This window comes from Vulpes vulpes, chromosome 12, assembly GCF_048418805.1.
Source record: "Vulpes vulpes isolate BD-2025 chromosome 12, VulVul3, whole genome shotgun sequence".
NCBI lineage: Eukaryota > Metazoa > Chordata > Mammalia > Carnivora > Canidae > Vulpes > Vulpes vulpes.
Window position 1 is genome coordinate 6,783,063 of NC_132791.1, and position 243,961 is coordinate 7,027,023.

The 243,961-nt window shown below is 43.8% G+C and overlaps 7 protein-coding genes and 1 long non-coding RNA gene across 36 annotated transcripts; 4 read left to right on the top strand and 4 right to left on the bottom strand.

Moving 5' to 3' along the window:
* The first annotated feature begins 9,085 nt into the window (after window positions 1-9,085).
* On the top strand, window positions 9,086-28,629 carry WDR31 (WD repeat domain 31). Of its 10 annotated transcripts, none has more exons than XM_072727634.1 (12): window positions 9,114-9,208; window positions 12,633-12,741; window positions 15,330-15,406; window positions 16,572-16,715; window positions 17,165-17,297; window positions 19,240-19,314; window positions 20,089-20,233; window positions 20,550-20,650; window positions 22,044-22,111; window positions 23,091-23,232; window positions 25,630-25,792; window positions 27,300-28,629. In XM_072727634.1, exons 4-12 carry the CDS (start codon window positions 16,603-16,605, stop codon window positions 27,458-27,460), a joined length of 1,101 nt encoding a protein of 366 aa, XP_072583735.1. In that variant the 5' UTR covers window positions 9,114-9,208; window positions 12,633-12,741; window positions 15,330-15,406; window positions 16,572-16,602; the 3' UTR covers window positions 27,461-28,629. The 10 variants fall into 10 exon arrangements, with proteins under 10 accessions (XP_072583734.1, XP_072583736.1, XP_072583735.1 ...); XM_072727637.1 differs by having other exon boundaries at window positions 16,575-16,715; window positions 17,168-17,297; XM_072727633.1 differs by lacking the exon at window positions 15,330-15,406 and having other exon boundaries at window positions 9,086-9,208; window positions 12,633-12,737.
* Window positions 28,630-32,003: 3,374 nt separating this feature from the next.
* LOC112923077 (uncharacterized) lies at window positions 32,004-44,305 on the bottom strand. Its single transcript, XR_011995415.1, has 5 exons — window positions 43,478-44,305; window positions 42,614-43,372; window positions 42,383-42,531; window positions 33,826-33,938; window positions 32,004-32,917 (listed from the first exon to the last, which is right to left on the bottom strand). It is a non-coding gene; the product is annotated as an uncharacterized lncRNA (long non-coding RNA).
* On the top strand, window positions 37,736-46,251 carry RNF183 (ring finger protein 183). Of its 4 annotated transcripts, XM_072727643.1 has the most exons (4): window positions 39,503-39,533; window positions 43,071-43,148; window positions 44,286-44,484; window positions 45,138-46,251. In XM_072727643.1, exons 2-4 carry the CDS (start codon window positions 43,118-43,120, stop codon window positions 45,730-45,732), a joined length of 825 nt encoding a protein of 274 aa, XP_072583744.1. In that variant the 5' UTR covers window positions 39,503-39,533; window positions 43,071-43,117; the 3' UTR covers window positions 45,733-46,251. The 4 variants fall into 4 exon arrangements, with proteins under 4 accessions (XP_025858581.1, XP_072583744.1, XP_072583743.1 ...); XM_072727642.1 differs by lacking the exon at window positions 39,503-39,533 and having other exon boundaries at window positions 43,028-43,148; XM_026002796.2 differs by lacking the exons at window positions 43,071-43,148; window positions 44,286-44,484 and having other exon boundaries at window positions 37,736-39,533.
* Window positions 46,252-47,216: 965 nt separating this feature from the next.
* On the bottom strand, window positions 47,217-68,153 carry PRPF4 (pre-mRNA splicing tri-snRNP complex factor PRPF4). Of its 2 annotated transcripts, XM_072727640.1 has the most exons (15): window positions 67,843-68,153; window positions 66,872-67,084; window positions 65,750-65,927; window positions 64,156-64,342; window positions 60,678-60,765; window positions 59,444-59,523; window positions 59,182-59,275; window positions 58,402-58,496; window positions 57,199-57,257; window positions 56,643-56,766; window positions 54,961-55,050; window positions 51,454-51,576; window positions 51,236-51,343; window positions 51,027-51,145; window positions 47,217-50,511 (listed from the first exon to the last, which is right to left on the bottom strand). In XM_072727640.1, exons 1-15 carry the CDS (start codon window positions 67,864-67,866, stop codon window positions 50,318-50,320), a joined length of 1,776 nt encoding a protein of 591 aa, XP_072583741.1. In that variant the 5' UTR covers window positions 67,867-68,153; the 3' UTR covers window positions 47,217-50,317. The 2 variants fall into 2 exon arrangements, with proteins under 2 accessions (XP_072583741.1, XP_072583742.1); XM_072727641.1 differs by lacking the exons at window positions 59,182-59,275; window positions 59,444-59,523; window positions 60,678-60,765; ... (2 more) ...; window positions 66,872-67,084; window positions 67,843-68,153 and having other exon boundaries at window positions 57,199-57,296; window positions 58,402-58,485.
* CDC26 (cell division cycle 26) lies at window positions 67,079-75,828 on the top strand. 2 transcript variants are annotated; one of them, XM_026002792.2, is made up of 4 exons: window positions 67,079-67,216; window positions 69,996-70,103; window positions 70,561-70,708; window positions 75,403-75,828. In XM_026002792.2, exons 2-4 carry the CDS (start codon window positions 70,051-70,053, stop codon window positions 75,577-75,579), a joined length of 378 nt encoding a protein of 125 aa, XP_025858577.1. In that variant the 5' UTR covers window positions 67,079-67,216; window positions 69,996-70,050; the 3' UTR covers window positions 75,580-75,828. The 2 variants fall into 2 exon arrangements, with proteins under 2 accessions (XP_025858577.1, XP_025858578.1); XM_026002793.2 differs by having other exon boundaries at window positions 70,587-70,708.
* Window positions 75,829-79,620: 3,792 nt separating this feature from the next.
* On the bottom strand, window positions 79,621-118,774 carry SLC31A1 (solute carrier family 31 member 1). Its single transcript, XM_026002690.2, has 5 exons — window positions 118,619-118,774; window positions 87,427-87,584; window positions 86,794-86,866; window positions 84,499-84,667; window positions 79,621-82,960 (listed from the first exon to the last, which is right to left on the bottom strand). The coding sequence occupies exons 2-5, from the start codon at window positions 87,517-87,519 to the stop codon at window positions 82,759-82,761; spliced, it is 537 nt and encodes a 178-aa protein (XP_025858475.2). The 5' UTR covers window positions 87,520-87,584; window positions 118,619-118,774; the 3' UTR covers window positions 79,621-82,758.
* Window positions 118,775-118,858: 84 nt separating this feature from the next.
* On the top strand, window positions 118,859-176,920 carry FKBP15 (FKBP prolyl isomerase family member 15). 12 transcript variants are annotated; one of them, XM_072727649.1, is made up of 29 exons: window positions 118,999-119,160; window positions 129,115-129,230; window positions 132,740-132,900; window positions 135,414-135,498; window positions 135,960-136,029; window positions 138,243-138,317; window positions 138,646-138,744; window positions 140,783-140,932; window positions 141,753-141,821; window positions 143,170-143,316; window positions 146,650-146,792; window positions 147,284-147,341; window positions 150,475-150,582; window positions 152,779-152,881; window positions 153,348-153,454; window positions 155,250-155,361; window positions 156,740-156,849; window positions 157,148-157,255; window positions 157,883-157,977; window positions 158,815-158,917; window positions 164,925-165,096; window positions 166,826-166,962; window positions 169,083-169,238; window positions 169,898-170,035; window positions 171,007-171,129; window positions 171,945-172,052; window positions 172,327-173,006; window positions 174,020-174,116; window positions 176,323-176,920. In XM_072727649.1, the coding sequence occupies exons 5-29, from the start codon at window positions 135,961-135,963 to the stop codon at window positions 176,398-176,400; spliced, it is 3,345 nt and encodes a 1,114-aa protein (XP_072583750.1). In that variant the 5' UTR covers window positions 118,999-119,160; window positions 129,115-129,230; window positions 132,740-132,900; window positions 135,414-135,498; window position 135,960; the 3' UTR covers window positions 176,401-176,920. The 12 variants fall into 12 exon arrangements, with proteins under 12 accessions (XP_072583746.1, XP_025858571.1, XP_025858575.1 ...); XM_072727647.1 differs by having other exon boundaries at window positions 119,001-119,160; window positions 169,883-170,035; XM_072727653.1 differs by having other exon boundaries at window positions 119,004-119,160; window positions 138,248-138,317; window positions 169,883-170,035.
* A 2,384-nt stretch (window positions 176,921-179,304) lies between these two features.
* On the bottom strand, window positions 179,305-188,891 carry SLC31A2 (solute carrier family 31 member 2). Of its 4 annotated transcripts, none has more exons than XM_072727656.1 (5): window positions 188,761-188,891; window positions 187,034-187,584; window positions 184,430-184,496; window positions 181,936-182,122; window positions 179,305-180,716 (listed from the first exon to the last, which is right to left on the bottom strand). In XM_072727656.1, exons 3-5 carry the CDS (start codon window positions 184,494-184,496, stop codon window positions 180,548-180,550), a joined length of 423 nt encoding a protein of 140 aa, XP_072583757.1. In that variant the 5' UTR covers window positions 187,034-187,584; window positions 188,761-188,891; the 3' UTR covers window positions 179,305-180,547. The 4 variants fall into 4 exon arrangements, with proteins under 4 accessions (XP_072583757.1, XP_072583759.1, XP_025858569.1 ...); XM_072727658.1 differs by having other exon boundaries at window positions 187,303-187,584; window positions 188,761-188,836; XM_026002784.2 differs by lacking the exon at window positions 187,034-187,584.
* Between the last annotated feature and the right edge of the window lie 55,070 nt (window positions 188,892-243,961).

The window sequence follows — 243,961 nt, forward strand, 5'->3', positions numbered from 1 at the left end:
GGGCGCCTGGGTGGCTCAGGGGTTGAGGGTGCCTTTGGCTCCCGTCCTGTTCCCTGGGCCCTAGAACCTAGTTTCTCCCTCTCCCTCTGCCTATGTCTCTGCCTCTCTCTGTGTCCCTCATGAAAAAGTAAAACCTTTCAAAAAAATAAATAAAGCGATTTATCGTGTACCACAGCCCTCTTTGAGAGGCAGCTTTAGACAAGTAGCTTGAGGCCAGGTTCTGGTGTCAGGCTGCCTGGGCTCAAATCCCATTTATCTGTTCAGGGGCAGAGCATCCTCAATGGCCTCAGCTGTAAAGAGGGGATAAGGGGTACCTGCCCCCACACCTTGTGCTGAGGATTAAATGATTAAACAGGATCCTGGGCACACACAGGGGCTGGGATTGCTAAGTGTCTGTTACTAACATAAGGAAAGGACTCCTATGATCCCCATTTTTATGGAGGTTAAGTAACTTGCGAGGAGCCACAGTTACTAATCCGTAGCAATGAGGTTGGAGTTCAGGCGCTTTGATTTGTGGCTAACGTGATTACCCTTTTTATTTTATTTTAAAGATTTATTTATTCATGAAAGACACACAGAGAGAGAGAGAGAGAGGCAGAGACACAGGCAGAGGGAGAAGCAGGCTCCATGCAGGAAGCCGGATGCAGGACTCGATCCCGGGACCCCAGGATCACGCCCTGGACGAAGGCAGGCGCTCAACCACTGAGCCACCCAGGGATCCCCCATGATTATTAACCTTTTAAAACTGCATATTAAGGTCCAGTGGGGAACATCTGTATTACACTGACTTCCCCAAAGTATTTACAACCAAATTTTTCCTCATTTGAAGCTCTTTTTATAACTAGTGTTGAAAAAATGAATGCATGTTTATTGAAGAAAAGAGAATATGCAAAAAAACGTGGATGAAAAACCCACCCCCAGGGGATACCTGGGTGGGTCAGCGGTTTAGCACCTGCCTTGGTCGGCCTAGGGTGTGATCCTGGGGTCCCGGGATCGAGTCCCATGTCAGGCTCCCTGCATGGGGCCTGCTTCTCCCTCTGCCTGTGTCTCTGCCTCTCTCTCTGTGTCTCTCATGAATAAATAAATAAAATCTTAAAAAAAAAAAAAAAAAACCCACCCCAGAATAAGCCCCTGCTGGCATGTGCTGGAGCTGCCTCAGAGCTTTATTTCCTTAGGACCTCATCAGTCAGTCTAAGGCCAGATTAAGTCTCCTGCTGGGGCTCCAGTCCAGCCAGCCTGGGCATACAAGGAGCGTGCTGTTCCCCAGCGCCCAAACTCCCTTTTAGGAGGTCACAGCAGAGGCCTGAGGAGAAAATTCAGCCAAAGGAAGGCGAGGCCAGGCCTTGGGTGTCAGAGGTTATTCTAAATTCATCGGGCCTCGACACTTGTGAAACCTAAACCCTGAAGAGAAGCATCACTACGTCCTGCAGCACTTAGGGGCTGAGGCACCTCTATCCTGAGGTCCCTCTAAGTGACAACTGTGCAAAGGGAAAGATAGACTCCTTTCTGTTAGCCCCTTCAGCTTCAGCCCCTGAGGGCGAGGGCAGCTGACAGCCCCAGAGCTCCACCACCTAAAACTTTGGGACCTGGGTCACATCATTTAGTCCCTCAGTTTCCTCATCTCTAAAATGGGGGTGAGAATTGTTTCCTACCTCAGGGCTGCTTCAAGACTTAAGTGAGAGCTTGTCTGCAACGTGCTGAGCTTGGGTGTATGGTATACACTAGGGGCTTCAAAATCTTTTATTGCATATGTGAGGATGTGTAAATACGCCTGTAGCCGGGGTTCAGGATGTAAACTGTGTGAGGTTCTTTGGCGAGGAAAGCGCAGTGTTCCTGGCGTCAAAAGTCGTTTCTAGTGGAAAGGTGAAGGCTTCATAATGGCAGTTGACCCTGTTCCGGGAGGTGGGGCTGGAAATGGCCCACCATAACTGGAGATTGTGGTTAGAATTTTTTTGTTCTAAGGGCTTGGGGCGGGGAGGGTAATTAAACCTTATGGTAAGAACAAAGAAAACAGAAGCAATTTTATGGGAAGGAAGAGAGACCGTGGAGGGCAGAAGGGGGAAGTAGGGGTTAAGGTCCTTGGGGAAAGTGGGGCCCCTTCACCGGGTGTGGCCTGGGAGCAGTCAGTGGGCCCAGGAGGGCTGGAGTCAGTAGCAAAATCACCAGAAGTACTTCCGGGCATGTACCTAGGAATTGCAAGGGGCTTAGGTGGAAATGGATTTACTCTTATAAAGTGGGGATCATCTGTTCCACCCATTTAGGGGCTGGGCTGGCCTGGAGGGGAAGCTGGGCTGGAAGACTCAGCCCCTTCCCTTAAATGTACGGGTGCCTGACCCAAGTCTCCACCAGAGGCCTCGGGACACTCAGAACCCCAAGTGATGGCTTCTCAGGCTTTATCAGCTTCAGAATCACCCGGGTCAGGACCTCTGGGGGAGAGGGGTTGTTAAGCATTCACACTCTCCGGTGAGATAAGATTCTCCACCACTAAATCTGAGGTGGAGCCGGGAATCTGCCTCTATAGCAGCTGCCCCAAGGCTAGAGTACAAATGCGCTCCCTGACCGCCCCTGGAAACACCGGTCTAAGGCAATGGTGACCGTTGAGCAGGTGATGAAATCTATTCAAGGAGTGGAGACCAGCATTTAAAAAAAAAAAAGAAAAGAAAACCTTGCTCCCAGTACAGGTTTTTTTGTGCTTGTTTCAGTTACATAAACATGTACATGTGTGAGCACTGGGGATTGTGTTTCTTATTGAGAGTCAGGGTAGGGGGATCCCTGGGTGGCTCAGTGGTTGAGCCTTTGGCTCAGGTCATAATCCCAGGGTCCTGAGATCTAGTCCTGCATCGGGCTCCCTGCGTGCGTGGAGCCTGCTTCTCCCTCTGCCTATGTCTCTGCCTCTCTCATGAATAAATAAATAAAATCTTTAAAAAAAAAAAATAGAGAGGGTCAAAAAGTTTGAAAGCTACTGCTCTAAAGTGACCCCTGGAGCCTTGGTGGGAGTGGGGAGGGCTCTACTTGAACTTTAGGCCTTGTCTAGGCAGGACACCCCGAGCTGGGGGCAGAGCAGAATGGACACTTTTGTCACTTTGAGTCATTCAACAGATTTATGGGGCACCTACCTATGTGCTGGGGTATATTTTAGACGCTGAGAATACAGCCATGAAGAAGAAAATCTAGGGGAGCCAGGGTGGCTCAGTCAGTTAGGCATCTGCTTTTGGCTCAGGTCATGATCTTGGGGTCCTGGGATGGAGCCCCATGTTGTCATTGGGCTCCCTGCTCAGCAGGAAGTCTCCTTCTCCCTCGCCCTCTGCCCTTCCCCCCCTGATCATGCTCCATCTCTCCCTCTCCCCCTCTCTCCAATAAATAAAATCTTAAAAAAAAAAAAGAAAAAGAAAGAACAAAGTCTACTGTCTCGAGGGAACACAATAAACAGACATGCGATATAATGTCGGTAAATGAGAAGAGCTGTATGAAACATACTCAAGCGTACAGGTAGAGGACTTGAGAGAGGTGCTGATCTAGAAAGGGGGATGGAGGAGGTCTCTGGGAGGGGGAGCACTCCAACCAGATAGCCAGCCAGCGGACCCTGAGAAGGTCGGGGGAAGGAGCTTTCCTTTTTTTTAATTTTAAGATTTTTATCTATTTATTCATGAGAGACATAGAGAGAGAGAGAGAGGCAGAGACACAGGCAGAGGGAGAAGCAGGCTCCACGCAGGGAGCCCGATGTGGGACTCGATCCTGGGACTCCAGGATCACACCCTGAGCCGAAGGCAGGTGCTCTACTGCTGAGCTATCCAGGGATCCCCAATGGGAAGGAGTTTTCCAAACAGAGGGACTAGCAAGGGCAAAATTTCTTTTTCTGCCGTGAACTCTGCTCCCTGCCTCACCAAAGAACCAAGCACAATTCACATTCTGAAAAGGTGCTACAAATATATCTCCAGATCCGCACACGTGATAGAAGATCCGTTAACCCCAGCGGTACGACATGGTGGGAACGTGCAGAGGTGGCTTTTAGGCCTGAGCAGTGTAAACCTGAGTAAGACAGGAGGGTCCCACAGTGGCCACCGGCCGACGGCAGACAGGCTCACTAAGCGACCGCCTCCGAAGGCCCACAGGCCCTCACTGACCAATGGGCCACTTACAACAGGGCGCAGGTACCAAAGAATGAAAATTTCATACATTCCCCAAACCTCCTCACTCCCCCGTAAGGAAGGCCCCCCACTGCCTCCTGGCACACAGTCTCTCCTCTGCTGTCCTGCCTGCTGCTCCTTTGCAGTGTATTCAAAAAACTTCCATCTCCTTTGCTTTCCCTTGAGTGAATTCCTTCACCACCCAGCCTCCACCCATCAGTCAGTTGCCCCATAGAACAGTTATTTTTTTTTTTTAAAGATTTTATTATTTATTCATGAGAGACGCACAGAGAGAGGCAGAGACACAGGCAGAGGGAGAAGCACCTGCAGGGAGCCCGATGCCAGGACCCTGGGATCATGACCTGAGCCAAAGGCAGACACTCAACCACTGAGCCATCCAGGTGCAACCCCCCCCCCCCCAACTTTTTAACCTTTTTTTGTAGTGAATGTTTGGGAAAGTCTGTTGGAAAGGACTGTACTCCCCATCAGGCCTGCTCTTCAACCGCAGACCCAGCCCAGTCTGGCAGGAGGCCCTGACCTATCCCTGATCCCACCTCACCCTGTCCCCGTGCTTCCTTCCTCTTCAGACCCTGCTATGGTGTCAGGCCTGGAAGTCATCTGACCAGGGCTTGCACGGTTTCTTATAAGGAGTAGCAAGAAGATTATCAACCCTGTGGCTTCTTTTCTGTGTGACATTTTTTGTTTTTTTTTAATCTTTATTTTATTTATTCCAGAGAAAGAGAAAGCGAGCAGAAAGAAGAGGCCGAGGGAGAAGCAGGCTCCCTGCTGGGCAGAGAGCCCTACAATGCGGCACCCTTTTGTGTGACTTTTTATAGCAGAAACAGCTTCAACTGTCACCTTTAGGAGGCGCTTGGCAACCGTCCAGTGCAGACAAACTTAGATCACAGGGTTCCCATGTGATGAAGTCCAGGCCCCCAAGGAGAGAGTCCTCTCTGCTTGGGCCTGACCAGTCTGGACCGCATGAGATTAGTCTCCAGGGGGCTTTTAGGACCAGCCCTTCTCACAAGAGGGACAATATCAAATTGGGCAGGTCCAGGAGAGAATAACCAGCAACCACCTCAGGCAGTAAAGAGCCAAGGATTAAGATTATACAAGGCAGGGTGGGAAGTATTGGTAATGTTAGGCTGCGGGAATGAAAAGTGAGGCGGTCGGAGGGGTACGTGAAGTTATGCTGATTACATCCGTAGAATTCTACTTGTGTCTTGGTTGACTGTCCATGACTACCATCCTCTTTTGGTCTTTATTCAAAAATACTCCATGTGGGGTACCTGGCTGCCTTAGTTGGTAGAGCATGCAACCCTTGATCTTGGGGTTGAGTTGGAGCTTCATACTGGGTGTAGAGATTACTTTAAAAAAAATATCTTGAGAAGATATATTCAATGAGCACCTACCATGTGCTAGGCCTGTGCTGTCCAATACCATGGTCACTAGCCACAGGTGGTTACTTAAGTTGCCTTAAAATTAAATACAATTTAGGGGTGCCTGAGTGGCTCAGTCAGTTAAGTGTCTGACTTTGGCTCAGGTCATGATCTCAGGGTCCTGGGATCTAGCCCTTCATGGGGTTCCCTGCTCAGTAAGGAGTCTGCTTCTCCCTCTTCCTCTGCCCTTCCCCTTGCTTGTGCTGTCTCTCTCTCTCAAATGCATAGATAAAATCTTTTTTAAAAACTCAATACAATTTAAAATTCAGTTCTTCGGGCAGCCCCAGTGGCGCAGCGGTTTAGCGCCGCCTGCAGCCCAGGGCATGATCCTGGAGACCCTGGATCGAGTCCCACATCGGGCTTCCTGCATGGAGCCTGCTTCTCCCTCTGCCTGTGTCTCTGCCTCTCTCTGTCTCTCTCTGATTGAATAAATAAATAAAAATTAAAAAAATAAAATAAAATTCAGTTCTTCAACTGCACTAGCCACCCTTCATGTGCTCAATAGTCACGTGTGACTTGGGCCCAGCATATCAGACAGTGCAGGCAGCGGAAAGTTCTATGCAGTACTGTGCTAGACCTTGTATTAGCAGCAATAATACAGGTGTAAATAAAACTCTGTCACTGCCCTTACGGAGCTCAGAATTAAGTGAGAGAAACTAGTAAATGGACAATCACACTGTGTTAGGGAAAGTGTGGGGGCCTTGGAAGCCCAAAGGAAGGGTAGCTAACTCGATCTGGAGAAAGAGAGGAGTGGTTAGGGAAGACCTGAGGGTAGAGACGGAGATGGTCTCTAAGCTGAGGATAAATAGCCAGCCAGACAGGTGAGGGGATGTAGGGGAGACACCCTGGGCAGAGGGAACACCGTGTATGAGGTTTCAAAGGCAACAGCAGGGTGAGCCAAGAAGCTGCAAGTAGTTTAGACCATTGAAACCCACAGTGTGGGTGCCAGAGGTGGAAGACGAGGCTAAAGAGATACAGACCAAGCCTTACTGACCTAGGGAAGGAATTTGAACTTCACCCTGAATATCGATTATCTGTTGTCTATCACAAACCACCCCCAAATTTAGTGGCTTAAAATGACAACTTTATTTGCTCACAATTCTGTGGGTTGGCAAATTGGGCTGGGTTCATGTGAGCTATTCTTTGGAGTATTACTCGTGTGTTTGCAGTCATCTGATGGCTCATTTAGGACTGGATGGTCTAAGACATTCTCACCAGTGTGGCTGCCATGCAGTGCTAGCTAATGGATGGGCCATGTGTCTTAGACTAGACTGGGCTTCTTCCCATGGTGGCAGTGTTCCAAGAAGATGAAAGCAGAGACTACAAACTCGTTGAGGCTTTAACTCAGAAGTAGCACAATGTCTCTTCCACCACTTTCTCTGGGTCAAAATAAGTTTTAGACCAGCCCTGATGAGAGAAGCTACAGAGAATTTGTGGCCATTTGTAATTTCTCACACTCTGGCATGATGTTGGCCTGAACCAAGGTGGTGGGTTGAGAGAAGTGGACAGATTTTTTTTTTTTAAAGGATATGTCAGGGGCAGAAATAAGAAGTCTTGGGGTTTGTTCTGGAACTAGGAAGAAAGAGTGAAGTTACAAATGACTCCAAGATCCTTGACATAGGTGATTCGTGAATGGTAGTGCCCAGCATTCAGAGGGAAAAGAGGAAGAACAGGTTTGGCAGTTGTGGGGGGAGGGGCGGAGATGATGTTTTCAATATGAGTCACAGCCAGGTGGAGATGGATAGAAAGCAGGTAGATATGCAGGTGTAGGGAAACATCTGGCTAGAGATACCAGTTTGGGAGTCTCAGGTGCCTTAAACCTAAAGTATCTTCCAGAAGACCTGCATCCTCGGATCTGGGAAATCTTGAGGGCAGGGATTAGGTAAATCAATTCCGTAGCTGCATTCAGCCTAACCCAGTGTCTCAGGGCAAAACTGTCAGTCTTTGCCGGTTGAAGGTTCCCAGGTTCTTGTGGACAAAAGAGATTAAGGTTATAGGGAGAGCCCTCAGCTCTGGACTAAGATCAGTGTTGGCATGGGGGTAGATCCCAGCTCCTGTCGGGAACAACAGGACACTGACTCATAGAGTCATGAATGAGTGCATCATCACGGAGGGAGGTCTACAGGGGCTAGAGGAACCCTCATCAAGAATGCTGTGGAGGTGGGGTGCCTGGGTGGTTCAGTGGCTGAGCATCTGCCTTTGGCTCAGGTTGTCATCCTGAGGTCCTGGGATTGAGTCCCACATCAGGCTCCCCACAGGGAGTCTGCTTCTCCTTCTGCCTATGTCTCTGCCTCTCTGTCTCTCATGAATAGGTAAGTAAAACCTTAAAAAAAAAAAAAAAAAGGAATGCTGTGGAGGGTATTGCCTCTTCCAGTTGGAAGACAGACACATAAATAAAATCTTTAAAAAAAAAAAAAAGTGGCTCAGTGGTTGAGCATCTGCCTTTAGCTCAGGGCGTGATCCCGGAGTCCCCGGATCGGGTCCCATGTTGGGCTCCCTGCATGGAGCCTACTTCTCTGTCTGCCTGTGTCTCTGCCTCTCTCTCTCAATGTCTATGATAAATAAATAAATCTTTAAAAAAAAAAAAAAGAAGAAGAAGACAGACCCAATGGCCAGTCCTAACATTCTGCGAATTTCCTCTTACCACCCCTACGCCTGTTCCCACAGGCACCCAACTTTGGGAAACTCCCCAAGTCTTCACTGAAGGCAGTTCTGCTGGAAGATCAGCACCACAGCAGGGCCCTAGGAGGTGCAAGACAAATGTTGGCTAGCATCCCATTCATTCATGCATTCATTCACTCATGCATTCATTCATTCATTCATTCGACATTCCACAAGCCCTTACTCTACACCAAACCCTGTGCCCTAGGAATACAGAAATGGGTCGACTCGAGTCTGGAAGCATTGCACCTGCCGCTGCTGTTAGTTCCTGCAACTGTCTTCCCTCTGCACCTCACGAAGGATACTGAGGGGTCTTTGCTGCGGTGCTGGGCTGTGAGGTCTCGGTGCAAGAGAGAATGAAAGGCAGAGGATGGGGGGGACCTGCAGAAGGGCCCACGGGAGGCACCGCGGGCGGAACCACAGGAGGCTCTGCAGAAATACACCCCCACCCCCTGCGCCAATCTTATTTATTTATTTATTTATTTATTATTTATTTATTTATTTATTTTCAATCCTTATTTAAAAGATGACGATTCAGGGACGCCCGGGTGACCCAGCGGTTAAGCGCCCGCCTTCAGCCCAGGGCGTGACCCTGGGGACCCGGGATCGAGTCCCACGTCGGGCTCCCTGCATGGAGCCTGCTTCTCCCTCTGCTTCTCTCTCTCCCTGTGTCTCTCTTGAATAAATAAATAAAATCTTTAAACAGTAAATAAATGAGGATTCTTCATTCCTCGGCGACGGTTCCGGTGGCGCGCTCCTTGGGCACAGCCGACCCCCGGCCTGGAGCCTCAGCGGCCGGCGAGCGGAACTGCGGTTCCGGGGAGAGCGAGCGCCCGGAGGCGTTTCGCGGGGACCCCCGCCCTAGCGACGCGCGCCGCGTTGCTAGGGGCGGAGACGCGGGAGGCTGTGCCGCGTGGTGGCGGCGGACGCCCCGCACTCCGCGCCCCCCGGGCCTCAGCTCCCGGCCCCGCCAGCCCGCCGGTGGGTATGGAGCGCGAGGAGGGCGGCGGGGAGGGGCGGGGGGAGCCCTCGCGCCCCGCAGGCTGCAGCCGCCCGCCTGCTGAAAGCGGGGAGCTCGAGGGCCGGCCCTGGGCTGGGAGGTGCCGCAGCGCCCCCCGCATCTTGGGGGATGAACCACGCAGCCCACCCTCCCCATAAGCTTTGACAGTCCGCGTGGGTAGACCTGAGAGACTGGAAGGGAACACTGGACACAGGTTGTCCCCTAAACTTGGGGCAACCTTGGTGGAAATTCTGGCCTAATGCTGGCTCCCTGTGAGACTCCGGGCCTCAGTTTCCCCCTCTGTACCACGAGGGTGTCGAATCAGGCCATCTTCCCGAATCAGGCCATCTTCCCGTGGTTCCACGGCGGCGGCTTTGTTTGTATTTGTTTAGGGTTTGATGCCCTGTGCGCGCCCCCCTAAGGAGATCTGGTGAGAGGGAGGGAGATGGGACATCAGCATTTACCTGAGCAGTGGCCCAGGAGTCAGGGAAGTCAGGTCAGGTACCCTGGCTCTGCCTCTGCCTCGTGTGCCTCTTGCCTCGTGTGCCTCGTGTGCCTCTGCCTGTGCCTCTTGCCTTTAGCAAGTCCCCACCCTCTGCTGAGTCCCACTTTCTCCGTGGAAATGACAATTGGGTATTTGCTGCAGTGTAACGAGGAATACTGCACTGGAGACTTAAAAGAGAATTCTCTGCCTTAGGTTTAGAGTGACCTCTTGGTATCTTAAGGTCCGCAGAAAGCAAATTGAGGCAGAAATGGGTCCTGGGATTCAGATTTAAGCCTGGTTTCATCTGGAACCAACAAGGATGTCCAGAGCCGTAACTGCGTGTATGGCTTTTCCTAGTCCTCTCCAGCCTTTCCTGAACCTGAAATTTGGGACAGAGCCCCGGGAACTGTTCCCTGAATGATTTGTTGTTGGGCAATTTTGAAGGACCCTTATGTGGTTGGATCCTTAAAAAGCTTCTTGCAGGGCGCCTGGCTGGCTCAGTCAGCAGAGCGTGTGACTTCTAAGCTCAGGGTAGCTTGAGTTCAAGCTGGCCGTTGGGCATGCAGCCTACATTATTTTTTTAAATTTTTATTTGTTAAAGATTTATTTATTTGAGAGAAAGAGAGTGTGAGCGAAGAGGGTGGGGAAGCAAAGGAGAGAGACAAGCTGACCCCACGCAGAGCCCTATCACAGGGGCTGGATTTGGGCCTGATCTCAGGACTCTGAGATCATGATCTTAGCCAAAACCAGAAGTCAGACACTGAACTGACTAAGCCACCCAGGCGCCCTGGAGCCGACTTTAAAAAAAAAAAAAAAGGCTGCTTGCCAAACGACTCTTCACCTTAGTATGCCATTCATTCATTCATTCATTCATTCATTCATTCCACAGATATTTGCCTTGCATCCATTCTCCCAGGCCGTGCTTGAAGCTCAGATACAAAAATGAGCACGATGCTTTCCCTCTTCTCAAATGTATTGGATGTTCACAGTATAAACAGTGGAAGATAACTGAATAGTGTTTTTGCTTCTTTGATTAGTCTACTCATAATAAATCACAACTACAGGGACATTATTGAAGTATGTTCAATAATGAGCAGAGTATACTCTGCTGTTGAGATTTTAAATTGCCTTGGTATATAATACAAAACTTAAAGAATTCTTAGCCTTAGTGTGATCAATGGCCAAGAGACATAACTGGCTTAGGTTTAATATCCTTCAGACTCATATACCCATTTATATATATTCTCTGTGTATATTTGTTACATATGTTTAATATGTGTGTATTAACAGTAGCGTTAATGGTGTCAGTTGGCAGAAATTGCTCCTTCCAGTTGCTGTTCTTGTTAATCTAGCCATCATGCCAGTAGCCAGGTTCAAGGGGGGGCTTTCTATGCACTAGCTTTTATAGAGATGCAGTGTAATGTGCTGACCCAGCACAAGAGCTCTGGAGTCAGACTGCCTGCATTCAGGTTTCAGCTCTGCCACTTATTTGCAACTTGTCTGTAAAGTTGGGCAGGTTGTCTAACATCTCTGCACCTCACTTTTCTCATCTTCAAAATGAAGATAGTAACAGCATCTAGCTCAGAGGCTTGTGGAATACATCAGAAGAGTTAAAGAATATAAAGCATTTAAAATAGTCCTTGGCACATCATAGTGCTGTCTTTAATCTTTTTGTTTGTTTTACAATTTAATTAATTAATTAATTTGAGAGAGAGATCATGGGGTGGGGGGGAAGGGTAGCAGGAACAGCAGACTCCCTTTTTAGCAGAGAGCCAGACGTGGGGTTCAATCCCAGGACCCCAGGATCATGACCGGAGCTGAAGGCAGACGCTTAACTGACTGAACCACCCAGGCGCCTACCATCTTTGATCTTTACAGAAACCCAGTGAAGATATTCCATCTTACATATAGGAAACAGATTCCAAGAGGCTCAGCAGTTTGCCCAAGACCGCAGGGAACTGTAAATCAGATCTGAGTCTGTCCAATTCCCGTGCTGATGCCCTGAATCAAATGTTATCTCGGACTCTTCTGTGTTGCTCTGCATTTTTAGAATAAGCTACACTGTTAATTGGTAGGGCTTCTTTATTCGAGTTCTTAAAATAGAGCTGTTCAAATGCAATAAAACCCCACGTCAAGAGAGCTATCTAGTTAGAGTTTTGAGCAGATAGTGTTCCTGCCCTGATTCTTTAGATCTTTAGATAAAGGGTTTATATTGTGATGATTTTGAAAAGCTCTTCCATCTCAAATTCTATGATTCATGCTTACTAAAGTGTTATTTTAAACAGGAGAAACTGCCTTTCTCACGGCGACAGTGGCAGTCAGCTCTGGAAATTTTTGAACAGAAGTACTATAAGAAAAATAAGTGTTTAATGATGTACTTAAATATTTAAATATCTCCTTCTTTGGGGGTGCCTGGCTGGCTCAGTCAGTAGAGCATAAGACTCTTGACCTCAGGGTTGTAAATTCAAGCCCCACGTTGGGTGTAGAGTTTACTTAAATAAATGCAAATTAAAAATAGTTGTATAGGGATGCCTGAGTGGCTCAGAGGTTGAGCGTCTGCCTTTTGCTCAGGGCATGATCCTGGGATCCAGGATCGAATCTCACATCGGGCTCCCTGCATGGAGCCTGCTTCTCCCTCTGCCTATGTCTCTTCCTCTCTCTCTGTGTCTCTTGCGAATAAATAAATAAAATCTTAAAAAAAATTATAAAAAAAATAGTTGTATAATTAACATTATGGTACACTTCCCTAATTGTTGGAAATGTGCCAGTTATAAGATATTGGAATTTTGGAACGTATCTCTTTGTGAGGCAAAGCTATACTCAACAATCTCTTTAATTAAACAAAGTCTTCATTTACCTTGTGAATCTCCTTTCAGTGCAAACATATGCTTAGAGAGAGATTAATTTAAGCATCTTTTCAGTAATTACAGAGATTAGGAAGTGGCTGCCTGAACTGTTTTCCAAAGGATAAACATTACAAAGCACTGAACACGGCAGCTCACCAAGAAAATCTTATTGGTTTGGGGGTAAGTAATTCTAAAAGTTATCTTTTGCTTAGAATGTCCTGTGAGTGCTCTTCAGATGGGAAATACGCCTCCCTGCAGTAGCAGCTAAGAGTCCCATCAGTTTGAAGCAAAGCCAATCCGTTTATAGCACCTGCTCTGTTTGGTGACCTAGATCTGTGGACAGCCTCTGTCCTTAAATTGATGATAATGTTGAAATGGGCTATGCTGGCAGATGGGAAGCCCCGCACCCTCTCCCTGTCTACAAGCGATACCATCGCAAGATTTTTAAAAATTATCCTGGCGTATTTTCTGTCAGCATAGTGTGTGCTTAGTATAGAGAATCCTAGACTGTCTGAACAGGAAGGGACCTTCGGTTCCCACTTCTTAGCAAGAAATGATGTTGCCAGAGTGTGTGAGCCACTTGAGGAACAGCGATGAACATGACCAGGTCCTTCCTCTCGTGGAGCACAGTCTACTAAAAATGATCTAATGTGCTGTCCTCGTTTACAGATGGGGCAGCTGAGGTGCAGAGCAGGGGATGGAGGAGCCCAAGGACACACAGTGGGATGAGGCAGCCTTGGGCTGGTGCCCAGGGCTCCTGGTGCCACACACGGTGTTCTTGCCACCGCACTGTGCTTCCTTGCAGTCACCTATCTTGTCCGGAGGTCAACTCTGGCAGCTTCTCAAAGTGTAGGCTGCAGTTCTGGAACACGGTTTTTTAATGGTTACGATTGAGATACTTGGTGAATTTTAGCTTGCTGTTCTTCCTGTAGACCATTCTTCCGAGAGCTGGGCTGGTCATGCCTGTAAGAAACTCTCATCTCTTAAAAAACAAACAAACAAACAAACAAACAAAAACTCATCTCTTAGGGGCACCTGGGTGGCTCAGTCGGTTGAGCATCAGACTCTTGATTTGGGCTCAGGTCACAATGGCAGCATCTGGCCCCATGCTGGGTGTGGAGCCTACTTAAGGGTCTCTCTCTCCTCTCCCTCTGCATGTCCCCCCACCCACATAATAATTTAGAAACTCATCTCCTAGACTTTAAGCAGAGTCTCCAAAAGATGGGAACTCGGTACTCCCACCCTCCCTTTACTTTTCTCTACTCTCTGGCCTCTTAGAATAGCTAGTTGCAGAGGACATGCATGACCCAGAGTAGCTGAGATTAGCCCCTACCTTGTCAGGTACGTTCAGTCCCAGCAGATATCCTCCTGGCCATGTCTTCCTGTCACTTTCTTCGTATTTCACCAGCCACCAGAATAGGAGCTGCACAAATCAGGTGCTTAGGAGGCGTTTTCTGAATGAACATATGGATTAGCATCTTTGAATGTCTAATTCATTCTCTCTTAGTTCTTGCTTTGCCAGTTGTTGAGGACAATGCAAGTACATCTAAAAAACACTTAGTAATTCTGTTTATTGTAATATGTCATCCATTGTTGGCATTATTTAAGTTCTAGGCCAGTGGTTCATAAACTTTTTGGCCTCAAGACTTCCTTTTACTGGGGAAGGGGTGCCTGGGTGGCTCAGTGAGTCAAGCCTCTGACTCTTGGTTTCAGCTCAGGTCATGATCTCATGAGCTATGGGATCCAGCACCACTGTGTCAGGCTCCATGCTCAGTGGGGAGTTTGCTTGAAAGATCTTCTCCCTCTGCCCCTCCCCTGCTCATTCTCTCTCTCTCTGTTTCTCTCTAAAAATAAATAAATCTTTTGAGAAAAATTATTGGGGATCTTAAAGAGCTTTTGTTTATGTAAGTCATAGATTGGGTTCTACTCTGCCACCTATTGACATTAACACAGATTTTTATGGGAGCAGCCTGGGTGGCTCAGCAGTTTGGCGCCGCCTTGGCCTGGGGCCTGATCCTGGAGAGCCAGGATCTAGTCCCACGAGTCCCACGTCTGGCTCCCTGCATGGAGCCTGCTTCTCACTCTGCCTGTGTCTCTGCCTCTCTCTCTCTGTCTCTCGTGAATAAATAAATAAAATCTTAAAAAAAAACCCACAGATATTTAAAAAATATTTACTTATTCATGTTAATAATAATAGACTTATTATATAGGTTAGCACAAAATAATGTTATGAAAAATGTGTTTTCCAAAATGCACAAAAAATTTGGTTGGAAAGACTGGTATTGTTTTACATTTTTGCAGTTCTTGTCCATATTTGGTTTCAACATAAGGCAGTTGGATTCTCTCTTTTTAAAGATTTTATTTATTTATTCATGAAAGACAGAGAGAGAAAGGCAGAGACACAGGCAGAGGGAGAAGCAGGCTCCACGCAGGGAGCCTGATGTGGGACTCGATCCTGGGACTCCAGGATCACGCCCTGGGCCTAAGGCAGGTGCTAAACCACTGAGCCACCCAGGGATTCCAGGCAGTTGGATTCTCATGTCAGCTTCTGCATTCAGCCTATTGGCAATATGTGGTTGGGGTTGTAGTATAAGAAGAAAATCAGACCTCACACAGAGATGTAGTTGGAGGAAGGAGGACCATACGCACTCCTTGAAAGGGCCTCAGGAATCCCCACCGGCCCTCAGACCAGTCTAGGTCATTACCTGTGTTGTCTCATGTAGTGTCATCAGCTCTCACATCTCATTCTTTTTTTTTTTTTTTTTTAAGTAGGCTCCATGCCCAACATGGGGCTTGAACTCATGACCCTGAGATCAAGAGTTGCATACTCTCCCGACTGAGCCAGCCAGGTGCTCCTCATATCTCATTCTTACTACAGAATAACCTGGCACACTGGTTTAGAGAAGTGTCACATGAAATCATTTAAAAACAAACCAGCAAGCCTTTTAGACCTTTTAGAATAACTTAGGTTCTTTTCAAGAAGCGTCACTGGTGAAAAATATCTTTTATTTTCAAATACACATTCATAGTATTTATTGTGGCACAATTACGTATAGTATAAAATGTATTCTTATTTAGTACAGGGACAGTGTTACGCAACCATCACCACTGTCTAGTTCCAGAACATTTACATGATCCAGGGGGATCCCTGGGTGTCTCAATGGTTTAGCACCTGCCTTCAGCCTGGGGTGTGATCCCGGGGTCCTGGGATTGAGTCCTGCATCGGGCTCCCCGCAGGAAGCCTGCTTCTCCCTCTGCCTGTGTCTCCGCCTCTCTCTGTGTCTCTCATGAATACATAAATAAAATCTTTAAAAAAAAAAAACCAACAAAACATTTTCATGATCCAAAAAGGAAACTCTGTTCCCTCATCACCCCAGCCCTTGGCAAGCACTAATCTGCTCTCTGTCCATATAGATTCTGACTGGGGGTATTTCATACCAATGGTCTCATAGAATACGTGGCGTTTTGTGTCTAGCTTCTTTTGCTTAGTTTGATGTTTTCGGGGTTCATCCATCTTATAGTATGCTTCATTATGTTATTTATTTTTATGGCTAATATTCATTGTATGGACATACCACATTTTGTTTTTCCACTCATCCACTGATGGCCATTTAGGGTGTTTCCCCTTCTTGGCAATTGTGAACAGTGCAGCCACGAACATTCATGTATAATTTTTTTGTGCAAACACCTGCTTTCAGTTCTTCTGGGTGTCTTCTCAGGAGTGGAATTCTTGAACATATGGTAATTCTACATTTAACTTGTTGAGAAACGTCTTTGTATTTTTAAAATTTGTTTTGTCTTTGTTTTTTCTGATCTGATTATGCTTTATGGGTGGAGGGGGGTTGTGCATTCCCAGGGCATAAGAGGAGGCAGGGGAAAGAGGAAAAGCAAACAAGTACAATAAATTAGTCTTTTAAAAAATAAGGCTTTATTTTACATCACCACACTAACAAAATGAACAGTATGAAAAAAAAATTTAAAAAAAAATGAACAGTATGTATTCTTTTTACTAAGCAGGGAACACAGCTTCCAGTAGCTACAAGGGATGCTGCTGCTCGGGTGCCATCTGAAACGAGCTCCTCACAAGGTTTTGTGTAGCTTCTGTGCAGGGATGGGGAAACTGCAAAGCAAACTCAAACACAGCACTTATAAATACAGGTATGGCAATCCTGCATTGGGATCCCAAATTTTGTCATGTTGCATTAAAATTCTCCACTAAAGAAAGAGAAGGCCCAGAGCGATTATTGATGACCTTCCCCGAACAGGCAGTTTTCTGAAAACAGGTCTGTTTTCTTTTGGATGAGAAACAGCTAATGTCTGCAGCCACACGGAGAGGGGCCCTGCATCTTTGGGAATGAGCTCTAGGGTGAGCAAAGACTCCGGGCCTCTTGGCTTCAAGTTTCCCCTTTATTGGATTCCAATCCTTCAGGCATTCCGAGCAGACTCAGCATTAATAATCCCATTTCTGGCAATGGCCATGGGTCTCCCTTCTGCACTTCTTTTCCAGATTTCTCCTCAGCCTGGCCTCTCCTGTGGGCCATCTCATCTTCCCCTTGCCCCTCCGCACTCTGTACCAGTGGGCCTCTCATTTGCCATCTTCTCTTTAGCAGGCCCGACGAAATTATAGAAGAGAGAACTCAAACTAAAGCTTGTCTGGAGTATAGCCCAGCCCACGTGGATACGGTCTCGGTCGTTGCTGCCCTGAACTCAGACCTGTGTGTCTCTGGAGGAAGAGATAAGGTGGGGTTTGTGGTGCTTCCCAGGGAACCAGCTTACTGTGGCCAAGGGAAGGTATTTGAGAAGGAAGCGTTGATTCTCTGGTTCCAGCAGCAGCATCGAGTAGTGTGAAACCATAGGCTCTGTCGGTTGAGCGTCCGACTCTTGATTTTGGCTCAGGTCGTGAACTCAGGGTGATAAGACCGAGCCCTGCATCAGTGGGGACTTGGAGCCTGCTTGAGATTCTTTCCCCCTCCCCTGCTGCCCTCCCCCCTGCTTGTGTGCTCTCTCTCTCTCTCAAATAAATATTAAATTAAAAAAAAAAAAAAAAGTCCAGTCTATTTTATCCTGCTCTTTTGCCCAAATCTCTAACTGGCATGCATCATAATTCTGTCCTTCTGTGTTCCTGTCTTTCCTCCCACTGACACTGAATCTGATTGCTTCTCCCCGTCACGTTTGCTTCCATCACAGGACTCACAGCTAGGATGGTGATAGCAAAAATGTTGATTCTTTTAATACCTCTCATTTTCATATTTCATGGATTTTTAAAAATTTATACATTTATTTTACTTATTTGAGAGAGAGAGAGAGCGCAGGGGGAGGGGCAGAGGGAGAGAATCTTCAAGCAGACTCCCTGCTAAGCATGGTGCTCAATCCCACAAGCTATGAGATCATGACCTGAGCAGAAACCAAGAGTCAGAAAAGTTCAACCAGCTGAGCCATCCAGACACCCCTGTATTTCCCAGATTCAAAGAGGTTCATGTTTTGATACTTGAGCACCTCCGAAGTCAGTATGCATCTAAAAATTGATGATAGGGGCACCTGGCTGGCTCAGTCAGTAGAATGTATGACTCCATCTCAGGGTTGTGAGTTCAAGCCCCACATTTGGTGTGGAGCCTACTTAAAATAAATTTTAAAATAAATGAAAATAAAAACTGTTGATAAAGCATGGATATAATTTAATTGGCAGCAGTTTGTCTTAAAGTTGATATCATCTTAGATGTATGAATTTTATTTATATGATCTTCACCTGTGAGGGGTAGGTAGGGAAGGATTATCCTCTCTGTTTTACAGATTAAGAAACTGGCATTTAACCAGGTCAAGTGCTAACATGCTCCTTTCTCTCTAGCAACGAATTACAGAGACTGGGCCAGAGGATGCTAAACAGGGAGTCTCCTGTTCAGGAGATTTATGACAAAATGTTAAAGTATAGGGCCACCCAGGTGGCTCAGAGGTTTAGCACCGCCTTCAACCCAGGGTCTGATCCTGGGGACCGGGTTTTGAGTCCCACGTCAGGCTCCTTGCATGGAACCTGCTTCTCCCTCTGCCTGTGTCTCTGCCTCTCTCTGTGTCTCTCATGAATAAATAAATAAAATCTTAAAAAAATATATTAAAGTATATACCTAGAAAAAGGACAGAAAGAAAGTTTTAATGATGATTCTCTCTGGCAGATGGGATTATGGTTTTTGTTTTTTTTTTAATTAGAAAAAAAGTGTGATGTGTTTTACAATCATGTGAGTATACATAACACTACTGAACTGTACACCTTAAAATGATTAAGATGGTAAATTTTCTTTTTAAAGACTCATTTATTTATTAAAGAGAAAGTGCAGGGGGGGAAACTTATCCCACGTAGAATTCTAATTCAGCATTTATGACCAGAATCTCAGGCTGTCAGTTCCCTTTGGGGAGTGTCCTCGCGAACCCATCAGCAAGGCTCAGAGCAGTGGCCCATTGCCTTGCAGAGAGAGCACCAGTCATGAGGAAAGAAAAGAAAGTCCACGTAGGGGGACAAGACTAGTGAATACAACAATAAAGCCTTAACGCTTGACAGAGAGGGAGAAATTAGGTAGAGAATGAAGTAAAGGCTTGTTTCAATTAAATAAAATATTTACTTAAAATATTCAGAGATTCACTTCCCTGAAAATATTACAGAGATGCTAATGACTCTAATGACTCTCCGCAGACAGTTGTGGCCTATAACTGGAAGACTGGAAATGTGGTGAAAAGGTTCAAAGGACATGAGCGAGAAATCACTAAGGTAATTATCAAATGATCATTATCAGGGAGGGAACTTGGAACTGAATAAAGGAGTATTAATGGCTCTAGATGTAGGAGTGATTGGATATTCAGTCTTAAAAATAACGCAAGGGCCTCATTTGATGCCATGAGGCCCTATTCGAGGAAAAGCAGAGCAAACCATTCCCTTAGCTATTGTTACAGGCATATTAGACATGATTTTTATTTGGTCACTAAGCCCTTAATAGTTCAGGTGGTAAATAGAGAACAACTCTCCCTGCTTATCCTAATTCAACAGGGACATGTTTGGAGGCTGCCTGTGTGTTTACTGTAGGTAGAAAAATAATACATGATACAATTTCTTTATATTTTAAATATATTATAAATAAATTATAAGTAAATAAATGATAAAATCTCTATACTCAGGAACCCCTCTTGGGGAAATTTTTAAAAAGCCAACAACAGCTAAATAAAAATTAATTTATTAAAAAAGCATTGCAGGGTAGACTGAGCTCCTAGCAAAAAGGATAGAGAATGCCAGTCTCTACAACTCCCCTCCCTGAAATCACCCTAAATGAACTGAAAAGCAGAATTGAGTTGCAGACTCTGTCATAGTGAAACCAGGCGACAGCCACAACTCATGGTGCAAAGTGTGGTAGCGACACACCAGATGTAGTGCATTCCCACGGCGACGTAGAGAGAGCCTCAGGCTCTGACACCTGCAGCCCCAGGTCTGTTGCCCATTTTAAAGTCCAATCAAACAAGCACACCGGAACTTTTTTTTTCTCTTGAGCAGATAGCCTGTATTCACAAATCCAGCCAGTTCTTCAGCGCCTCTCGTGACAGGATGGTCATGATGTGGGACTTGCATGACCCCTCACAACCAAGGCAGCAGTTCTCTGGCCACGCCATGGTGGTCACTGGATTGGCTGTGAGTCCAGGTAAAGTCAAACAGATCTCTTCCTAATGCTGTCGTACTTTTTTTTTTTTTAAGACCTATTTATTTATTTTGAGAGAGAGAAACTGAGTGGGTGTAAGCAGGGGGAAGAGCAGAGGCAGAGAGAGAAGCAGGCTCCCACTGAGCATGGAGCCTGACATAAGGGCTCAATCTCACGACCCTCAGATCGTGACCTGAGTGGAAACCAAGGGTCGGACACGCAACTAACTGACTGAGCCACCCTGGTGTCCCCTGTTATACTTTCTGAAAAGCTCTGTGCCAGGCCCGTCTCATGGACCATGTTTCCCTTGTTTCCCCAGACTCATCACAGCTGTGCACTGGCTCTCGGGACAATACTCTGCTTCTGTGGGACGTTGGGACCGGACAGTGTGCGGAGAGAGCTTCTGTCTCCAGGAACCTGGTTAGTAACTCACACGCAGTAGAGAGTGGGACAGCAGGAGGGAGCAGGGGGCGAGGCACGCAGCCTGGGGGAGAGATGAGGAGACCTTCTGGGCAGGAGAGGCTGGGGGCCTCGCCACTGCTCACCCTGAGCTCTCTGTCAGACCCTGGCGTTTCAGGGTTTCCACATTGGATGATGTTTTGAGGTCTTCTGCTCCAGAGAACACCTCCACTAGTTCACATTGGAATTTTAAGTGGTGTCCTCATTTGTTCCCTCAAAATGCAGCTATTCTATATCTGCTGTGCCAGGAGCAGGGTTAGTGGCCCAGGACACAGTCCACCAGAGCTCACAGCTTCTGGGCAAAGAAACAAGCATGACCTTTTTGCTCTAAGTATAATTTGCTTTATGAAGACCAGTGTTTTCTGGTAGCAGGCTGGTATATAGCCTCACAGCCTTTGAGGTCAGTCATACCTGGGTTCAAACTATGGATCCATCGCTTTTAAGTAATCTCTACCCTACTGTGGGGCTTGATCTCACAACCCTGAGATCAAGAGTTACATGCTGTACTGACTGAGCCAGCCAGGCACCCCAAGGTCTGTCACTTTTTAGCTGTGTTACTCCAAGAAAGGCACTTAGACTGTCAGTGTCTTCATTTATAAAGTGGGGGAATCCTATGACCTGACATTGGTAGATGTTCCTTTAGTGGTCATTAAATATCACGCATGGTTATCTTCTCCAGTTTTTTTTTTAATTTTTATTTATTTTTTAAAGATTTTATTTATTTATTCATGAGAGACACAGAGAGGCAGAGACACGGGCAGAGGGAGAAGCAGGCTCCATGCAGGGAGCCCGATGTGGGACTCGATCCCGGGTCTCCAGGATCACGCCCTGGGCCAAAGGCAGGTGCTAAACCGCTGAGCCACCCAGGGACCCCTCTTCTCCAGTTTTGAAGACAACCCTCCATGGCAAGGTGCGCTTGCTCTGTGCCCCCCGTATTTGTGGAGGTTGCTGGAAGAAAATCCTGTCATGTCGGGTTGTTTTGAAAACTGTTTCATGCCTGTCCAGCAGGGGGCTACAGGGATGGGGAGAAAGAACACTTCTGAACGCTGTGAGGCCTTAGAGCAGGGTTTCAGTGGTCCCACCACAGAACAGGGGGCTGCTGCCCTTAGCTGCTACTCGCCAGCAGCTCTCCAGCACACGTATGGGCGCCTGCTACCATTGCTGCTGCCGATCCAGAGGATGCCAGTAGAGCACGACTGCTGGGTATCTACAAAACACCGAATCCCTCCAAGTCAAATGTGCTAGTCAGCATCCTTGGGAAGTGGTGGAGAGATGCTATTTAGCACAGTCTACAGGAATTACAGCGGAAGAATGACTTGGTGTGGAGAAGTTTTGAAAATTTTGCTCTTTCCAGGTCACTCACCTGTGCTGGGTCCCTCAAGAACCGTATATACTACAGACTTCTGAAGATAAAACCATCAGGTGGGCTTACTGAGCAGCAGTCAAGGTGTTTCTGGTGAAGGTTTGTGGTTCCCGTGCTTACATGACTCCCTTCCCTCCTCTGCTTCTCCTCCCTGCTGTGCCTTCCCAGGGCCTTTTGCCCCTCACTGAGACTGGGGTCTCTCTGACCTGGCCGGGTAGAAGTCGAATGCCAGGAAAAAGCCCTTGTCCTGAATGGTTTTGAAGCAGCTGATGTCTGACCCCCATACTCACCCCCTGTGTGAATATGTTCAGATTAACCTCAGGACCTGTCACTGGCTTGTCCCACCCTTCGGGCTGCCTGGCTCCACTTACTGCCCCTGCTCAGCTCCAGGTGTTCTCAATGACCCAGCCCTCAGATGAAGCCTTATCTGGGGAAATGGGGTTGGAATCCCCGTTAGGAGAGTCAAATGAAGTAAATCGTTCTCGAGTAGAAAGCACAATGAGAAACTCTGGATCTCAGAAGACATTCATTCTACTTAGGAAATAGTGGGAATGAGGTAAAGAGATGAAAATGAGACAAGAGGCTGAACAGAACATTCCCCCATGGACCCCATGGCCCAGGTAGGCCAAGGCCTGCAAGTCTTTTGTATCTGATTCTGGAATGGTGACTTCTCCTCTGGATCATAATAACTGTCTTTTTTTAAAAAAAAATTTAAGTCACAGGCACAGAAATATCCTCTTGTCCATGGAAAGCAGTATCCCAAAGCGCCAAATTAACAAATTAACTTGTACAGTTAGGATGCTTGGTCTAAATTCTTATTAACTGGATCTCAAAATAGAAGGAACTCAGACGTCATTCGGTTGGGTTATTTCCTGGCAGCTTTTGAGTCTCCAAGGTTGATCTGGTTCATACTCCTGTTTTTAGATAAATCATGACATTCTCTCTGACCAGCCGAAGCGACAAAGAGCTGAGGCTTATGTCAGTGGGTATATCGGACACATTTACCACAGACTCATTTCCTACAGTCATGTCTTGCAGATTATGGGACAGCCGGGGGCTGCAGGTAGCTCATGTATTTCCTGCAAAGCAGCATATTCAGACCTATTGTGAGGTCAGTGAGGATGGACACAAGTGTATCTCCTGCAGCAACGGCTTTGGAGGGGAAGGCTGTGAAGCCACGGTAAGAGATTGTGGGTGTCTGGGGGTCTGATTGCTGATGAGCAAATTATTTACTCTGACCTCACCTCCATACTGGGCTACATAGGCAAGCCCTACTAATGGCTCAGGCCTGTTCCAAGTGCATACTGTACGTGATTCTTTGCATTCCAGATGCATCTCTCAAGAAACTTCTATGAGCCTTGGGCTTTCTGAATTGGTAGTGGAAAAGAGGGATGGGATGAGAGTCAAGATAGGAAGGTCCTAAACACAGAACCAGTTTGCTAACATCCCTACTCCCAGCAGAGCTGAGAAAGGGGAGGGACTATTTGAAAAGCCACATTATTTCTTTCTTTTTTTTTTAATTTTTTCTTTTTTTTTTAAGATTTTATTTATCTATTCATGAGAGACACACACGGGGGGGGTGGGGGCAGAGACAGAGGCAGAGGGAGAAGCAGGCTCCACGCAGGAGCCCAATGTGGGACTCGATCCTAGGTCTCCAGGATCACGCCCTGGGCTGAAGGCAGGGGCTAAACCATGGAGCCACCCAGGGATCCCAGAGCCACATTATTTCCATTGTACATGTGGTCGCAGTAAAGGAGGCTCAAGCTCTTCCGGGAAGTTTGAAGTGCCAGTGTTGGCCGATGGCCCACCCCAACCCTTACCCACATACCTTTCCTCACAGTTAATTTTGGATTAGATTGCATTGGCTCCTTCAAAGTACCTTGGATTCCTCATTGTAGAATATAGGTTAAAAGGGGCATCTAGTCCAAATAGAACAATTACGGCTCCCATTGTATCAAACCTTACACACTAGGTGCTGGCCTGAGCACATGACATGGAGTATCTCATTTAATCCTTACAACAGCCTTGTCCGTTAGGTTCTATTATAATTGCCATTTTACAGCTGAGCAAAGAGAGGCATGGCAAGTGAAATCTCTTGCACAAGACCACACCTCTGATCAGTGGTAGGTTGAGGTGTTGAATCCCAGGCTATTGATGTAGCATCTCTTTACCAAGCTAAGCATTTCTAGCTCCTACAACCGACACAGTGTCCCGTGATTTCCTTATTTTCCGGATCGCTCTCCTCTCTGAACATTGTTCTTTTGAATTACATGGTATCCAGGGACTGCATTATTTTTTGGACACAATTCAGTTTGCTCTCCTCCTGGAACATTATCTAGCGGTGGTCTGATCATATCAACAAGAGTGGGATGGGTAGAACTTTCACCTCCTTTGTTGGAGAGTCTCGTCATCATTTACCAAATTTTAGCATGTAGGTAAGAAATTAGAAAGGCTGTGCCTCTGTGTACTTGTGAGAAGGTGTTCCCAACTGTGGGATCTCCAAGGATCCACAGAGGCCAGGAGGCTGAATGTCAGGCAGCTCTTGAGCTGTTGTAGAAAGGCGACCTCGGGACACCTGGGTGGCTCAGTCGGAGGAACATGTGATTCTTTCTCCTTTTTTTTTTTTTTTTTTTAAAGATTTTATTTATTTACTCATGAGAGACACAGAGAGAACGAGAGGCAGAAACAGTGGCAGAGGGAGAAGCAGGCTCCACGCAGGGAGCCTGACGTGGGACTCGATCCCAGGTCTCCAGGATCACACCCTGGGCTGAAGGCAGGTGTTAAACCGCGGAGCCACTCAGGGATCCCCAAGCATGTGATTCTTGGTCTTGGGGTCATGAGTTTGAGCCCCACCTGGGTGTAAAGATTACTTGAATAAAAAACTTAAAAAAAAAAAAAAAGTAGCCAACTTCATACTGTCCCATCATGCTGTAGGACTTGGAGCTTTCATTTCCCTAATCATGACATTAATGAGGGAGGCAGCGACCCGCCCAGCACATCCTTAACCAGGGTTGTTTAAGATAGTCGATGTTTAAAATAATCATCATGGGGGACGGGGTAGTTTGGTGATGGGCATTGAGAGCACATGATGGGAGGAGCACTGGGTGGTACACACAACTGATAAATCATTGAACACTGCATCTGAAACTAAGTGGGTACTTTATGTTGGCTAATTGAATTTAAATTAGAAAAACAGGGACACCTGGGTGGCTCAGCGGTTGAGTGTCTGCCTTTGGCTCAGGGTGTGATCCTAGGGTCGGAATTGAGTCCCACTTTGGGCTCTTTGCTGGGAGCCTACTTCTCCCTCTGTCTGTGTCTCTGCCTCTTTCTCACTCTCTATCAGGAATAAATAAGTAAAATCTTTAAAAACAAATAAATTTAAAAAACAAAAAATAATCATTGGATGGATGATTCAGTATGTGGGTGGATGGATGAAGATGAGGGGTAGCTACATAAGTGGGTAACTAGAGGGAAGAGGTGGCTCCTGAGAAGGCGGGGAGGTGGAAGTCAGTGAGGGTAGCATGTATAAAGCTAGAGAGTAGGTACGTTTGAGCCAGCCTGTGTCCTTACTCTACAGTTGTGGGACCTACGGCAGACGCGGAACAGAATATGTGAATATAAGGGCCATTTCCAGACTGTCGCATCCTGTGTCTTTCTACCAAGAGCACTGGCCTTGATGCCTGTAATTGCTACCTCGTCACATGACTGCAAAGTGAAGATTTGGAACCAAGATACTGGAGGTAAGCAGCCTGCTGGTGGTGCTTCTCAAAGTTACATGGAGTCCTAAAAGCTTCCTTGAAACTCTTTCTTTCCATTGCTCAGCAAGTACAAAGCCACCCATGTCCTGCCACTCTCCAGGCCCGTAGTGGTTAAAAGATGACACTATGATATCGGGATTCTGCTGACCGTCTGGCTATAAGCCATCACTGCAGGAGCCCTGGTGCCATGTTGTTCAGACTGGTTCTGGAGAGCTCAAATACATTGAGCTCTTGGTAGTCTTTCTATCTGAAGTTCTTCCTCAGGTTTAAATGTGTGATGCTCAAAACGTCTGACAGAGTACAAGGATTGCCATTTTCAAATTCATGTTTTAAGGTCTAAAATGAGAGTCTCAAAAAAATAAAATAAATAAAATGAGAGTCTCAGCTCGTGGCGGGGGTGAGGTAGCATAAGGATGGTCTCCGCAAGACTGCCCAGTTTGACGCTGCAGCTAAGGTTTGAGATCACAGTAAGGTCATGACATGTCAAAGCACCAGAGAAAGATGCCTTGGGGAACACAGCTCCACCGAGCCCTCAGTGAAGTGGAATGCCAGAGCCACTCCTACCGGCTGATAGTGAAATATTCAGGAATTTTTTATAAGGTCATAGTGGGAGTATTTACACCACAAAGGGTGCGAGTGCTATGAGTAAAGGTGGTTGTTTTTTTTCTTCCAGAAAGCTGCCTTACCAGCACTCCACTGGCTCCAAGCTATTTTGTCCTGGACCCTGAGTTCTGACAGACACAGGAATAGTGTGAACTTAGAGAATCGCATGACAAATCCCTCCCATGGTTACTTTCCAGAAACTTAGCTCCCAGCAGGGGAGGATAGGGTAGCCCTATCTTTTCTCAGGGAAGAGACGTGAGATCATGTCCAGGGGCACACAAGCCGAACTTCGGTAGGGAGCACAGCCCTGCTGTATCCCACCTCTCCAGCTGCCCGGCACGAGTGGTGGGAGGTGGAGAGCGCCTGTCCCAAGAGTCCACGCTCCTAAACCTGAGACCAGGGACAGCAAGGTCTGAGAGTGCTGCCCGGCCCACCAGGTGTGCACCTGTAGATCATAGAAGAGCAGCTCCCGAGACGGGGGCAGAGGAGACACTGGGTCAGCCGGAGGCCCCCAGACTGCCCTGCAGGTCCCAGTTTCCTCTGTGTTGAAGGGAGCAAGGCCCCAGCAGCTGAAGAACAGCACCCCTGTCTGTTCCTCCGCCCCAGCCCCTGCTCTGTACTCTGGGCGGGCGGTCAGGGAGGGCGACAGGCCAGGCCCCGACTGGGTGTGCCTCTAAGTGATACACACCTTGTTTGGCCCACGTGCCGTTCTCTGGAGTTGAAGCCTTGTGGCTGGCCCATGTTTGCCTTCCCCGCCGGTGCGCAGCCCTCTGCAGCTCGGGTGCTGCTCCTGCCTGGGTTAGAGGCGGAGGGCACGCTTTATTGACACGGTTCCTCACAGAGACCTCGCGCGCCCTAAGCCGCTGGTTCTCTCTTCCTCCCCCAGCCTGCCTGTTCACCCTGTCCCTGGATGGATCAGGACCTCTGACCTCCCTGGCTGTTGGCGACACCGTCTCCTTGCTGTGTGCAAGTTTCAGCAGAGGAATTCACCTGCTCCGAGTGGAGGGGGACCCCGGGCTGCAACTGCGGGAAGTGGCGGCCTTCTGAGGCCCAGAGACACTGGACAATAGCAAACCGTGGCCCGTCCTTCCTCTGTGTGGCTTCGTTTTTCCCCGTGACCTTGCGGGGAGGGCAATGTGGGCCCTGGATTCTCTGCTTAGGTTCACTTGGGAGGTGCATCAGGGCTTGAAGGCCAGGTGCAGTTGAGAAATGTGGGCCAAGCGTAAGGTTCCCCATCTCGGTGCAAACACAAGCAGTTTGCAGGAACCTTTGGGACCGCTCTTTACAAACAAAGTTCATGGCTCCGAACGATGAGCTGTAGGTGTAAGAGTGATAGCCTCTGTCTGTGAGTCCGAACGCAGGGTTCAGTGTACTGGACTGACCTGTTCCAAGCCTCCCCAGAAGACAAAGCCGCAGGCGGAGCGGCGGTGTTCAGGTGGCCTCCTGGTTACCCAGCGGGAAAGGGTAGCGCAGCCCCACAGGGGACATGGCTTGCAGATGTGGGATTCGGCTCCGGCCACTGCTCCTCAGCGAGGTGAAGAAGTCTTGGCTTCTACTCGGAGGAGCAGCCGAGCGCAGGTGGTGCATCCTACACCAGCGCTGAGGAGGCATGAAAATTAGACCCCAGATGGCTTGAAAAGGCCAACGACTGCAGGGCCTTGCCCCGAATCCTAGTTATCAGACCTGTGCTGTGCATAAGAAAATGGAGAGGTTCTAGAGATTAAGGCTAAAAAAAGTGTCATTTGTACATTTTAATATTTTTCTTTCATTTTATATAAACTCTTTTTGGGGGATGGCCATTGTGAGGCAAAGGGGAGTCCACAGCAGCAGAACATAGACAGCGAGTGCCTAGGTGGCTCAGGCAGTTGAGTGTCCAGTTCTTGATTTCAGCTTGATTCATGATCTCGAGGTTGTGGGATTGAGCCTCGCGTCAGGCTGCACGATTAGTGGGGAGTCTGATGAAGATTCTCTCTAAAATAAATAAGTAGGGCAGCCCCGGTGGCTCAGTGGTTTAGTGCCGCCTTCAGCCCGGGGCGTGATCCTGGAGACCTGGGATCGAGTCCTGTGTTGGGCTCCCTGCATGGAGCCTGCTTCTCCCTCTGCTCCTCTCTTTCTCTCTGTGGCTCTCATGAATAAATAAATAAAATTAAGAAAAATGTGTTTTAAAAAAATAAATAAAAATGAAATAAAAAAGTAAAATCTTAAAATAAAAAAAAGAACATAGAACAGAGGGATGGACTCCACCTTCTGCTGCCAGCCACTGAGTCCTCCTTGGTGAGGAGGGACTGGGTGTTCAGGCCGGCCTGTGTGGCCCCCAGGACATCCGTCCCCAGGATGGTGCTCACAAGCCCATTTCCTTCAGGGGAGGTAGAGTCCCTCCTGCCTTCAGGAGAGCCCAAACATAAGGCAGCTGAGGCCTGGACATTAAATTGTGTGTGTGGCTGAAATTATAAGAGGATCTTTGTTTTTACTGAAAGGTTAAAAATGATCTGGAAAAGATACAATTTGGAGTGCTATTCTCCACATATAATCTAGACTGTCTATAATTTAGGTCCCAATATGTATTTAAAATATTGTTTTCTTGGAAATAGCTACCAGCTGGGGCACCTGGCTGGCTCAGTCAAAAGAGCATGTGACTCAGTCTCAGGGTCATGGGTTGGAGTCCCAAATGGTACGGAGATTACGTAAATAAATAAAACTTTAAAAATAGGGCACTCAGACAAAAAAAAAAAAAAAAAGGGCAGCCCCAGTGGCTCAGCAGTTTAGCACTGCCTTCAGCCCAGGGACTGATCCTAGAGACCCAGGATCAAGTCCCTCGTCAGGCTCCCTGCATGGAGCCTGCTTCTCCCTCTGCCTGTGTCTCTGCCTCTCTCTCTCTGTGTCTCTTGTGAATAAATAAATTAAATCTTTAAAAAATAAATAAATAAAAATAGAGCACTCAGTTAAGCGACTGCCTTCAGCTCAGGTCATGATCCCGGGGTTCTGGGATCCAGTCACCATTGGGCGCCCTGCTCAGTGGGGAGTCTGCTTCCCCCTCTCCCTCTACCCCTCCCCACTCAGGTGTGCTTTCTCTCTGGCTCTCAAATAAATCAATAAAATCTTTTTTAAAAAGTTAAAATAGCTACCAGCGACTAAAGTACCGTGATACAGAGAATATCACTGATATCACAAAAGTATCAGACAAGTTCCCTTTTTTTTTTTAAGATTTTATTTATTTATTCATGAGAGACACAGAGAGAGAGGCAGAGACACAGGCAGAGGGAGAAGCAGGCTCCATGCAGGGAGCCCGATGCGGGACTCAATCCCGGGACTCCACATGCCCTGGGCTGAAGGCAGGTGCTAAACCGCTGAGCCATCCAGGGGTCCCAGACAAGTTCCCATTATCACTATCTTCCTGAACAGATCTAAAAAAAAAAATTTTTTTTTAAATTTAAATTCTAGTTAACATACAATGCAATATTGGTTTCAGGAATAGAATTCAGGGCAACCCTGGGTGGCTCAGCGGTTTAGCGCCGCCTTCAGCCCAGGGTGTGATCCTGGAGACCCGGGATCGAGTCCCACATCGGGCTCCCTGCATGGAGCCTGCTTCTCCCTCTGCCTGTGTCTCTGCCTCTCTTTCTCTCTCTCTCTGTGTCTCTCATTAATAAATAAATAAAAATCTTAAAAAAAAAAAAGGAATAGAATTCAGTGATTCCGGGAGCCTGCTTCTCCCTCTCTGTGTGTGCACACGCACTTGCTCTCTCCCTCTCCATTCTCTCTCAATCATGAATAAGTAAAATCTTAAAAAAAAAATAGCGATTCATCACTTACATCTGAACAATGATTATTAAATCAACTTCCCCAGGAGTTTTGAGTACACAGTCACTGAAAAAATACCCCCTGAACTTTCCGTTGGCAGCAACAGGAACGTAATGTTTTCAACACTGGTATCGAGAGGCACGTTTCCAGTCTATAACAGCCTTGACTTTGACACAGGCATTACAAGTATAGAACTCAGGTCAGTTGGTGTTTTTTTAATCTTTTAACACTGTGAAAAAGGAAGTTAGCTATTTCTGGGTAGCCTTTCGAGCACATAATGAGTGAAGAAAAGCTTCATCGTGAAAGGTGCAGCAGGCTGCTAGCTGTTTCCTGAAGTTGGCACTTCCCGGCACAGGCTGCCCAGCGAAGCCTCCCTTCCCAGCCAGGCAGGGGCGTGAGCATAAATTCTGGCCAGTGGATTGTGAGTGGAAGTGATGTGTGTAACTTCTACTCTATTAGTTCCAAAGGAATGTGTTCATCTGGGATTACCCCTCTGGGTCCTTTGCCAGTAGCTGGAATGAGACCGCCAGGACCAGCTTCAGCTCTTTTTTTTTTTTTTTTTTTTTTAAGATTTTGTTTATTTATTCATGAGACGCAGAGAGAGAGGCAGAGACACAGGCAGAGGGAGAAGCAGGCTCCCTGTGAGGAGCCCGATGTGGGACTCGATCCTGGGACCCTGGGATCATGACCTGAACTGAAGCCAGACACTCAACCACTGAGCCACCCAAGTGTCCCAGCTTCAGTTATTCAGATGAGGACGTGGTGATGGGACAGCAAGAGAAGATGGAACAACCCTGAAATCCCGACCAGCTAGACTGTGACCTGAAAGAGGAATGAACGTCATTCTTCATAAGCCACTGTCTATATTTATACCGTTGAATTCAAGGATAGCAATCGGGAACAATCTCAGATGCCTTAAGTTTAGAGCTTGCTGATTTTCCATAAGCTGAACACACTCTAGTAACCAGAACCGAGATGAAGAAGTGCAGACCTCCTAGAACCCAGATGGTCTCCCCCATCTTCCCCTCCAGGCCTCGCTGCTAAGGAATCTAGAACAGCTTAAGTTGGTTTTGCCTGCTTTTCTGCTTTATATACGTGGACTCCTACTGTATTGTGGCTGATGGGAAACACGGCCCCAAATTCCTCTCCGCCCTATACATGTGGCCCTTCGTGAGGTGGTTTCTCATCATTGGGTCAGGTCGATTTCCCCACCCCTTGCATCTGCACTTTTGACTTAATTTGACCAATATAAATGCGGATGAACAGGAGTATCTGGGCAGCTCAGTTGGTTAAACGTCCAACTCTTGATTTCCACTCAGGTGTTGGTTGATCTCAGGGCCGTGAGATGGAGCCCCATGTCGGGCTCCATGCTCAGCTCGGAGTCTGCTTGAGATTCTTTCTTCCTCCCTCTGCCCTTCCCCTGCTCCCTCTCTCTCTCTCTCAGATAAATAAATAAAATCTTAAATGCAGAGGAACAAATGCTGTGAAATTCTAGGTGGGGCCTCAGAAGGCCCATGGCTTCTCTTTGGCCATCCTGGAGAGCTGCTCCGTGTCAGAGGGGTGACCTGGCCAGGTGGGGAAGAACTGAGAGCCACCAGCTGTGTGAATAAGGTGACCTTGGACCTTCCGAGCCTGCCAAACTGCCGCTGGATGCCATCTCAGACGAAATCAGAAGAGAAACTGCACAGCTGGCCCACACCATCATGAAAAATTGTAAATCCCTGCTTAAAGACACTAATATTTGGGGTAGTCTGCTATGTACCAGTGGATTTAAGTGAAACAAGTCATGGACTCTTTTTTTAAGATTTTATTTATTCATTCATGAGAGACAGAGAGGCAGAGACACAGGCAGAAGGCTCCCTGCGGGGAGCCTGCTGTGGGACTCGATCCCAGGACCCCAGGACCACACCCTGAGCCAAAGGCAGATGCTCAACCACTGAGCCACCCAGGCGTCCCTCTGGGTATTGAGTTTTAAAGATGAATTTATTTCCTACTTTCTATATTTGATTTTTTTTTGCAATGAGGATGAATCAGTTTTATTTTTAAAACTTACTTATTTTTGGAAATAGGCACTGCATTCCCATAGTCTATCAAGAGTGCAGAAGTTTATATGATAAAACGCCTCTCTCTCAACCATATCTGCCTTCCATCTGGCTCCCTCCAGAGGTGACCAGTGTCACCAGCATCTGGTGTAACCCTGAAGAGACACTTTATACATAAATTCATTTCCTTTATCACTTTTACAATCAAAAAGCAAGACTACTTTCATTTTTGAAGGAAAGGTTGTAGAAGACTATTTTATGATGTCGAAGACAAGTAGAAGAAAGGCCACCAAACAGTTCAAGGATCCCATATATTCCTAATAATCAATGAAAAAAAATCTACATTTAAAATACAAAGAAGTGTGGTGGTTAAGGGCATTGACTCCCGACACCATGCTGCCTGGTTCAAATCCCAGGCTGCCACTTCACCCAGCAACTTGGAGCAAGTGACTTAATTTCTCTGTGTCTTGTGCCTTCATCTGTAAAATGGGAGTGATACAGTAACAGCACCGCCCCACAGACTGTCACTGGAACGCTACTCAATTCGGGCAGAGGCCTCAGAAGAGCACTTCGCATTGTTCCCCAGTGTCAGGATGGTTACATGCATCTGAGTTTCCTCGTTTTTCTACGTTGGACACGTATTACAAAAAGAGTTGATAAACTCCTGCAAAAGAAGGGAAACAGCGCAGACAGATTACAGCATGGATGAGGGGGCCATGAGGGGACTGAGAGACGGTGAAGCCCAAGGACGAGCAGAAATGATGCCTGCAGGGGCGCCTGGGTGGCTCAGTCGGTGAAGCATCTACCTTCAGCTCAGGTCATGATCCTGGGGTCCTGGGATCGAGCCCCATGTGGGGCTCCCATCTCAGCAGAGAGTTTGCTTCTCCTTCTCCCTCTGCTGCTCCCCCTGCTTGTGCTCTCTCTCTCTCTCAAATAAATAAATCTTTAAAAAAAAAAAACAAAAAGAAGAGGAAGAAAAACGATTCCTGCAACCCCAGAGAGGAAGGAGGTCTCTGGTTTCCTGATTGTTTTTTTAAGATCTTAATTTTTTTTAATAAATTTCTGTTTTTAATTTTTTTTGAAGAGTTTATTTATTTATTCATGAGAGACACAGAGAGAGGCAGAGACATAGGCAGAGGGAGAAGTAGGCTCCATGGAGGGAGCCCTATGTGGGACTCGATCCTGGGACTCCAGGATCACACGCGGGGCCAAAGGCAGATGCTCAACCACTGAGTCCCCCAGGTGTCCCTTAAGATCTTATTTTTAAGTAATCCCTAGACTTAACACGGGGCTTGAACTTACAACCCCCAGATCAAGAGTCGCAAGCTCCACCAACTGAGCCAGCCAGGCGCCCCTGCTTTCCTGGTCTGGACATGCTCAAGTCCATGACGGCCCCTCTGCCAGTGTTGTCAGCCAAGCACCATCCTAAGAGCAGCGATGGACCTTGGCCCAGGAGCTTTCTCTGCTGGCATTTGGAGAAGGCCTTTGAGACTTTCCTAGAAACTACTTGGACATTCCTTGTACCAAGAGCCCCAGCCAGCCCTTCGCCCCTGTCTTCCTGGCAGGGCTTACCTGGGTAAGGCTTCAGAATAGATGTGAGGACTCAGCTCGCTGTGCTGGAACCGACTCACACCACGGACTTGCTGAGGACCAGTTACCACCACCACCCCGACATGGCTGAGTGTCTGGGGGATGGAAAAGATGAGATGTGTCATTCACAGCCCAGCTGGAGAAGGAACGGTCCAGTCTCAGTTCCGTGTTTGTACACAGACCAGGTGGCAGGTGTGGGAGGGGCGTTATTCCTCATCCTTTCTTTTTTTTAGAGATTTTATTTATTCATGACAGACACACAGAGAGAGAGGGAGAGGCAGGCTCCATGCAGGGAGCCCAACGTAGGACTGGATCCCAGGTCTCCAGGATCACGCCCTGGGCTGAAGGCTGCGCTAAACCGCTGAGCCACCCAGGCTGCCTGGAGCACGTGACTCTTGATCTCAGGGTCATGAGTTTGAGCATGGGGCATGGAGCTTAAAAAATAATAAAAGATTAAAAAGATAAAATCCCTGCACTCTGAAGACAGAAGTTTTTTTCATTAAATTTGCCACTAAAATTGACCTGGTCTTAGCAGGTTTACTCTTTCTGGTATGATAAATTGCAGAATGTTAAAGCATTTGATCCCAGGTTGCTACCTCAGATCCCACTGGGAGAGTCCTTAATGTATTAGTAAATGCATCATATCATGGTCCTAAAATATGAAAAAGTCTGAGTTCTGAAACACATCTGGCCACAGGGGATTTGTATAAGGGATTGTGACCTTGTAAAACTAATACAGACGCTCCCTAAGGCAGGGGTAGGGGAATGCCTGTTCCCCGGGGGGGCAGCTCACCCGGCCCTGGCCAGGACATCTTCCTCCTGGAGGCCTGTCCTTGGGAAGTCTTCGTGAAGTCAAATGTAACGAATCATGAATGTAATCAGGATGAGGCCGAGGAGCATGTGCTGGGGCTATTTCTCCTAGATCCAGACTCTTCATACTTTAACATGTTCTTGAACCTCCTAAGGATCATGTGAAAATGCAAATGATGACATCCTAGGTGTGGAGTCAGCATTCCCGAACAATCTCCAGGTGATGCCTTTGCCTAGGACTGTCCTTAACTCCAGACGGCTCTCAGTAATGACAATGTGGTGCCCCACAGGGAGAGGTGCCCCCTGCCCTTGCTAAACACTGATCATCGCTGGGCTAAAACCTGCCTTTTTATCCATCCTCCACTGCCCCTCGACTGCCTTCTGTTGCCTCTTCCTGCCCAGATGGGTTCATACCACCCTGTGCCTCCACTCCAGACCTTGGCTGGGCTCCACCAAGTCTCATGACTCCTTACTCACCCAGCTCCAAGGTCCTGCTTAGATGAGGTGCTTTTCCGGTTGGCTGACCTCCCCCCCTCGCCCCCTCCCCAAGCAAGAACTAAATTAGTTCAACTCAAATTCCTGAGATGCCTCACTATCTCTCCTGGGTATCTTCCCAAAAAAATTTTCCACTGTTTGCAAAGTACTCCCAAGCCTTGACCACCCAGAGACACTGTGATAATGCATTTGCTCACTAGATAATCAGTGACCCGGAAAAGGGCCGTGGCTTATTTCATTTTTACTTCAATGCTTGCAATACCCTGACTATTCCCTGCTTTCCTTTTTGAGTCCTGGATTTCCTGGCTGCAGAAAACTCCGACTTGACTCTGATTGTGACCCCAACTCCAGCACCTGCTTATCTTTCCCCACCACCGAGCAATTCTCTCCGACACCAGCTGGATGTCCTACAGTTCAACTCAATTCTGACACTACCCAGCTGGAGATGATAGCACCAGATCCCACAGGTTAAGGGCTCAGTCCCATAAGACATCCCCCCACCCACCCACCACACAGACTTGAGCCACCAGTTGCAAGTCCAGGTTGTCACTTGTACCTCTGATCAACTGGCTATAGATGGGAGAGGTTCCCATGCCCCACTCCTTGGGTTTGATTAATTTGCCAACGCAGCTGGGGCACCTGCTCAGTGGGTTAAGCATCTGCCTTAGGCTTAGCTCATGATCCCACAGTCCCAGGATTGAGCCTTCCGTAGAGCCCCCTGCTCAGCAGGGATCCTGTTTCTCCCTCTCCCTCTGCCTGCTGTTTCCCCTGCTCATGCTTTCTCTCTCAAATAAATAAAAACCTTAATTTTTTTTTTTTTTTGCTAATATGGTTCACAGAACTCAGGAACCATTCACTTACTCTTCCCAGCTTATTATAAAGGATATAATGAAGGCTACAGACAAACAGCCGATGGGAGAGATGCGAAGGGCAGGCAGGGCACGTGGGCCGGGGCATGTGGCTTCTAGGCCCTGTCCAAACCTGCCATCCTCCCAGCACTGCCCCGCTTCATCAGTCCAGAAGCTCTCTGAACCCCATCCTTTTCAGTTTTTATGGAGGCCTCACTACAGCACGATTGATTAGATTATGGCCATTGGTGATTGAATTCAACTTCTAGCCCCTCTTTCCTCCGGGGTGGGGGGAGGGGGGGTGGGGACAGGCATTCTTGGGCTGGATTGAAAGCTCCAACCCTGTCATCAAAGGCTGGTTGGCCTGGCAGAGCCCCCATCACTTGGGGGCTTTCCAAAAGTTGCCACATTCACATAACAAAGGACACCTTGGCTGTTCTTCTCCCTTAGGAAACCCCAAAGGTTTTAGGAGCTCGGTGCCTGGAATAGAATGAAGACCAAATAGATATTTCTTGTTATAAATCTCATCATCACATATATCTTTTGGGTCCTTCTGGGGAACTATATCATTAGGTCAAGGTGTATGAACTTCATGGTGTGCATGAGTGCTGCCAAACTAGAAAGCGTAGCTTCCAAACTCTCAAATACAAACCAGATCCTTTGTGCTGAATCACTGTCTTGAAGGTCCACTAACCTTAGTTAACCAGCAGCGACACTGAAAAGCAGAGAATCCCAGAGCTGACGGGGACTCTCCAGCCGGGGACTCTCCAGCCGTCCCTCTGTCTCTAGCTCAGAAAGAGGAGAGTTGCTTCAGGAGATCTCCCTTAGGGACACAAGTCCACAGCATCGTTTTCACACAATTTTAGAATGATCTAAATCCTGCAATCATTTTGACATTTATTCTTCCGACTAATATTTTTTTTTAAGATTTTATGTGTTTATTCATGAGAGACAGAGAGAGAGAGAGAGAGAAGCAGAGGGAGAAGCAGGCTCCATGCAGGGAGCCCAACGTGGGACTCGATCCCGGGTCTCCAGGATCGCACCCTGGACCGAAGGTGGCGCTAAACCGCTGAGCCACCCGGGCTGCCCCCCAACTAATATTTCTATATTGAAAATGAAAGGATAAGATCAATAGGGGAACGGTTAAGTAATATACGGCTCATTCAATGAAATAGGATACAACCATTCCAAAACTGAAAAAACTCTTTGTGTACTAGCACAGAATGGTTTCTCAGGTACCCTGTTCAGTTAAAAAAGCAAGGTGCACAACACTGTATACCACGTGCACATTTGGGTAAAGAGGAGGAAAAAAAAACACACAGACATTTTGCCATAGGAGTTCTGTTCGTGCAGCCGTATAACCTTTTTGAAAAAATACATAAGAAGCTGACGGTACGATACCTTAATTTTCAGGGAAATGAGGTGGCTGGGAGAACATTTTCATTGCAAAATCAAACCATTCACTGAATGTATTACCTATTCTCTTTCTTTCTTTCTTTCTTTCTTTCTTTCTTTCTTTCTTTCTTTCTCTCTCTCTCTCTCTTTCTTTCTTTCTTTCTTTCTTTCTTTCTTTCTTTCTTTCTTTCTTTTTTTAAAAGATTTTATTTACTCATGAGAGACAGACAGAGAGAGGCAGAGACACAGGCAGAGGGAGGAGAAGCAGGCTCCATGCAGGGAGCCTGACGTGGGACTTGATCCCTGGACCCCGGGGTCACACCCTGAGCCCAAGGCAGATGCTCAACCGCTGAGCCACCCAGGTGTCCCAAAAGTAAAATCTTTTAAAAAAATAAAATAATTTTAAAACCAGAAAATGACGGGACTAGGGCAATTGATCATAGCTCCAAATCCATTTATTTAACTTGTTTATTCTCCAAACCCCATTTAAAAGGTCAGTGAAGGAATAAAAGAAGAGGGTCCTGAGTACAGAGAATGTGAGAGGGAACCGGAGATGGGCTGCGTGGACACATTTTGGGGAGAGGGTCCAGGCAGTGGCCCAATTTCAGAGCCAGACTTGCACTCTCAGCTATTAAGTGGTTCACATGAGATCCTGGGCAAATAAATCCCTTACTTGCTTTGAGCTTCGGATTCCTTATCCGCGGGAGAGCAGGGAAAAGACCCTGACTTTCAGGATTTCATATTGTGCTAGGCACGGTGCTTCCTGGGATTGCTGGGAGCACTCACTCTTACAGATCAGAAGCACGCAGAAAACTGCCACCATTACTTTTAAAATAATAGTGCTGAGTCCTCCCCTGCCCCCATCAGACTGACAGATATTAAAATAAGTGTCTTTATTTATTTAGAGAAGACACGTGTGCCAGTGGGAGAGGGGCAGAGGTAGAGAGAATCCTATAAGCAGGCTCCACCCAGCGAGCCCTCCAATGCACTCCTGCTGATGCAGGCTCCATCCCACAACCCTGAGATCACCACCTGAGCCAAAATCAAGAGTTGGAGGGGACTCAGCGGTTGAGGGTCTGCTTTCAGCTCAGGGCATGATCCCGGGGTCCTGGGATCGAGTCCCGCATCGGGCTCCGCAGGGAGCCTGCTTCTCCCTCTGCCTGTGTCTCTGCCTCTCTCTTTCTGTGTCTCTCGTGAATAAATAAATAAAACCTTTAAAAAAAAAAATCAAGAGTTGGATACCCAACTGACTGAGCCACCCAGGTGCCCCTAAAATAAGTGTCTTTAAAAATCAGGGTCTTATTTAAATTCAAGTTTCTCTCATTGTAAACGAGGTTGAGCAATTACGTGAATATTTGGTAACTTGCCTGATCATATGATAACAGTTTTATTAACACTGGCTGCGTGCTACCATGTACCAGCCACTGTGCCGTGATCCCTACAAGTGCTATTTCATTTAATCTGTGGATCAAGATAAAATCATGATGCCAGTTTTCAAGGGAGGGAACCAAAGCTTAGAGAAGTCAATTTGCTCGTCTCCATTACTAGGGAGTAGAGTCTGGATTCTGAGCAAGGACTTGACTCTGACCCCAATGACCCACTTGACTGACCCAGGCTCTTCATGCTTGTGCTTAAAGAACTCTCCCCTGATTGTTTTTCTGTTGGATGATTTGCCTTTTTCGGAATATTTTGCAAGAGCTCTCTATATTTTGGTGGTGGGGGCTCACGGTAGGGAGGGGCTGTCTGGGCTGAGGGCAGGAAGTGGCTTCAGAGATGCCCTGCCTTCCATCAGAGTAAGGCTGGCTGTGAGCCTAGGCGGTGCAGTCAGACATGGCAAGAAACCAACCCAATACAGAACCGAGGTCTGCAAGGATGAGGGACTTTGACCCCCTTAGAGAAAAAGCAAGAGTGACTCACAGGAGGAAGAGAAAACCAAAGTTCCCGGGCTGTCCCCCATGAGCATAGACAGTCCAAAGTCATCAGAAGGAAGAGGGAAACAGAGCTGGCCAGGAGCTGCCACAACACCCATGCAAATGAGACCCGCCTACAGCTGCCTGGAAACCAGGCCCAAAAGAAGTGAGAGCGCAGAGCACATGCTGCAGGGCCACCTTGGGGACTGGACGAGGAGACTCTGAGAAGCAGGTGAGGAGCCACAGGGGTCATGGAGGGACGGGTGGGACTCACCGGAGTCCTGAGAGGCACTGCTGTCGGCCAACATGAACACTGGCCTGGGAGGCAGGGCTCCTGGGAGCAGCTTTCCAGCCCAGTCGTTCTCTAGCTGTGAAGCCCTAAGCAAAGCCACTTCACATTCTGAACCCTGGCGTCCCCATCTATAAAATGGGCGCGCATCTATCATGCTGTGTACCAAGCACCTGCTGTGCTTTGCTGGGCTCCTTACAGATATTAACCCTTCCTCACAGCAAGCCTTTAAGGTGGGATTATTTGCCTATTTTTTTCAAAGAAAAATGAAGCTCAGAGAGCATAAACCATTTCTCTAAGACCACATAGCAGATAAAAGTCTGGTTCCGAAGCCCACTTCCAACTCCCTACCCTGCTTCCTTCACAGGGTGGTTTCAAAGAATCAAATGGCTTTGGGGCACCTGACTGGCTCAGTTGGTAAAGCATGTGACTCTTGATCTCGGGGTTGTGCGTTCAAGCCCCACACTGGGCGTGCAGATTACTTAAAAAATAACAACATGAATACATAAATAATTGGGGAAAAACCCCTTCCAAACCAAATGGCCTTATGCAGATGGAAAAATAATTGTAAAAGGCAATCATAAAATGTAGATGTGAGTTGCCTCACTTAGATCCTACCCAGGAGCAGGGCCCTTTTTTGTAAACTGTGAGGTCCTATAAAAATGCTAGCTCTTGGGGCACCTGGGAGGCTCAGTCAGTTGAGCCACGGACTCGTGGTTTCAGCTCAGGTCACGATCTTAGGGTCATGTGATCGAGCCCTGCGATGGACTCCGTGCTTAGCGGGGAGTCTGCTTGGGACTCTCTCTTCCTCTCCCTCTGCCCCTCCTCCCTGCTCTCTTTCTTTCTATAATAAATAAATCTTAAAAAAAAAAAGCTAGTTCCTCATCTCTCTCCTCTTGAGGGTAAAAACTTTGAGGGGATGCTACAAACAATATTTGGGTGACTTGCTCACAGACCCAGGTGATCCCTTTGGGGTGGTGTCTGGGATGTACTGTTGCTGAGATGGCTTCGGGGGTGAGTGGTGGGAGGGAGGATACATGGCCAGAGTCTCTCCGGCAGACGCTGGACTCTGACTGGCTGCTCCTGAAACAGCAGTGGACGTCCGAGGGGACCCTGGCAGGTAAGGGCCCAGGTGCTGAGGCAAAACAGTGATTATTCCTCCTCTTGAATGGCCTTTTACAGCCTTGGCCATGGAACTTCAGAAAATGTAGGTCTGCTTTTGGGGAAAAGGAGATGTTTAAGGGTAGTAATACAAGTTTACTGTAATATTGTAAAGTTAGAATTTTCGGATAAGAGAATTTAAACCAACCAGCCAAAGCCCACCTATCGTCTATGCCCAGAGATAACCACTGTGGACATTTTGATGTTTGTTTTTCGAGGCATTTTTCCATTGCACACATATACTGGATAATTGAATAATATTATGCTATGCTTTTATTACTGGCTCTTTTTGCTTAATGACATATCACAAACATATTTCCACATTAATAGATATTTTATCACATCATTTATTAAAAAGATTTATTTACTGGAGAGAGAGGGAAAGGGAGGGCCAATGGCAGAGGGAGAGAGAATCTCCAGCAGATTCCACACTGAGCATGGAGCCCTACGTGGGGCTCGATCTTACAACCCTGAGATCATGACCTGAGCCAAAACCAAGAGTCGGGTGCTCAGCTGACCGTGCCACCCGGACACCCCTTATCACATCATTTTAAAGGCTGCAGAATGTCTCTTTATGTATCTGGAGCAGAATATCTTTAGTTCATGTCTCACTCTTGAATGAGTATGTACTTTTCCAGACTTGTCCATTAGAGACGTGCGTCTACGAGCGTCCCTACAATCAAGCCTTTGCACAGGTCCTTGGTTATTACCATGGGACAGATTTCCAGTGGGGAAACTGCTGGATCAAGGCTATTACCTTTCAAGGCTTTTGGTAAAGTGCTAAAAGGTCTGCTTCAGACACACTCTGGAATTCGGAGCTCCTCAGAACTGAACGCAGAAACCTCTTTCATGACTTCAAAGCCAACCTTGATCCTTCCTCTCTCTCAAATCCATTTGCAGGGATACCGGCAACCACTTCATATATGATCTTTGCCGGGTGCCAGGCTCCACGAGCTTTGCCCTCAGACAGACTACTTTTCCTTTTCAGAAGACCCTGAGGCACAGGTTAAGCAACTCAACTGGGATCCTGCCCTAATAGAAGCAGCGCATCTGGGGGCATGAGCCTCAACATGGCTTTTTGGGAAGTGCGTTTGACTTAATCTCCAGAGATGGTTTTTATTCCATCCCTTTGATCTTCTCTGCCATAGCCTGGTCTAAGTCAAGCACCACCAGCCCAGCCTGAATGATCAAGTCCCTAAAGGTCTTTTGTTTCCACTCTGTTCTTTTTAGTCTGTTCTCTGCTCTGAAGCTGGAATGGTGTTTTGATTTTATTATTATTAAATATTTTATTTTTAAGTAATCTCTACACCCAACATGGGGCCCAAACCCACAACCCAGAGATCAAGAGCCATGCACTCTACTGACTGATCCAGCCAGGCACCCCTGGAAAGGTGTTTTTTTGTTTTTAAAGAATTTATTTATTCATTCATGAGAGACACACAGAGAGAGGCAGAGACACAGGTAGAGGGAGAAGCACACTCTCTATGGGGAGCCCGATGTGGGACAAGATCCCAGGACCCCTGGATCATGCCCTGAGCCAAAGGCAGATGCTCAACCGCTGAGCTACCCAGGTACCCCTAGAATGGTGTTTTTAAAATGGAAAGAAAAAAAAAATGGAAAGAAGAGGGCACCTGGGTGGCTCAATCGGTTGAGCATCTGTCTTTGGCTCAGGTCATGATCCCAGGGTCCTGGGACCGAGTCCCACGTTGGGCTCCAGGCTCAGCGTAGACTCTGCTTCTCCCTTTGCCCCTCCCCCTGTGGTGCTTGCACTCTTCTCTCTCTGAAATAAACAAAAAAATTGTTTAAAAAATTAAAAATACAATGGAAAGAGGATGAGGCCCTGTCCCCCACCCCATACTCACCCCTTGAATTAAATCCAGCTGTGATCCCGGCTTCCAGGGCTGGCCTCTCCCAGGCTGGCTCCTCCCTGAGCCACTTTCCTGCTCCTGCACCTCCCACTACACCTCAGGCTTCTTTCACTTCCTGCATCTGGCAGAGCCTTTTTTTCACCTTGGGGCTTTGGTACATGCTGTTCCCTTGGCCCGGAATGTCCTTCCTCCACGCTGCGTGGCTGGTTCCTTGTCATCCTGCAGACTCAGCTTTCAGACCACTTGTCTGTTGCAACCTTGCCTGCTGGTTTCCTATGGAGCCCGTTCCCTGAGTCCATGTCCCTCTCTGCCCTTTAGAGCATATGCATTAGATTATATATTTATCGCCCACTGCTCATTAGAGGTCTTTTCCCCTCATTGCACTCTAAATGTCATGAGGTCAAAGCCATGCCTCTCTGGGTCACCATTATTTACCTGGTGCCTCGCACAGCTCCTGACACGCAGTGGGTACTCGACAACTTACTAATTGTGGGATGGATGCATGGTCCACAGAAGAAGGCCTTCGTAGGTAAGGATCCTCAGCAGACTCCCAGCTCAGGCCAGAGGGGTTCCCTCCTCCTTTTGCGTACCTTCCTTTCCTCTTCCCTACGTGAGCAGTGACAGGAGTCTAGGAGAAACCAGGAAGCTGTGGCCATGAGAGCATAAGCAGGTTTTGCATCTGGTTTCAACTCAGTCAGTTGGTGCCATATGAGGGGCACGAGTGAGCCTTGGTTCCCCCAAGCCCTGGGATTCCTGAGAGAGAGAGAGAGAGAGAGAGAGAGAGAGAGAGAGAGAGAGACTCACGGCGGGGACTCTCCTGAGGGGATGCAGACACTTCCCATGTAGTTCATGACACACCTGAGCAGGCAATACCACTGCCTGGCTGGGGCACCTTGGCTGAGTCACTTCTTGCCTCCCATCTGCAAAATGAGTGGTTAGGATGGAGAAGTGGTTTTTAAACTTTTTTTTTTTCCCCTCAGCAGCTCAACTCTTCAACTTAGGTGATCGATAGGAGAAAAGCTAGATATTTCTGGTTGAAATGGGGAAGTGGGGCTGGAGCTCTCCTCCTGCCTGACTCCCCCTTTTAAGGCCCCAAGGGTGGTGAGATGGCCCCCCCCTTTGGACTCTCAGACCTCGGAGGGTCACTGCTGGCCAGGCCGATTGTGTTCTAAGAACGGAGATGGCAGCAAGACTTGTGTGGTTGCAGCTCCTTGGGCACATTAGATGATCAGGAAAGGGGGAGGTCTGGCTGGCTCAGTTGGAGGACCATACGATTCTCGATCTCGGGGTCGTAAGTTCAAGCCCCACGGTGGGTGTAGATGTTACTTAAAAATAAATTTGCTGAGTCTGGGGTGCAGAGGTTTTAGGCTGTGCGGTGGGTGAAGTGCAGGGTAGGCAGCCTCTTTGTGTGAAGAGGAGGCTTTAGCCATTTTAGAAAAGAAATGAGGGCCCAGGAGAGAAGCCCAGAGGTTCCCTTACCGTCTTCGCCGTCTAGAAGGAACCTGCCGCCCCTACCTTCCCAGGCCATAGATCCCAGGGCTTGAAGAGACCGCCCACAATCTCGCAGATGTTTGGCTTCCAGGGTTGGTTGTTCGCCATGCCCTGGGGGAGCTCTGGTCCCCACTCCCCAGCCCGCCGCCCAGCAGCTCTGTGGCCTTTGCTGCAGGCAGGTGCGCTCAGGAGGCTGCAACCCGGGGCCACCTGGCAGCTGCAGGTGCTGCGTGTGTGCTGCCATGGAGACGGGCCCGGGGTTGGTGGCTGGTGGAGAGGAGGCGGGCTCCCAAAGCTCTGTGGACTCGAGAGGGAGAGACGGGAGCCTCGGGTCTGTCGGGCAGCCTGACCACCCCCGTCCCGAGGAAGCCCAGGTGGGTGCCCTGCGGTTTCCGGGGACCAAAGGAGGGAGGAGCAGCCAGAGGGGAGGCCACGTATTGGGACGGTCCAGAAGGGCTGATCTGGGGCCCCGGGCAAGGGAGCCTCGCCAAGCTCCCAGGTCGAGGGGAAAAGCCTTGCCAGGACCCCGTTGGCAGGCCCGTGCATGCCCCGCACAAAGACCGGGCAAGTGGGCTCTGGACGGTTGGCCCTGGCCTGGCATTTGTCCCCAGACGAGGGACAGACCAGGGAGGTCACAGAGGCCATCTCTGCCCCACAACACAGACCACAGACTGGCTCCCCTCCCTCTCCCGGGAGTCCGAGGAGTCAAGGGCAGTGCCAGGGAGCCTAAGGAACATTGTTTCCACTTCCCAAGCGGGGGGCGCGGCCTCCGTCAGTGGCAGCTCATTAATGGCAGGTGCCTCGGGCCTTTGCCCTGATGGGGGGTCGCTGCAGGAGCACCACTCAACTCTACAGCGTAGGAGCTGGGTGATGGGGACCAGGTTGCTCCGTGTTTCGTAACGAGGTTTTTCATCCGTGAAATGTGGGTGACAGTACCTTTTAACAACGCACAGAACCCGTAGCCTAGGACCAGGCACCGGGATGGAGCTCCACGGGTGTCCCTTTGCTCCTTTTCCCTTTCTGCCAGGCCGCCCGTGTCTGACCTGAGGATGGCGGAGCGGCAGGGCCAGGAGCCCGAGTGCCCTGTCTGCTGGAACCCCTTCAACAACACATTTCACACCCCCAAGGTGCTGGACTGTTGTCACTCCTTCTGCGTGGAATGCCTGGCCCACCTCAGCCTGGTGACTCCAGCCCGGCGCCGGTTGCTGTGCCCACTGTGTCGCCAGCCCACCGTGCTGGCCTCTGGGCAGCCCGTCACGGACTTGCCCACGGACACTGCCGTGCTCACCCTGCTTCGCCTGGAGCCCCACCACGTCATCCTGGAAGGCCACCAGCTCTGTCTCAAGGACCAGCCCAAGAGCCGCTACTTCCTGCGCCAGCCCCGAGTCTATACGCTGGACCTAGGCTCTGAGCCCGGGAGCCAAACTGGGCCCCCCCAGGACATGGGGCCTGCCACCAGGTCTCTGCCCGTTCCCATCCCCAGCCACTACTCTCCAAGGGAGTGTTTCCGCAACCCTCAGTTCCGGATCTTTGCTTACCTGATGGCTGTTATCCTCAGTGTTACTCTGTTGCTCATCTTCTCCATCTTTTGGACCAAGCAATTCCTTTGGGGTGTGGGGTGAGCATTGTTTCTGGACAAAGAACCAAGCTTTTTTTTTTTTTTTTTTTAATATTTTTTAAAATTCTTTTTAAAGAGGCTCCATGCCCAGTGCAGAGCCCAATGCGCGACCTGAACTCATGACCCTGAGATCAAGATCCAAGCTATTGAGTCATACACTTTTAACCCACTGAGCCACCCAGAAGCCCTGGAACCAAGCCTTTCTTGACTGCAGCTGGAGATGGGGACTGCACGGCCTCACTGGGGGTGGTCTTCCTTTGTAGTATTGTTCATTTCTACACTTAGTCCACGTGGTTGCTCTGGGAACAGAGATCCCTACTAGGAGAACCTCTGAAAGTTAAAAGGCTGGGAAAAGACCTGAAGAGAACTTGGTGTGAGCCATGGGGCCAAAGAAGGGCAGAGAAGCAGATCTGTGATCATAGGGCTATGAAGCAATTTGTGCCAAAGGGCTGGACCATGTATCCAGGGGCCTGACTAGCCCAGAGGGAAAGCTGCATTTCTCAATACAGTTGCTTTGAACTCAGTTCACATTTGAGTTGTTTTTGTTACGTGTTGCTAAAATCTTGGAAGGTGAGCCTCAATTCTGTGAGCAAATGTGTATGCCTTGTCTTTCCGTTTTCTCTTTGATAGTCTTGTCACCAGTCCTAGGGAAAAAAAAAATGGGTGTGCACTCACGAATTCGTGCACTTACTCATTTGACTATCACTTATTTGGCTGACGTTGTCAGAACTAGAGGAAGGTAAGGGTGGGATTACCCATGGGTGACAGAGCCTTTACCAGCAAGGACGGCATGTTCACTCAGCTGCTTCTTGTACAAGACAACCTCTTGTCAGTATGTGGTTTGTGGAGTGTCAAGAGGATAAAAGTTTAAAGGTGAAAAGAAACAAGGGTCAGTGGATTGAAAAAAATCTAGGATTTGGAGAAAAGGTGTTTATTCCTCCTGGCAGGTGCAGAGGCCCGGATTAAGACTGGATGTTGGGTAGTTGACTCCCCTCCTCCAGACAATAGAATTTTGACCTCAAGAGGGAAACTAGAAGCCTTAGCTTCCATCCCAGGCCATGCAGACAGGAGACCCTGGTCTTCATTTTCTGTGACAGAACCAAGGCAAACCAGATGCTTCGGCTGAATACAAGTCGCTCTCTGCAGGGTCTAAAACCCTTTCTGCTTCCAGTTTTTTTTTTTTTAATTTATTCATGAGACACACACACACACACACACACACACACACACACAGGCAGAGACACAGGCAGAGGGAGAAGCAGGCTCCACGCAGGGAGCCCGATGTGGGACTCGATCCTGGGTCTCCAGGATCACACCCTGGGCTGAAGGCGGCGCTAAACCGCTGAGCCACCCAGGCTGCTCCCCCACCCCCCCAGCTTCCCGTTTTAATATTGCCCAGTGGCCCAGGGCTCTGGAACAGTCTCAAAGTGGTTAAAACATTATCACCATTATGAGAAGACGTTGATTTGTGGAAGTAACTTTCAGAGATCAGAAACTGAGTCAGTTTTATTTGCTCTAAATAAAATTTTCTGCTTAATGGAACTGGCTTCTATAAATTCTTAAGGGATCTTGATGTACAGGATATTCCAAAATAGCCAAGACCTGTATTTCATAGTAAGACTACGCGGTGTTACGCACCAACATGAAGAAAATTCTCCATTACAAAAGTGGGAAGCCACCTACGTGTCCCACCAGGGGACCAACACCTCTCTCTCCAGTTGTGCCATCAAAGGTAATTACACTAATGCTGGGACTCAACCTCTCCCCGCTGACTTCATTTCTTTACATGTCCTTGGCTCCTTAACATTGTGGCAAGTGAATCAGGCAATGATCTCCCCGTGTGCTCTGAGCCACAGGAAAGGGAGAGGAGCTGGGTGAAGCCCGGGAGGGAACACCTGCCTCTGCGCTAGCGCTTACGGCTCAGAGTAAGGAAGCTTCATCCCTATCCACAGATGAAACTGAGGTTCCACAGGTTTAGCTGTCTTGTTCCAGCTCAGCAGCCAGGAAATGGTGTTTAGTAAAATTCTAATTGGGAGTAGCTCTTTGAGTGGCTAATACACCCACCAAACAAGGAAAATATAGAGGTTTGAGTTTTGGGGGGCAGAGAAGGATATATTCAACAGTCATCTTATAATTTCACACTCAGCTATTCTAACCTTGGGGCATGCAGAAGAGCCTGGAAGCATCTTTGATATTCCAATGAAGGGGGTGGGTTCTGTTTCTGGCTTCCACTACTCCCTACGTTTAGGGATGCTAAGACCCGCTGCAATACTTAAAGACAGTTCCACACAACAGAACATGGATCCAAGGTGCAAATAGTTCCTGCTGAGTAACCCTACAGGTGCCTTCAGGAGACAGAGGCAGTGACATCCTGTGACTCTGTGGCATGAAGTTAACTAAGATTCATCACAAGGAAGGTATCCCAGATAGAGGGCTAAAAATTAGCTCAGGCTTTGTAGGGCAAATAGGCCATGCTGGTACAGACTGCTCCTTTTGCCAGCCAGTGCTGCCAACACACTCAGTAAAGCCCTGTGCAATCTCTTCCTAAGCTAACAGGCAGAAGACAAGGCTCTACCACTGACAGGGTAGCCCTGAGCATGTTACTTCTCTGAGCTTTGATTTTTGTTGGTAAAAAGGGAGTAACACTTAACTCAGAAGATTGGGAGGATTAAGCGAGGTGTCTGAACATACCTGGCAGTTTCTAGGCAGTAAGTGTTCTTTTAAGTGGTGGCTCTGCTATTTATCTCACCAGGAGTACAAAACGCTACATCTAATTTATGCTCCTCAGCTGACTGCCTCCTTACAATGAAGTAATGTATATTCTCCAAGGGAACTGTTTTGCCAAAGGCTTACATGAAACGTGTTCATCTGATTGCTACTTCTAAATCTCTTGGAACAACCCCTCCCCCCCCAAAAAAGTTTAATGGAACTAATAGTAAAACTTAAACTTGAAAAACTAAAAACTTTTGTTAACACACTATAACCAAATTGCACGCTAATACACTAATGTTTGTTGTTAGTTACAAAGGTACCAAAGAAAAATTATTTTTCACAGCCAATGATGGAGGAAATAGAACCCGTTAATACTTAAACAATAGTGAAGTGCCAAATGTCCAACAGAGGGTAGAAACGATAATTGAGAAGCTTAACAGGCACTCAAAATATGCAACTATTTGGTTATAATCAAAATTAAACCAGATTATTTAGCTATATTCTCACATTCATAGTTTGCAGGACAGAGTGAGACAAAGCCACTGTCCATCTCTCCAGAACAGCAAATAGAAACTATTTTGAACATTCAAGGAAAAGTCAACATACAAGCCCTTCTCAAATGCTCCATATGCAATCCTTTCTTCTTCCAAACTCTTATATTTTTGTGAGAATTTACTGTGTCTTTGTGTTCGGCAGTTGTATACTTGGGGTGGAGAGAGGATAAGCTGACTGCTGCATGGCCAATGAGTACGAATTACAGAGTTCAGATCCAGTTTGCTAGGAGTCTGGCCCAGAAGGCAGTAGTCTCTACAAAAACAACTATTAGCAGAGTGCTTACTAAGAGAGAAACTGGAATAAGCTATTATTTGATATCCTTCGTTGTATCTCAAACCAAAAAACAAACCCCCGCCCCCCCAAAAAAACCCATGCACCAATGGGTTGGATTCAGAAAATGTCCAGCTATACAAAATAAGTCTTTAAAGAACAGTTTTTATCATAGGATTTTACTCTGTAGCAAGTGTGTAATAAAGAAAAAAAGAGAAAAAGTCGATGTCAAGGAACACCACCTTTGGGATTTTCCCAGTCACCTCGCCATGAAAGGTACGTCCCCTAAATCACCCACACAAAGGAGGTGACACACAGACTTCCTTTTTGCTTTTTAAAAATTTCATTGCCATCTTGACACAACAGTCCAGCTTCGGGGTAACACAAAGGATGCCAAACCTCAAAGCAAAAAGGAAGACCTTTTCTGACAGGGCAAATGTTCAGTTCTGAGCTTCCGGATGCAGTCAGCATTCCAAGCAAACTCAACTGGAAGAGGTAAAATCTTCTTTACTGCAAACCCTGAGCATAGCTGTGGTCTACTTCTTCATCTCCCGTTCTCAAGGTAGAGGAAAGGTTCTGTCAAGGCATTGGTTAACCAGTGTGTAGGGAGAAATGCCTCTTTCCATGAGGGCTCCCAGACTAGCTCCCAGTTCAGCTGCCTTGCTCTGTGGGTCACATGGAGTCCTGAAGCATGTACCATGTAATGGAAAGCCACGTTTCAAAATTAAAGATGTAGCCAGTCACAATCCTGAGTGCTGTGAAGGAGGCAACAGGGCATTCAAACAAAAGATTAATAAAAAAACAATGTCTACACAGTCCGTGGCAAGGCTTGAAGATGAGAATTAGAATTTCAACTATGAAAGGAGTTCATCAACACCCAGAGATTGGGCTGTCTATCTGGAGTGGAGGCTGACCTGGAAATCCAATTCTTTTGAGGGTCTATACATGGTAATTGGCCAAAAACATGATGAACTAAACAGGTCAATTCCTTTCTTTTAAAAACGGCCCTTAAGAAAGAGCTTGAGCTTAGAGTCCTTCTTCCCTGGTCCTGCCTATTCAGCCATCCAGAGCTTGAAGGTCCTGTCATATGAGCAAGTGGCTATGAGCTGCCCATCAGAAGAGATGTCCAGGCCCATCACTTTGCCTTCATGGCCAGCCAGAGTCTTCAGTGGGGACCAGCCTGGGTGGGTCCAGATCTTGGCTGTGTTATCATAAGCACCAGTGAGCAGAAAATTCCCATGGATAGCTTTAAGAGAAAAGAAGGAGGAACTGCTTAAGGAATTCAAGTATCAAAAGAGCAAAGAAAACAAAAGCACAAAAATCTGCTACAATATATGATTTCAAAAAAGCAGGTATTTCCCCATTTGGAAAAGCCCAATCTTCTCATCTACATTCCCACAAGGCCTCCAGGAGAAAAGGACTATAGGCAGACTTAGGGGAAAAAACAACAATATTAAGGGCTTATGCCTCTTCCCCTGACCATCTGTTTAGAATAAATTAAGGATGCAGTGCTTACAACTTTCAGGGAAAAAAAGGACTCAAAGCATTATAGAAGTCTTCTTTACTTCCTAAAGCAAGCATGCTATGCCATAGCTTTGTCTGAAAATATGGTAGAGGAAAGGAACTTAGAATTTGCTCCTTTTTCAATAAAGGCCAAATTCTCTCCTGTTCCACTTCTAAGTTAAGCTAAAGCTTGGCATGCATTCCGCGGAAGTGCAATCTGTCTGTCCTGTGATTAGGCAAAACAGGAGGAAAGCTTACGCTCAAACTTGACACCAGTCACTAAGTTCTGATGGGCAGGGATGGTATAGACACAACGCCGTTGTCGAAGGTCCCACACTTTGCAGGTGTTGTCACCACTGCCAGTTGCAATGTGGTAGCTATGGATCAGATGTAATATCGAAGTTAGAAACAAAGACACATTCTGACCAATAACCCTTCCCGCTCCTCATGAGATTAGGTGATCTTACCCATTGGGGGAGAAATTTATTCCATAGATTTCTTTCAGGTGACCTTCTAGGAACATGATACACCGTCCTGTGCGCAAGTCCCAAACACGACCAAATGCATCCAGTCCCCTGACAAAATAATTTATAAGCAAACATTTTGAATCCATTTCTCCGTGGAAGCAGGCACACGTAACAGGTGAACTATTGATCTGCCCCTGGGTATGTGGAAGAAGGCTTACCCAGTGCCAGCCAAAGACCCATCTTGATGGAAGGCAATGTCATACACACCCATGCTGTGGCCTTCCTGATGCAGGATCTCCTCTTGAGCCTCCAAATCCCATAAGCGCCACGAGCGGTCATAGCTACAATAAAAATCAAACTAATAATTAGCAGATATTCAGTTCCTACAATGTGTGAAGTACTATAAATGCTTATAGCTTAAATTATGCTTCTGAAACTATTCATATAACCATATTAACAAGAAATCCTTTTCTGGCATAAAAAAATACTTCAACAACTAGGCATTATCTGTCTTGAGTGCTACCTGGGAAACCATGGACTTCCATAAATTTACTTCAGGGGCGATTTTAAGAATACCCAGAATGGCCCAGCAGAGACTGTAGCCTCCCTTCTTTTTCAATTCTACTGTTAACTCTTTTCATTCACTGAGTATTTGTTGGGCTTTAAATTGGATGTTGGGGATACAAAAATCAGTCATAAACAAATACATCTATGCAACAAATGAGAGAGCATAGAAAGAGACCCACACATTTTTGGTCAAATGATTTTGATGAGGCTACTAGAGCAATTTCAATAGGGAAAATAAAATCTCTTCAATAAATGGTGGTAGAGGGGCACTGGCTGGCTAAGTTGGTGAAGCATGCAACTCATCATAGGGCTGTCAGTTCAAGCTTCACGTGGGTGTAGAGATTACTTAAATAAATAAAATTTAGATTTTGGGACACCTAGGTGGCTCAGTGGTTAAGCATCTGCCTTTGGCTCAGGTTGTGATCCCAGGGTCCTGGGATTGAGTCCTACATCAAGCTCCTTGCAGGGCACCTGCTTCTCCCTCTGCCCATGTCTCTTTGCCTCTGTGTTTCTCATGAATAAATAAATAAAATCTTAATAAAACAAGCTTAGGTTTTATTTTTTTTAAGAGTGTGAGTGGTGAGCGAGAGAATTTCTTTAAAGATTTATTTTAGAGAGAGAACACAAGTGGGAGGGGCAGAGGGAAATGAAATGAGAAACTCAAGCAGACTCCACGCTGAGCCTGATGCAGGGCTCGATCCCAAAACCCCGAGATCATGACCTGAGCCAAAACCAATAGTTGGACGCTAAATGACTGTGCTGCCCAGGAACCCTGGGAGAGAATCTTTTTAAAAAAATATTTTATTTATTTATTTATTCATGAAAGAGAGAGAGAGAGAGAGAGAGGCAGAGATACAGGCAGAGGGAGAAGCAAGCTCCATGCAGGGAGCCTGATGTGGGACTCGATCCCAGGACTCCCTGGGCTGAAGGCAGGCACCAGACTGCTGAGCCACCGAGGGATCCCCTGGGGGGAGAGAATCTTAAGCAGACTGTGCTGAGCATGAAGCCCAATAGGGGGCTTGATCTCACAACTCTGAGATCAGGACCTGAGGTGCAATCAAGAGTCAGATGCTCAACTGACTGATCCACCCAGGCGCCCATTAAATAAATAAAACTTAAAACAAAACACCAAAAAAAAAAAAAAAAAAACCCCACCTCAAATAAACGAAAAACTAATAGAATGTTTGTGAAAATAAAAAACTCAATCAAAAAATATAGGTAAAACACCTGGAGACTGCACAAAAGAAATGGTCAATAGCAGATGATAAAATGCTCAATACCAATAGTTGTAAGAGTAATAAAAATTAAAACTGAAATTTCACCACGCAATTGACAGAATATGCAAAATGGTAAAACTGACACCACCGAATGCTGGCAGGGATGTGAAGCAATCAGAATTCTGGGAATGTAAAATCTATAACCAATTGGAAAAGAACAGATGCGAGTTTTAAAATAGTTAAACCTATATCTTCTTCATGACCTAGCAATTGCATTCTTGGGTATTTATTCAAGAGAAAGTAAAGAAAAACATGTCTGCAAAAAGCATTATATAAAAATACTCACAGTAGCTTTATTCTAACTGACCCAAACCTGGAAATGGCCCTAATGTCCATCAAAGGAGAATGGATAATAAACTGTGGCAGAGGCATTCAACTAAATTGTCCTCAGCAATAAGAAGGAACTACTGAGACATGCAAAAACATAAATGTAACTTTTTTTTTTTTTAAGAGAAGGGGAAAGAGAAAGCGAGAGAGAATCTCAGCAGGCTCCATCCATGTCCAGCATAGAGCCCCATGCAGGGTTCAATCTCACAACCCTGAGACCATGACCTGAGCTGAAAGGAGGAGTCAGATGCTCAACTGACTGAGCCACCCAGATGCCCCTAAATGAATCCTTTCCATTTTTTTTTTTTTTTTAAGATTTTATTTATTCACAAGAAACAGAGAGAGACACACAGAGACAGAGCAGACTCCCCACAGGGAGCCCAATGTGGGACTCGATCCCAGGACTCCAGGATCATGCCCTGAGCTGAAGGCAGATGCTCAACTGCTGAGCCACCCAGGCGCCCCCCCCCCCAACCCCCGCCAAATGAATCCTAAAAATATTATGTTGAGAAGAAGTTAGGCACAGACACGTTCAGAGAGTATGAACAATTAATTTACAGTATAGAAATCGTATCAGTGACTGTTTTGGAAGGAGGTGTCCACAGGGAAGGAGCATGAGGGAACTTTAAAGGGTGATGGAAATATTCTATTGATAAGGATGTGGGTTACATGAACGTATGCATTTGAAGTTGTATACTGAAAATAAATCTATTCCACTGCATGTAAATTACATTTTAATTAAAGAGTTCTCAGGGTCCCGATCAAGCCCTGTATCCGGCTCTGCACTCAGCATGAAGTCTGCTTACACCTACTTTCTCTCTCTTGAATAAATAAAATCTTAAAAGGGCACGGGGGGAAGACAGATTTGTTTTTTGATATGTTTTTTAGAGATTTTTATTTTTAAGTAATCTCTACATCCAATGTGGGTTTTGAACTTATAGCCCCAAGATCTAGAGTCGCATGCTCTACTGGCTAAGCCAGCCAGGCACCCCAGAAAGGGAGACCAATTTATTTTTTTTAATTTTTTAAAAAATTTTTTGATAATTTATTTATTTATTCATAGAAACAGAGAGAGAGAGAGAGAGAGAGAGAAAGAGAGAGGCAGAGACACAGGCAGAGGGAGAAGCAGGCTCCATGCAGAGAGCCTGACATGGGACTCGACCCATGGTCTCCAGGATCACGCCCTAGGCTGCAGGCAGCGCTAAACCGCTGTGCCACCGGGGCTGCCCCGGAGACCAATTTATAAGCAGAGAGATTATAATACAATGTGTGAGAGGGGAAAAAACCTACAAAACACCATTAGTACTGGTCAAAAAAGACTAAAAATTCTAGTTTTCTGGCAATTAATAAATGAAATTTCAGATTAACTGCAATTTAAAAGCAAATCCACTTGGTCCTAACTTTACAATATATTCTCTTCTGATTCTGATTTATTGAAGTCCAAGAAAATCTTACTTGAAGATCTCTGTTCTTAAAATTTCCTTGGCAGTTAGTCCTAAGGATTAACAAGATGCCATGGGCCTGTATGGATAGAACAATAAGAGGATGTCTTACCAGGTGGTGCCCAAGAAACGTCCTGATGGATGCCACATTACACGTGCCACACGCACTGTATGGCCTTCAATGTCCGCCACTGGCTCGTCACTGGAAAAGAATCAAATATATGTAAGTAAATTATTTCACAGTCATAAATATTCATTGAATTTATTAACTGTTGTGACAGATGCACCCATTCTGTATGATTTAAGAGGCTGAACTGTAAACTCATTCTTTGTTAAGAATGCAGGGCTTAGGGACACCTGGATGGCTCAGTGGTTGAGCATCTGCCTTTGGCTCAGAGAGTGACCCGAGATTCCAGGATTGAGTCCCTCATCGGGATCTCTGAAGGGAGCCTGCTTCTCCCTCTGCCTATGCCTCTGACTCTCTGTCTCTCTCATGAATAAATTAATCTTAAAAAAAAAAAATGCAGGGCCTGAAAAAAAAAAAAGAAATACAGAGATAACAACATTTTATGTCATTTCCCAAAATCTTGAAAATACTTGGGAGTATTTCATGTGCTCACACGGCAAAACTGCCCATAGCACTTCAAGAAACACTATCTTTCTATATCTCAATTCAATATGTTAATCAACGCTCAACGCTATTATCATTTAGTGTTAGAGAAAGTAAAAGATAAATCAGACAACCAAAAGTCTCTTTATGCCAAAAGAGTGCTGAGATTCCAGGAAAAAAACTTATTTTGATGGATATGTAAAGATACAGAAATCAACTAGTTTTGGTATGAGTGAATTACAGATAAATTTTTCTCAAACTTTAGCTTGTTGTAGAATCCACAGGAAAAAAGGAACTCCTAAATAGAGGCTTAGTTTCCTTTGGTGGCCATTAAATTCTACTCCCCAGTAACCACAGAAAAAAAAAATTGAAACACCAGTGATGAAAGGAAGTAAACACGAACCCTAAAGAGGGCAATTAAAAAGGGAACTTTGTCAATGTGCATACATACAGCTAATCAAAGCCCTAGGGGAACAAATATTGCTAAGTGATACCAAGGCCAATTAAAACTCGCTGTGCTCATGGTAAGACCCTGTCTGGCAAAGAGTAGAGACACTAATTAGCTTTTGTACAAAAACCTGGCAGAAAAGTTGCATGTGCTTTCCCAAAGAAAAACTAAGCAACTGAATTCAGATTTTAGCCAACACAGTGCTTTCACAATTTCTTGGAAGACAATAATCATAAACACATTAAAAACACCCCAGACTATTGTGATGGGAAAATACAGCCTAGGTAAAGGAGAATGTTGGTGGGAGGAGACATCACTTCCTTAGCAATAATGCCTCAGACCTTCACTGTCCTCTCCCCTACGGCCGTTTGCTAGAAGCCAATGTGCTGCCAAGAATATTATCTTTAGTCAATCTACCAAATAATGCATTTCTCCAAGTCAGTGTACTGCAGAGGAGGTGTAAATAGATTTTTCCAGAATAACTGGACTGGGAAAACAATGGCCACTACGTTGGAGGCAAAAATCTAGGTCCAAAGTTAACAAACATGAAAGACCTGACACGAACTCCTCCGCTGAGAAGCGGTCAAGAAAGAAATCCCACATTCTATATTCACACCAAGTTCCCTGGACTCTTAGACCATTGCTGGGGTTAGATGCCAGATTTTCAGGTCCTAAGGACCAATCGAGCAACTATTTACTTTAGTGACTGAAGTATAAGCAGATCAGTAACGTTCACCTGTCAAGGCTCCAAAGCTTCACAGAACCATCAGCAGCACAAGAGGCCAGATTGACATCTTTTTGGTCCAAGGACACGGTGGATTTTGGATGGAATACAATTGCACCTACGTTTGTGTTATGGCCTGAAGGGGTATAAGATATCAATGTTAAAGGGTTCCCACCACTTTATGTGTGAAAACAGACTACGATGCATAATACAATACATATTAGGGAACACGTAGACCAATAAGGTTTGAAGTGACTACTAAATTATTAAAAAAAAAAAAACTATTTTAAATTACATTTGAAAAAAACAAAACACATACAACCTTTATTTTTTTTGGCTCAGAGATTGCACAATGCCACAGTGTGGCTAGACATGAGAGAAAAGTGGTTTGTGGATGAAGTCACCATCTTCCAGCCTTGTGGTCAGAGAGAACCCAACCAAGTTATTTCAAGTCAAGAATGAATCTTGTGTGTACTGGGTCTAAGGGTCAAGTAGGGTATTAAAAGTTTTACAGTTTGACAGGGTTCACATTGGGAAAAAGTGAGATTTAAACAAGATTCTAACTCACCTCGGAGGGTGTGAAGCAGATTGCAATCGGGAACTGACCAGAGCTTGCAAAGCCCACTCCTAACAAATACAAAGGAAAGCATCTCAGCCAGGGTTGGTCTGGGAAGGAAAAGGTACCTTGGTGACATTCCTAAAGGACAATCTTTTCTCGCCCCCAGTAAATTTTACAGTGGCACACAGGAAGAGAAAACTAGTGGGCTTCTCGTTCGATGGTTCATAGAAGAAAGCTAATCCATGTCTCATGCAGCCAAGAGCCTCTATAGGACTACAGTTAATCTAGTACAAGTTGCTATTCTCCTTAATGTTTGGATTGATTGGTAAGGGAAGGTAGGATGCATTACATTATCAACAATATTAATAACGATACTATCTCCTTAAAAAAGGAATAGCATTTTGCTGCTAACAAAATACTTAATATTTTTTTTAAGGACGCTTAATTTCAGAGAATTTCCAACAAATTACTTTCCTAACACCTCAAATGATCCTGATAGCAAACATATGAAGTACAGAATATAGTAGGAATGACTATTTCTATTTTTTTTTTTTTTTTTTTACTATTTCTATTTTTAAGAGAGGAAGAGATGGAGGGATGCGAGGTTGTTGGCTTTCTCCTGAACTGGTGTCAATTTCTACCTAGTCAAGTAGTTCCTCTGCAAACATTAGGAAGCTTCCCTTCTCACTAAATGGGCATGTCCCACCAAAATAACTAAATAGGAACAAAAAACCCCAAAGTTATTACATCCTAAGAGTTTTCTGCATATGTGGCAATAACTAGAAAACAAAGAAAAATAATTCATGTTTACTGAGTCCCTACCACATACCATGCTCTATTAAGGTAAAACGGTCTACAACATCATCTCAGCCTACTTTACAGATAAGGAAACTGAAGCTTCCCGAGTATCCTGCCTGGGTTACCTAACTAAAAAAGAAAAGCTATATTGAAGCATGGAAACTGGTCAATCAATAAACTCCCTATGTATCTGTTCCAAGATGCTAGTGTCAAGAACATGACTGACATGTCATAGGTCTCTGGAGTCCCCTGTGCACAGAAAGGATGGCTAAGCATAGACTATCTTGTATAATATAACAACTGAGCACTGGCATCTCTGGTTTGGTGTGATCATGCATGAGAAGCGAGACAATGACATATAAATGACTGACTTTTTCCCTCCTTGAATCTGCCCTCCACTTAAATGGGACTTACCAACAAGCTGTGGCCAGCATTTTGGAATTAGGACTAAAGTGGCAGTAGGAGATAGGCCGATCATCCCCAATCTGACTGCAGAAATTATTCAAAGACTTAAAAAAAGAAAAAAAAAAAAAAAAAAAGACAAACAGTAATCATTAATAGGCTAATCCCAGAGTTTTTTTTGGCTTTCCCACAACCAAGAAAAAACCAACTTTCTGGTTTTAGCCCACCACCCCCAAGATTCTTTTATACTTCTCTTGTTTTAAGATTTTATTTATTCATGAGAGACACAGACAGCGAGGCAGAAACACAGGCAAAGAGAGAAGCAGGCACCCTGCAAGGAGCCTGATGTGGGGCTCGATCCCAGATCCCAGGATCATGCCCTGAGCTGAAGGCAGATGCTTAACCGCTGACCCACCCAGGCGTCCCTATGCTTCTTTTGTTAAGAGACACTTACTTTCATGGATGGAATTAAGGCTTATTTTGAATTCTAGCATGTGGTCTTACACTCGTAGTATCACTAGCTTCTGTGTCAGCTCAACATACACAAGAAACCCACGGAGAGAGCTGAGTACAGCTCTGAAATATTAAAAGAGAATTAAAAAGCAGAACCAAGGCTTCTGCTGAGTACGCTGAGTACTAAGCATAGTGGGTTCCCACCATACTCACTGATGGCTCCTTGCAAATAGCAAGTGTAAGCAGTTGCCTTTACCTTTCAAGAGGCAGGCCAAAGTAGGAAACCTACTGAATATTTAAGAGCCCTTACTATATTGGAAATCACTGAGGACATCTTACCCGGAGAGATTTGTGGAGCTCTTGCATCTGGGAGGTCCTAGTTGTCTCAGGAATTTCTTTATGGAGACGAGCCTCTTCCAGGCGTTTCATTGCCCTGTAGACACAGACACACTATTACCAGGAGCAAACAGGCTGGAAAAAAAAGGTCCATATGAGTATCCCTACCACTCAATTTCATGTAACTGCAGTCTTGAGAAAACAGATCCTGAGAGAAAACATAAAAAAAATATGCTGCTTTCTCCTTTTGAGAGGCTCTCTTTACCTGGGCAGTGAATAATTAGCAATCCATAGTCTAGCAACCTTCAGGCTGTTTGGTCCTTCATGATACCAGGTTTGCTGATACTGAAAGTGAAATTAAGAGCAGAAATGTTAATGTTAAGTCTGAAGCATTCCTGCCCCTCTCATAGCTGTCAATTCTCTATTGTAACTGCCCAGGAAAAAAAAGGTGAATCGATTCGGTAATAGGATGAAATCAGGCATGTGTATTTTTTTTTTTTTTTTTGGCATGTGTACTTTCTATAGTGTTTTTATGAACTCTTATAGGATGGCTTCTGGAGAAGCGGGGACCGAGGGGGCAAAGATGGTTTACATCTCGAACGGACAAGTGTTGGACAGCCGGAGTCAGTCCCCATGGAGATTATCTTTGATAACAGACTTCTTCTGGGGAACAGCAGAGTTCGTGGTTTTGTTTTTTAAAACTCTGCTTCAGCAAGATGTGAAAAAGAGAAGAGGCTATGGAAACTCCTCTGATTCCAGATATGATGATGGAAGAGGGCCACCAGGAAACCCTGCCAGAAGAATGGGTCGAATTAATCATCTACCTGGCCCTAGTCCTCCTCCAATGGCTGGTGGATGAGGAAGGTAAATGTCTGCTCTAAGAAGCAGACAACTGGACATGCACATTCATAACAAAAGGAAACCATCAAGAAGTAGAGTGCAGATCATACTGGACAAGTAATTGAATGTGTATGCCCAAACAAGGATTGCTCTGTGCCTTCACAGACGGATGAGGTCGTGCTGGGAATTCCCTCCCCAGGGATCTGGCATGACTGACATGCAGTTCTATAAATGCACATGTTTGTCTCATTATCTTTTTTGTATAGTTTATGAAAGTATTAATATAGTTTTAATAAGTAAATATTTTTAGGTTACAAAACTTGACTTCACATCTTTGTATAATTAAACTCCAAATTTGAAGAAAAATAAAAGATTGTGTATTCAGTACAAAACAAACAAACAAACAAAAAAAAGGATGGCTTCTGGTTCCCTGTTAAAAGTTATACCAGAAATGCTATGGTTTTTATGCTGAATAGGAAACTCACTTATATTCACTTATACCTACACAGGAACCACAAACTACTGCCAACAACTATTCCTGAATGGTGGAATCCTCACATTACCTTCCCCTGGCAAAGCAAACCTTGAAAACAGAAAATGAAAGAAGCAACCCTTCATTTCCTTCACTTTCATACTGTGAAGCCGAAGACAATTTTTACCTCTTCTTTGGACTTCTTAGATTTCTCATCATCTTTTTTGGTCTTTTTTAAGGCATCAGTACCAACCACTGATAGGATATTTCTCAGCCTGTAACAGAAAAGATCAGAATTTAAATGAGATTGTGAAAAGTATGTTTTAAGAAGGGAGAAAGCTTCTCCTACTCTCACCATTTAATTGCCAAACAATTTTAAGAGTCAAGTTGTTGTGTCTCAACTCCCAGTGTGATTTCCTTTTTTAAAATATTTAAAAAAATAATCTCTACACTCAGCGTGAGGCTCGAACTCACAATCCTAAAACCAAGAGTCGTATGCTCTTCTGAATGAATCTGCCAGGCCCCCTCCACCCCTCACAGTGTGATTTTAATCACTCGGTCTCTTTATTTGAGGATTCCCTAATTTCAACTATAAGCGATTACCCTCTTCAATTTAGTCAACTAGCCCTAACACTGCGACCACTTGGTCTGTGAAGACAGCCAACCTTACTCAATGCCACAATGTGCTGGCTACTGATTGAGGTGCTAAGTGTACAGAAATGACTAAGAGGCAGTTTTTTATTCCAAGTAACATAATCCTGGTAGGGTGGAGAAGCTGGGTGGACAGGAAGTACCAAGGAACCACAATACATTATATTAAGTATTATGACAGTGGTTAAGTACTAAGTGCTAAGGGAGGACATAAAAGAAATACCCAACATTGGCTTGGAGGGAGAACCAGGGAAGGTTTCACTGAGGAGGTATTTCCTGCACTGAGTACTCAATTAGTAAGGTCGAGAAGTTAAGAATGGAAAAGGACAGCTGAAGCAGAGGGTTCAACAAAGGTAAAGGTCTGGAGGTAAAAAAAAAACATGATCAGCTTGGAATCACAAATATTTCAGAATGGCTAGAGCATGGAGTACCAAAAAAGAGCTGGTGAGAGAGAGAGAGCTGCTAACCTAAGTAGGGGCCAGTCACAAAGAGCTCCTCATGCCATGGTAAGGAGGGTTTATGTTTCAGAAAGATCCCCTAGGGAAGCAGAGAGAATGGACTGAAGAGGAAATGATAAAGGCAGGAAAATCAGTCTGCTATTTCGGAATCCTTGGACTTTCAATGGTGGACTGAATTAACACAGTGGCAGGAGGGACTCAAGATGTTCATCTAAGGGTCACGATAATAAGTTAGACTTTGCTGTGGGTTGGAAGACAAATTATAACAATAATAAATGCCTACCCTTTGAAAATGCTGTTAGGAAAGCAACATACCATGACAGACAATAATGGAGGGGTTTACTTTATAAGGGATCAGGTGATAAAAAAAGTCTTCTTTGACAAGGTGGTATTTATGCTGAAAGCAAAAGAATAAAAAGGCTTTTAGAGGCAAGAGAGGGGAAAAAAAGAAAAAAATTAAGTAGAAAAACAGAAAAAGAGTTTGACTATTCCAGGAAGACCCTTAAGGCTACTAAGTCTACTAAATTGGGAAAGAGTAGCACAAGAAGTTGAAGAGCACGATCAGCAGTTTTTTACTCTATGTTTAATAAGAAGACACTGATGGATTTTAAGCAAGCAATTAACACAACATGTGTGGGGCTACTACAACAATCCAGGTGTGAAAGCAATGAAGGTAGAGAAAAGAGGACACACCAGAGACACATTTCAGTCCATATCTAGAAATAGACTAGATTTTGCTGATGGATTATAAAGGAGGGAAGGCAACTGAAACCTGTGAATGATAGTGTTATTTCCAAGAATAGAAGGGTGGGAAATAGAGGAGTTCAATCTAGACACGTCCAGTTTGAATTACCTACAGAAAACCTAGGCCACAGAGATCTGAAAGTCATCAGAATATACACAATGATGCCACGGGAGTGGATCTGATCACCCAGGTGAGTGTAGAGTAAGGGCAAAGAACTGCAATATATATATATAGCTCAAGCAGGGAAAAAAAAGGCTTAGAAGAATTAGAGAAACAGGAAATTTAGTGAAATTAAGATTTTGTTTTACCAAAGGGAGTGTTTCAAGGAGGGAGTGGCTGACAGGGCTAGTCTTGATAAAGATGAGTTAGTGATCTTAATGAAGAGCAGTTTCGATGTGGCAGTGGTTAGCTAGTTTGCAGTGGGCCAAAGAGCAAATGAGGGGAAGGGCTTAGAGAGAGTCAACACACTGAGTGAGGAGCAGCTGAGCCTCAAGGGGAAGGGGACTGTGGTGGGAGGGACAGGGTATCACCCATGGTTCAGAGGGGTCATGCCCAGGGTGCATGGGTCACTGTTCTCCAAGTGCCAGGGGTAGGCAGGGGGATGGCATGGAGCACCTCTGCCAACACTGTGCTCTGGTAGAGAAAGCACTGACCTGTGCACTCCACAAGTTCCACTCTTCTCAAGTATCTTCTGCACCTCTCCCCCATTAGGACTAGTGCCCTCCCATCTGGGAGCCTGGTTTTCTTTCTGTCCTTTAGTCTTTCCTGGCACCCAACCATCTGCCACCCAGGGGTGCCCCTTCCTCTCCTATCCTCCCACCTTTGTAGCCAGCCAGGCTGGCTTTGTAAGGTACTGGGTTGGTACACAGTGGGTTTTTCTCTTGCAATTTAAATAGGCTCAGTATTACTGGTTCTATTTAATGGACATGAGATATGGTAGAAGTTTTTAAGCGATTGAATCTGCAGACTATGCAAATCAGGAAAAAAATGACGAAAGGGAGAGATGGAAAGAGAGTGGAAAGACAAAGGAGGTCCTCATCACTGCATATGACTGGACGAAGAGACTCCACAAACTTAAAATCACAAGAGGAGTATCATCTCAGCAAAGTGCCCCCTTTCAATAATAAACCTCAAATACTTATCATTCTGTTTTATGACACTAACAGAGATGTATGTGTCTAAATTTTAAGTTTGACAATAGGGATGCCTGGATGGCTCAGCAGTTGAGCGTCTGCCTTCAGCTCAGGTCCTGATCCTGGGATCCAGGGTCGAGTCCCACATCGGGCTCCTTGTGGGGAGTCTGCTTCTCCCTCTGCCTAGGTCTCTGTCTCTCTCATGAATAAATAAATAAAATCTTTAAAAATACATAAATAAATGTTTGCCAATAAATATTTACTCATAATTCCATATTGGAGAGGGCAGGTTTGCACATTGACACCCTATTCACAGTTTATTTTTTTTTAAGAGAAAGAGAGAGAGAGAGAGGCAGGCAGGCAGAGAAGCAGACTTCATGCAGGGAGCCTGATGTGGGACTCGATCCCAGGACTCTGGGATCATGACTTGAGCCAATGGCAGGCGCTAAACTGCTGAGCCACCCAGGGATCCCCCCTATTCAGTTTATAAAGAAAAATTAGTAGAATAAAAAATTAGCCTACTCAGATCACGGGCTATATAAAACAATTATAAAAACAATTTAGTAAGATTTTTCTATTTACATTACCTAAGATGTTCTATTAAAAGTTTTAGGTTTAACTGAAATTTGGAAGTAGAACCTCGTGATTAAAAAGAGAGAAAATATTTAGAAAGGGCACCTTTCTCTTCTTTCAGCAGGACCCTCTCCAAAAAGTGTGATGGGCTCCCCCAAGGCTCTAAGGCAAGCCTTGACCTCTGAGTCATCAGTGGAAACATTGATTTGCCGGGCTCGCTTTCTTCTCTCAAACTCAGCTAACACTTCGGCCTGTCGTTCACTGATGTGCTCTTCGATTTCAAACACCTCTCCTATAAAAAGAACAGGTAATATCAGCATAATCACTAGATCTTCAAACAGAGGGGAAAATAATTTCTTACAATTGCAGTCTGTGTATCCTCTAGGAACTAATTTATTACATACTTTATTGTTTCTCAGTTTATTAAATTTTGCTAAACACAAAAAACTAAATGATAGCTCATTTAAAATGACTTAAGTCATTTTTTTTTTTTTTTTAAGATTTATTTATTTACGAGAGAGAGAGCGCGAGAGAGACAGTGCAGGAGTGCAGGGAGGAACAGAGGGAGAAGGAGAAGCAGACTCCCTGTAGAGCAGGGAGCCCAACACAGGGCTCAGAACCTACCACCCTGAGATCGCGACATGAGCCAAAACCAAGAGTTGGACGCTTAACCAACTGAGCCACGCAGGCTTACCTCACATCATCTTGTTTTGACAACCTTACATCTACATACACACATAACTTAGAGGAGATCAGAAAGTAGAAGTACAAAGCACTTTCAGCAAATGAGTTAACTAGATCTTCTATCCAAAAGATAAAATAGATACAGTACTTTAACACCTGCCAAACCTATTCTCTAAACCAGTCCCAGCTGAGGATATCTATGACTTTAACTAGTAAACTGGAGAAAATTACCATTAAAGGGCTTTCCCTTGACTATAGACTTTTTGGATAACCTAGCAGTTAGTTTTAAAACCAACATTGGGGCATCTGGGTGACTTAGTCGGTTAAGCATCTGCCTTTCGCTCAGGTCATGATCCCACAGTCCTGCGATCGAGTCTCAAGTGAGGCTTCCTGCTCAGTGGGGTATCTGTTTCTCTGCCCCTCCATGGCTCATGCTCTAATAAATAAAATAATAAAATAAATAAAACGCACACTGACTATGAGGTGTTTTTTTTTTTTTTTTAAGTGTGGGTGTGGAGCCCAACTCTGGGCTTGAACTCACAACATTGGGTGGTTCAGCAGTTGAGCATCTGCCTTCGGCTCAGGACATGATCCTGGAGTCCCAGGATCGAGTCCTGCGTCGGGCTCCCTGCATGGAGCCTGCCTCTCTCTCTCTCATAAAAAAATAAATAAAATCTTTAAAAAAATAAAAAAAATAAATAAAATCTTTATGGGATCCCTGGGTGGCTCAGTGGTTTAGAGCCTGCCTTTGGACCAGGGCAGGATCCTGGGGTCGGGTCCCATGTCGGGCTCCCTGCATGGAGCCTGCTTCTGACTCTGCCTATGTTTCTGCCTCCCCCACCCTCTGTCTCTCATGAATAAATAAATAAAATCTTAAAAAAAAAAAAAAGAAAAAGGCTCTCTAGATGATGCTAACCAGGGTAGGCAAAGGATGGCCTTACACAGATCCAAGTTTAACTAACATTTTTGATATTATAATACAAAGATAAAGAGGGACTCACAATTTGCATCTTACCAGAGGTTATGTTAATATTTCCTGCTTCAATTCCAGCTTTAAGTCCTTCTTTTCCCAAAATCCCAGACTCTCCTTTGGCCAGACGCTCCCTCTCCTTCTCTTCCAAACTTCCGTAATAGATGTGTGGTTTCTTCACAACAGGAGCAACTAAGTCATCAGGTGCCTTAGTTTTGGTTGCCTGATAAATCAAAGACACGGATTAACCTAAGGTCTAATACTAGCCACTTATTAGGCTTCCCCAAAGGATGGAGCTCATCCTGAGCTTCAATCCTATTTTCTCCCCAAATGAAAAGGACAAGTCGGACACCAGTTCAGGTTATTTTCACTGATTGGGGGGCGGGGTGTCTCTCCCAGCTACTTAGGTTCTGCAGACGGGAAGAGGCTAATAAAACTAGTCCATCATTATTCTTGGTAACTTTTCTATCAAAGATTTGCTTTGGAACATGTTTGCATCATTCCGTGGCAACCTCTTCTTGGGTTTTACGAAACTTCCAAGGTTACCCCTCATCACAGGGGCAGTATCAAGGAGAACAACCAACGCAGAGTTAAGGGGGAGCAAGTTAGTTACTTGTCGGCACATTTCAAACGTTTTCAGACGTAAGGCAACACATGTGAAGTTAGGAGGCCAAACTGCAATGCAGAAGTCTGACACAGACGTGAATCTGGGCCTTCTAGAGTTCAGGTTTTGGAGCAGTCGGAAGAGGTATTTACCGTTCGGGCCTGTGGTGAGGGGTGCAAATGAATTAAAACACGGGAACGGGGGATCCCTGAGTGGCTCAGCCGTTTAGCGCCTGCCCTTGGCTCAGGGCGTGATCCTGGAGTCCAGGGATCGAGTCCCGCATCAGGCTCCCTGCCTGGACCCTGCTTCTCCTCCCTCTGCCTGTGCCTCTGCCCCTCTCTCTGTGTCTCTCGTGAATGAATGAACAAAATCTTTAAAAAAATAAATAAAACACGGGAACGTACTTCGGGATCTAGAAAACGCTTCTCCTCTAAGGACCGAGTCTCTCAGCCTTTCACCGCCGACCTCCACCGCCTTAGCCCGTTCCCCGAGGGACCCTATTTCGCAGGAACCGCGCCCCCAGCCCCTTCCGCGCTCCCCCCAGAGTGAGTGGAGTTCCGTACCGTGGAGGCGGCTCGTGAGGAAGCCATGCTGAGCCCCGCGGCCGCCAAACCCCGGCGAAAGCCGAGCTCTGCGTTTTCAGACCGTCCACCGCGCGCCCGGCAAAGCGGAACTGCGTCACCGGCCGGAAGTGGGCCGACGCAGCGTCGTGGGTGGCGTGGGGCATGACGGGAGTCGTAGTAAGGAAGCGTCGTGGCGCCAAGAGTAGCGTGAACCTAAGGAGAAAAGCACGCGGCGGACGAGACTCTGCAGAGCAGTCTGGGAAGTGTAGTCCCGCTCGCTTAGCTGAAGATTCGCGGTGGGCGCCGCCGGGGTTCCGGGAGGAGGCCGAGCAGGCTTGGAAGGAGGTAGGTGCGTCGGGCCGCGCGGCCGCGGGCTGAGCTCCGGAGCAAATGGACGGCGTCCGAGGCCTGCCGTGGCCCCCGGCCCCGCGAGGGGCTGCGGTGGGCCCGGAGCGGAGGGTCAGGTTGCCATGGAGACCCTCGCTCTGGGCCCGCGGGTGCCACCCTGCAGCTGCAGAGGGGGTGCTGGTCGCCCTGTCGGGAAGTTGTCCCAGGGCCCTCCTTGGAGCGGGCTGAATGCGCAGTGGATTCGGGCGGCGGCCACCAGCTGCCGAAGTAGAACGAAGGCCCGGAGCGGGAGCCACGGCCTGCTTTTATTGCTGGTCTTCGGCCGAGTGTTTGTACCGGGGTCGGAGTGAGACGATGCCTGTCAAGCGCACACGGGCACCTCTGCACGGCCTGGGTACCGCGGGGTGGGGGCTGCGGCATCCGACAGGAGCGAGGCCAGGGCTTTGCCCCCTGTCGGGGGTGGAGATGCTTGACATTTGGGTGATTCCCGAGCCGGACGGAGCGCCCCCCCCCCCCGGACAATTAGGATAATAATAATAATAATAATAATAATAATAATAGCTGGTGTTTATTGGGCGTTTACTAAATGCCAAGTTATGTTCCAGGCACTTACACTGCCTTACCTCACTCAACAGAGGGCAGAACATGGGAAACCAGCGTCCACTGTGAAGATGAAGCTCGTTGTCCCAGAGGGTTGGCGTGTGGGATTAGAGCCCCTGCCCTCTGCCCTTGGGCCTCCTGAGCGAGCAGCTTTGCCCATCACTCGGTACTGCCTCCTAGTGGCGAGCTTTACAAAGTTTGCAGAAAAGTGAAGAACCTGTACGGCAGGGTTTTGTTTTTTTTTTAAATATTTTTTCCTCCCCTACTCTCCCTTGGAACTCCGGCTTCCTCTACCATTTGCTTACATTGGACTTAAGAGAGTATCTGATTTATTTCTCTGATTTTACCTTTAAAAAAAAAAGGAAAAAAAAAAAAGGAAGATTTTATTTTTAAGTGATTCTGCACCCAATGTGGGGCTCAAACTTATAACCCCCACATCAAGAGCCCCATCCATGCTCCACCAACTGAGCCAGCCAGGCGCCCCAAGATATTACCTGATTCAGTGTGCTAGTATTTTGTGGTGAGAATATCGCCTGTTCTGTTCCAAGCTTCACAAAGGATACATTTTTTTTTCTTTCTATGCTTCCAGTCTGTAGCTACATCCAAGATGTAATAATAATTTATACCTGTACATACTTTTTAAATTAAGATTTTATTTATTTATTCATGAAGGATAAATTGAGAGAGAGGCAGAGACACAGGCAGAGGGAGAAGCAGGGTCCACGCAGGGAGCCCGATGTGGGACTCGATCCTTGGACTCCAGGATCACACCCTGAGCCACGCGGGCGTCCCTAATTTTTTTTTTTCTTTCTTTCTTTTTTTTTTTTTTTTTTTTTAATAAGGAGGCTCCACACCCAATATGGGACTTGACCTCATGACCCTGAGATACTACTGACCAAGCCAGCCTGGCACCCCTATAGCTGCATGTACTTTATTTATTTATTTTTTTTAAAGATTTATTTATTCATGATAAATATTCAAACACAGAGAGAGAGGCAGAGACACAGGCAGAGGGAGAAGCAGGCTCCATGCAGGAAGCCCGACATGGGACTCCACTCCTGGTCTCCAGGCTCACACCCTCGGCTGAAGGCGGCGCTAAACTGCTGAGCCACCAAGGCTGCCCTGCGTATACTTTAAAGGAGCTTTCTTTGACATCATTCTCATCTAATCCTCACCCTGTGACCTATGTATAATTTTTATGGCAGGCTGACATCTATTAACCAAACTAAAAAGCTTCAACTTCATTTATAAAATAGAGGTAATTTTTCCAGCATTCACAGGGTTTCTGTGTTCAAGTAAAAAATGTAAAGAATGGGAATGGAAAAGTGTAGCACAGTGTTCCAAGTGCTCACTTTAAATTGTACATTTTAGGGACACTTGGGTGGCTTAGCAGTTGAGCATCTGCCTTCAGCTCAGGCCATGATCCCAGGGTTTGGGATTGAGTCCCGCATCAGGCTCCTTGTGGGGAGCCTGCTTCTTCCTCTGCCTATGTCTATGTTTCTCTCTCTGTGCCTCTCATGAATAAATAAAATCTAAAAAAAAATATTGTACACTTTATTTTTTAAGATTTTCTTTATTTTTGAGAGAGAGAGCGTGGGCATGAGCAGAGGAGAGGGGCAGAGGGCGAAGCAGCCTCTCCACTGAGCCAGGAGCCAGATGTGGGACTTGATCCCAGGACTCCTGGATCAGGACCTGAGCCAAAGGCAGACCCTTAACCAACTGAGCCAGCCAAGCGCCCCTCAAGTGCTCACTTTATTTGGGTTTCTCAGTTTATTCAACTACATATGTACTGACTGATTATTACAGATACACTCTGTTTGATGCTGTGGAGAATATAAAGATGATGCCTTTAACAGGTTTTAAATTGACTTGGGGAGTTTCATTGTCCTTAAAAATTTTTTTTTTGTTAGCATAAGCATTACCTTGAGCTTTCAGACTCAGGAATGTTCTCTTGAGCCTCTTTGTGTCTTGTTCCTTCTCTCTTACTCCCCTTTCTCTGCCTGCTCTCATAAGTCAGCTAAGAGATTTCCTCCAGGAAGCCTTCCTTGTCCCTGTCTACCCTGCACTCCACCCAGACTGGATTGGGTGCCTGTGTGATGCCATTGCATTATCTTCCATCAGAGTTCTTACTAGAGTATGTTGCAATTTTCTATTTATGTGTTTGTTTTCCCCACAGGCTGACTATGACTTTTAACTCTGGAGCTGAAGCACAAAAAGTGTTTGTTTAATGAATGACCTATCCATTTAGAACCTGTTTAGACCCTGAGGATAACCCTGTGAATTGGTGAGTTATATAGGGAGTTTGCATGAGATTTAATAAGCTGATTTTAGTATTCAGGAGTGATCAAAAACCTCTCACAGTTCTCATGCAGAGCTGATCAAATTTAATGGCTTATATACTGTTCCAGTAATTATACAGACTTAAGATGTGATATTTTAACTTTATTCTCTGAGCCAGAATATTTCATTGAATGTGACTGGAGTATCAGATTAAAGTGATTGTTGCCTAGAATTCTCTTTTGTAGGCAGCTTGCTCTTCTTTTTCTTGAAGACTTTTTTTTTTTTTTTTGGAATTGCAGAGTTATGGATCTCCATAACTCTCCATGATCATGTAATAATCATCCATCTAATGACTTCGAAATCTATGTGTGAACCCAAATGAGTTTTTTCTATGATCATTCATTTAGCATGGATGGTGACAAATTGATCTTGTATTTATAGCTGAGATTTATCCCCTCCAGGTTTTTCTCCTGTGCTTTTCTAACAGCTGATAGTTCACTGGGTCTGGCCTGTAGTGTTGATCACAGTATGCTGCGGCGAAAACCAACCCGCCTAGAACTAAAGCTTGATGACATTGAGGAGTTTGAGAGCATTCGAAAGGATCTAGAGGTAAGAGTAGAACTTTTAAAACCTTAGGGATATTTAAAACAGTAACTTTAACTTTTGAACTCCAGACTCTTAAACCAACAGTTTATTTGAAACCTCTATTTGGATGCTTGACAGGCATCTCAAACTTAATGTGTCAGTTTCCTGTGGCTTGCTGTAATAAATTACCACAAATTTGGTGGTTTAAAATAACAGAAATCTATTCCTTTACCATTCTGTAGGCCAGAAATCTGAAATCAGCATCACTGGTCCCAAATCAAGCCATCTCAACCATATTCCCTCCAGAGGCTCTAGAGGAGAATCCATCCTTGACTCTTTCAGCTTCTGGTGGCCACTGGGATTCCTTAATTTCTGGCCGCATGGCTCCAATCTCTGTATCTGTGATCACATTGCTTTCTCCTGTTGTGCTATGAAATCTCCCTTTGCCTTCTCTTAGGCATATGATGGCGTTTAGGGCCCACCCAGGTATTCCAGGATAATGTCTCCATCTCCGGATCCTTACCACATCTGCAAAAACCCTTTTCCATATAAGGCAACATTTACAGGTTGAGGGATTAAGACCTGGGAGCTTTGGGAGTCACTATTCAGCCTCCTGCACTTATATTGTTAAAACAAACAAAAAAACCCGCTTGATTTCTTCCTCAAGCCGGTTTCAGCTCAGTGTTCCCTATGTCAGTATCTCTGTAGATGCATGAGCCAGAAACCTAGGAGTCACTCTTGATTTCTCCCTTTTCTCATCCTTTGGATTTACCCTGTGCATCTCCACGATTACTACCCTGGTCCATGTAATGGTCACTTCTTTCTCCAATCTCAGTTTTGTCTTTAGTGGTTTCCTACTTTCATTTTTGTCTTGTTAATCCGTTCTCCATCAGGTTTTTAGACTGATCTTTAAAATGTTCAGATCATGTCATTCCCCTGCTTAAAATTCGTTTCCTGTACTTGGAATACAATCTCAATTCCTTATGGCTGACAAAATTTTGTATGTTTTGGCTTCTCAGGTTTCAGTTCCTGCCATTCTTTGCCTTGGCCTCTGTACCCTGGGCACACTGGGTTTTTCATTTTCTTGAACATGGCGAGTTGTTTATCACTCATGGCCTTTGCACATGTTATTTTCCTCTCCTCTTATATTCATGTTTGTTTAAATGTTACTTCTTGGGGATCCCTGGGTGGCTCAGTGGTTTAGTGCCTGCCTTCAGGCTAGGGTGTGATCCTGGAGTCCCAGGATCGAGTCCCATGTTGGGCTCCTTGCATGGAGCTTGCTTCTCCTTCTGCCAGTGTCTCTGCCTCTCTCTCTCTCTGTATGTCTCTCATTGATAAATAAATAAAATCTTAAAAAAAAATTAATGTTACTTTTTCAGTCTAAGAGGCTGCTTCTGACCCTATCCACATTAGGGGTGTCATTCCCATTCATGCTGTCACCATCTCTTTAGGGTCTCTCAAAGCACTTTCTTCTTTTTTTAAAAGTAATGTCTTTGCCCACTCTCTTTGAGTGGGGCTCAAATTCACAACCCCAAGGTCAAGAGTTGTATGCTCTACCGACTGAGCTACCCAGGTACCCCAAAGCACTTATCCTTTGATTTTACAGCATTTATTATAACTTACAATAATTTGTTTAAGAGCACTTACATTAAGATCCTTTTTTTTCAAAAAGATTTATTTTTATTTATTTATGATAGACATAGAGAGAGAGAGAGAGAGAGGCAGAGACACAGGCAGAGGGAGAAGCAGGCTCCATGCCAGGAGCCCTACGCGGGACTCAATCCTGGGACTCCAGGATCCGCCCTGGGCCAAAGGCAGGCGCGAAACCGCTGCGCCACCCAGGGATCCCCTTACATTAAGATCCTTGATTGTAGAAAACATGTCTGTCTGCTTCACCGTTGAGTTCCCAGCATCTGGTATCATGGTACGAGCTCATATGTACTTTTTTTGTTGTTGTTTTTTTTGTCATATGTACTTTTTTAAAAAGACTTTTTATTTATGTATTAGAGAGTGCACTTACGCACAAGTAGGGGGCAGGGCAGAGGGTGAGGGAGAAGCAGACCTCCCAGTGAGTGTGGAGCCCGATGTAGGGCCCAATTCCAGGACCCTGGGATCATGACCTGAGCTGAAGGCAGCAGATGTTTAACTGACTAGCCACCCAGGTGCCCCATCAATATGTATTTTTAAGTGTAGCTTACCACACAGTATTAAATGATGTCCCCTAATAAAACTTAAATTCTTCAGTGGCCCTGAGAATAAAGTCCAGATTCCTTAGGAAGGCATACAAGATCCATTGTGGCTCATTTCTCCACTTTATCTTCCACCGTCAAGTTATCTTTAACTTTAATCTTAGTGCCTCTGCATACTTGGTTCCCTTCTCCTGAAATGTCCTTTCAGTATGGTTTAAACTTCAGCTGTAATGAGTCTCATAAAATGTTGGCATACTGAACTTTGACTCTGCAGAATCAGCTCACTATTGAGTTAGTCCTTCTGCAGTTATCCAGTGGGTTTGACCTGCTGCAGCAACCTAGGGAGGGACAGTTTTGCCCTAAACTAAAATAAAATGAAACCAGTAGAAACTGGTATTTCATTTGTTACTGAAATTAGTTTAATTATATTTTGATGACTCTGGATTCTGAAACAGTCAGCAGTTATTCATGGTGGGAAGCCTTTTAAATTATTTCATTCCATTTGGACATTCTCAGTTTCTCATGGCTTTATAAAGCGATAATATCCTTTGCCTTTTAACCTGTTTTCACTAAGCTGTTGTAATGTTACTTATTGGTAGTGTAGACTAACTAGAGAGTAACTCAGGTCATTTTACATACATAGACACACACATATATATAAAGTAATGCCTTATTTGGTTCAGTATGATACTGTGACATTGGCATTCCAATGCTGAGTTCATTAGTAAGTGGTGAAGAATGGTGGCGTTTCCAGTGGTTAGAGTAGTCGAGCCATCCTTCTAAGGAATGCTAGATAAAACATTTGTTCACTCTCTCAGAGAACATTATTATTTAATAACTTTATAGTCAGATAGTTGTAGTTATGGGATAAGTGTTAATACCTCTTTTTGAAAATGATTAAACTGAGGGGCACCTGGCTGGCTCAGTGGTGAATTGTGTGACTCTTGATCTCGGAGTTGTGAGTTCAAGCCCCACGTTGGATGAGGACATTATTTAAAAATAAAATCTTGAAAAAAAGGAGAGGGCAGCCCCAGTGGCTCAGTGGTTTAGTGCCGCCTTCAGCCCAGGGCCTGATCCTGGAGACCTGGGATCGAGTCCCATGTCGAGCTCCCTGCATGGGGTCTGCTTCTCCCTCTGACTGTGTCTCATTAATATATGAATAAAATCTTTAAAAAAAAAATACTCAAGAAATCTTAAAAAAAAAAAAAGGAGAATGATCAAACCGAGATATTGACTTGGTGAATTCTGCAATCACTTGTAACTTAAGAGCCAAACCTTTTTTTTAAAAGATTTAATTAATTTCTTTATTTGAGAGAATGCGTGAGCAGAGGGAGGAGCAGAGAAAGAATCTCAAGCAGACTGCTGAGCATAGAGCCCCACATAGGGCTGGATCTCACAACCCTGAGATCATGACCTGAGCCAAAACAAAGAGTCAAATGCTTAACGGACCCAGCCACCCAGGTGCCCCAAGAGCCAAACCTTTTTATTTTTATTTTATTTTTTAAAAAGATTTATTTATTTATTTTAGAGAGGATACACGCATGAGTGTGAGAGTGCAGAGAGGAGCAGAGGAAGAGAGAGAGTTCAGACTCCCTGCTGAGCATGGAGCCTGACACAGGACTTGATCCCACGACTCTGAGATCATGACCTGAGCTGAAATCAAGAGGTGGATGTTCAACCAACTGAGCCATCCAGGCACCCCAAGAGCCAAACCTGAAAACAAAACCTCAAAACTCAGGCCTTTTGATAAGATAGTATAAAACCTTGTATTTCTGTTTTTACATTTAATCTCATAGTGTCAATGAGAAACACCCTCCTTCGGGTGCCTGGCTGGTGCAATTGGTAGAGCTTGTAACTTTTGATCTTGAGGTTGTAGGTTTAAGCACCGTGTTAGGTGTAGAGATTACTTAAAAATACATCTTAAAAAAAGAAAAAAAAAAACAAAACGCTTTTCTCTCCCCCTTGTCTTCCAACTTACTTTTTTTTAGTTTTGTTGAGAAATAACTGACATACACTAAGTTAAGGCACGACGCATGATGCCTTAAACTTACATCCCTCTGCATGATGGTGTGATTTACATTTATTGTGAACTGATGGCCGCAGTAGGTTCAGGTAACATCCATCTTCTCATATATTATTTATCTTTCTAATCACAGCTTCCTGCTCTGAAGCTTTGCCACGACATACCCAACTCCTCACGTCTTCTTTCGGTTTCTTTGGCAGTGTGGACTTTCCTGTGTCATAGCTATGATCACTCTGTGTTGCCATTGTCTATTTTCCTATTTCCCTGTTAGGCTGTGACATCTGGAAGGGTAGGGGTTGTCTCTTTTCTCACTGTGTCCTTGTATCCCCCTTGTACTGCTATTATCCATTTCAACCTAGGATTTTATTTCAATTTAGGATTTCAGCTTACTGTTCTGAAGGCCCTAATCCCAGCTTTTACTCTATGCCTAGTGCATGGTAGGTGCCAAATAATTGTCTGCTAATGGAAAGAACATTGCCTTAATCCTAAGACTTTTATACTTTCAGACCCGTAAGAAGCAAAAGGAAGAAGTGGACGTTGTAGGAATCAGTGATGGAGAAGGTGCCATTGGGCTCAGCAGTGACCCCAAGAGCCGGGAACAAATGATTAATGATCGAATTGGTTATAAACCCCAACCCAAGCCCAATAATCGTTCATCTCAATTTGGAAGTTTCGAATTTTAGAGGCAGATTATCTTGCATGCCAGAACCCTGGGATGGAGTAGAATGATGGCAGAAGTACAAACAAGATTTAGAGAATTGAGTGCTTGCAGTGAAGCAGAATGTTTTACCTCCTGCAGAGAAATATTTCTGCATGAGATTACTGATGCTTAACTTTTGCTGAGTGGAAATCCCCTCATTTGTCTCTGAAAAAGTTGACTGTATAAAACTTGTCTGATTTTTGTTTTTAAAAATAAATATATTTTTGGAAAAGTGTGTGACACCCTTAATAAATTATAATAATAGCACTGTTGACCCCCAGATTTTAAAAGGTAATTAATTGCTTTTTTTTTACAATTAATTGTAATTAAGAAGTAACATCATTCTTCTAAACCTTTATTGAGAGACTTGAAGCATAGAACACTTCCAGTTGATCCCTGTCACTGACTTTCATTCAGCTCAACTATTCAGCAAGTATTAGTTGAGTGCCTGTAATGTGGCAGGTACTATTCTAGGTGGTTAGTAACATCAGTGAACAAAATCAAAGATCCCTGCCTTTGTGGAGATTAGATTCTAGTGATTTTGTGTAAATGTGATCAAGCTATGGGTTTCCAGAATCTATTTACAGGATGGCTTTGTAGCTAGTCTGAGTGTAATTTGGTGGGGGGGGGGGGGGGGGGGGGGACAGAGAGTGGAGGGAAAACAATAATTGGAATGCTCTTAACAGAATTACCATCATTCCAATTTTCCTTCCTTTTCCAACTTGCCCTAAGAATTTTTCACATGCAACCAATCTGAGAGGGTAATTTAGAGTCCTGTCCAGGGCACCTCGCTGGCTCAGTCAGAGGAGCATGCGACTCAAGATCTCAGGGTCATGAGTTTAAGCTCCATGTTGGGTGTAGAAATTACTTTAAAAAAAAAGTTGTTGTTTTTTAAAGATTTATTTATTTGAGAGTAGAGTGGGCAAGAACATCCATAGAGGGAGGGAACAGAGGGAGAGGAAGAAGCAGGCTCCCCAATGCGGAGCTCAATCCCAGGACCCCAGTATCATGACCTGAGCTGAAGGCAGATGCTCAACCAACTGAGCCACACGGGCACCCTCAAAAAAAAAAGGAAAAAATTATATCCTGTTGTCTTTAACATTTAATTCAACTACAGGGAACTGCCAACTGTGATAGAAAAAAACCTGCAATCATCAGTTCTAAAGATACCTCTTAGCAAGATTTTATCCAATCTTTCTAGGGGTAGTTTAAGGCTGGGTATTAAGAATGTGGGAGAGGGGCACCTGGGTGGCTTTGTCGGTGAAGTGTGACTTCTGCTCAGGTCATGATCTTGGAGTCCTGGGATCCGGCCCTGTGCCTGGGAAGTCTCCCTTTCCTTCTGCTCCTCACCCCGCTTATGCTCACTCTCTCAAATGGGTAAATAAAATCTTAAAAAAACGAAAAAGTGGGAAAGGCAGGAATAGAAGAGGATACATAGTTTCTCTTTCAACCATTCTTACAAAACCTTTATTCTTTCAGTTTGATCTAGGACCTTCAATTCTGTTCCCTTACAGCCTTTTTTTTTTTTTTTTAATTTTTTTTATTTATTTATGATAGTCACACACACAGAGAGAGAGGCAGGCTCCATGCACCGGGAGCCCGACATGGGATTTGATCCTGGGTCTCCAGGATCGCGCCCTGGGCCAAATGCAGGCGCCAAACCGCTGCGCCACCCAGGGATCCCTGTTCCCTTACAGCCTTAAAGACACAGCAAGAGTCAGGATCCTGATAGGAAATCAGAGTTCCATCACCTTGCAGCCTGCAAAAGCCAATATGGAAAGGCAAAACCCCCCCAGGAAACAAGCCTCTGCCTTAAGTTCTGTCACTGGCTTCTCAGCACGAATAGGTACAGAAGCATGAAAACATTGTGCCTCCTGAATTTTCCTTGCCCCCTGAACAGCCAACACTCAGAGGGCTCCGTATGGGAGGCACTGTACTGAGTGCTCTATGCAGGTCATCTCACTTATTATTTTTTTTTAAAGATCTTATTTGCAGGCTCCAGGCAGGACCCTGACGTGGGACTCGATCCCAGATCCCCGGGATCACAATCTGGGCCAAAGGTGGTGCTAAACCACTGAGCCACCCAGGCTGCCCCTCTCAATCTTTAATTGCTATGAGGAGAATACTAGATCTTAATTTTACGAAAGGTGAAACTAATGCTCAGCTATTAAGGAGCTGAGATTTGAACCCAAACACACTGATTTCTGAACCTTTATTTAAAGATTTTATTTATCTATTTATGAGACACAGAGAGGCAGAGGGAGAAGCAGGCTCCTTGCAGGGAGCTCAACGTGGGACTCGATCCCCAGAACCCGTATCCTGCCCTGAGCCGAAGGCAGATGCTCAACCACTGAGCCACCTGTGTTCCCTGAACCTGTATTTCTAAACTTTATTGCTACACTGCTTTCTTAGTTTCCCTGTGCTGGGTCTGGAGGGTGGGGTTCTTGGGTGGAGTGAGAGGATGATGTTTCAATTCTCAGAATTTTATCTTAAGCTATTTTATTTTATTATAAAGAATGAGACATTTACCAGATTAGACAAGGGCTTACTGCAGCTATAAATCCTATTAGACACAACTGAAATGACATGCATTGGTTCTGTTATTCCTTAGGTCCTAGAGTTCATTTCTAGAAGATGGTAAAGTGCTTGTGAAGAGATAATAAACTCATCCAAAAGAGCTTACCTTTCATTTCCTGAGAGCTGGAGTAAAAAATAATCAAAAAGTTACTATGATTTCATTGCCTATTATATGGTAGGCATATAATGCCTTTTTATTTTTAAATATTTATTTATTTTTCTTTTCTTATTATTGCCTTGTTATAAGTGAGAACACTATGGACAGGGATTATTAAAATCCCTTGGTTAAGGTTACTTACATTTTTAAAAAAATATTTATTTTTAATAATAAATTATTTATTTACTCATGAGACAGGCAGAGACATAGGCAGAGGAAGAACCAAGCTCCCTATGGGGAGCCCAATGGGGGACTCCATCCCAGGACCCCAGGATCATGACCTGAGCCGAAGGCAGATGCTCAACCACTCAAGCCACCCAGGTTCTCCAGGTTACACTTCTATTAAGTGGTGTGGAGCCAGGATTCAAACCCAGACATGCCGTACTCCAGTCTCTGCTCATCATACTACACTATGGAGGAGCCTAGGAATGGTGCTAGATGTTAAGACCAATGCCCATCTCCAGGGCTGGCAGGGAAGATCCCTAGAGGTCTAACTCGCCCTCTTGCCTGATAGCATAAACACAGAAGGGATTATGATATGACGCTTATCAGGAATCTTTGGCATATTGAGATATTTGCAGCTTCATGAAGACCCTGACTCCTGTGTGAAAGGTCATGTAGATCTTGACAGTGCTAACTTGTCATTTTATTTTAATTCATTTTTTGGGGGGGGGGGTGCAAAAAGGTGGTTTTATTAAAGTATAGGCACAGGACCCATGGGCAGAAAGAGCTGCTGCTTGTCATTTTATTTTTATATTTTTAAAAGATTTATTTATTTTACTGAAAGAGAGTGAGCAGAAAGAGAGGGGAAGAGGGAGAGGGAGAATCTTCAAGCAGACTCCCAGCTGAGCACGAAGCCCCACATGGGGCTTGATCCACACCCCTTATCATGACCTGAGCTGAAACTAAAAGTTGGGCGTTTGACAGACTGAGCCACCCAAGGTGCCCCCAAGCTTGTCATTTTAAGTAGAGTGAGATGGAAACATAAAGCGATCTGGTCATAAAAGTCTGACATCTTAAAAACTGATGGTAATGGGATCCCTGGGTGGCACAGCGGTTTGGCGCCTGCCTTTGGCCCAGGGCGCGATCCTGGAGACCCAGGATCGAATCCCACGTCGGGCTCCCGGTGCATGGCACCTGCTTCTCCCTCTGCCTGTGTCTCTGCCTTTCTCACTCTCTCTCTGTGTGACTATCATAAATAAATAAAAATTAAAAAAAAAAAAACTGATGGTAATGCCAATGGAGAGACTACTTATTCTGATATCCCTCTGGATGGTAGAAAGACATGCATAGAATCACAAAATCAAAATATTTATTTTGTTCCTTTACATATGACACTGTTAAAACATTCCTACTACAGCAATACTGCTCTCCAGGAGCTTACAATCTAAAACGGTCAACATTAATTGTAGACTCAGTGATTAAGGCATTATATCAAATGCAGACTTTGTATCTTTAGATTTATCTTCGGAAAGAAGCAGCTGGAGAGAGCAGGATCAAAATTAAATGACATGAACATGTAACCCCTGCCCCCTTCCCTTCCAGCTCCTTAAAAGAAACCCTTTGTGGCTAGAGCCCAAGCCCAGAGCCTCACAGTCTGAAACAGAGTTCCAGACAGCTCTACCATAGAAGTAGTGAAGAAACCTTAATTTCTAATTCCCTGGTAGACACAGAGGGTTCCCTGTTTGTGGGCAACAAGGGGCTGAGTGTTCCTCCAACAGAGACAGCACCTAAGATTCTGTAACTCTGTGGATGGTAATAGTAGGTAGCCCTTTACTCAGCCTTATAATAATTGCAGCAAGACAGTTTCTCCTCAAAGCGTGCATCAGGTCTCTACCAAGTTTTACAACTTCTGGCTGGTATCTATATCCACTGCAATGTCCACTGCATCAGGAGGGTTAGGGGGATTTCATAAAGTACATACATGGGATTAAAGACTGAAAGGGAAAGGAAAGTGGATAAGGGGCCAAAGAAACGAGGATACAGGCTTCTAAGAGGTGTGAACAAGGAAGGAGGACAAGAGAAATTTGGATTCAAAAGAACAAAGAAGTCAGACACTAAATCCCAAATCAGTAGGGATACAGAAATGAAAGTCAATGAAATCATTATATTATCACAATCCAAGAGCTCAAGAAAGATGGAATTTAAGCTTTAAAATTTTTCTCCTTCACTAGCTTCTTCCTTTGGCAACCTAATCTAAGAACTGCTGGAATTCAGGTTTTTCATGACACTCTACCTTGAATACCTGAACACCTATCCCAAACTGATGTTTCTCTGTAGAATTTCAAATTCACAGCACTTTGTCTTAACTGGCCTTGATTATTCTTACCTTACTGATAAGGTCCTATTTCTGAAAGGGTATTTTATAGCAGCTCATGCCAAGATTTCTAGAGAGCACCAGGGTCACTATTAAACATTGAGTCTTATTTTATTTCTCATGGTTTTATTATTCCTTGGCTTCTGAGATAATAATAGGCTATTTACACCTTCATATTGGACTCTGTCACTACCTGTCATTCACTCCGCTCATGATAAGTATCAATACTCCAAGGGGTTGGAATGAGAGAAAAGCACAAAACTCTACACGTCGGTTCTTAGATTTAACCCTCGATCCAGTAAGCTCGTAACCTTCTCTTGGTTTAAAGCCACGGAAGTACACATTCCTTGCTCTCCAATATTTAACTGGCATCCACAGAGAAAGTACAAACTTCAAAACCACAACAGAGGCCAACAGAATAGAACAGTGTTTTGTCTCCTCTGCCCTGAGGCATGATTGGAGTCTAGCACCGAGGAGGGCAGGATTTAACAGACTAGCACAGGAAGAGACACTTCACACAGGTAGTCTGGACTTGGGGCAAGATTGTACTGTAAACTAAGAACCGAACAAGCATTAAAAATTCAATGTGATTCTTCACGGAGAAAAGAGGTTTTGGCCACATGTGATCCCTCGAAACCCCCAAGAATAACAAAGACAGTCATGTTAGAGGATGAGGATCTGCTTGGTGTGGACATGGATGTTGAGGGTGGTGGAAAATCTGGTTATCAGCAGCAAACCATACCCTAAACCTCTCCAAAGAGAGGGTTGGGCTTTTGCCCTTCTGACCCATGACTGGCTGATCTTATACTGCAGATCAAAGGTCCTTCTCAATCTTCAAGGTACTTCCAAGAAACTACAGGTCTTTAAAAATAAAGACTAGTGATTTTATACATACTGATAAAAGTTACTTTGGCTACAGCCCCTGGGCACGCATACACACAGCTAGAGCTGAATACACTGTGGAATGATTAAGTATTGACCAGCAGCATTTAGTACACGAGTTAAGCTTAGACATACCACCTACCAATCGTCAATTCAAATTCCTGTGCCCAATATCAGGTAGCTCACCCCACCAGGTGATACTTCCTTAGTTTAAAGGAGAGATTCTCAAAGTGTGGTCCCCTGACCATCAGCAGGAACATCACCTGGGAACTTGTTAGAAATGTCAATTTGGGGGGTCTGGGTTGAGGCTCAGAAACTAGTGTTCTAACATTAGTTTTAACAAGCCCTCTCCAGGTGATTCTGATGCAGGCTAAAGTTTGAAAACCACTGGTTTAGAGGCCACATGAAAACCACAAAAACGATTCACACTCTTTTGCTTCATTCACCTGTGACAATGCAAGGTACCAAAAGTAAAATATCAATGGTTTCATTTGAAAATATCTATTTCTATTTTCTTAAATTGATTGTCATCTTTTTTTCTTTGATTGACAAGTTCATTCTGATCAGAATGTTAAGTAGGAACACAAGTTGATGAGTCAGCCACCCAAGAATGCACACCTCCGCAAGCTCCAGGCCCATAGTTAGTCTCAAACCACCCTTCTGAAAACCATGAAGATTTCAGTCTCATACATCACACCGAAAGGCACCACGTATTTCACACTCCTTGAATACAAAGACTGGAACTCACTCTTTAATGTCAAGTTTGGGTTCTGGGTTTAGGTGGGCAAGAACTTCCTTCAGCTGCCATTATCCTAGCTAAAGTGACTCTCTTTCCATCACCAACCCAAGAAAAACCCACCAAATTCACATACTGTTAACCAAGTAAAAACAGAAGACTAATAAAGGAAGCAGGTGATCAAGTCATTGAACAAAAAGCTACCTGGCTTGGACAAGAACATAGAACTTGGATCTAGGATGAGCAGGGAGGAGAGGACATCTTCTGAGGGACTCTCATCTCTTTAGAAAAAAAAAGGGAGGTTATCACTTTAGATCACAGACTGTAGGCTAAACCTCTGCTGAGCAGGAGGAGGGGTGTGTGTGTGTGTGTGTGTGTGTGTAGGGAGCTACAGAGCAAGAAGGGAAGATTGGAGTAGGAATCCTGTCTTTCAGTCTTGAACTGCTTCCTGCTTCCCACTGCAATCGACAAGGCCACACCATGGAGTTGAACGTTAATGGCAGTGCTCTGTGATGTCCACCACCACTGCTTTCTTCCAGCTGAACAGGAAGTATCCTGTGCCAGCCCCGGCTGCTACGGCAATGCAGAGGTACCCGTTGTAGGTCATGAAGATGAGCATGAGGAAGTAGCTGATGACCACCTGGATGATATGCAGCACTGTCTGCAGGAGGTGAGGAAAGCTCAGCATCTGTTGCCTGGAGAGCAGACAGGGACACAATAATCAGGGACCCTCGGGGTGTTCGGGCAGCACTGCAGATCAGGAGAAAGGGGGAGCAGTTACAGTCACGAGCCCAGCTGGGACTGGACTCCCCCGCAGCCATCCGAGCAACTCATGGTTACTTGTGCGTACGTACGTTGTTTATGGTCCCTGGAGATGAAACATGGTAGGGCTGCCAGGGTAATCCGCATTGGCGAGATATGGTTACAGGTCAGCAGGAGGAACCCTCTTTGGGAGGAGAGGAGATGGAGGAGGACTAATCCCCTGACTTACCTCGGGCTAGGCTCCTAAGAGGAAAGCCCCAAACCCTCCCATACTTATTTGAACATTTTCAGGCTTCCCAACATCGCAATGTTCACATTCTAAAGAACAGAAACAGATAAAATGGAGAGTTGGGTGGTATGGTACAAAGTGCTTAACTAGGATCAGGAGGCTTGGCTAGCCCCTCTGTCGCTCATGGTCCTGTCACCTTGGGTGAGTCACAACATGTTTGGGCCTCAATAAGCTCAGCAGTTATAATGGGAATAAATAACCTGTGGTTACCTGAAAGCAGCATATTGGTCTACAGAACTCCTTGAACTCCAGTTTAATCTAAGACCTACATTTCTATTAAAACTCAAAACTCTCAAAAAGCATTTGCCAATCTGTAGGAAAACCAGTAGCCATCCAAATACTTTCTCTGACAGAATATAGACCTCTAGGATGCCTAGGTGGCTCAGCGGTCGAGCGTCTGCCTTCGGCTTGGGGTGCAGTCCCAGGGTTGAGGCCCGCATGGGGCTCCCCGCATGGGGTCTGCTTCTCCTGAGGCCTGTGTCTCTGCCTCTCTCTCTCTCTGTGTCTCAGGAATAAATAAATAAAATCTTAAAAAAAAAATACAGACATCTGGACAGTCTTATTATTGTAAACAAAATGAAAATAGAGCTGGGTGGATACAATTTTTTAATAGGAAAAAAAAATCAACTGGGTTCTGCCATTCTTCGATACCTTGACCTGAATTTCTTTTAATTTGCATACTATTATTTTAACAATTTTTTTTCTTTTTCAATCTGGGCAAATATTTTATTTTTAAAATTTTATTTACTTGAGAGAAAGCAAGAGAGAGAGAGAGTGCATGCACAGAGGGAGAGGGAGAGGGAGAAGCAGACTCCCTGCTAAGCAGGGAGCCCAGCGTGGGGCTCCATTTCAGGACCCTGAGATCATGACCTGAACTGCTTACTCTTCTGAGCCACCCAGGTGCCTCTGGGCAAATATTTTAAAATATGGATTCCTCACCTTCTTCCACAGTGACCAAGGCTTATAATTCAGAAAAAATATTCATGCTCAGAAGGGTTCCTATCATTCCTCCTTTGGCCTGCTCATGATCCCCAACCCAAGTGTCCAGAGATAGTTTTCATCAAGGTCATCTAGAATCACTACTAACTCAAAAAAAGGACTGTTGCTTATAAAATAGCTGCTTTGTTGCTTAACTAATCCAGCTTTCCAGAACTTCCGTCTGGATCTATTCAATCTTCTTACCCAACAGTTTTGTGTGTCTCCATAAGGATGGTTCCATTTGGTCCTGGGACGGGCATGGAATTGTAGCGGATGCTGACTTGTGACTTGCGCAGCAGGCTCTCTCGGGCTATCTTGAGTCCTTCATAGAACATTGCTAGTAAAAACACTGCCACGAAAGCTCCAGCCATTTCTAAGTAGGGAAAGAAAAGATGGTATGGTCACATGTGCAAAATCACTAGCTGGTGTGCTGTCCAAGCTAGAGAGATAACATAGACAAAGGGCTCCTCTCAATTTCTAAATACGTTATATTGCTACCTCTCTACTCTCACAGACAGACAGATAGAAGTGTGAAGACAGTGTTAGTTTTTGTTTTTTAATAATTTAATTTTTATTGGTGTTCAATTTACCAATGTACAGAATAACACCCAGTGCTCGTCCCGTCAAGTGTCCCCCTCAGTGCCCGTCACCCATTCACCCCCACCCCCCGCCCTCCTCCCCTTCCACTACCCCTAGTTCATTTCCCAGAGTAGGAGTCTTTATGTTCTGTCTCCCTTCCTGATATTTCCCACACATTTGAAGACAGTGTTAGTGAAAACCATTGTCTCCACTGGAGAACATACTCATTTTCTGATTATGACACAAAAAATCGTCTGAACAATTACCTTCAGGTCTGGCTACTTGGTGTCATAAATTAGCTTGTTATGATACAAAATACAATATGCAAAAGGGGAATAAAACAGCATTTGAAAGTTGTTTGAAAGACTATTTCCTTGAGGAATCCCTGGGTGGCTCAGCAGTTTAGCGCCTGCCTTCAGCCTGGGGTGCGATCCTGGAGTCCTGGGATCAAGTCCCACATCAGGCTTCCTGCAAGGAGCCTGCTTCTCCTCTGCCTATGTCTCTGCCTCTCTCTCTGTGTGTGTCTCTCATGAATATATACATGAAATCTTAAAAAACAACAACAAAAAAAACTATTTCCTTGAGGAAAGGGGTGGGGGAAAAGAGTGATAAATCAAGAAAGACTCTTAATTATAGAGAACTGATGGTTACCAGGGAGGAAGGGGGTGGGAAGGATGCATGAAATAGGTGATGGGATTAAAGAGAGCACTAAAAAATTATTTATTTATTTATTTATTTACTTGGCAGAGAGAGAGAGAGAGAGAGAGCGAGCATGAGCAGGAGGGAGGGGTGAGGCAAAGGGAGGGAGAGGGAGAATCCTCAAGCCAACTCCCTGCTGAGTGGGGAGCCCAAATGCAGTGCTCGATCCTAGGGCCCTGAGATCATGACCTGAGCCGAAATCAAGAGTCGGATGCTTAACTGACTGCGCCACCCAGGTATCCCCAGACTTCAGTTCTAAGTCTTTCACACTGTGAAGTGTTGGTAATGATACGAATGTATTCAAACTGCTGATTTAACATACTACTTGAACTAAATGCTCCCCCTTTTGCCCAAATTGATTTTGTGGTGCAAAAGTATCCAAATGATACTTAAAGCAGTCCAATACTTGAGCTTGTGCACTTTCAATTTAAGGCATGCCCACTCAACATTATAGACACACAGAAATGGGTATTAATTACCCCCAAAGTAGGACTGACACTCAGAGAAGCCATGCCAAGAATCAGGAATGATGTTGACCAGTTTGGTATGCTAGAAAGAACACTGGAGTAGGCACGTCTAGAAAGTCTGGGTCTCTACATACTAATACTATGTGATTTAGGGCTAATCATTTTAGAATTTGAACCTTAAAATTCATCTGTAAAATGGAAGGATTGGACTGGACCAATACTTTTCCACCTAGGGTTATTTTGTGGTCTGTTTATACAAAATGTTTCTTATGTCATTTTAACCTGACTATAGTCTTATGTCCAGGATCAATAACTTACCAAATAAGGAAGCACTCTGGAAAAGGATGAAAGGAAATGGATTGCCAAAGACTCCTATCTGGTATCTAAATTATTTTTCAGAAACTCTAAAACAGATGCATATTGTTATTATTTATTTTTATGCAGGGCTTGAATTCATGACCCTGAGATTAAGACCAGAGCTGAGATCAAGGGTCAGATGCTTAACTGACTGAGCCACCCAGGTGCCCCATAACATACACATGCTATTTAAGGGAGGTTTACTGTAGGACCAAAATAAGGATACACTGTGTATCCTTACCTTCTAGGTTGTTTAATAGGAAGATGATAATGTACCATAACCATAACCATTCAGTACTAATGGCAAAAAGAGTTGGCTTGGTTTCCAGATTCATTGTGACTGTCTCTCATGTGGGTCTCACCTCTGAATACGATCTGATGGGGGTGGCTTACTCACCTCCAGCTGTATTGATGACCAAACCAGAAAACAATAGCTCCACATTCTTGAAGCCGAAGTAGAAGGTCATATGCTGCCAGTAAACCAAAACAAGTCAATGAGGGAACAATTGAGGATTCTAGATGAGAATTTCAGGTAAAGAAGCTTAGAGCATTCAAAAGAGACAGTCACTGAAATGGGAGGCTTTCTCCTTCATTCTAACATTACTACCACAGACACTCTCCACAGGTACTCTCCCTTGCCCCCCCCTTTTAATTTTAATTCCACTATAGTCAACATACAGTGTTATGTAAATTTCAGGTGTATAATATAACAATTCAACAATTCTATCCATTACTCAGTATTCATCATAAGTGTACTGTCTTTTTCTCTTTTCTACACAAAGCAGGAATACCAGAACTTAATTCAGAAAAGGGTCAGTTCTGAAAGGAAGGAATAAAGAAGAGTCCTGGTTCTGATGTGACTCTGAAATTAATCTGCCACATGATCTTGGGCAAATGACTTGCCTGAGTCTGTCTGAGCTTTTCCTCATGGGTAAACTGACCTTTAAAGACAATAACCTGCTAGTCCTAAAACCGATTACTTCTATTACCCAAGTGGGTGTAAAAGGGCAGCTTCTCCTGTGGCACTCACCATCATCATGTTGTGCATTCCCTCGCCATGGGAGTGGGAGGCTGAAGTGGTTGGGTGATGGTGAGAAGGTACTGTTGTACTGTTGTAAGCCATATGGCTTGTCTCTTTATGGTGGGAATGATCCACGTTGGCAGGAAAAGTTGAGTCAGCAGAAGAATCTTTTAAGAAAAAGAATTATACATAATTTCACGATATAGATTTGATTTTTAAAAAATGTTTTTTAATTTAATTTTTTTATTATTATTTTTTAATTTAATTTTTAAAAAGTAAGCTCTACACCCAATGTGGGGCTTGAACCCGTAACCCGGAGATCAAGAGTCACCTGTTCTACCAAATGGGCCAGCAGGTGCTCTTAAAATCTTTTTTTTTTTTTTTTAAAGATTTTATTTATTCACAAGAGACACAAAGAGAGAGAGGCAGAGACAGAGGCAGAGGGAGAAGCAGGCTCCCCGCAAGGAGCCCGATGTAAGACTCAATCCTGGACTCCAGGATCACGTCCTGAGCTGAAGGCAGACGCTCAACTGCTGAGCCACCCAGGCGCCCCAGTGCTCCAAAATCTTAATTCTGTTAACTACTTATTTATGTGGGATTTCATCCAATAGGGATTGCTTTTGGAGATTGTGGCACAAGGGATTAACACCTAGTGTTTCAGAGACTTAATCCCTTTCTGCAAAATCATTCTTGAATTTATATATATTTTTAAAGATTTAATCTATTTATTCATGAGAGACACACAGAGAGAGGCAGAGACATAGGCAGAGGGGAAAGCAGGCTCCCTTGAGTCTGATGCGGGATTTGATCCCAGGACTCCAGGATCATGACCTGAGCCAAAGGCAGACTCAACCACTAAGCTACCCAGGTGCCCCCAAATCATTCTTTTAATAGATATGTTCAATGTATGCTCAATTTCATTTATTTATTTGAGAGAGAGCGAGCACATGCACAAGGTGGGAGGTAGAGGGAGCAGGGAACCCAACATAGGGCTCGATCCCAGAATCCTGGGATCATGACCTGAGCTAACGGCAGACGCTTAATTGACTGAGCCACCCAAATGCCCCTGTATGTTCAAATTTAAATATAAGATAAGGAGAAGAAAAGTAGTTTCTTTGGGATGCAGGAAACAGACAGTTTGTAATAATGGACAAATTGATGCCATTAATGAAATTTGGCTGCTGTAAGGCTTTCTAATCATAAATGTCAGTAGATAAAAAGCCAATGCTTCAAATAATTCACCTAATTGGATGGCCTGTGTTCAATCAAGATATTAAGAATACATTTTCACATACAGGATAACCAGCCTTCGGCTAATTTAAACTTCAAGAAAAGGTCTATTACTGCCCTCGGCAAGCAGTGTGCTCAGAAGATACAATTTCTATCCCAGCTCAGCATTAGAGCTAAGAACACTGAAAACAAGATATAAATTGAATGTTCTATATTAAATTAAGTCCAGACAACTGCATATTCAGCCTTGTGTCTTTACTGCAAAAGTCCATCTGGGACATAAACTAGGAGCAAAAGCTCTTATAGCTGGGCTGGGGCTGGGGTGGGGAGTGGGAAGCTGAGAAGGGTAGAAGTGAAAGTGTTGGTAGATTCTCTTTATGTGTCCCTTGACTCCAGTTTCTTGAGGAAAGAGTGCTTTAGAAATTCAAAGTTGGGGGGTGCCTGGGGGGCTCAGTCAGTTAAGATTCTGACTCTGGATCTCAGCTCAGGTCTTGATCTCAGGGTCATGAGTTCAAGCCCTGAGTTGGGCTCCACGCTGAGTGTAGAGCCTAAAAAAAGAAAGAAAGAAAGAGAAAAGAAAAAAAAAAAAAAAGAAATTCCAAGTAGGTATTCATGTTCATGAGACTGAGCGTGCCTCTCAATCAACAAACACTTACTAAGCTCCCACTGTGTGCCAAACTCTGAGCTAAGTGCTGGTAATTCAGTGGATAAGACAAACAAGGTACCTCATGGAAAGAGAAATAAGAAAGTAAACAGAACAATTTCATGGTGTGATTAGTGCTGTGAAGGAAATACACAGGGTAATATGGCAGCATTATTAAGAGGCAGAGAAGAGGCATACCAACTTAGATAGGAACTCAGGGAGTCATGTCTAACTCAAAAGCACAAACCTTCAGCCATCTATTTCCCCCTCTTCAAACTCCCATCTCATGATTCTATGACAGCAAGCTTAAGAAAGAGGCTCGTATTTCCAGCAAAGGACAAGGTAAAGCATCACTTAGGGATAATCAAAGTTCAACTGTGAATGTAAATAACTTTCATGCCAGACGGTATATTACTTCATAATTACAGAGCTTGACAATCTGGTATTATTAATACCATAGACATAAAGGACATATATAATAGGTTCTTTTGTCCATGAAGTTTTTATAGTACAGAATAAAAAACAACACACAAAAATAATCAACACACAGCACCCATAAAATTTCAATGATGGGAAAATGGTAAGTGGGCAGTAGTTTTCAACTAAAGAATCACAGTGGAATGGAGAGATTCCTGGTATCTGAGTGATGATTATGGTTTTTGAGCTAAGCCAATGCAGTGAAATAAGAATAAAAAGACTTTTGCCAGCCAGGAAGACCGAGAACACATCCTCATAAAGAGACTCAAGTAGAAGTCACAATTTGCTCTCTTCCGATAAGAGTTTAGAAAGTGATTATAGCAAAAGAAAACAAGAAAGGGTAACTTCATTTCACATTATCAACCTGAATCCTGGCCATCGAGTCAGTGATTACTTGTAGTGTCTTCTGGTGTAAAGGACTGAAAGAGATACAGAGATGAACCAGACAGTCTTTCCTCAAGGAGCCTCAAGGCTAAACCCTAAAAGGGGGGACTGAACAGTTGTAATCTTTTATACTGGGCAGAAGAAGACATGTAAAGGGCAGTTTAAAAAGCAAGATCTTAGCACCACAAACTACTTAAGATTTGTACCCTTGAATGTTCTTGATGAATTTTCACCTATTCTTCCCATTGACATTTTTTAAGACCTACAGGTTCCTAATTGTTCAGGTACCTCATTACCAGTTAGAGACACTTGTTCAATGGACCCATGTAAATCAAATCTCTTCAGACATATTGCTGGTCCAATAATTTATTTGTCCAAATCTTAAGAACACCTTAAGAACAAAGTATGCACCTGTTCTGATGTGTCATCTCTGTAGGATAAATTTCATGTTCAAATATACTAGGAAATAGAGCCAGGACAGAATCTACTTCCTTCCATGGTGGATGGACAATGGATTTCTTGTAATGGAATCTATGCAAGGCTTGCCTAATAGTATGTGAATAGGAAGGTACAAATCTGGTGGATTAATGTGCAAACATACACCAGAGGCACACATTCAAACCAATCCTGGCAAGCCCTTAGGCTTACTGAAAGTCTGTTCCAGGAAAAAATGCCATGGGACTATGCCAAATTCAAATTATATATGGATATATATATATATCCATATATATATTAAAAAACTTATTTTTTTAAAGATTTTGTTTATTTATTCATGAGAGACACAGAGAAAGGCAGAGACACAGGCAGAGGGAGAAGCAGGCTCCCTGTGGGGAGCTTGATGTGGGATTGATCCCAGGACCCCGGGATCACAACCTAAGCCAAAGGCAGGGCAGCCTGGGTGGCTCAGCGGTTTAGCACCGCCTTCGGCTCCGGGCCTGATCCTGGGGACCCGGGATCGAGTCCCACGTCGGGCTCCCTGGATGGAGCCTGCTTCTCCCTCTGCCTGTGTCTCTGCGCCCCCCACCCTCATGAATAAATAAATAAAATCTTAAAAAAAAAAAAAAAGCCAAAGGCAGATGCTCAACTGCTGAGCCACCCAGGTGCCCCTATATAACTTATTATTAAAGCATAAGAAATAAAAGCAATTATATTCTTTTCTCTTCCTACTTGACTTTCCAGTGATGTGCCCTATGTATTTGGATAACATGTTCTATAGCAATCAAACACTCCTAACTTATCCTCTCTAGAAGAGAAATTCTACTCATAGGAGGTAACCTGGCGGTTGGTTAAAGCTTCCTTTGATAGCTTCAATCTAAGAAGATCCAAGCTCAGCCTCTTCCAGAATAAAAATGGGAACTGAAATGAGAATAAATCAAAGAACAGCGAAGTGGCAATATCATTCGCTGTTTCAATTTGTAACCTGAAAAAAATGGTTTGGTCACAAGCTGTCCTCTTTGCTTTACTCAAGCTTCTCTAGACTCCACAGCCAACATTAACTACTTACTGCTGTCCAAGAACTATTTTCTCTAATATAGCTCCACGTCATTGTTTCTAAGAACTGGGTTCAAGGTTTACACAGTAGCTGTACTGTACTTTTTATGGAATCAAGTTCCTTGACCTATAAGGCAATTGCAATTAATGGAACTTAATTCCATTAATGGATGGGTTAGTAATGATGAGTGACAGGTGAAACCTCAGCAAAAATTTTTATTTACTGATTCACTGGCTTTCCGGTTTTATTTTTTTTATTTTTTTTTTAATTTTTATTTATTTATGTATGATAGTCACAGAGAGAGAGAGAGGCAGAGACACAGGCAGAGGGAGAAGCTGGCTCCATGCACCGGGAGCCTGATGTGGGATTCGATCCCGAGTCTCCAGGATCGCGCCCTGGGCCAAAGGCAGGCGCTAAACCGCTGCGCCACCCAGGGATCCTGCTTTCCAGTTTTAGTACAAACTACATGCATATGTTAATTCCAGCACACACGTAAAATTCCTGTTCTTGTTTAAAACCTCCACCATTCACTTCACTTCTTATCCTTATCCTTTTACTTCATCAATTACAAACTATTTATAAAGTAGAGTACTAACAGAAAGAAATCTGAATATATCACTCAAGGATAAAACTGTAAAACAACAAACAAATCTTAGGATTCCTAACTTTCAATCTACGGTAAAATCCACCTCCAATATTTATTTACCAAGTTGAGTTTAGAGCTAGGTGGAAAAATTAGTAATACACTACTTTTGTTTAAATTTTTGCCAGTTCAGGCAAACTATTCTCTCTAACAAAATTCAAGAGGAACTCATACTGGAGAATCACCTTTGCATTGGAGAATGAAGTGATGAGCTCAACTACATGGCTGGAAAACATCTGTCAAGGACTTTTAAAGCTGCTCTGGTTGTACAATCTGGAAGAGTCCCTTACCCTCTTTGGAGCTAGTAGATCATGGAAGATGCCGGGTGTGTGAAAGGAGATAAAAGGCTTAAGAAGCATCTAGCGAAGTACCTGACAAATGGTAGTGTTACCATTATGTGGAATATGAGGGGATAGAAGACCTTAGAGAAGTAAACTCCAGTGAATAAATCCTGTGGGAGAAGACACAATCAAAATATTAGCTGTTTGCTTCTCTCCTGCAAAGTCTTCTAGCCAAGACCATTTTTAAGGCCCTTTTTGTTTGTCCTGTCTCCTGAGACCACAAAGTGGCTATGGACAATCACGTGGATAGTTCAGAATAGTTCTAGATCATAACAGCTCCTTCTTCTAGCATAGAAAACTCCCAGGATCTGCCAGGAAATACAAGAGAAATAGTCTAGGAATTGACTACAGAAAAAAAAAATCAAGTATGAATTCCTATGGAACTTAGTTCACATAGAATAGCTAAGAAGTTGATTTCTCAGGAAGGCTTTACACTCTTCGGTTTCTAGGGAATATTTATCTCATCTTCAGTTACGTACTTAAGTCAACTACATGCCAACTTGTTTCTATCGCCCTGAATATTATATGGAAAATGAGATGGCGCATTCCACACTGCACGCCATGTAGCTTCGCATTTCATTCTGTCTTCCCCTTTCCCCCATTACGTACTGTGCAACATTTATACAAATAGGTTCCAAAACTTCCCTGTATTCAAGGATCTAACTCCTTCTCTGTCTACTTCTGAGCATCACCAAAAAAGAAGTTTTCTCTATTCCTGCCTACCTCCTACCTCCCAACACGGGCACACTGGAAAGCTTAACTAGAGGGCCGGATTGTTTGCAAAGTCTAGCAATTTTAGCAAAATAAACACGACTTTACGAACAGAAGTTTGGAAATTGGCAAGAAGGCTGAATTCTGATGTCCATCCTGAGTCTTAGCACCGATCTTACTTTTAATAGATTTAGTCTAAACTTCCAATTCTTTTTTATTTTCTTGGTATTGCAACATGATGGATAAGAAACAGTAATCCATAGGGACTATGGAGATTAGACCCCACAAAGAGCTACACACAAGTGGTCAGACATCTGCCACATGGTCCCTCTTTTCTAGCACAGACAGATATAATCTGGAGCCTTACACAATTCTTTTGGAGACTGCCTACAGTGTTTCCTGATAAGGAAGATAAGGAAGAAAGTTTTTCTTCTTATAACGATTAAGGTCATGTTCCTTTTTAGATCTGGAAAACCATCGAACAAAGATAGATCTGTATGGTTGCTCTTCTGCTTTCTTCAGTCATTATTTTTATTGGTGGCTTATAAGCTTTAGGCAGGTACAGATAGGGAAAATTCACAGACACAGACAGTATACTACCATAAACAGGGATTTATGCTTATGGACTATGTTCTCATGATCAAGCAGCAGGTTAAACTGGACTAATCCTGCCTTTTGATGACCTGTGCAGGGTCAGCAGATATTCTGAGAAATAGCTCTGGCCTTGTTTCAGGTGTCCCTGTAGTGAACTTTAAAATTCCCTTGATGGTTTTATGAATTCCACACTCGTATTGTCCTTTGGGGAGGGAGGTGATAAAGGAGATATAGAAGTAAAAGAGATATAATGCATTGATAAAATAGGGCTTAGGTGTCCCTTCATCACTTGGCCTTTCCAACTCAATATACTGGAGTTGTTTTGAAAAATAGTAGTAGCTCACAGTAAATGGGACAGGGGAAATATAATATGATGAATACATAGGGCGGAAGACCCTTCCCCTTGAAGGCCAGTCAGTATACAACTCTTTGGATATTGTAGCTGCCTTTCTTTGGCCTGTGTCCTTCTTGAGGTTCAGTGATCATAAAGATACTTAATGTTCCAATTGTAATTACAAAAGGAAGTAGGCTTGAATAAATCACAGGCTTACACAGGGTCTCAGCCAGAACTGGCAAAACTTATGAAGTTCTGCCCCACTTATGTACTAAATGCAGTAAATCAAATGATGCAGTAGAGAAAAAATAGGTCAGGTCAATAAGAAAAAGAGTGTAAAAGACCCTAAAACTGTACACACACACATTTCTACCCAGATTAACTTTGGCAGGTAATGGGAGATGACACGGCATTCCTTATGATTGTAGGTTTCTTTATTTAAAGATTTATTTCAGAGAGAGAGAGAGAACAAGTAGGGGGAGCGGCAGGTAAGAGAGAGGGAAAAGCAGACCCCCCACTGAGCAAGGAGCCGGATGGATGCAGGCTCCATCCCAGGACCTTGGGATCATGACCTAAGCCGAAGATGGATGCTTAACCAACTGAGCCACTCAGGCGCCCCCACTTGTAGGTTTATAAAGACAGTGAGAATTTAGGAGTATAATTGCCCAAACTCCACCACCATCACTACCATCACACACACACAAAACACACACACACACACAAAAACAAAAACAAAAAACCCCAACCCCTTAGATTTTTATCCTTTTAAAAATTCTTCAGTAAAACAAAGGCCACTGTTTTCCCTTCTAACTTTTTACCTTTGTTGATAATAGAAGTAACTCCCAGGGATCATCTACAACAAATTCTCACTTGTTTTTCTTCACGACATTGGAGGGGCTGATATGAGAAAATGTTGATAGAACTGGCAAAGACTTAATGTTGTGATTATTTGCTGATTTCAATATTACTTTCTTTTTTCTCCCTACCATCTACCAAAGCGAGCTCTACTACTTCAGATAGTCTAAGCATGATTCCCTGAAAGCATTTTTCATGGAAAGAAACCAAACCATACACGGTTTACATACTCAAATAATAGCAGAGTCTTTGTGACTGAATAACTCATAATATCAGACTGATGGGCTCCACCACAAGTAGCCAACAGCCAGAGTCATAAAGGGGAAAACTACTTCAAACAATTACATTTAAAACTTAAAGAGCCCTCATTTATGAGTGGCCAGGGATCTAGGCAAACAAGAAGTATGGCATGCACTGACAAGTTTTTAGAAAATAAAAGAGCAGTGATGAATTAGTGAGAGTAGCTCTTTCCCTGAGAAGCTCCTGACTAAGAATATCTATGTTAGTAAAAAAAAAAAAAAAAAAAAAAAAAAAAAAAAAAAAAAAAAAAAGATGATAATCCAGAAGCTGCCTTGGGAATCTCATTCTAATTCTCCACAGGAAAGACAGCCAGCCAATTTGTAATTTAATTCTAATCAGAATAAGACAAGCACTTTGCGGACACTGGTTCAAGGTCACCCCTGTCTATCATAAATTTCATCATTCCACGTGTCCAGTCCACCTAATTAAGCTGCTCAGATAGAGCAAGGAAGATTAAGAAACCTGATGGGGTAAGACAGATCCTGGAGATACCCATTACATGAAGAATTACCCAGGCAGGGAAGACTAACATTTTCAAGAGAAAGCATACTAAAGACAAACTTAATTTTTAAAATGCCCATTGTCCAATATCTAGATCATCAATGCCTTTTGGGCAAACATGAATGGACTTTGGTATTACCATGGAAGCAACAAAATATAAAGGAAATAGAGTAAGTTTAAACATGAAAGGGATGCAGGTGGTAAATGCCATACTGGGCAAGTAATTTTATATTTTATAGCTTCATTTTCCTTAACTGTAGAAACGCTGAATTATATAATTAATCAAGTTTCACCCAGAGCTAAAACTTAATTCTATATTTTTTAAAAAAGATTTTATTTATTCATAAGAAACACAGAAAGAGGGGCAGAGACCCAGGCAGAGGGAGAAGGAGGCACCCTGCAAAGAGCCTGATGTGGGACTTGATCCTGGATCCCAGGATCACACCCTGGGCCAAAGGCAGACCGCTGAGCCACCCAGGCGTCCCTAATTCTACATTTTTTAGTTCAGTTTCCAGGAGAATAGAATGCTTTTTTATCCCTATCCTTACTATTGGATTGTAAATTTTAAGAGGACTTTGTCTTAATTATTGATGAATTTCCTGCATTTTCTAATGTCCTGCACAAAATAGTAAATGCTTGCCAAAATGAATTGTTTTTCTCTGCATTTCTTTTCTGGCAACTAGACACAAGAGACAAATCAATTCTTTAATCTGTTAATGAGACAATGAATGGGCAATCTCAATTTTCTCTTTGCTACCTTAGAGAGTCTGAAATGCTGTATAATAATATTTGATGGATATGCTTAGAAATTATCCGATAGCTCTATATTAGAAGTAGCAAAATGTAGTTGATATATAAGTAACATAGATAAGTTGAACTTTTTAAGACTTGGAAGGGAATTACAAATTCATCTAGTTCTAGTTACTCATTTCACGGAAGCCTAGAGTGTAAAACCACAAAGTGCTTGGGAGAAATCTAACATTTACATATTCTGCCCTAATTTGCCTTCATAGGTACTTTTATAAAATATTTGGTGATAAGTGTGAGGAGATTGTGAACAAATCTCACACCTGTTTTAAAATGGAAGAATGAAAGAGAATATGGTGCTGTTGACGTGTAAGCGGCCTGAAATGCCAAATCCCGATCCTTTATATGAATCAAGTCTCCAGGGCATTAAAACCTGGATAAGTGCTACTTTCTAGAAAGGGAGAGTAGAGAAAACCAAACCGTAGGATAAGAGCAATCTGAAAACACTTTCTCTCATCTACCCAACAAATAACCGTGTGGAACTTGAACAACTGATGTGGTATGAAGCAATGGCCCCTTCTTCCTATAAACCCAACTTGTTATCTCATTCTGTCCCCACAATCTCTCTTTTTAGAACCAGGGGCACAGAGAATTTAAGTAATCTGTTCAATGTTATGCTAGAATTTACCTATCCTCACTCCCCGCCCTGGATGTATTCTATACTCGCTTTGTTATGTACCCAATGTTACAATTCCGTGCCCACAATTCGGCCACGGTTGTGATCACTTTTCCTAATTCCAAGTACATGAGAAGATTCACCCCGCCTGCCTCTGGTTTTTACCATCAGCAATTCTATTACAAACATGGGTTCTCCTAACCGTACACTCTACCCCGTTCATCTCATGTGATACACCAATGACAAATTAATCTACCATGGCTCTACTTAATCTGCTCAAAAAATACTGCTGCCTACCAACCTCTTCCTTGTCTATTAACTTCCTTGTTCTGAGATCACAGATCTCTAAGATAAAGGCCTCAACCTACCTATCTATCTGCACATACTTGGAGTTCCAGTCAAACAAGTCCAATAGCCAAGTATTGAACTGGACAAACCCCACACTTTTCTGTTTGGTATCTTTGCTCACATTGCTTCTTCAGTCTGGAATGCCCATCCTTACTATCTCTGATGCAACAAACCCTCTTCATCTTCTGAGGTCTCTTGCTAAACCCTTCGAGCATTAGAGCACATTGTGCCTTTCCTAATAACCCTAGCTTGGATTAAGTCTCACCAAATACCCTGAAATGTTACGATCTTTTCAATTGGGTCCTATTTCGGTCATCACATTGATAGAACAGTACTGAGAAAACGTAAGAGAAACACAATTAGGCCTGGAAAGAGATGTATGAACCATTTCTTCAAATGTATGCAGACCACCTGAAATATGAAACCTGAGTGCACTGTCCCCTAATTGGTGGGTCATAAAAAGCTCACTAAGAATTGGAAGGACCTTGGAAGTCACTGCATGGAGTTCTTCAGTGATATACACATTTTGTAATAACTGAACATGCCTAGGGATTTGTCAGACTAGTGTGCTGCTTCCTTTTAGAAATATAAGAAAGCAAACACTCTCTTTTCAGATAACCCAAGTACAGAAGATGTTCCCCAGGAATCTGAATCTTGCTATTTGATTGTGATAACGTTGATAATAGAACCAGTACTCAAAGCGAAACCAGTATTTGTACTCCAGGTACTATTTACATATATTTCTGAGGCTGTAATTTGCATTTTAGGCTCTACTCCCTGAACTAACAACTGTCTGCAAAGAGAAACCTAAGTATCTTTAAAAAACATTTATTTACCTATTTTAGAGAGAGAGAGAGAGAGAGAGAGCGCGAGCAAGCACAAGCAAAGTGGGGGAAGGGAGAGGGAGAGAATCAAGCAGATTCCCCTGTAGGGCCCAATTGTGGGGTTCGATCCCACAACCCATGAGATTATGATTGGAACTGAAACCAAGAGTTGGACACTCAACAGACTAAGCCACCCAGGTGCCAAGAAACTAAGTGACTTTTGAAAAAAAAGATTTTATTTCTTTATAAGAGAGACAGAGAGTGCATGCACACTCAAGAGAGCACGGGGAGGGCCAGAGGAAAGGGGAGAAGCAGGCTCCCCATAGAGCAGGGACCCTGACTATGGGCTTATCCCAGGACCCTGGGATCATTACCTGAGCCACCCACGTGCCCCATCAAACCTAAGTATCTTTATATCCAACTTTTGGTATCAGGTATGCTTACATTATGTTGACATTTATGTCTGTTACTGACTTACCTTCCAGATTATTTCAAACTAATCCTTTTTGCAAATATTCCACTGAAACTGACCTACTCACTTTTCCTGAGTAAATTGAGCACTTTGACACCTGTATACCCTTTTGGCTTCTGTCATTCCTGTAATGCCTCCCTCTCCCTGCATTTCCTGTATATGTGTAAATCCTCCCATTATTTATTCAACATTTATCATGCAGTTAAAATGTGTCAGAATTAGGGTGAAGCTAAAACATGGCCCTTGTTCTTTTGAGTTTACAATCTAATTCATTCTTTAAGGCTTATTTAATAGGCTTTCTCTTCCATTAGGTTTTCCTTAGATTCTTAACAGAGGACATATCTCTTTTCCGAATTTTCCTGGCAATCTTCTCTTATGGAAAATTTGGCTTACAGTTCTTAAAATACATGATAAAAAATACCATTTTTACACAGCAAGTTCCTTGAGGACAAGGAAGTTTTCTAATTTCTATGTCCTTACTGCATCTGGGAGAACATCCAATAAACATTCACTCATTTGAAAAGTATTTATGTATTTATTTATTTATTTTTAAATATTTTATTTATTTATTTATTTCCTCATGAGAGGCAGAGACACAGGCTCCATGCAGGGAGCCCGACGTGGGACTCGATCCCGAGTCCCCAGGATCAGACCCTGGGCTGAAGCCGGCGCTAAACCGCTGAGCCACCCGGGCTGCCCTGAAAAGTATTTAATTCTTACAAAATCTGTATAGGTTTCAGTATCTACTGCCGAGAAGCCAGGTGCAAAAAGACAAGATTCTTGCCTTTCTGGGGCTTCCTCTTCTTATTTATATGTAAACAAATAAATATGTGTAAGTATATACAATTACAAGTTGAGATAAGTGGTATGAAGTAAACATGGTACTAGAATCCAGAGAATAACAGAGAAAATAACTAATTTAGATGGGGGGGGTGTAGGTGGAGAGAATAGTGAAGCCCTTAAGGAGGTAACTTCCAACAAAATGATGAATTAATCGAGTTGTGTAGAAAGGCATAGCATCCTTAGGCAAGAAAAGAACCTAGGGCATTCAAGGTCAGTATAAATAGAACAATCATTTTAAGGAGACTAAATTTTACTCCAAGGGCAACTGGCAGCTTTTCAGGGTAAGAAGCAGAGAAGTGATATGATCAGATTTATCTTTTAAGAGAGTACTTTTATTGCTATGGGGAGTGGCCTTTATTTGCCCTTTTGCTCAAGTTCTTTCTGCAAGGTATTCACAGAAAAAAAAAAATCCTTACGAAACAATGGGCTATAATCCTTTATTGGCCAGAAACCATAAAGACATCTGTTAAACTTTAGAAGGAAAAAGAAGAAACTTCTAATTTCTAGGTTATCAAATGGTTTGAGGGGCAAAAACTAAAGAATATTCTACAAGGACTATCTTGGACTGGAAGAGCTTTTCAAATCCTGTGCCACCCTTTGTTGGTGAGAGTTAAACTTATAGAATATTGTTAAGAGCATGAGTTTGGAGTCCAGAGATATTCAAATCCTGGCTCTGCTCAGGTGTCCAGGTGACATTTCCTATTCTATCGGCCTTAGGGTTATCAGTAGATACTGTGCATAGAAGCTGTTAAAGGGGCTGTGTCCAGATTTCAATAGTATTTGGACAAATAATTTAAATTTGGTATTTACCCAATAAATAGAAAAATATGAAAAAGGTAGACTAAGCTCCCTGCAGGACTGGACAGTAGACTATGAGACACACAGCAAGTGCTTAGATTTCTATTGGATTATACAATCTGTACTATACATGGAAACCTTCAACAGTGATATAAACAAACCCATTTCCCACTTTTATCTTTTGAAGACAAAACAGTAGCAATAAATCCAGAAATTATGTGACTCCAGTTTTTAATGCTCAGAAGTTTTGAGGACAGTTGGAGAACACATTAGACTGAGTCTAAGATCTAGATTCAGATCCATTGTGCTCCTGTGGATAAAACACCTCAGTTTCTCAGTTTTGGCATTACTGACATTTGAAGCTGAATAATTGTATGAACTGTCCTTCCATTGTAGTATGTTTTACAATACCCGTAGCCTTTCCCTGTAAATGCCAGTAGCACCGTCCCAGTTGTGACAGCTAAAAATGTCTCCATGGGCAGCCCCGGTGGCTCAGCGGTTTAGCGTTGCCTTCAGCCCAGGGCATGATCCTGGGGACCTGGGATTGAGTCCTGCGTCAGGCTCCCCGCATGGAGCCTGCTTCTCCCTCTGCCTGTGTCTCTGCCTCTGTCTCTGTGTCCTTCATGAATAAATAAATAAAATATTTTAAAAAATAATAAAAATAAAAATGACTCCAGACATTGCCAAAGTCCCCTGGGGGGCAACATCCTATCTGAGAACTACTTTTGATCTTTGATTTTCAGTGTCTCATCCAAAACTCAGGGAAACAAAGAGATAACATGGGCCTTGCTCTTCTTCAGGGTCATTATATGATTCAAATGAAATAATGAATGGGAAGAAATACTGAGGAAAAAAAAAAGACCACATAATATATGTAAAAGCATTATTACTCGGTGGATTATTATTTAAAGATTTTATTTATTTATTTGAGAGAAAGCAAGCACAAGCGGGGTGGGGGGAGACAGAGGAAGCCAACTCCCCGCTGAGCAGAGAGCCCCACATGGGGCTTGATCCTAGGACCCAGAGGTCATGACCTGAGCTGACAGCAGCTGCTTAAGTGACTGAGCGACCCAGGCACCCCTCACTATTATTACTATTAATAATAATACCAAGTTATTACTATTTTAAAATTTTAATTTATATTCCACTTGTGTAATAGCAGTTTCAGATGTATAATTCAATGATTCAACACCCAAACACAACACCCAGTGCTCATCACAACAAGGGCCCTTCTTAATCCTCATCACCCATTTAACCCATTCTCCCACCCACCTCCCCTTTGGCATCGGTGAGTTATTATTATGCTCTGCAGGTGCTCAATAAGGAGGCTGAAGAAAATTAATTCACATCTTGTTTATAGAATGCATTATAAGGCTTAGGTTAAGACTATGTGCACTCTAATATACCTTTTAGGTCTTCAATATTTGTTGATTGAGTGATTCTAAGTCTGGGTCCAATAATTATCTCATTTACTTTTGTGGCATGTTCTCAGGCTATTCTGCTGAGCTACAACAATGTAGTGTGTTTCCAACCTTAATGGCACTGGAAAGATGGGCCTGGGTTAAATAGGAATGGCTACTCATTTTACAGATGGGAAACTGAGGTACACAAGGTTAACAGACTAGCTAAGGTCATGTGGCAGCCTAGTGGCAGTATACAATCAGAACCCATATTCTTTTTCTTTTTTTTTGTTTTAAGATTTTATTTATTTACTCATGAGAGACACACAGAGAGAGAGAGGCAGAGACACAGGCAGAGGGAGAAGCAGGCTCCGTGCAGGGAGCCCGATGTGAGACTCGATCTAGGGACTCCAGGATCATGTCCTGAGCCAAAGGCAGACACTCAACCGCTGAGCCACCCAGGGATCCCAGAACCCGTATTCTGACCTCAAGCCCAGTGGTATTCTATTACTTGTATCATGGTACTTTATCCAACTATCTTGTGTCCCTGTCTCTTGGCACAAAGTCAGATATTTTGCTTTCTGGGGGCAATCCAGGAAAATTGAGATAAGGAAACAGAAAGGTGGACCTATTTCTATGGGGAGACACAAGTGGCCATAACCTACCTCTGGGGTAAACTAATGTCCAGTTATCTAAGGGCCCTGTCAAGTCTTGAAGTCCTTGCCCACTAAGTTGTCCAGGAGGAACTAAGTCTAGTTGTTACCTACCTGCAGAGCAACTGTGTCTTGCAATGCTTTTTACTGTGCTATGGCATACAATTTGGGCTAAAATGGTTACCTGCAGTATTCCTGATTGCTTTACCTCTTACACGGCTCTAAGTAAGGTAAGAAAAGACTCACAGGAAGCCCGAGCTCCAGGCCATATTTCAGCAATCTGTTAAAATTCACAAAATCCCAAAAATGCTATTCTATTATATATTTCCATTCTTCTAAAAATGTCATCGTGTACTCTACTCCTTTAAAATACCAAGTCACCTTTGATTATTATGCCTCTATGTAAACTCTCAAATGCTCAATGTTGTCACAGAGAGCCATCAGTCCCAAGCATTGACTCAACAGTCCTTTGAATAATTCTTTGGCAATATATGGATTGCAGCTGCCCTTAGCCCTTACTGTGATTATGATGTGAAAGAATGTTTAAGAGTAAAATGAGGAAATTTTCGTTTCTAGCCCAAGTTTTCCTATTACATCAGTTAATTTAATCTTTATGGTCACAGTTTCCTCAGTAGAGAAAAGAATTCATCTTGGGGCCTATTTCAATTAGAAAAGTTTAAGTGTATATAATATTTTTCAGTGAGAAACAAATGGCATACCTGTCTTTTCTAGATGCATTGTATTAATTGAGATACTTTATACATAATATCTCTCTGGCTTTATCAAACATTTCTGAGTATACTGTTCATATCACTCCGTAATATTTTCCAATTTACCAATTTTTCTTAAAGTTTTATATAAGTAATCTCTACACCCAATATGGGGCTTGAATTCATAACCCTGAGACCAAGCGTCAGGTGCTCTTTTGGCTGAGCCAGCCAGGAGACCCTCCAATTCACCAATCTTAATCATCTCTTCCACGAGATACCTTGGTAATGCAGAAACAGTAAGAGCAAGAGCCCTCCTGGTCTGGGAGTCAGACTGCTGACTGCCGTAAGGCATGTCATGTTTGAAACTCAGAACAAGTTAGTAAAACTTTGTGGGATCATACATCCATATAAAACTAGAAAATAAAATCTCACAATATTCTGAACATCAAAATGTAAAAATACATATGAACGTGACTGATACAGGGACATCTGGTTGGCTCAGTGGTTGAGCATCTTGCCTTCAGCTCAGGGCATGATCCCGGGATCCCAGGGTCATAGGATCGAGTCCTGCATTGGGCTCCCCACAGGAAGCCTGCATCTCCCTCTGCCTGTGTCTCTCCCTCTCTCTGTGTCTCTCATGAATAAATAAATACAATCCTAAAAAAAAGTTTAGAATTTTTGTTATTAATGACGCATTAATAACATATAAACAATAAATGTTAATTACTTTCTTCCTAACTCAGGGATTTCTTAAAAGTGTGATCTCAGGGGACAAGGGAACACCTAGGTGTCTCAGTGGTTGAGTGTCTGCCTTCAGCTCAGGGTGTGATCTTGGTCCGGGGATTGAGTCCCGCATTGGGCTCCCTGTGAGGAGTCTGCTTCTCCCTCTGCCTATGTCTCTGCCTCTCTCTGTGTGTCTCTCATAAATAAATAAAGTCTTTTAAAAAGAAAAATAAAGCATTTATTCATTGTGATATCCAAAAGGGCAGAGCTAGCCTAGCCTCACTTAAAAAAATTTTTAATGACTTTATTTTAAAAAAAATCAAATATGGGGGGGGCACCCCCATGTGGGATTCAACCCCAGGATCACACCCTGAGCCAAAGGCAGACGCTCAACCACTGAGCCACCAAGACATCCCGCCTCACTTAAAATTTACACATATTATCACCTGATAATCAAAGAACCTTCTGGGCTAACACTGAATTTAACACCAAACGGCTCGTCTTTGAGATCTGAGAATTTTTCACCTACTATGTGAATAAAATCTCTTTGTTCCAGATGAAGGAATTCACACATCTTCTGTTGTTTTATTTTTCTAGACTAGTTGTGACATACCATAACTGAACTACCAGAAAGGCAGACCTCAAATAGGAAATGCATGGTTTTGCTGACTAAAAAACAAACAAAACAAACCCCAAACCAACAAACTTCTGTGTGAAGAAACTTGGATATAGTTTCCAACACGATTAAGGAAATTATGATTTGCTCCCATGGTCTATCCCTAACCATTAACTCCTGCATCTCTGAGATTGGCAAGTCTGTCTGAGATCCTGCATAGCCCACCAAAAAAAAAAAAAAAAAAAAGAAAAAGAAAAAACCACAAGTAGGAAGCTGTGGGCAGAAAACATATTTTCCCCTTGCTTTTTTATGGCGGCTCTCCAAGTACGCAAGGGAGTATATTCATTCTCTAACTAGTAAAACTGTACCTACTTGTTGTGGGCCCTTGGGGAAACTACTTAATATGCTCTAAACTCAGTAATAAAAGTAGCTACCTCACAGGACTGTTTTTAGGACTGTTATGACGAGCTCACTAAAATAACAGCAGAGTAGCTGAGAGGGCAAGTTAGTTTCTTCAAAGATAGGGCTGGCAGCAGCACTAATCTCATGACGGTGTGCCCACATACAGTGACCCTGGAATGCTGTATCGCATTGTTACTGCTTCATCTACTCTTCTCTCTAAACTTGGCATCAAGTGCAATTCTCTCTTTGTCTTTCATCCTCTGCTCCATAGCTAACCAACCTTTCTTTCTAACCTTTGCGATTCTCATTTTGGGAGTTTTCAGGGTGAGCTAATAAATCTTAGCCACTTAACTTCATCTGCAGGGACATCGGGACATCCTTCACCTATATTGAATCAGGTGGTCAGTAATTTGCTTTAATTTGATTCCAATTTGCATCCATGTTCTTTGAAATGTCTCAGTTTCAGGCTTCTCTCACCCTGTATAAAAGATGCTTTTTATGGGTGGTTTCCCCACCACCAAGTAATTCTCCAACACCAGCAGGGTGTCATTCAGTTCAACTGAATTCTACTACCTAGAGACAGCATCAAATTCCACAGGTGAAAGGCTTAGTCCTATAAGAATGCCCTCCACTTCAGATGCTAATTACAGACTCAGGTAGTTACCTGCACTTTTGACTAGAGATAAAAAATCAGAAGTCTCCACAACCCTTTCTCTTTGTGTTCAAGTAATTTGTTAGAGCACCCCACACGATGAAGGAAACCCATTTACTCAACAGATTACTGATTTATTACAAAGGATACTAAACACTATGAATTAATAGAGGCAAGGTCCTAAACAAAGGAGCTCTGTCCTGGTGTTTGGGACGTGGCACAGTGGTACATGAAGTGTTCCGGTTCTCCAAGCCAAAAGCTCTTTCTTCTTCTTTTTTTCTTTAAAAAAAATTTTTTTAATTGGAGTTCAATTTGCCAACATACAGCATATCACCCAGGGGTCATCCTGTCAAGTGCCCCCCTCTCTTCTTTTTTTCTAATGGAGGTTCCATTACACAGGCATGATTGATTAGATTATTGGCCACTGGTGACTGAACTCAATCTTCAGTCCCTTCTCCTGCTGGGAGGCTGGGGACTAAAAGTTCCAATTCTCTGATCACTGGTTGGCTTTACTGGCAACCAAACTTAGAAGCCTCAGAGCTTTCTAAAAGTCATCACATTATAGTTGGATAGAGGCCAGGGAGGAAAGGGTAGAACATGAAGGTGGAGAGAATATATATTATGGTGTGTTGTGGATCATTGAGGCTCCAGACATATTTAGTCTTTTGATTTTGCAAAGAAAAGCCAAATAAAATATCATAATTTATCATACAAAATTTTCAAATATATACAAAAGTAGACTGAATGTACTAATTGCCCAACTTGTACAATTATCAACTAAAGGCCAGCTTTGTCTTATCTATACCCCATTCATTCCCATGGCCTGCATAATTTTAATGCAAATTTCAGATATTACAACATTTTATTCATATGCATTTCTGTATCTCTGAAAGAAAGGGACTTTAGAAAAAGCAAAACAAAATGCAATACCATTAACTCACCTGAAAAATTAACAATAATTCCTTAATACCTTCAGGTGTCCAGTTTGTGTCTGCATTTCCCTCAAGTGTCTTATACATTTTTAAGAACATAGACTTTACTTAGAAGGTTAATTGACCAAGTTTGTGTTCTCGATTTCCAACTAAATTACAAAGTGCTAAAAAAAAGAGGTACCTCATTATAACATAACAAAGGACACCATTATAGTTCTCATCACTTAGGAAATCTCATTCTATGCTAGTAATGGGATGCATACTAAATACATATTTCTTATATATAAATCACAATACCACACTTCAAAAAAGTGTTTATATTTCTATAGTCATTTTTTTAAAGATTTTATTTACTTATTCATAGAGACACACAGAGAGAGGCAGAGACATAGGCAGAGGGAGAAGCAGGCTCCACGCAGGGAGCTGGACGTGGGACTCGATCCCAGGTCTCCAGGATCACACCCTGGGCTGCAGGCGGCGCCAAACCGCCTGCGCCACCAGGGCTGCCCTCTATAGTCATTTTAACTAGGATTTTGGGAGGGAAAAGGGATATACTCAAAACGCCATTTTGAGGGGTGCCTGGATGGCTCAGTCAGTTAAATGCCTTCAGTTCAGGTCATGATCCCAGGAGTCTTGGGATAGGGCCCTGTGTCGGGCTCCCTGCTTGGCGGAGAGTCAACTTCTCCCTTCCTGAGTTCACATGCTCTTTATCTCAAATAAATAAATAAAATCTTAAAAAACAAACAAACCAAAAAATGCTATCTTGAAATGAAAACACGATACATTATCCATCCCATTTTTCTACATCATAGTTTATTAAGAGTAGAGAAGGGGTAGTTAATTCTGTCCCTTAATTCTAAGCTATAACATAGCACCACATATCTTGTGGTATTTCTGAAACCAAAATAAAGGAAACGCTCTTCATGGTTAATTTCTAGAAAGCTTATACAGCCCTTTTACAAGTTGTCCAAATAACAGGCAGAAAGAAGCCTACTGAGGCATCCACCTTGAGCTACCCAGAAGTAGCTGGCATTGAAGAAAGTTTATATTTGAAAAGATGGGATCTACCTGGGTAAGCTGCATGTGAGGCCCTGTCATCCTCTCCTCTGTAACTTTAGGAGTCAGAGTGCACAAGGGAGCTAGCTATCTCCTATCCCAGAGTGTCTAAGTGCCTAAATATGGCCCTTAGACAAGTTTCCTTATTCTAAAATTAGAAAAGTCAACACTAATCCAATTGTCTCTTCTAAATGTACAACTTTATTTATAAGTCAGATTTTGTATTCATCTAGTATTCCCTCTTATCTTTTTTATTTCATACACATGAGATTGTAGGAATACAAGGATACATGTTTATTTTGAGTTGAATATTCCTAGGTTATTCCTACTAAGTATGTCTAACTCCATAGCTACCACTTAGCACGTAGCAAGTAAATGAGGTCCAAATTTTTAACCACAGCACAAAAAATGGCAGTGGGAGCCAGAAGGAATGTGTGTGTACATTTACTTAAACACACACACCCCCTACACACAAACATACACACATCCTTCTTCAAGAGTTTACTTGGCCTTTTGTCCCTTCCTGAATAATACTAAATGTGCACAGGGGTGGGTTGGAAGGTGTGTCACACTATGCAGGGAAAGGAAAGATATGGCACCCTGAGAGGGTAGCAAGATAGAGGCTAGATCACTCTGATCTCTTCCCAGACTCAATTCAAGGAGTATTTAAGTACCCTCTGCCCCAGGGGCTATAGGGAATTTAGAGATGAAGAAGACAGTGGCTCTTACTGAAACCTATAATTTACAGAACAAATTTCACAAATGGCTTAAGGCACCTAAAGAGAGAATGATAGAGGTGAGAAATGGAAGGAAGGAAGGTTAATAGGTCGAGTCAAGAGCTATGAGTGGATGACAGAATTCTGATCTGTTTTATGGTCCCTAGCTCTTCAGAAAGACATCTGATTGTTAGGGTACCACCAATTTCACAAAATTATCACATTCCACAATCATCAAAAATGTGGGAAGCCAGTGAAAAATACACTCAAGCAGACATCTCAGTTAGGATCTCTTTCTTGATCTTTCCACTTTCATTCCCTAGATGTACTGTAATAAACAGCTAATTTTCTGAATTCTCTATGTGTAAGTACTGGCAAAAGTAGTTAGGAGACAGTCCCATTTTGTTCTGAGTTGTAACATTCACCTTACAAATTAACTGAAAGAGCACACTGAAAAGCACTAGAAAAATCTATATGATCGTGATATAGTTGGTGACTTTTGTCAGGTTTGCAACTCAACATCATTTTGGTGAGGTTGCTTATACTTGACCCTTACTTAAGATGTAGTCTCTGAATAACGAGATAAAAATTAAGATGTTTCAGGGGTGCCTAGGTGGCTCAGTTGGTTAAGTGTCTGATTCTCGACTTCAGCTCAGGTCACAATCTCAGGGTTGTGTTGGGCTCTGCGCTCAGCCAAGAGTCTGCTTGAGATTGTCTCTCTCCCACTCCCTCTGCCCCCACCAAACACATGCTCTCTAAGATGCTTACCTAAGATAGTTAAGGTACATCTTTAAAAATTAAGATACTTCACAAAAATGATATTTCTCATCTCTTTTGCTGTTTATTCACAATTAAAATCTCATAGAGAGACGCTCAGGTAGCTCAGTGGTTGAGTGTCTGCCTTCAGCTCATGGCATGATCCTGAAGTCCTGGGATCAAGTCCTACATTGGACTCCCCACAGGGACCTTGGTTCTCCCTCTGCCTGTGTCTCTGCCTCGCTTTGTGTCTCTCATGAATCAATAAAATCTTTAAAATCTCATAGAATACCAAAACTAGAAGAGTGATTATTAGGCTGATGTACATATTGTTTTGAGCCAGCAATTCCACCTCTAAATACAGTTGCCCTGTGAACAACACAGGGGCTGAAGCACTGACCTCCAAGCAGTTGAAAATCTATGTATAACTTTTGACTCCCCAATACTTAACTACTAATAGCCTACTGTTGACCAGAAATCTTACTGATAACATAGTCAATTAATATGTTTTTTTTTTTAAAGATTTTATTTATTTATTCGAGAGACACAGACACAGGCAGAGGGAGAAGCAGGCTCCATGCAGGAAGCCTGGCGTGGGACTCAATCCCAGGTCTCCAGGATCAGGCCCTGGGCTGAATGTGGCACTAAACCGCTGAGCCACCTGGGCTGCCCAATCAAAATGTTTTGTGCCTTATATATGTTATATGCTATATTGCTACCATATAGTAAGCTTGCGAAAACGTTATTAAGAAGATCGTAAAGAAAATACATTTCAGTACTGTACTGTAAAAAATCTACCTGTAAGTGGACTCACACAGTTCAGACTCAGGTTGTTCAACAGTCAGCTGTATCTATCCTAAAGATACACTAACACATATGTCAAATGTTATATGAAAAAAGTTACTTGTTATAAGATGTCTGTGGTAGCAAAGCATCGAAAGTACAACATATTCATTGATTGGGCACTGATTAAATAAATTATCCTATTTCCATAAAATGGAATACTTTGCAGCCATAAATAAGAATGAGGAAGCTCTTTATATAGTCATACAGGATGATCTCCAAGCTATAGTATGAGATGAAAAAAGCAGGTGCACTGTATGGTAGCACATGTAAAAAAATTCAATAGGGTATAAAGTATACATAGATTAATTGTAAACACACCTATACTATCTCTAGGGGTCAGGGCACAAGAAAGTGGTAACACTGTGATCCATAGGTAGGGAACTGGTCAGATGTGGGTAGGAGTAGAAGGGTATTTTTCACTAACCATCCTTTTGTACCTTTTGAATTGTGAACCATTAACCATTATATTTCATTAAATAGGGATATATTTCCTATTTAACAAAATTACATCATCAAGTCCAACTCCCCTATTTTACAGGTAGAGAAACTGAGTCCACAGTATTAAACTTAATGATAGTAGTACACCCTTTAGTCACCTGAACCCATAACATCTACTTCTCATATAGGCTTCTCTAACAGTGGTCTAACCACTCACCCCAAACCTCCCACTTCTCTAGATGGTTTGCAGCGAAGCAGGTAAGTAGGGAGAATTTCTGAGCTTTACATATCCTGTTTTAGTGACAAATAACATAGAAATTCCTGTTTTTCTTGCCCACTCTCATCTTTCTGTACAAAGAGGATCAAGTGTACAACTACATTCTTCACAAAGGCCTTTAGCAAAGCTTTTATTTGCCTGATTTGAATAGGACAACTCAAATTTGATATGTCAAGCAAACAAACTGAAAAGGTCTGTTAGTTATGCAATGATAGAAGGGCCTAAGTCCAATGGGGAGTAGATCTCCCAGCTACTATACTTCATTTCTCGGATACCCTTTGTTGTTGGCTAAGCCATATCCTAACATCTAGCAATCACGAGGTACACCCTTTTATACCTCTCTTACTGGATCCTTTTGTAGTCTTGATATATTTCCAATGTGATAATTGTGAGTGCTTTAATATGATTTCTGTAGATTTCAGTGTTTTACAGACACTGTAAGAGTAGAAAAAGTCCTGGACTAGATACAAGAGGCTCTGAGCTATAGACACGAGAGCCATATATTAGCCACATGGCATTAAAGCAAATCACTTAAAGCCAACAAATACTAGTTTCTTTATTGCAAAATGGACATAAAAATACCTACGCTCTGTCAATCTCATAGGGTTGTGAGGATCAAATAAAATATGTCAAAAATATTTTCTAAGATATGGTACGGATGGAATATAATTGGTAATAGTTTACTTACTCGTTAGATGACAAAATTAATCTCTGAAAGGAGATGTCCAAGTCACACATAGGGCTCATTTTCATGTCACTTGAAGTATATAACCCCTCACAGTTTGATTTAAAGAACACATGCCAGTCCGATAAACATACATTGGCGAAGCATTGCTTTAACTGCCTTCCTGTTATAATCAAAGGCAAAGGTCCTCCTTGCTTAAATTTTCTTTCTTTTTTTTTTAAATAGTAGGCTCCACACCAATGTAGGGTTTGAACTCACGACCTTGAGATCAAGAGTCGCATGATCTACTGACTGAGCCAACCAGGCGTCCCTAAATCCTTTATTTATACAGGATTTTAATAATCTAGATCATAATGTTATTGCTTTGCCTATGAATACTGGGAATTAACTTGGTGTGAGGCAAAAACTAGAAAACATTTTAACTTCCCCTATTTTATTCCTCCCTCCCCCTTAAAAAAAGATTTATTTATTTATTCAGGAGAGAAAGAGTGAGGGGCAGAAGATGCAGGGGTAGAGGAAGAGGGAGAGAAAATCTCAAGCAGACCCCTTGCCCCACTTGGGCACTGTGTGGGGCTCTGTCTCACAACCTTGAGATCATAACTTTAGCCGACATCAAGAGTCTGACACTTAAACAACTAAGCCACCCCAGTGCCCCTTCTCCCTCCATTTAATTAATAAGGGATGATTTAATGGAAATGCATTCAAAGAGTGTACACAAAAATGAGAAAAGTTGTTTAATACCTTAGATTGAGGCTGCATGGTGTAGTGGAAAGGTACTAGGCTAGGAATCAGAAGAGCTAGGTTCTAGATCTGGCTCTTGGGACTTATTATCTGTGTAACACTGAGGAACTCACTTTCCTTGTTCATTCACTCAAATGTATTGTGTACCTATGGAGTGACGGAACTATAATGAACCCCTATCCTCAAGAGAAGGAGATAAATATAACTGATGAAACACAGTATAAGATGTACTAAGATACAGATCATGCACAGGGTTGTGTGGAAGCTGATAAGAAGCCATCAAAAAAGGCAGAGGAAAAAAAATTAGGAGAGAGGAATGGGAGCCAGCGGGTCCAAAGTTAGCAGCATGCCTTGGCCTTTTATTTTTAAAACCAAGAGACTAAGTTCTAGGTGCTCTAAACTGCTTCAAAATTGTGTCAACACTCAGCACAGTCTCATTAACACCTCTACGACCTATTTAGAGAAAGACTCAACCTGGTTAAAAAGGTCCTGTAATATTTCACTGGTTGCTAGCACTTTGTTCTCTATAGTGTATAGGTTTCCTCCAAATCATTTCTCCTTTTTACTTTTGCAGGTTTCCATCTCAGTATGCTGTAGTGCATAATGTTCTCAGCCTACAAAAGCAGGTTGTATACAAAAGCCCAGGGCCTTTGTGTAAAGGAAAAGAGGTAGGGTGGACCCTTCTCAACCCTTTCCTTTTCCGCAGGGCTTTGCATTCCTAAGGATGCGCCCCTCCTCTGCATGGGGATGTTACCTAAATCTGAAATTATATCACTCAAAGCAGTGGAACTTCAAAAGCGTTTCCTTCCCAGTCCCTACTGTAAGCTCTCTTTTGACATAAATGGCTTGTTTTAATGTATTAAGTATCAGACTCTTGATGACTTCTCCATAGCAAACTAAAGAAAACTTTTAATTTTCTAAACAGCTTTATTATGCTAAAAGCTGCCTGTGGGAGTGCCAGCATCAGCCACCTGCCCTGTCTTCTCTCCTCCCTTTCCCACAATCTCACCTGGCTTGCCAACTTTTTTTTTTTCTTTTTTAAGTGGGCACGTGAGCCTACTGCAGGGCTTGAACTCATAACCCTGAGATCAAGATCTGCACTGCTTAACCGGTTAAGTCACCCAGGCGCCCCCTGGCTTGCCAACTTTAAATGGCAGAGTTTTCTGGGGGATGCCTGGTCACTGACTTATCTGTAAACACTTGCTGTTCTAGTGATAATTAGGCCATCTTCTCTTTTGTAGAACTTTTGGTGAGGAAGGTACAAAGAAGAATCAACAGTAGAGCCAAACCAGAAGTAGGAGAGGCAAAGACTCAAGGTTCGGAGACCCCTGAGAGTATGGCATAAATTGTTTTAGTCACACTCAGTCTAGAACCTTTATTTTTCTCACTTCAAAATTGAGATTATAATCCAAAGAAAAACTGGATTGAGGTTTTTAAGGGCTAATACCCATTTCCCAAGTACTGTTTACCATGCCTTATCTCATCCAATCCTCACAGCAACTCCACATTCTAAGGACTGTTAGGAAAATGAAGTGGAGGTGTGCCTGGCTGGTTCAGTCAGCGGAGCAGGCGACTCTTGGTCTTGGGGTTGAGTTTGAGCTCCACATTTGGTGTGAAGATTACTTAAAAAAAAAAAGATCTTGAAAAAAAAAAAAAAAAGGAAAAGTAAAGCGGATCCTTACACAGGAAACTTTCACTTTTTATGTCATAAATTCCTAAACCACTTGAATTTTTAAATTTCAGTCATGTCATTTAGGGGTGGTTGGGTGGCTCAGTTGGTTAAGCATCTGCCTTCAGCTCGTCATGATCCCAGAGTCCTGGGATCGAGCCTTGTATCCTGTGTCTGGCACCCTGCTCGGTGAAGAGCCTGCTTCTCTCTCTCCCTCTGCCCTTTCCCCCTGCTTGTGCTCTCTCTCTCTCTTGCTCACTCTCTATCTCAAATCAGTAAACAAAATCTTAAAAAAAAAAAAATGTCATTTAGGATAAATAATCCCATTTCCTACATGGCTAAGTAGAAACTTATCTCCTTGGCCTTCAAAGTATTAGACAAATATGGCCCTAGTCTCCCTTTCAATTTTAATCCACTACTTCCCTATGTGTTCTACTGTCTTATACTCTTAGCAAACAATCCCACAGGATTCTCTTAACTGATTTAAATGATAACACACCACCTAGGCTAGTCTCTAATATCATGGGATCAACACTTTTTTCTTTCCCTCAGTGAAGCTGGGTGCTTATCAAGTATCAGGTAGGTTTGTTCATAAATCAACTTACGCCAGTTGTGTTTATTAATGTAAGAATATAATTTAATAAAGTATTATGTAAAGCAACTAAGGTAAGTGACAAGAGGAAAATAACAGCAGCGCTAATATTGAGTACTTGCTACCTGCCAGACGCTGTTCTAAGTGCTTTACATGAATTGACTCCTATAATCTTCACAAGAACCCTTAGAAGCTAGATACTATCGTTGTCCTTATTTTCCAAAGGAGAAAACTGAGCAACTTGCCCAAGACCTGTATAACTAATAAATGGCAAAACAACTTGGCTCCAGAGCTTAAGAATTTATTGTACTATACTGTGTGGACTCTGGTAGTTGTTTCTATGAAAACCAAGTTGAAAGCTTTAGAAAGACTAGATAAAGATGAATCACACAGATACATACAACTACTTTACTTTGTACGTCAAAGTAGCCATAGATATGTCAACAGATGAGCATGGCTGTGTTCCAATAAAACTACTTACAGAAACAAGCAGAAGGCTAGGACAAGGTCTGGCCCCCTCCCTGGGACCCACACCCCAATAAAAGGCTTGTTTTAAAGAATGGCATAAGGATGTTTATGCTTTAAGTTAAAATCAAATGTTAAAGGTCTATGTGTAACTAATACCTGTGTGATTCCGGTCTTATTTTTTTTAATTAGCCAACTGTTGGCCCTAATTGCATCAAATAAGAGGGCAACTCTGGTCTTGTAAGAAATTTGTGCCTTCTCTCCTGCCTTTGTACTTTTGCCAAAGCCGCTCTCTCAATTTGGAGAACCTTATTTCCTCATTTCCACTTGGAATCCCACTCATCTTCAAAGCCCATTATCTAATCCCACATACTCCTCCAAACTAGATATGATCTCTTCTTCCTTTGAAATCCTACAATAATTAATTTCTACTTATGGGACTTACTTTGCTATGTTCCTCTCTATAATTATTTGTATACTTCAATTATCTCCACTGTTCAACTATAAGCACTTTGAGGACAAGAACAATGACTTATTCATTTTCCTATTCCAGGCAACACCCAGCACAGTGCCTTACACAGAGAAGGTTTTCAGACATTTCTTGAACTGTCTTCTAACATTCTTCTGTTTTCAGTAACTGAACAGAAAGAACACAATACTAACTCCCCCAAACCTATATTCAATTCATATTGCTATCACCACACCTATCATCTAATCTGGCCATAACTTTAAACTTTAATAGTTGTTTTTTTTTAAAGGTATTTATTCATGAGAGACAAAAAGAGAAAGGCAGAGACATAGGCAGAGGGAGAAGCAGGCTCCTTGAACTTTAAACTTTAATAGTTGTTTTTTTTTAAAGGTATTTATTCATGAGAGACAAAAAGAGAAAGGCAGAGACATAGGCAGAGGGAGAAGCAGGCTCCTTGTGGGGAGCCCAATGCGGAACTCGATCCCAGAACCCCAGGATCATGACCTGAGCCGAAGGCCAATGCTCCACGTCTGAGCCACCAAGGTACCCTAATCTTTAATATTTACAATGCATTCACTAGTACAGTTTAGTATGGGTGTACCTGTATATAAAAATTATCATCTCTATAGCAAGTTTGTTGGTAATTTGAAAAGAACTGTTAAAATTGCCACTTCCTGGTTAATCTGAAGAGGGAGTCCATATATTTTATAAATACATCTAAAAACTGTGTATTTAGGCAAAACAAACAAACAAACAAAAATGCTTAATTCCAACCTGAGATCAGGGTTGTGCCTTCCTTACCTCTGTATCCCCAGCAGTACTTAATAGATATGTGGGTCTATTCCACCCCTTTTACACAGTGTTTAGGGAGACTGGTCCAAGCTCAAGGTGAGTTAGAAGGACTGGGATGGGAATTCAGGTTTCCCGATTCCTGGTCCAATATTCTAATTCAGGATGACAGTGGCTTTTTATTTAATTTTCCCCCCAATTTTTTAAAAAGATCTTATTTCTTTACTTATTAGAGAGAAAGCACAGGTGGAGGGAGGGGCAGAGTGAGAGAGGGAATCTCAAGCAGAATCTCCTCCACTGAACATGGAGCCTAACGTGGGGTCGATCTCATGACCTGAGCTGAAATCAAGAGTCAGACATTTAAGCAACTGAGCCAGCAACGGCCCGACAGTGGCTCTTTGATGTACCTAATCCTGCAATTCAAATCCTGAAAGACTGAGGAAGAAGCCTCACCACCATCTTCCCCTTTCTCGGAACTAATGGCTGTGTTCCCACAATGGTGACCTGGGCATGCAGATCTCTGGTATCTCAATTGCCAAAACGCTGATCCAGATTTTACATGCCTACCTATCTAAAAAGGCTGCTTAAATATCCTGAATGAAAATATCCTGAACTCAAGAATTCAAGGTAAGTACTCAAGTGATCTTTTAGCATGTGTTTAAAAAGCACTATTCAGACGTTTCAGTGCTGGAGTAACGAAGACCAGTACTGAGGAAAGGGTTAGAAAGAGTGATGTCACTTAGGCAGTTTATTTTCTTTTCTTGAGAGGTAGCCAAGTTCATATCGTAAACAGAGGTGCTGCAAAGAGTTTCAGTTGTATTGCTTAGCCTCCAGTTGCATCACTGTTTTCACTGCCAGCCTTCATTGCTTTAACCATCGTAATCTGTAAAATGGACACAGGAAGCAGATAACAGCCCTGTCCCTCAGTTTAATGGAGGAATACCCTACCAATAAAAATCGGAGTTACACATTCTGTTTCTAACTATTCTATCCTCCTTTCCCATCCCCTAGAGCTTTAAACGATAGTAAAACAATCTTCAGCTAACAAAAGAGATGAAGCAACCCTGAGAGTTCCCAGCTAGCACAGCATTTTTATCTTTCTGGAAGGCAAGAGCCATTGCTGGGCTCTGTGGATCACACTTGAAAAAATTCCTAAGAGCATGAATTAAGGAATGGGCATAAGGATGAATTCCATTACGCAGTCTAACAAAGGGTAAGAACCCACTATTACCAAGGCACAGCGCTCTGTGACACAGGTGACATCAAGGAATAAAACAGTCTCCGTCCTTGAGGAGCTTACAATTTAGTAGGAGCACACAGAGGTAAACTATACTGGAAAGCAGGACAAGGGAAGTGCCAAGAGGTATGAAGTTCTCTAGGAAGTGAATCACTACCAATCATCTCACTTTAATTTCATGCGAACAGAGTAAAACATCCCGGTAAGGGCCACCTGTTGTACTAATCTGATCTGGAGAAGCCTTGGGTGAAAGAACCCCGTTGAGATCTACGGAAATGGATGCGACAGCGATACAGTATCTGCTCATCCAGATAGAGGGTAAACCTTGGCTAAACCAGGCTTACCCCGAGATTGTTTCCAGAATCCTATCAGCTTACCAAAGAAACACTTTCTGTAGGATACAGAGAGGGTGGAAAGTGGAGACAGAGAAGTCCCCAACAACTGATGTTGACTTAGGTGTGTGGCAAGAAGACAGCAAAATCCAGACCAAGATTGGGACTGGGGATTTCCACTGCTGAAGTCTCGTCCTTTCCATCACTCACTCCCGGAACATCCCAGCTCTTCGGTACCCCACCTGCACAAGGAGGCGAATTCTCTCCAGACCCATGCCACAGTCGGGCGGTAACCACTCTGTAAGGGCGAACTGTGCTTAAGGGTCGATGAGGTTCTCATTCCCCCAATCGGTCCCGATTCAAGAGACCAGGGATCCAGCGCCAGTCTGCCCTTTACTCCGTGCGACCTCGGACTAGTCATCCAAGTGCTTATTACTTCGTGTCCCCTATTGCAAGTTCTGGGGCTACGAGGACGCTGGGATTTCAGTCCGATGACCTCTGAGGTCTACAAGCTTCTTGGCCAGCCGGCACGCAGAAGCCCTGGACAAAGAGCCCGCTGAATAAACAGCGAGGTCGGCCACGGGGGACAAGCGGAAGGGGCGACAGGCCCGTTTTATAGACGGGGAAAGTGAGGCACCGGACACCCAACCCCAAGGTCACCCCTAGCTATGTCACTGCAGGGGGCCAGCCGAAAAGATCAGTTCCCCGGACCGCCGGCCCCAGGCCCTGTCTCCTTTCGCAAAGCACAGCGGAGCCGCATGGAGGGTCCCGGTCCGGCGGGGAGGGAGGACCGTGCCCCAGCCGCCGGCGGGAGCGGGCTGGGGGTGCTTACCTTCCAGATCGGCTCCCGCCACCGGCGCCGCCCTCTTAGAACCCCAACCCGTCACCGCCTCCACGACTCTTCGGAAGCCCCCTCCACCCTGCCGGGCTCTACGTGTCCACGACCGCCACCGAGGCCGCGGATTCCCGCCCCCGCCCCGCCCCTGCCCCGCCCCCTGCCGCGCCGGCCAATCCCTGCGCGGGATTTCGGAGATCCCGCGGGTTTCACCGCCTCCGCAGGCTGCGGGAGCCTGACGTCACGGGCGCGCGTGCTCGCGAGGCCCTCCCATTTGCCTTCCGCCCCCCCCCACTCCCCACCTTCTCCCGCGTCTAGACCCCTCCCCTCGGAGCAACCGTGCGAGAGTTCGTCCTGCCGGAAAGCGGCACGCCGTCGCGGCATTTCACGACAGTACTAGCCCCGAAAACACTCTTACTTCCCCCTCCACCTCCCACCTCTGTCCCCCCGCCCCTCACGCCCTGCGGCTGGGAGAAAGGCGCCGCGATGTTCGGTGGGGGAGACGAGGACGACACCGACTTCCTGTCGCCTAGCGGCGGGTGAGTGACCGGGAAGCTTGGGACAAGGGGCGTAGCTCAAGAGAACTGGGCGGGTGGTTGGAGGGGTCGCTCTGGTGTCAGACTTCTCCCCGACTTCCGGGTCCGGGCCCCCCGCCACGTTCCGGAGCCCCGCAGGTCTCCAAACTGTGCTGTGTCGGTGCCCCTCGGTGCTGGACCTGGCATGTCCCTCGTCCCTCAGGAGGGCCCTGAGGTTCGCCTTTTGCTTTGTGGTTGAGTTTGTCCTGTGAGAGCATCTGGCTCAGGGCTTATAGGAGTCAGCTGGGGGCTCGTAGGAGACTTTCTCTTCCCCGTGGACAAGGCAGTGACACCTGAGAGTTCCCTGGCCCTTGTGGGTCAGCTCCAGCATCCTTTAGGGCCCAGCCCGGATGTCCCCTCTGGGCGCTTTCCCTTCTCCCACAGACCCAGGCACGATGCCTCGCGTCTTTTCCTCCTTATTCCTACAGCCAGGCTAGTGAATAACCCCCCTGTCCTTACTAGGTTATGAACCCTGGCAGAACAGGGACTCCTGCTGCTGCTCATCTCTGCCTGGCGCTCAGCACAGCGCGTCGTGTGTGCTCCGGAAGTGCCTGTTGAGTGAGTGACAGCTGTGAGGTTGCCCTCCAAAGCTTACAAGCCCTGCAAGAGACCGCTGCCCCCCCCCCCCCCCCCCCCCCCGGCCTAACACACACCAGCCTGGGGCACAGCTCTCCAACCCACAGGGGTTTGTCTCTTCCCATAATCAGGTTAGCCTTTTCCCTCGCGTTGCGTTACTAAGGCAGCTTGACCCCTTTGAAAGTGAGCTGCCAATCCTGATAGTTCAGAGCCCTTTCCTTGGACATGTTTTTTAACACATTTAAGAATGTACAGAAGGATGACGGAAACCCCAACATACACTCCTCATCTTACCGCTGAGAGGTCACAAAAATGGTTAAGCTGCTGTGCCTACTCTCCTCTCAGGTTGCTTCTAGTCCTGTTGAAGAGTTCAGTACAAGAGTGGCCGTAATGACACGGCCCTCTTTTGGTCTTGAATACGATCTTTTGACTTAAGCTGTGACTGGCCGTATATTACCCACCCTTACGTCCTTTTTTCACCCTCACCACGTTGTGCCACCCCTGCTTTCACTTTAGGTGGTCCACAACGACTGAGTTCCACTTTGAGTTCTTTCAGTTGCTCAGTTATTTTTAGACTCTGCTTTGGTTCCTTTTTCCCTATTTCCACCCAAAACAGTCACTAAAATTTCCACATAGTCCAGCCTGCTGCTGTTGACTGTGTAGTCACCTTTTTGATTGAGGCTTAACTCACCCATTTAAAAAAAAAAAAAAAATCTGAGGAGCTAGCAAATAGATTCAGGTGAAAAATAAAGAGATGAACCGAATTTAAAATAAGCAAAAGAAGGACACCTGGGTGGCTCAGCGGTTGAGTGCCTGCCTTCTGCCCCGGGCGTGATCCCAGGGTTTTGGGATCAAGTCCCGCATCGGATTCCCCGCAGGGAGCCTGCTTCTCCCTCTGCCTCTGTCTTTGCCTCTGTCTCGGTCTCTCATGAATAAATAAAATCTAAAAAAAGTAAATAAAATAAGTAAAAGAGATATTTCTCCAAAGAAGATGATGTACAAATTGCCAGTAAGTACATAAGAAGATGTTCAACATCATTGGTTATTACAGAAAGGCAAATCAAATCCGCAACAAGATACCACTTACACCCACTAGAATGGCTGTTTATCAGAAAGACAGTGTGGTGGTAAGGATGTAGAGAAATTGGAACCAAATACAAATTTGCTTTGTAAGGTAGTGAGTTACTGAAAATATGGCCATGCAAGCTGAAACTACAAAGTAAGCTTGATAATCAGTGGGAAAGATTACAGTTGTTTCATGGTCTTTAAAAATTTTGGTTGAGACAAACTGTTGATTCCTTAAGATTTAGTGTTTTCTGTTTTCAAAAACTTATAAAGAGGGGCGCCTGGGTGGCTCAGTCAGTTAAGTACCTGCCTTCCACTCAGGTCGTTTTTTCTTGGTCCTGGGATTGAGTCCTGCATCAGGCTTACTGCTTCTCTGGGGAGTAGTGGGGAGTCTGCTTCTCTGTCTACCTCTGCCGTCCCCCACCCACTGTTCATGTGCGAACAGTCTCTCTCTCGAATAAAAATAAAATCTTTAAAAAAATAACTTATCAAGGAAAAAATCAAGAGTGCTTACCTTCTGTGTGTACAACTTATTTTTTTTTGTGTGTGTGTGTGTGTGTGTGTGTGTGTGTACAACTTATGATAAGGAGTGGGGATTTCTTCTATGCCTTGGGAAATTGTCATATTTCTAAGTTTGGGTCAGCTTCTGACATTTTATCCTTTGTGTTTTCAATGTTGTAAAATACTTCCAAGAGTTCCTTTAATGTGAAGTTTTTTGGTATGTCATTTCTTCTGGGACATTCATCATAACCACTTATATATATATTGATGTTTTCCCTCATTAGGTTCTTCTAACTGCACATTTAGTCTCTCAAACAGCAGTGACGTTAACAGTTCCACAGTTTACCATTTCTTCTATAACTTCATTTATACTATGACCTAAATTTCACTTCCAGCATTATCACATTAGTTTCTATGCTGTACTTTTATCTTTGTTGGCCAATTCTGTCTTTTGAATATCTGTTTTTGTAAAATGTCATATGGGTTTATCATTGGGAGACAAGACAGCACCAAGTGCACCCTTTGCTCTCTGTCTCTGAATTGAAAAATAGGTGTGCAGTGTCCAGTCACCAACAGACTGAAAGAAGTGATGAAATTGCTCACTGTTCATGAGGGGTATCTGTTATGTAGTGATTTGTGGACTGAAGAACTAGCTGCAGAGTTTGCACTTTATGTACTAACAGTTAATATACCATTATAAGTGAAATTTGAACTGTGTTGTTGAGGGACTAGTGTTAGTTTAATTAAAACATGTTTTTTTTTTTTTTTTTTAAAGACTTATTTATTCATGAGAGACACACAGAGAGGCAGAGACATAGGCAGAAGCAGAAGCAGGCTCCCTGGGCAGCCCCGGTGGTGCGCGGTTTAGCGCCGCCTGTAGCCCAGAGTGTGATCCTGGGGACCTGGGGATTGAGTCCCACATCATGCTTCTTCTTGCATGGAGCCTGCTTCTCCCTCTGCCTGTGTCTCTGCCTCTCTCTCTGTGTCTCTCATGAATAAATAAATAAATAAAATAAATTAAAAAAAAAAAGCAGGCTCCCTCTCGGGAACCTGATGCAGGACTCTATCTCAGGACCCCAGGATCATGACCTGAGCCAAAGGCAGATGCTCAACCACTGAGCCACCCAGGTGCCCCTAATTAAAGCATGTTAACTGAAGATGTTACGTGTAGGAACTGTGCAAGTTGAGGGCTTCTCATAGTAAGGCATTAATTTTCATAAAGTGAAACTACAGGATATAAAAGGATAAATAGGCACATTAATAAAGAAGACTTTAACAAACATCTCCCAAACCAAGGATAAAGTGGATAAAAAATTACTAAGAATATATCTTTTAAAGGGGGGAAAAAGGGATCCCAGGGTGGCGCAGCAGTTTGGTGCCTGTCTTTGGCCCAGGGCGCGATCCTGAAGACCCGGGATCGAATCCCACATTGGGCTCCCGGTGCATGAACTGCTTCTCCCTCTGCCTGTGTCTCTGCCTCTCTCTCTCTCTCTCTCTGTGTGTGTGTGACTATCATAAATAAATAAAGATAAAAAAAAAATAAAGGGGGGAAAAAGCCTTTTGAATTAATATTTTTTCATATCAATTTGTTTTGTATACGGCTGTGCCTTTTGGAACTTTATAAGAGATACTTTAACAATCTTTTTTTTTTTTTTAAAGATTTTATATATTTATTTGAGAGAGAGAGAGAGACACAGAGCATGAGTGAGGGGAGAGGGAGAAAGAGAAGCAGGCTCCCTACTGACCACAGGTGGGGCTTGATCCCAGGACCCTGAGATCGTGACCTGACCTGAAGGCAGCTGCTTAGCCAACTGAGCCACCCAGGCATCCTGTAAGAGATTCTTTAAGTTGTTCACTTTGTTCACTAGGTAAAAATATTTCGGAGAAGCCTATAAATGAATGTTAAAGCTCCCAACTTTTATGCAACAAGCAGTCTGCTACTGATTGAAAATGACAGGGTCAATAACGCCAGTCATGTGTTTTCCAGATTCCTGGCCTGAGATAGTTCTTGGTGGCTCAGTTAATGTGGCTTTTCTGAGCAGGCCCATCAAGGACATGAAATCTTTTAGTTCTAGGCATTAAACTGTGCCCCTAAACATACACAGCAGCTAATTGAATGATAAAAGGCTTAGTAAACAAAGTGGTACTGATCACTTATTTTTGTTCCCATAATAACCAGAGAAACCAAATCAAATTTTAAGATTGAGGGGACGCCTGGGTAGTGCAGGTTGAACATCTGCCTTCGGCTCAGGTCATGATCCTGGGATCTGGGATCGAGTCCCACTTGGGGATCCCTGCAAGGAGCCTGCTTCTCCCTCTGCCTATGTCTCTGCCTCTCTGTGTGTCTCATGAATAAATAAATAAAATCTTAAAAAAAAAATAAGATCGAGAATACTGAAAGATTCATCAACGGTCTCTGATTCAGCTATTCCTTCTTTGTTTTTTCCTGAGGAAGTAGAACATATGACAGTAGGTATTGCAGCTGCTTTCCACTTCCTCTTATAACTGTAACTTGCTGTAAATATACTTATTAATTTTCAAGTATTTTGACTTGATTCCATTTAGGATAGTCAAGCCTAGGAGAAGTGAGAGTATTAGTGCCTGAGATAGCTGTTGAGATAATTGATAATCTGTGTTCCAAGTTTCTAAGCCTCTTCAAATCCATGTTTAATCTAAAAGTGGTAATCAGAAGGCTTGCTTGTTTTTTGATTTTGCTTTTTCTTCTTAACTCTTTTCCTACCATCGTGACTTTGAGGTGAAGAAATATGTGAATGTCTGCTAAGTGTATGGTACTTTATTTCAGCTAATAGCATTTCATAGTTGTGGTCAATTTGTGCATTGATTGATAATGCTTTCTCCCTTACAGGGGTATGAGTTCAAGCAACATTGGATATGTGCACATATGTATACAACACATACTGTGTACTTTGTGTCAGGTACCATACTAATAAATATGCATTATCATATTTACTTTTCCTCACTAGTGTATTAGGTAGTTTTTACTATTATATCCATATTGCACATGGGAAATTAAGAGTCAGAGACGTAAGTCGCTTAGGGTCATACAGCTAAAAAGTAAAAGAGAGGTAAGCAGGGATGCCTGGGTGGCTCAGCGGTTGAGCATCTGCCTTTGGCTCAAGGCATCAACCCAGGATCTGGGATTGAGTCCCACATCAGGCTCCTTGCAAGAGGCCTGCTTCTCCCTCTGCCTGTGTCTCTGCCTCTCTCTCTGTGTCTCTTATGAATAAATAAATAAAATTAAAAAAAAAATCCAGCAAGCAGATTTCTACTAGACTGTCATGTGCCCATTATTATTATTGTAGAAGTAGATATTTGATGCCATAGTTTATAAAATAAATACTTTAGCAACAAAAAGAACCTGTTTTAAAAAATAGAATTAATACACTATAACTGCTATGTGTTACTGTTTTTTTTTGTCTTTTTTTAAAAAGATTATTTATTTATTTATTTGACAGAGAGAGAGAGAACGCACAAGTGGGGGGAGAGGGAGAAGCGGGACTCTTTCCAAGCAGAGACCCTGGGATCAAGACCTGAGCTTAACCAACTGAGCCACTCAGATGTCCTGTGTTACTGTTTTTGATGAGAAAAGAAAAGGAGTATAAAGCTAAGGTTATGTAATGACTTTGGCAACTAAATGCATTGGCTAATGTTTATTTTAAAAATGTAATTAGTGGTGTAATGACTTTTACTGTGAATTATACACATAGAGACTCAAGTCCAGAGTTAGCAAGCCCATTCTTGCTATCATAGAGAACTATGTACATTTGAGAATACTTTAGAAGTGGAAAAAATAGTTTATGAGAAACTTATGCCCCTAAATCTATATAGAGTTCATTTTAGAAAATTAATAGAAAATAGAATGGATCTGAAAAATCATTGGGTGGATCTGGCTTTTGGATTGATTTTGCAGTCATCAATTGGTTGGCCTTTAGAGCATCTATGGAAACATAGTTTACATATGACCCTTTTGTCTTTCCCTTGAAAAGAATATAGCAACAAAATGAAAACAGCAAATCCAATATCCGTATCCATACTGAAGCTAACAAGGATATTTATTTCTTATCATTTATCTGTGCATAAGCTATTATATCTTAACCTAGTTAAGATCTTAGTTTGATCTAGTTTTGATCTTAAGTTTTGTACATTTTTCACTGTGTTAAAGGCATTATTCTTTTAGGGAATCTTACCAGATTGCCTCTGTTAAAGGAGAAATCATGGTCTCCACTTAATTTTATTAGAATTTGTTGATGACTTATTTAGGCCAGCACTGCTCTCTGCTCTTGCAGTCTCACTTAACCACTTAGTCCTTTAAAGGAGGCATTATTGGGATGTCTGGTGGCTCAGTAGTTGAGGGTCTGCCTTTGGCACAGAGCATGATCCCTGGGTCCTGGGATGGAGTCCCCCACCAGGCTTCCCTGCAGGGAGCCTGCTTCTCCCTCTGCCTGTGTCTCTGCCTCCCTGCTTCTCTGTGTCTCTCACGAATAAATAAATAAAAACTTAAAAAAAAAATAAAGGAGGCATTGTTGACCCCATTTACAGGAAACTGAAAGGAAACTCATAATACACTACCTTGAGAAAATAGGATGATAGTTTCAAATTATATTAAATTTATTTTGCAAAATGTTAGTATGCTACATTAAAATTATTGGGGGAAAGGCCTCCAAAAGTTGTGAGGGTTTTTTTTAAGGTGTTGTTTTGTTTTTTAAAGTAATTCCTATGTCCATCGTGGGGCTCGAACTCATACCCCTGAGATCAAGAGTCGCCATGCTTTACTGACTGAGACAGACAGGCTCCCTTTAATATTTATATTACCTAAACCAAAGATGCCTTTGGAGAAGAGGAGCTCAGAGCCAGACTAGACTTTGAGTTCATTTACTGAGCCTGTACCAGACCCTCGGCAAAATATAGTCAAATAGTAATTATAATAGTCAATTATCATGTTATATAATAACTGATTGAATAACTTTTATTAATCTATATGGAATATAATTCCATACAACAGCTACCTGTTATATATATCTTATATTACAGTTTGCAATGATTTATTATGTAATGCTTAATTTCTGTGTTAGAGTATATAAGCTCCCTGAATATAGAACCCAGCTTTGCTCACTAATGTATACTCAGCGTTTAGCACGGCATTGGATACATACTTCTTGAATGAATGAAGTAGACTCCTGTGGGAGCCCCTAAGAAGATCATTTATCTAGACTTTGAGATTAGGGGGATCTTCCAGGGGAGAAAAGAAACAGGAAGAATGTTTCAGGCAGAGGAAACAGCATATCCAGAGGCAGAAGATTAGAAAGATCTTGCTTTATTTGAGAAACTATAAGTTCTGTGTAGCACACAGTTGAAGATGAGAAATGGTCAGTTAGGAAGCTTGGGAAGTATGGAGAGGTAAGGTCTTGAAGGGCTTTGTATAGCTGTCTCGTGGAGTTCGGATTTTTATCTTGGTAGTATTGAGGTGTTATTGAGGGTTTTAAGGAGCAAAGAGACTTGCTCAAATTTGGTTTTTAGAAAGATTACTGTTGATGCAGTGGGGGAAAAGGGTAAGTAAGCAGGCAAGACCAGGACAGGGAGATGTCAGGAGTTTGTCAGAATAATTCAAGTTAGACAAATAGATGGTGACCTGAGCTACAGAAGTGCCAGTGAGGATGGGGAGAAATGGATGGGTTCAAGAAGGTATTAAGTAAAATCAAATGGACTCAGGGATTAGTTAGGAGTACCCGGGGTGGGGGGGAGCCAAGGATGTTCCCCAGATTTCAGTTTTGGTTGTGGATATTTGCAGAAAAGAGTTAACACAGGAGACATGACAACATCAATTTTTAGAAAGTTCTGTTTACAGGGTTGGCACTTGGCTGGCACATGGGAACTTGATTGGTAAACAGTTCCCCACACTGATACCAAGCTTTCCATAAATGACGAGTGGCTCTCTCTGCCTAAACTGTGTGTACAAGGACGCCTGGGTGCTCAGCAGTTGAGCCCAGGGTGTGATCCTGGAGTCCTGGGGTCAAGTCCCACATTGGGCTCCCTGCATGGAGCCTGCTTCTTTCTCTGCCTATGTCTCTGCCTCTCTCCCTGTCTCTCATGAATAAATAAATAAAATCTTAAAAAAAAAAAAACCTGTGTGTACAAACAATATGGTTTATATTGAACCTTACCTTCTTTCTGGGAGTATAAAGTTTTGGTTCATGCTAGAGGGTTTCTGTGTGACTAACCTCCAATAAAAAAAACCTGGGGTACTGAGTCTCTAATGAGCTTCCTTGGTAGACCATACTTTATATATGTGTTGTTACAACTCTTTGGTGGAGGAAGTAAATGTCAGTTTCACTCCACTGGAAAAGGACTTTTGGAAACTTGCTCCTCATTTCATCTAGACTTTGCCTCCATGTGCCTTTTCTTTTCCTTTGCTGATTTTGCTGTGTTATTCTTTTGTTGTACTACTTCTTAGCCATGAGTACAACAATATGCTGAGTCCAGTGAGCCCTGGCAGATCACTGGTGGTCTTGGAGATCCTGATACAAAAAGTATTTTCACTGGGAGAAGAGAACATAAGAATAAGAGCAGGTTTTGCTGGGGCAGTGGAGGTTGAAAGATAGGAGTTCTAGTTTGGGCATGTTGCATTTGTGTAGCTGGTGGGATATATGTGTTTTCTGACACTCAGGAGCAAATTCTGGGTTGGGGATACAGATTTGAACATTATCAGCATTTGGATAGCACTTGATAACAATGTAAATGAATTAGATTGCCAAGGGTGGGGGAGTGTCACTCTTGAGGGCATGGGCCTTTGAAAGGTTGGGGAGGGGTGCCTGGGTAGCTCATTTGGTTGAGCATCTGACTCTTGATTTCGGCTTTAGGTTCATGATCCCAGTGATCTCATGGGTCATGAGAGGAAGCTCAGCAGGTAGTCTGCTTAAAGATACTCACCCCCTCTGTCTGTCCCTCCCTCTTTCTCCCCCACCCCCATCAATTAGTCTTTTTTTTTTTTTTTTTTTTTTAAATAAAAGGTTGCACAAAGAAAGAAGAGGCCCAGGAATTATATAAGGATCCAGAGACATGAGATGACAACAAGAGAGGGATCCCATTAGCATTTATTGATGTCTTACTTGGGCCAGTCCCTCCTCCCACTCCTATAAATATCCCCACAGAAGTTAAGGGAGGAGTTTGTTTGAAGAAGAACAAATTAGTTGACGGTGTAAAAAGACGGCATGAAGGCCAAATAAGATAAGGACTGATAAACTGTGTTTAGTAACAAAAAGTTTGCTGGGACCTTAAAAGCAGTTTCATTGGAATGATTAGGGCATAAGATTGATTGCAAAGGATGGTAAAGAATCATTCTGCCTGTTAGGTGAAATGATAGGACCATGTTTGATGGAGTAAGTTTGGAGTACAGTTCTATTCCAGTGTAACAAAACTAAAAGGTAAGAAACTATGACTTGCCAAAAGCAAGAATTTATACTTTGAAGAGACCACAGAGAGCATCTGCTCAATTTACCAATCACTCAATTTACATACACAAAAACTGAGGTCCAAAATAAATGCCTTGACCAAAGTCCTGTGGACAGGCAAAGTCAGCTGATGTTCAGATCACAAATACAATCTTGATTTCAAAGACACTTAGCTGTCACTTCCAGTATTGAATGGTGGGATATGTAATCAAGGAGGTATTTGTTCAAGATTGGAGGTAAGCAGGTTTTATAATGATTCCAAGTTTGAGATATGTCATATGATGTAATTTTCATTTTCTACTAACAGTGCCAGATTGGCCTCTCTATTTGGACCGGATCAGGCATCTGCTGGCTATGGAAATGAATTCTTCCAGTACACAGCCCCCAAGCAGCCTAAAAAAGGCCCAGGAACAGCAGCAACAGGTAAGTGAAGAGGTTAGGATTGGCCCTTAACAGGTTAGTTAGAAGGATAAGCAGTCTTCAAAAAGTGACATGCCAGGTTGTCCATCTTCAGTCAGTCTGGCCAAGTTCACTGCCAGTGGTACATTTGTCTCTAAGCTCTGAGATCCTAATTCCAGCACCTAGGTAGTGTGCCCTTTGTTGGAAGCTGGTGGAGGAAGGTCTCAGGCAAACTCTTGCCTCATGTTTATAGCCCGAGGCACTCCACAAGTAGGTACTGCCTAATGTTTTGGCAAGAAGGAAGAGCTGCCTTTTACTTCTTCTACCTGGATAGGTTAGATGTAGGCTGACAGTGACTTTTTGCCAACTGGACAGTGATGCTTAGTGCTGTATCCCCTGTACCTGTCATCATGTTGGAGACATGTTGAATAAAAGGACAGAAAGGGGCAACTAATATTTCTAAAATGCCTGCTTTGTGTCTAGTCTTAGGTGCTTTACATAGATTGCCTTATTTAGCTGTCTCAGCAGTGCTGTGAAATATGGCAAGTGTACCACCAGTTTAGAGGCTTGGAGAGGTTTAGGGACATGATCAAGGTCATATAGTGGTAAGTGACATGGTTGAAATTTGAATCCTGACCTGACTCACTCCAAAGCTCTTTCCTCTACATTTTGCTGTCTTTGTATAAGAACCTAAAGATGAGGGACACCTGGGTGGCTCAGTGGTTGAGCATCTGCCTTTAGATCAGGGTGTGATCCCAGAGTCCAGCATCGGGCTCCCTGCATGGAGCCTGCTTCTCCCTCTGCCTGTGTCTCTGCCCCTCTCTCTCTGTGTCTCTCATGAATAAATAAATAAAAATCTTTTAAAAAAAAAAAAACCTGAAGATGAGTGGGAGACTGACAGAAATAGTCCTGAGCAGAACCAAGTGGTAAGGGACGTTAAATTGTTGAATGAAGATGAAAGTATTGAGTGCCTTTTATATGTTAGGCACGATGCTGTCACTGGGGATGTTGTTAGATTATTGAGAGTTAAAGAGTTGCAACAGATGTCATATGGCCCATAAGCCTGAAATATTTACTGTTTGGCCCTGTACAGAAAATGTTTGCTGACCCCTGCTCTAAATCTTACCTGTCACTTTTGGCAGCTTTGCAGTAGATTGCTGGTCCTCTAAGCCATAACCTGGCCAAATTTCCAGTAGGCTCTGACTTTACATTTCCTCTGGTACAGCTATTCTTCAACAGTAGGCTTCTGACTCAGTTTATTTTTTTCTTTTTTTTTTTTTTTAATTTTTATTTATTTATGATAGTCACACAGAGAGAGAGAGAGAGAGGCAGAGACACAGGCAGAGGGAGAAGCAGGCTCCATGCACCGGGAGCCCGATGTGGGACTCGATCCCGGGTCTCCAGGATCGCGCCCTGGGCCAAAGGCAGGCACTAAACCGCTGTGCCACCCAGGGTTCCCCTGACTCAGTTTAAAGCGGTTGAGTTAATGGATGTGGATAAAAATAAACACTGAACTTCAGTCCCTACCCGGTGAGGTAACTTGATTTTGTTTTAATCAGAAAACAACAACTCTGAGTTAATTATACTTTTAAAGGGGAATTATAGAGGCATTTCAGCTTAAAAATTACCTATACAGTCTTATGTGGGCATTTACAAAGAAAAAATAAAGTAGCAAGATAGGAGATCCTCTCTGTTCAAGGGATATTTGTATAAGGAGGCTTTGTGGGGAAAGAAGCCGCAGCATAGTTCTTGAATCTCTTCAGATCTCGATATAAAAATAGAGCAGATATAAAAGACAAACCTATGGATAATATTTACAGCAAATCCAGTTGAAAAGGTATCTTTCCGAATATCCCAAAATACAATCAGCTCTGGACAAACAACTAACAGCCACAGGGCTTGTGTGGTATCAGCATTTGCATGGAAGAAGACAGGGTAGCAGTGGATGTGTAAATCTGAGAATGGGAGAACTCCAAAACAGCCACCAGATATTCATGGAAAATATGGCAAGCCAAGCTGAAACTGAAAAGAGTTTTGCCTGTTCTGGTTGTGGGCAGGTACCGGGGTTGATGAGGAGGACGGAAAGAACTGGAGTAGTCTTGCTTCTGTGAACTTTTTTTTTTTTTTTTTTTTTTTTTTTTTTTATTAAAGTAGGCTCCATGCCCAATGTGGGGCTTGAACTCATGACCCTGAGATCAAGAGTCGCATGCTCTACCAACTGAGCCAGCCAGGTGCCCCACTCCTATGAAGTTTTTTTTTTTTTTTCTTAAGATTTATTTATTCTTGAGAGACATAGAGAGGCAGAGACATAGGCAGAGGGAAAAGCAGGCTCCCTGCAAGGAGTCTGATACAGGACTTGATCCTAGGACTCCAGGGTCATGACCTGAGCCAAAGGCAGATGCTCAACCACTGAACCACCCAGGTATCCTGGACTTCTGAAATCTATCCTCTAGGGTGACCTTCCAGGATAGGTTCCCACAAGAAGAACCAGCTGGGAACGGAATTAAAATTGAGGATAGGGATGTATTAGACATGAAGAAGAAAAGATCCAGATAAAAGTAGGGATAGAAATAGAATCAAGAAATCTCAGGAGGAAGCCACCATATTTTTGAACTCTATTCAAAAGCAACAGAAGAGGGAGCTCTATGAAGTTAAGAACACCACCTTGAACCCTACCTCCTAGAAGTTCAGGAAAGCAAATTTTACCTTAAAATGAGCAGTGGGCACTTATCAGAATCCAACTCCATGGCAAATTATAACAACAGAGAGAACAAGAAACACAACAGTATCCCTACAGACAGCGAGAGCTCTGTTATGTGAGAATGTTTCTTACTGAATAGGTAGATTAAAAACTACAACCACCTGTCAACATTAGGAAAATAAGACATGAAATGAGAACATAGATTGGAAATTCTCAGAAGTAAGTTACAAGACTCAGGCAAGAATCAGAGACATAAGAAAAATTTCAGAAATGAAGACTAAATGAGAAGGAACACAAGAATGAATAAAAACAGCAGATTATATATGAAGAGAAATAGAAGGTTAACAGGAGGAAATTGTTAAAAAATAAAAAATTTAAGAGATCAAAATGTTCCAAAAGAAATTGTGATGAATATTAAGGTCGGCATAGAAGGTTCAACACATGGAGTGTGTGTTTGTGTTTGTGTGTGTGCTGTGCATGTGTGTATACTGGAAGAAAAAGAAGGGGAAGTGAACAGGCACTAACAACTATAAGAAAACTTTACTCAAAAAAAAAAAAAGGAAAAAAAAGATCTGTAAGTACATGTTAAAAGAAATTCTTGTCGGGATCCCTGGGTAGCTCAGCAGTTTAGCCCCTGCCTTTAGCCCAGGATGTGATCCTGGAGTCCCGGGATCGAGTCCCATATCAGGCTCCCTGTTTGGAGCCTGCTTCTCCCTCTGCCTGTGTCTGTGCCCCCCCACCCCCGTGTCTCTCATGAATAAATAAAATCTTTTTTAAAAAAAGACATCCTTGTCAGTGGGGAATTGAGACAAATCTGCAATACCAATTTCAGAGAGGAAGGATTGATAAGCCAATGAAAAGACCCCATGATTGTGGGCATCTGACTCAGCCTTCTAGCAAGTCCACGAGCAGCCTTCTGTTTCCAGTACAAGAGTGTACTGGAAGAAGTTGAAGTAACCTGAAGGAGGATGCTAGGCTGACCTTGGAGAGACGGTATTTTTTTCTCAGTATTTCCCACTTGTCCTAATAGCCTGCCTCTCACCTTACTTTTTTTTCTTACAGTTAGCTTATCAGGAGAGAAGTTTTATTGTAGTATGACATACAACTGGGCAGTACTGGTTGAATTAACAACTCTTGGGCAGCCTCGATGGCCCAGAGGTTTGGTGCCGCCTTCGGCCCAGGGTGTGATCCTGGAGACCCAGGATCGAGTCCCACGTCGGGCTCTCTGCATGGAGCCTGCTTCTCTCCCTCTCCCTCTGCCTCTCTCTGTCATGAATAAATAAATAAAATCTTAAAAAAAAAATTAACAACTGTATTATAGGTTTTTACAAAATAATAAGGAAAACATGAAGACTAGACTAGGACAGTAAGCAAACAATGTAAGTGGGCGATTCATCGAAACACAACAAAACAATGACCAGTACAAATCTGTAGAAAATGTTAAATCTGCTTCACTATAGTCAATAAATGCAAATGAAAACAACAATGACACGTCATTTTCCTATTCCCTACTGCACCTCTTTTGTTGGTAAAGATTTAAAAAGACAGTCACCTCTTGTTGGTAGGGATACAAAGCTGGCATATTCACACTGCTGGTGGAGCTGTAAACTGGTATGATATTTCTCAAGGGCATTTGGACATGACAAAACCTTAAAATGTTTTACACTTCTTCACCCTATAATTTCAGTTTTAAGAATTTATTCTAAGAAAGTAATTAGAGGTACATACAAAAAATGTAGGTTTCCAGGGTGTTCACCATAGCATTATTTATAATAGAGGAAAATTGGAAGTAGTCCAAAGAAATGTCAAATAATAGGACATTGGATAAATTCTGGTAGAGTTGTAGTATAGCATTTTATGTAACCACTAAAAAGCATTTTTAGTATTATTTTATCTTTGTCTTGGAGATTATTTATTAGAGAGGGAGAGCATGTGTGCTGAGCAGGGAGCCTGATGTGGGGGCTTGATCATGACCTGAGCCAAAGGCAGATGCTTAACCCATTAAGCCACCCAGGCTTCAAGGGAGCCCAGGCTCCCCTTGAAGACTGTTTTAAAAGAAATACTAATGCTAAATAAGAAAAGGTGGTTATCAAATTAAATTATAAATTTTGTTTAAGAAAACATAAGAAAGCTGCAAAGTTTATGTGTATTGAAAATAGACTAGGAATAAGTCATCAAATTATTAACGTTTATTTTTAACTGGTGAGACTACAGGGTCACTTTTATTTTCTTTATCTGTTTCTGCATTTGCTAAGTTTTGCAAAATATAAAGTAATCAGAAGAAAAGATGTGTCAGTATTGTTAAAAAAAATTCAACTGAGTAAATTTTAAAGATGGCTTTATTCAGTGACTCATGAATTGGGCAACATCCCATCTAGCAGATAGAAGGGAGCTATGAGGAGTTGAACAAAATGACTTTTATAGGCAGATGGGAGGTTACAGTAGGGAAAACAAGATAGTTACTGCAAGATTACTACTTTCCTTCAGGGGATGGCAGGGGGCTGTCATGCTGATGACCTAACTAGTGCTGAACAGGGAATTCCTGATTGACTAGTTCTAGATTCCATTTCAGGGAGAGCCGAAACTGTACGTCAATCTCAGTTCAGTGACAAGTGTAGGGAAGTCTCAATTTGGTGACTGGGACTTAGCTTAAGTGACTCCATTTTAAGCCTGTGGTCTTATTTTTAATAAAAAGAAAGAAATCAAACAAGGAGACTTTGGAAGTTCTTGGTTTCTGTGTCTGTGCCACTGTTGTCACTATTCTTCCATCAACACATTCAAGTGGTGAGTATAAATAGGCAGTTTTCTTTAAATACACTGTTTTACAACATTAGTGTTACTCTGTATCACTAGAAAAGTGAAGTAATGGGCAGCCCTGGTGGCTCAGAGGTTTAGCACTGCCTTCAGTCCAGGGTGTGATTCTGGAGACCCGGGATCGAGTCCCACATTGGGCTCCCTACATGGAGCCTGCTTCTCCCTCTGCCTGTGTCTCTGCCCCTCTCTCTCTCTCTCTCTCTCTCTCTGTGTGTGTGTCTAATGAATAAATAAATAAAATCTTAAAAAAAGAAAAGAAAAGTGAAGTAGTGAATGCAATATGAATATCATGATTAATTTTCCAGTCCGAAATAAGAGAAGGAGAAGTAATCTTATTTATATTATAGCTGGCAAAATAATAGAAAAAGAAAAGAAAGTAGATGGAATATGACCTCACTTTCTGGGCAGTGCCTCTGGTCCAGCCCCAAGACTTGTATGGAGAGGAATAGGAATCCTGGAATGTAGTTCTAGGCTCCCTGCCATCATCATGTCAGGTACTCAGGTGCTTCAAGCCTCAGCTTCCTCATCGCCAGATGAGGTCAGAGGGTTGTTCTGTGGATCAGATAAGGATAACAGCCATAAAAACATTGTACCACTTAACTATAAGATAGAATTTTGAAGCTGCTTTAGTGGTTAAAAATCAGTTTTAGGAAAGACACGAATGACATCTTTGTTTTCTTCTTCATCTCCAGGAAATCAGGCGACAGCAAAAGCAGCACCCTCTACGACAGGCACCTCCACTGTCTTGGTTGCAACAGCAGTTCATGCCTATCGATAGTAAGTAGCTGAGAAGGAATGCTTTTTGAGGGTGGGGTGGGGGATACCGGGTTAAGCTCCTGTCTTTTCTCAATAAGCCTCTATTCGTGGCAAAATGAGCTACACAGTTAGGCTGCCCAGTCCTTCCATAGCCAGAGGATCAGTAATGATTTTTAACATTTCAGTTAGAGAACTCTCCCCATAAAACTTTGAAAAGCCATCTTGTCTAGTATTTTAAGCCGTGTCTAGGAAGCCTCAACAACTGCCTTTTTAAGAGCTCAAAGAAAGCCACTGCACTGAGATATTATGAATAGATATTTAGAGAGTAAAGAAGTTGCATAAGAGCTTTAAATTATAAACTCACCTCTTTCCTTTTCTTGAGGCTGGATGACTAGATTCTCTACCTTCTGTGTGGCAAATAGAAGCTGGTTCTACTTAGTTTAAGAAAGTATTAATACCTATTATTTTTCTTGCTTCTGTAGCATGAATGGTCAATATGTAAAGCAGGGCAAGTTTGGTGCTGCAGTCCTGGGGAATCACACAGCCAGAGAGGTGAGAATGCCCCCATGTCTTGTGTACATTCAGGTGTCCCAGATCATACTGATGAGCTTGTTTTTACCTGGACTTACCCAGTATCTCATGTGTTAGAGGATTAGGATGATTGTGTTGAATGTGAAAAATTTTTTTGAATGTGAATTTTTAATATGAGGTAAATAGTAACATTTATAGTCACATCTTGCTGATTATTGTGCATTGAAACAAATCCAACCATGCAAGATATTTTAAGTTTGACCTTTGTGGAAGTGGTACTAAAGACTTGGAGAGTTTTAGAGTAAACCATTTACCCATGACATCCATCTGCTAGGTAGTGAAAAACACTTAGTGTTCTACTTAGAGCTTTTCTATCTTTATGCCTGGATCAATGACCCAGTGTTTATCCTTTGAAAGTTTGACAATGGGATGGGTAGTGGATCACACAGCATACTGTTGGTTTGGTCAAAAACAAATGTGGCTAGAAGCCCTGAGATTTGATTTCCATATGTGGTTGTGTCTAGTTTCAAATTCTCCAGAATGTTTTAGACATTGTTGAGAGAAGCATGAGAAATTATGGAATTTCAAAGGCCCAGTGAACTAAGAGTCACATTCCTAAGACACTCTTGAGACCATAGATAAGATAACCTGTTCAGGGTAACTAAGGTAATAGACAACATTCATTTGTTTTAAAAACAAACAAATAACTTACCCGTAGAAATTTGGAAACACATATAAAGATTGTGGGATTAGAATAATGAACCCCCAGAAACCCATTTCTAGACTCTAAGAATTAATAATCTTACTTCATTTTAATTTCAGTCTCCTTTTGCTTAGATTATTTTGACTATATCTCCAGCATACAGTTTTAGCTGTAAATATTTTAGTATATATCCCAAGGATTTTTTTTTCTAACGTAACCGTTATGCAGTTATCACCTAAAAAAACTTGACAATAATTTTTTGATCTCATTCACTACCGGCTAGTGTTCAGATTTACCTGGTAGTCTCTCTCTCTCTCTTTCTCTTTCTCTTTTTTTTTCTTTACTTATTTTCTGCAGTTTGTTTTAATCGGGTCTGATAAGGTCCATACATTGCAGTTGGTTGCTGTGTCCCTTAAATCTTTCATTTCTCCCATCCAGAGCTAATGTCTAGTTGTCGCTGATTTTGTCATATACTAGCCATTCATGATTATTTGTGAAAAAGAGAGAGAGAAAGAGGGAACGAGCAGTGGGGAAAGGCAGAGGGAAAAGCAGACTCCTCACTGAGCAGGGAGCCTGACTTGGGGCTCGATCCCAGGACCTGAGCTGAAGACAGATGCTCAACAGACTGAGCCACCCAGGTGCCCCACTGTTTTACACTTTCATAAGCAATAGAGGACTATTCTAATTTCTCTACTACCCAATATTTCATTATTTTTAAGAATGGCCATTCTACGGCAGCCTGGGAGGCTCAGCGGTTTAGTGCCTGCCTTCGGCCCAGTGCGTGATCCTGGAGACTCTGGATCGAGACCCACATTGGGCTCCCTGCATGGAGCCTGCTTCTCCCTCTGCCTATGTCTCTGCCTCTTTCTCTCTCTCTGTGTCTCTCATGAATAAATAAATAAAATCTTAAAAAAAAAAAAAAAAAGAATGGCCATTCTAATCAGTGTGAAGTGGTACTTTTTTTTGTTTCTAGTGTACATTTCCCTAATGACTAATGACACCAAGTATCCTTTCTTTTTTTTTTTTTTTAAAGATTTTATTTATTTATTCATGAGAGACACACACAGAGAGAGAGAGAGAGACAGGCAGAGGGAGAAGCAGGCTCCATGCAGGAAGCCTGACCTGGGACTCAATCCTAGGTCTCCAGGGTGAGGTCCTGGGCTGGGCTGATGGCGGCGCTAAACCACTAAGCCGCCAGGACTGCCCAGCACCAAGTATCTTTTCATGTATGTGTTGGCCAGTTGTAGATCTCTTGTCATCCCTCATACCAGTGAAAATACCAACAAAATAAAGACATTACTAATTACAGAAAAGAGTAAGTAAGGCCAAGATGAGAAGAAATTAAAATGGTTAGTGAGGAGATATAATTTAAAATCTTAAGCTTTAAGAGATCAAGTGAGTTTTGAGTTATATGCCTCTTTGAAGCACAATCCCTAACATCTTATTGCTGGTTTTGTATTTCCTTTTAACTTCTATTTTCTTTCTTTCTTTTTTTTTTTTTTTTTTTTGGCCCACCTTTATTTGAGTACAGTATAGGATTCTTCTTTATATCAGTCAACAACAGTCAGTTACTGTTGCCAGGATTCATCTGAACTTTGAGCTAATGGTAAGACTTCCCATGTTGTATTCGTTAGCTCCTTTGGGATGGGTTTATAGGAGAAATCGATCGGTCTGTGTGTACCTGGTGGCAGTAAGATCTACTGCTTCAGCCCCTGGACATCACAGTGGATATCTTAACAGAGCCTCTTGAAAAGGTCTCTTGGCTGCCTTCTAGGAAATGGACCAATGGTGGTTGGTGGAGATGGGAGGGAAGAAGTTCCCTATCTCTCTCTGGGTCCACCTGAGTCAAGACCCTTATCTACAAGTTTAGGCAGTCAGATTTATGTACTGTGCCGCTTGTCATTGAATTATCCCAACATTTCTCCTTTCCCCAGGTTCGGCCCAACAACTATAGTACCTTTTATGATGACCAGAGACAAAACTGGTCCATCATGTTTGAGTCTGAAAAGGCTGCAGTGGAGTTCAATAAACAGGTAATACCATTTTATTCTTCCTGTGAGAGGCCAAACATTAGCCTGCATTTCCCTTGATTTTAGGAAACTATATGAAAATTCATAACCACCTGTGTTTTGTTAGTGACAAGCATTAAAAACCCACTCAGTTGTCACTTGAGCTTATTGTATTTCAGGGAAATAATAGGAATCCTTATTGAAATTGCTTGAAAATGAGACTTTAAGAGAAAAAAAGTCATGCAAACTTTTTAAAACATTTTCTACTTCATAAATTATCTTAAGGGATAAATAAAACTATCTTTTAAAAATAGTGTTTTAAAAGAATTTTTACAAAGTTAAATGATGCTTGTAGAAAATATAGGAAAGAATTAAAAAAAAAAATCACTTGAAATCTTCCTGCCCAAAGTAACCACTATTTTTTTTCCTATGTGTAATGTACATAAGTAGATATACTCCTTTAAGAGTTCAATATCTCGCTATATTTTTTTATCAGTGTATAATGTGCTTTTCCCCACTTCGTGAAAAATTATTTAGAAACATTTTTGAAAGCTGTGGAGTATGAGTGTTCCTTAATTTATTTAACCATTCCCTTACTTTTAGACATTAAGACTGTTTTCAGTCTGAAATAAATGATACTGCTGTAGTTTTGGAATATAGGTGAGGTTTGTTGGGGTGAGATCCAGAGCGAACAACCAAGAAAGAATTCTTGAGACGTCTTTGTTGCAAAATAGTGGTTTTATTAAATCAGGAGGACAGGACCCGTGGGCAGGAAGAACTGCTGCCCCAGGCTTGAGAAGGGTGGCTGATATACCTGCAGACTTGGGAGAAAATAAAGAAAAGGGAGGTTTCAAAACGATTTTCATATGCTAAAGAAGACCTACAAGATACTGAACGACCTGTCATCATCAGCCTAAAGGTTGTTTTTCCCTCTAGAAAGTCATTAACATTAAGATAGTTGGAAACTTTCTGAGGAATGTCACATATCCTACCCTGGAAGGGGGGGTCGTTTATGGGGTGTCAGCCTGTGCTTTGTCCTCAGCTAGCCCTGTGTTCCCCATCAGTACTGTAGTAAGCATTGTTGTGTATAAATCTTTGTCTTTCCCCCCCCACCTTCTGATTATTTCCTCAGGCTAGATTTCTAGAAGTGAAGGATTGGGCCCAAGAGTCCATATATTTCTTGGTTTTGTAGGCAGTTTGGCGTAGTTTTTCATAGAGATCGTACTGTTTGACATTCATATCTGTTCTCTTACTTTATCTATATGCCAACATATAGAATTATCTTTTTTTTTTTTTTGGTCTTATTTGCTTGGTAATAACTTCTCATTGTTTTAGGTAGCATTTATTTGATTGCGATAATGAAACCTTTTAAGAAAATGAGTAACAAACTTCTAATGTAGACCATGTTAAATAATTGACCATAAAGTAAGTATTTATGAAGATGTATTTGACTCTTTTGTCAAAGATTTGTGCTGAGATGATATGACTAAATCTATAGGTGATAGACATGCAAATCTGGAAATGCAGCATGATTTTGCAGAAGACCTTTTTTCTAGTTTATTGTCTTTAGAAATACTTTCTGAAATCATTTTAGAAGCTTTCCTTGCTTTTACAGGTTCCCAGACACTGAAACGGTAAAATCCTTATAATAATGGAAGCTAATAGTTATTGTGTACTTACTGTTATTTACCAGGCACGGTGCCAAGGACTCTTTGTATTAGCTCAATCTTTATAATTACCCCAGGAAATATGCAGAGTTTTTATCTCCATTTTACAAAATACCTTTATGAAATAAGGTTCACAGAAGTTAAGTTATTTGGCTGAGGCCACAAGTTAATAAGTGGCAGTACCCAGGTTTGTACCCAGACAGTCTGACTCCAAAGCCTTACTCTTAGGCACTTTGATTCCTGGCAAGATTACTAACTTTGGAATAGTTTACTTCTGAACATGTAATCAGTTTTGTTAGTGGATACCACTGTTTGGAAAAGAGCATTAGCAATAAATGGACTGAATATTTACTAAGCTTAAACTAAGTTTATGCTGCTTTGATTTCATCTCGCAGGTGTGCATTGCCAAGTGCAACAGCACCCCCTCCCTAGATGCAGTGCTCTCCCAGGACCTCATTGTAGCGGAGGGCCCTGCTGTAGAAGTTGGAGATTCTTTGGAAGTGGCCTATACCAGCTGGCTCTTTCAGAACCATGTCCTGGGCCAGGTAAGGAAATGTAGCCTGCAGGTTCATTTGTAATTGAAATGGCATGAGGGCTATTCATATATAAAATATTATTACTGTGAATTGCTGTCGTTGGCAAATAGAAATCTTTCAGGAACTCTGCTTTGACTGCTTTTGAGGCATAGTCATGAAATGCTTATTAAATCTGCTCATTGCTACTTTGTCTCCTATTTAGAATGAAAACTAATTTCCTAAGTATCATTTCTGGTAATTTTTCATGTGTATGTCTTGCCCTTTTGTATCAGTTTTAAACTTGACTTTATTCTTATAGGATTAGGTCTTAAAACTTCTTTTTAGAACTTACTCATAGTTGTTTCTTTTCTTTTCTTTTTTTTTTTTTTTGTATAGTAGATACTATAAATAGAGTGGACTTGTGTTTTAATATCCTTAAGCTTACGAAAGCAGTATGATACAGAAAGAGCTTAGCCAACTTAGCCTTAATGTGAGCCATGATGTGACCTTTTTAGGTCTTTTTTTTTTTTTTTTAAGATTTTATTTATTTATTCATGAGAGACACACAGAGAGAGGCAGAGACACAGGCAGAGGGAGAAGCAGGCTCCATGCAGGGAACTCGACATGGGACTCGATCTCCCATGGTCTCCAGGATCACACCCTAGGCTGAAGGCAGACGCTCAACCGCTGAGCCACCCAGGCTGCCCTCATTTTTTAGGTCTTTTAAGAACTTTTTCCCCCCTCAGTGTATTTGACATTCCAGGAATACTGTGCTAATCTGTATTGACCAACAACACATGGTTATTATTTTTGAAATTGGCTGATCTCTTTTACTTTGATCAAACTGTAGGTTTTGGACTCTACTGCTAACAAAGATAAGCTGCTTCGCCTGAAATTAGGATCAGGAAAAGTCATCAAGGTACAAGCTTAACTGTGTTTCTTATGTGGCTTTATCAGTTGCAATGGGCTTAATTTAGATTAAATTAAAATTTCTAACCTGAGTGTATTTTCTGAGTCTGAAAAGGATTGGTTAAAAAGTAGGAAGAGAAAAATGTGTTACATTATCTGGGACATTGGTTGGGAAGTTTTTATCTATGAGAATATATTGAAGATGGGGACATTTGTTTGATCTCTACCCTTTCTTTTTCATTATGACTGAGGCAATTATTAAATCCTTCCTGTAGCCTAATAGGGGAAGAGATGGAACTATTTCTTTTAGAATTGTATCATAATGGATGATTCTTAATTGTCTGAGATGCTTTGAATCAGCACTTCCCAGTCATTGTGGGAAGCAACTAGCAGGTAGCAAGAGGAACACTGGGATTGGAATCTGTGGACTTGGCTTCATGTGCCTTTCTTTCCCAGCTGTGCAAGTGTTTTATGAAATAAAGAGTGTTTTACACATATAGGATATCTTTGTGTCAGGAAGTATGCTCTGTGAAGCTCTCACTGGCGAAAGAAAGGTTTTCTTCATAGCTTTGTTTATCCCTCCTTTCCCCGGGCTCTTTTGGAGACTTTTCCCTGTAGATCATAGGAATTAAGCATGACCTTTAAAGATAGATCTAATGTTGCATCTTGGCTTAAAAATTTACTAACCATCTGATCTTGTGTTAGTTGCTTCACCTCCCTTAGCCTCAGTTTTTTTATCTGTACAATGAGGATAATGCTCCTAACCTTATGAGATTATTTTAGGGGTTAAACAATGTAATGCAAGTAAAGACTTACCAGAGTACTTGGAAAATGTGTTTAATGAATGGTAGCTGTTTTTTTTTTTTTTTAAGATTTGATTTATTTATTTAGAGAGAGAGCACGCGCACACACACGCGTGCATGAGAGGAGGGAGGGGCAGAGGGAGAAGGAGAAGCAGACTCCTCGCTGAACAGGGAGCCTGACTGGCTCGATCCTGGGACCCTGAGATCATGACCTGAGCCGAAGGCAGCTGCTTAACCGACTGAGCCACTCAGGCGCCCCTGAATGGTAGCTTTTATTTCTTTTATAATACCATTGTACTATCCTCCACAATTTCTCTCATCACCTAAGATAAGCATATTTTATCCAGCCCTGTATATGCTGACTTTTACAAATGAATAGAAGCAGTATTCTAAACATTCTTAACCAAGGGGGGTGGATTATAGTTGAATTTGATAGCTCTTGAGAGGTTCAAACCTGAAAGTATGGAGGAGAGGAGCCTAGTATCTGGGACTTCATTTCATCTAATGAGAAGGCTAATGTCTTGATGAACTTTTCCTCTTCTCTGATTCCCAAAGGCTTGGGAGGATGGGATGCTGGGCATGAAAAAAGGAGGGAAGCGGTTGCTTGTCATTCCTCCAGCCTGTGCTACTGGCTCTGAAGGGGTAATAGGATGGACTCCATCACCGGACTCAATTCTGGTGTATGAGGTGGAGATTAGGCGGGTGAGTGAAATTGTGCTGTTTTGTGTTTCGTGAGTCCTTTTTGCCATTAAATAAAATTAATAAATAAATGTTTGAAAAGCAAATTCAAATACTTTTTTTTTTTTTTTTTTTAATAGCAATGGTATAGTTGGAAAGGGCAGTCAGTGGCTTTGGAATCTAAAGACTAAGGTGTATGTTCTTCCTGGAGCTCTATTCAGAGTCTAGAAGAGGTGGTGACTGAACAAATCACTTCTCTACACTAAGCTTTTTATTGACTCTATAAAATAGTGATTCCTACCCAATACACATGCCTTTTGCCTTAGTAATTCCATGGCTGTAAATTTATCACATCACTATATTAATACAAGTATGCAAAGATATCTGTACATAGATAGAGATACATAGTTTCCCTCCCTTTGCCACATTATTTATAATAGTAAAAACTGGAAACAACTTAAATATCTATCATTAAGCAACTGGTTAAGTTGTGGTCTTTCACAGAGTGGATTTTTATGCAGTTCTTATAGAATATCCAAGCAAGTTGCAAGTCAGTACAGATAGTATGGTCTCGTGTGTGTGTGTGTGTGTACACAAATACATATAAACATACAAAAATACTTATATATAAATACGTAAGTATATTTACGCAATTATATGTATGTGCATATATATTTATACATATATATGCCCACATGTTCATAGAAAATTTCTGAAAGTGTTAGAATAAATGATTAAAAGTGACTTTCTCTGGAGATAGGAAATAGAGTTCATAAACTTTATCTTTTTTACATTTTCCCCTTATTTTCCATTAAAAAGTCTTATCAAGGATATATATATAATTTTCTATAATAAAATGTGTAACAAATTATGGTTAAATAAGTTAATACCTCCCTCCAAATAAAAAAGACCTTGTTTGCTTTACACTGTGTTTTTTAGGTCAAAATGTGATAGTGTTTGTGACTATAAACCATGAAATACAATACAGAAAATAAACATTATAGTCCTCTTCATTGTGGCTATTATTCCTGCTGCAGCCAATGACACTGTTTTCTTCTCAATGCCTCTTTCCTAATTGAACACCCTTATCTCTGCTGTGTCGTGCCACCCTTCTTTTACTCATATGCTTTTAGCTACGTTTTTCACAGCTTTTGTATCCTGTCTCAATTTTTCATTGAGTTTGAGGAAGTCATGGTTCATCTTAGATAACAAACCACTTTGAATCCATCAAGACTGGCATTTTGTAACCCTAAGGAAAAAATACTCTATTTTACTAATAATCAATGAATTATAAGTTGACGTGCTTATTTTTTTTCTTCCAAGTTTTTATTTAAATTCTGGTTAGTGGGCAGTCCGGATGGCTCAGCAGTTTAGCGCCGCCTTTAGCCCAGGGTGTGATCCTGGAGACCCAGGATCGAGTCCCACATCAGGCTCCCTGCATGGAGCCTGCTTCTCCCTCTGCCTGTGTCTCTGCCTCTCTCTCTCTCTCTCTCTCTTCTCTCTCTCTCTCTGTGTCTCTCACGAATAAATAAATAAAATATTTTTAAAAATTCCGGTTAGTCAACATACAGTGTAATATTAGTGTCAGGTGTAGAATTTTTTTTAATTTTATGCTTTTAAAAAAAATTTATTCATTCATGAGAGACACAGAGAAGCAGGTTCCACGCAGGGAGCCCAATGTGGGACTCGATCCCCGGTCTCCAGGATCAGACCCTGGGCTGAAGGCGGCGCTAAACCGCTGAGCCACCCAGGCTGCCCTCAGGTGTAGAATTTAGTGATTTATCACTTACATGTAACACTCAATTCTCACCATAACAGTTACCCTTCTTTTTTTTTTTTTTTTTTAAGATTTTATTTATTTATTCATGAGAGACACAGAGAGAGAGGCAGACACAGGCAGAGGGAGAAGCAGGCTCTATGCAGGGAGCCTGACGTGGGACTCAATCCTGGGACTCCAGGATCACACCCTGGGCTGAAGGCGGTGCTAAACCGCTGAGCCACCTGGGCTGCCCAACAAGTTCCCTTCTTATTTCCCCCACCCACTTCCCTCCATCAACCCTCAGTTCTCCACAGTTAAGAGTCTCATGGCTTGCTTCCCTCTTTTTTCTTCCCTTCCCCTATGTTCATCTGTTTTGTTTCTTAAATTCCACATACAAGTGAAATCATATGGTATTTGTCTTTCTCTGACTTATTTTGCTTAGTATAATCTCCATTCATGTCATTGCAAGATTTCATTCTTTTTTATGACTGAGTAATTGTGCATTCCACATGATACATGCACCACATTTTCTTTATCCATTCATCAGTTGATGGACACTTGGGCTGTTTCCATAGTTTGGCTGTTTAAGTTTTGTTTTGCTTTGTTCTGTTTTTTTTTTTTTTTTTTTTTTTTTTTTGAGAGATAGAGTCTTCACTTAAGAGAGTACAAGCAGGAGGGAAGGACAGAGAGAGAGGAATAAGCAGGCACCATGCTAGACAGGAGCTGGGTCCCAGCACCCTGGGATCATGACCCGAGTCAAAGGCAGATGCTTAACCTACTGAGGTGCCCAGGTGCCCCTTGCCTATTGTTTACAAATTGACATGCCAGGCGGCTACAGAGTGACACCCAGTATGATGAGTGTCAAGAGAACACTACATACTACCTGTGGAATATAGAGTAGCTCACCCTTTGTGGTGTGAAATTTAGTGGTATATACCAAAAGTCTTAAAAAGTTAAAAAAAAAAAAAAGTTAACATACTTTTTCTCCCAACTATTTAATTTCTGGGAATTTATACTTTAGACATGATTATGTGCAAGAGGATAGATAGAAAGTTATACACAGAGGAATTGTTTGTGTTGTGACAAAACTGGGAATAAACTGGATGAGTAACAACTAGGAATTGGTGAATATATTTTGTAGCAGCATAAGTATTTAAGACTTACATTCCCAAAATCTTTTAGAGACTTTCCTGTAGATTAATGGCAAGTATGGGCATGACCCTTGAAGTTTAGAAATAAGGCTCAGTGGTTACAAATGATGTTGTAGATTAATAATTTAGTAACATGGAAATATGTAACTGAGTAATAAGCAAAGCAGTTCACAAAATAATATTGTCTCTTTTTTATAAAAAATATACAAACATACACAGACATAAATGTGAAGTACTACGTCCCCAATTCTAGCCATGTTGTGTAGTTGGATTGTGAGTGATTATTATTATTATTATTATTATTATTATTGGCTTATTGACATTTTTTGATTTGCTACAAGGGAACAGGTGATGACTTGTGAAGAATAAGTAAAAGAAAGGAGGGTGGAGAAGAGGGCAGGGTGCCTTTTTTATAGCTTGTTTGAATTGTGGTTGATTGCTCCCTAGGTCAAGTTTGCCAGAGATTCTGGTTCTGATGGGCACAGTGTTAGTTCCCGGGATTCTGCGGCCCCTTCTCCCATACCAGGTGCTGACGGCCTCTCTACTGACCCTGTTGTATCACCACCCACATCGGTGCCTTTCAAATCAGGGTAAGATCCTGGTGTTGTATCATGCTCTTTCATTGTCCATGAAAATGATCCTTAGAGGGGTTCAGAAATCAGGATAGTTGAAAACTAAAATAATTTTAAATAATTGGGGAAAAAAAAAGGAGAGAAATGGGGAAAATACTAGCATCAAGATTTTTCTGACAGAGGATTAACATTCATAGTCTTTAAAAGCACTAACTTGGATGTTTATGAATACCTGCTGAACTCTGGAAGAAAATTGGGTAAAAGGCATAACCATAAAATATATATCTAAGGGAAAACATGTAAATAATAAGAATTTAAATGGAAAATCATTCATTTTCACCAGCTTTCAGAGACTAATGCAGACTGAAGAATGATTAAAATTCTGTTTCACACCCATTGAATTGGCAAATGTTTTCAAAACAATTTGTTTATCCAGTATATTTGGGACTTAAGATTATAGATTTGGGATTTTCTTTTTTTACCTCAGCCTATGTCCTACTTGGTTTCAGGGAGCCAGCCCTTCGTGTCAAATCTAACTCCCTCAGTGAACAGCTTACAGTAAATACAGTGAGTATACAAGTCTGTCTCCCTCACCCCCTGTCTGCTGAAAAGGTTTTGTGTGCCTAGGGGTAGGGTAGGTTAGAGACCAGAAAAACCACAGCTACTTTATTAATTTCCCCTTACTTGGGAGTTAGCATAAATTAGGTGGCTTCTATGTGGGCAAACCTGGGTTCAAATCTTTATTCTTGTAAACTTGCAGCCTTGAGAAACTTATGTAACTTTTTTGATCCTCTGCTTCTTTATGATTAAAATGGAAATAAATAATTCCCACAACCCCTTTTATGAGGTTCTTGTGATATGTTCACAAAGCACTGTAATCAGTCTACTGGGCATCCCGGGTGGCTCAGCGGTTTAGCGCCGCCTTCAGCCCAGGGTGTGATCCTAGAGACCCAGGATCAAGTCCCATGTTAGGCTCCCTGCATGGAGCCTGCTTCTCCCTCTTCCTGTGTTTCTGCCTCTCTCTCTCTTTCTCTCTCTCTCTCTGTGTCTCTCATGAATAGGTAAATAAAATTTAAAAAAAAATCAGAGCCTACATAAAGTATGACTTCATTAAGCAAGAAGATTTTTACACGTAAGAGATACTTATGATGTTTGAATGAAGTAATGTGTGTGGAGATTCTAGTATAGTGTCTGGCATACTGTAAGAGCTCAATTAACATTAGCTCTTTTTATTATCATGATTACTGCTAACACTACATACCTTCACACTTTCATTCTCTTAGATCAGTTCTGCACTAATTCACCAACTAGTTAACTTTGAGCTGGTTACTGAGCCTCTGTGTTTCCCTAACTGTAAGACAAGAAGACTGGCATACAGTTATAGTAAGATTTGGATTTGAATGCCATTGGGAGCATGTACACTGTACTTTGCTGCTGCTGCCCTGCCTGGTCCAGGAAGGCATTTGAGTTTGCTGCATGATCCTGAGATGAAAGCCCTGTGGCCTTCACCTACCTATCCTGTTGGGAAATAGGATAATTGCATGGAGTGAAATTGGTGATTACTTTCTCTCCAGCCCTAGTTTACTTGTTTATATTCAGCCCAAAGCAGGAATTATTAAGCAAGTAATTGATCTGGTATGTGGAAAAATTAATCTCTGAAACCCAGAAGATTAAACCAAAGAATTAAAATTTAAAAAGTATAACCTCAGATCTGTGAACAGTCATGAAAATCATTTAGTATTGGATTTATGATACTTTCTAAACTGAGCTACTTTTGTCACCTATTTCTAAGCTTCAGTCACTTCCAGCAGACTAGTGGTCTCCATTTTTTAAATTTTTTGTCTTTTTGCAGTTTTTTTTTTTTTAGTTGAAGCAAACTCAACCATTTTTTTTCTTTTTACATTGTTTTATTTATTTATTTATTAAGGATTTTATTTATTTATTCATGAGAGACACAACACACGGCGGGGGGGAGGGGGGGCGGGGAGAGACACAGGCAGAGGGAGAAGCAGGCTCCATGCAGGGAACCCGATGTGGGATTTGATCCTGTGATCCTGTGTTTCCAGGATCACACCCTGGGCTAAAGGCGGTGCTAAACCGCTGAGCCACTGGGGCTGCCCCTATTTTTTATTTTGAATAGGTAATTACATTCATATGGTACAATTATCAAAACAATATAACAAAGTCGACATTGAAAGGGCTCACTCCCATGCCTATCCCTGTGTATGCCATCCCATCTCACTCTCCTTTTAGGTAACTGCCTTTATTAGTTCTATAATATATCCTTTCAGTTTCTTAATGCAGATGAAAGCAGATAGGAATGTATATTTTATTTCTCCACCTTTTCAAAAAAAATAATGTAGTATATATATTACCTACCATGCTTTCTACGTATTACAGTATATATTTTTTTTTGTTTTTTTGTTTTTTAATAAGGGCGCCTAGCTCTCTCTTTTTTTTTTAAGATTTTATTTATTTATTCATGAGAGACAGAGAGAGTGTGAGAGGCAAAGACACAGGCAGAGGGAGAAGCAGGCTCCATGCAGGGAGCCTGATGCGGGTCTCGATCCTGAGTCTCCAGGATCACGCCCCAGACCAAAGGCAGCGCTAAACCGCTGAGCCACCCGGGCTGCCCCATATTACAGTATATTTAACAGTATCTTTCCATGTTAGTATATAGAAAACTGCTTCTTTTTTATCTCTGAATTGCAGTATGCCATTGTGTGGTATGGTTTATATAGTTAGTCCTCTTTTGATGAACCCAGCTTTCTTTGATTATGTGCTTCCAGTCAGTCAAGAAAAAATGAGCACACATTCCTAGTGTATGTATCTATTTACAAATTACATACGTAAAGTACTGTCCATCCCTGTAAACAAGCTTAATGTCTTACATTTAGCTTAAAAATAATTCAAAAATGGAAGTTATGATCATCTCTATTTTTTTTTTAAGATTTATTTAAGAGAGAGAGAGCACGTGCTTATGCAGGTGTGGGGAGGGGTAGAGGGAAAGACTCTTTTAGCAGATTCCTTGCTGAGCACAGAGCCTAACATGGGGGCTCGATCTCACAACCTATGAGATCATGACCTGAGCCAAAATCAGGAGTCGACGCTTAACTGACTGAGCCACTTACGTGCCCCATGACCATCTCTTTTTATACGCAATAAATCATTGTGTACATCCTCAGGTTTATGTACTCTCCACTCTGAAGACTGCGCTTTGGACCAGTTAATGGATACAGAGCCTTCTAGCACAGGAGCCAGTGTGTAGTCAATGCCAAGTCAGAGTTAAATGAACCTGAATTTGGAACAAAGAGCTCCTCTTTCCTTCTTTCCCCAAATCACTCCTGAATATCTGCTGAATTGCTCCCAGGATTTTCAGAGAGTACTGTCATTTAAATGCCTCCCTCCCTTGATCTGTAAAATGAGAATTATGCCTGGTGGGGAGACTCGATTGAAATGAAGTAATGCATATGGAACCACTTTGTCCATTCCAACATATAGGGGATTATTTTTACTGTTGTTATTAATTGTTACCCACATATGCATGTTCGCAAGAAATCTTTAATTCTCATTTTGTAGAAGAAATGGTTTTAAATCGATTCAGCAGGGGGACTTGTTGAAGGGTTTGATATAAGAGCCAAAGACAGAGCTAAAGTAGTGAGCCTTGATTATAATGAGTTTTGTGACTTCCTCTTTTTAGAATCCTGATACAGTCAAAGCCAAGTTGATCTCTCGAATGGCTAAAATGGGTCAGCCCATGCTGCCCATCCTTCCACCACAGCTGGATTCTAATGATTCAGAAATCGAGGTATGACTCCCGGGCTGTGTTAAAATGAATACTGCAGACATTTCTACCTTGTGTTCTTTTGGTTAGGATTACTACTTGTTCTGCCTGTAACCCAGAATCATATAGAAAGCTTGTATCCAAAATAGTACAGGTTGGTATTGGTACATGTGTTTCTACTGTCACACTAGCACTTCTCGTGAAAAATGGAAGGAATCCCATACATCTGCCACAAGAACAGGGAAGTTTTAAGTAATCCATATAGTCTTCTACTAGAATCTCGACTCTCAGTAAAAATCACACTTTAGGCAGTGTGGTGCCTAACCCACAAAAGATGTTCAATTCATACTGGTTGGTTGAATGTTTAGCTTCTCTTGAGAGACATTGGTCTTCCCACGGATGTTACCTGTTACTAAAGATCACACTGTTGTGTCTTTAGGCTTTGTATACGTGTGATTATTTTGAAGTTCAAGGCTTTGTGATGAAATCTATCATTTTTTTCTCTTTGTTTTTTGCTTTTGACATTATGTTTATAAAGCCTTCTCACTTTCAGATATTATAAACATCACTGTTTTCTAAAAATATTATTGTTTCATATTTAGATCTAAAATTTTAATCCATCTGGAATTTGGTGTATGATATGAAGTAGTCCAGTTCTAAGATAGTTCTTTTCCCATTGGTTCTTTTATTTATTTTTTTTTAATTTTTATTTTTTTATTTATCATAGTCACACAGAGAGAGAGGGAGAGAGAGAGAGAGAGGCAGAGACATAGGCAGAGGGAGAAGCAGGCTCTATGCACTGGGAGCCGACGTGGGATTCGATCCCTGGTCTCCAGGATCGCGCCCTGGGCCAAAGGCAGGCGCTAAACCGCTGCGCCACCCAGGGATCCCCCCATTGGTTCTTTTATTGAGTAAAATCATCCTTTCTCAGTTGAATTGAAGCACTTAACAGATTAACAGAGATTGATTCTTAGGAATCTTTGATGTAAAACAAAGCAAAGATGATGCTCTTGAAAAAAATCTTCCAGCATAGGCTTTATTTTACATAATTTTGTTTTATTTCTTTCTGGAAAAGCTCTAAGTAGATTTAACATTTTAAAGGGGGATAGGACTTTTGGGGCTTCTTGTTATTGATTCTTGTTGATTTTTAGCTGGTTCTGGAAATGAAATTTGAATAAGGTAATACTGTTATTAAAAATTTTAAGTGCTACTTCCTCATTGTAGAATGATGTAAATTACAAGGAAAGAAAAATATATTTAACAAAAAATACATTCTTCTTTACATATTATTGCTTTGTAACCTGATTTTTTAACTTAATGTTATATCAAACATTTATGTTAATATCAGTATGAATAATGTAAACAATATAATTAACATAAATAAAGCATTATTTCCTTTAAAGACAACTCAGCAGCACTCTGTTAAATTAATTTATCATAGTTCCTTTCATTCTGTTGTTTAACATTTAGGTGGATTTAGAGCTGCAGTGATATAAAACTGGCATACTTGTCCATAAATGCATAATACATTTTTGAGATGATATCAAGGAGAAGTCCTAAAGTGAAAGAATGTCAGAGATTTTGGCCTTTGAACTGTAGGTTAGCAGATCACAGTTACTGTATATTGTGCCCCAAGTTTTTCTTTCTTTTCCATGTATGAATTGGGAAGATATTTATAGGACAACTTTGTTTAGAATCATAGTAGGGACCAACAGTGCTGTGATTTTTATGAAAAGAAAAAATGGAGAAAAAACACTCTAAAACCACTTTATCCAAAAAGCATGGTAATGAGGTGCAACTACTCTGTCAGTTCTTCAGTGAGTACCTTGAGGTCTATGGAGATAATTTGGCAGAAAAGAAGAGGCTGCACTGTTGGCTGGGTTTCCTTGCAAGAGACCCTTCTTCTGTGGGAGCAGAATAGATCAGGTTTAAGGTAGCTGCTGGTTTGGAAAATGATACATTCTGGAGAGCAGTCACTTTATCAACTTGGGTCAATAAAACATTGACAACTTAGAATGTTTGAGGAACTAATGATATTTATTTGGTAGGATTTATAGGGAGAAGGGATCTCCCCACAGCCCACACCCTAATCTCTTGCCTTTCCTTCCTCTTCTTTGCCTAAAAGCAGTGGCTGTCAGCAGGTTTAGGGTAGACAGTCAACCTCAGTCTCCAGTTAAGGACCCACATACATAGTCACCAAAACGCTTGTTCCTGTTTCAGGATGTGAACGCTCTGCGAGGAGCTACACAGCCCATGGCAGCTCCATCCATGCAGCCCTCTCTCCAGCCAGCACATCCAGTGATACCACAGATGACCACACAAGGTAAGGGGCTTCTCTGGCTCTGCAGCCTGGAACTGAGTCAGCACCAGAGTTATCATATCATTCCTGTTCCGTAAATTGTTGGGCTGCATTGTTTTAGTACTTAGAACTGGACTAGAGTGTAAAACATGTCAGTTTGTCCCTGGGTAGGAAGTTTTCAGCCCTGGAGATGGATTTGGTCTGCATGTTTTGTCTTCTGTGTGGCATTGCCAGTTTCGGAAGTGTGCACTCAGCTAATGAGACACTTCTCTATGTGTAATTGTGCACTTCTGTCAGCTGATGGAACTGGGTCTGAGTAGTATGTGCCCAAGAACCCCAGGTCCCTTCTACTAGCCCATCCCTGAGACTTCAGGGAGTAGATGGGGCAAGTGGTCCAGTCTGAGGCATGTTGCAGTGTGTAAGGTTCTAGTCTAAACCTTTGTGAGGAAACTGAGGTGAATAACAGTGAAAACTTGTTGCTTTATCATAGCACCTCAGCCATCTGTTTCTGGGCTCCAGGTGCCCTCTTCTGCCTTAATGCAAGTTACATCTCTCGACTCCCACTCCGCTGGGTCTGGAAATGCCCAGTCCTTTCAGGTAATGACATTTTTAAACCACATCAGTTACAGCCTGTAATTTATTAGGTTCTAGTCCGTCTCTTTTCTCCTTCCTGCACAATTTGTGCAGTAGCAGTTCCCCAGATAAGAATCTGTCCTTTCCCCCTTCCTGAATCACCGCAATGTCATCTCTAAACCAGACCAGGATTACCTACCTTATAGGTTGTGGTAAAGCCGAATTGCAAGAACAGGCAAAGCACCTGGTACAAGGCCTGGCACATGGTAAAGGCCCAGTTATTTCCTTTTGTTTGCACACATGGCTCCATGAGGGATAGATACACAAGTCCTTGGTGTTCTTGTCTGCCAGCTGCTGATAGGCTAAGATTCTGCAGTGTGCAGAGCAGAATGGTTGTAGGTTGAGGGTGTATGGAAAATACAGCTGAGGGATCCCTGGGTGGCGCAGCGGTTTGGCACCTGCCTTTGGCCCAGGGCGCGATCCTGGAGACCCGGGATCGAATCCCACATCAGGCTCCCGGTGCATGGAGCCTGCTTCTCCCTCTGCCTGTGTCTCTGCCCCTCTCTCTCTCTCTCTCTGTGACTATCATAAATAAATAAAAATTAAAAAAAAAAAAAAAAAAGGAAAATACAGCTGAACTCTGTTGTTTAGTTATCCTCCAAAAAGGATCTCTTAAAGTAGGGTTTTTTTTTTTTTTTTTTTTAAGATTTTATTTATTTATTCATGAGAGACAGAGGCAGAAACACAGGCAGAGGGAGAAGCAGGCTCCATGCAGGGAGCCCGACGTGGGACTCGATCTCAGGTCTCCAGGATCATGCCCTGGGCCAAAGGCGGTGCCAAACCGCTGGGCCACCGGGGCTGGCTGGTTTTTTTCTGTTTTCACAGAAGGTAGTGGCAGCAATCTGTCTGTTTCTACTGATTGTCAGGCTAGTGCTTCTGTCCTGACACATTTGGTAGAGAAAACATACTCCCACACTCCCTTACTTCTGTGGTGATTCTTAGTGGAAAGGTGGGAGTGCTGGTGAGTGGGCTATGCCCCATTGGGACAAAGTATATTAGAATTAAAAAAAGTTCCAACCTTGCCCTCTCCCCACTCATTAGTGGAAAGTTTTATCCTATAGACTAAGTTTTTTGTTTTTTGTTTGTTTTTAAATAATGGATGGATATGAGCTGAATTTCCTTGTCTCAAGGAAGAATGATCATCATTGTTTAAATGAAAGCTCCTGATTATTGAGCATTTACTATCTGCCAGGCACGTAACTTACCAGCTGTGAGGAACTTTACCTATATATCACTTCCATCTAGTCCACACAATGGCCCTGAGTGGCGTGTTACTATTTTCATATTATAGTTGAGGTTCAGGGGAACATGAAAGCTCTTGGTCACAAGAACATCAGAATCTCACAGGGGAGAGGCATCCTTTGGAGACTCGTGGAGTTTGGAGTTACTTTGGAATTTCAATGAACACCTGTCCTTTGGCCACAATGGAAACTCAGCTGAGTCTCTTTAGATGTACAGTTTCTTAGACCATCAAAAGGCCCAGTGGCTGGGGACTGAATACCTGCTTACTTAAATTGTAGTGCCAGAGCACAGGGGAGCAACCTGAGACACCCTTCCCTCACTCTTTGGGTAGGACTTCAGTGACTGGGCCCCCTAGATGACACAGAATTCTGCTGCAGTGCCTACCCAGTACCAAACCCAGTCTCCTCTGTCTCAAGCTTTAATAAGTTTGCATCTCCTTCCAGCTTCATCTCTTTATTCCATCAAAGACAGATTAAGCAGAAGAGAGAGCCGTGAATATAACTTGGCATTTTCTCAGCCCTATGCAGGTATGCAAGCCTATGCTTATCCCCACACATCAGCTGTCACCTCCCAGCTGCAGCCCGCCCGGCCCCTGTACCCCATTCCACTCTCGCAGTCTCATTTTCAAGGTAGGCAGTGGGCCCTGAGTGTCTCGTCTCCTGCTCTTGCTGTGCTCTTCTTCCCACTCCCTTTTCATTTTCACTCCAGTAGATCTCTGCTTTATTTTGAAGCAGCTTTGTTGAGGTCTGATTTACATATCGTACAATTCACTCTCTTTGGGTGTATAATTCAAGGATTTTTAAAGCAAGTTTACAGAGTTGTGCAACCTTCACCACAATCTAATTTTAGAACGTTTACAACATCCACCAAAACTCTTCATGCCCGTTTTGTTTTGTTTCTTGAATTTTCTCCTGCCAGCCCTTTTCCATTGCTCTGTCAGAGTGGCTCTGTAGAGTTTTTGGAAAACAGTAAGAGAGTGAAATGTTGGAGGAAATGGGGAGAAAGCGTGGTGACCGGGTGTTCAGTATCTCATAGGAAAGCTACTTTGTGAAAAATTTTAAATTATGAAATATATGCTTTTATTTAAAAAGTCAACACAAAAGAATATAAAATGAAAAGTTACTGTCCTCCATTATAAATACCCCCGACCATAGGAAACTGTTGTTAACAGTTACTTGGGTAAATTTTCAGGTATTTTTTCATGTATGTAACAAGTGTGCATAAAAAGCACACTAGTATAAAAAACTAAAACAAAATGTAATTTTGTATTAAAAAGCAAACTAAATAGCTGGCATGCTGTCCTACCTTCTTATTCTGCAGCTTGTCTTTGGTTTTAGGACAGTGGTAGAAAGGAGCCAGTGTATATCCTACACTTTATGGTCCCAGCATGGAAAGGGTTTCATGGATGCTACCTTTGTCTGGAAACCCTGCCCCACCTCCATCTAGGAAACCATCAAATCTATCATCTCCTCTGTGAAGTCTTCCATGTTACCATCCCTTCTTCCTCTCCTCTCACAGACATAACTGTGTATATGTGTCATCAATGAGTTAATCTTGCTTTTCTTTCTGTTCCTTTTGTACCTTGTACATGGTCTTATTTGCACTTAAATGCACTCTGTCGTAATGATCTGTTTACATGTGAGTCTCCCCCCCAGACTGTGAGCTTACCAAGGGCAGGAACCAGGTTTCATTCACTGCTGAATTCCTGGTATCTGGTACAATAGCTGGCATGCACTTGGATGAGCTGTTAGTGCTATGGCAGACCAAAGTGGCCATCCTTGTGCCCTTGGACCAGACTGTATCTCTTGATGCATTTTGCAGGAGCATAACTTACTTACTGTTAGCTTTGGAGCCCTTTTGTCCTGAGAGTAGGAATCACCTACAGCATTTCCTGCTATTTGGAATGTCAATTTCTTTCTTTCCTCTGCCTAAAGAGCTATTGGCTTTTCCTCATACGGTATCCTCTGCTCCAGTTTCGTAAGGTGGTTTTGGCTTATGTCTCTTCAGGATCTGGTGACATGGCTTCATTTCTCATGACTGAAGCCCGGCAGCATAACACAGAAATTCGAATGGCAGTCAGCAAAGTGGCTGATAAAATGGATCATCTCATGACAAAGGTGAATGAGTCAGGGTTGGGGCTTTGTTGAAAGTAAGGAATTGAATAGGGGATACAAACAGCAAATAGGATTATAGGTAAACTCTTCCTTGGTTTCCTGTATTTTTAGTAGTTAGTAGTAATTTCCCTGGAGAGTAGTTTTTATTTTGGAATTCATTTGGCAGGAGAAAACTCTAGCTTATGTTAGAAATGATCTCAGAAACTTGTTAGGCCCTTCCAAAAAGTGGTCAGATCTTGGGTGAATTCTATTTTTCCATTTAAAAATTTCTCTCAAAGTCTTTCTATCCCTGCTTTTGTAGGTCGAAGAGTTACAGAAGCACAGTGCTGGCAATTCCCTGATGCTTCCCAGCATGTCAGTCACAATGGAAACAAGCATGATTATGAGCAATATCCAACGAATTATTCAGGTAGGAGGGATTGAGAAGAGAACACAGCCTGGAGGTCTTGCTCCCTTCTCTCCCAGAATGTGCTAACCTCTAAAACCTCTCCTCCACAGACAGCATATGATCAGTACTATTGGGGAATTCTGGAAAATCCATTCATTATGGCCTAATATGGTCCAAGGGACTTATCACTATAGAGTCACAAGGAAACATTTTATTTTATTTTTTTTTTTTAATTTTTTTTAATTTATTTATGATAGTCACACAGAGAGAGAGAGAGAGTGGCAGAGACATAGGCAGAGGGAGAAGAAGGCTCCATGCACCGGGAGCCCGATGTGGGATTCGATCCCGGGTCTCCAGGATCGCGCCCTGGGCCAAAGGCAGGCGCTAAACCGCTGCGCCACCCAGGGATCCCACAAGGAAACATTTTAGAATGTTGCTTCATTTTATGGCCATTTATATGTCTAATCTATTGGGTGTAGTGATTTGTATCCATCAGGTATGATTTGATGTTTTAAATATTTATGTGGACATAAGTTTAGTTTTTTATCTCAAAATTTATAGCAGTGTCACCTGTCAGTTCAAGTTGATTCCCTTATATCTGGCACTTTTCTCATAAAAACTGAAGTCATACATCTATTTTGAATTTAGGAAAATGAAAGATTGAAGCAAGAGATCCTCGAAAAGAGCAGTCGGATAGAAGAACAGAATGACAAGATTAGTGAACTAATTGAACGAAATCAGAGGTAATGACAGATAAGGGGCACTGGCTAGGATGGACTAAGGGTTTTATTTGTAAATGACCAAGTTAGATAAATATTTTTTTAGGGTAGTTTATGGAAACTGCTGCTATTTCTGTTTCTTGCCTGTCATGTGAATTATTGTTTGTTTTTTGAGAGCGTTTTGGTAGAAGAAACACAGTGGGCTGTAATGTTAGGCAAACCTGTGTTCAAATCCCAGCTCTGCTTCTCTTTTGTTATGTGGCTTTGGGTGTTCCTCCTGGCCCTTGTTTCTTCACCTGTGAAGTGGTGTTAATACTTAGAACACTTAGAAAATACTGTCAACTGTTCTCTCTTCTGTGTGGGCTATTTCATCAACAGGAATGTCACTGATTTCTGTATAAAACCCAAACACTGTGTAATTTTTCTAGATCCTTCTGAAGATTTTGGTGAAGGGGGAGGTGCTCAGGGGAACATGTCTTAGCAAATAGCATTTCACTTAGTATCATTCTTCCATACCTCTCTTTTCTAGTGTGTCTCGTCTCCCACATGGTGGCAGGGGTGGAATGGGGTGGAAGGGGGAGGTGGGGGGAGAAGTGCTTTCTTCTCCCCTCTCCTCTTTCCTCCATCATTCCTCTGCACCACACATACTTCCAGTTCCTTTTCTCTTCATTATGCAAAGCAATTAACCTCTGGCCCAGGTTCCTACTTCCAAACTTGATGGCTGCAGATCTAAGAAAAACAAAATGCTTTCAGACTGGGTTTTTTTGAAGGTATAGAGCAATGTTGTGAGGACTGAATGTGCATTGGTTGTGTCTGGTATACATTCAGCGCTTGACAAATGTCTCTTCCCCTATTTCACAGGTATGTTGAGCAGAGTAACCTGATGATGGAGAAGAGGAACAACTCACTTCAAACAGCCACAGAAAACACACAGGCAAGAGTATTGCATGCTGAACAAGAGAAGGTAAAGTAACCAGGGAGGGTAAAGCCCATCAGGATATGTAGAGTAAGGAGCTGTCATGTGTATGTACGTATTTATCCATCTGCTTTTCAGCAAAAACTTGCCATCATTGGGAACAGAACTAGAAAGCTTCTAACAGATTTTACTATATCTATCATCCAGATTTCTGTTTTATAGGATGCTTTGCAATGAGTTGATTCAAAAACTATAACTCGGGATCCCTGGGTGGCACAGCGGTTTGGCGCCTGTCTTTGGCCCGGGGCGCGATCCTGGAGACCCGGGATCGAATCCCACGTCGGGCTCCCGGTGCATGGAGCCTGCTTCTCCCTCTGCCTGTGTCTCTGCTTCTCTCTCTCTCACTGTGTGCCTATCGTAAATAAATAAAAAAAAATTAAAAAAAAAAAAAAAAAAAAAAAAAAAAAAAAAAACTATAACTCATCTAAGTAATTTGATTAAGGTGAAGATTACATTGTTTATTAGCAAATGAAATTTATTCTCTTGACACAATCACAGAAAATTTCTCTTATAGGGGTGCCTGGGTGGCTCAGTTGGTTCAGCGTCTGTCTTCGGCTCAGGTCATGATCCCGGGGTCCTGGGATGGAGCCCCCACATCAGGCTCCCTGCTCAGTGGGGAGCCTGCTTCTCCCCCTCCCTCTCCCTTTGCTGCTCCCTCTGTTAGTACTATCTCTCTGTCAAATAAATAAATAAAATCTTTTTTTTTTTAAGATTTTATTTATTCATGAGAGACAGAGGGACAGAGACAGAGACACAGGCAGAGGGAGGAGCAGGCTCTATGTAGGGAGCCCCTGACGTGGGACTCAATCCTGGGTCTCCAGGATCAGGCCCTGGGCTGAAGGCGGCGCTAAACCGCTGAGCCACCCGGGCTGCCCTTTTTTTTTAATGTCCAAAAAATAAAATTCCTATTATGTCATGTAACAAACACTTTAGTGAAATTTAAGATTAGTTTATTCCTTCATCTGCATCTGCAAGAGCGTTTTAAGGTACTGCTGTCTGGCTTCAGTCGGTTCAGAATTAGGCATTTTGACCTGTTCCTGGAGTCGCTGTAAGGAAGACTCTAGTGGGCCTTGGGCTGGGCTGACGCTGACTCTCGCTGCCCCCATCGTTGCTCCAGAGACACTGTTGATCTGGAGTGGAGTCCTTCTGGTTTGGGCTCCTGCTCCTCAGCTAGAGCTCTTGACCTATCCATCTGCTGTTATCTCAAAGGTTTAAGAAATCATTTATGCTTTGAATTTTTCCTGAAAACTTGAGTGCAATGTATCTCATAACCTGTGGAGTTTACTCACTTTCTCATAGTCCAGTAATGTTGAGGATTTCTGACTCATGCTGTTATTGTTTGTGTTCTCTTTGTTGTAGTGTCTAGGGAAGAAATATCTCTGACCCCTTATCCTCCGATGACTAGTGCCTTGCCCTGCATAGCCCTGTCCCAACTTGACCCCGATCCTTTCTCACAGTTACTTCCCACCATCCCTTGTTTGTTATGACTGACTCCTTGGGCCTGGATCAAGGTCAGCAGTCTATGACATTGGCACCACTGAACACTACTGGAGTCACTTCACTTCACTGTCCATTAACCATACTTTTTACTATTTCCTTTTCTCTACTTTTTTTTTTTTTTTAAGATTTTATTTATTTATGAGAGACACAGAGAGAGAGAGAAAGAGAGAGAGGCAGAGACATAAGCAGAGAGAGAAGCAGCTCCCTGCAGGGAGCCCAGTGCGGGACTCAATTCTAGGACCCTGGGATCATGCCCTGAGCCAGAGGCAGATGCTCAACTACTGAGCCACCCAGGCATCTCTCTTTCCTCTTTTATTTTCTCTCTCCTATACTCTTTCTCTTCTCTTCTTTTCTCTTCCCTTTTCTTTCCTTTTTTTTTCCTTTTCTTCTTTCTCCATAGGCCTGGCATGGACACCCAAATATATTGCTTGGTTGAGTTCTTAGACCTGTTATTCAGGTCTAGCATGATTACTAAAACTTGTTCTAGATCAGTGGTTCCCACACACTAGTCTGACTGCCTCAAGGTCACTTGAGGTGCTTGACTAAAAATACATATTCCTAAGCTTCACCTTGAGATTCTAATTCAGCAATATCTAGCCGAAGGCTGAATCTGAACTTTTCAAAAGTTCCTTTTGATTCTGATACACAGCCAGCCAGGACTCACTGCTCTTTGTTAGTGGTTTCTTTTGCTACAGTCTCTGGATGGGGCAGCTAGGAGCCTTTGTTTTTAGGAACTTCACCATGTGATTCTCATGTTGAGTATCAGTGGGGGGAGGGTGGGTGTGTTCCAATAAAATTTTATTTACAAAAATAGGCAGTAGGCCAGTTTGGCCTATGGGTCAGAGTTTGCCAACCCCATGAGTTAGCTTATTAATCCACTCACATGATTCATTTTTTATAAAGATTTATTTATTTTATTTTATTTATTTATTTTATTTATTTATGATAGTCACAGAGAGAGAGAGAGAGAGGCAGAGACATAGGCAGAGGGAGAAGCAGGCTCCATGCACCGGGAGCCCGATGTGGGATTCGATCCCGGGTCTCCAGGATCGCGCCCTGGGCCAAAGGCAGGCACTAAACCGCTGCGCCACCCAGGGATCCCAGATTTATTTATTTTAGAGAGAGCGCACACCTGCACCAGCAGGGGGAGGGGCAGAAGAAGAGGGAAAGAATCTCGGGCAGATGCCCCACTGAGTGTGGAGCTCAACTTGGGGCTCAATTTCACAACTCTGAGACCATGACCTGAGCCAAAATCAAGAGTCAGATGCTCAACCGACTGAGCCACCCAGGTGCCCCATATTGATACACAGAAATGGTTGGCATGGTGCCTGGCACCTGCAGATGCTCTGTCTATAATAGCCCAAAGAGCAGTAATCACAACAGAACAACTCCGATCTGCTAAATCACCATCAGATCCCAGGCACCGTGCTTTCCACACATCTGTCTCAGAGCATCCCCTGGGCTGAGTAGCACTATGCTTGATGAGCCAGGTAGCAAGTACCACACACCTTGCTTGGCTGCTTTGATTTCAGTGAAACTTTTCAAGGCTTGACAACCTCCTCCCCCTTTCCTTTTGCTCCACTTCTTTCTTAACAGTCATCCCTGTGAGGGCTCTCCCTCTATAAGGGAGATCACCAAGGTTCTTTCATCCCTGGAGGCAGCTCTCTGCCCTCAAACGCAGCTCAAAGTTTTGGCTGAGCACTCAGTGAACATTCAGTGAATGGAATTCTTTATTTTTCTCTGTAACAGGGTTAGTATTTCCACATAAAACCCTGGACTAACGGAAGAGTTGTCAGAAGTCACCTGATCTGACCTTGTTTCACAGAGGGTAAACTGTGGCCCAGAGAGAGTAAGTGGCTTGCTCAGGGCCTCACTTCCAGTCAGCTGTGTCCTTTTTCCTTTGGTCAAATGGCCATAGGGCAGCTCGGGTTGCTCAGTGGTTTGGCACCGCCTTTGGCCTGGGGCATGATCCTGGAGACCTGTCAGGCTGCCTGCATGGAGCCTGCTTCTCCCTCTGCCTGTCTCTGCCTCTCTCTCTCTGTGTCTCTCATGAATAAATAAGTAAAATCTTAAAAAAAAAACCAAAAAAAAAAAAATGGCCATTTTGCTTTGATACCATTTTCCTGCTTCTGACTTGAATGTTCCTTTTTACTTTTTTTCTGAATTTTTGGTCCTCCCTGCCTTTACTTTCCCATTACTCGTCCCTTTGCTGTTTTCTTTGTGCACAGATGTGTGTTTGGCTGAGAGTATTACTTATCAAGCTTCTAATTGGCCTTTCCAAATAATGCCCAAAGTCACCTTTTACTCTGCTTGTCCTTTGGTGAGAAAGGGACAACCCATCCTACTGCCTCCCCTTCAGTGAGCTCCAGCCCCTCCAGTGGTCTTAGTTGCTGCAAGGCCTTTATGAGAGGCTCTCGATCTGATATTTGTGAACTCTCGAGCTAAGGACAGATACGAAGCTCTCTGGGTACTATGTGAGCTCAGGTCCCATCAGGCCACATGTGCCAGGACGGTGACTAAAACTTTAATTCTACATGGAGCAGATGAAAACTCCTCTTCCGTCTGGAAGTTCTAGCTGCCATTGTCCTCTGTGTTTAACAGGTAAAAACCCAAGGCTACTGAATAGCAAAAATAAGTATCTTAGAGCTCATTCCAAAGGTCGCCTACCGTTAGAAAAAAATTTTCCAGATGCATCCAGAAGTAGTAAGGAAGACTTTATTCAAGGCTGTTACAGTAGAAGAGTTAAATTGGGCTTCACTCCAAATTCAGTAAGGGCAGATGGCTAAGGAGCGGAGTGAGGGGTCAGTGCTGAAAAATTATTCAGAGGAGACCTCATGGGTAGGGAGATTCTTGAGGTCACTTTTGACCTCATAGGATTCTTCTAATTGACTAGCCAAGGACTGGGATAGCAAAGGTCGAAGATGAAGAACTTGTTCAGATATCAGGGAGAGGGGTTCTTTGTAAATGGACATAGCAGGATTCTTAAAACTAGGCTGGGCAGGCTACGGACAGGATGGGAGGCCAAGGTCAGGGGCTCAGAGGAACATGACTAAAGTTTGGTCAAAGAGAGGGTTTGTCAGTAGACTCTCAGATACTCATTCACAGCCTGTTTCTTTTTATTTTATATATACTTTTTTGTTTTTATTTTTGTTTTTTTTTTGTTTTTTTTAAGATTTCACTTGTTTATTCATGAGAGACACAGAGGCAGAAACACAGGCAGAGGGAGAATCAGGCTCCCCGTGGGGAGCCCGATGCGGGACTCAATCCCAGGACCCTGGGATCACGACCTGAACCAAAGGCAAACACTCAACCACTGAGCTTTTCCCAGGCACCCCCCTTTATATATTTTTTTATTTTGCTTTATATCCTTTACCTTTAGAAGAGCCAGAATACCATATTTTAAATGGAAAGGCTTTGGAAAGTTTAAATCTGCAGGGGCACAGTGAATAGCATAAGAAGGGACAAGGGATAGTAAAAAAAGTGGATGACTATAAATGCACGGTAAGTAGAATAGCATAGGAGGAGTCATGAGAGTAGCAGCATAATAGTATAGAGAGATGGCCCAACCCCACAAATACTTTGCTGTCCAAAAAGTCAAGATGGGTCACCAGTGGAAAACCATTCACTGCGTTTCTTGTCCTCTTATTTCTCCTCATTTTTATGGGAGCACGTCAGATCAGGTGATGAGGATGTGGTATTTGTCACTTGTTTACCGTTCCATTTTTTTTGGCCGTCCTCTTAATCATCACCTTTACTACACAGATTATCATTAGAGGGTTCTCCAGGGGAGTCATTGTGTTTTCATCAGATGGTACTTGAGAGGATATAGCTTCTGTGAGGCCAGGACAGGGCACCATTTACAATAAGTGGCACATGAGAAAACAGAAGTGTTGACATCTTTTGTAAGCTCTGTTCTTCCAAGAACCCCACCCCAGACCAAACTCAGGTGGCTGAGTTTTCCATCATACTTCCACTAGGGAGAAACAGCAGACTCAGATGTACGTTGGTTGCTATTGAAGGCATTCAATTTAAATTTCAAAATCCTTTTCTTATGAAAAAAAAAAATACACGTTTATTCTAGGAAAGTTAGAAAATGACAGGAATACTGTTTCTCAGGTATCACATTGGTAACACTGTATCATCATTCTCGGTAGTTGCATACAAGATGCACGTATCGTAATTTGCTTAATCAAGCTCATTTTCCAGCATTTTATTTTTCATTCTTTTGCAACTATAAACAATCTGCATTAAACATCTTGTAGCAAAAGTTGTGTAAGTTTGCACAGTTCTTCCCAAGGACAGATTAATGTAAGAGAATTCCTGGGTCAGAGATTTGGCACGTTTTGAAGGCTTGATTTTGGCTTCATGCAGGTTAAGAGGCCTGACCTCCCTTCCGACCAGTTTAGTCAGCATAGAGTGTGTGAGGTTGGGTCATCACTTGGAGACAAGGGACACCCATGTGTGAAGTGGCATCGTACTTTGTCATACTATTCAGGCCAAGGTGACAGAAGAGTTAGCAGCCGCCACTGCTCAAGTCTCTTGTCTGCAGCTGAAAGTAACCGCTCACCAAAAGAAAGAAACAGAGCTACAGATGGAGCTGACAGAAAGCCTGAAAGGGACAGAGCTCCTTAGGGGCCAGCTCGCCAAACTGCAGGCAGAGCTTTCAGGTATGTCCTTGGTGGAGGGGCTGGGACGCTCACCATTTAAACCCAAGGAATGAAACTGAGGGGCACCTGGCTGCCTCAGTCAGTGGGGCATGTGACTCTTGATCTTGGGATTGTGAGTTCAAGCCCCACAGTGGGATAGAGTTTAATTTAAAAAAAGAAAAAAGAAACACTGTCCTTCCTCCCCATGCATTTGGCTTAATGCTCATCAAGTTTGAAGGGCTGAGGCAAAAATGAAAGCAGGTCAGTATAAACCTACATGATTGGTTGACAAAGGATACTGAAGGACTGGCTGTTCATCTGGAGTTGATCAGTGACCACTTTCCCCCTTTTTGGGCGAGTATTGCCCTCAGTATCTTTGGTACTTGTGTTTGGCTCCTGGGCCCAGAAGAATTTAATGTGTTCCTGTAACTCGTGACTCGGTGGAAATTTAAGAAAGAAGTGCTTCTTGTAGCCGCAACCCAGAGGGTGGATTCCAACCCTTCAGCTTGGCACTTGAGGCCCCTCCAGCTTGGCTTACTTCCTCTTATATTGCTCAATTCACTTGGCTCTGGACATAACCACTCTGCTGCAGCTTTAGGCCATCCTATGGTTCTGATCTGTTTATCCATGCTCTTCTCTGGACTTGGTGTGCCCACTGTCACCAATATTTGCCTCCAATTCTCCAAAATCTACTCTTTCAGAAACTTCCTTGTTTTTTTCCTAGAACATTTAATCTCCTTTAGAATTCTTTACCTCTGAGTATGTTGTTATGACCATTATCAGAGTTAGCCTTGAAATAGCACTATTTTCATGTCTGCATTCCCTTCTAGACTCTAAGCCTCTGGAGGACAAGGATGGTATCTTGGTCATTTTAGCAAAGTCCTTTCCTCCAAGTTAGCCTGAGTTCAGTGCCTAACATAAAGGTGCTGCTCAAGACATAGGGACTTGAAGAGTAGATGTATGAAAACCAGCATGTTGATTCATGTATCTCCATGTAGAGACACAAGTGTGGAAGACACAGATGGGACCAGGGGGCAGCAGCAGAATTGGGAAGAAGCAAAGTTTGCTTGCCTGAAAAGAGCTAAACACACTGATGTCAGTCGGTAGGGTGGTAGCTTGAGGAGAAACCCTTTCCCTTTTAGAGCATCACATGGGTGCACCTGAGGAACAGTCTTAGATTCGAATGTCGTACAGGTAACTTCTTTTTTGCTCTTGTGAAGCACCATATGGGTCTCAAAAGTTTTCCATACAAATTTAATTTTGATGCATTACATTTTAATGAAATATTCCAAGTAGCTTTATTTGAGCATTTATTTGGTGTTTTAAAAGGAAAGTCTTGGTAGAATGTCCCAGCTCCCAAGAAGGATGGAAGTATTTCACTGAGGTGTTGAGACAGGTCCTGAGCTGATGGCTAAATAAAGATCTGTTTAGTGTGTTGAGGCAGTGGTTGAAATGGGATTGTGGCCATGATACCTTTCGAAAGTGGTTTTGGACAGCTTGAAACGTTTCTTTTTCATTTTGTGTGGAGAAGGTGACACACATAATGGCCGTGAACGTGGGTTGCTGGGGAGTTGATTCATGACATGGTAGGCCTTTCCCTGGTCAGTGAGGGGTGCTGAAAGGAGTGAGGAGAAGACGCTCACGTGATCGGGCTGGGAGCCCGCAGGGTGCGGCCTGGGAGGAGCAGCTGGGATGCCAGGTGCCTCTGCAGCACTGGTTCTTCAACCAGTCACCCTGCCATTACACCCAGAGCTCCAGGAAACCTCAGAGCAAGCACAGTCCAGATTCAAAAGTGAAAAGCAAAGCCGGAGACAACTGGAGCTCAAGGTGACATCCCTGGAGGAGGAGCTGGCTGATCTTCGAGCCGAGAAGGAATCTCTGGAAAAGGTAAGTTCTATGCCTGAAGTTTCTCAGTTAGACCCAAGTGGCCAGGCTTAAGTGTTGAATAGACATTTTTACTTTCCTTTTAAAAATTACAAGAGTGGGGACGCCTGGGTGGCTCAGTGGTTGAGCATCTGCCTTCGGCCCAGGACATGATCCCAGAATCCTAGGATCAAGTCCCACATTGGGCTCCCTACAGGAAGCCTGCTTTTCCCTCTGTCTCTCTGCCTCTCTCTGTGTGTCTCTCATGAATAAATAAATAAAATCTTAAAAAAAAAATTTACAAGAGTGGAATCCCTGGGTGGCTCAGCAGTTTAGGGCCGCCTTTGGCCCAGGGCATGATCCTGGGGTCCTGGGATCGAGTCCCGCATTGGGCTCCCTGGGTGGAGCCTGCTTCTCCCTCTGCCTGTGTCTCCGCCTCTCTCTGTGTGTCTTTCATGAATGAATAAATAAAATCTTAAAAAAATCACAAGAGCATGTGCTCATTGTAACAAGTACAAATAATGCTGAAAAGTATGAAATAAATGAAATTTATCTTTTTTCCTCTCAATCTCAAGCATTAGAGATGACAACTATAAATAATGTACGATTATCCCTGCAGTTTATTTTCTGTGTGTATAAAATAGACATATATATATGTGTGCATACATATATGTACACTGATCATTTTTAAACTGTAATAGGGTCATGTGTAACACTTTTTTTTTTTTTTTAACATCGTGGACATAGTACAATTAAGTGTGAGAACTTTTTGGGATGTCTGACTGGTTCATTTGATAGAGCATGCACCTGTTGATCTCGGGGTCATGAGTTCAGGCCCCATGTTGGGTGTAGAGAATGCTTAAAAATAAAATCTTTTTAAAAAATGAATAAAAACTCTCATTTTTTTAACTACAGCACAGTATTCTAGTCTCTTGTCAGGTTACACTGGAACTTATTTACCTACTGATGGTTATTTATGTTTCTATTTTTCCAGTTTCAAGCACTGCTGTGAACATCCTTGTACTATATGACTATTATTTACAAATTCATTTGAGCATTCCATACAATGAATTGCTTGAATTAGAATTGCTAGATCATAGGCAATGCTTTACATCTACATTTTTAAAATGATTCTCCCTCTGACCCTCCCCCCTGCTCGTGCTCTCTCTGGTGCTGTCTCCCTCTCAAAGGAATAAATAAAAAATCTTAAAAAAAAAATACATATTGCCAGATTATCTTCAAAGAAGAATATGTTGGCTTACACTTCCAGCACTGTGTGAGCAAGTCCGTATCTCTATATTTTGTCCAACTCTGCATATGTCAGTTTTTCTAATCTTTATAGCCTGATAGGTGAAATATGCTGTCTTATTTTTTTTTTGCTGTCTTATTTTAATATATATTTTTGTTAATAGTGAAGCTTTCATATATTTAATACCTATTTGTGTTTATTTTGTAAATTCTTTGTAATGTCCTTTGTCTTCTTTTCTATTGTAATATTTGATTCATAAACATTACTAAGGATGTTAATCCTTTGTCACTCATAGATGTCACAAATATCACTTATTATTTTCAGTATCTGTTGTATTAAAATTTTAAGCCTAAACAAGCCCCATTGAACAAAGTGGGAATATTTCTTTCTCTCTGTTCTGGAACAGTTTATTTTTATTTATTTTTTAAGATTTCATTTATTTACTTAGCAGGCAGGGGGAGGGGCAGAAGGAGAGGAAGAGAGAGAATCTCAAGCAGACTCCAGGCTGAGCACAAGCCTGATGTGGAGCTTGATCCCACGACTCTGAGATCATGACCTGAGCCGAAATCAAGAGTTGGACATTTAACCAACTGAACTACCCAGGTGCCCCTGGAACAGTTTAAATATGAAAGAAGAAACTTTCTGAGATTTCTGTAAAACTCCAGTGAAGCTTTTGTGGTCTTGTGCCTTTTTAGGGGGTAAATCTTGGTCTACATTTTCTGTCCCTCAGCTGACAATGTCCCTCAGCAGCTGAGAATGATAAATATAGAAGGAAAATTAAACATTGAATTGTTCCAGAAGGACCCAGCCAGCTCAAAAACTACCATCACTGTCACCATCTGCATTTATCCTCTGTGAAACAGCTAGAGCTGATGATGGTTCTCTTATTCCTAAGAACCTCTCTGAAAGGAAAAAGAAGTCAGCTCAAGAGCGCTGTCAGGCTGAGGAGGAGATTGATGAAATCCGCAAGTCCTACCAGGAGGAACTGGACAAGCTTCGGCAGCTCTTGAAAAAGGCTCGGGTGTCCACAGACCAAGCAGCTGCAGAGCAGGTATCAGGAACCTGAAGCACTTTGGAAACATGCCTTTAGGCACATTATTGTCCTTGGAAAAAAAGGGATTCCAAACATCATAAAACCAGAGTCCTCAACCAGCAGACACCATCCTTCAGGCACATTATTGTCCTTGAAGAGAAGGAATTTATTTAGGTAATCAGGCAGGGAGACCAGGGACAGTGGCAGGACACACCTGGATCTCTAGTTCATAAGAGGCCTTTGACAGAGGCCTTTTTCCTCCTAAGTTCATAAATTCATACTTATGTGTATCTGTTTAATTGTTGAGTGAATTGGTGTAGTCTCCTCTGGGAATTTTGAAAAAACGGTTTCATCGGAACCTGTAAAGAGGGCCCAGACTCTGAAAAAGATCACATTATGGCCCTATTCTCTAGCAGCTGTCTAGACAGTCACCCCTTAACTGGTTGGAGTAGCTTTTAGAATCCTGATCAGCAATGATATCTGTGTACCTACATTTAAGAAGTACGTTTACTTTCAGAGTAATCAAGGTCTTTCAGGTAGTTGTGTCCCTATTAAATCTGGGCTGTTGGCTTATTCTTTTTTGCCTTATGAAAGATGGGCTTCGCTAGATGCAACTGCCTCCCCACCCACCCCAGGATATGGTGATGACATTCTCTTGGCAGCTGTCTCTCGTGCAGGCTGAGCTGCAGACCCAGTGGGAAGCAAAATGTGAACACCTGCTGGCCTCTGCCAAAGATGAGCACCAGCAGCAATACCAGGAGGTTTGTGCGCAGAGAGATGCCAACCAGCAGAAGCTCCTCCACCTTCAGGAAAAGGTAGTTTTCCCTAGGCCAGACAGCCCAGTTAACTGAGGCAGACAGGTTGAGTCTTACAAATCCTTCTGAACCTAAAATATGTTAATAGCTTGAAAACCAAACCATGCTTGTGCAGCTCTCCAGTTTATCAGTAATCTTTCACATATTGATTTTGGGAAGACAGGTCCGTGACCTAGAAAAAGCAAAAGCAACAATAGTGTTCTGGAATATGTATAATTCCACTATTTGATCATTTATGAAGCAAATACTTACTGAATACCAGTTGTAGTCTAGATACTGTGTTAGAAAAAGGGTTTACTCTGCCTTCAAGCATCTCACAGTCAAGAAAGTGAGACAGAAACAAAGATAAGTATTAAGGGCTATGAGGCCCAGAAGAGGAAGTGCCTGAGGGAGCAGGGCCCAGAAGGCCCCATAACCTTGGTGAGAAGTGAGGTGTGGAAGGTGGCTGAATGCCGCAGGCAGAGGTACGGAGGTGGGACGGGGCCTGGGTATGGTGAGATTGGGCCTGGGTATGGTGGGATCGTGGTATGAAAGTGACAGAGATGGAAGATGGCTTAGAGTCATGGTGTGAAAGTCTGCGTATCTTTCCTTAGAGAATCTAGTTAAAACTCTCTGACTCAGAGATGATGAAGGCCGTCTTGGCAGGTGAATAGACTGCTTCTAATGGCCAGTGTTCATGTCTGTTACTGGACTTCTATCCCCTCTTTTCTCATCATGCTCTTGACCTGATTAGGAACAAGACAGGTGGCCTTGGTGGGGAGGAGGAGGTGAAGTTGTGAATTGAGACTGAGGGATGAGGAAAGAGAATGTCCTGAGTCAGCAGCCTGGGGCGGGTGGGGGCATGCAGACACCCAGACCTACCTGAGGTTAACGCTGGATGCTTAGGATGGTTCTAGTCCCCCCGGGGGCCCTGACTTCCACCTGGCAGTCCAGGCTCCCAAGGCCACAGCTACAATCTGTTCATTTTGCAGTGTCTAGCCCTCCAGGCCCGAGTCACAGCCCTGACAGAGCAAAATGAACAGCGTGCAGAGGACCCGGAGAATAAGTCCCACGCGTCTGGGGTTGCAGCTGCTGCCACTGATGCCTCAGAGAAGGTGAGCGGGCATTTCGAAGAAGAAGCAAGTCAGATCATATCAAGGGATTGAGTGAGTGTGCATATCAGGCATTCAGGAAGAATGTGGCCAGTTTTTTTTTTTTTTTTTAAGATTTTATTTAGTTATTAGAGAGTGAGCACAAGTCGAGGGGGAGGGAGGGAGAAGCAGACTCTCCCCTGGGAGTCTGATGCAGGGCTTGATCCCAGTACGCTGGGATCATGACCTGAGCCAAAGGTAGATACTCACAGACTGAGCCACCCAGGCACCCCTAGTATGGCCAGTTTGTTGTGTTGGTAGCTTTTTTTCTGTCTTTAGTGATAATACCACTTGTCTGACTTAAGTAAAACTTAACTCTTTGGAGCCTATCACATTAATGGCCACCCCAGAAGACTCCATCCTGAAGTTTTGACAGAGAAGGGAGTGTCTCTAACTCACAAGAGAGAGGAGTGTGCCCAGCAGCTGCTGGCACCAATCCTCACAGCCCACGGCAGCTCAAATGGTGGCCACAACGGGAGGAGGCATCAATAAACACGTGCCACAGCTTGCCCTTTTTTTTTTTTTTTTTTTTTTGGGAAATCATGCATTTGCCTGTCCTTGATAACCCTTCCACCAAATGTTGTTCCTTATCTAACATGGCCCTCTCCATAGTGACAGCCTTGGGCATCTCAGTTCATGACCAGCTGTGTCGCACTACATGGTTCCAGAAGGGCTTCCTTTCAGCCCTCCAGACCCCTCTCTGGAATTGACATGCATCCCCTAATCACTTGATTTGGGCAGCATATATTTTGTTTTGCTCTCCTCACGTCTTCACGCAGGTCAAGAAGATCATGAACCAGGTGTTCCAGTCCTTGCGGGGAGAATTTGAGCTGGAGGACTCTTACAGTGGCAGGGCCGTTCTGGGGACCATCATGAACACCATCAAGGTACGGCCGGCTGGTGATTGTTTCACTGAGGCGAGAATCTTGGTGCTTAAGTGCCTTCTCAGGGGTCCTAAATCTAAAAAGTATTCAAGACTGTTCCTCAATAATCAGGATAAGTGGAATGACTTCTGTCTGCATGGATGAGGGCAGCCTCTGGTGAGAGGAAGAAACAGTCATGTGACCTGCAGGAGCAGTTGTGCTCTCAGGGAGTGAAGAAGTAGGAGTGCCTGCTGTTTTCCTGTCAGTGAGCATCTCCTCCTCCTTGGCTTTTGAACAGATAGTGACTCTTCAGCTGTTAAACCAGCATGAGCAAGACAAGGGACAGAGCAGCAGTGAAGAAGAGGAGGAAGAGGAAGAGCGGCCTCAAAGACCCCGGGAGCACTCGGTTTCAGCCAGTTCTGGACCGCCTCTAGCGCCACAGAGTACGGAGACGCAGGAGTCCTCCCTGGTGTCATCGGAGCAGGCAGTCCAGGAGGCTGTCTCCCTGCCTCCTCGGGTCCTCTCTGTTCCCCAGGATGAGGTACAGGGAAGGGAAGGGGAGCCTGCAGAGGCAGAGGTGCTCTCAGAGATAAAAGGTGATGCCCGCCCACCTGAACTGTCTTGTATCCCCTCCCAAAGACCTCTGGGGCCCCCAACTTCAATTCCCCCTAAGCCTCCGGGCCCTGTACTTGTGGATTCTGAGTGTGAGGAGACACTTGCTGCCAACCCATTGGAAAATGCCTGTGTCAAAAAGCCAGAGAGCCCCACAAGACTGTCCCTGACTTCACACCCCATGAAGGGGGACCCACTGGCCTTAGGGCCTGAAAGTCTAGGAGAAGAGCCTCAGCCTCCAGAGCTCAAGAAAGATGAGGATGTCACTAACCCTCCTGCTCCCTCTAAGGAGCTAGAAAACACAGAGGCAGATTCACCAACTGTTGGAACAGCAAGTGGACCTAACCAGTATTCTCAGCATACCAGGTATGTCTTCCTGAGCCGTTTCCAGAACAGGGCAGCTGTATGTGGAGGTTGTCACTGGTTTTGCCAGGGCTGGTCACCCATCCTCAGAGGACTGACTCACTGTTGATTCATTCACGTATTTATTCAATAATACCTATGTGGTCAGCACTGCAGTAGGGTGGTAGGCAAGGCAGATTTGGTTTTTGAGTTAAGGAGCTTGCAGTCTAGTGGGGAAGCCAAATATTTATGTATTATAAAAGTATGATAAGTCCTTCAAAACAAAATTCTATATTATGGTAATAGAGAATAAAACGGGAATTATTCTGCATTTATTTACTTATTTTTAAGATTTTATTTATTCATGAGAGACACACAGAGAGGCAGAGACACGGGCAGAGGGAGAAGCAGGCTCCATGCGGGGAGCCCGATGTGGGACCAGGACCTGAGCCGAAGGCAGATGCTCAACCACTGAGCCACCCAGGCATCCCTATTCTGCTTTTAGATACAGTGGTTAGGGAAGGATTCAGAGAAGGTAATGTATAAACTGGGACTTAAAGGTTGGAAAGGAGCCTTCAATGCCAGGGTTCAGAGGAAGAGATTGCAGAGAGCAGGCACAGCACATGCCAGGGTCCTGTAGTAGGACGGGACATGACAATCAAGGAGCCAAAGAAGGCCCAGTAAGGAGGAGAGTGATGTTAACCTGAGATTGGAGAATGAAGTAGGGACCAAGACATGTGAGATCTTGTGTCACTCTTAGAAATTTGGACTGGAAGTACCTTGAAAAGTTATTAAAGGGATTTAAGCAAAAAAAAAAAAAAAAAAAGACATGGCCTGATGTATTCATTTTTAAAGATGACTGGCTATAGGCCATGGAAGGCGTCAAGCGCACTAGGAGGCCAGCGTGGAGGCGGGGGGTAACTCCTGGGCCACTACCACAGCTGCTGGATTCTTTCTGCAGAGCTTGTGGGCTTTGTGGCCTGAAACAGGAACAGCGCCATTTTCTGTTGACTTGATTTTCTTGATTTTTCCTTCAGTCTCTCAGGGGATGAAGACGATGAACTCTTTAAAGGGGCAACTCTGAAATTTTCGAGGCCCAAAGCACAGCCTGAGGAGGAGGATGAAGATGAGGTGGTAAGGAAATGCCAGGCCCTGCCTCACACCACTCCCCAGGGACCCTTCCCTGCTGGCTCCAAGAAGAGAAGTGGAGTCTGCGGGTGGCCGGTGCCTTGGGCTCTGTGTGCTGCAGCCTGTGGGAGCAGCCAAGGGGCTGGGAGGGGGCAGCTCTGTAAGCGTGGTGGGGATGGGCAGATACTTTATTCCTGAAAAGGGATCTCGATTTCTGTCCACGCAGGAATGATTGCTCCTTTCAGTGAAGGAAGTCAAGCTGCTTAGTCCTGTATTAGAATGCTAGAGCCTCAGGTTCCCCAGATCTGCTTGGAATTTGTCTACTTTACAATCAGAAGGGACTTTGAAGGTCTTGTCTTACATCCTTATTCATAGACAAAGAAACTGAGGCGCAGAAAGAGGATTTACCTAAAGGCACAGAGAGAGTTAGTGGTAGAGCTAGGACTGAAACCCAGGCTCCTTCCAAGACTGCCTGTTTTTGGGCCTTTCCACTTCCTCAGCCTGCACCCTGCGCTGCTACCTTGTTTGGTCCTCACAACACCCTGGGCAGAAAATGGTTTAAGTGCTGATAGCACAACCTCACTCTACCAAGCTGCAGAGTGATGGCCGGAGGGCGGCTTGCTCCTAGAGCCTGCCTGGATCAGAGCCCTGATTCTTGCATCTATTGTCCCACTGTGAAGTGAGGCTGTCACTAGGACATTTGACTGCTCTGATGGGACTGTCACTAGAGAGAAATATGGGTGGAGAACACAGATCAGCTTCAGGCTCAGCCTGTCCCAGGGACAGAATTGTGAGGTGATTTTGCCAGAACCTGGGGGAAATGGCTGTGGCAGAGCAAGGAGCTGGCTTGCACATACAATGCCCTTGCCTCCTGCCCGGACTCCCCTGGGGGAAGTGCACCATTTCTTCCCATGGGCCTTTCTTCCCAGGAATTAAATTTTTATTCAAAAATTTTGAATATGAGTTCTGCACTTAAAAATAACAAAAAACCAATTGAATATCCCAAGTGGCTGCCGTAAATATAGTTGGAATGTTTAGTTACCAATATATTACTGGTATTAATATGAATACTATCAAGGTAATTTTTATTTCTGGGATGCTCTGAAAACTTCTCATTTAATACTCTGCTAATCTAGTGAGGTAGGCACTTTTATCCCATTTTATAGAGAAGAGGACTGAGGCCCAGCAAGATTAAGTAATAGTCTTAAGGTTTTAATGCTGGCAAATACAGAGCCAGAATTTTAGCCAAAATAAAACAGAAGCAGTGAGCCAGTCAGACTAGAGCTCCCTTAGTTGATGCCCAGAAAGGGATACAAGGTCTGTACCAGGGACCCCTGACCACATCCCGCTGCCTCTGTTTGGCCAGCCCTGTGAAGACTGACCGTGGGCCACAGTAGCTCAGAGCAGGGGATATTCCATGTGTGCCTTTCTCCTGCTACCCCTTTCTCCTGCTACCCCTGTGGGAGCTGTTCCCTGCCAACCTAGAAGAAAAAAGCCAGGACCTCAAGTCATGAAAAGTGGGGGAGAGTTTCCTCTGTAGTCTGTTAATCTCCATTTTCCTACTACCTGGTTGGAGAGAGTGAGGAAAGGGCCAGTGGGATCAAGGGTGTTGGGGGTTGTGGCCCTGTGCTCCTGGCCTCTCTTCGCCTCTTGGATTTGCCACTTGGTAACGTGGCCAAGGCTCTGAACTCATTTCTCCCAAATGGTGGGGTCACTTCCAGAACCAGACAGGCCACCAGAGGCCGCAGCAGTGTCTTCAGATGGAGCTATATTCTTCCCAACCTTCCTTCATCTTCTTGCATCTTCTCTCTCTCTCCATGGGGCTGCTCTGCTTCTCTTTCTTCCTCCTACTCCTCTCTCTTCCCCCATCAACCCTCCTTTTCCCACACGAAATGTGTAAGTCACTGCATGAGAAGAAACCTGTCAAATCAATACATGTGTTTCACAAATAAATGATAAAATCATCCAATGTTGGTTGTCTTGTCTCTGTGTTGGAGGACTGCCTCCCTTCTCTGCATGCTTGGCTCAGCTTTATCTGGAAGCCCAGGTTTGCTGGCCACAGGGTCAGTCCTTTTGAATAAAACCTTAAGCAACACCGTCCTTCCCAACCTGGAGCTGGAAGCAGGTGCCAGTTCACTTCACCTTATCCAGGCGGGGAGGCCGTCTGGTGCAGGGACAGGTGAGGACTGACTGCTCTTTCCTGTTTTGTCAGAGCATGAAGGGACGGCCGCCCCCGACACCACTTTTTGGAGATGATGATGACGACGATGACATTGACTGGCTAGGATGAAGACCTGGGAAACTGGTGGGAAGGCCTCTCTGTCGACCCTTCCCTAAGCATGGTCATGCACAGCCAGCCCTGGGTCTAGACAAGCCACAGGTGAGGTGAAGGTGAGCATTCTGAGGACAGCAGTGCACACATCTGAGTTAACCAACATCTGAGCACCTTGCCCGGCTGGTCGGAGAGGAGTGTGAGCCTGTCTTCACAACGTCGGGGTCCTGTCTTAGAATCCCCTGGGGAGGAAGGGCTGGTGGGTCGCCTGCAGTGTCACCTACAAGAATCCTGCCCTCTTCCAAGCTTTTTATTCTCTTCACTAAGACTGATGTGCCTCTCAATGCTCAACTGTGCACCAGCAACCGGACCTGTCATCTTGGGTGAGGTCTCCCTGGTGGAACCCAGGGTGGACTACACTATCTAAATCCCGGTTCAGTTAACCAGGGACATGTATCTTTTCTCTGCCTTAAATCTGATACAAGAGGTCAATGAATATTTGAAATTAACAAAACTAAAATAAATGTCTGTGATGAAACTTGCCTCAAGCTCTTGGGGAGACATCTGATTGGGTTCTCAGACTGGCTGTGCTCCTCTCTGGGCATCTCAGGGTAGGGGCTGTAATGGGCCTGGGTTGGTTAACATGCCCAAAAGCACATAATCCCTTTGGCACCTACCCCTGGAACTCAGGCTTTCAAGAAAGGGCACCACTCTGCTGTCCCAGTACACCCTAGCTGCCTAAAGGCTTGAGGCACCATGGTCATATGAGAACTGGTCACCGTCCTCTTGCTCCTGCACATTTGTTCCTACACCCTAGGAAGCTATGCACAGAAGGTGGGAGGGTCCCTCCATGGCATCGTCGTTCAATGCTGGCCCTGGATTGATGCTTCACTTTGAGAGCAGCTTCTGTTCCTTCTGGACTCGGGGCCAGGACTAATGCAGAGAAGAGTAGGGAGAAAATACTTGTGCTCACTTTACTTGTTTCAGGATATTCCAAAGACCATGCAACCAGTCTTCAAAAAGGAGAATAATTTTAATAGAAGTGTTCCCTGGTTTACAATGTTTATAAGATAGTATCCTGAATTCTGATGGCATGACAGTCCATGAGGACAGATCCTTTGTGAGCCTGTGAGCCATAAGTGGGGCTGGGAGGCAGTAAGAACCACTGTTTAGTAACCTTAGTTGTTGAGCATTTTACACAGACTCTCCTCTCCAGCAGTTCTTTTTTTTTTTTTTTTTTTTAAGATTTTATTTTTTCATGAGAGACCTAGAGGCAGAGACCTAGGCAGACAGAAGGCTCCCTGTGGGGAGCCCGATGCGGGACTCGATCCCAGGACCCCTGGGATCACAACCTGAGCCAAACAGATGCTCAACCACTGAGCCACCCAGGTACCCCTCTCCAGCAGCTCTTGCAGAAGACACTTATCCCCATTTTACAGAGGAGACACCGAGCCTTAAAGAAGTCAATTAACTTGTCCAAGGTTACATAGCTAGTAAGCAGGAGAACAAGAATTCAAATCCTGGCTAGCCTTTTCTGGAACCTGGGCTCTTGTCCACCAGGATGGCATCCTTCACTGGGTTGGGGGAAAAGGGGCAGTCATGCTTGTCAGAAATCCTGGACCCCGGTCTTCTGAAACAATCTCTGCCCTGTTGCGGTAAAAAACACGGCACAGACTTCTCAGTCCCTGCTGCCTGTGTTCACAGCCTCGCAGCACTGGGTGCTGTGTGGCCTGGGCCGGTGACCCTGTCAGCCTCACGTGCATCTGTGCTAAGGAGCAGACTTGGGCCAGGCTGCCTGCCACTACAGCCCTGGCTCTGCCACTCACGAGCTGGATGACTTTAACTTCTTTGTGCCTCAGCTTCCTCTTTTTTATTTTTTTAAGATTTTACTTATTCGTGAGAGAGAGGGAGAGAGAGGCAGAGACACAGGCAGAGGTAGAAGCAGGCTCCCTGCCGGGAGCCTGATGTGGGACTCGATCCCAGGATTCCAGGACCAGGCCCTGGGCTGAAGGCGGTGCTAAACCGCAGAGCCACCCAGGCTGCCCAGCTTCCTCTGTTCTAAAACAAGGATGAAGAGTTTCTACCTGGTTGTGAAGGTTAAATGAGTTGATACTGTCAAGTGCTTACAACACTACGTGGCATAAAAAGCACTAGAGAGGTATCAAATTAAAAGAAAACTAAAGGTAGAAGAAAAAAAGTGCCACCTTTTGTGACTTGGCCATGAAGAAGGTTGAAATGCTTATTTAATCTAATCAGCTTCTCTAGAGCAGATTTGTTTAAAAGCCCTCTGTGCCATTCATGCCTCCCACGTACCACATTTAGAGACTGTATCAAACCGAAGAGGTTGCCTGTCACCCATGGAAGTGCTCATTTTAGCAATGCCCCAGGGGAGGGAGCCTTAGCTGGTCAGGACGTATAACTGGGTACGTGAGGCTTCATCAGCAAGACCACACTGGACCTTGGAAACTTTACTCCCACCTTGTGACATGGAGCGGCCTTCCTATTTGCTGCCGAGGTGGGGAGATTGCACTAATCAATACTCAACGTGTCCCATACTTTGTTACAGTTCTCACTGCAAATTAAAAGTAGTTTGTATTTTTGCTTCTGCCCTCAGGTAAAGAAGGTGCTTTGCCGGCTATGTAGCAGTTAGTTGTCTTTCTCACAGCAAGGCAGCACCCCAGCAGGACTTGGTGTGTGAACATGAGGTCTCCGTGAGGCAAGGTTGTGGGCTGTCTGCCTGAGGGCATTTCAGGACTGGCTTCCCTGAGCACAACGTTGCCTTCATAGCAGATGGACAGACTCAGTCCTTGGACAGCCCTACAGCCAGCACTACTAGCTGCATTTGCCCTACCCAGCTCCTGCAGTTGCTACAAGGGTGGCGTGTGCTTGCTGTTTGAGCAGAAACACAAGAGTGGCCACAGGTTGTTTAAAAATAACATTTATTAAAACTTCTATTTCCTTTGTAATTTCCCAAGCTTAAGACGGTCTTTCATCTAGCCTGTGAGGTACTTGAGCACAGACATTACAGTATCCAGCAGTGATGTTCCCTCCCTGGGTCTCTGGTTTCTTTTTCTGTCAAGTAAACTATCTGGAGAGTCCCGTCTAACTCTACGTGTAACACGCTTTGGTTTGCCTGCATACTTCGTCCTCAGTCCATACTCCATGTGGCTTGCCCAGGATTTCAAGGGAATGAATCCTGTTTCCCCACCAGACGAGATGGGTGAGCAGTAAGTAAGAAAGAGAGAACAGGAAGTACTGAATTCAGTGCAGTTCTCTGTTCTGCATAAAAGAAGGAACAGGATAAAAGCGAGCACGGGGGGCCTGAAAAGTGCCCCAGACACCTCAAGCCATTAGACCGCCTTCATCCCACACACAGTGCTGTCTGATGGGAGAAGTTCACTGTCCAGAGGATAGGTCAGGAGCCTTGGTAACAGTCCTGCTTCTTGGCCTTGACTCTGCTGTCGGACCCAGAAGAAAGAGAATCAGTTTCCAGCAGACGCTGCTATCTATCAGGAATCAGATGAAATCATTTTGCTAAAAATTCTGTATTCATGTGCAAAATTGTGAGCCAGAGGTTCAGTGGGAAAAATGAAAAATCTCTGTCACCATGATCCACAGAAGAGACCATCTTTATGTGTCCCAAAGGCAGAAAGGTGAGAAAAAAGGAGCCAGCTTGGTCTCCATCCCTCAAAGACAGAAGAGGTCAGGAAGTCCAATGGAAGATGCTCCTCTAAGGCATGAATCACAAGGGCAGAAGGTATGCAGCTTCCATGCCCCCTCTGTCACCCAGATCCCATCTCCCTGTCTTGAAGATCTTTGGAAATTCTTAATTTTGAGTCAACAGAGATAATTCATCATGGGCTCAGCAACCCTGTCCCCAGGTTCTGGTCTCCATTCTCCCTCAGGTCACGGCAGCCTTATTAAGGCACAAATGTCCACGTCCAGGCCCTGTGCAGGCTGGCTGAGGACAGACGTAGCTGCAGTGGACACCGAACTCCAGACAGCACATGCTGGCTTCAGCAGAAAGTCTCTGGAGCTAGAAGCAAGGTGAGGAACAGCCATCATAAGAAATAGACATGTGGCTGGAGGTTCAATGTCTGCTGGAAGAGCTGAGGGGCTCCCAGCTCTCTATGCAGCCCCCTGGTCCCTGCATAGCCCTCACCAGCTAAACCATGCTGAGAAGCGGGTAGGCTAGGTAGTAGCCCACAGCAGAGCCGAGGATCACGCCGAAGAAAATCCAGGTGTTGTAGGACATGACAGCCAGCATCATGAAGTAGCCTATGACCACCTGAAGGACATGGATTACAGACTGGCCAAAGTGACAGAAAAGCCACCTAAATGAAAAGTAGAGCCAAGTTAGTGTCGGTAATGAGCTGGAAGCTAGGAGCTGGAAGCTAGGAGCTGGTGCACTAGAAAAAGCGGCTGAGTTAACAGGCCCAGCTTATTTATAATGTGTATGCTTAACTCAGAAGAGATTTATTTCTAAAGAGCTGTATGAGAAACCAGTGATAGGGAACAGGGCCTGGCACAAGGAGCCTTGGATAATCACATCTCTACTACATTCAGCTCTGAGCTTCCTGGCATACAAGGCAGAAAGGGAAAATGAGGCATGTATTGTCATGTCTGCTAAAGACTAATACAAAATCATCAGTAAGGCAGGTATTTTTTTTTTCTTTCTGCATCTACTGGGGGAGGCAGTATTACAATGGAAAGATCAACTCCTAGCTCTGCCACTTACTATATTGTGGCTTAGCACAAACATCTTAACCTCTCTGAACTGAAATCTCCTTATCAGTTAAACAAGAATAAGAATACCTCCCTCGGGATCCCTGGGTGGCGCAGCGGTTTGGCGCCTGCCTTTGGCCCAGGGCGCGATCCTGGAGACCCGGGATCGAATCCCACGTCGGGCTCCCGGTGCATGGAGCCTGCTTCTCCCTCTGCCTGTGTCTCTGCCTCTCTCTCTCTCTCTATCTCTCTGTGACTATCATAAATAAATAAAAATTTAAAAAAAAAAAAAAATACCTCCCTCGAGGGGTGGGCGTGAACGGCAGAGACACGCGTGTAAGGACAGGCCGGCTCAAGAAGCACAGCTAGAGAGGGCCGAAGCAGACCCTATGTGGCTGCCTTACCAGACCAGGGTGGGAAGGAGGCTCGGGCTCCCCCACCAAGCCTGCTCCACTGCTGACAGCAATTCCTACTATTTGTGTAGGGACAGCTGCAGATTCCGTCTTGGCTTTGGAAGCCCTGGTGACCTAAGAAAGGCTGCTGAGATTTGAAGGAGGCACTGGGTGGACACCCCTGTTGCCAGACCAAGGCCTGCAGGAAGAGTTCTGGGGATCTGAGCCTCCCCAGTGGGCTGTTCGTGGAGCTCTGGCCTAGGCATCAGGGGACCCCTGCTCTGGTTCACCTCACAACTTACCCACTGTAAGCACTTTGGCAAGTCCTGGGCCTCAGTTTGCTTTCCATGAAGTGGGGCTAAGGCCCTCCGGGCCCAGCCTGTCTCTCAGGGTGAATGTGAGTACGCTGCCATTCCCTACACACTCTGCCTGTTACCTGAGGCGGGTTGTGCTGACCGGGGGCGAGTCTGAGCCTGAAGAATCTTGGTCTGTCTCCTCAGTGAGCTGGCTGGCGGGGATGGACATGCTCACTACAGCCCAGTAGAGCAGCTTGGCTTTGCCAACCTTGATGCTTTCATACAACACAGCCAGGAACAGGACCACCAGCACTGAAAGGGCCATGCCTGTCAAACGAAGCGGAGTTGCAGAGACCTGGATAGGCAAGCACTGATCCCTTCTGGCAGCTTCCCCCGGGACCTGGGATAGGTGGAGAAGAGCACCTCCACCCGGTCCCTCTCAATCCATTCCACCTCCCTCTCTCACATCTTCTTCCCCACCCTGCTTGGGCTCAGAACTTGACTCTCTTTCCCCCTCCAGCTCTTTCTTGGTCAGGATGGCCTTTTGGGTATGTCTTTGAGATCAGGAAAAGAAGCCATCTGGAAAGCCAGAGGCCAAGGGTGAAGAGTCACACACACTGCCCGCAGCTCCCCGCTCTGCCACCCCGCCCCCCCAAAAGGCAGCACAAGTCTGTCCTGACTTGTTAAGGGAAAAGCATGTATGCAAGCTCCTATGTATGAGGATGTACACAGAAAAGTCTGGAAGGAAGGAGAGACAACAAGAGTCATAATTATCTGTGCAAACTAGGATATGAGATTTTTATTTTCTTCTCACCTAATTTTCCTAAGCTTCTACTGTATGGCTTTTATAATAGTGGGGGAAAAAACCACTAAATTATTTGACAGAAAACATGAAGTGCTTATGAGAGCTGCTGTAAAATTAGCTGCTAATTGCTACTTCTGTTTTATAAGACAGGGAGGGATACTAAATGGTCCAGCTATAGTTATTTTATTGGGCTCCCAGGAGGAAATCAGCTACAAAAGATGCAGGTTATATTTTAAAACATAAAATTACATGTAATTACGTGCACATGGCATGAATTCAACCAGTACAACAAGGTATAGAGTGAAAGGTAAGTCTTCCCAGCCCAGTGCCTAAAACCCCAGTGCTCTCCCCAGAGCACTTTCCTATATAGCTCTCCGGGGACACCTGCTGTAGGTATCTCCCTGTGCATATTCTTCTGCATCTGACATCATCCAAGTACACTGTCCCCTCAGTTCATACAGACCTACCTTATTTCTGTGGTTTCAAAGTATCAGATACAGTCTGTTTTCCAAAGATGGCCACCTCACCCTATTCCACCTCACATGCTCTTATAATGTCAAACACCCCTGCCATCAAGTGGTGGGGGCCATGTCCCCCCTCTTTAGGCTGAGAAGACCTTTGTGACTTTCTCACCCAGTAAAAGTGGAAATAAGGCTCTGTGACTTCCAAAGCTAGGTCTTAAAAATCCCAGGCGCTGGGATCCCTGGGTGGCGCAGCGGTTTAGCGCCCGCCTTTCGCCCAGGGCTCGATCCTGGAGACCCGGGATCGAATCCCACGTCGGGCTCCCGATGCATGGAGCCTGCTTCTCCCTCTGCCTATGTCTCTGCCTCTCTCTCTCTCTCTGTGTCTATCATAAATAAAATAAAAAAATAAAATAAATAACATTTAAAAAAAAAAAATCCCAGGCGCTTCTAACCTTGTTCTCTGGACACACTCATGCCCCAGAACCCAGCTGCCCTGCCACGAGGAAGCCCAGACCGCAGGAGACACCACATGTGGGTGTTCAACCAGCAACCCCTGCCGGAGGTCCTCGCTGATGACCAGCAGCAGCCAGGAGACACGAGCCTGAGGCAGCCTTCAGGAGGACTCCAGCTGCAGCCACTGTCTGACTACACCCGCCGAAGAGGCTGTGAGTGGGGACGGCTTAGCTGAGCCCAGTCAACTCAGGACTTCGAGGAGGAATACTACAATGACTGGGATTAGGGGGGAGGGGGATGACCACTGTAGGGATGACCGTGATTTAGTTGATCAGCACTTGTGGGGCTGGGCACTTGGACCGCTTTCCACCTACTATTAAGATACAGTTTTTTAACCTGAAATGGAACTTTCAGCCCTGCCTTTTCAAGTCACACCAATACCATTCTCTTGCAAATTGGTGTCTCATTTGAGGTCCAGCCTGCAACAGCTGTTATGGGCTTCTGAGTGGATGCTAGGCATGGTAGGAGGTAGGTGTTGGGGGGTTACTAGGAGGCAGCAGGAGGCCTCCATCTAGTTCTGGCTCTGATGCTACTGGCTCTGTGACCCTGGACAAGTCTCTTCCCCTCTTTGGGTTTCTGTTCCTTCTTTACTCACAAAGGCAAAAGTTGTATCTTCGGCCTGTCTCTGGGCCCTTGTGACAATCAGTGAGTTCATGGAGCCTCTTGTGATCTGAAGAGCAGTGCATGCAAATGGAATTATAAATGTGAAGTTCCTGCTCAATGTTTATGTGAGAGGAGTCAGGCTCACTTAAATGTCCACAGAGTGTAACACCAAAGAGAACCCAGGCTGTCCACTGCTTAGAGCAACAAAGTTTTCCGAGCTACAAGCTTATTAGGCTTTCCAATTTTTACCTGCAGGACTGTGGACACTCCAGAAATCAAACAGGAGCACCACCTCGTTGGAGAAGATGAAATGCATCTGAAAGAAAAGGGAATTTGCATTTTAGGGGGTTTAAGGCAGTGAAAGTCATGGTCCCTAATGCTCTCCAGCAGCCTCCCCTAAAGGTCCAGATGAATGAGGTGACTGGTCTTAAGTGCTGGAAGGGCCATCAGTGGTCATTAGGATTAATTGAGGCCAAACAGTGCAGTGGGTTAGCAGCAGAGCTATAATGAGCTGGTCCTACTCCAGCTGGACGTGAGGTATAGGGGATAACACACACCTCGGTGTCCTCAGGTCATGCTGAGCTGTCCCCTCTGTGCCCTCCAAACCCAATGGGGAAGCAGTACACTGAGCAATGACTGCCTCTTACCCCCAGGGCCCCAGTCATTCTGCTCTGGCCGTGTGTATCGTGGAGGGGCCAGGGGCAGCTGTCTCCACTCCACTCCACATCCGTCCACTCATTCATTAAACATTTGCTGACCCCACTCTGTGCCCAGCATTCTGAACAAAGGTTAATGTTTCTGCCTTCGATGAGCTCCCAACCTTATAGAAAGAATGAAGGTAGGCGCAGTGACCATGCTGCCCATCTGAATGCCCTTCTCAAAGAGCGCCTTGCCCAGCCTGTGTTTAGGGTGGCATCAATGGCTTTTCATACATTACCTCATTTCAGAACCATATTCTGTGTGACAGGAACAATTAGGCCCATCACACAGAAAAGAAAACTGGGGAAACTAAGCTCAGAAGAGTTAAGTAATTTGCTGAAGGTCACAAAGCTAGTAGGTTGGCAGAGCTGGGATTCAGAGCCAGGTCTAGCTGGATGCCATAGTGCTGTACATTCCAGGATACCACGCTGCCTCTTGCTCGCCAAGAAAGGACAAGAAGGGAGCCGGGTGGCGATCCTCAATACCCACACCAGCCTTAGTGACTGTATTGGGCAAGATTAAAGTCGGAGGGATCAATGTTAGTTCACCGTCTCAGGGAAAGGAAGGTCCCCTCTCATCAACTAGGACCTCAGCAGCAGTGGCTCTGCAAGCACTGTCAGTGCTCCTCCAGCTAAAGAGATCCTGGCTGAGGGGGATTAGGTGATAGAACGCTTTGCCTTCTAAATCAACCATTAGTATCCCCAAATATCAGAGCTAGAGTGTCCTTAGAAAGTTTGTGTGTGTGTGTGTGTGATATAATTGACATGTAACTTTTTATATTAGTTTTGAGTATATAGCATGATTCTGGCATTTGTATCTATTGTGAAACGATCACCACGTTTTGAGACTAGTTAATATCCAACACCACACATAGTTACAAGAACATTTAAGACCTACTCTCAAAAAAAAAAAAAAAAAAAAAAAAAAAAAAGACCTACTCTCTCAGCAACTCTCAAACATACAGTAGTAACCAGTCACCATGCTGGGCAGCACATCCCTGGACCGTATTCGTTTTCTCAGAGGTTTTTAGTCCCCTGGCTTTCAGTTTTGATTTTGGGTTTGTTTTTGTTTTTTTTGCCAGGGATCATGACCAAATAAAGTCTTCCTTGTAACTCCACCATATGTAAAACCGGGGCTCTGAGTGAAGTGTAAAAAACACTGTGGTCGTCCAATTTGGCCCCTTTCTACCCCCATTTCATTCCCATATGGGGGAAATGAGTCCCAACAGGGGAAAGGATTTGCCCAAGACCTCATAAGAAGAAAATGGAAACCTGGGCAGTCATTTAAAAACCATGTGGAAGAATTCTAAAATAAAAATATAGCTTCTTAAAAAAAATATATATATATATATATATATATAGCTTCTTGCTCCCTCAATGTGAGAGGGGTGCTTGCTTAGTATAAGAGCTGAAACACACCAAAAAGAAAGTAGAAATCATTTTGAGTCTTACTACCTAGAGACCTTCCTTGTTAAGATTTCAAAAAGCATATTTGTTGATAGGGCAAAATGTTCACTAAAGATAAACATGAAAAAACAAGTACAAATTGTCTCGTGAAACTCTATTTACGCCGGAGTCACGCTCATTCGGCTTCAGATGAAGGCTCAAGCACCATCGCTGCAGTGGGAAATGTGGCAGGTGTTTGCACCATGCCCCTTCCCTGAGTTCACTTAATAAAGCAGTTGGCATGACTGGAATGTCCCCAACGGCTAATCAGAGAAGTTCCCTGACTGGCTTCCTTCTATCATCCTTGGGCCTGGGCCAGATGTCTCAGGGGCCTCAAACAGCTTTTGCTACAGACGTGAACACCCACAAAGCAACAGAAGTATTTCGGATGACAAACACTGGCTTCTGTTTTTGCTAGGGGTGCAGGTGCTGGCAATACGGAAAGGGATGAGACAAGTCCTTGGCCCTCATGGAACTGTTAGGAGAGAGGGAAGGGAGCAGATCATTAGAACAGGGTGTATGTAGTGGGTGAGAGGGAGGCACAGGGGAGGCAGCCCCCAGGGGGACACCTAAAGCAGCCAGGAAGGCAGATGGCTAAAACATCTTCTGAAGCAGGAGCAGCAGGAGGCAGCCAGGGGAAGACGGACAGTCCAGTATGTTCCGAGCTGGAAGTGCACTTGGAGTCCAGGAAGGACAAAGGCCCACCTACCCTGGCCTTTTCGCTGGAGAAAAAGATTCAAATCAGCACACCCTGACATGGGGCGGCATTTTCCAGTGAAAGGGCCCTGTGGTCAGGTATGTAAGAGGCAGCATCCTATTTTGTTTCCCCACTTAGGCAGAATCTCAGCCTCCAGCCCCTGAGTCTGACTTATCTGCGCCTTAGTCAGGGCCCCACCCTGGGTAGGGAGGGGCCGCGGTGAAGAAGAGAGCAATCATGGCCTTGTTTTCTTCTTCATGTTTGCATCTGGGGCTCCTTACGCTTGGGGAAGAGCTGTCTCATTTATAAACCCAAGACTTCAGGGGGAGGTTCAGGTCCTTGTCCCGCAGTGCCTGGCTCAGGAACTTTTCACAAGCTCTTCCCATCTATTTCCCCTTTTAGAAGGCTAGCAGGGGGTGGAGGGGCCGTTAGCCCAATGACCAGTACTGGCTTCCTGTATCTTAAATTCTATGATATGCTTTATGGGATGAAGAAAATTATGATTTCTTCAAAGACCAAAGAGTCTTGCAAGCTGTCATCCTCTCCACCCAGGTGAATTCTATCTAAAAAAACAAAACAAAACAAAACACAGCAATTCATCTGAAACGCTACTTCCTACCCAAATGTAGGGAGGATGGAAAGTAGCTGGGCTGGGGTTTTTCCCTCCCAAAGACCCAGACCCCCAGCTTGCCAGGGCAGGGGGCCAGCCCCGGGGCATGTGCTCGTGGCCAGAGGGCGTGAGGGGCATCCTCCAGGTGGGGGGCTTCCCTCTAGGTGGGGGGCTTCCCTCCAGGTGGGAGGGCTTCCCTCTAGGTGGGGGGCTTCCCTCCAGGTGGGAGGGCTTCCCTGTAGGTGGGGGGCTTCCCTCCAGGTGGGAGGGCTTCCCTGTAGGTGGGGGGCTTCCCTCCAGGTGGGGGGCTTCCCTCCAGGTGGGGGGCTTCCCTCTAGGTGGGAGGCTTCCCTCCAGGTGGGAGGGCTTCCCTCCAGGTGGGGGGCTTCCCTCTAGGTGGGGGGCTTCCCTCCAGGTGGGGGGCTTCCCTCTAGGTGGGGGGCTTCCCTCCAGGTGGGAGGGCTTCCCTCTGGGGGAGGCTTTCCTTCAGGTGGGGGGCTTCCCTCCAGGTGGGAGGGCTTCCCTCTAGGTGGGGGGCTTCCCTCTAGGTGAGGGGCTTCCCTCTGGGGGAGGCTTCCCTCCAGGTGGGGCTTCCCTCCGGGGGGAGGGCTTCCCTCTAGGTGGGGGGCTTCCCTCCAGGTGGGGGGCTTCCCTCTAGGTGGGGGGCTTCCCTCCAGGTGGGAGGGCTTCCCTCCAGGTGGGAGGGCTTCCCTCTAGGTGAGGGGCTTCCCTCTGGGGGAGGCTTCCCTCCAGGTGGGGCTTCCCTCCGGGGGGAGGGCTTCCCTCTAGGTGGGGGGCTTCCCTCCAGGTGGGAGGGCTTCCCTCTAGGTGGGGGGCTTCCCTCTAGGTGGGGGGCTTCCCTCCAGGTGCGAGGGCTTCCCTCCAGGTGGGGCTTCCCTCCGGGGGGGCTTCCCGGAATGTCCCGTCCGTGCGCCCGGGGCAGGGGACCCCCACCCACGTGTGCCTCACCCACCGCGCCCCCGCTGCTGTCGGGCCCGACGGACTCCCAGCAGGAGGCACACACAGAAAACCCCACGGCAAAGCCACCGCCGGCGCCGCCTCCCGCGTCCCCTCACCCGGCTCCGTCCACCGTCTCGGCCTCGCCGCTGTCGGCGGCGTCGGGACTCACCCTGGGGCGAACGCGCCGGGCGGGCGGGCGCCGGGGCCGCGGCTGCTGCTCGCTCGGGTCTCCCCGCTCCGAGTCCGCTCGGACGCCGCCGCCGCGATCGCGAGCCGGGCCGCGCGGTCACGTGGTGGGGCGAGGCGGCGCGCGGGCTCCTGGGAGTTGTGGTCCGGGCGTGCGGCCTCCCTCCCGGCGGGGCGCGCGCACCTGCTCCCCGCCAGCCGCGCGCCCGCGGGAGGCCCCGGCCACCTGCCGCCCTCCGTTTGGCCCTTTAGCTCGTTTCGCATTCGCCTGGTCCCTGCAGTTATCATTAACACGTTCATTGCTCTTCTCATAAACCCAGTGACGCCTAACATGTTGAGTGAAAAATTGTCAAGTCCATTTTACGGACAAAATAGCAACAAATTAGGAGTAAATTACATTATGCCCCCGGGGCTTTGGGCCAGTAGCCATTCTTTTTCTATCTTTTCCAATCTGATAAGCCAAAAGCAACACACCGTTTTAATTTTAACTTGTATTTCTTTGGTTTCTAGGGTGGTAAACTTTTTTCTTACTGGTATCTCTGTGTATTGTCTGTCCATTTCATCTATCCGGTTTTGGTGGCTGGCCTGGGAGACTTTTCTGGGGGGATGAGTGACCTTTTTTTTTTTTTTTTTAAATCTATCTCTCTTTTTTTTTTTTTTTTTTAAGATTTTATTTATTTATTTATTTGAGAGAGAAACAGCATGAGCAGGGGGAGAGGAGAGAAAGAAGCAGACTCCCCACTGAGCAGGGAGCACATTATGGGACTAGGTCCCAGGACCCCAGGATCACGGCCTGAGCAGAAGGCAGACACTTAAGCCACTGAGCCATCCAGGCACCCCCCAGTGAGTGACCTTTAGCAGTATTTCATTTTTAAATATACTTAGCAACCCTTTGCCAGTCTTCCTGTGGGAATAGGGAATCCTCAGAGAGACCTTACCAGAGACTTGAGCCTGGAGTATGATGGTTCAAACCCTGAGCCAGCAGGTATTGGCTATGAGACCTCAGGCAAGTGGTTTTATGTTTCTGACCCTTGGTTTCCTAGTCAATAAAATGAAAATTATAACAGAATTTATGTTATAGGGGTGTTGTAAGTTTTAAATGAAGACTCCTATATTAATTTTTCAGCACAGAACCTTGCAGTGGGAGCTTGCTCAATAAATTGGGGGGCCTTGTCATCACTAGCACAAATGCTTCTGGACCGGAAACAGATTGCAAAAGGTCAAGACACTTGCTCAGGGTCTTGCAGCTTCTAGAATCCTCAATCTTAACCAGAGTGGGGGTTAGAGGGAAGTCAGGGATAGGACAGTCTCAGGGAAAGAATGTCGGACTGACACCATGAGGAGGTCTGGGAGACACTAGCCCATGGAGGAAGCAATGGGGAGAAGGACTTATGGATATTCTTTTCTTTTTAAATTTTATTTAAATTCAATTAATCAACATATAATGTATTCTTGGCTTCAGAGGTAGAGGTCAATGATTCATCACCCTTACATAACACCCAGTGCTTATCACATCACATGCCCTCCTTAATGTCCATCATCCAGTTACGCCATCCTCCCAGCCACCTCCCGTCCAGGGACCCTGTTTGTTTCCTATGATTAAGAGTCTCTTAAGGTTTGTCTCCCTCTCTGGCTTCATCTTGTTTTATTTATTTTTTTACTCTCTTTCCCTATGCTCCTGTTTTGAAGCATCTGGGCCCCAAGAGCATGGAAGGGATTTGGTGGTTTGGGGAAGTAGGCATAAGAAGCAGGCTCACAGTCTCTTGTCCCCACCTCCATCTCCCTGTAAAAGGATTGACAACACAGCTTTATTCATTTGGCTGTTTTTGTTGGCTTTGTCACGATCTGATGACCTTCACACTTAGTTCTCACTTCCTTATGTGTGTTATGCTTATCACACTTTAGCCCTGAAATTCTAAAGTGCTCCTTTTCTTGTTGAGCCACCAGAGACTCCCCTCCTCTGGCTCCTAGGCAGAGAATTTGGTGCCAACCATAGAATCCCAACTCATACGATCACACCACAGAGGGCCAATCTTGGTCTGTGGCACGATTCTTTCTGGATTCTGTTTTGACAGTCCCCTCCTCCTGAGGAACAGCAAAGAGCCCACCTTTGTGTTTCCAGCACACACTGAGAGCCCCCATAAAGAATCCTCAGTCAGGAAAGATGGTGCTGCCCACAAGGGGCCCTTTTAACTCTGGCGGAGCTCAGCCGTGGTCAGTTGGTGGAGAGGAAATCTAATCGGTCATTTCTCCTGACAATAGAGGAACTTGAAGTCTCATGAAACAGCTTCATGCACAGAATATTCTTCCTGTAGAATATCTGACTTTGATGTGCAGATAAGGCTGTGTGACCCTAAGAATGCCACCATCCCTCTCTGGGCCCCACTGAGGGGTGGAATGGATGACCTCTGAGTGTCCCTTCACATGCCGGTGATCTGTAGTGATAAGTGAGCTTGAGGTTGGAAGCCCCACTTTATGGCTAGGACTTTTTTTTTTTCCTTTAAGTAGGCTCCACACCCCGTGTAGGGCTCAAACTCCCATCCCCAAGATCCATGCAGAGATGCATGTTCTTCAGATTGAGCCAGCCAGGCGGCCCTGTGGCTAGGACTTTTGTATATTTTCCATGTTGCTCCATTCTGGCGAGCCTCCTATGTTCTCCCACAAACCCTCTGATATTTCATGTTTATGCTGTGAGTAGCATTTCGCATCTGCTTCATGGGACCCAGGGAGAGCACACACATTAAAGGCTGGTCAGAGTGCGGAGACAGAGCGCACGTATTGTGTATGCTTTTGTGTGTGCATGTGTTTTTAAAATTTTTTAAAAATATTTTATTTATTCATGAGAGACACACACACACACACAGAGGCAGAGACACAGGCAGAGGGAGAAGCAGGCTCCATGCAGGAAGCCCAACGTGGGACTCGATCCGGGGTCTCCAGGATCACGCCCTCAGCTGAAGGCAGCACTAAACCGCTGAGCTCCCCGGGCTGCCCTGTGTATGTGTTTATGTAGTGGACTTTGTGTTGGTGAGACTGGATGGAAGCAGGATCCAGGCCATGAACAAGCCAAAGGCCTTGTTTAAAGTCAGGAATTTATTCAGGGACAAAGGAGAGCCAGCAAAGGGTTTTTCACATATGCTTTTCTCTCTGCATTTCCCCCTTGTCTTTCTGGAATGTCCCTCTCTTGGTGAGGCCTACCCTGACCACCCTGTTTAAAACTGCCAGCCCTCTCGCATTCCCTGTCCTGCTTGTTCTGCCCAATGGCCCCATAGTACTTCTCACCTTGTGACGTACGATTTAATTTGGTTATTCGTTGTTCCTTTCTCTCTGCTCAAATAGATCCAGGGGAACAGGGATTTCTGTATTTCTGTTCAGGAAGGCACCCCAGTTCCTGAAATAGTTCATGTCACAAAGCAGACTGTTAATAAATATTTATTGAATGAATGAATCCCAGCAGGTACATGGCTTGTGCTTTATTGCTTCAGAGGAAGGAAGTGGTACAAACCCAAGCAGCCTGTTAGACATGACAGTTTTGTTTGTCTCGAGAGTTTTGGCAGGTTTTGGCAGCTTCTGGCAGAAGTGAGAAAAGAATTGATGGAGAAGCACCAGGAAAAGCAGGGCTGCCCTCCCCCCACCCACTGACTATCTCAGCCTAGAAGAAGGAGTGAGAACTGAGGGCCCAGAGCAAGGGGCCTTGGGCCAGCTTCAGGTAGACCCAGGAAGAATGGCCAGCACATGGGGCTCAGCTGGTAACACAGAGGCGCCAAGTGCTTCCACTGCCAGGGCAGGTCTGGAGAGGGGGAGATGGGGTTTCTTTTGAGTGATATAAATACTCTGAGATTAGATAGTGGTGGTGGGTGCACAACTCTGTGGATATACTAAAATTTTACACTTTGGGGCACCTGGGTGGCTCAGTTGGCTAAGTGTCCGCCTTCCCCTCAGGTCATGATCCCAGGATCCTAGGATCAAGTCCCTTTATTGGGCTCCCTGCTTGTCGGGGAGCCTGCTTCTCCCACTCCCTCTGCCTGCAGCTTCCCCTGCTTGTGCTGTCTGTCTCTCTGTCAAATAAATAAAATCTTATAAAAAATAAAATTTTACATTTTATGGTATATGAATTTTGTCTCAAGAAAGTTTTTGGTTGTTTTTTTTTTTTTTTTTTTTTTAAGATTTATTTAGTTGTTTGAGAGAGAGAGAGAGAGAGAGAGAGAGCAGGGTGGTGGGGGAGAGGGAGAGAATCCCACGACCCTGAGATCATGACCTGAGCTGAATTAAAAGTTGGATGCTTAACTGACTGAGCCACCCAAGTTCCTTGAAAGTTTTCTTTTTTTTTTTTTTTCAAGATTTTATTTATTTATTCATGAGACACAGAGACAGAGAGGCAGAGACACAGGCAGAGGGAGAAGTAGGCTCTATGTAGGAAGCCTGATATGGGACTCAATCCCAGGACCTCGGGGCCATGGCTTGAGCCAAAGGCAGGCATTCAACCACTGAGCCACCCACGTGTTCCAAGTTTCTTTTTTTTTTTTTTTTTAAAGGCAGTAAAGATTTTATATATTAGGACACTTTCAGAGTTCTGAAACTAAGTATAAAAAACCCCTGAGTTCTCTGAGGCCACCATGTTGGGAGGAAGCCCAAGCCACGTGGAGAGGCTATGCATAAATGCTCCAGCTGGCAGCCCACTGATCTCCCAGCGCTCGCTGACATCACACCAGTGAAGCTGTCTTTGAGCTCCAGCCCAGTCAAGCCTTCAGATGACTATGGCCCCAGCAGTCATCTTAGTGAAATTGCATGATAGACTCCAAGCAAGAACTGTCCAGCCAAGCCCTTCTCGAATTCCTGTCCCGCAAGATTTCAAACAAAAGGAAATGGTGGTCTTAAATTCAGGGATAATCTGTTAAGCGCTAATAGAGAACTGGAATGCATATAATCTGGCTGATTTCTTCTCCATCTCTTGGGTTCATTTAGTGGAGGTGAGGTGAAACCAGGGGTGAGGAGTGTCCTTAACCCTTTCTTTTTCTGAAAAAATTTTTAAAAAGTAACCATTTATCAATCTGTCCTGCTGCCACACAGAGGCTTTGAGGCAGCTCACAGACAATCAAGGAAAGACAGAAAATAAGTGAGAGAAAAATTCACAGTGATCAGGGGACAAAAGCAATGAAGTTCCTCAGAAGACCCCATGAGGAGAGGGACATTAGCACTCACACGGAGAGGAGAGTGCTCAGCAACCGCAGCTGTGACAGGGCTGCAGTGTAGGGTTTCCAGGCCCTGCCCGGGGCCTCTCCAGCCAGGACTCTCAGGGAGGATGGGGGAATGAGTTAGAAGGATTCCCATGTGGGCAGTTATGCCCTGTCTTCTGGAGGTTATGAACTTTGGCTCTGGGCTTGGTTGTCCTGAAACATCTGTCTGCACTGGCTCTTGCCACCACCAGGACTCTGAGCTTTCTCTTTGCTCCTGCACATGACCCTGCTCATCCTGGGACTACTTTAGCCTGTTTCCAAGTTCTCAGGGACCCAGGGCGATACTGACTCTCTCCCTGCTGGGGCACTTCCAATGCTGCATCCCCAGGCCTTTGCTTTCCTGCATCCCAGTAGAGATCCCTAAGGAATGCAAGGTACACTTAAGAACCTCTAGATGCCCCATTCATCCCTTTCCATGGGGTCTGAAGCCTGCTGGGATGAAGGAGGGCATGGGCCAGCCAGCCTACCACGAAGGGTATATTAGTTTCGTAGGGTTGCTATCAAAAATTACTACAAATTTCGTGGCTTAAGACAACACACCTTGATTCTCTCAGAGTTGGGAGTCTGAAGTCTGAAACTAGTTTCACTGGGATGAAATTAAGGCGTCACTCCTTCCCAAGGCTCTAGGGGAGAGTCCTTTCCTTGTCCTTCCCAGCTTCTAGAGCTGTGCTCCTGTATTTCTTGCTTTGGGGGAACCTTCCTCCATCTTCAGAGCCAGAAGAGTTGCAGCTTCAAATCTCACACTGCATTCGCTCCTTTGTGTCCAGTCTTCTTCTGCTCACCTCTAAAGGACACAGTGTGCAGTTACATTTAGGATCTATCCAGATAATCCAAGGTAATCTCCCCATCGCAAGATCCTTGATTCAATCCTGGGTGCAAGTCTCCTCTGTCAGATAAAGTAACATTCACAGGGGCCAGGAATTAAGACCTGGATTTTTTTTTAGGGCCATTATTCAGCCTATCATAGGGAACATCAACATTTATAACTTTCCTGCTATCTCAAAGGGCCTTTAGCCAAATCCGAGCAAGGAACAGGACGGCAAACAGATGAGAAAGAAAAGACTGGTTTGTTTGGGCCTCACAGGGGAAGAGCAGTTCTGTGCTGACCCCTTCTTGACACTGCCAAGAATTCTCAGGCACAGGCTCCCTGCTCGACTCTGCAGGAACTCTGAGCTGAGTTGTCTCGACAGGCTCCTTCCATATCTGCCGCGAAGTCATCCACTCCAGCTGCCAAGGACTCCCAGCCCTGGCACACCTGCCTCCTGCAGGAAGACTAGGGGCTTTGAGCACTTCCCATCACAGTTGCATGGAGCTCCAAGTGCCAGCCCCTCAGATTGTCCCATATGTGTAGGATCCAAAGGTATGGAAACCAGAGCTGTCCACATCCCACTCAACTGATGAGAGCAAATCCACAGATGCACTTTTTTTTTTTTTTTTAAATTGTGGTAAATAACAGACAATTTGCCACCTTACCCATATTTAAGTGTTAAGCACATTCACGTTGTTGTGCAACTTTTCATCTTGCAAAACTGAAATTCTACCTATTAAACAACAGCTTCCCATTCCCCCCTTCAGGTCCTGGTAACCACTGTTCTGCTTGCTGTTGCTGTGAGTCTGACTACTCTCGATATATTGGGTAAGTGGAATCACACAGTCTCTGTCTTTTTGTGACTGCCTTATTTCACTCGGCATAATGTGCTCAAGGTTTACCCATGTTGGAGCACAGGTCAGAATTTCTTTCCATTTTAAGGCTGAATAATATTCCATCAGATGTATAGACCACATTTTGTTTATCTGTTCATCTGTCCACAGACACTTGGGTTGTTTCCACCTCTTGGCTATTGTGAACAACGCTGCTTTGGATGTGGCTATACAAACACAAATGCTTAAAAAAAAAAAAAAAGCACAAATGCTTTTGAAAAGTGAGTGCTTACCAAGAGACTTGACCGTGCACTGTCAGTTCTTACAGAAAGAAAGTGTGGACTGAACTGACCTCCTCTCTCTTTCCCTATGGAGGGTCCGTGCTGGATGCAGAGTCCAGAATGTGTCCCTGAAAATCTTAACTTAATCCTGACAGCACATTACTTCCTAACCTTAAAGGAAGATTAGGCAAAGCAGGTTTCAGCTTGGGTATGAAAATTTTCTTCTATAGCAGATTTTTTCCCCTTGGTAAAAAAAAAAGGAAAAGAAAAAACACGTGATTTTCATCCTCAGTAACCTTAAAACAAGTCAGACAGCAGCATCTTGTTAATATCCACTTGTTTATCTACTGTGTACATTTTGGCCCTTAATGGATCGTAAATCAAATGATTACTTGATGCCGGAGGCAGGACCCAACTGGAAAAACCATTCAGATCTGTTTATCTTATCTCTGGTAGTGTAATAAAGTGTTCATCTGAAACAGATGAAATTGCTGACAATGAATCACTTTTAACTCCCTAGATGGCAATTTCACACAGGTCAACCAAGAGCGGAGCCAATGGCTTGGATCTGGCGGGGAAGGGAGCCAATAGGACACAATCCTCTTGGCCTTGACTCGGTTGCCTTGGGAGAGACCAAACCGGTTCTGCTCTGGTAGTAAAAGTTGTTTTTCTGCCTGGGGGATGAGGATGGGGGTGGGAATGGGAGGCACGATACAGTCCAGCTCTGGTCCCAGTCTGAGGCAGCAGTGGTTAAATGATACACACCCACTGGGAAATGTCTTTGAGACACAGCTCTCTCCTTTTGGTTCTCTCTGGAGAGGGAAAGTAAGACCCCAAGAGTGCGTCAGCCTCCCAGGAGGAACCCCTTCATACCACATCCGTTCTGAGCAGCCTCCACCCTTAGAGGCAACAGGCCCAGACCTCAACTCTGCGGCTGCTGATCAGGGCTTGGGGGGCTGGAGCACTAGTGCCATTTCTATCTTCCTTTGGCGGATATTCTCCACACACAAACTCCTCCTCCTCTTCTTCTTCTTTTTCTTCTTCTTCTTCTTCTTCTTCTTCTTCTTCTTCTCCTTCTCCTTCTCCTTTTTTTTTTTTTTGTTTTCTTTTAAGGGATGCCCAATTTAGCCGAAGAAAAGAAATGTGTGTGAATTTGGCAGTAAATAGTTGAAGCCACAACAGTGACTCAGAGGCAGATCCAAGGAATCAGAGAAGCAGGTGATACTTTAATCTGTTCACTCAACAGAAGCCTTGCCCCGTTTAGGCCTCAGATATTGCAGCCCGAGAACCACATGGAAGTTTGTAAGTCAGGGAGGTTTTTCCGCTGTGAGTCCCCAGAGGTCCAGGGCGTGCTCTCTCCCCAACCCTCCTGAATGCCGCTCCTGACAAATCACAAGTGGCAGGGAGAGGTCAGCACAGCACTGTGGATGAGGTGCCACCTGTATGCGTATGAGGAGCTGACGTGTGTGTGTGGTGAGTGCGTGTGTAACTTGTGCCACTGTGCATGTGTGTTTGGAAGACTTGTGATTCTGTACTTGTGAGTCAGAATGAGCAGCGAGCCTGAGCTCATGTGAGCTAGTGTGGGAGCTGAGAATGTGGGTAGGTGTCGGAGTGGTGTGTGTGCGTGTGCGTGTGTACGTGTGGGTCTATGTGACTGGCGCTCCCTGTGAAGGGGGAAGGAGGAATGGCTGCTTGCTCACTGTTGGCCGTGAGACACCCCCCGAACCTCGGGAGGTTCATGAGGGACACACATGCTGCAGAGTTCATGGGCTGTCCTTGTCCCTTGTTCCTTGTGTAGCAAACCCCAGGGCTGTCCCTGCTTCCAGCCGGAGCCACGGTTGATTTATTAGGTGCTTTAGCAGACCCAGGGCTCGTCTGTCTGGCTCCTGCTCTCATACAGCTCGTGAAATTCTTTTCCCATTTCCTTGTGCCCTGAGACACACTCCTCTGTAGACCATCTCCATCTGTAGGTCCCCGCCTGGTTTGCAGGGGGGTGGGGGTAGATGACATTGTCACCTTCCAGAAAGCTGTCTATGCACGTTTCTGTATAAATGGACAGCACACAAGAACCCGGTAAAGGGGTGAACCTAGCCTGTCTCTTAGTCACTGAGAGGGAGCTGTTTCCAGAAAACTATAATCAGAGCTCTAGTCAATTCGAAGGAGCAAAGATACAGGTCTTTTTCCTTCAGAGAGACAAAGAATAGTGGCCATCCCCCACCGTGGACTGAGACTCGGGAGGCCAGACTCCAGACTGTGCTATCTATTGCCCTAAAGACTCAGGAAAGCCATTCCCCTCCCCTGGGCCTCTGTGGAGGAATAAAGATCATCTACGGTGCAGAGTCTCTAAATTCCCTTCTTTGGCCAAGTTGTTAGCACAGAGCATTGTAACGATCTGTCCACTTGTCTGTCTCCCCAGCTTGAGTGTTGCCGTAGACTGAGGTTTGATTCCCCTCCCTCACCCCACACAATTCATATGTTAGAGCTCTAACTCCCAGTGTGATGGTATTTGCATGTGGGGCCTTTGGGAGAGAATTAGGTTTAAATGAGGTTCTGAGGGCTGAAGCCCCATGATGGGGTTAGTGTCCTTCTTAAAGGAAGGAGGACCAGGGCTCAAGCTCTCTCTGCCCCATGAGGACACAGTGAGAAGGCAGGCATCTGCAAATCAGGGAGTGGGCTCCCACCAGGACCCGAATCTGCTACCACCCTCGTGGTGGACCCTCCCCCCGCCCCCAGCCTCAGAAACTGTGAGAACATACACCTGTTGTTTAAACCACCCAGCCTGGGATGTTCTTTTATAGCAACCTGAGCTGAGTCATACAAACGTGGGGCTTCTCCTGAATCTCCAGGGCCTGCCCGAGGTCCTGGCATATATAAAGGATGACGGTGACAGTGGTGGTAACTGACAGTCACTGAGCATTCACTGTGCACCTGATTCTAGGGTGACCGCTCCACGTGGGCCGTCATTTGTAATCAGCACAACAACCAATGGCGTGAGTGTCATACTGATCCCCATCTTTTTAGAGAGGCCATGTCACTTTCTCAGGGCACACAGCTGGTAGAGGACAGACCCCAAGCAGTCTGATTCCAGAGCCACCCTCCCGCACAACCCACTTAGGGGCAAACAAAATGGTCTTCCTCAGGAAGCCCGTCAAGGTGCTCAATAAGGAAGGATTAATTATTGCTGGGGTGAAATAAGCTGTTTCCTGCAAATAAATGTCCTCCTTTCCTTCGCCTATCAAGTCATTTTTTAGGGCTCAGTTTCTCTGACACCACACTGTCCTGTGGATACTTTTTTGGAGGAACAATTTTTGGTGCCTTTTCCTCATTCTTGCCTTAGTGGTTGTGGGCTTACTTCCCGTCTGCTGTTGTGGGCTCCTCCACGATGAGCCTGTGTCTTGCTTGCTTCTGTGTTTCCAGGCATGTGGTTAGGAGCTTGGGCACCGCTGGGTTGACTGAATAACAAAAGGCCAAGGATTATTTCTAAAAATGTTCCCAAAGTGACCATAAAATCACTATGTATAAAATCACCAGCCTGGGGCATCTGGGCGGCTCAATCGATTAAGCGTCTGCCTTTGGCTCAGCTCATGATCCCAGGGTCCTGGGTTTGAGCCCTGCTTTGGGCTCCCTGCTCAGTGGGGAGTCTTCTCCCTCTTCCTCTGCCTGCCACTCCCCCTGCTGTGCTCACGCTCTCTCTCTCTCAAATAAATAAATAAATAAAATCTTAAAAAAACCAAACAGAACTATTGGCCTACAGAACATATATTCAGAAGAAAATGTGTGTGTGAATAGAATTATGGGGAAAACACTTTTTCCTAAAGTGACTCTCACTCTTCCTTCAATTTTGACTTTTAAAAACAATGCACAACTTAATAAGTCATTATTAAAGACTTCACTCAATGAGGTATAAGTACACTTTGGTGAATTTTGACCAGTATACACACCTGTAAAACCATCACCCCAAACAAGATAGAAACATTTCCATCACGCTAAAAAGTTACCTTGTGTCACCTTCTAGTCAATTCTTCCTGCCACTTGCCTCTTGCCTTCTACAACTGTTCTGATTTTTATCACTAGAGTTTATTTTGTCTGTTCTAGAATGTCATCTAAATAGAATCACATAGTGACTACTCTTCTGTGTCTGGCTCCTTTGGTAAACCTAATGTCTCTGAGATTCATCCCCGTCATTGTCTATAGTTTGTTTTTGTTTTTGTTTTTTTAATTACTGAGTAGCATTCCAGCTGTGTGTGTGGATATATTATTTACTGTCAATCTGTATTTGGGTTGATGTACAAGTGTACAAATAATTTTGCAGACATATGCTCTAGTTTTTCTTGGATAAATACCTAGGAGTGGAATAGCTGTGTCAGGCAATTGTCTTTCATCCCCAGAGGTCCTTTGTCATTGTCAGGAAAAAGTTGTTTCCCCAGAAATGTGACTGCTGACATGGCATGTCATCATTCTAGAGTCTGGGGGTTTCCTGGAGCACAAATGCTTTGTGTTCCTCAACTGGGGATATGGACTGGGTCTATCCGAACACACTAGTCAGTAGGTTTAGGGCTCAGAGTAGATCTAGAAAAAAGAGAACAAAGAAAGAGCATGAGCACACAGAACTGGATGAAGCTTCTCAGCGCATTTAGGGTTTGAGCAGAGCAACGGCAGATGCTGACATCACTTGGTCAGTGCTGTCCTTTGGAGGAGTGGCTTGGACAGGAGGCCACAGCAGGAAGTCGGATGGTAATTCCGGTCTTGGCTGAGCCACGTCCTAGCTGTGTGACCTTACATGAAGTTGTGCAACTGTCCTTGCATCCCAGTTTCTAGCTTATGAAGTGGAGGTGGAAGCCTTGTGAAATGAAGACCCATATTCTTTGCACCCTGCACAGGGATGCTGGGAGGATGAGCTATGATAAAATCTGCCCGAGTCTGACCTTGATAAACTGTTAAGTGCTGTGCAATATGATATAGCACCACGTGGAGAGAGGCGGGAACACACACAGAGATTGTTTTGTGCTCTGATGATGGCACTTATTGCCATGAGGACTCAGCTGCCCCTCTTTCAGGGGACTTCAGGCAAGATCAGACACACAGTGACAATAACTCTTTGTGAGCTGCCAGCTGGACCCGGATGTCCCTCCCTGAGGCATTCATCAGGGGCGGGGGTTGGGTAAAGACTGTCAGCCTCTTTATTCCTTTACACCTGCAAGAAAACCATTCCCCAAATCACAGCCACCTCCACACCCTCCACCACACCATATGCAGTCAACTCTTTCACTGGTCTTTATGTCCCAACTCATTGCATGCCCACCATTGCAGATGACAAAGGCTGAATATTTTTTTGAAAATCTGTTTGGGGTAGTTCTAGCCAAAGACGTCATGGATAAATCTTAAATGGAGAGGAAAGGCCTGTGCAGGCAGCATCATATTAATAGCTGTATTTACTGGGAACTTACCTCTAAGAGCTCGCAAGCACCGTCTATGTTGGGCACTATTAGCATCTTTGGTTTATAGATGAGGGAACTGAGGCACGGTTTATTTATTTGATTTGATTTTACTTTACTTATTTTTAAAGATTTATTTATTTATGTATTTATTTATTTACTTATTTAGAGAGGGAGTGGGACAGGGTTGGGGCAGAAGGAGAGAGACTCTTAAGCAGACTCTGCAATGAGCACAGAGACCGAGGTGAGGCCCCATCTTGCCTGAGATCACAACCTGAGCTGAAACCAAGGGTCTGCCAATCAATGGACTGAGCCACCCAGACGACCCTGGGGCACAGTTTAAAGAGAGTAACACAGGGGCCCCTGGTGGCCCAGTGGTTGAGCATCTGCCTTCGGCTTAGGGTATGATCCCCGGGTCCCAGGATCGAGTCCCACATCAGGCTCCCTGCATGGAGCCTGCTTCTCCCTCTGCCTGTGTCTCTGCTTCTCTTTCTCTGGGTCTCTCATGAATGAATGAATGAATGAATGAATGAATGAATGAAGAACACAGGCCCAGGAATCTTGGAACCTGAGGGCACTACCATGTTGTCTCCTTATCAGCAAAGTGACAGTGGGGACTATCTTCCTTGCATCTCTGACATCTTTTCCAGCCCTCGCATCCTGCGAGTCCGTGTCTGCATCTGGCCGAGTCCTGCAGTGTCTCTGAAACTGTTTTCTCCTCTGTAAAATGGGCAGAACCATCCCCCCCACCCCATTGGTCTTTGCCGCAGAGCTGGGCGACAGCAGCCTGTGAGGGGCTGAGATGCTGAGTGTGTGTCTCTGTTGTCCCCCCCGCCCCGGGCTCCTGAGCTGCTGGGAAAGGGTGGGAGCCTGCGGCCCGGCCTGCCTTCCAGTTCCCCCATTCGCTGAGCTGTCACGCGGGGCTCCAGGCTCGCCGGCAGTAGCCGCTGGGGACAGGCGCTGCTCCCGTGGGCTTGGCCACCGGGGGGCGCTGGTGTTCCTTTTGCTCGGCGGCCGGGACAGGGTGGGGGGGCGGTGATCCCTCCCCGCGGGCAAGGTCAGGCAAGGTCAGACACGCGGCGGCAGCGGGACGGCGGCAGGTCCGGTGAGCGGATCTGACGGTGGGTTAGAGGGGCCACCTGGAGTCCAAGGCCCTCCAGTCCTATGGGGCTTCAGGGTTATCCAAGGAAAGGTGCTCTTTTGTGGTTGCACCCGCACCCCAACCCCGGGTCTGCTGAACTTTGCAAAAGGAGTTGGACACCCAAGCAGATATTATCAAAGCTTAGTTAAGAAAAGTCAGATTCTACACCTGTGGCCCATTTCCTAAGAAAGAAAAAAAAAACTAAACAAACCGCATTTGAAAAGAAGCCTTCGGCTAAATAATCCAAATAATCCGGTAGGAAATTCTAGATAACGGTGAGTTCTCTGGAATTTTAGGCAGGAGGCACTTTCTTATGCAAGCCTTGCAGATAAGCTTTGATATGTTTTTTGCTCTCTGAAAGAGGAGTGCAGAAACTCGTTGCAAATATATTTTGCATCTAAGAAGACAAGGCCTACGAGTGGAGCTTGCCAAGTTTCACCCTAAGACAGAGTAGTCCGTGGGAATTTCGTTATTCTCATGTGAAACAGCCCGTGAGTGAGTCTGGGTAATTATACCCATTTCACGGACTGTGTAGAAAGTATGAATTGAGTGGAAGTGTGAAAGCAAAGGACATGGCCCAGGACTGTCTGCATTCTGATCCCTCCAGAATACTCTCCTAGGCTTCTTACCTACCAGACACTGATCTAGCATGAGATCTGAATCTCCAAAGGACACCACAGTGGGCGGAATTTTGGAAGGTTGAGAGAGGCCCACTCCCCCGTTCCTGTACCACTTGGGGACCATACAGAATGACCTACCACCATCTGTGAAAGAAGGCAGTGTGAGCCCCTACCACTTGCACCAAGACCCTTATCTGAGCCTCTTGAATTTGCTGGGAGCCTCCCATTCAAGCTGGGTTCTCTCTAGGGAGGCATTTTCTTCCAGTGTGACTCTCTAGGTGGGTCCAGGGTGGTGGTACCACGGAGGGAGGGAGGGGTGCTGGCCAGGAATCTAGGTATCAGGCTTGCCAAGGACCCAGGAGCACTGGTGGCAGAGTTGAACTGGACCCCAGTCCTGATTTACCACTAGAAGGCTTCCATCTGCCCACCTGCTTCTCCATTGCATCTACCCCCCACCGGTGCAATGAGTCAAGACCAGCTCAAGATGTTTGAGGAGCAAGGAGAGTGAGGGAAGAGATATTTGAAGGCATGACCTCTGCTGGAACAGTCAGCTTTGGTAGGTCCGAACCAAACTTTCCCTGGAAATGGAGCAGCACTTAAAAAGCAGAGCAGGGTATTATTACTGTCTAGACTGACCTGACCAGTATAAGAAAGATCATCCTCACTTCTCAGATGCTTTAGGGGTCAAATGTTCCTCTTCTAGACTTAAAAAACCTGGATCCAAGGACATCTGTCAAATAGCCACAGAAATTACATGCAAAATGGCATGTCATGCATGCAGGGCTATTGCTTTAGAGTGAATCTATACTTTTCATCAGATTCACAAAAAAGAAAACAGTAACAGTTCCTGCATGACAGGTCTCTGAGTAAAAGAGAGAAATAACCTTGGGGTTGTGTAAAGAATCACTTTGACCATAGTTCTTATGGAAGAATAGTTCTTTTTGGAAAAATAGGCTTCATGGCAAGATAATGTAGAAATATTTGAGATTTGACAACTGATTAATGAAGCAACATGCTTTTTTGTTTAAAAAGCCCACTTTAGGGGCACCTGGGTGGCACAGTTGGTTAGGCAACTGACTCTTGATTTCAGCTCAGGTGGTGATCTCAGGGTCATGGCATCAAGCCCTGCGTGGGGCTCTGCACTCAGCATGGAGTCTGCTTGGGATTATCTCTCCCTCTTCTGCCCCTCCCGCTCACACGCTCACACTCTGTCTCACACTCTCAGATAAATTAATTAATTAAAAAAATTAAAAAATATAAAAAACCCACTTTACGGAGGTATGATTGATGTGCGCAACCTTGACCATATGGAATGTAGACCATGTGATGAGTTTGGGGATCAGTGTACACCTGTGAAACCATCACCACGGTCTGTGCTACAAGCATACCATTGTCTCCAAAAGTTTCTTCCTGCCCAAGTTCTTTATTATTTTTTGTGATATGAACTTTCAACCTAAGATGTAGCCTCTTAACAAATTTTAAAGAATATAAAGTGTATTCTTAACTATAGGCACTGTGTTGTATAGTAGGTCCCTAGGAAGTCTTCATCTTGTATATTTGAAACTTTGTACTGTTTGGCAACACTTCCCTGTCCCCTGCCCCCAGCTCCTGCAACCACCATTCTAATTTTAGCTTCTATGGGTTTGACTATTTTAAATTCCTTATATAAGTGGTATCACATAGTATTTGTCCTTTTGTGACTGGCTTATTTCATTTAGCATGATGCCTTCCAGGTTCACTGATGTCGTCACAATGGTAGGATTTCCTCCTTTTTAAATGGCTGTGTAGTATTTCATTGCGTATATGCCACATTTTCCTTATCCATTCATCCATCAGGGGACACTTATGTTGCTTCCATATCTTGGTTACTGTGAATATTGCTGCAATTAACATGCAATATCTCTTCAATATCCTGATTTCAGTCCTTGGGATATATACCCAGAAGTGGGTCATATGATTGTTCTAATTTTAATTTTTTGAGGAAATTTTTACTATTTTCCACAGTGGCTGCATCAATTTTCATTCCCACCAACAGTGTGCAAGCCTTCCCTTTTTCTGCATATCCCCGCCAGTACTTTTTTTTTTTTTTTTTTTGTTAACCATCCAGATAGCCTTTAGATTATCTGTCTCCATTACATATCTCAGAGGCCAGAGAAAGCCATTCCCAGCGAATATGAGGATTCAGGGTTGGGAATTGAGATCAGGTTTGGTAGGAATGACATTTCCTCCCTCAGGCACTGGGCTGGGCTGGGGCAAGAATGACCTTCCTGACTCTCATGAAAACAATTGTGTCCCTACCAGGCATTTCATCCTGGTAAAGGAGTGAAGCCTCAAGACCCAGAGGTCATCAGACCAACAACCACTTGGTTATGGCCAAGGATATAAACAGGGTCAGCTCACACACTAATGGGCTTACTTTGAGAAGCAGAGCAGCCCTGTGACTCAGAGAATCTATATGCACAAGGTCAATTTCCATTTGCACATATAGGCATGTGTTACAATGTCTCTGCAAGTATAAATAAATAAGTGTAGTAAATGCATGTGTGTTTATGAGCATGTGGACAAAAGCATGCCCACCGTGCCCACACCTGCAGTGTCACATGCCAAATGGCATGTAGGGAACATTTTGGTAATTGTAGCAGCCCAGTGTCCAATGGACTACGTGCTCCTCACCAGCTTGTATGTAGGAAATCTGTTGTAAGTCTAGTATTTCAGAACCTCATTTTGGATCCCTGGTTGGTTTCCTAAAGTGGGCACCTGGCAGCTGACCAAGATGATGGCCAGCTTTACCTGGCAGGAGGGAGAGAAATACCATGAGAGCTACCTAATGGCTCAGAGCCCTTGTGCAATGGGGCAAAGTCAGAGAGCCACAGACAGTCTGGGCTGTAAGTGGTTTCCTCTATCCCCTCCCAGAGCCCGAATCTCCTCCAGGGAGTCCCTTACAAAGTCCACCGCACAGCAGAGAGTAAGTGGGGTCTCACTTTTTCTTAGGCAACCAACTTCTGTGGTTTGCAATGTACAATATTGACCCACTACCTTCAACTCTCATGCCGGGAGTGGGGATAATTAGTGCCCTTTGTTTGGTCCTGTTGTATCACCATTTACTCCACGTCGGTGTCTGCTTTTCTTTCTGTTTGGTAGTTTCCACTTCTCTTCTCATTGCCTTTGCTTCATTTACTGCCTATGCCTGATTCTCTTTGACCCTACTATTGAAGAGTCCTCTGAAAGGGCAGCAGGCTGATTGCCAGTTCAAGTAAGTGAGAGTTTAGGGAGCAGAGGGATACTTCCTAGGCTCATTCTTCTAGTAGTATCTTTTCCTTGGTGGTGGTGGTGGTGGTGGTGGTGGGGTTTAGCTCTTTCTCTCTCTCTGACCCACAGGTGGAGTAAAGAGGTGTGTTTCCTCACACTCAGGGGTGATACAATGGAGGGTCATGCAAATATGCTTTTAAGATAGGTAATTTCAAACGTTCCTGTGATGTGTGCTCTCCCATCTTGATACAGCTAGGCTGGCCTGTCCTCATCAAATTACTGAAGTCAGTGTGGGAAAGGCCTCCATCTCCAAATTGTATCAACTTGAAAGATGCCATTCCTGGAAGCAATCTCTTTCTGTTCCTTCTTATAAAACAGTTTCTGGGGTGCCTGTGTGGCTCAGTTGGTTAAGCATCCAACTCTTGATTTCTCCTCAAGTCATGATCTCAGGGTCATGAGATCAAGCCCTGCATCAAGCTCCACACTCAGTGGAGAATCTGCTTAAGATTCTCTCCCTCTCCCTCTACCCCTCCCTGCCATTCTCCCTCTCTTTCTCTCTCTCAAATAAATAAATATGTCTTTAAAAAAACCAGTTTCTTGTACAGGGATAGATGAGGAACACTGCTTCACAGACCTCCACACAGAAGGAGATATACCTGCAACTTTACATCTTCTACTGAAGAGTGGACTTCACAATCCATCATGGATTTTCTTTCTTCCTGGAATCTCTATACTCTTTGACCCCCATTAGCTCTGAAGGTGATAGTCAAGATATTTAAAAAGCCAGATAAATGTATTATAAGGGGGTTTGTTATTAATCCTGAAAACCAATTCTTTAAATCCAGTGTCTTATTGTTTAATGAATAAGGGGGGGACACCTGGGTAGCTCAGTGGTTGAGCATCTGCCTTTGGCTCAGGTCATGATCCCAGGGTCCTTGGATGGAGCCCCACATCGGGCTCCCTGCATGGAGTCTGTTTCTCCCTCTGCCTGTGTCTCTGCCTCTTTATGTCTCTATGAATAAATAAATATAATCTTTTAAAAAAAGAATAAAGGGGAAAAAAAGAATAAGGGGGAGAAGAAGTGATCTGGGACCTTGTTCTGTACTTGAGAATGATGGGTTCCCATTAATTTTTTTATATATGCAGAAAAAGCTTTATTGTAAGGAACTGGCACACATAGTTATGGAGGCTGACAAATCCCAGGATCTGCAGGAAAATCAGCAAGCTGGTGATCCAGGAGAGCTGAGGGTCTAGTTCCAGTCTGGGTCTAAAGACCCAAAAACCAACAGAACTGATATTTTAGTTCTAGTTCAAAGGCTAGTATGATCTTTACAGATGTAAAAATAAGCTTCAAGTATACTCTTTGTGATAGATAATTTGTGCAGCAAACCAGTTTTGTAGTTGCTGTTTTATAGTTCCAGGTTGAAAGTTTGTTCAGAGAGAGACAGAGGAATTTATAAATATATTTCCCCCCTCACGTCCTAAAGACATTGCATGGATTCTTTCACAAGGTTAACAAAAGTAACAGTTATTTTATCTTGTATCTCTTTAATTGCTGGTGAGGATGTCATTTTTCTCACCACTTGAGGATCTGTGACCTGTATTTTATCTACACACTTATATTTGCCTAAATTCTGTGTATATTTGGGTAGTAACCTTTTATCAGCTCTCACCTTCTCCTGTTCAGATCTTTTCTTTTGATATTTTATGCATCCCCTTATATTTTATATTAATAGTATCACAGAATATTGGTTCCTAGTGACTCAGCAAGTACTTATGAAGACATGTTAAGTTTGAACTGGCAGGGGTTTCAAGGCCTTCTAGGCTAGGAACCTAAACATTAGAAGATGAAGATGAAGCCCATGCACAGGGTTGCCTGTACAGCTCAGTTGGTTAAGCATTCAACTCTTGATTTTTGTTCAGGCCATGATCTCAGCGTCATGAAATTGAACGCTTTGTTAAGCTCCACACTCAGTGTGGAGTCTGTTTGAGATTCTCTCTCTCCTTCTCCCTCTGCCCCTCTTCCCGTGTGCTCTCTCTGTGTCTCTCTGTCTCTGTCTCTCTCTCTCCCTCTCTCTAAAAATAAATGAACCTTAAAAAAAAAAAAAGAAAATGGGGCTCAGAGTAGTTCAGCGACTTTTCCAAGGTAATAGCTGGCAAATAAAGAACATTGAGCTAGACTTCAAAATGCAGTAGAAGTTCTAGACACCACTTCAAGTTGCCTGAAACTCTAGATCAGGGTTTCCTAACCTTGGCATTAATTTTTGGGTCAAATTGGCTAGATAATTCTTGGTTGTAGGGGATTATGCATTGCAGAGTGTTTGGCAGCATCCTTTGCTTCTATCCTCTAGAAATCCAGTAACAAATGCCCCCACTTTTGTAACAATCAGAAATATCTCTAGACATTTCCAAGTGTTCCCTGAGGGATAAAATTGCCCCCAGTTGAGAACCACTGCTCTAGCAGGAACTGAACACTTCCTGGGCTTTTGGGGGGAGTGAGTTTCCTCTGCAGAAGTTTAGAGCTGGGGCCTGGCACTTCTCTCTGGCAGCTGGAGTTCATGGATAAACCCCAAAAGTTGCCCCATTCGAACTATAAAGAGCTAGGGGTATGGATACTGAGAATCCCTATCCCATTGTGATGGCTCTGAGTCAGTCCTTATTCCACAAGGCTCACAAAAGGACTAAGCTGGCAGGCAGGGAATGCCAAGGAGAAGGTGGGGTCAGCACATTTATTGCAGGAAAGGCTTCGGCTGAGATGGAGGCATCATTCAGACCCCAGGAGAATGACAGGTAGAGTACGAAGCTGGACTTCCCAAGAGGTGTGTGAAGCCAGCCCTGGCGAGATCAGTACCACGGACAGCTCCCAGGACGCGCTCGTGTTCACATACCAGCTTGAAAGGAACAAAAGGAGTCCGTCCCTTGAAGCAGAGGTTCTGGATACTGTTTCCCGCCTCCATCAGGAATGGTCTGCTCTTCAACGATAACGTTCAATATATATGTTACTAAAGTGATGTTCACAACTATACTATGAGATTGCTACTATAATCCTAACGTTACAGAAATTGGAAGCAGGTTTAGAGGTTCCTTTGCCCCGTGTGTTGCGTAGCTAGAAAATTGCAGCCTTCTTAGTTGGGAGTGAGGATACTGGCTTCAAAGTCTAGTCTTTCCCTAGTGCCTCTTCCAGGCAAAGGAAAAAAGGGGGGAAAGGAAAATTAAAGTGATGTGCTGAAAACTTCGTAGAGTTGTATAGCATCCTTTCCAACTTCCTCTGCCTTGGATCCCTCAGAAAAGCAAAGGAATCTATTGAGTGGGACCCTCTCTTGGTCCCTCTCATGTTGAGTGTAAGAACATCCTCATGAACGCATGTAAGCCAGCCCTTCATGTCTTTATCACCATTTTAGATTAAAAAAATGTTTCAATTACCCATTCCAATTCTCTACTAAACCATTCCTGTATGATATGTAACATGTCCATTTGATGTACTATCTCTTTGCCCATTATTGGGCACAACTGGCTGTCAAATGTGTTCCTTGATCTGAGGAAATCTAACTTAGCAGTCCAAATTGGTACTTTCTGTTCCAGTCCTTTTTTAGTACTCTGAGCATTTTCATCCACTACTGGGTATGCGAAGCTAAGTCTAGTGTCTACTCTTGTCAGGACCTCCCCCCCTTTTTTTTCAGGAACCTTTTGTAGTCTCTAGGGCTACCAGCATCAGTTGGACCTGCTAGCTCTAAATGGAGCCTTCCTCCTGAGAAATCTACCCCAATAGGTGTCTGTAGTCTGTCTCTCTTGCTGATAGACAGTACTTTTGGCATTTTGTGTATGGTAGGGTGCAAGAGAAATGTCAACAATCAGTCCATTGCTGCAGCTCCCTCAGGATGGCCAGCTCAACTGAGTGCATCAACATATTGACTTGCCAGTTCCATTCGCCTTACAGTCCCAGAAGGGGATTCTTCTGATGGGTATTGACATATCTTACTTTAATGCACTTCTTAGATTCCCATAGAGATTTCCCTAAGTCTCTGCTCTATACTGGCAATGTTTTGTCTGGTTTTCCACTGCCCATCTGCCTGACCACATGGACAGGCCATTAGCCACCATCCTAGAGTTGGTAAAAACCCAAACACAGGGGAAACAATATGCAATTTGGTCTGCTGAGCTGACATGTTTTTACTTTCTTCAGCAAGAGTGGTGGTCTTCCAAACATGACGCTGTTTGTTCAACCTCGAGCTGACATCTGTGAACCAAGCAACTTCTTGTTGGTAGATAAAGACATACTCATAGGGCATTGCCCATGTGATCATGGGATCCAGCACCTCCTCAGGTACTTCCTTTAGGGGAAAAGAGGTTACCTGCTTGTGAAAATGATGAGTAAGTACTTTCTTGCATCTCCCAGCAGTAAGTACATTCCTACATAAACCTTTTCCAATTTATTATGGAACTTGTTTGGGCTCCGCCCTCCCCATTAAGGTGCTTCTCCAACATCACCTAAGACATTCACCATTATTTCAGGTTTTGCTTATTTTATGTCCTTCCCAAGGAAAGTTTCAATTAAGCAAGCAAGTAATTGTCTCTCAAATGGCATACATTGTACCACAGTGTCTGAAGATTTTCTGGTCCAAAATCTCAGTGGTTGCTGGGTGGTACTCATATAGGCTTTTGCCATCAGCCCCAGTCTGTGGTCCATACAAGTCTACTATATGGAAAATTTTTGTTACCAGTACTCTAATTTCTAACATGAGTTATCATGAAGTGATAAATTCTTTTTGTCCACCAGGTATCCTTTATTGTTTCAAATTAACAACCTGTACCCTACCTTGGGCAATTTCATAGGTTCCCATTTAGCATGTTTAATCATGAAGGACAAGTTTATATGCCTTCTGGTTTATAATACTAGGCTGGGGAAGCATTCCCCAGCGAGACATAATATTCATTCCCATAATATACTCAGGTAATAGAAAAAAGAAAAAACCTACCTGTGTTTTCCTACCACCGTGCACTTTCTCTCTGCACTGGTCTGTACAGTTTGCCTTTTCCCTGTTATCTCAGGGATGTGCCAGTGGGTTTGGGGGATTTCACAGATATAAAATTCCTTCTAGATGACAGGAATAGCAGTACTCTTGTCAGTAATGAGCCATATCATTTGTGAGCGGAGAGAAATAGTCATCATATGATAAAAGGCAGATTAAGGTGAGGAAAATATAAGCAAACTCAAGTCTTTCTCCAAAGACTGTTAAATCACACTTAAGACAATCACATCCCATAAAGTTTCTGTTTAAACATCCCAATTCTCTTTTTCCCAGGTTATATCAATGAAGAAGCTTTCTTCTTGATACAAAAAACTTTATGGGCAACATTCCATCAAATACTCATCATAACCACACTGTGATACACAGATGAGATTCAGAGTTTCTAACTTTTCCTTTAGAATACATGCATTTTCCTAAACACATATATTAAAGCCCATAAATATGAATCCAAAGTACATTATTAATAACATAGTGTGTACCATACATATATTGATTTTTCTCCAGACACTTCATGAGAAAGCCCAAGCTGCCTTCTTAAAAGATTCCATTTTCATCTAAACTTTCACCCTAATCTCATCAGCTGTTACATCCCCATATCTTTCCAATCTAATCTAATCTCACCACTAGGACTTCACTAACAGATTTGGAATCATTGTGCATTGGGTTCCTATGCCAAGAAGTCCCAGAAAAGTTTCTTCTCCACCCTTTGGCCATTTTACCCCCACATGTGTATATGGCTTTGGATCTCAAGTCAGGAGGTGGGCCAGGGGAACTGCCTTCCCCTTTGTCAGTCCTTATCTTGATTAGTTTGTGGGACCATTGCCCCGGGCTAATAGAGATCAGACATCTCATTGTCATCTTTGCCTTCTAGCCTTTAAAATTCTTCCAAACTAGAGAGAATAAAGCAGGTTTATCTAGGGCCCTTTGATGTTGGGGCTCAAGTAGAGGTTCCCATTGATCCATTCAGCCTTCCAATATGCTGCATTAAGACTTTTGTTTTGATTCCATCAATGACCCCTTTATTCATCCCACTAAAAAATCTCTTATTGAGGTTGAGATTCACATAGCATACAATTATAGTATACAATCCAGTGGTGTTTTTTTTAGTCACAAAACTGTGAAACTGCCAGCTCTCTCTAGTTTGAAATTTCATCTCCCCATAAAAACATCAGCTACCCATTAGGTAATCACTCTTCATCCCTCTATTCCTCCATCCCCTAGTAAATTCTAATCTACTCTCTATCTCTATGGGTTTACTGATTCTGAATACATCACACAAAAGGAATCATAAAATAAACGAACTTTTGTGTCTGGCCTCTTCTACCTAGCATAATGTTTTTGAGATTCATTCAAGTTGTAGCACGTATCAGTACTTCATTTCCTTATGGCTGAATACTATTCCACTGAATGTATAGAACCATCATTTATTTATCCATTCATCCATTGATGGACATTTAGGTTGTTTCCACTTTTTGGCCCTTATGGATAATGCCGCCATAAACACATATATACAAGTTGCTGTGTGGATATACGTTCTCTTTTTGGTATACGTGTAGGAATGGATTGTCTGGTAATTCTCTGTTTAAGCTTTTGAGGAAACAACTAAACTTTTTTTCATTGTGGCTGCACCATTTTACATGCCCACCAGAAATGTTATCCATTTCTTAATGACTCTTTAAAGATTTCCATCCTGCTGGGATGATTCCCTTAGCTCTCTCTTTTGTCTTCCGCATTTTCTTGTCAATCTAATTTCCTTAGCCATCTGCCATTTCACCATAACTTTTCCCTTTGGTAGCACATAGTTGTAGTTGAATCAGTCAAAGTCCATACGTGGCCTGGCATCAGAATCTGCCCCAAACTCTTCTTTATTTTCATTTTAGTTATAGCAACAGCCAAGGGATTGTATAAGTTAGCTTGTATCTTATTTTGCATTGCCTTATGTATCTATTGAGTTATCTGCATGGGAGTTGGATGTTGTTTCTAAACTACACTGTTAATTTTTATCTCTAGTAACTGACAGCAGTGCAGCTGTAATGGCATACCATACGTGACCCACTGGCCATTCAGAAAGCAAAGGTTCATCAAATCCAGCTCCTGCGCTAAATATAGGCCCAGATGAAGGGGAAGTGGACGTTATGGATTCTGGGGAAGCCTGGGTCTCAGGGTGCACACTGGCCTTGGGGCTGACCCTAGGGTAGAAAGGTGGATGGAAGTAGAGAATATGCAAGGAAAGGCAGAACAGGGAGGGACTCCAAGTTCAGGAAGAGCTTTTAGACTGGAATTGTCCTCTACAAGGCTCCCTCCTGCCCAGATCAAAAAAAAGGGGACAAGTGCGCCATCATTGTGCAACCATCAAACAGCCTCTGAAGGCTAGAGCAGTCCTAGGACAGCAGGGAAACGGAAACCACGAGAGAGCCACCATGAAACTCAGACTCAATGCTCAATCTTTCCGATCAAGTCTACTTCCACAACCCCCAGGGAGCTTCTGCCCTGAGCCAAGAGGCTCAAGTATGGACCAGGGGAACCAGGTTTCTCAGGCCACTTTCCCAGCTTGGCCACGCTTGGCCCTGGGCTGAGGTTTTTCCATCAAGTTAGGTGGAAATGCATCCTCTGTTTCCCATGCATAGGAAACTTTCTAGAAGCAGTGTTTGCATGCACTGAGTCAAAATCTAATGGCATCCTTTGAAGAGGATGGGCTCTTTCCCATGAGCAAATGTTTTTACTGTTTCCTAATATATGTATTTCTTCTAACCGCTGAGTGCTGTCTTCTGCCAAGCTCTGTTCAGGATATAAGTTTATGGTAGCCCAGACTGTGGGCTCAGAGAACAAAAGAGGTAAACTTTGGCTCTTCCTGAGGGCCTACCTTGGCTTCTCTGAGGTGACCAGGGGTGCAGAGAGAAAGCAACAGACGTGGTGCACATCTACACATGTCTGGGATACTTCAATGCACCTGCTCTGAGGCACGACTCATTTAATTTTTTTTTCTTATCTAGGAACAAGTGAAAATACTCTATAACCTTCAGAAGCTTCTATGAGAGCCTAAGACTCCATCCAAAGGCACAGATAAACCAGACTTTGTGCTGTTCCCTCACCAATGGCAGGCACCACTGGACATCCCCCTTCAGCTTTCATGATGGGCAAGGAACAAGTAGATTTCCATTTCACAGAACTTGGTGGATTTGGGGGTGACTGGGCCTACTTTCTCAATGGCAGGAGGAACAGCAGGCAGCTGCCCCCCAAGAGCCCTGGCATCACGCTGGAGGCCTGCCACCTGCAGCAGATCCCTTCCTTCACCTTCTAGCACTCTTAGCACAAGGGGGACCAGAACCACCCGCTCTGCTGTGGGAGGTGGGGAGCAGACAGGGAGGCGGCTGTGGCAACTCCTCCCCACCTGGCCAACAGACAGGTGTCTCTTACTCAGTGGTCCATTTAAGGTTCCAGAATGCCCTTTCCTCTCCCGGCCCTAGAGAGGGCTCTGATACCCAGTGTGAGGGCCACAGGATGTGACTATGTGAGGGACGGCCTGGGCCAGCTAGGATGGACTCCCCAGGCCTGGGGTGGGGGCAGGGGGGTGAGGCAAGACCCTGTACTCCTCTTCCTCTCGCTGACAAGAGGGAAAGAGTGGGGAGAGCAGGAGAAGATCTTCTTAGCAAAACCGAGAGTCAGGAGCAGGTGACATTTACAGCTTGACAAGGAATCTCAACAAACCCGCCAGGAGTGCAGGTTACTCCCCAGCACAGCTGGCGGTGGGGACTCAGCTCAGAGCTGGGAACACATACTGCACTTCTGCTGGCCCATCTCTCCCTGCCGTCCCTGCCCCCAGAAGGGATCACGTCCTCTGCTGCCATGTCCTCTGCTGCCACGGGAAGGAAGCGCTGGGTGAGCACTGAGCGGGGTGGGTTTCAGGCGGACCCACCTGGGTCCTAGGATCAGGCCAGGTGCTGTGTACCTATCTGTGGCTTGACTCTGAGCTTGACAGTGAACAACGAGGCCTCCCGCTGAGTGCGTACCTTGAGGAAAGGGAGCCCCAGGCCAAGCAGACGAGTCACAGTGGCTGGCTTGATGGCAGGACCGCAGGTCCAAAGCATCGGTCAGCACCCACCGGTGAGAACGTTCCCCCTTGCAGCCACACAGAGTGGGTGGGGAGGGGGTAGTGAGGCAGAGGATGAGGAAATGGTTTTGGTGGCAAAGCCACCTGCTGGTGAATGACAAGGACACTGTGGAGTGCGGGGCTCCTTCTTGCAAAGTGCACGAGGTCCGGGTTTGAGCACAAAGACAGTGCCTGCAGGAGTGTTTTCAGGCCGGGCTAGCCCCCTCCAGTAAGTGTCCCTGTCCTCGGTGACATGGTGCAGGATCTTGTCCCCGGTGCAGTTGTCCTCCGGGGTGGGGGCGTCCTCTGTGATCCTCCTGTGCTGATCTGTGTGGGATTTACAAGCAGGATAGGTGATGGGTATTTGCTATAGCTTGGTTTAACTTTGAACTTGACAGTGAGGTCTCCCCACTGAACGCAATACCTTGAGGAAGGGAAACATCCTTCCGCGGAGGCTCTCCACTTTGGCCAGCTTGATGGCATTATCGCTGGTCACAAGGATCCACCAGCCACCGGTGGTGAAAACGTCCCACTTGCAGCCGCACAGAGCACCTTGGGGAGAACGGGGACAGTGAAGAAAAGTTTGAGTCACATGAGTGATGAGAGGGGAGGAGGAGGGGGATAGAATGTCAGTCCGTGAAAAGGATTGGCACGCTCAAGAAACACAGCCTCACACACACGTGCACACACTCCTCCATGGTGTATCTCCTTGAGGGTATCTGAAGGACACTGTGGTGCCATCTCTGAAGCGTTTGCAGGTGGGGTTTGTCTTTTAAGTCCAAGAAAAACACATGCCTACATGTCCAGCTTGGGGCTCAAGCCGGGGAAGGGAGGCGGGGTGTGGAGGCCTGCCTGCCTTCCAAGCCCACTTGGTGACAGCAGGTAGGCCCTTGTCAGTATGCAGAGTGCCCCCCCCCCCCCCCCCCCCGTGGGGCTGAGCTGCCTGCCCCATTATGGTCTTTGTACATTCGCTTGGAATCCTATAAATCTCCTCCAGGTTTATTAGCAGTGCATTAGCCATAGCTGTGTCCTGCTTCTCGTAGAGGGGTTGGGGGGCTCCTGGGGGATCCCTGCTCAGAGCCATGGGCAATAAATGCTTTTCAGGCCTCCTCCTATGGACACCTCATTGCTTAGATCTTCCTTCTAAGATTTTGGCTAGCCTCTTGCTCCTCCTTGAGGACAGGGGCTTCTCCCACCAAGTGAGCTCTGATTAGGGTGAAGTAAAGACAAGCCCTATTGGGAGGGGGGGACGACTTTCCAGGGAGCCTAGCAATAGGTCAAATAGTGACAATTCTCTGGAGATGGGCCTTTGGGGGGCTCCAAAACCATCTGTCGTCTCCTGTGGCTGCTAGGCTGCTGGTTTTCCCCGACTTTGGTTGTGAGCCTGTGGACTTTCAAGCCACTGTGGAACCAGGGGGAGGATAGAATAGGGCAAATTAAAATGCCACCAAGTTCCCTGTACTGATACTGATACTCAGGCTTTTTTCTTGCATAAATATCCCTTTGGCACGCCAGCTCGTTTTTTTATTGAAAGCCAGGCGTGCTGTATTGGGGGATGTGGAGGGAGGTAAACAGACTTTTGTGTGAGGACTTAATGTTAATCTGGCTAGGAGTAGAGCTGTTTTCAATGTTTGCTGTCACTCTAGGTTTCAGAGACTTCAAATGCCTCTAGGGTCCTTTTGGCGGTGTCTCCTTGTGACTTTGGGCCTCCATAAATACTCCTCCTCAGTTTGTGTCCGGTGGCTCTTCTCAGCAGCTGTTCACTCTTACACTGGATGCCTTGGGGTATGGTGTCATTACATTGTGGAGAGGGGACCGTTCTGTAATCTTCTGATTAAATCTTATAAATGGGCCTGTTTCTAGAGGCTGTGACCATCGCCTGTGCATGTCCAGTGGTATAGCTCCCTCTCACACACACGCTTTGTGTCATAAAATTCAACACAAATTTATAAGGCTCCTAAGAAATCATGTTCGATCTGAAATGCTGTAGAGAAAACAAGCGAAATACTCTCCTTACTCTTGATGCACAACAAGGGTTGTCCACGTTGAAGCAATGGGTAGGATTATAGGGTATGTTCCCCCTGGGAATACTGTCATAGCCCTAGAAGAAAGACTTCCTGACTTTATAGAAATGAGAGAGCAACTTGGATATGGTCCAACTTATGAAATTATTAGTACTATGGACGTAGAAATGCTAGTGATGGGCTCTGTGCTAAGGAGCATCCATGGCAGGTGGTCACAAGGCTTGTAAAACCCGCTCTCGCCACCAAAAAAGTGATTACACCACATGGACCAGGGGTGTCCCCGACTCGTTCAAATGAAAGATCCCAATATTTCTATATTTTACTTTGTAGATAAGTTTTCCTTTCTCAGAGTTGGTGCCCCCTGGTTCCCGCGCGAGGCGGGCGCCCTCTGCCGGCCGCTGGTGAGCAGCGCACGACGCTCCGCGCTCGCGGATCAGCGGTGGCCGCGCGCCCCCTCGCGACCGTGTCTGCGGGTGGGCTGGGGTGGGGGTGGGGTGTCCCTGATCTGGGACGTGCCTTGGAGCCACGGCTTGGAAAGCAAGAAAACCTTCATGCCCTCGAGCTCTGAGTCATGCTGCAATGTCAGGACCGACTTCGAGTTTCATGAGAAAAAGAGATTCCCGGATCCGAAGGCACAGGCACCTGTTCCATTGGAACCATTTTAAAAAAAAAATATTTTATTTATTTATTCATGAGAGATAACAGAGAGAGGGAGAGAAGCAGACACACAAGCAGAGGAAGAAGCAGGCTCCATGCACGGAGCCTGATGTGGGACTCGATCCTGGGACTCCAGGATCACTCCCTGGGCCAAAGGCAGACGCCAAACTGCTGAGCCACCCAGGGGTCCCTGGAACCATCTTCAACCTGCGGGACGGACTACAGTGTTCCCTGCACAAGACTCTTCTGGATAACTTACCCTCGAGCTTTGGTCACCATCAGGAACAGCTGGCGTGGAAAATCTTCAGGTTTGTACCTGTTTGCAACAGTCTAGAGGAGCTTCTGGAGCTCAGTAGCCATCTGAAGCAGAGGTAAGATATCCAGTGTGTTTTGGAGCTGGTCAGAGGAAACACTGAAATGTGCTTTTCTCTCATTTAACGAATCCCGAAGAAAAATCAGAAAATAAAGAGGAAAGTAGGATGCGTAACACTCTTTCTCATTGCTTGCTAAGCACAAGGAGGCATCTGCCCTTGCATTTCTGCATCAACTCTGAAATACCAGAAGCCCAAACCGTGCTTATACATCTTCAGTTCCCACAAGGAAGTGTAGAGACAAAAACATGATCAGGTGAGTCTGCTAGTTGCTTTTCTCCCAATGATGATTCGAGAACCCAGGTATGGTCTGTTTTCTGGGTTTGCCATTTGTCAACATGTGGCTTCAAATTTGGCCATGATGCTGGGACCTGTTCCACTTCTTGTAAAGGGTGAGAAAGCATGTCACCTCAGCTGGGGATGTTTTCTCCACCCAGGCCTAATTGGGGCAAACATCACTTCTAGCCACATATACTTGGCCAGGGCTTAGTCACGGGGTCAAACATAGCAGTAAAGATTAGGCTGTGCAATTGAGTCTAATGGGAAGAGGAGACAAGTTCGTTGAATAAGAGCACTATTTTTTTGTTTGTTCTGTTTTTAGAGAGAGACAGAGAGAAAGAGAGAGAGCAGAAGAGGGGCAGAGGGAGAGGGAGAGGAAAAATCTTAAGCAGGCTCCATGCCCAGGACCGAGCCTGACTCGGGGCTTGGTCCCAGAGCCCTGAGGTCATGACTTGAGCTGAAATTAAGCATCAGACACTTAACCAACTCCAAGCCGGTTGGGGTCCCCCTCCATACCACATATTTGAAGAGCCCACATATGTCATCCAAAAATAAGAAAGGAAGGAATCGAACATCCTAAAACTGGTTTTAAGCCAATGCCATAACCATTATGTCTTTCTCAATAAAGAGATGTTAGTAAAACATTACATGACTTTGTCAAAGTCAAGTTATAGGTGAAAAACCTATATGTCTCTCTGGCGTATCCTTTCCAACTCAGACTTCAGGATGCAACCTCCCCTATTATAGAGGAGTTACTTCATTTCCACGACCATACATTAATAATTGTATTTCTAATCAGCTCTCTAGTTCTTTACATTATTTCACTAATACTTACTACTAAATTAACTCACACAAGCACAATAGACGCACAAGAAGTGGAAACAGTATGAACTATCCTACCAGCTATTATTTTCATCTTAATCGCATTACCTTCACTACGAATTCTTTACATGATAGACGAAATTAATAACTGTAAAAATCACTAACTGTAAAAATGATAGACCACCAATGACATTGAAGCTACGAATATACTGACTATGAAGACCTAAACTTTGATTCCTACATAATTCCCACACAAGAACCAAAACCAGGAGAACTATGACTATTAGAAGTCGACAACTGAGTTGTTCTCCCAATAGAAATAACCATCCGAATACTTATCTCATCAGAAGACGTACTACACTCATGAGCCGTACCATCACTAGGCCTAAAAACCGACGCAAATCCCAGGACGACTAACCCAAACAACTCTAGTGGCCATGTGACCAGGACTGTACTATGGCCAATGCTCCAAAATCTGCAGATCCAACCATAGCTTCATACCCATTGTTCTTGAAATAGTCCCACTTTCATACTTTGAAACCTGATCTGCCCTAAGAGTATAATATAGACCAGTTTAAATCATTAAGAAGCTATAAAGCATTAACCTTTTAAGCTAAAGACTGAGAGTTTAAGTCTCTCCTTAATGAATGCCACAACTAGACACATCGACCTGATTTATTATCAGATTCTCTCTATAATCTTAACCCTATTCATTATATTCCAACTAAACATTTCAAAACACTTTTATCCAGAAAACCCAGGACCAAAAATAATAAAACCAACTAATCAACTTACCCCTTGAGAAAATAAATGAATGAAAATTTATTCGCCTCTTTCACTACCCCCTCAATAATAGGACTCCCTATCGTAATACTAATCATTATGTTTCCAAGTATCTTATTTCCCTCACCTAACCGCCTAATCAATAATTGTTTAATTTCCATTCAACAGGGACTAATTCAATTAACATCAAAACAAATACTAACTATTCATAACCAAAAAGGATAAACCTGAGCCCTCATACTGATCTCACTTATTCTATTTATCGGCTCAACTAACCTACTTGGATTACTACCACACTCATTTACACCTACAACACAACTATCCATAAACCTAGGAATAGCTATCTCCTATGAGCAGGAACAGTAATTACTGGTTTCTGGTACAAAACCAAAGTATCTCTACCACATTTCCTACCTCAGGGAACACCTCTTCCCCTTATCCCAATACTTGTAATCATCGAAACTATCAGTCTATTCATTCAACCTATAGCCCTAGCCTTACGATTAACAGCTAACGTTACTTCAGGCCACCTATTAATTCACCTTACCAGAGGAGCTACCCTTGCCTTAATAAACATTAGCACCGCCACAGCTCTTATTACTTTTATTATTTTAATCCTACTCACCATTCTTGAATTCGCTGTAGCCCTAATTCAAGCCTATGTATTTACCCTACTAGTGAGTCTATACTTACATGACAACACCTAATGACCCACCAAACCCATGCTTACCACATAGTTAACCCAGGCCCATGACCACTAACAGGAGCCCTCTCTGCTCTCCTTATAACCTCTGGCCTTACTATATGATTCCACTATAATTCAATAGCCCTACTCACACTAGGACTAACAGCTAACATACTATGTACCGATGATGACGAGATGTCATCCGAGAAAGTACGTTCCAAGGGCACCACACGCCTATTGTCCAAAAAGGATTACGCTACGGAATAATCCTATTTATTGTATCAGAAGTATTCTTCTTTGCAGGATTCTTCTGAGCCTTTTATCACTCCAGTCTAGCCCTAACCCCCGAACTCAGGGGTTGCTGGCCGCCTACAGGTATTACCCCCCTTAATCCCCTAGAAGTCCCACTAGTCAACACTTCAGTTCTTCTAGCCTCCGGAGTCTCTCTTACCTGAGCTCATCACAGCCTTATAGAAGGAAACCGCAAACACATGCTCCAAGCCTTATTCATTACAATCTCCCTGGGCGTGTACTTTACACTTCTTCAAGCCCCCGAATACTATGAGACATCCTTTACAGTTTCCGACGGAGTCTACGGCTCCACTTTATAGCTACAGGATTCCATGGACTACATGTAATTATTGGCCCTACATTTCTTATCGTCTGCTTTCTCCGACAACTATACTATCACTTTACATCAAATCACCATTTCATATTTGAAGCCGCCTCATGATGATGACACTTTGTCGATGTAGTCTGACTATTCCTATGTGTCTCTATTTACTGATGAGGATCTTACTTCTTTAGTATAAATCAGTACAATTGACTTCCAATCATTTAGTTTCAGATAATCCTGAAAAGAAGTAATAAACATAACAATAACTTTAATAATCAATGTATCTCTAGCATCCCTACTTGTAATAATCGCATTCTGACTTCCTCAACTAAATATCTATGCAGATAAAGCAAGCCCTTATGAGTGCGGCTTTGACCCTATGGGATCTGCACGCCTACCCTTTTCCATAAAATTTTTCCTGGTAGCCATCACATTCTTACTCTTTGATCTAGAAATTGCACTACTCCTCCCACTTCCCTGAGCATCACAAACCAACAATACTCATTATAGCACTTCTACTGATTTCCCTACTAGCCGCAAGCCTAGCCTACGAATGAACCGAAAAGGGACTAGAATGAACTGAATATGATAATTAGTTTAGACTAAAACAAATTATTTAGACTCATTAAAATATGATTAAACTCATAATTACCATATGTCCATAGTATACATCAACATCTTCCTGGCATTCATTCTCTCCCTATTAGGCATGCTCATCTATCGATCTCATCTAATATCATCTCTACTATGCTTAGAAGGCATGATATTATCACGATTTGTAATAATATCAGTAACCATCTTAAACAATCACCTCACACTAGCCAGCATGATACCAATTGTACTACTAGTATTCGCTGCCTGCGAAGCAGCACTAGGATAGTCTTTACTAGTTATGGTATCCAATACCTATGGTACCGATTATGTGCAAAATCTGAACTTCCTACATTGCTAAAAATTATTATCCCCACCATAATACTTATCCCACTAGCATGAATATCAAAATCTAACCTAATTTGAATCAAGACAACAGCATGTAGCCTATTAATCAGCTTAATCAGCCTGTCCTATTTAAATCAACCTAGTGATACACCCTCAATTTCTCTTACTATTTTTCTCTGACTCCCTATCAGCACCCCTACTAGCACTTACAACATGACTCCTGCCTCTCATACTAATAGCAAGCCAATTCCATTTGTCAAAAGAACCCTTAACCTGAAAAAAACTATACATCTCAATACTTATTACACTTCAACTATTCCTAGTTATAACATTTACCGCTACAGAATTAATCCTCTTTTACAACCTATTTAAAGCCACACTAATCCCAACCCTTATTATTATCACTCAATGAGGAAATCAAACCGAACAACTGAATACAGGACTATACTTTCTATTCTACATACAAATAGGATCCTTGCCTCTCCTAGTAACATTGCTCTATATCCAAAACACCATAGGCTCCCTAAATTTCCTTATAATCCAATATTGAATTCAGCCCCTACCAAACTCTTGATCCAACATCTTTTTATGATTAGCATGCATAATAGCCTTTATAGTAAAAATGCCCTTATATGTTCTCCACCTATGGCTACCAAAAGCACATGTAGAGGCCCCCATTGCTGGCTGCATAGTACTTGCAGCCGTGCATCTAAAATTAGGTGGATACGGCATAAAACAAGTCACAACTTTACTAAACCCTCTGACCAACTTCATAGCATATCCCTTCATAATATTATCCCTATGAGGCATAATCATAACGAGCTCTATTTGCCTACTCCAAACGGACCTTAAATCCCTAATTGCATACTCCTCAGTCAGCCATATAGCACTCGTCATCGTAGCAGTCCTCATTCAAACACTGTGAAGTTACATAGGAGCAATAGCCCTAATAATCGCCCACGGCCTAACATCGTCCATATTATTCTGCTTAGCCAACTCAAACTATGACCGAATCCACAGCCGAACCATAATTCTCACACGAGGACTTCAAACCCTCCTCCCTCTAATGGCAGCATGATGACTATTAGCAAGCCTTATTAACCTAGCTCTACCCCCTACAATCAATCTAATCAGAGAACTATTTGTAGTAATAGCTTCATTTTCATGATTTAATCTTACCAGCATCCTAATAGGAGTAAATATCATCATTGCTGCCCTATATTCCCTCTACATACTAATTACTACACAACACGGCAAGTACACTCACCACATCAAAAACATTAAACCATCCTCCACACGAGAAAACGCCCTAATAATCCTACACCTATTACCACTACTACTCTTATCCCTCAATCCTAAAGTAATTCTAGGGCCCATCTACTGCAGACATAGTTTAATAAAACATTAGATTGTGAATCTAACAATAAAAGTTTAAATCTTTTTGTCTACCGAAAAAGTATTGCAAGAACTGCTAACTCATGCCCCCATGCATAAAAGCATGGCCTTTTCTTTCTTTTTTTAAAGATTTTATTTATTCATAGAGACACACACACACACACAGAGGCAGAGACACAGGCAGAGGGAGAAGCAGGCTCCACGCAGGGAGCCGGACGTGGGACTCAATCCCGGGTCTCCAGGATCACACCCCGGGCTGCAGGCGGCGCTAAACCGCTGCGCCACTGGGGCTGCCCAAGCCTGGCTTTTTCAACTTTTAAAGGATAGAAGTAATCCGTTAGTCTTAGGAGCCAAAAAATTGGAGCAACTCCAAGTAAAAGTAATAAACATATTTGCCTCCCCCATAATTACATCTTTAATCATACTGATTCTACCAATTGTTCTAACCACTACTGAACTTTACAAGAACAAACTTTACCCATATTACGTAAAAACAATCACCTCCTACGTATTTATAATCAGCATCATCCCCACAATAATATTCATTCACTCAGGACAAGATATAATTATCTCAAACTGACACTGAATAAACCATTCAAACCATAAAACTATCGTTAAGCTTTAAATTAGACTATTTCTCAATAATTTTCATACCTGTAGCACTCTTCGTCACATGATCCATTATAGAATTTTCTATATGATATATACACTCAGACCCTTACATCAACCGATTTTTAGAATACCTTCTTATGTTCCTCATCACCATAATAATTCTAGTCACCGCAAAAAATATATTCCAGCTGTTTATCAGTTGAGGAGTAGGTATTATATCCTTTCTACTCATTGGATGATGGTGTGGCCGAACAGATGCAAACATAGCTGCCCTACAAGCCATCCTCTATAACCGCATTGGAGACGTAGGATTCATTATAGCCATGGCATGGTTCCTACTAAATCTAAACACATGAGATTTTCAACAAGTCTTCATAACAACTAATAACAATCTCAATGTACCACTAATTGGCTTGCTACTAGCAGCCACCGGCAAATCCGCTCAATTCGGCCTACACCCATGACTTCCCTCAGCCATAGAACCCCTGTTTCAGCCTTACTCCACTCCAGCACCATAGTTGTAGCGAGGGTATTTCTACTTATTTGCTTTTACCCTCTAATAGAACAAAACCAAACTATCCAAACACTTACCCTATGCCTAGGAGCTATTACAACACTATTCACCGCAATCTGCGCTCTCACACAAAACATCAAGAAAATTGTAGCCTTCTCCACTTTAAGCCAACTAGGACCGATAATTGTAACAATCGGTATTAATCAACCCTACTTGGCATTTCTACACATCTGTACTCACGCATTCTTCAAAACCAAATTATTTATATGTTCAGGATCAATTATCCACAGCCTAAATGACAAGCAAGACATCCGAAAAATAGGAGGACTATTCAAAATTCTTCCATTCACCACTACTTCTCTTATCATTGGAAGTCTCGCACTTACAGGTATACCCTTCCTTACAGGATTTTACTCCAAAGACCGAATCATGGAAACCGCCAACACGTCGAATACCAACGCCCGAGCCCTCTTAATAACTCTCGTTGCCACATCCCTAACAGCTGCCTACAGCACTAGAATCTTATTCTTTGCACTACTAGGCCAACCCCGCTTTAACCCCTTAATTCTTATCAACAAGAACAATCTACTCCTAAATAATTCTATTAAATGTTTCCTTCTCGGGGGTGTATTCACAGGATATATAATTTCCCCCAGTATCACACCCACCACCATCCCACAGATAACTATGCCTCATTAGCTAATACTTTCAGCCCTTGCAGTGACCATTTTAGGTTTCATCCTGGCACTAGAACTAAACCTCACAATACAAGGACTCAAATTCAACTACCTGTCATATTTCTTTAAATTTTCTAATCTTCTTGGCTACTATCCAACCGTTATACACCGTCTAGCACCTAAAATAAATCTATCAATGAGTCAAAAATCAGCATCAGTACTCTTAGACTCCATTTGACTAGAAAATATCTTACCTAAATCACTCTCGTACTTTCAAATAAAATCTTCCACCCTAATTTCCAACCAAAAAGGACTAATTAAACTATACTTCCTCCCCTTCATAATTACCATGGCCCTCAGCCTACTAATCCTTAATTACCACGAGTAATCTCTATAATAACTAACACACCAGTTAACAGTGACCAAACAGTGACAACCACTAATCAAGTCCCATAACTATATAATGCCGCAATTCCCATAGCTTCCTCACTAAAAAATCCCGAATCTCCAGTGTCATAAATAACTCAATAACTCCCATCCCATTAAATTTCAACACCACCTCAACCTCATCATCCTTTAAAATATAACAAGCAGTTAACAACTCAGACAATAAACCAGTAATAAAAGCAGCCAACACAGCCTTATTAGAAACTCAAACCTCAGGATACTGTTCAGTAGCCATAGCAGCCGTATAACCAAAAACCACAAATATACCTCCCAAGTAAATTAAAAAGACTATCAACCCTAAAAAAGACCCCCCAAAATTCAACACAATAGCGCAGCCAATTCCACCACTAATAATTAACACAAGCCCACCATAAATAGGAGATGGTTTCATAGCAAAGCCCACAAAACTCATTATAAAAACGATACTTAAAATAAAAACAATGTATGTCATCATTATTCCTACATGGAATTTAACCATGACTTATGACATGAAAAATCATCGTTGTGTTTCAACTATAAGAACATTAATGACCAACATCCGAAAAACCCACCCACTAGCTAAAATTGTTAACAGCTCATGCATTGATCTCCCCGCACCATCAAATATCTCAGCATGATGAAACTTTGGCTCCCTGCTAGGAGTGTGTCTGATTGTACAGATTCTAACAGGTTTATTCTTAGCCATACGTTACACATCAGATACAGCAACAGCTTCTCATCAGTTACCCCCATCTGTCGAGACGTCAACTACGGTTGAATCATTCGATATATACATGCAAACGGAGCCTCTATATTCTTCATCTGCCTATTTATACACATAGGACGGGGACTATATTATGGCTCTTATGTATTCATAGAGACATGAAATATTGGAGTCATCCTTTTATTTGCAACTATAGCCACGGCATTCATAGGTTACGTCCTACCATGAGGACAAATATCCTTTTGAGGAACAACTGTCATCACAAACCTACTCTCAGCAATCCCCTACATTGGGACTAACCTGGTCGAATGAATCTGAGGTGGCTTCTCAGTTAATAAAGCAACCCTAACATGATTCTTTGCATTCCACTTCATCCTCCCATTCATTATTGCAGCCCTAGCAATAGTCCATCTCCTATTTCTACACGAAAGTGGATCCAGTAACCCTTCAGGAATTTCATCCGACTCAGACAAAATCCCATTCCACCCTTACTATACAATCAAGGAGCACTATTCCTAGTTCTAGTATTAATATAACTAGTTCTATTTACACCCGACCTATTAGGAGACCCGGACAACTATATCCCTGCAAACCCCCCAACACTCCCCCACACATCAAGTCCAAATGATATTTCCTATTTGCCTACGCCATTCTACAATCAATCCCCAACAAGCTAGGAGGCGTGCTTGCCCTAGTATTCTCTATCCTAATTCTAGCAATTATTCCCCTTCTGCATACATCTAAACAATGCAGAATAATATTCCCACCTCTTAACCAATGCCTGTTCTGATTATTAACAGCCGATCTACTCACACAAACATGAATTGGAGGGCAACCAGTAGAACACTTTACTATTATCGGCCAAGTAGCCTCCATCCTATACTTTACAATTCTCTTAGTCCTGCTGCCAACTATCAGCATTATCGAAAATAATCTCCTAAAATTAAGAGTCTTTGTAGTATATTAATTACCTTGGTCTTGTAAACCAAAAATGGAGACCAATCGCCCTCCCTAAGACTCAAGGAAGAAGTGCCAGCTCCACCATCAGCACCCAAAGATGAAATTCTTTTTAAACTATTCCCTGATAATGATCCTCTCCAAAGCCCCCCTCAATTCATATATTGCAATAACTCCACTGTGCTATGTCAGTAAGTCCAAAAAAAAATTTTCCCCCATGTACGTCATGCATTGCTGGTTTGCCCCATGCATATAATCATGTACATATTATTATTACTATTACATACAGACATAAGTTCCAAATTTCAACTGATGTTTATTTCTTACGGGAATTACCTTATTGCATCTCACTTAGTCCAGTAAGAGCTTAATCACCATGCCTCGAGAAACCATCAATCCTTGCATGAAGCGTCTCTCTTCTTGCTCCGGGCCCATTTTCATGTGGGGGTTTCCAGCCTGAAACTATACCTGGCATCTGGTTCTTACTTCAGGGCCATGTTATCTTTTATTCCAATCCTACTAATCCTCTCAAATGGGACATCTCGATGGACTAATGACTAATCAACCCATGATCACACATAACTGTGGTGTCATGCATTTGGTATCCTTATTTTTTGGGGGGGAGAACTTGGTATCACTCAGCTATGACCACAATAGTCATCGACACTGTTGAATAATTTGTGGTCAGGAGATAAGACCATAACGGTCTCGACGCAGTCAGATAATTTGTAGCTGGGCTTATTCATTATCATTTATCAACTTCGCGCATAATACAAGGTGCTATTCAGTCAATGGTTACAGGACATATAGATTTACATACACACGTACACACATATACATGTACGCGCATATAGGCAAGACATTAAATTAACTTTACTGAACCCCCCTTACCCCCCATAAACTTAAATTGTTTACAATATACCTATTTGTGTCCCGCCAAACCCCAAAAACAGGACTAAGTAAATGTAACGCTCATAAGCCATGTCTAAATTCCATACGATTATATTATTACACTAGTTAATTTAACAAAACAAATTCAATGCCTAAATCTGCAATCTATCTATAGATAGGACTTCCTTGACTCCACCCCCTTCATTCAATTCACAACAATTTCAAACCCATATTCTCACAACATAATATACACCACCATAAAAGCACCTGTTAATGTAGCTTAATAAATAAAGCAAGGCACTGAAAATGCCAAGATGAGTCATAAGACTCCATAAACACAAAGGTTTGGTCCTAGCCTTCCTATTAGTCCTTAGTAAGCTTACACATGCAAGCCTCCACGCCCTGGCGAGAATGCCCTCAAAATCACTAACGATTCAAAGGAGCGGGTATCAAGCACACTCTAAAGTAGCTCATGACACCTTGCTAAGCCTCACCCCCACGGGACACAGCAGTGATAAAAATTAAGCTATGAATGAAAGTTCGACTAAGCTCTACTAAAGAGGGCTGGTAAATTTTGTGCCAGCCACCGCGGTCATACGATTAACCCAAACTAACAGGCCCATGGTGCAAAGCGTGTTTAAGATAATATAGTACTAAAGTTAAAACTTAACTAAGCCATAAAAAGCTACAGTTACCATAAAATAAACTACAAAAGTGACTTTAAAACTTCTGACTACACGATAGCTAAGATCCAAACTGGGATTAGATACCCCACTATGCTTAGCCCTAAACGTAAACTGTAAACTATTCCATAATAAAATAATTCACCCAAGAACTACTAGCAACAGCTTAAAACTCAAAGGACTTGGTGGTGCTTTCTACCCCTCTAGAGGAGCCTGTTCTATAATTGATAAATCCCGATAAACCTCACCATCTCTTGCTAATGAAGTCTATGTACTGCCATCTTCAGCAAACCCCCAAAAGGAAGAGTAGTAAGCACAATGATGTCACATAAAAAAGTTAGGTCAAGGTGTAACTCATGAGATGGGAAGAAATGGGCTACATTTTCTACTTTAAGAACAACTTATGAAAGTTTTTATGAAATTAAAAACCAAAGGAGGATTTAGTAGTAAATTAAGAATAGAGAGCTTAATTGAATAGGGCCATGAAGCATGCACACACCACCCGTCACCCTCCTCAAGTAAAAACTTCACACACAATCATACTAACAATACCAAAACATGAGAGGAGATAAGTCGTTTAACAAGGTAAGCACCGGCAGGTGTGCTTGGATTAATCAAAGTGTAGCTTAACCAACGCAACTGGTTTACACCCAGAAGATTTCATATACTGTGACCACTTTGAACAAAAGCTAGCCCAACTAAACCTCAAACTAAAGTACTATAATATTATAAAACAAAACATTTAGTTAAACCATAAAAGAATAGGAGATAGAAATTTTAATTGGAGCTATAGAGATAGTATCGTAAGGGAATGATGAAAGACATTTTAAAAGTATAAAACAGCAAAGATTACCCCTTTTACCTTTTGCATAATGAATTAGCCAGAAGCAACTTAACGAAGAGGACTTAAGCTAAGCCCCCCGAAACCAGACGAGCTACCTATGAGCAATCGACAAAGATAAACTCATCTATGTCGCAAAATAGTGAGAATATTTACAGGTAGTGGTGAAAAGCCTAATGAGCCTGGTGATAGCTGGTTACCCAAAACAGAACTTTAGTTCAACTTTAAATTTACCTAAAAAAAAAAAATAATAAAAAATAAATTTACCTAAAAAAATTAGAATTTTAATGTAAATTTAAAATATAATCTAAAAAGGTACAGCTTTTTAGAATAAGGATACAACCTTTCTTAGAGAGTAAATATTAATATTACCATAGTTGGCCTAAAAGCAGCATCAACTGAGAAAGCGTTCAAGCTCAACAATTAATCTTACTTAATCCCAACAATATTAAATTAACTCCTAACGTTATACTGAGTTAATCTATATAAATATAGAAGCAACAATGCTAGTATGAGTAACAAGAATTATTTCTCCCTGCATAAGCTTATATCAGAAACGGATAAACCACTGATAGTTAACAAGAAGATAAAATTAATCCAAAAATAAAATACTTATCAATCCCATTGTTAACCCAACACAGGTATGCACCCAAGGAAAGATTAAAAGAAGTAAAAGGAACTCAGCAAACATAAACCCCGCCTGTTTATCAAAAACATCACCTCCAGCCTTTCCAGTGTTGGAGGCACTGCCTGCCCAGTGACATCTGTTCAACGGCGGCGGTATCCTGACCGTGCAAAGGTAGCATAATCATTTGTTCTCTGAATAAGGACTTGTATGAATGACACGAGGGTTTAACTGTCTCTTACTTCCAATCAGTGAAATTGACCTTCTCGTGAAGAGGCGGGAATAAAACAATAACACGAGAAGACCCTATGGAGTTTTAATTAATTAACCCAAATTCATGGATCTTATTAACCTATCAGGCATAACAACATCACCATTTTTATGGGTTAACAATTTAGGTTGGGGTGAGCTCGGAATATAAAAAAACTTCTGAGTGATTAAAATCTAGACTAACCCGTCAAAATATTATATCATTTATTGATCCAATAATCTTTGATCAATGGAACAAGTTACCCTAGGGATAACGGCACGATCCTATTCAAGAGTCCATATCGACAATAGGGTTTACGACCTCGATGTTGGATCAGGACGTCCTAATGGTGCAGCAGCTATTAAGGGTTCATTTGTTCAACGATTAAAGTCCTACGTGATCTGAGTTCAGACTGGAGTAATCCAGGTTGGTTTCTATCTATTTAATAATTTCTCCCAGTACGAAAGGACAAGAGAAATAAGCCCATCTTACAAAAGCTCCTTAAAACTAATAGATGGAATAAGCTCAATCTAACCAGTTTATTTCCCCATAAGCCCGAGAAAGCGGGCTTTGTTAGGGTGGCAGAGCCCGGCAATTGCATAAAACTGAAACCTTTATTCCCAGAGGTTCAACTCCTCTTCCTAACATCATGTTCCTTATCAATATTATCTCATTAATTGTCCCAATCCTCCTCGCCGTAGCCTTTCTAACCCTCATAGAACGAAAAGTACTAGGCCACATACAACTCCGAAAAGGCTCTAACATCATAGGTCCATACAGTCTTCTACCACCTATCACAGATGCAATAAAACCTTTCACAAAAGAACCCCTACAACCCCTTACATCCTCTATATCAATATTTATCCTGGCACCCATCCTAGCCCTATCACTGGCCCTAACCATATGAATTCCCCTCCCCCTCCCATACCCCCACGTTAACATAAACTTAGGAGTACTAGTCATGCTAGTAATATCAAGCCTCGCCGTGTACTCTATTCTCTGATCCGGATGAGCTTCAAACTCCAAATACGCCCTAATTGGAGCCCTTCGAGCTGTTGCTCAGACAATCTCATGTGAAGTTACACTAGCAATTATTCTCCTCTCAGTCCTACTAATAAACGGATCTTTTACATTATCCACACTTATCATTACTCAAGAACATATATGGCTAATCTTCCCTCCTGACCCCTAGCCATAATATGATTTATCTCTACCCTAGTAGAAACTAATCGAGCTCCCTTCGACCTGACTTAAGGAGAATCTGAACTAGTCTCAGGATTCAACGTAGAATATGCAGCAGGCCCATTTGCTCTATTCTTCCTAGCAGAATACGCTAATATCATCATAATAAATATCCTCACAACAATCTTATTTTTTGGCGCATTCCACAATCCATTCATACCAGAAAATTAATTTTACTGTTAAAACCCTTCTCCTGACCATTTCCTTCCTATGAATTTGAGCATCATACCCTCGATTCCGCTACGACCAACTAATACATCATTTATGAAAAAAATTTCCTACCCTTAACACTAGCTGTGCATATGCCTTGTGCATATGACATGTTACCCTACCTATTATCACTGCAAGCATCCCACCCCAAACATAAGAAATATGCCTGAGTACAAAAGAGTTAATTTGATAGAGTAAATAATAGAGGTTTAAGCCCTCTTATTTCTAGAATAATAGGTTTTGAACCTAATCTTAAGAATTCAAAGATCTTCGTGCTACCAAACTTACACCATATTCTACAGTGAGGTCAGCTAAATTAAGCTATTGGGCCCATACCCAGAAAATGTTGGTTCATATCCTTCCCATACTAATAAAACCCCCTATTCTTGTTGCCATTATAGCAACTGTTATAACCAGAACTATAATTGTAATATTAAGCTCACACTGATTATTAATCTGAATTGGATTTGAAATAAACATATTAGCCGTCATTCCCATCCTCATAAAAAAATTTAACCCACGAGCCATAGAAGCATCCACAAAATACTTCCTCACACAAGCTACCACCTCCATGCTCTTAATAATAGGAGTCACTATCAACCTCCTATACTCCGGCCAATGAATAATTTCAAAAATCTCAAACCCTGCCGCATCCATCATAATAACCATTGCTTTAACAATAAAACTAGGCCTATCCCCATTCCACTTCTGAGTTCCCGAAGTAACACAAGGAATCTCACTCACATCAGGCATAATCCTATTAACATGACAAAAGATTGCACCCCTATCCATCCTATATCAAATCTCATCGTCCAGTAACATTAATCTTTTGATACTAATAGCTCTCACATCTGTACTAGGAGGAGGATGAGGCAGACTAAACCAAACCCAGCTATGAAAAATCATAGCATACTCTTCCATCGCCCACATAGGATGAATAACCGCAATCACTATCTACAGTCCTACTATAATAATCCTAAACCTAACCTTATACATCCTAATAACACTCTCAACATTCATATTATTTATATTTAACTCATCTACCACAACACTATCCTTATCCCACACATGAAATAAACTCCCCCTTATCACCTCCATAATCCTAATCCTATCATTAGGAGGACTCCCTCCATTATTGGGCTTTATCCCTAAGTGAATAATCACTCAAGAACTGACAAAAAACGACATAATTATTCTTCCAACACTAATAGCCATCATAGCCCTACTCAACCTATACTTCTACATACGACTCACATACAGCACAGCACTCACCATATTTTCATCAACAAACAACATAAAAATAAAATGACAATTTGAAAACACAAAAAAGATAGTCTTCCTATCCCCACTAATCATTATCTCCACCATACTACTCCCACTTACACCTATAATATCTATCTTGGACTAGGAGTTTAGGTTAAAACCAGACCAAGAGCCTTCTAAACTGTAAGTATTATTTACTTAATCCCTGAAAAACAACACTAAGGACTGCAAGAATCTATCTCACATCAATTGAATGTAAATCAAACACTTTAATTAAGCTAAATCCTTACTAGATTGGTGGGTTTCCACCCCAAGAAATTTTAGTTAACAGCTAAATGCCCTAACAACTGGCTTCAATCTACCTTCTCCCGCCACTTAGAAAAAAAAGGCGGGAGAAACCCCGGCAGCATCTAGGCTGCTTCTTTGAATTTGCAATTCAATATGAGAATTCACCACAGGACTTGACAAAAAGAGGGCTTAAACCCCTATCTTTAGATTTACAGTCTAATGCTTTTATCAGCCATTTTACCTATGTTCATTGACCTTTGACTATTTTCCACTAACCACAAAGACATTGGTACTCTATATTTACTATTCGGAGCATGAGCCGGTATAGTAGGCACTGCTCTAAGTCTTCTAATCCTAGCCGAACCGGGTCAACCTGATACCTTATTAGGGGATGACCAGATCTACAATGTGATCGTGACTGCCCATGCATTCGTAATAATTTTCTTCATAGTCATGCCTATTATAGTTGGGGGCTTTGGTAACTGACTAGTACCACTAATAATTGGCACCCCAGACATGGCATTCCCTTGAATAAATAATATAAGCTTCTGACTGCTTCCCCCATCCTTCCTTCTACTTGCATCTTCTATGGTGGAAGCAGGCGCAGGAACTGGATGAGCTATGTACCCCCCACTAGCTGGCAACCTAACAGGGGCATCAGTAGACCTAACAATTTTCTCCTTGCATTTAGCAGGGGTCTCCTCTATTCTTGGTGCTATCAATTTTATCACCACTATTATTAATATAAAACCCCCAGCCATATCCCAATACCAAACTCCTTTATTTGTGTGATCCGTATTAATTACAGCAGTCCTACTATTATTATCATTGCCTGTACTAGCTGCCAGAATTACCATACTTTTGGCAGACCGAAATCTAAACACAACATTTTTCGACCCTCCTGGAGGGGGAGACCCCATCCTGTACCAGCACTTATTCTGATTCTTTGGACACCCCGAAGTCTATATTCTAATTTTACATGGGTTGGAATAATTTCCCATATCGTTACTCAGGGAAAAACGAGCCTTTCAGATACCTGGGTATAGTCTGAGCAATAATATCTATCGGATTTCTAGGCCTTATTGTATGAGCACATCACATATTCACTGTGGGAATAGATGTAGACACACAAGCATACTTCACATCTGCTACTATAATTATTGCTATCCTAACAGGAGTCAAAGTATTTAGCTGATTAGCAACATTTCATGGAGGAAATATCAAATCATCCCTTTCTATACAATGGGCCCTAGGATTTATTTTCCTATTCACAGTAGGTGGATTAACAGGCATTGTTCTAGCCAACTCATCCCTAGACATTGTTCTGCATGATACATATTACGTAGTAGCCCATTTCCACTACATACTCTCAATAGGAGCAGTATTTGCTATTATGGACAGATTTGCTCACTGATTCCCCCTATTTTCAGGGTACACTCTCAATGATACCTGAGCAAAAATCCACTTCACAATCGTATTCGTTGGGGTATTCGACCCGGGCGTCTAAGCACTGTTGTATTTTTACACTATGTGCACTAATGCTGGTTTTAGAACTAACAGCCAGTTTTCTCACTTGCACACATTTATTTTAAAGATTTTATTTATTTATTCATGAGAGACACAGAGAGAGGCAGAGACATAGGCAGAGGGAGAAGCAGGCTTCCCCATGGGGGAGCCTGATGCGGGACTCGATCTAGGACCCTGGGATCACGGCCTGAGCCAAAGGCAGATGCTCAACCACTGAGCCACCCAGGTGCCCCTCACCTGCACACATTTTATCCAATCAAACTCTTACTCAAAATCTGATTCCATTTATTAAACCCAGGAAATAGACTTGGGTGAAGGAGGTGAGGCTGTCGATCAATAGCGTGCAAAGCATTAGTAGCTGTGCTAACTAAAGGGAGATTCACACTGATTCCAAGGGCATAGATTGAAGTTGAAAATAGCCAAGATTATTGTTGTCTCAAAGTAAGAAGGAGATATTAAGATAGATCTAGTAAAATCTAGGTATGCATTGGTACTAGTCCCATCACTCAGTCACCAGGGTGGATGGTCACATGTCTGAACAGGGTCTACAGCTGTTTACGGCAGCATGCAGGGGTTGCAGTGGGAAGCACTCTTTCCTGTGCTGTGAATACATTTTACTGTTCTTCAGGTTATGTGTGACCAGTTAAGTGGGCATACAGATTAAAGTCTCTAATATCAAATAAGTTAATTCTTTTTTTTCCCTAAAGATTCCATTTATCCATTCATGAGAGACACAGAGAGAGAGAGAGAGAGAGAGGCAGAGACACAGTCAGAGGGAGAAGCAGGCTCCATGCAGTGAGCCTGACGTAGGACTCGATCCCAGGTCTCCAGGATCAGGCCCTGGGCTGAAGGCGGCGCTCAACCGCTGAGCCACATGGGCTGCCCCAAGTTAATTCTTACAAAATAGACAAATGACTGAAAGAGATTCCTGCCAAAACACAGTGACTGAAGTTGATTATAACGCTGTCAGCAGGTGAAGCAGGATATAGCCTAAGTGATGCTTGTACTATTGTTAGGAACTCTTACAGCCAGGTTCTGGCTGGCGAAGCAACAAGTATGCAATCGGATTCTATAATAAGTTAGCTTTTAAAAAACCAAAATTATAAAGAAAATTATTTGTAACTTGAATGTTTGGTGTGTCTTCTACTAAATTTGTGTCATTGCCAAATACTTAAGATTTGCCCAATGTAAATGAATGGAGTATTTTTCATATACTAGTGTCCAAACATTTTCTGTAATGACAGTGATGGTCAGTATGCTACTAAGTGCTATGAAATAAAATAAAGCTGAAAAATAGACCTAAAGGGTCCCTTCAAGGTAAGGTGATGATTTAACAGCAAGGGAGGGGCACCCAGGTGACTCAGTGGTTGAGAGTCTACCTTTGGCTCAGATTGTGATCCCAGGATCCTGGGATCGAGTCTTGCATTGGGCTCCCCACAGGGAGCCTGCTTGTCCCTCTTCCTCTCTCTCTCTGCTTCTCTCTGTGTGTCTCTCATGTATAAATAAATAAAATCTTTTTTAAAAAAGAAAAAAATAATAGCAAGGGAAAGAAAAGATTTTCATAAGAATCTCTTTCTGTATAGTAAGCTTTTTATAAAAAATATATTTGACACACAATCTTACATTACCACCTGTCACTACACTATTAGAATATCCTTGACTAGATTCCTTGTGTTGTGCCTTTTATACCTGTGACTTATTGATTCCATACCTGAAAGCCTGTATCTCCCACTCTGCTGCACCCATTTTGCCCATCCACCCATTTGGCAACCATCAGTTTGTTCTCTGTATTTATAGGTCTGATTCTACTTTTTGTTTGTTTGTTGATTCATTTGGGGTTTTTTAAGATTCTACATATGAGTGAAATCATATGGCATTTATCTTTGTCCGACTTATTTCACTTCATTTAGTAGGTCCACCATGTCTCACAAATGGCAAGATCTCATCTTTTTTTTTTTTGGCTGTGTAATATTTCATTGTATACATACATATGCTACATCTTCTTTATACATTTGTCCATCAAGGGACTGAATCTCAGAAGAGTAAATCAGTCACTGGCCAGGACAGACATCCGCCCCAGTGAGCAGAAGGCAGATCCACACATGTGTGATCTAAGCAGAGCTTCTTGTAATTTTCCTAGCAAAGCTTAAAAGAACTCTTACCAGGCAGGATTTCTTTGTATTTTTTGTGATAAGGACTGTCTGTCAAGGACAAGGTCTGTCTTCAGCTACAGATGTAGAGGAAAACTGTAAGTTACTTAATCTCTCTGCACCTCATGTTGCTCATCTGTGGGTAACAATAGACATGGTTGTAAGTTTCAGTGTTATTAAAATCACATGACTTAGTACAGTGCCTAATGTTGAGTTTTCCAACTCAATAAAGATGAGCTGCTATGACGTATAAAGAACTAAACCATGACTAGAAGTGGAAACATATGAAGAGGTAGTATAACACAAAACAATGGGCACATAAATGGCTAATAAACATTTCAGCCCATTAAGAACTTTATTTTTTATTTTTTAAAGATTTATTTATTTATTCATGAGAGAGAGAGAGAGGCAGAGAGAGAAGCAGGCTCCATGCAGTGAGCCTGATGTGGGACTCGATCTCTGGACCCGGGATCATGCCCTGAGTCAAAGGCAGATGCTCAACCACTGAGCCCAGGCAACCCAGAGGAACCTTTTTTAAAGGTCAATAGAGCAAAGATTGAAAAGAATCTTCAGAGCGTAGGAGAAGGGTAAGATGAATTGTCATTCCTATGTGTCAAAACCTCCTAAATGTCACCAAAATAGCCAAAATAATAGTAAATAATAGAAATATTCTGACTCCAACCTCTACTTTCACTTGCTGCTGAGCCATGGCTTGGGTACTACCAGGTACAGGAAGAAAAATCCCAGCACCAGGCTGTGCAGATTGTTCTATGAGAGGCTGGGTTGCTTGGGGCCCAGGAGTGGGAGATGTGACCCATTTCCAGCCCAAAGTTTCAGAACCATAAGCATGTTCTTGAGAGGAAGAAAGTTGCAATGTGACTTTATGGCTCACACTGGCATGGGAAGCAGCATGTTTGCAAAATCTAGGAAGTTCCAAACTCTCGGGCTTTGATTTTTACACTTTTACTTGTGTACGATGATTACACAAGACACTTTATAGCATTTCTCTTGAGACATCTTTTGTCCCCCTGAGTTTCCAAACCATCTGCATAAATAGCTTCCTTTCTCTTTCAGTCTTGTTCCCCATGAAACAGACCTCAGGTCCCTTTAGAAACCAGGGAGGATACCCAGGAAAGAGGACTGTGGAAAAGAACACTGGCCAACTAGCAGCAGAATAACTCCGACCTGATGTACCCTGCCTCAATTGGATGGAACAAAATAAATCTGTAATTACAAAAAAAAAAAAAAAACAAAATAAAGCAATAGCTGCAAAAATAGAAGGACATGATAGTCTGTATAGGAAGTATACCAACCGGACAACCCGGGTGGCTCAGGGGTTTAGCGCCGCCTTCAGCCCAGGGCCTGATCCTGGAGACCTGGGATCGAGTCCCATGTCAGGCTCCCTGCATGGAGCCTGCTTCTCCCTCTGCCTGTGTCTCTGCTTCTATCTCTCTCTCCTCTCTGCTGTGTTGCTCATGAATAAATAAATAAAATCTTAAAAAAAAAAAAAAGGAAGTATACCAACCATCCGAGCACCACCTCACAACCAGGTACAGAAATCAGACCTGCATCTCTATCAGAGGTCTGTTCTTTATTTTCCATAGGGTACAAGATAAATATTTATGTACCCCTTCACTTTGTATTCTACAAAAAAGAAGGTATATTTTCTCTGTCCTCTTCCTTCTTTCGTACTGGGTATGGTCATATTTTTCAAGTTGGTCCATAACATGCCAAAACACAGAACAGGAGTGTGCCAGACAGAAACTAGGACACAGCATGGAAAATCATGATCCCATGAGGTTTATTTGAAGCTGAATATCAGGGATACAATTGGAGTCTCTAACTGAGGCCATGTACTATAGATGCGATCACTGGATGGGTCATCTCTGAAGTGGTGTGAATGAACAGAAGGCTTGGAGGGGAAAAGACCTTCTTGTTTGTTCCCACCCCTGCTCTTCCAACAAAACAGCCTCCAGCGGACCTGCATGTCAGGTTGCTGCCACCTGTGGCTGATGAAAGCAGACAGGTCATTCGGAATCTGTCCTTAAGAATTGGATTCACACCAACCCAGACCTCAGAGTAAGGAGTTAAGTCACATTAGCGAGAATGTTCTGTAGTTGCAGGGACTACGTGTTCTGGGGCTTTGTGAAATCATTACTTGGATCTGTAAGGTATACAATACCCTTGCAATACCAATCTTGCATCCCATACTGATAGAGATGGTCATATCTTCCTAGGAAGTGTGTTACAAGAATGGGAGATGATTCAGAGTGCTCAAGTATATTGGAAGGCCGTGATGTCCCGTCACCCCAGGGTGGCTAGTGTGATTGTTTGGGTCCCAGTGTTTGGAAATATATCCTTAATGGTGATTATGGTGATTGGTCCGGGGGAGGGTAGGCTTCCTGAAGTTTGAAAATCCAATATGACTGCTCAAACAGGTCAAATTCTTTAAAGTTTTCCTCAAAATCTATGCATTTTATATACCCCACAGGCTTGCCTTTAGTGGGCACATAGGTAGATCCCAAGACATCACAGATTAAAACCACTGAGCATGAAAACAAACAAACAAACAAACAAACAAACAAACAAACACTGAGCATGTTTTGAAGGTCTGGATTTGCCCTTTCTACCCCGCCCCCTGCTCCCATCACAGCCAACCGCACACACATGGCCCTGCATTTGAGGACGGCTCCAGGTTTCAGAACTGCCAAGATGTAGAAGCTGTTGGGGCCTCCAGAAACTAGAACAGTAGCAAATATAGCTACTAGGACCCTAAATCTCTTTCCACACCAAGCATTTCTACTTCCCACAAGATTATTGGATCATTTTACAATCACTTGCTCTGGAATATTGTGTCTTTCAGAGTTTTGATATACTCTGTGCCCACAATGTTGGGTCTCATTGTTGCTGCTGTGATAGAAGTGTTGCTTTCACTCAACCATGTCACATGAGCACGGGAAAAGCAGAAAAAAATGCTTTGACCGTTTTCCTTAGGGGGCAATTTTATGGGGGCATCTGGGTTTTGTTTTCATAATCTCTACATACAGCACTGCCCAGCAGAGAAATGACTATCTAATCTGTGCTAATGTGGGAGACAAAGAACTATCCTTGCCAAATGCCAATTGCCAAAGGAGTGTAGGACGTTCACTCCTGTTGGGGCATCAGGACCATGTGAGATGAGTCCCTGTCTTTTATGTTCTCCCAGCTAGGTGAGTCCAAGTGTGGTCAAAACAGCAGGGTCAGCATCATCTGGAAATGTGTTAAAAATGCACACATTGGATGCCTCAGTCAGTTAAGCATCTGCCTTTGACTCAGGTCATGATCTCAGGTCCTGGGATTGGCCTCACATTGGGCTCCCTGCTCAGCAGGGAATCCGTTTCTTCCTCTCCCTCTGCCCCTCCCCTGCTCATGCTCTCTCTCTTTCTCAATCTCACAAATAAGTAAATAAAATCTTTTTTTTTTTTAAACAAAATCTTTAAAAACATTTTTTTTTTTTAATGCACACATTGGGCTCCAGGCCGGACCTACTGGGTCAGAGCACGGGGGGTGGGGCCACTCTCTGCTTCAACAAGCCCCCCAGGTGACCCTGATGCAGGTTCAAGTCTAAGAGGTGGTGAAGGAGGATGGATATCAGGTGGAGGTGAGGGAGGGACTTCATTCACAGCAGGTACTAAGTATTCTGAGTCAAAGCTCTATAATGAACCATGGCTATTTTTCACTCAGTTTCAACATAAAATGATTCTTGCAGGGTCCTTGGGTGGCTCAGTCAGTTGAGTGTCTGACTCTTGATCTCAGCTCAGGTCTTTTTTTTTCTTTTTCTTCTTTTGTGGGTCAGCTCAGGTCCTGATCTCAGGGTCCTGAGTTCAAACCCTGAATTGGGCTCCATGCTAGGCATGGAGTCTATCTAAAAAATAACTGTAAGTTTTGCATGTGTATGCTAACACTGGGGAAAAAGCCCATTGGGAAAACAGCCCATTTTTTCATTTGAACATATTTATCTTCACCAGGCTTTAATTCAAAAATTAAATTCAGAGAGAGAAACTGAAGCACTACTCATCATCCTTCTTGTTGAAACATTTTTAAGGTTGACATTTTTTTTTTAAGGTTGACATTTTTTCTTGTTTTATTTGCATAGTATTTTGTGAGGGTAAATTAGAAACCCTGTAATAATTTTTTACTCTTATACATTTATTTTAAAGATTTTATTTATTTATTTGAGAGAGAGCGCTCACAAGCTGGAGGAGTGACCAGCATAGAGAGAGGGAGAAGCAGGTTCCCTGCTGAGCAGAGAGCCCATGCAGGCTGACCCTGAGATCATGACGTAAGTCGAAGGCAGATGCTTAATTGACTGAGCCACTTAGGTGCCCCTGTAATAATATTTTAAATGTAATTAAAAATTTTTTTGTTTAGATTCCTTTAAAACATTTATTATTGTATATTTTATAATATGCACAGTATTTTACAACTGTGGTTCATATGCATATAATAATGTAATTAAAAATAAATTTGTTACGGCTGCCTGATTGGTCAGGCTGGTCAGGCTGTTAAGCATCTGATTCTTGATCTTGGCTCGGGTCTTGATCTCACAGTCACGCATTCAAGTCCTACACTGGGCTCCATGCTGGATGTGGAGCTGACAAAAAAAAAATCTATGTATATATTTGTATGAATGTATGTCAAAGGTATCTTTTCAACCTTTTCTGAAAGGATATAACAAAGTCGAAGGATTATGAGGCTTCAAATAGCATCTGAGTAATAGGGACAGAGCCAGTTCCCTCTAGGACTTGATTCAACTTAAACCCCAACCATGTGCAGGTGCTAATCTGGGTTCACTGCAGGGAGGTGATGATCACTCATGCACCCCACCCGCTCCAATTTCCTTTGCTCCTCTGTAAAACAGAAAGAAAATAATGGTCCCTAATCTGCCCCAGGCTCAGGTCTGACTGCCACTCCACGGCCATGATCCCTGGCAATTCACACGAAGGATTAAATGATCCTCAGGGGAACCGGCAGGCCTGGTGGGCGCCACAGTGGGAGGAGGGCTAATGTCCAAATACCACACACTCCAAACAGCTGAAAGAAGCTGCTGCACTTGCCCCCATGGCTATACCCTGGGTCGCATATTCCCGCATATTCCTGGCTTGGAGATACCCCCCTGAGTGGATTTAAGGTGGCACTGGACCACATTTTTGAGGAAAAGGGATCATCCTGTCCTATGACAAGTATCCCTCTTGCTAGCTAGTCCCCAGATTCCTGGTGTGGCCCTGCTTTGAGGTCTATGGGAGAACTATTGGAAAGGGGCTGTAAGAGCACCCTCTGACTGAGACGAAAGGGGTGTCGTGAAACCAGGGACGTGGGGATCCAGGATTCCTGCCAGGTGGCCTGTCCCATTATGCTCCTGGATGTGGGTGGAACTTTCTGCCTCCTGCAGGCTCCTGCACAGGCCTCCTTTGGAGGGTCACCTTCTGCAGCGGTGAGAGCAAGATCTCTGCTCTAAGGGACGTGACAGCCACGGAAGCTGACATGCTGTTGGGAGAAAGCAAGGGGAGAGTTGCATCTACCTTTGTCACCTTGGCTCCCACGAGGTCATCCCTTCCTTTGGACTCTACCCTGCACCATGCACCCCACTCTGTGTCCATTTCATCTCGGTGCCAGATCCACATTTAGTACCAGATGCCACACTGATCACACTGTCACCATCCCCACTTGCCTTTCCCATCAACCCCCAGACCACGACCAGATCCAGGAACCGATTCCTCACGCACACTCCACTTTTTCTGTGGGCCTTTTCCCTCCTCACCTGACACCACACTCTCTCAGGATCCAGCTGCTCACAAAATTTATCCGTCTCAGACTTACATAGGTCAAGAGGGCCAGATGGCCCTGAGAGGCCCTCTAATATTGCCACAGGCCCTCGGAGCTCCCCGTGCTGGAGAGGACAGCACACAGGCCAAGAATCCATCACCAGTTCCAGAGTCAGACCCCAGGGAGACCCTTAGCGGGAGAGGA

Bases quoted from the DNA above. Each gene is read 5' to 3' on its own strand.
- SLC31A2 (XM_026002784.2), bottom strand. From the start codon at position 184,496: ATGCATTTCATCTTCTCCAACGAGGTGGTGCTCCTGTTTGATTTCTGG. The intron at 182,123-184,429 runs GTAAAAATTGGA...TTCGTTTGACAG, and splicing joins GAGTGTCCACAGTCCTGCAG to GCATGGCCCTTTCAGTGCTG. The intron at 180,717-181,935 runs GTAACAGGCAGA...CTTTTCATTTAG, and splicing joins GTCAGCACAACCCGCCTCAG to GTGGCTTTTCTGTCACTTTG.
- WDR31 (XM_072727633.1), top strand. From the start codon at position 16,603: ATGCTGCTGCTCGGGTGCCATCTGAAACGAGCTCCTCACAAGGTTTTG. The intron at 17,298-19,239 runs GTGGGGTTTGTG...GACTCTCCGCAG, and splicing joins TCTCTGGAGGAAGAGATAAG to ACAGTTGTGGCCTATAACTG. The intron at 22,112-23,090 runs GTGGGCTTACTG...CATGTCTTGCAG, and splicing joins TCTGAAGATAAAACCATCAG to ATTATGGGACAGCCGGGGGC.
- PRPF4 (XM_072727640.1), bottom strand. From the start codon at position 67,866: ATGTTCTGCCCTCTGTTGAGTGAG. The intron at 56,767-57,198 runs GTGAGTTAGAAT...ATACCCCTTCAG, and splicing joins TCTGCTTCACACCCTCCGAG to GCCATAACACAAACGTAGGT. The intron at 51,577-54,960 runs GTAAGACATCCT...TTTTTATTGTAG, and splicing joins CGTTTCTTGGGCACCACCTG to CTATGACCGCTCGTGGCGCT.
- CDC26 (XM_026002792.2), top strand. From the start codon at position 70,051: ATGACCTATCCATTTAGAACCTGTTTAGACCCTGAGGATAACCCTGTG. The intron at 70,104-70,560 runs GTGAGTTATATA...TATCCCCTCCAG, and splicing joins GAGGATAACCCTGTGAATTG to GTTTTTCTCCTGTGCTTTTC. The intron at 70,709-75,402 runs GTAAGAGTAGAA...TTATACTTTCAG, and splicing joins GCATTCGAAAGGATCTAGAG to ACCCGTAAGAAGCAAAAGGA.
- SLC31A1 (XM_026002690.2), bottom strand. From the start codon at position 87,519: ATGGCTTACAACAGTACAACAGTACCTTCTCACCATCACCCAACCACT. The intron at 86,867-87,426 runs GTGAGTGCCACA...GTTTACTGGCAG, and splicing joins GAATGCACAACATGATGATG to CATATGACCTTCTACTTCGG. The intron at 82,961-84,498 runs GTAAGAAGATTG...TCTGCTCTCCAG, and splicing joins GAGACACACAAAACTGTTGG to GCAACAGATGCTGAGCTTTC.
- FKBP15 (XM_026002786.2), top strand. From the start codon at position 119,108: ATGTTCGGTGGGGGAGACGAGGACGACACCGACTTCCTGTCGCCTAGC. The intron at 138,318-138,645 runs GTAAGACTTCCC...TCCTTTCCCCAG, and splicing joins ATCTGAACTTTGAGCTAATG to GTTCGGCCCAACAACTATAG. The intron at 143,317-146,649 runs GTGAGTGAAATT...ATTGCTCCCTAG, and splicing joins ATGAGGTGGAGATTAGGCGG to GTCAAGTTTGCCAGAGATTC.
- RNF183 (XM_072727642.1), top strand. From the start codon at position 43,028: ATGCCTCTCTGGGTCACCATTATTTACCTGGTGCCTCGCACAGCTCCT. The intron at 43,149-44,285 runs GTAAGGATCCTC...CCTTTGCTGCAG, and splicing joins ACAGAAGAAGGCCTTCGTAG to GCAGGTGCGCTCAGGAGGCT. The intron at 44,485-45,137 runs GTGGGTGCCCTG...CCTTTCTGCCAG, and splicing joins CCCGTCCCGAGGAAGCCCAG to GCCGCCCGTGTCTGACCTGA.